Raw genomic sequence first — 256438 nt, 5'->3', positions numbered from 1 at the left:
AGAAGGCAAAGTGGAAGAGGAATATTTAGTTATGATTTATGACAATACGATAAGTAGATAAGCAGCTCATGATGATGAAAAAAAGCGGCTGGCAACACACAAAGTCTTCACTGAGAACAGAAATGTCATGTGTGTGTTCAAGTGAACTATTAATGAAAGTATTAGAAGTCAGCACCTACAGTATCCGGTGTTAATGGTTTCAAACCAGTTTATCCATGGTGTTCCTTTCATTGTGCCAGATTAGAAAAATGCCAAAGTGACATTTCTCAGATGGCCCCAGCAGAAGCAAGCTTTGCCATATAAGCAGTCATCCAGACTCCAGATTAGAAGGTGAGGAGGGTGGTGGAAATTGTTGTGTGCCACATAAAAATTGTGGCAATGTCCACCAGTTTTAAAAGTGGAGTGGGTTTATATCATCTGCAGGCATCAAAATGCAATCAGATCTTTTCTGAGTCATTTATCTTCATATGCTTCTTTAATAGCTCATAAATACTAGACTGTACATGTGGATCCTCTGTGGAGGGCAGGTTTGGGGATGAGTGAAATGAATGCACCTGAGTAATTCACAATAGTCTTTGGGATCAGAGAACTGGCTGTGATGGAGATGCCACACACAAAGGGGGAATTCTGCTTCTCACTGCCTCTCAACTAGAGTCAAGTTGGCCAAAAGAGCGAGACCTATTTTGTGTAAAGCCACAGTGCTGGCACAGTTTCCTTAATTCTAGATGAAATTTTCCCAGGAAATTTCACTGATGTGGACAAGTTCCCAAAACACAAAGGCCACACATTAAAATACCCTCTGAAAAGTTAAGATTGGGCAAAGGAAGGGACAATAAAGATGAGACATTCCCATTTGTCCTAAATGTATCCAAGGGTGGTTTTGGGGTTTGTTTGGTTTGGTTTGGGGGTGGGTTTTTGGTTGGTTTTTTTGGGGGAGTGGAAGGGGGCACGGAATGCAATGTTTTATCTATCCAAAAAACACCAACTACAATTAAAGTGGCAAGTAAAAACACCCTAATTATAGCAGCTGTTGGAATGAACTAAGAATTTCTGTCTTTCCTGATTTTTTTCCATCATTACCACTGATGGTTCAGCTCCTCTGACAGCTGAGCTCTGTAGCAGATATAATGCCAGGTTACACTATGTGCAGCATTATCTCGTTATGCTCAGAAGAAACAAGAATAGAAAAGATGTTAAAGCTCCAGTCCCAGCTGGTGCTGTATCTACACTAGCACTCCAATGGTAGCACTATGATAGGAAAGAGAAAGAATTATTGGCATAAAAAGCCTTTTGTCTACATAAACCCTTGGAGAGTTCTGCAATAATGACATTTAGATGTGGTTCTGGAGACAGTCAGCAATGCCAGTTCTGGAACCAGACCATATACCAATAGGCAATAAGTTGCAGAAGCTGAAGACTGTGAGTGGAGTCAGATATGTTTGCTCGGGAGGGGGGAAAAAAAAAAAGAAAAAAATCTCGGCAGCCCCCGAAAGTTAAACTCTAACAGTCTGAAGGATTAAAGACAAAAGATTCATAGAATGGTAGAAAAAGAGGCTAAAAGGGAACATGAGATGATGTTTGCTCCATCCCCTTGTCCAGGTAAGAATCACGCATGCCTGGTTTTTGTCTACAACATGTACAGTCTGCTCTTTAAGACCCTAAGCAAGCACCAGCCTCTCCTGCAATCTTTAGCACTTCACTGTCCCTACTATTGGAGAGGTTTTTGTGGTGTCAAGCCTGAATCTTTCCTGCTACATCATTTCTGTTCCTTTCCTTGGTGGAAGACAAGAACAATGCTTTCCTCCGCAGAAACATTTTAAGTGTGTGAACATCACTACAGTGTCTCCCTTCAGTTTTTTCTAGTCTCACAGACACTAAGTATACGCAATTCTATCAACCTTGCAGGCAATTTACAATCTAATCATTTTCATTTAAATGAGCTATGGGTAATTTCAGGTACTACACTGATAAGATATGCCAGGGTTTTTTCTGATGGTTTTACATTCACATTTTCCCTATTGAAAAATATTACAAGAATAACAAACCCCCTCTCCTTGTAGTTTGAAAGACTCACACAAACAAAAGAGAGAAATAACTAACTGATTATTCACAAAAAAAACAGTTCAGCTGACTGATTAAGTACTATTGAGATGATGAAATCCGGAGAAAACTCTTTAAAAGCCTTTTACATCACTTAATTGTTTCAAGTGGGCTTCAGACAGTGACTTCCCAGGTCTCTCATGCACAAGCCTGGACAGCTGTAGCCCTGTTGCCTCCAAGCCTCCTTGTGTTGCAATGGGCAGCCTGGTCGCTGCCAGGCACAGCAGATGGAAGTGTCCTTCCATGCCCCTTTGACAGTTCAAGCTAGAAATGCCCAGGGCAGCAGCATGAAATTGTGAACTTTGCAGCAGAGCAGAGTCTCTGGGCCACAGGAAAACAATGCTACCACTGTGGTATTTAAACTGTCTGGGTCTCATACACTACTCTGGTACCATATGAATTATTAAAATCTCCATTTCAGGCCTTTAAGAATCTATTTTTCAAAACCTGCTTTCTCCCTCAGGGTCCATATGTACCAGCACAGCAATGCAAGTATGTGTGTGTCTTTTTACACTATTTTGTGATTCTGTTTCAAGCATCCTCATTCCTAGGTCTTTACAGGCTGCTTTTGCCACAAATTTTCTGTTTCCCTTTAGAAACAAACATTGAACAACCCAGGTTGGAAGGAACCTCAAAAGATCATCTGGTCCAACCTTTAAACAACATTTCCTATTTCTCCCTTTACCATTTACCAGTATTTATCTGCCATTTTGCAAGTTGTCAAATGATTACGCAAATCCTAAAAACTCCCAAAACAAATTCTGAAGGCTTTGTGGCATTTTAAATAGGTAGTGGAAAACTTGTGGTAACATGTCCATCTACCACTGTGCAAAAGGCAGTGACAATTCCAGCTTTACTCCAGAAAGACTGGCCAAAAAGCTTTCAAGTCCTCCAGCTCCTGGTCCTATTAACCCAGTTGGCAGTCTGTTTACACAGAAGTCAGTTAAAGAACAGCTTCTGGCAAGTGCCAGAGCCTTTGCTACAGTACAGTAATTGTGCTTACCAGCTCTCAAAAATACTTGGCTTTATAAACAACTGCTTCACTAAATGCCTATAATTTCTCTATCTGAGTTTGGGCAGAAATGCATCTTTGCACACAAACTATGTCATCTCACATGACAGTTCAGAGCCCTGCATCATACAGGAGAGGGCTTTGGAAAAAAACTTTCCCACAGTACCGTGCCCTGGCTAGGGTCACCTTGAAATGAAGTGGTCAAGAGGAAGCTCCTCTGTTAATCTCCCCAGCCCCTATTCCTGTCCAAGCTTCCACCAGACCTCCTGTAGGCAGCTGATAATTACTTTTGCTTGATTTCCTTGGTTAGATTCTTCCAATGAAGCACACAACAGAGGTGACCATGTCTTTACTTGACACCTAAGGAAAAGCAGTGTTAGGAGATGTTCTGTGTTAATTTAGGGTTTTATGACCTGATACCTTGGACAGGACATATCTGAACATATCCTAAGTTCAGCTTAAAGCCCAAACAGGAGCCAATAGATACACAAAAATTTACTTGGATTTAGTTGAACTGAGGTAACTATCCATACAGACTTACTACCAAGATAAGATATTTCATAATATTTGTTTCTGATGCAGGGAAGGCCTGGTTTAGGCTGAGTGGAAACCAAGTTTAAACTGAGCAGGACAGGAGATCCACAGACTGTGAGACCATAAAACACCAAAAGACCATGTCATCTGAGTGGACTTACATGTTTTCAACAGCAAAATCATGTCTTCTGGAAAAGTCACCCAGGATTCATGTGAATACTACAAAAATAGAGAATATTCTACTCCCTTTGGTTGTACTGGGGCTGGTCACTCTCTCTATTCAAACATGTGTCTTATTTCTCTATGTCAGTGTCCTAAGGAGCCGTGACCATAGTCCTCCATGTCCTTGACCAGCCCCCAGGACTCCCCCCATGCTGCCCACTTTCAGCCCCCAGGACCCCGTTTCAGCCCCCAGGGCCGTCAGCCCCTGCCCCACTGATGCTGCAGCAGGGCTGGTCTCCAGTTCCCCTCAGCCCTGCCCTGCCCGGCCATAGGTCCTGCAGAGCGGGGCCCACCCCGAGGCCCACATCCCGATCTGGCCTCAGCTTGTCCCCGTCCCCAGGGAGGTGCCCGATGCTCTGGGTTGGGGCTGCCCCGGTGCCCTTGGCTGCCCTGCTCCTGTCTGGGGGTGGGACGGGCCCTGGCTGCCAGGCCCTGCCCCAACAGACCCCCATGGGGAGCTGCCCCGGCCCTGCAGGGCCCTAACACTGGCAGATTCAAGAGAGTAGCACTGGCCATTTTTTCCCCAGGAAAAATGTTAGTTAAATTGCTTCTCTGTCTTCTGTTTGGTTGTCTAAGCATATTGTACTGTTTACTTTTCTCCTTGCAAGGTAATTTTATGAACATTCAGCTCAAACTCTTTTCTGCACCTTCTCCGGTTCTGAAAAACCTTTTCAAAGCTGTCAATATCCAAGCACACCCCTGCTTTCCTACAAACTGTATCCATGTCAGAAACAGAGATAATATTACCTCTGTTCATCTTCACAGGTAAGAAGCCAAAGATCTTCTTGGAAATGGCTTCACCCAGAGGCTCATATTTGCCTGTTAAACCAATATAATAAATGCCCACCCTGACATTCATGTATGCTTGAGTAATGTGGTTTGAAAGCCATATTGTTACTTAAAAAGATGCATTTTGCTGTGGAGACAAGGTCCAGACCTCCATTTTAAACTCCCTTTTATTCTGATGATGCCTTTGTTAACTTTAATGGTGATGGCCTGAGGCTCCTAGACCTGGCAAACATGACCAGCTTTTCATCTTCATAAAAATGAGCTGAGATCGTTCACTGACTTTTCCATTGTTTATCAGCCCTAGTAAATATTTGTGGGTGTCCCTATTCATAAAGTATTTCATATTTGCAAAGGAGTCTTTCCAAAAAAAGAGAAGGGAAAAAAACGGGGGGAAATATCTGGAATGCCAGCAGTAGCAGCAGCCAGTGCAGTGAATGCAAGGCAACTGTAGTTCTCTGTGGTGGGTCCATTGCGTATTCCTATCCTGTTCACATTGTCTTTTCTATATCAAGGACAACATTGCCATTTAAAACAAAGCCTTTACCTTGCAGCTCTATTTGCAAACAGGGTTGACTGAAGTTTACTTCTGGAACAGTTTAAAGTAGCCAAGAAATAGACAAACAATCCCAACTGTAGTAGATACTGTTTAAAGTCAGAGCCATTTTTTCTTGGTCATGACCTTTCCATCATGTAAAGGAGAGCCGAGCTGTTTCAAGAACATGCTCTTGTTTGGTATGGAGATTCCTGAGTATGCCATTCATAGTCTTCCAGTCTCTGACGGAGATTTGAAAGTACTGACACTGTCTTCGCTGAGAAAATATCCAAGGAGTCCCTCAAGCCTATGCTAATTTCTAGGGCCTTTTAGCTACAAAAGTGTTATGCTGTAGGTGGAAAGAGACAAAAGAAGCGTTACTCAAAGCCAAAAATCTGTAGTAAATGTGAATATTGTTGTCGGGAAGTGTCATCTTGGTGTATTATTTTTGATGTCTCGTTTGCTTTCATCATTACTGGCCAGAATACGCCTACCAGAGCATAAAGTGGTATAAATCATACAGGATCCATCTCTTGTGCTACAGACCTCATGTTGGCCAGAGAAGACCAAGATGCCTGAACCACAACACCCATGTGGCAACAACTCCAAATCTGATCTTGCTGGATATTTTTTTTAATAGAAAGTTCATTTTTCTATGCAAAACAGATGCTTTTGCTTCATCTGCTCCAGATCACTTTTTTTCTTTTTAAAATAGTTCAAGCAGAACATTATCAGCTAGTCTCCACATTTTGCAAAAACCATTATGCTTATGTTTATTCTTTTCTGGCAAATACAGCTAAACTTTGGGTAAATTTTTCCCCATTCCCTTTTGTCTGTGAAAATTTATGTGGCATTTCTTTTAATATCTTTTTTTTTAATTCTAATTAATTGCATTCCTACTTATAAGATGGCTCCAATGGGGGCCTCACAAGAGGTTATAAAGCTAAATTAGTTATGCCAGTCATTTTAAATCTTGGGCAGTTAAATTATTACTACTAAAATTTGTTTTAATTCATTTTAATAAAAATTAATCCCATTTATGGAAAACAAAACTGCTAAAACAAAACCAAACAGAATGAGCCAGAAAGACCTTTCAAGAGGCAAGAATAGAAACAATTATTGCTTTTTTCCTCTTGATCTTCTGTCACTCAAGAAAACCCACACAATGTGCTGTCCAGCACTGGTCCACACTGTAAGTATTAACACACCACTGCTACCAACTGCTTGGTAGTTCAAGTGGTTTAGGTTTATGCTACAGATTGAAAGGTTTTACATTCTTCCTTCTCATATTGTTCAAGTTGGATTCAGCATATTTTTACTAGGTGGAAGTGCTGTTTTCAGCTTGCTTTTACTGAACAAAAAGAAAAAGTAGGAGATCCATGTGAAAAAAAAAAGTACTCAAAGGATAGTGCAAGTGTCAATCCCAGTGCACTCAGAATTAATTACTATCATGTCTTGACCATGGGACCAAACCACATCCTTCTGTACATACATGCACAATTACATGGTTTTACATGACAACGCACATGTTGCTTCTTGGAAATCTGTTTTTTCCACTGCATAGACATCAGGACAGAAGAGAACTTATTAAAAATATATATGTATATGTAAATGATATTTTTATATAATATAAATATTTATACCTTAAAGCACTGCTCTGGGACTCAGAGGAATTGGGTTCTCTTTCTGGCACTCCCAACAAATGTCCTGTTCAGCAGGACTATAATAACGCCAGCATTTGACGATGTCAGAGTAACAGGTTGCATACCAATCTCAACCACAGTATTTCCTGTTTTTTGCAATTTGTACACGGTACTAATGTTTGGCATTTTTATATGATTTTAGGGAAGGTGGGAAGGAAGGAGGGATATTGGGAGACAGAATTTTGGCAATAGGTGTGCAAACTCAAATTCAGGAAGATAAAAATGAGAAGCCCCAAGTCCCACTGCAAGTCAGAATGGGAATAAAACACATACATCTTAGTCATCTTATCCCTTTTCTATTTACGAAACAAATCTAAGTCTCACCTCTAGCTGCATACTCTGTCTGCTTGGGAATATAAATTATTGTCACAGCTTATGTTGGCTTAATATATTTCAGTTGCTCATGATGAAAGGAGTCCTTTTAAAGAAGCCTAGGTAACATTGCTCTTGTTCATTATGTTCTCCTCCAATCCCTTTCCCAAGATGATAATATTTGTAATAGAACAGTTGTCATTCTGAGTTTTTCATTACTTCCCTTGAGATAGCTGTCAATGCAAACAGCCAAAATCATGTAGCAGAAACTGCATTGCTGTTCTCCAAGAGATCCCAAGTTACCAGCATGTGGTTCTCATTTGTGAAGACTGAGAAGGAGCAGTGTTCTCATAATAGTTCCAAACAAAAAACATTTACTTGAAACTGAAGAGTACAGTAAGAGGTGATGTCCTTGGGAATACTTTTTTTCATTTTTAAGCCAAAAGTGGTACAAAAAGATGCGTTCATTTGCCATCCTCAGCACCTGCCAAGATATAGAGAGAGGACTCCTATATGACCTCACTTAATTGAAGAAGCACAACTGAAAATGGGAGCATTTGCATCTGTGCATCACGGTATCAGGTCGAATCCATATCCTGGTTGAAAGTGAAGTGTATTTAAAGGTTGATAAATTCTAAAGCATTATTTAAGTTTAATATTTTCCAGGCTGCTGCCACACACAGCAACATTAAAACTATCCTCATCTAATTGGCTTACCAGCAGCTATGAAGCCACTTACAACCTTCCCTGGTGTCTAAACATGACAATAAAGTCATAATAAATTTTACCATTCCAATGCAATTGATTGTTTCTATTTGACTTTATTGGTTATATGTAAAACATCAGCCATAATTCTGAAATCTCCACAACGCAACTTTTTAGTATAAATGTAAATTCTCTCTGCTACAGAATATCATACATACAAGTTTTATGATGTGCCTAATTCTTTTCTAGAATAACAAATATACATGGTCTGAGTTAAAAGGATTTTATTGGCCAGCTTCAACATCTGAAAAATTCAGGTCCCAGACCTAACTTGTCTTTGGTTTCCCACTAAGTTACAGGAATCAGAAAACAGAAATGATCTGACAGAGTAAGTAGGCAGAGAGGTTTATATCACAGGTAGCTTACTCTTAATAGAAAAAATCAGTGGCTGTGAAGTGTCTTAAGGAAGTTCAGCTAAATAGGAGGGAGTGTAGATCAGAACAGAAATCATGGGAATTAGATCTAGAACATGCTACTCTCTGAAGTTTATGGCACTGGAAGTGTGAAAGAGATGGTCTTGCTGGACATGATATTGTGATTTCCTGAGTGCAAAAGATAGAATCATAGAGATATTTGAGGAGTAAAAGGAAAGATTTATAATATGTGGCAAACAGTTCAGCTTCTTATGAAAAAAAGGACTCCTGTCCTGAGGTAGAAGTAGAAGCAAGCCATATTATTTTTTTAAAAGAGCCATATTTTCTGCTTTAAAAAATTTGGAAACTCAAAAAAGTCTAACTTTTATAAAGAAAGTTTGTGTTTCTGAGTAGATGTCTCCTTCTGCATTGAAATTAAGTTCAGTTTTAATAAAGTCTTCTAATAAATAAAAAATTAAAAAGATCTGCCTTGAATGACTCAATTTTTTTTTTAATTTTTTCCGTTCTCAGTGAAATTTCCCCCAACTGATAAGGATAACAGGGGTTAAAAAATCTCGATTTTTTCCTATATAAGAAAATTATTTCCCATGTTGCTTGTCTTCTTCCATGTTTTTATTTTAATTTGGGTATTTTGTAGCTCTTTGATTATTCTGAAAAGGGAAGACTTTCAGTTGGCACAGAGATCAGAGTGAAATGACCATGTTGTTATTTTTGTTAGCAATATTGTTGATTATGCAACTGAATAATCCCTTTTGGCACTAGTATAGATTATTTCCCAGGGCCATAGCTTGAGATGGGGAGTCAGAGAAAATCATATATGCTCTATGACAGCAGGCGGGAAACCTATTTTTCTTGTGTGGAGTTCCTAAAAGGAGGGACAAAAAATAGTTCCCAAAGGCTTTCCTGAATGTGCTGAGGCAGGGTGCCGATTCAAGGACATCCCATGCAATAAGATTGTCTAGTCAACCACCCACAGTCTGACTTGCAGACATCAGACTTGTAGAGGTTTATGGAAAGTTAGGCACAGACATGGGAAGCAAGGCAGGTAGTGAGAATTAGAGCAGATCTGTAGGTACTCTGCCTACTCTGTGTTTGAATTAACTCAAACAAAGCTGTAAATGTTACGGAACAGCTGTGCAAGAAATAAATGACTTTGAATATAAGAAAGTCCAGAACTTCACCCTTTAGATGGATTCAGTACAGTATTTCTTAGTCACTCAGGTCATTTTACTGTTCAGGAGTGTTATAAACTATGATAAACATGCTAATAAAACATGTTTTTATTATTGAATTTTCTCTCTGTGTCCCAATGCAATGTACAGTCATGACTTTATTACGTTTCTGACACTCCATGAGACAGTATAAATGCAGTTATCCCGATGGCATATAAGGATGGGCACAGAAGGCACCTTCAGACTACTAGGCAGGCATTCAGAGGAGAAATCTGGGCAGAAGGAGGAAGAAGTACACATAACTAATTACAGTAATGATAAAAAACGAACCCTCCGCATAGGTTCCACTGGGAGGTAGAATAGGATGGGGTGGGAGTGGCAGCAGGGATTTCTGCCAGATGCGGAAAGCAGAGAGAGGACAATGCTGGCTCACTGCAGGATGCCTGTTTTCCTCCTACCAGTTTTGAATGACTGCCAGGGAAAGAGTATACTCAAGAATATCTCTCCCTCGAGTGCCTGTGTTCCTGACAAGTATGAAATATAGGCAGGAGGGCTTGGCTATACCTTCAAAATGTGAAGCAGAACTAGTCAAAAAGCTTGAGTGTAATCTTTCTGCTAGTAAAGGGGATTTTGTCCAACAGTTATCATGAAAAATTGTCTAGTTATTTCATTTTGAGGTTTCCAGCAGAAAGACAAAATACCAAATTAGGTCTCCAGGACTCCAAAGCCAGTAAAATGTTTGAGGTTTTTTTTCCCCACCTTTTACTTTAGTTTTATCTCCAGTGTGATTCCTCCTTTCTTTTGTCCTAACAGTTAAAACAGCAAAAGGGAAAATAATTCAATTTCCAGTCAGAAAGATTTTTTACATCACCTCCACTCCCAAAAAACTTTAGATTAGAAAATAATGCTCCATTTTATTATTTGTAACATTTCAAGCGGAGAAAAACAACTCCCTGAGAAGGCAATGCTCTGACTAGAACAAGAGGAGCCAGATTGTCTGACTCTTCCTAATATGTAGAGAGCCCTCACAGGCTACCGGTGCTGTTGTGCCATTGCCTTGAAGGAGGGACTAGGAAAGCGACTGCAGCCTTTTCCCTCTTTCACATTCCTGCCACCCATGGTGCAGAGTTAAGTTAGGCATCTTCAAAGAGAAAAGGTTCAGACAGAGGGACCATAAATCTATCTGAAATTGTTCTCGTGGTGGTAGATTTTTAGCCTACTGGCACGCCACCGGGTTTGGCTTTGTTTAACAGCTTGGCATTCTACAAAAAAGTAAATCAGGCTTTTAATTTAGATGCTAACTTTATGCCTTCAAGTTTCAATATTTTCATCCAAGATGTTTAAAATGTACCCATTATTTCTGCAGATCACATAATCAGATAGTACTAATAACAATACCACCTAATTGTTTTTTCTCTTGGCTAGAGCATATTTCTCTAGTCCTAATGATTATAATAAAATATAATATGAGTCGATTGTTACAGAGGAAAAGAATTAAAGAACCTTAATACTACAATGGAGTTTTGTTCCTGCTTAGGTATGAAATTACTTATTCTGACACAAGTTTGTGGAGTTGGAGTTCAATGTCGTCCCAATTAAACAAAACCTGCCATAACTTCAGCAGAGCAGTGTTTGCAAGTGACTGGCTTTTCTCCTTTGAGAGCAAACACGGAGCAATGTTTCTCTCATACTTAAAGTCTGGATTCAACTCCCTACGGATCTGGTTTCTGTGGTTGTTGTATCAAGCCTGAGTCTGACTGTAGTGAAAAATGTCAGGCTCTGTGCTATATGTGAATCATAGGTCTCAGATTAGACTGGATCTCTGTTCCTCATATAAGCATATTCTATCTCCATAACAACGTAACAATTCTTGGCAGATTAGTAATAAAAAAACCACACTGTGCATGAATCCCTCTGTAAATGTGTCCTGGGAGAAGACCTGGTAGTTAAGAGCAAACACACAACAGGAAAAGATCACCATCAGTATAATACCAACACAGCTGGCATCTTTTCTTTGAGAAAATGCTATGCTCTTCTCAGTACAAATGCAAACAAGCTCCTGAGCAGTTAATGTATTGTATTTCCAGAAAATTTTCTTAGCAGATGACAAACAGAACAGCAACAGAAGAATTAGGGCAACTGTTCAATACAAGGTACGGAAAGAAAGTATGGAGATCTTGGAAAGAATAATTTTGTTCATCATCCTTCTGTCCCAACAGAAGAAAGCTAGCATGAAATTTCTTAAAGCTTATTTTGGCTGGGAAAGAATAATTGTACTGTGTTCTCCATAGGCTGATTATGGTTTCAAAGCAATTTTCATGTATGTGCTGCTCCCGAAGCAAATCTATTTACAGGAATTAAGCAAACCACATACAAAATCTATTAATTAGAATTTGTCCAAGAATGAAGGTGATATTTTCTAGCTCCACTTAATTATTGAAATGTAATAAACATAGGCGGATGGGGAGGAAGTTAAAGAGGACAAAAGAAAGCCAGGTTTCCATTTCATGGTGTCGGATTTATTCTTTGGGCAAATTCCATGCCTACTTGTTCTTTGCTTTTGTACCGAATGTAGCTGTTCTTTTCATTGAATTCTGCTGAGGTGCTGCAAGGCTTAATTTGTTTTAAAATGCATTCAGATTTTCTGATGGTATTGCAGAATAGTGTGTATTAAACTTGGTTTGGAAGTGCATATAAATACATACTCTCAGCTTACGTGCACTCAACTGCCTTAAGACTGAGCAAAATTTGGGAGTGAGGTGGACCCGCATCTTGGCACACTCCAGTTAAATTGTGCCAGTTAATGTCATGTCTGAATTTGGTCCACTGTATGCAGACACCTTCAGTAAACTTGGCTAATTATATTACAAAATCGTAAGAACAGCACCTCGTGTGTAATGCAGAACAGACCCACCCTTTCCATCTTGGGGGATCCTGAGCCATGCCATCAAATTTTTTTTGAGATCTGGCCAGATCCACCTAACACAGATAAACAGGTCTTGCTATGAATTATACCTGGTTCTCCCTTTCCTCTGAGTCAAGCTTGTTGCCCTTCTACTTTTAAACCTGGCAACTTTGTGGGATAAATTGTCCTTAGTGCTCAATGATAGAATTAAGCTTGGAAAAGAAAAGGAGAGACAAAAGCGTGATTTATTTCTAGCAAGAAAACCATCATTAGGCGACTCAAGCACTAAAGTAGGTTTATTGCAAAGTATTATAAAATACTCAGCTTTGGAGCCCAAATTGACATGTCCTTCTCCAGGTGACAAATCTCATGCCATGAATCCACTTGAAATTGCTACTTCTGTCTAGCCTCCTTTCCTTCTCTAGCAAGATATGTTCTCAGATAGTCCTTACTGAAAGGACAAACATAAAGTGCAGATGTTGCCATTTAAGAGAAATGATTAATTGCTATGGAGAGGCTTCTCTCTCTACAGGAACGGGTGTGTTGCTAGAATGGATACCAGGCACAGGATCTACCCTCAGGAGTCATGGAAGGTTGAGATTTCTTCTTCACAAATTGAATTAGATACAGAAGAGTGACCAGGTACTCCAATTAAAACTAAAGGAAACTTAGCTCAGAAGGAGGTAAATCATGGTAAGGCTTAGCTGAATAGCTGAGTTCTGCTGCCTTCCAGTGAGTAGAAGACAACGGATCATTTCAGGTGAAACAGTTTCTCATGTCACTGCCTCAGTACCTTTAACCAAAACCATAGTGGCATTGAGTGAATGTTTCTTAGAACTTAGCAGATTCCCTTCACTCTGGTTTGACAAGCATCTTGTCAGCTACTGGGAAAGGTAACTGTGGGAATGCTATTATCATCTAAATGCTCTTGATTTTTCAGGTCTGTGGATGGTAGGAAAACAGTCATTTCCACTAACAAGATGTGAGAAGAGATTGTTATCTTGAACTGTTTACAGATTAACGTACCAGAAGTAAACATGGAAGCTGCTTCAGAGGTGCTGTAGCTGAAGCACAAAAACGCCACATCCAGCCAACTCCCTAATGAGTTCATTTCGTAATTAACACAGGCAGGATTAGAAGCTAGATCTCACTCCCACTGAAACCAGTGATCATTTTCTCTACTGAGCAAGACAATTAGCACAAGATTAAGGCACTTCGTGCACAAGCTGAAACTCAGTTCTCTACAGGGCCAAGTGGAAGAACTATGTTTAAATCCTCATTAAACCCTTATGGATTCTCATGAGATCAAAGTTGTTCATTTACCTCCTGTCAGTCCTGAAATCCTTAAGCCTCAGACAGAGAATCATTCTGACTCTCCTGGGTGTAACACAGCATAAATTTGTAGATGTGAACAAAAGACTTGGCTCCATGGAAGTTAGGAAAATTAGCTATCTCGTGCTCCTCATATAGTTCTTCACAGTATGAAAGTAACAACACAATGCTGCTGAGGTGGCTAAAGCCTTTCCAAGGAAGCCCTGTGCCATGGCCCCACTGTTGTCATGGGAGAGGAATGGAATATTCCATCAAATGCTGGATATAAGGATGTCCCTTCAGGTCCTATGTATAGAAAGTACACACTCGTCTTTGGAGTTTTAACACTGAAGAAACACATACTAGTGACAGTTTCTCTATTTTTAAGGGTAAAAAAGAGAAACACAAAGGCTCCAAAATAACCGTGCAATAAGTTTGTAGATGTTGCATTGAACAAAGACAGGAAGGAATGTTTTACTAACCTAAACTGATCATTGTATGTCAGATGATGGGGAAGAAAAAGAGAAGAACAGAAAAAACCCTGATTTTTCTTTTTTAGTTGAAAGGTAAGACATTGTATGTTAATATTGATTAGGAAAAATACTTGATCAGGAAAAATAGCTGCTTGAACAGTGTATGATGGCTCCTAGCCCAAGACCAATAATAAAGTTTTTCTTTAGAACAACATATTTCTTCCAGAGTTGCTAAGTAATCATTACAAACAATTCTGCAATTCTGATGTTTTAAAATAATAAGATCCTAAGGAGTTTGAACACAGACTGAATTCTGAAGAACTGCTGTGTTACTGTCCCCCTACAGCACTAACAACAGTAAGCTCAGATATAGTGCACAAGCCAGCTCTCATTTATTAGTCCTGTTTGGGAAATTATGCTTAATATTAATAAATGGAACAATAATCTAAGCCACAACAGACTTCTGGTTTCATTTTACACAATAAAAATCCTTTGTGAGCTAGTGATAGTGTATTTTATAGACACTGGGACAGCAGCGGGGGGACAGATGCTTCATCTGGAGGAAAGCTTTGAAAGATGCTATTATCAGCACTCTCTGGCTAGCTGAGCTTTGATATTTTGCTATAAAATCAATCAGTGAATGTGAGTTATGCTTTGGGACAAAGAATTCATATTTGTGGTGCCACCACAAGAAGAGACCGGATTTTTTTAGAGTACTCAATCATGCCTTTTGTAGAAATGGTTAGTAAACCTGAGCATCACAGCATGTCTTTATATAGTTGTTTTAAAATGTCTAAGTTTGAAACTTTTTGTTCCTTCCTATGAATTGTTAGCCAGGTCTCCTAAGCAAGTGTGATGTGTTTTTGTGTATTCCTAATAAATTTTGAACTCCTCAGACAATTTCAGGACAAAGGAGTGAGGATCTTCAAGATAACTGTTTCCACAAGTCTCTTTAAAGTTGTATCTTATTAGATACCAGGAAATTCAACCACACATGTCAAACTATCAGAAATCAGGCCCTATCCACTGCTCATAGAAATACACACTTTTTTAATAAGCCTCCTTCCACTAGTCACCTGGTTCTATGTCTATTTATATAATTAGCTTCATGAAACTTGTTTAAACTTCTCCATCAAATGTCAGGACCTCTTTGCATTCCTGGGAAATGCATAAACAAGTTAATGTAAGATGTGGGGTGAGTTTCCCAGCTAGACACACATGGGTGAGTCCAGATGTAGGATCTCGACTGTTTAAATCTTCAGGCCCTTCCCAGAGTGTCTCACTTAGCAAGTGCTTCAGTAAATTTCTGTTTGGTTTGCTGAGTTGCAGTGATGGGTAGCTCTCAGTAGGGTCCAGGCCAACTTTGACTGCTTACGGACAGGAAGCAGGGCAACAAGCAAAGTTTCTTTGGCCAACTCCACCTCTGTTGGTCAGCGGATCCCAGGCCAGTCTCTCAAAGCTTTCATCCCAACACAGTTAGATCTCATTGCGCAAAGACAGATAAAATGAGAAACAAACCTAAGATTCACAGTCTTGGTCAACACAAGAATGGCTAGTATTTGTTTTTCCCATTTCTAGCTTTCAGCTAACAAGAAAAAAAGTGCCACTGGGCTTTGGTAACAACCAAATAGCACAATGTTGTGCAAACTTTTAATCTTTATTCGCTTTAAAGAGAGGATGAAACAAACATGAAATCTAAAGTAGCATGCCTCAAACTAAACGCTGGAGCCAGTATTTCCCTCTGGAAAACAAACATCAGTAAAGTTTGGCAGATCCAAGTCGTACAAGTTAATCTCACCTCTAATTAAAAGTTATGTTGAAGAGTTCATTTTAAATGAGTGGCATTAAAGGTACTTTACCTTTCTTCCTCTGTATTACACGTCTATTTTGAAATTCACAAGCTGTGAAAGCCAAGAAGAACCACATAATCCACAGTCTGACTTCCTGCCATAGGGATCTACATAGACCCTTGCTCAGTCACTACTGCTCCAGGCTCAGCATTCTGGCTGAGTCAGTGAATATCTTCAGGGATACACCAACTTTGATTTAAGAAGTGAAATTCTGTCCCCACAGAAGCATATGGAAATTCTTCCCCACATCCTGCCTATATAATTACTACCTAAACATTTCTCTATGACAAACTTCCAGCAAATATGAAGAAATACAGAGGAACCTGGTGATATTTGCTTTGCACATCTCTCTGTTTGGGATCTGCAGTGATGTTATTTGATGAAGTGGCTGGTCTCTAGAGCTCTGAGTAATTCTTCATTTCATTACATGTGACTAGAGATAGATTCAAAATGATGTACAAACACACTGTAATCTAGGCAATCAACAGTGCTGCTACAGATACCAGAACACAAACCAGCAAATTTACCAGGCTGCAGTATCAGTTAATTTGCAAACTGGGAGAAATCGGATTTTCCAATAGACCTCATGGCAGAACTGATATTTTTCCAAGGTGCAAGAATAAGCATTAGCAGATGAAAATGGGTTGTAGTGGATTCATGAGTAGTATTATCCATACTACCAGTATTCTCTGTCTACAGTGGTATCTCAAACTGTGAACTGTATCTGCTCATGGTCCATGGATTGCTTCTAAGAAATCCATGAAACATAGTCAAGAAATATCTACTGTCAGTACCTTGTATTGATTCAACAAGAGAAAGCATCTCCTTTGAAAAAAATTAGATTTACAAACTGAAAAAGGTTAGGAACTACTATTTCAGGAGTCTGTTGTCCTGTTCCTTGCATTAGCAAATTAATAGGACAATTGACCCCTGAAAGAGAAGACAAGCTGAGTCAAGTGGAAGAGAAATTGATGTAGATTTAACGAAGAAACTTCAAAAATACCCACATAAAAAGATTATGAAAGCATTTGTCCTAAGAATGTTACAATGAAATTAAATTTCATTCACTATTTAGGAGGGCAACGAAGCTGGTGAAGGGCCTGGAGCACAAGCCTTATGAGGAGCGGCTGAGGGAACTGGGGTTGTTTAGCCTGGAGAAGAGGAGGCTGAGGGGAGACCTCATCGCGCTCTACAACTACCTGAAAGGAGGTTGTAGCGAGGTGGGTGTTGGTCTCTTCTGCCAAGTAACAAGTGATAGGACAAGAGGAAATGGCCTCAAGTTGCACCAAGGGAGGTTTAGATTGAACATTAGGAGAAATTTCTTTACTGAAAGAGTGGTCAGGCCTTGGAACAGGCTGCCCAGGGAAGTGGTGGAGTCACATCCCTGGAGGTATTTAAAAGACGTGTAGATGAAGCCCTTAGGAACATGGTGTAGAGGGCATGGTGGTGTTGGGTTGATGGTTGGACACGATGATCTTAGAGGTCTTTTCCAACCTGTATGATTCTATGATTCTATGATTCTATTTTTCCATGAAGAATGGTACTGCCTGAATCCATATTTGAGTTACCAATCTGGTGAATTATATGGAATTGCTTTCTATGAAGTCACAAATGTATAACATGTTTTCACACTTGCTGGCACAAGGACATTACACTCCAATCTAGGGAATCCCCTGTGTAATGTTGGACTTATCTATATTATGTCCCATGCCTGGTGGCCCTAGTGACCATAGTAGGTGGGAGTTTCTATACGTTTGGAAATGTAGATTATAGCCTTAAATTAGGAGGACAATAGATTAGCACTGAGTCAGTCTGTTGCCCAGAGCAATAGAATTGGCAGGTGTAACTTCTAAACCTGCAAACAAAAATGCATGTTCATTGCAATACCTCTGCTTCACTTTTTCCATGTGTTGCTTACACTCATAATCCATAATGTTTGAAATAATTTCTAGTGTTTTGCACAATATCTCAGGTTTCACCCCAGTTCATGACCTGGAAAGTTACCTAGAACTTGCTGCTATACATCCTGTATTTTAGTTGTTCCCAGATCACAAGGGGAAAATATAACCAAACACAAATCTCCCGTGTGATGTATGTGCTTGTCAGGTAGACAAACAAAAAAACTTGCTTCAAGTCAGCTGAGACATAAGTTAATGATCCTTCATTTTTATTTTCTGGAAGTATTTTTTTCTGTCTTCTGGTGGCCAACACTCTTTGTCAAAGAGTGACCAGAACTTGTGCATACCTTTTTGGGGGCAAGTTTGCTATTCACCACAAACTTCACCCAACTCTACGCAGTCAAAAAGCTTTATGGTAAGCCTTCAGTCTCTCTATTGCTGAGAATTTCAGTATGAAACTGAGAAATGAAAATTTCAGAGTAACTAACTAAATTAAAGCTAAAAACTGTTATAAAACAACCCATATTAATATTTTTTCCTTCAGAATCAGTGCCCAAAGCTTTCTAGAACACGTGCAACCCAGTTTGTGATGCAAACTGCAGATCTGCCATGCTCCTGGAAACAGATGTGTGTATAGTCTGGGCTGCCAACCTTGTTCTGTTACTGGAAACAGGTTCTCAGAAGACTTGTACGAGGATGGTGAAACTCAATTAGGATATAAGCACTGCATATAACTTCTGTGGCTCTATTCAGCAGGACAGATTTTAGATTTTATTAGAAACAGCGGGTAAACCTAATTTGCTGATTGACCCTTGAAGTTCAGATTATGCCCTTGCTCCTAACTCAACTTTCTTAAGATCCCTCACTCTAAAACTTAGAATTTGCTGACTTTTCACAATACATGGATCAACATTTTTTCCTTCTGATGATGGCCTAAACCATTACATCAGTACAGATGCCTGGATTACACATTAGATACTTTGATCCTAGTTTCACCCATGAGAAAAAATAAAATTAAACTTAAAAAAAAAATCTGTTCCATAAAACCAGCATTGCCTTGTTCTTGAAATCTCTATCTTGGATTCACATACTCATCATTACTCAGAAAGTCAGCCAATAAGCACAGATACACTCCTTTGTATCTAGGGCCAACTATGCCCTTGTCTGAGGTCTTAGTGTGAATTAAAGTTGAACTAATGGTTGCCCTTAGTGTTGGCAAAAAAACATTTCTCCTCGCTGCTCATGGAAGCCAGTCCTTGCGCACTTCTGCAATACGAGTAGGTCTCATCTGTTTCATCTGTTTGTTCAAGCCCATACTTAAGCCTGATGGAAAGGCTGCTCTGAGCCTGGCACCATTTGTAGGGATGGCTCGTGCTGGGGCTTGTCCAGAGTCTCGTTCAGTGTCTGAGCTCACAAAGCCATGATCTGAAGCGACAGTGCTGGAGCTCTGCTTTGACATGGACCCGAGCACTACATTTAAACCTGGCACCTAAGCAGTCGTGCATTTAGCCCATCTAGCAGCAAGCTCCTGACAGGTTTTTAAGGCAAAGAGCATAAGGAGAAACTCCACAGTGAATGGAATGTCACAGAGTAACACACTCGCTGCACTGTAGGCTGAGGTGGAAGGGGAAATGGTAGCAGCACTTTGCAAACAGGTTAGCTCACAGCCTGCACCCACTGCACTGTCAGCCCCTGGTTCCAGGGAACTGGGCATACTTGTATTTCAGAGCACCTTAACTAGCTACCTGTGAGAGCATTTGTATGTTGACTCGCACAGGAACAAGACGTGATAAAGTGATGCTTCCATTCCCCTCTCAAATCTGGCTTACTCTTTAAATCCACACATTGCTCATTAGCGTCCCAGGCTCTGATCTTGAACACTGGCTTAATTTTCCAAGGAACCAGAGCACAGCTGGTCTGCACAGCATTTTAGAGAAAGGTGGGGATCTTTATGTGGGAACAGAAATCTGCCTGTGTGTTAGGTTGTCTGGATAAACATAGGTTTTGCTATTAACCACAGCATTGAGTGTTTATTGGAGGCAATTCACAAAGGATATTAGACAAAGGGCATTATCTTTATATGCAGAAACATCTGTACGCATTTTCCTGTAGCAAATGTATCATACTTCACTATCTATTAAATGTTGTTCTTAAAAAAATCAGTTGAAAGTTCACCCAAAGGCACGCTGAAGAATAGCACAAGAAGGCATTTTACAAGTTTCCACATGTAGTTTTGCCTTTGCACTTCCACCTGGATCATTTGTATTCCACTCCTTGCTATCTTCGAAACAAAGGCTGTCAGCCACATCCAATTATCTCATAGTTTTGTGATATACTACAACCACATGGGGGTTAGGATGAAAATAGTCAACTCCCTTGTATTTATGGCAGACGCTCAAGCAATGGGAAACTCGTTTGTGAAATCCTGTAGCATGACAGTACCATGTAGTAGAACAGCACGAGCTGAATTTTGCTCATGGAAATGAGTGTAAAAGACGATAAACATTAATAAACCTTGTGATACAATAAATTCCCTGGCAGAATTTAATTTTGCTTTTCCTAAAATAGACGGATTTTTTTGTTTTCATTGTTTCGTATTTTAAAAGTAGCAATTAATAGAATTATGATAGAATCTAAATATAATCTAAATGTATGAAGAGAAAAATGTGAAAATACCATCAGCAAAGCATTGTCACCAATGTACTGACGCTGCATGATCTGTCCTGTTAGGTCTCTCTCAACTGTGTTTTCTATTGTCCAGAAGAAAATTGGCAACACTATTCAATATAGAGAGCAATTGGTACAATTGTAGTGTGAAAGACTGTTTCAAGCCCACAAGAAAAAAAAAAAAAACAACAAGATAAAATAATAAAATAAAAGATATACTAACAGTTGCAATCAACCAAGGTTGCTAAAGTACCCATTACTGGCTTCTCCCCTGTGACAAGGACTATACACTAACAATACAAACTAAAGCAAGACCTATAAGGGAAAATATCTCTGAAACTTATTGTTTCATTTCTATGGCTCAGGCCATAATGACCAATTTCTTAAGCAAAATCCATCAAAAGCGATGTTGAAAATTAAAAAAAAAAAGGGGGGGGACAGGATATGTGGTGATTGGGTCTCTCTGCTTCAGTATTCATTTATCTGTTTAGCTTCTAATTAAAAGCAATGCTCAATCATTCTGACTAAACAGCCATGGCATTTGGACCATCTTTTCACAGAGACGCCTGGCTCATACTATGCCTTGATCCCTCTTTCCCACTGTGAAGAGGACGCTGAGCCCTGGGAAGTTGCATGTCATAGATTTCAGGAGATAATGAACCTTTCTTTCTATTTTAAAAAGGTAAAAAGGAGCAGAGGCTCCAGAGTTTAAAACATTCTTTCTTTCACACACACACACACCTCCCCCCCCCAGCGTGCACTGCAAGCAACCAGCAAATCTGTGCCAGTTGTCATTTTCTTGCATTTTATAGCTGTACTGCCTGGCTTAATGTGAAAGCCTTCCAGGCAGAAATCGTCTTGACAACCACAATATGGACTGGCTACGCTGCTTACTGCCAGGACATAGGTTCTGGACAGTTAAAAGTCTCTGGGCTTTAAGCAGTGCAGCAGGCACTGGTTCTAAGACAGGTTGGCTGGGCACCCTCAGGGTCAGCCTCCTCCTCTTCACCTGGTCCCTCTCCCCCATCCTCCTCCAAGCTGCACGTGGGCATGTAGCTGGCTCTCTCCCTCTCTCCCAGCTGCGCCCAGGTGAAGCCCTTTCCCAGCCTCTCCTGCGAGTCGTCCCAGCCTATGTCAGTTTGCTATTTGCATTAGGACAGCATGCAATGAACTTGTTCCTTTACCTTCTCTACTGCACCACTGAAAATCTGAAGTGTGAGGCATTTCTTGTCATTAGCTGTTTTCCAAGTCATTTTCCAGATGACTATTCAAGGTTAACGAAGTCAAACTTCTTGTCATCAGGTCACTGCAACATTTGTTACCTTGAAAATAGTTCCAGTCTGAACCTGTGATATTTTCCATAGGCTCCAAAGTTCCTTGCACTCTGTTTCTCTGCCTTTTTCTCTCTCACAAACCTTTAGATGAAAGATTAAAGATATTGAGAAGTATTTAAATAATTAGTTTTTAGCGACCCCAAGAGTGAACATAAAGGCAACCACAAAAAAAGGCAATGAGAAGCCAGCACTCTCTTGTAATGCTTTGTCGTCAATGTGTTGATTAAAGAAAATGTTAAACTGTAGGGTATCAGCCAAGCCCGTAGAGGATCTATTGGTACAATGAATGAAATAAAAAACTAAAAAAAAAAAAATCTAATTACACTTTACTTGCATCTTTACTGAATAAGAAATACAAAAGGAAATTTATCTTTGTTGTGGTTCAGATTTCCTCGTCCTCCTCAAATCTGCTCTTAATTTAGAAATATGCTGGTTTCTGCTTTCACATTTTCATTAAATATTGCTTAGACTTCCTAGATCTAAAGGAAGCCTTGGGATTGGCCACGAAAACAAATGTCTCTTGGAACAACGTGCTGGAGCCACTGGGACACAGAGGACCAAATTCAGACTTTATGCGTGGACAGGGAAGCAATCCAAGGGCAGGGTGGACCTCTTATACAGGTCAGAAAGTGATTCTGTGTGAGAGAGATGCTGTGCCCAGGAGGAGGAAATTTGGGGTCTCCTTTTCACCTGTGTCCCTTTTTCACCTGTGTTCTTTTTCTCTCCTGGATCCCTCAGACTATTCCTCCTCATTGAAGTCTTATGGGCAGTTCTGTTTCTTTCTGTCTTTACCATTTCTATGCTTGCTTTGTTTCCATTCCTCTTTCCTCTGTCATTCCTCCCCTTTTACCCTCTCTTCCTATTTCTGCCTGCTATCTCTCCTTCCTTACTTGTTCTGTCTCTTTGCTCCTCCTTTACTCCCACATGTGGCTTTAGCACAGAGTTCTGGCCACCCTCCTCAATTCTCCTGTGGTCTCTCCATGATCCTCCTTTCATTCCTCTCTTCTCTCTGTTCCTCTGCTTCATTTTTTTCTTCTCTCTTTTTTTAATAGTCTTTTTTAAACTGCATATTCTTTTTTTTTCTTCCACTTCAGCACCTCATCCTTCATACACTTTGTCTTGCAAAATATTTCTTGAAATCTATATAAAGCAGCAACAATACAATTCAAGCTCTTAGGATAACAGCAAGAGATGGGCTAGAGAACAAGCTTCCTCCCTCAATGCTCAGCATTCAACACAAAGAAATATACTACAGACTGAGAGAAGCCCACCTCCCATCTGCAGAGCATTAAAGAGCTGATGTGTGCAGACACTGCTCCATCATATGGTGCTGAGCAGAAAGAGGAATTGTTAGGTGGGAGTTAACTGAGCACATGCATCTGTTGAGGGGTCACAGTATTTCTCAAATACTCCTTAGACTCACATTGACTCCCACTCCGTTGAAGCACGACATTCTGTCACTCTGAGTATGGATTTGATGGATTAAGAAGCAAGAAGTTAGGGTTTGTCATTGATGATACAAGGCAGGAGTTTTCAGTGGATCACAGCCCACCAGGGTAAAAAATCTGAGCTATGGAGCAATATCCTGTAATGTACAGTATCTGTCATCATGGTTTTTCTTGTGTTCTTTGTTCTGGGTCTCGTTCCCACTGGTAACCCAGCCTGGGGTCTCAGAAGACTGAACCCAAGCTGTGGGTTCAGGAAGATTACCTGGGGAGCTACACACCAACAGAGCTAGAGCTGCTCCTCAGGTAGTGGTCAAAGTGGGGTTTGGCACGCATCAGCCTTTAAGTGAAATGACTGGTAAAAGATAGAGATATGCTAGGATATTATTTTAGGTTTGAGGATGTTTGCATTCAGTCCCATGGCAGGCTTGTTTTGCAAACTGGAAAAGTGCCCTGATGATATATTTCTGCAGGTCACTAATTCACACTGCTTCAACTGTGCTGCATAGATACAAACTGGTATAAATACCCTTACCCATATTGCAGTTTTCTTCATGTTCTGTGTGCATGCAGTGCTAAATCCATCAGTCCATCAAGCTCCAGTCCTGTTAAACTAAAATGTAGCATTCCTTTGCCTCATCAAGGATAGCACGGTACTCAAAGACTGTAAAATGAGACTCGGATGAAGCATGACAAATTAACGTTCAGAAATCTGACTTTCCAACAAATATGATTTTTTTTAAAAAGTTGGGGGAAGAGCAAGAATGCTGCTACCTTTCGCAATATCTAATTTGGGATAAAATTGGTGTCAAAATGCCCCTTTTCAGCATTGACACTTCATGCTTTTTAGATAAAGGAAAAGAAGTTTCAACATAAAAATAACCACTAAACCAAAAAATACTTTAAAAAGTGAAATTTCATGGAAACCCTCGATCACATTAAATCGATCAGTCATGGTTTAGTGAAAACAATGTTTCTCAATGGAAACTTCATTCACCACTTTTTTCTTTTTTTTTTTCCTGACTGACTACTTAGAACAGATATAGGCATCTTCATGGATGTTCTTCAAGTACTGAGTGGGCTTTATAAATCTTTATAAACTTCTATTTGTACCCATTTAGACAAGAATGGATTCCATGCCTGTGCAAAGAAGAATTCTGTATTTGATAAGAAGCAAGCAATCCTATGCATTGAATTGAATTGATGTCAAGAGTAAAGAGAGCGTCTAGGGAAATGATGCCTCAGGTGACTGTATTTTATGGAAAAGATTGTTCACATGCACAGAATGGACCCTCATTTCACTATCTTCCCTTTCAATAGGCTTTGTATTACAGCAGTGACATTAGTCAGAGGACAAAGCGTATGATGAAATAGGGAAGGTGGACATAGGAAAGGCAAAATATTGCATATATTTCTATTGCTAATCAGAAAAAAACCAGACAGACTTCTCTCTCTGTCACCCCCCTCATTGGATGTTCTAAAGAAATGTGTTGTTCTGAATGCTTTCCACATGAGCTTTTGTTTAAAGAAAAAAAAAAACATGTATTATTTATGCTTTTTAAACAAAGGGCATATTTTCACTTACAAAACTTGAACAGAAACAATTAAATGGGACAAAGAGTACAGTTTGTATCAGTAATTTACTATAATCATTCTAATGTTTCAGACATCAATAAACTTTGCTGGTTGCTATTTAATGTCAAAGTAATTACTTCAAAATGACATCAATTTACCATCCTAAAGAAAACAAAAGTAATAAACCTTTCACTTTCTGCATTAAAGACTCTTTCACACTAGTTTCTATAACTTAGTTATATAATACGCTACTGTAAATATTTAAAAGGGACAAATAATTATCTTTGCCAGGGAAGATTTTTTAACCTCTATTAATCAATCTTTTATTACTACTGTAAAAGGAAAATATTAATTAAATCTATCAAATCTTGGACACACTTAAGTGTCTTTAATGATGCAATCTATATTTTTGTTTCTCCTTCCAGCTTTCTAGGAATGCCTGCTTTCTCCATTGGCTTATGGCACTTATGAAGGACAAAAGCCTGGTCCAAATGAGAAAAGTACAGTGTAGTCCTTGATTTATATGCAGTGAGTATTTAGTTTAAGTCTTCTCTCTTATACTCATATGAACTGATGCTTTTTTGCTTTCTTATTATCTGAAATGACATTAGCAAGAAAAATTGTCATTCTGAGAAATCATCTAGGTTCCAGTTCTGCAAAATAAGTATCTGAAAGCTAGCCATTTTATTAGACTGGGAGAAGACTGAGAATTAAGTGATTTTGGTAAAACTGGAACTATGAATTTGGCCTACTTCTAGGGCTGGGAACAAGATGAGAAAGTTACCCAAAGTGTTGACAAATCATGGAACATTTCTCACTGTGTGGCCTGTTGACTAATGGATGTTGTAACAGGCTGGACAAATCATTGAACACACACACATTTTTAAAACTTAATAGTCTTCTACTTACAACTTTATAAAAGCTCTAAATAAATCTGTTCGGCAATAGCTGGAACTAGAACAAATATTGGTCAATGAGAAGCAGAATATAAGTTGTGTTTTCAATAAGAACAGAATTAAAATTGAAACTAAATTGTTGCACATGGAATAGGATAAAAACTAGAACTAATTAATTACTGCAGAACTAATTAATTACTGCGGAACTAAATAAACACTGGTACTGTAGTGTGAGCCTAAGGGTCTGTCCACATGGATTCTTCTTTGGTATCAAGGCCATGTTTGGTTACAACTAGAAGGGTCAAGATTTGGTTACAACTTTTGGTTACAACTAGAAGGGTCAAGATTTATACAAGTTTAAAACTATCCTGTGGATATATGGGAGACATAAGAGCCCAAGGTGAATTTAGCAGGCTTTCCAGTGTGTTCCAGTTAGGGATCTGGACTCTAACTGGAACTGTGAGAACTCAGTACTGCTTATAGCCAAGCGGTGTAATGGCTGGAAATTGAAATGAACCATAAATATAATAACACAGAAATATGTACAAAGATTAAATACCTCATGTTTCAGTTATTGTAGAGTCATTAAATGACTCTACGTTGTAGAAGTCTTTGGATACCTAAGAGAATGCCTAGGGCATTTATGTGTATTTTAATAGGTGTTTAAGGCTATTCATTACATAATCAAGTGGCTAGTCCAAATTTGCCTCCCCACACACCCTCCCAGTTTAAATGGGCTGCCATTTCAAACCACGGACATGGCAAAATATTTGATTGCTACATTTATATTGTCTCCGAAGGCCACAGTGATGGAATTAGATGCTGCTTACAAAATGTCGTTATTAACCATATGTCATGGTTTAACCCCATCCGGCAACTAAGCACCGCCCAGCTGCTCACTCACTCCCCCCTGGTGGGATGGGGAAGAGAATTGGAAGAGTAAAAGTGAGAAAACTTGTGGGTTGAGATAAAGACAGTTTAATGGGGAAAGCAAAAGCCACTTTGCACAAGCACAGCAAAACAAGGAATTCATTCACTACTTCCCACCGGCAGGCAGGTGTTCAGCCACCTCCAAGAAAGCAGGGCTCCATCATGCGTAACAGTTACTTGGGAAGACAAACACCACCACTCCGAACATCCCCCCCCTTCCTTCTTCTTCCCCCAGCTTTTGTTGCTGATCACGACGTCATATGGTGTGGAATATCCCTTTGGTCAGTTGGGGTCAGCTGTCCCAGCTGTGTCCCCTCCCAACTTCTTGTGCACCCCCAGCCTACTCGCTGGTGGGGTGGTGAGAAAAGCAGAAAAGGCCTTGACTCTGTGTAAGCACTGCTCAGCAATAATGAAAACATCCCTGTATTATCAAGACTGTTTTCATCACAGATCCAAAACACAGCCCCATACTAGCTGCTATGAAGAAAATTAACTCTATCCCAGCCCAAACCAGAACACCATACTGTGCCCCCCTAACCAGGTGCTGAGTATTCTCAGGGTTTGCCTGTCTCTCCTCATTGGTTCCAGTCAAGTTGAAAGTTGCCCAGCAGCTCACACTCACACGGAAGGGAAAAGCTCTGATCTCTCTCTACGCTACATTGCACTTTGCAGAGAAGAGGCAAGAGACCAAGCTGAAGCTATATGGAGCAACAAAGGATCTGGCCTCAAAATCACTATTTTGAGAAAGCAATGGTATGAATAAGGCATGAAGGACCTTAGGAGAGAATTCAGTAAAGGGGCAAGGGAAGAAAAGAAGATGGACACAACGTGAGGTCATCAGGTTTCTTGTAAACTCAACGCAATGGTGAAGTCACCGCTCTGTGTACCTGCTTCCAAACATGGCTATCTGTGATGCAAAAGAAAAACCACCAGCATAGTTTGATAACATACTGATCTTTAATCTATAAAGACGATTAAATTCAAAGTTTAACAGTATAAAAGAATAACAAATACTTTTTAAAACAAAAATACAAGATAGCACACAGTTGCATCTTGGTTCCTCCCGCTGCCAAAGCTTAGAGTACACAATTTCTGGGGTACAATTCCACTGCATACAGTGTTTCCTATCACTTCAGCATATGTTGAAATTGAAATGAAAAATTTTTATTTGCAAAAAAGCGTTTCCAGGTACAAGCTCAAGCCAGGGTGCTATTATGATTAGCTAGTCACATGTCAGATCCCACACGTTATTTAAACAAACCAGAATGAAATCACTGCTTGTTGCAACATTCCTGCCTTTTCATGTCAGCTCCTAGATGCCAGCAGTCCGTCTACCGCTGCATCGATCAACCCAGCTGCTTGTAACTCACAGTTGTTCAAGAGCTGAATCTCTTTTACTTGCTCTAAATTCACATCCGCAAGTTGTTATTCCCCTCAGGCACACATACAAAAAAGCACTGGGGGGGGAAATGACAGAGAAGGTATGAAAACTTGTGAGAACGTCTTTCGGACAGCAAGGAAAAAGCCTCGGGCAGGGGTGATGTGAGTAGCCCCTCCTCATGGCAACTGCTCATAATTTGTTCAGCTTTACCTCTAGTGGACCCCGAGGCAAACCAAAGAGTTGATGGGGGCAGCCAGGTGTAGGGGAAGAAAAGGTTGAACAATCTGTTTGGCCTTCCCTGTCTCTTTATACCTAGATTTACAATTCTGACCCATATAAATTCTGCCTCTGCTTTGTGCTGACCACAGAAACATGCCTTTAGGCCCAGGCCGAACCAGACTGGAGTGACATTACAATCCACCTTACTCCTAGTTGTTTTGTTGTATTAATAACCCAAGTGAAAACAAACAGGGGAAAAAATCCTACCGAAACTTATAATGGAAGGCACCTCAAAAATGGGTAAAAGGATACATTTTTCTACAAGTATCCCAACTGTAGAATAACTGTTTTGAATCCATTAGTGGTTGCATTCTCACTGCATAATCTTTGGAAAGCATAATAATAACAATAAAACCAAAATGAAATAAAATATTGCCACCGATGAAAAATCTGTTCAGTTAAAAACTGCAAAACCAAGTAAACAGCAATTTACACACTTCCCTCTGTCCTGCAAACCTGAAACATCCAACACTGCTTGGACAAAATGGAGAATACAGTAGACTTTTCAGCATAACTCTACTTAAATGACAGTATTGATTACAAAAAACAAGGCATACTATTGAAACCAAAATACACAGAATCAGGTTTCTATGCTACTGTTTGCCAAAAAGCTATTTTATAAAAAATGGTTTAAATGCAAACTTTTACATCTCCAACACGTTTTACATATTTCAGACAACAAAAGAATACACATACATTGTATGTGATAATTTTTCAAAACTAGCCATTACATTTTCACAGATTAAAAAAAAAGTCTGTTTAAATATTTCATTTCTACAAAGTGAATTTACATTTTTAAGTACAAAGTGCAAATACTACAGTTGTTTTTATTGCCTTTTGGTGAGGATATCTCCCACATGTCAAAGAGATCTGCCTTGGATCAGTAAGCAGTTCACCCTTGCTTCTTAGAAACTTGCTGAAAGAAAGAAAGTTGGAAAAATTTCCATTATTAATGATGTTTTCAAGGAATCAAGTATAAACATTTATCTCTATTTTTCAGCAGTGTCCACATGCCACTATCAGAACAAGAGTTCTGCACAAATATATATGGGGAATAAAAAAAATCCCTGCCTGTAGTCCTTCATGACACCTACGAACAAGGGTATGAGCAACATCTTTACTATTTCTTACCTATGGCCTCTTTAAATCTATACCTGTCAAACACACAGTTTTAGCAACTGCCTGGGCAAGTACCTGGTGCAATATACCTTTCTATGGCATGTGATGTATAAGGAATGGGCTGCTGGCCAAAGTCTTATGAACAATCTATAGTTTCCTTGTAAACTTTTTGCTAGGCTGCAAAAGACCCTCTGGGTCTCATTGACAGCGTGTGTGCATGTATGTGTATGTTTGTTGGACAGGGTGGAGCTGAGCAAGGGAAATATACCTGGCCACTACCCCAGTTCTGTCAGATCCATCATGTATTTGACCTCCTTTAGAGCAACCACAGCTGAGCCTCAGTTAGCATATTACTATATGTATCTATATCTGCTTTCTTTCAGTAAGCTTGTATGTGCGTGTACACATACAGATGTGCACATATGTAAAAAAAAAATACATATAAACATATAAATAACTGAATTGCCACAGTAAGCTAGTAGAAAATGAGTTCTTGAGTGCCCATCTCCTGAGTGGTGCAAACCTGATCGCTCCTTCTTAGATGGGTGGTTTTCTTTGAGCAGCTCCTACCCAGCACAGTTGCTTTTCAATAACTTTTTTTCAAGTGAAAACTTTTGTGATGAAAGCCACCTTCTGCATTTGCAGCCTTGTATTGTTTGAGTATGAAACTGCCAACAGATGGTTTGCTGAGCCAGCCTTAATTCAAGGCTATCATTTGTCAGCAACAGCTTTTAAAATAATTGGTGCTGAGTCAGCAAAATTATTGGACAAAATTAAAAAACATAGATGCTCTAGGACACTTTTATTACAGATTCTGCAAGTCCAGATCAGATTACAAGAAAGGGGAGAGGGCTTGTCATGCTTCAAGTGTAATGCACGTGTGCCAGTAATTGCCATTATATAATTAAAATAACCCCTTTGAATGTTTTTGAGTTCCGACAGGATAATTGTTTTCAGGCTGCCTTATTTAAAGCATAAGTGATTTGTGGGGGGAACTTGAAAAGTTAAGACCACAAACATTTGTTTAAACAAACAGAAACTGAGAATATTTTATATTCCATCAAAGGTATGTAGGAGGTCTCTGGTAGAACCCACAACCAATGTTGAGCTTGCCTTAGGAAGTGTGAACCTAACATCAAACAAATCAGAGATAAAGTAAGTAACAAATTGACTAGCAACAATGAGAGGAAGATTTCTCTTGGCTTGTGGGGAGGTTCACCCTGGGTTCATACTTTAACAAATTAATCTCGCTTTCTGATAGATGGGAAGACATTAACCACAGCTATGGTTTGGGGATATTTTTAGCCAAATTCCTATTTTCCCAGCTGCAGGGTTACCTGAGCTGTTCTTATAATATGTTTATATGAATATTTTTAAAAACAATTCATCATTTACTGATGCTTTTGTGGGAATTAATCATTTAATTCCTCTAACTAATACAAAAGTGAGGCGAGAATGGTATGAAGATGATTCTTTTACTAGACCATTCAAATAACTGGCAGACTCATAAGTCCTTCTTCAGATCCATGCAAAAGTGCCGAGAAGTTGCGCCCATGTTGTCCAGAAAAGTGAATCTTTAGGATTAATGATTATAAAAATAGACACACACAAATGAGAAGCCCTTTTTTAACCTTCTTCCTGAGATTCCATTTGAATCCCTCCTTTTCAATGTGTACATTTCCTTGATTTAAAAATTCTGCTTTTGTGTCTTTTGTAGTTCTGAATGCCTTGAGTAGCCAAAACGCCATGAATGACATACACTGGTGTTATTCAGAAAAACAAAATCAAGTCTTTGCAGAAAATTGATGCAAAAACAAATCATGGATTATGTTGTCAGGGCACTTGACATTTTATTTGCTACAATCATTCTGCAGACCTAACCAATTTTAGTTTTAAGATACATCAGCAGACCGATGCAAATCCTAGTTCTCCAGGATCATTTTGCTCAGCCAGCAAAGGCATTTGAAAATGACAGCTCTTTTCTCTACACTAAGATTTTAAAAGGTGTTTAAAACTACCATACAATAATTCAGTGGGGTTTGTGAAATGTATAGATTTTCCTAGGGCATGGGAAATGCATGGCTTTTTTCACAAAGAGTAATTTCAATCAAAGTTTCTGTCTATTGTATGACTCACAGGAAAATTAAGAGAATTCAGTTAAAGCAAAAGGTAAATGAAGATAAAGCAGTGGACATATAAAAGTGTATAGGAATGCTGACATTCAGGAATGCAAGAGACTTATACGAGGGCTCAATTACACTCATCTAATTGTCATTAACCTAGATGCCAGTTACACTTTACTAGGACCGTCCACATGCAGGCATAATCCACTTTGCATTTATGCACATTTACTCTGCACCTGTAGTTGAATAATTCAGTTTTCCTTAGACAGAACTTAAGTCAAAATTTATTAATCAGGATGCTGCTCTACATTTTCCTTGCAAGTCTGCAGAACGGCAGATGAATGTAGTTTGAAGCTGCAATGATAACTGCTAAAACCCCAAGAAGTTCAGCTGGGCAAGACAGGAATGGAGATCTTGCTCTCCTCAGTACTCACCTGCCTGCTGGATGAAGTGCTCTCAGTGTTGGTTTTAGGGGCTGCTAAAGGAGGGAAAAGAAAAAATTATGAATATAGTTTGCATGTTATATGTAGTATCCTGAAGAACTGAAGCCCTCGTATATCCCTCAGGTGTTGTTTAGAGCAAGGTAACTACACTCAATAAATGAGAGAAAATATTTCAGATCTTTCATTGAAACATCCACTACTTTTCTTTCTTCAATACAGGTGTTGCTTCTATCACGTTGTGAAAGTTGAATGAAAGTTGAATGACAACATATCTTGCCAGTTAATATGTGACATTTGCTTAGGACAGATTGCATGTAGTCAGTGTTGAGAATTTCAAACTTATTAAATCTTTAGTAGTAAATATAGCCTGTGCTTGGTGGGAAAGAAGCATGGACAAGCAGACTGTCTGGAAAGCATTCACTTTGCTTAAAGGTATTGCAGAGGAACAGCTCTACCAGACAAAGACATTGTTCACATTTAATCTATAAAACAACAAGATTATCACTGGTTTTTAAGTTTCTTAGCAGCAAAGCCCAAGACAGTGCTCTATATGAGGAAAAAAAAACCCAGCTACATGAGTCTGCTCGCCCATTCAACTTCACAAGCAAATTTGGGAGGCTAGGGAGGAACCCACCCTCTTGGTTTTCCATGTCAGTTTGTTACTCAATCAAGCTGCACTGGGACAAAGCAGAATGAAACTGGATCTTGAAAAATACTGCAGAAACTACCATTCCCCTGCGAAAGTATATTTTGCAGCTCTCTGGCTCTTATATTGCTTCAAATGATTCTCACAAGACACCTGGGACTCACAGAGAATGACACAGAGCAGCCTCCTTATCTCAGCTTTCACAGCCCAGGTGATGGGGTCTCACCTATTCCTAGAAATACAACTCTAGCTTTAGTGGAGTGGAGACTGATTTTTTTTGTGCAAGTGAAAGGATTATCAGAAAGGAAATTTTAATTATCAAGCAGGAGAAACAAAACAGAATGCTGATATTCCAACAAAAGGAATTTTTATTGTCTTGTCTTTAAAAATATGTATTTCTAGGAAAGCAACCAAATGATTTGGTTTATTTTTTTTTTTCCAACTGGATGCCATTAGTTTTTCAATGCAAAAGCTCTGAGGTATTTTTTCCTTCCAAAAACTAATGTTCTCATTATTGACTACTTTTTTTCTTTTTTTGAGAAGCTCTGTCAAAAATCTTCTGTTATGATGAACATAATTTTTCTTTAGTTAAATCTGTGTGTGATCTTCATATAATTTCATGCCTCCTACAACTTTCTTTTCTGAAACAGGCAGTTTATGTGAAGCAGGAGAATCCTAGTCTTTGGTTTTTTCACTGAAATGGGCACAGGAAAAACTAGGTTTTGGTTTGAGTCTTGCTATAGCTTTCCTTTATGTCCTGGAGCAATGACTTCAGACCCAAATTTCATCTACAATAAGACCAAGGAGTGCCAGCTGCAGCAGGACAGAAGTGTCTGGATGCTAACATATGGAGTGACCATAATGGCCTCCACTTTAAGACACTAATCTGCCAAATAGTGTAAATGAAAAAGGTGTTACATTTCAGTTTCCACATTTATAGCATAAAGATAACAACAGTCATCCACCTTCATATAGTTTTTTCACCTCTCTCACCTAAGTGAAAATTGCAAGGTATTATTATTAGATCCACAAAAAACACAGAAAAAAAATCCTGCATTTGATATATTTGTTTCGAGAGATCTGTTTCTGTGAGACATAGACAATTTACTTTATTAGTACAATGTAGAGCTATTCCTTCTTTCTGCAGTATTCCCTTTCTAGGCTTGAATACAACGAATTTTGGGGAAACCATTTTATTTCTGACTGCATTTCCCACTTGACTTGCTTTTCATTTCTTATGACACCTTTGTTTTACTGCCCTGGTTTCATTTTAAAGTCCCAGGCAAACAAAACAATTTGCCTGTATTCATGTTCTACAACTTCTTACAGTATGGGGGTGTACTGTTGTTGTTTAAATTTTTTTTTTTAATTTTTCTTCATTTTCAGGAATTGTGTGATTGAACTCTGCAGGCACCATTACACACTGTAGTTAGTTATTCCGCTTTCTACCAGTTTGGCAGCAAGGTAAGGTGCTGTGTACCAGCAGTTGTTCCACCTGTTTGGCAGATGACCGCATTCCTCACTGTATCTCTAAACCACATTTGAGAAATGAGAAGTCATTAGAAAGCTCAACAATGTGCTTCCTTCCCAGCAGGAATCCAAAAAGCACAGGTGTGATACTTCCACTCATTCAGGACATAGTGCTGTAATAACATTATACTGGCTTTTTGATGACTGTTAATGTTATCGTATCCTCTTAGGTTTCCTGCTGCAATACATTTAATGGCCAGAATCAACGGGAAGTTTTTGATTCTGTTGGAGCAAAGTGATGATTTGCCTACACAGAAGCAGCTTTCCTGCCATCTGCCCTTAGCAACAGCTGCATTAGCTGCAGACAGGTGTATTCTTTTCTTTTGTATACTTCTGGCATATACAAATATCAGGCTTCGTCAGCTTTGACGAATCTAGTGAACAAGGTAGAAAAGGTTCTTACTATGGCGTTTCTTTGTTTCTGCTTTACCTTCTTCTTTTGTTACTCCCAAGCAGCCCATTAATTCTTGAACTGATAAGGACTTATCGTTGTTCACATCACAGTATTCCACAAACTTCTTCACACATTTTTTGGGTTTCGATTTCTTTCTTAGGAATCTCTTAAATGGCTTGATTTCTTTCTTGCCGATGTCACCACTGGAATTTTTATCTAGCTGTTTGAAATACCAATGGACAACTCTCTCTTCCAGAGTATGATTTGGATCCGGCTCTGAAACCCTGAAACAGAAAACAAGAGTTTAGTCTTAATTCTGATACACAAACCTCAGTTCCTACCTTTATTTCAGAATAGTTAAATCACTGTCAATGCTTTGTTACATAAACCTCCCTGCTTTTGACCACCAGCTTCTTGTAGTGAATTCCTCTTTTTTCACTTTGGCCAACTGTATCCTAACTTTTACACTAAGGGCTGGAATCTGCTCTTAGTCAACTCTCTGAAACTGTGTTGAGGTCAGCACTATACTCAGAAAATAGTGCTTTCCCCTTTAATTTCCTGAAACAGAGAAAAGTGAAGAGAGAAATAAAAGAGAAGACGACAGTTTCATAGATGGCAGACACATTAAAATGCGTAATATACCCAACTGAAGTAGGTCAACAGTCAGCATCGCCAAACACCTAGGCTCCAATTTCAACCCATGATGGATGTTCTTAGAGATAAAATACCTAAATGTATTGAACTACAGGGTAAGTTATAACAATAAATGCCACCTCCTCTTCAGATGGTAAGCACCTGACCTGCAGACACCTAAAGTTTGACAGCATTTATGCATTTTTAATTCTACCTGAGACTGTTGACAGCATTAGTTTGCTTTACAAGCAACTAGGCAAAATATGAAACAGGAAGGTAGCGCACATTTGAGTAGAGCCTGAGAGGAGAACAAAGACTGAGACACAGTTGCACCAGCAGCTACAGATAAATTCTAAGCTGTGCTGCTGCTGAGAATTCAGCTATCAAGTGTATCTCTGTTTAGTGGACATAGTCTGTAGTGGTAACTTTGAAGTAAACTCTCCTAGATAGGTTCTTGGAAATCTACCCTTTGCGAAGGCAGCAGAAGAATTACTTCTCAAAGCCCTTAACAATTCATTCACCACTGCCAGAATTTTAAACTCACACAAAAAAGGATCTGAAACCCACCGGCTAGAAGACAATGATGGATCAGAGACTGCATGCACCATATCCGTGGACAATGCATCCAAAACACTAGTCAGGAACTCATTCTTCTTGGCTCCAGGACAACCTAGAAAACCAGATTTTTTTTCTTTTCTTGTTTCCTCTTTTTACAACATTTAAATCCCAACAATAGTTCAAACTTAGAGATAGATGTGACTCCCTGTATGCAAATTCCTATAAATTGTGGACAAGCTCATAATATAATTCAAAGACAAGCATCTAAATTCAGGTACATAGCTGTAACATAGAGCAGGAATAGAAAAACATCCTTTTAAACTCAAGCAAGTGGGAATCTGGTTTGCATACCCTGGGTCCCTTTCTTTCAATTTTGGCCATTATTTTTCCTTCTTTAAGTTATTTTTTCAATGGAGGTCACATCTTGAAAAGAACAGCTTTGAAACAACAGAAGTTTGTACATCACACAGACCATTTGAAACACGGACTAGGAGCACAACACTTCTTTCAGATTTCCACTTTTGTTCATCTGAACTGCCATTGGCTTTCTTAACACACATTCTCTCAGTGCATTGGTTTTCCTCTCTGTAAAATGACAGTCAACTCCTTGCCTCTTTCACTTTTCTCTTGGACAGGGCTTAACTCCCACTATACGGTACCCAGCCCATTCGGATGCTATTAGTTGGTACTTTGGTTAATACTGTGGGATCCTATGGTGATGCTAGATCATCCTCATAATTACACTCCCTATGCCACGAAGTTCTTCTCTGAAAGAAAATGACAGGACTTTTCAGACACATAATATGTCAGATAAATATACACCGAAAGATTCACTTTTAGAGCAGTGCAGCTGGAGCAGATAAATTCATCTGACAAGCACATGGATGTTGACACGTGGAGGTTTGCTTATACAATACACCTGCTTCCTCTCCTCTTCCCTAGAGCCCTTGAGCCAAACACCACGTCTTCCCCTAGCCCTGTAACAGCTGAGTTAAACTCTAGGATGATCCACGAGCAGTGACATAGAGATGACAAGCTTGAAGCTGGAGCCCACGGCAGGACTTTCACAGACAGTTCTGTGCTGGAGGCCCGCTTACTTGCAGTTCTGTTCTTAAGCGAAAAAGGGAAACGCTTTGAAGTGTTGTGGAAAAGGAAGATTAGTCAATCAGTAGGGATTTGTTATTTCATAACACTTCTCAGCAACCTCTGGAGCAGGCAGTAGGATTATCTGAGCCTGAAAAGCCTCATCTTGCCCAGCAAATTATTTTTTAATACATCCCATGTTGATCCAAGGAAATGAACCTGTGTTATATTAGCCCTTAGTTGTGTTGCTGTAAGAATAGCTCAGCTATTATGTATAGCAGCAGCACCCATTACATATTATTGTCTAACACATTCATGCAGTTACGAGTTCCCTGTCTCTTATGTGTTTGCCTTCAGCACCAGGGACATTTTATTCCAGTAACTGAAAGAGGTGTATAACACGAATTCACTGAAGCAAGTTTCACTGCACCAAAAGTACACATCTAAAACCCGATGTCACTCTCCTAGGTATGTTCCTCTTCTGTTAGCCTTTAACCAGTTTTTTTTCCCTGTTACAACTGGGGGAAAAAAAAAAAGAAAGAAAAAAAAAAACAGCCCAACAGCTATGACTATAATCCTAAGTTTGAGTTCAGTGAGACAACCACTTGAGCTTTCTCTGTAAAGCACAGAAATGAGAAGGGTGGCAAGAGATAAATAAGGAGGGACAGAAGACTATACCAACAGGTTCCTGGCAGCATTCAGTGCATAACTCAAAAGCATATTCTCTAGAGCGAAGAGCTTGCTGGTAAGTAAGGCTCAGACACTGCGACCGTGTAAGTAAATTGTGCATTGTGATTTAAATGAAGCCACATAACTTTGCAAGTCACAAAAGCACATTTGCCCAGAGATGAGCAGGCAGAGCCCAAGCAATTCCCATGCAGAAGGCACATCCAGCCGTGCTAGCACAGCAGCAATCTGCCTGAATCAAGCAACTAAGTCTCTGAGCAACCTACTGAGCCCAGCACTACATCTTGCTAGCAATGATACTTGGCCTGTGGACCAGAGCTGATTCTCTTCAAAGGACAGGCAAAAAAAGGTCTGTCCAAGGCTCTCCATGTAGACCTATCTTGAATGATACAAGCTTGATCCATTTATTGCTGGGGTTGTATTACTGTCATCAGGCAGAAGCCTGAATCCTGCTCCAAACATGAGTTGTGAATTGATACAGGGCCCGTGGAAAATGCAGACAATAATACCTCAGCGTATAACAATGCAGCGCAATATGGAGACAAGATAATTTGACTTCTTTTCTTTCTCTGTCCTTTTTTGGATAGATAATAATGTTAATATCCAATTTGATTTAGGAGCTCCACCTGAATTTTTTATGTTAGTTATGAGTGTATTCCTGAAACATCTGGAAGAAACAAAAACGTATGCTTTAGGTAGTTTCTACTGCTGTCCAGGGAGCTGCTGAGTGTACATATGCTACAGATGTAGAGATCAAAATCGTGACTTAGCTTGCCATTTATGAGATACAGCTAGGTAGGGGAAAGTATCAACTTCTAAACTCACAAGAAATTACAGGGAAAAAATTCCATAGTTTAAAGCCTGTCTCTGACAATTTTCCCTAACATTAAGAAAGGTTTCTAAATGTTATTGCATAAAGTTGCAATAGCAGCTGACAGCAATAGAAATATTCTCATAGAAATCTCACTGTTAAAACAAACACAATCGGTTGCTGTGAAACATTCTAAATTATAACTCTACTACTTAACGTAAAATGACACCCTACAAAATCCTCACCAGTTAAATACAGAGAAAATATTCAGTTTCTCCCAGTTATAATTTTTGCTGATGTGTGGGCAATCACACAGCAATTTACCTCACAGTGAAATATCTGTTCTTTGCAGGTGTTATTAACTCAGAATAATTCTCTGGAGGCTTCACGCTGAGCTTTAATTTTCAACAAACTTGCGGATGAAATGGCAAGACTGGGGGAGCTTTAGCTTGATTGTAATGAATAATTCACTCTTAGTGGACTAAATACAGAAAGGGAAAGACTAGTCTTTTATGGGAGCCTTATGCTTCTCACTATGGTTTATGTGCTTCAGTTTCTTCTTGTGCAGCTGCTTGTCCTGTGTGGATTTGACAGCTTACAATTTGTTGTTAAAAGGCTGAAGTTGAAACCACATACAGGTTCAGAGATGTAACATAGAGCTGAGTGTTTGCTTTAAGGATAGTTTTACCCAGAGTAAACCTTAGACCAACAAATACATACCACAAATGACAGGAATATACAAACACCTCATTTCAGCTACAATATAAAGGTAATCAAAGAATAGTCATTATACGTTATATATCTCGTATGTACACGTGTCTCTCTATAAATATATCTACCTTTAGTACTGAGGACGGATTTTTGGAGTTAAATCTGTGGGGCAGTTGTCTATAAACCTTCTAAAATATGCACCCAAGTGCCTTGGAGCTCCCTGCTTGGTTGATAATAATCTACTACTGTCAATCTTGGAAGATTATCTTTTACAGCACATCTGCAGTGACGGTTAGAAAAGTATTTTGTTCATTTCTGTAAAAATGTGAATACAATAGATAAGATTAATCACTTTAAAAGGGAGTTTACATTAATCTTCCTGCAAGTCACTCAAGTAATTAAAGGCACGACAACTTCCAATTAGCAAATCCAAACTTCTTTTTTATTCCCTATTTGTTAATATGAATATCAGGCTTAGCAGTGCACCCAAATACAATGACCACTGAAATATCTCTGAAGATTATGAATAAATTTTGGTCTGCCAAAAATCAGAATGATCAGCACTATTCATGTTTCTTTTGCAGCTTTGACTTCACTGCAATATACAGGAGAAAAGAATACAGGAGAAAAGAATTTAACAAAATTTGTCAATGTTACTGGTTATGCTGGGAAAGCAGACAATACAAGGGAAATATTTTTTCTTGGACTTTTATTCTACACACACATATATGTACAGTTCATGAGTTTATTTCTGTTGATCCATATAAATCACAAGTTTGTCTAGATATGCTAAGAGCCCTCCTCATTTTTTGGAGGACTTCCTGAGCCCCATTCCAGCAAAAAAGCCCTTCAAAAGATGAGCCTGGGAACTGAAATTTGTAACTCTGCTGGAGACTAAAAATCATGGCCTCAACAGAGTCAGTGGTTTTATGCCTCACTGCAGTTTTTCCTTCACTGCACCTCCTGGTAACCTGTCAGAAACAGTAATTATCTACCTCTTAATCTCTATCCTAGAGGGGTTGAGGACATTATCATCTCTCCTTTCTAACATCCCTCAGGTATTACCCTTTTTATTTTTCTTTTCTTTTCTTTTTTCTCTCAAATATTCTTACCAATCAAAAGAATTAAATAAAACTCACAGCCAAATTCTCTTTTATCTGTGCTTACCCAAATTTCAGAAATAATAAAGTAGAATAGAACAGATGTTAGCTGGAGAGGAGCTACAGATCCATTGCTTTGTAGCCCCAGATCTCTATGTCTTACAGGGAAGAAGCATTATTTCTGGAGAAGGGCAGGAAGCAGATTTCAGTTCTCTGCATATATTTAATTTTATTTTTGTTACTATTATAAAATGATCTTTCTGTTCTAATTTCAGCAGGGAAAAAACAAAAGAGTTAACAAAGGATGCTCTTTCAAGGCCCTACCTCTCAATCCCAGGCATTCATATCATACCAAAGTGCATTGAGTGGGATTTGTTGAACCTGAGCCTGCTGAAATGTCTCACCCATAACAGTCATTTAAGCTGGGTATAAAGGAACCCATTCAGAAGGCATTCATCCCATCTACCTTAGACTTTTTCTTAGAATAGGATAGGGTCTCCTTTAAAATGTATCTATCTCTTCTTCCCCATTAACTACTGAGGAAGCCCAGACAGCTAACTTACACTCCCAGTGGTGTAAAACTGCTTGTGATGAATTCTATATGTATCTGTTCTGTAAGTTCATTTAGGCTCAAACTACTCTGTTATTCTTCCGGTAAATGTGGTGGAAAGAAGGGATAATGTTCATAGCAGAAACGTATATGATTTTATAAGCAGTTTTTGCAGGCAACTGCATGGCAAAGTTAGGCTAGGGCATTTGTTGATAGGAAAAGCAGTTCATTACATTTATTTCAGTTTTTGTAATATTATTGTTAAACAAGAAAAGGAGAATCAGAACATCACAGCATAACACAGGCAATATGAAATGGCTAACTTTTTTGATTACCACTTTTTAGTTTGGTTTTTCGTCCATGAGAGTTTGAAAGGGTTTTGAGAAGCAAATTTCTTGCTGCTAACAGTTCAGAGATGTCCCTGTGAGAACAGGCAGGGATGAACCACCTAGAACTCTGTAATCCTCTCAGATGCCACCCAAAACTCAAAGCAGAACTTGAGAAGGTCTGGGGACCTTATTTGCCTTTTTAAAACATTCTCTTGTGGACTCTTACCTTTCTGGTTTTGACCGGGAACAGGAAAAAGGTCTGAAAACTCAGATGATAAGGAGGTCTTGCTCCTTTGATGCCTAACTGGACACAAGGCAGCTGATGTTTTTATTAGGTAGTCATTGCCTACACAATATGCACCCCAGTTTTGGAGGCCAAAACCACTTCAGTATGTTGAGAAGAATCTGAAATTCTGAGCATTTAGGTTCAGCCTGTGCTAATGCAAACTCCCAACCTTTAGAGGCTTGTTGCCTTACATTTAACATGATCTACAATATAGCCATGTGGGTCCAGCTCCAGTCTAAGAAATACAACTTATTTGTCTGAAGTGTTGGCACAGTGACACAAGTCCATCAGCCCACTGATTAGGAAAGGGGCCCAAAAAAAGTCCAGAAGAGAAAAGCAACTGGATCCGATTTTCAAAAGGTTATACTTCTGCTTTCATGACTGCCTGTCCCTGAGATATACAGCTGGTACTTCTGACTGCAGTAACACTTTCAACAACAGCTTATTAAATTGAAATATTTTGGAATCTAGCTTTGTATAGTATGGCAGGCCTCTGAATCTCCACATTATCACTCTGAGAGTCTTAACAATTAACAACCAATATTACTTAGGGAGTCAAAATGCAGTCCTTTTTAGTAGACATTTATTACTTCCAATTCACTTGTATTTTCATCATGCTGTTATGTTTCCTCTCAGGAGATGGATATGAAATAACCATATTTAATTACCTCCATTTAAATATCCATTAAAAAGGAAAAGCTATTGCAAAAAATGTATGTTGTTGCAATTACGGAAGTGACCTCAGAAATAAGGTGCATAATTCTGGTCTCCTGCTGGAAAAATTGAACTATGGGGACTTGCTTAGTGGGGATGTTTTTTACATTTCTTAATTAACCTAAGCAGCCTGCGCCTTGGAAACGTGCATGAAAAACAGTCTTTTCTACAAACTGATGTTGATTTTAACCTTTCTGGATATCCCTTACTGAGACTTTTACCATTGGAGGCATCAGCTGAGAATTCCAAAAGCATCCATTCTCAACTAAAGCCACAAAAAAAGCTCTCTATTCAGATACTAGGAACCAATTGTCATTAAAGCAAAAAGATGAAGGAAATTCAGAGCTGAGTTAGTAACTGTCAGCCCAGCAGCACACATTTATGTAAGAGCTATTTTCAAAGAGTCCCTGCCCACAGAGTGGTACCAGGTTTTCAGAGAGAGGAGCAGAACCTTCGTGCCAGTCTATGGTTCTTACACTGTCAAAATGTAGATGGTACAGAGCAACGCTGACCTGTGGCACACAGATGGGGAGTCCCACAGATTGGTGTCTTTCTATGCTGGAAATGAAAGCAGTGGCAGAACCAATTATGAAGCTAAGTCACTGCTACAAGGGCACAAAGCAGATGATTGTTGGATGATATAGGATGAGGTGGAAAAGGAGATGGGGAAGGGAGGTGCAGAAAGGAGGCAGAAGATCTAGCTATATTGCAAGCAGTCAGGTGAAGTATCAGAATCTTTCCCCATGCTTTATTTTGCTTATAAAAATACCTACAAGTACTGAATTTGAATTAGGAGACAAATTTTCATCAATGTTATCTGATTATTTTTTCTCCCTCCCTCCCATAACTGGTAAATGAAAGATTTAGAAATTGGATTTCCAACACAGAGGGGAGCTGGGAATAAGGGGAGGCAGGCATGGCTATTTCTTGAAACATTAACTATATACTGAATTTTAACTCAGAATGAGTTTTTACAGCAGTGATTAAAAGAGGTTTATAAAATGGAAATTCTGGAAGTAACTGAAGTGAAACAAGAGTCAGCAAGAACCACTAAAGCATTACTTGAACACTGTGGAATGAACCAGTCCTTGGAAACCTGGCATCACAAAAATCTCTCTCTCTCTTTATGTTGTATTTAATTTGGGATTGGCAGTTGTGTTACCTTCCTGGACACTTTCCATTAAACATGACAGATTTCCTCTGCAAATACCATTTCAAATCTCACTGGCTCATCCTTTGCTAAATAAAAAAGCTGTAAAATGACTAATACAAAAGCATAAATACAGCCTTACAATTGCTCAGTATGAAACTTTTACAAGGTATGATATTATGCAAGAATGAAACGCCCTTAGTTCCTGCTGAAGGGAGTGGGCATACTATGACAGGCTGAAGGCTCAGGCCTTAATAATTAGACACTATTCATTTAATTTAAAAATGAAGGTCCACTCCTAATTCACCATTACCCAGCTCACTTCTCCAGGGTTGACAGAGAGAGATCTCTGTAGCTACAGCAGGTTTCCAAACCAGCTTTCTTTGCAAATTGACCTCTACTTGGAATGGATCCCCCAAGCCAAATATAATACTCATTAAACCTCATTAAACCACAATAAACTAATGTTCAAGTAATGATGAGCTTGACCTCATCCCACAAAAAGCAGGGCAAATTCAGAGTTAATCATGCCATCCTTAATTTGCAATTTACAGTAAGCACTGAGGAAATGAACACATAGCACTTGGTAGCAAAGATCCTGCAATGACAGAAGCACAATGGAGTAAATAAAAGATGGAGATGAATGTAATTATGGTTCTAAAGTGTCTGCCAATGCAGCTGACTTCATGTAAAATAGTTTACAGCATGTGGTTTGATTACAAAGTGCCTTGGGTCGTTTTACAGCATGGAGATCCAATTACATGATAGCACTCCATTATGGATTATGAAGACGGTTTCCTCACTGGACCACTATGCTGTATGCTAGTTTCATTGTACAGTGTGGTCTGTTTCCCTCGTGTGCTGCACGTCCTGCATTTGGTCAGGAACCCAGCTAGGAATATCCTGCAGCCGTGCCAAGGTCTGGATTTCCTTATATTCGTGCAGAAGGCCACCCTGTCAACTTCAGCAGGGGTCGTGGGGTTTAAGGCTAATCAGGCTGCCCAGAGTCAGTCACTTGGTATTAACAGGTAATATCCGATAGGGCTGAGGAGAGACGCTACTGAAAAGTGAAAACCATCTCAGGCTTACTCACCATGGGACTCGAGAGGAAACAAAGAGATAGAGAAATACCCTATCATAGCCCTCCAGCAGTCAGGCTTGGTCTGCAAAAAAACATGACCCCATTTTATACACAGGCTGATACGACATGGACTGCTGCAAGACTGAGCACAGGTACACAATTATAGGAGCGTGTGTCCTATTTCTGGAGCAGGCCATGAAATCTCATTTGTTGATAACACAGCAACAGCAACACATGAAGGGGTTTCTCATGCATCTTGCTGTCTGCTGCTGCATAAATGGAGAGATATGGAAACAAGACATCACATTATATCTTTGTGCCCCAAGCATTGCAGGGAATAGGGAAAAATACAATCTGCATGTATAACAGTAGCATCCCAAATGCTCACACACAGCAAAACTGAGTCCCTCTTGTGCATGTATAATAACCTGATTTCCAGCCATGCATTTTGCAACAGTAAGTGCTTGACATGAATGGAAGTGTTGGTGAATGGAACTGAAATAATGGCTCTGATTATAATTCATACACCCCACATTTCCATTCTAACTCTCCTGTGAATACTTCTTTGGTATAAATATACATACTCTAATGTTGATTTAGTAAACAGCAGTCATTTTCCATCTCAAGTGAATGAATGTAAAGCACTTTTATTCAAAATTAGAGGTCCACGCTCCAAACTTGGAGATACCCAACACTGCAAATTCCAACAGACACAGACTTTCAGTCCATCAACTTTATATGACTAGAGTAAACTAAGCCCTCTGCAGATGGCTATAAAAGTGTTCAAATGCTAGATTGTCAAAAATCAATAGGTGGTCTACTGCTGGTTAAAATCAGAAGGCAGAAGAGAAGATAATGAGAAAAAAAATCCTTAAACCTTTAAAAATGCCTGGGATTAGATTGAGAAATTCAATATGTGTGTATTGATTACAAGGACAAGATAAACAGTTAAAACCCATCCATTTCTGTCAACTGATATAAGCACATTCACAGAGGGTTTTGCACCAGGGTTCAACTATGTGTGCCATCACAAAGACCAAAGCTTAAGTCAGAACAATTTCTTTGTGGGAAGCAGAAGGACATGAATATACAGTAAGGGTAGTGAAAGGAGGAGACAAGCATGGAAATTAGAGAGAACCAGGTAGAAAGCCAAAGGAGAGAAGAGAGGCATGGAAACCAGTGGGGAAAAAAGCTGCTTGAAGTTTCAAGCGAACTCACAGGGACAGCCTGTGCTCTGACACAGACACCTCCGACAGCACTGACACTGACAGAATATTAATCTTCTCCCCCCTTCTCCTCCAATCAAAACTGTAGTTCACTGAGATAGCTCTGGCGTTCACATGAGTAGGCTTCTGGTGGTTTTGTTTTCTCTGCTTCTGCCAAAGCCACGTGGATAACATGGCTGAATCTCTTTGCATCTTTAGCTGCATTTGCAGAGACAGAGGGGGTGTAATCTTCCTATTGCTTCTGGTGCTCTTGGTATGTGACCACGAAGTAGCTCTCTCTAGGCCTGGCCAGGAAACAACAATTCCATCATGTGGAAAGTGTCAGGATTGGGTAATTTAGATTTTACTCTGGTGCAGAATGAGCTTTTTTTTCTCTTTTTTTTTTTTAAGAACAAAACATCCCATCCCATCTTGGCCAAATAGCTTGGTGATGAGGGCACGCAGCTGAGATGGGGGAGACTGAGGTTCAATTCCCTGATCCAAACCAGACAGAGCAGGGAGTTGAAACCTGGCTTGCTGTTATCCCAGCAGAGTACCCTAATCTCTGACACTAGAGAGTCAGGTTCAATTCCCTGCTCTGTCTGGTTTGGATCAGGGATTTGAACCCAGGTCCCTTCCTCTTCAGCTGAGAGCTCTAATCATCGAGCTATTGTGTGTCCACAGAAGGGTTCCTTTTGTTGTGAGCAAACTCTTCAGAACAAAGAGAATGTCAGAAACCAATTCTATTGCTACATTAAAACATTTTCTTCAGAAAAATAACATTAGCATCAGACTGGACAGCATGTGCGTTAAGTTAGGGCTTAATCCTGCATGGTGTGGAGAAATGCAACCAACATCTTCAAAAACGCCTGGCAAGTAGGTCAACAGTGTGCCTCACTAGATCAAATGAATTCATGAGCTTAAAGAAAAGCATGGGCTTCAGTGCTTTGCTGGATCAAGGCCACTGCACTTTGCACACTGAAGAGTCAAATTCTCAGTAAATAAGTTTTTTGCCTTGCATGCTTTGGACTCATTCTGCCTTACCAAACAACAGAGTTGTGGGAACTGATGCTTAAGCAGCACTTTATCATTCTGCCGTACTATAAGCCACTGTTTAATTTTTTTTTCAGCAGTGCTTATACACAAGAGAAGCCTGTTGTTTGATATGGGAATTCATTAAGTCTGTTGGATTTTATTTTCTAACTTTAAATCCATTCTATTTAAAATTGAGTATTTAACTTGTCTATTATTCAAGATAAATGTTTCACTTAGGAGACATAAAGAGGGTAGACAATACAACTTCCAGTGGGATAAAGTTGAATTCAGAGCACAGTGGAAAAAATAGGGAAACTGGAGGGAATCAAACATTCAGACATCATGGGAAAGAGCAAAAAAAAAAAGGAAAGATCATTCATAGGGGCAACAAAAAGCACAGGGTACTTCAGTGGTTCTGTCTCAATGTGATAGTTATATTTCTATTCACAACACAGAGTACAATCTTCATTTCAATCGCCTTTTTTCTCTTCATGAAAAAGGTTTCATTCAATTGTCTAAATTTTAAATGGAAAGGGAACACGGGGTTCTCACGCAGTACCTTCGAAACCACCACAAAACTTTATGCTTAATGACATGACTTAGTAAAGCAGCCAGGATTGTCTGTAATATTAAGTGTATCTTGGGTTGTTCTGATGCCTGTGATCTGCTGGGGCAGAATCAATATGATCTATGAATTTCATGGATGTATAAAGATAGAAACATCTATCAAGACAAGGGAAGAGGATGGGAGTTCCAAATTCAAGTTTTACAATTATTTTTTAGTGACCTTTAGTTTTTCTGTTTTCTGTTTTTTCTGCATGAAAAGGATCACTTTTCATCTCTCAAGTATTTGAGAGATTCCATTAATGCCGCTGATGTGTTTTGAAATGGTTACCAGGAAACACTGCAAAAGAATATAACTGCCTAGCTATCAAAGTATGTTTTAAGAATAAATTCCTCTTCTTTTATGACAGGCATTTATCTGTAGTCTCTACTGAAAATATAATGAGTATAGAATGTCCTCACTTTATCTGTCCTGTGTTACAGAATTCTGCTTTATCTGTAAACAGAGATAAAACACAAAGAAGGCAACGGGGGGGGTAGAGGGGTTGGGGAATGAATCTTCTGCTGCTGAAGAAAGGAGTTCAAATTTTGGTTTGGTTACAAGCAAATTAACCCAATTAATTCCTACTTGCCTCCAAATTACAAATGTTACTAAAGGAAAGTGCTGAAGCTAAACAAATGAGAGAGAAAACAAATCTGTGAGGGGAAACTTGACTTGAGCCTATGCACAAGGGTATGAATCCTTACTTTAATATAAAATACATCTGTAAATAAATACTTCAAAAAAATAAATCTATTCCTCAGTATTAGGACTGAAAAGAGGCCCACTTACGAGTGCCATCTGAGATATAGGGCATACAAGGTACTCTTCTCTTTCTGCACAGTTGAGCAATTTCTGAAATTCATTGTGGAAGGAGGGAAAACTTCAGCATCAAGACATTCACTGTACCCCACAATGAGCTCACTTTCTGTATTTCAGCCATATTTTCCTGAATTAAGAAAATGGCATAACGTTACAGTTAGAGTAAGATTCAGTGGGTCTAATGTGGGGGGTTTTTTCACCCTCCTTCCAAAAGACCAGGTTTTATTGTGGAACAAGGAGTGCATGTTTAATAGACTCATTCAGGTAATAGTTTTATGATAAGAAACGCATGCCACTCCTCTAACATAAACCAGAGTTTTCTGACTTGCTTCCCAGGGCGACTTTCCTTGGGTGGATAGTAAAGAATCAGAGAAGTGTGTATGTGTTCACATTCCTCCTTCCCCCCCCCAGCCTTCCACACGAAGCGACTTATCAAGTGAAGCCTGCCCACAAGATACCCCACAGCCAGATATGAACGAGAGCTAGCAACAACAAAGCATTCACCCAAATGCTTAGCAAGGTCTCCAAGCTTAAAGCTCAAGCAGCTGAGGAATTTGACAAAACAAGGTTTCACTGTAGAATAAACCATACAGTTTTTACTCTCCCAGAAGAGTCCTGCTTTCCCAAACAACCCTAGTTTCACCAAGCCACCTGCCTATGTCAGGGAAATTAATGAACTTCAAAAGTAAAAACAACTTGCGATGAACAGTGAGCCCTGTTTTTCTAAACATCGGAAATGCCAGCACCACAGCAGTGTGCCTTCTTTTTTACCAAGCCATACAGGGAGCTGTAAATTAAAGCCTGATTCCTGGACCTTACATGTCCAGCCACTGCACTGCACATGAATCTCTTGCCTTGATTCAGTTGCCAAGTTTGCAATAAGGTTGTGTGATGCATGCCTTGAACCATGAGCGTGGCTCCAAGAGAATTCTGCATGCTGTTAATACAGGGGTCAAAATACCTGTCTTAAGAAATCGATTTTTTATAAGAACTTCAAATGAGTGATTTTTTGTAATCCCTATTGGATTAAACTTTTCCTAACTGACAAACACATCTAGTGAACAAAATGTTATGTATAAATCCTGCACAGCTCATAGAATTAATGAAATGGGCTTGTAAACATGTGAGACACAGATGTTGTGGCTCTGTTTGCCTTGATTTTTTTTAATCAAGAAGCAAGAACAAGGGAAAAAGAAACACAGCAGACAAAGGATGAAATCAGCATTGTGTCAAAGAAAGCGGACAGTCAAAACAGAGAACATGATTTCAAACAGCTCATAACAAATTAGCATTTTAGTGTTTGAAAAAATAAACTTAGCTCAGCTTGCAATAGGAAAGCATTGGAGTTTCATGAAAAAAATAGTAAAAATTAAAGTAATTCAGGAAAAAAAGTAATTGTTTTTATAAGAGAGACTAGCTTCCTTTGATTCAGTAAGAACCAGATAAGTTCAGAGAAACATACTTCCTTTCAAAATCTGACATTGGGATTGTATATCTAATATTAATTATTTTTATCCATGACTTTGGTTCAAATCGATATGGCAATGTCAATGACATCTAGAGCATGAACTCTCTGTAGGTGCTGTTTACGTAGTTTAGATAATCCCAGCCTCTACAGCCCAGCTGGTGTTCTAATTACGCTGAAGTATGCTTTGCACAAGCAGATAGGAAAACTCGGATTCCACTAAAAAAGGAGGAAGAGAGATATTTACCAAAAGTTCTTAATTAACAAAGTGTCCTGGCTTGCCAGGGCAAAAAACCTCATACTGTATACAGAAAGTAGTCCTTCGAAATATATACAGCATAAGATGCATCAATCATATTTTTTCAGAAGCGTTCTTCTTGCTTTTCTAAGAGAAAAGACATTAAGACACAGTTGTAAGGGCTGGAAAGTTAAATTTTCTCTCATGCTTAAGTAGACTCCAATTTGTTCACAGAGATCAGTTCACAGAGCAGATACAAAGGGATGAAAAATGTGGCCATTTCTAGTGCTGCACACAGTATCCTACCACTCAGTAGCTTGAAGTTGCATGGAAAACATTGATAAATGGAGAGTGGATATGCTCAAGAAGTCACATCGTATGTGCAGTGAACCTGACATCTCCTGAGGTTGTTGAGCTCACCGACACAGCACAGAGTAACTCTTCTCCCCCGGAGGAATGTGTCACACAACAACCTCCAGGCAAACAATGCAGGCACATACATGTGCCTGCAGGAAAGGTGGGCTGGCCAGAGCGGTTCGTCCCACTTCTGGTAGGGGAATAGTTCAAAACCCCTGCTAGGTCTTATTGACAGGAAAAGATATAAAGAGCTCATTCATCACACCTTGCCCCCCGCCCAGACTCATGCCTGGGCAAGTTGGCCTCTGTCACATGTGGAAGTTCATTGTCCCAACTCATCTCAGCACAGGGGTGCACACAGCTGGTGTCACCCCAACCTCACCTCCCGCAGCCCCTCCAGAGTCCCTCCAGTCTGATCTGCCTTGCTCTGGAGCAGGGGAGCAGAAGCAGAGGAACGAACCTCCGCTCAGACGTTTGGAGAGCAGAAGACATGACATCTACACTCCAGGTCCCAGCATCACTCTCCAGGAAAAGTTAGTATTTGTGAGAGATACCTGGATTGTAACAATGACACTTTTTGAAACCTTCTAACAACCCTTGCTACTGAACCTCATTTATTTCTTCTCTTCTGTGAAATAAAAAGTAATAAAAAACTAATGAAAATATCAGAGTTCTCTACTTTATACTGAGCTCTTTGTAGGGATCAGTAGGTATACTGTCCTGGCTATCAGTGTCATTTGTACCACTTTAAACCCTAACAGATCTGGTTACAGTGAGATTATTTTCAGTTCAAAGCAATGAATTAGAAGCAGAATTTGAACCGTAGTTTTACAGATTAAATAAAATAAATATCTTCTTTAGAGCAAGTAACTGCAGAGCATACCAACAAACTATTACTATTACAAAGCTACTTTCAAGCAGTTATCTTTATAATCATCTGGATGATATCAACTAATGTTAGAGGAAGTATTGACATACCATGTATTTACTTATTTTTCTTATTCTTAATAAAATGACACTTAAATTCTAAAATTCTGATAGCAAAACCACTGTTTTCTTAAATTTGAATAGTACAGTCAACTTGAGTGAGGCTAAGGAAAACTGTAATTTGTTTCTCTACAGTGTGTCACAATAGTTCATTACAAACAGCAGAAATCGGATACAGCTCCCAGAATGGGTTCAGGTCAATTCAATACATGAGCAAACTCTTCATTGAGCTGGCTTCAATATATTCATAAGCACAACCTGTTTAAGACCCTTTCATAGGAGGGTGAGTTGAGAGGCATAAGAGGCTCTCTATGTGTACACATGTGCACGTTAGTATAAACACAGATTTAAATTTAGGGCTATGTAAGCTATCATATAAAAGCTTTTAATCTGCATAAATCAGAAACACATTATTCCTGCGTGGTGAAATTACAAGCGCACATCACCCCAAAAAACACCAGTAGAAACTACACCCCAATGCACCTTCACAAACCCTGTACAAGCACATGTTATTTGGGGAAAAAAGAATCCAAAGCTCTCTTGTGTAAATATTTTAGAGAGTTTTAAAACATGTTATTAGGAATATTTTTTGTATCCTTCCAGTTCTTTCTTTGATACTGTGAATTCAGCTATACAGAACTCAGACGGAGATAAAAATTCTAACTAGTAAAATACTTCTCTAAATAACTTAAAATTGACATTCTGCATTCAAAGCCTAATGGATCAAGTAGCAGATATATTGAAAAATTTCCAAGGGTGGAAATATGTGCTACATATCTTAACGGAAAACCAGGAATCTTCTCTTTTCAGTGCTACAGAGATCTTGTTTCGTGCCCATTTAAATATTACTTCTCTGAACTGAAATTAAGGGGATGGAAATCTCCAGCATACATGAAGGAGTAACTCTTTTTAGTCACTGGTGATTATTTAGATGCACACAGATACACATACATACACAACTAATGGAGCTTTTTATGATGTCTTCCTGCTTGAAATGTTGAAAATGAGAGACACATAGGAATAATGGCAAGTGAGATTGTAGAACTGAGTGCCAAATGCAATTTATGTGTTAAATCCAAAATGCAGTATATTCTTTTCACCACCAGATATATAGTACATATAATACAGCTAACTACACAGCTGAATATGCCAGTCAATAGCTATGCCTACATTTTGCTTTTCTCTTCGGAGAGCTAGCTAAATTTTTCAAACTCCAGGTTTATTTTCTGTGAACAAATCTGCCCAGCTCTAGTAAACATTTTCTGTTGTAACTGTGGGTGGCTACAAAACCTAGGAACTCTTTGCTTATCGGTACTTTTCCCCATTATAAAGTTCACAGCACAGAAGGGTCTGTAGCGATGAATAAGTCATAAAAAAAGCCGATGAATATTCACTCTGATTCTTAAATGGATTTGATTCAACAACCTTTGCTTTGCATTTAATTGTGTTCCAAAGCTAATTTCAAGTTGGATCACTACCAGCAAATCTGGATTATGTATTCAAAGAACCCAAAATTCAGAGTCGTAAGGATGGATTCTGTAACTCTTCGGTTAGGGAATAGGAGTAGTACCCTGGGACGAAAAACCCTGACTTTCCACAGGTTCTGACTGCCTGCATCTCATTTAGCAATCAGAGACTTACATAGCACATAGAATATCAAGGGTTACGGAACCGACCTAAACCTTCGTCCTACAAACACTTATGCCTGGGCTTAACTTTACAACCACATGTAAAGGTTCCTTTGATTTTAATGGGACTAATCACAAGAAGAATGTGGGTAAGTATTTGCAGGATCAGGGTTCAGCAGGTCATGAACTGTATTTTAGGAATATTTACAACGAATTGCTTGTGGATGACTTACAGAGCAAGAGGCTTTGCCTATTTCTAGATAGCAAACAAATTCAAGAACTTCACAAGCGTAAAGGGCAAAATTTGTGAATAATTTATTTCCCAAAATTATTCATGGATTTTTGCCATATGCTAACATCAGGAATCTATGAACAGTAGCACTCCTGCTGAGCTATAGAGAAGCAAATTTCTGAATCTTGTGAAGCATTCTGAATCCTTTGAAAGAATTCCCAGATGTTTGTATGGAGTAATTTCATTTCCTCCTTGAGGGCTTTCAGTTGTGGAGGCCTACAAGTTGTATTGAACCCGAGGAATAACATCATGTATTTGAAAACCATTGAGATAGTCTTGTATACAGTGTCATCTTTGTGAAGAAGAATATTTGTTCTACATCTCTTCACTGAGCCCAGATGAACGCATTCTCCGCTGTCTAAATACCTGATGCAAAAAGGGACCTGGAGGAAAGCCAGCTGGCTTAAGCTCAGCCAGTGCAAAACGGAGGTGACACATGTTGGCAGACTGAAGCACTTTGAGGAACTGGCAGGAACTTTCACTGCCTCTTCAGCTGATGGCATCTGTCCACCCATTGTCCAAGTGGCTTTGCAATCAGCTAGATTGTAAATTTGCCAGGGATCATCTTGTTATTCTGTGTTTGCACAATGCACAGAACACTGGGATCCCAGACTATAAAACTATAAACTATTGTGATACAAACAATTAACTATACTAAGCACAGAGACTTCCCAAGCTCATCTCTGGTCCCAGGTTCTCCATATTAATAGTAGCAGGTATGTCGTCCTCTAGCTGTGGCTGCACCAAGGCTTGCAGCACTTCCTTACCAAGACACAGCATGGTAAGGATCAATCATGCCTTTGATCCCGCATGACTAGGAGGACATAACCTGGCATTACCTTTGAGCCTCAGCTGGAAACTCTGCTTAACACTGATATTTTACTTTCTAAAATAAAATCAACCTCAGTGAGAGCATGCAACACTGATTTTGTCTCTTACGCTGGTGACCAGTTCCACTGGCCTTCTCAGGTAAGCCATGCTAGTATCTAAAAAACATGAGCATCAAATATCCTCTCTGATTGTCAGAGACAGCCTTTTTCTCAAAAGTGAACAGAAATATTAATGGAGCAGGCTAAAATCTAAATATTTTCTTCAGAAAATATACCTACTGATGTGAGATCAGAGTATCAACAATTTTGACTTCATCTTGTTCATTTTCATTGACAAGTGAGCTAGACTCATTGCTTGACACTTTCAGTCATTACTCAGCAGCCAAAACTGCTGTTATTTCTGTATTATACATTAACTTACTTAAAATGTTACGAAGTGGGAAGTCTTGCACTGGCTTGATTTTTCACAAGCCCTAAGCTCATAACTCTGCCTGGATTTCAAGATGTCACTGTGTGATACAAAACAAAAAATTACTAGAGTGGTTCATTATCAGTACAGGGTTTTTTCAAAGTTGCTGGGAACTGAAAATACCACTGAACTCACCGGGAACTAAGTGCTCATTTTATTTGAAAACTGGAACACTTCTCCAAGTGATTAAAAGCAAAGAATAAATGCCTAACCATTATTGTTCCCTCTCGAAAATATAGCTGCAGATATAGGTTCATTCAGAAATGAAAATATTTATTTTCCCCTGTCCACAAATTAAACATGAGAGGTGTTTCTGTCAGATAATCAAGGAGAACCTTTATCCAAGTGTGAAAACACAACAAAGCAAGATATCCATTTTGCAGGGAACAGCCTTACAAATCAATGGCATGTTTTTATTCAGTTTATACTCTATCAGATGAAAAAGGAGAAGCCCCATACCATGCGTCTTAGAGCAAATAGTGTCTTATTATGTGACTCCCACTCACTGGCATGATAAGATTCAGGTGTCATTTTTCATTATGATTATAGCCCTGGCAGACTAAAAGGTTTTCACATTTTCCGTTCAGTCATATGAGTTTTTCCTGCCATCTTTCAGATTGCGAGATGATAATGATTGCAGGCATTCTGGCAGAAAACACTGAGATTATTCTATATCAATCTTCCCCTCTTCTTGTGTTGTTTTTTCTGCTCCTCACCCAAGAACTGCAATCCAGTTGCAATCCAGTTGCCCCAAGTTATTATGAGATACCTGTCTCATGTCTTCACAGTACCAGAAATTATTTCAAGATTTTTTAAATGCATTTCTTGAAGCTTAGTAGCTTTAGGAACACAGCATCAAAGTATTTTCAATGAGGGAAAATATTTTCATCCCTTTTAGGTTCCAATGTGATCAAAGTTTCGCTCTGCTTATGCTAGGATTTTATCCTGGGCACAGACAATACCTCATCTATAGTCATGTACTTACAAGCAGCTGTTTTAAAAGGGTATTTCTGAGGTATTTTCATTGTAAACTTCAGACTTATTTCAAAAGACAGTAAGTATCTTGCTTTTCTTAATACTCACATATATTTTCTGCAGAGCTCTTACTAAAAGAAACAAAGCTGTTTAACATGCACTGTTTTGCACTTTCTTCTGGATTTCTTGATTAGGCTCATCTCTGCATCAAAACATTTTACATAAATTCACTTCCTCCTTCTTCTTTTTGGTATTAGAAAAAAAGAATAAAGATAAAAGGAGAGTAAATGTAATATTCAGTATAAAGGAAGGGCTCACAGCTCTCCTCAATTCTAGAGTATCTCTGTTTATCCCAGGGAGAGCTAAATGCTACATGCTTTTGAGAAGCTGAATGCTGACCGACAGAAATCTCTTCAAGTACAGAGTATTGGTCCCTGCACAGAGGTCGGGGCTTGTCATCAGTAAGCAGGGCCGAGCAGTCTACATAAAGTGCTAGTTGAAGGAGAATTTCATTAAGACTTCATTAGACTAAATTGGTTTCAGGGGGGCATTAGTCATTCCTTTCCCCCTCCCCTTGACCTGATATCCACAGTGTAGGTAATATTCCAAATACTTGTCTTAAGTGAGATAAAGGAGTATCTGAAAAAATGTAATTTTTCAAACAGATGCTCTCATACCCTATTAGTATTGTCAGACTTATTTCCCTGCTAAAAGCACTTCAGAGTGGAACAGTGCAAGAAAAAATGTTGCTGCATGATCCAATCTCAGCTGAGTACCATCAACCACAGAAGAGATAAAGCCAGGCTGTATCTCACTGCTTGTGGAATACCACAGCTGTTCATTTTCATGATATGTTCAGGTAAGGTGTGAATTACATCATTTAACTTGAGCTATCAAAATTTATTCAACTACTGATGTTAGTCATACTTGCTCCCTCTACAGTCAGTGGAGACAGGCACTTTCAGAAAGAGATTCAACCTAAAACAGATACCAATGGGACACAGAGACATAATTCTAGCATAAGGATGTGAGGTCATTGAATATTTATATATCAAAATCTCTATTCTACTTTTAGATATTACAAAAATGACGATTTGCTTGAATGGGTAAGAATGAATGCCTTGAGGATTTTTTTCCCCCTCTTTGGTGTGATGACTACAAGCCTATGATAGATTTTCCTACTCTGCTGAGTGTGGTTTGACTAGTAATGCACTCTGAGTTTCATCCAGGAGGGCTACGCAGTATTGTATCTTCTTGTCACAGGCTAATCTGCTATGGCATTACAAAGTCTGTCCAAACTTTCACTGACTTGCAAGACAGCATTTGCTTTTAGGTAGTAAGTTCACTGTTTTGATCATTGTTGAGGAGTGGGCTCCTTCCTATAAGCAGTTCAGAGATATCCAAGCAAAATTACACCATGTGGAGGTAGAGAACTGCTAAATATAAGCACAGATTTATAGAGTGGTTAGAAACTTTTCAGTAAAAGACAAAAAAAACCTAACCCTCTCTAAATCAGCTCCATGAGTTAATAATGCTTATGATAATCAGATTGTTATCCATGATGCTGTTCTGTTTTTTAAAAGACAAAGAAAAACATATGTGTTCATCCAAAGCTTTTTCATTGCTGGATTTAGAACACTGTGTGTATTAAATTATGGATTAAATGTATGGATTAAGATGTATAGACAAATTAAAGGTATGAATTAAAATATCTTTCTGAAATGTCTTTTTTCAGCTTTACTGAAGTTTTATGGTGGAACAGGCTTCACTTAGTTTATTACTTCACACTGAGGGGAAAACAAATATGTGTGTTTATTTTTATATATATGTATGTATGTATATACACACTTACTCCAAAATAATCATTTCCCTAGTAAAGATGGAAGAAAAGGGTCCATCTTTATCAGATTCAATGGCAAAATCATCAAGTGCAGGGGGCAGCATTTGTCTACATATTTACTTGGGCCCCTCACTACAAGAAGGACATGGAGGTGCTGAAGCGTGTCCAGAGGAGGGCAACGAAGCTGGTGAAGGGCCTGGAGCACAAGTCTTATGAGGAGCGGCTGAGGGAACTGGGGTTGTTTAGCCTGGAGAAGAGGAGGCTGAGGGGAGACCTCATTGCGCTCTACAACTACCTGAGAGGAGGTTGTAGCGAGGTGGGGGTTGGTCTCTTCTGCCAAGTAACTAGCGATAGGACGAGAGGAAATGGCCTCAAGTTGCGCCAAGGGAGGTTTAGATTGGACATTAGGAGAAATTTCTTTACTGAAAGAGTGGTCAGGTCTTGGAACAGGCTGCCCAGGGAAGTGGTGGAGTCACCATCCCTGGAGGTATTTAAAAGATGTGTAGATGAGGCGCTTAGGGACATGGTTTAGTGGACATGGTGTGTTGGGTTGACAGTTGGACACGATGATCTTAGAGGTCTTTTCCAACCTGTATGATTCTATGATTCTATGATCATTGATGGGTGTAAAACAACACAGCTTCATGAGGGTCAGTGGAACTTTTCTGTGCACTCAAACTTAGAAAAGGCATTTCTGGGGGAAAGCGTTCTCTCATTTAATCATTCTTTGGCCCAGAAGACAAAAAACCACAACCAGAAACTTAGTTGGAGAGTGCTGGTGCAGAGACAGTGACTGTACAGCTGCTGGGTGACAACCTCCCAGGAAGCCAGCCAGACACAGGAGAACATGCCTTTCTGGGCATGTGTCCCCTGGAGGTGTCCTACTGCAGGGACCTTCTTGGCTCCCGCTGAGAGCAGGACCCAATGGCACAGAGCAGCACAGCAGGCAACGCTGCTGTGCTTAACAAGGGATTTGGCTGGAAAAGGAGGACAGCAACAAGTGAGGTGAGAAACAGAGTTTATATACTTTGGCGTAGCCTCCAGCATTTTTTTTAATGCTGAGAAGCAAATGAAGTCAGTGTTTATTAGTCCTAATATAGCCTTTTAAAATAAACATAAAATTATAGGTTAATATTAAATAGTGCAGTGAATGAAATGCTATTGCTGAGCCAGTAGCATCACCTTTAATTAGCCAGCTTTTCTCTTTTGCTAGCTGTGACACAGCTGTGTCTTTCATTGGCGCTTTACTAGTAGCTCAAATGCTTTCACTGTGATTTTTTTAGTCAAATTCACACATAAGAGCTGCTGTAACTTCCAGTTAAGTTATGTGCTTGAGCATTTTTTTTTGTTTTGGATATTAATATTTCTGCTTTATGTTGGGGGGAAGATATTGTTTTGTTAAGAAATGACTACAAATTGAGGCAAAAATAAAGCAATATGAAGAACTGTGGCCAGACCATTAGTAATTAAAGACAGGATGGGGAGATGGACAGAAGAGGGTGTGCAGAAAATAAATGTGATTTGCAGAGCCTTGAAAAATAACTTGCAGGCCTTCCTTCCTTTGGAGCAAAACTGCCCGCTGGGAGACTACAATATAAGCGTGTAGCCAGACCATAGGGTAATAATATTGAAGCTACTAAATCCAAAAGCCCAAGCAAACTATTGTATGTTAAAGAGACAGAGTCCTCTTTGGAGCTTCAGCTGCTCTGAAGCCATGGTAGCGGCCTCAGGACCTACTGCTGCAGACCTCCCTCTTTGTAGGGAGGTTTGACCCATACACCTACCCAGTCGTGAGAAGTACTGCCTTAGCCCAACGTCTTCTCAGGCCACCACTACCCAGTACTCAAATAAGTTTTGTGTTTTTACCACGTGGGCACTCTGACTGAGCCAGTGCTCGCCACACCAGCCTGTGTGCTGCGGGCACCCCTCTTCCCATCCACCAAGCGCGCTGGCGCTGCATGAACCTCGCTGCGCTGCGGACATGCAGATCTCCTCTTTGACAACCACATCTTCGCCCGGTCAGCATCCCCCACCGCCGCTGTCTCGGGCTGCCAGCACAGGATAATTTTAGTGGACGTAACGTGTGGAAAGAGCCCCTCACTGAGCTGTCACTAACCTATATGAGGCCCACAGTATTGGGAAGGCATCCAGCTGCTTAGGATCGCAGAGGGCTGGAAAGTCAGGCTTCCTCCTGCAGCCCCATACATGAGAGGAGATAGCCACTGCTTCGGAAGGGGAAGCAGCCATTCCCCTGCCTCCCCCGCACTACGGGGCTAAGGAGGAGCAAGCCTGGCCCTGCAGCACCCCTCTGCGCCTCGTTGTTGAGCCTCGCCTCTCCCACCCTCCCTGCAGGCCCTGCCGGGCTCCAGGCAGGCCCCCTCCTTCATCCTTGCCAGGCAGCTATTCAGTTCTGCCATCGCTGCCGTGAAGGTTCACACCGGCTTTGCACCAACACTTCCTGGTCGTAGTTCAAACACTTTAGGAGGCCTGTCTGCTCTATGTATTTGCCGAGAATCTCTTGGTAAATAAAGCACTATAGGGCTCAGGACAATAGCTACAGGCTCATTCAAAACAGCCAGCAGCTTCAAACGGTTGTTTGACAACTCAGAGCTTTAAGATTCAATAGCAGAAAGGGATATTTTAAATATTAGCTCATGCAGTCAAAAAGCTGATTACATCATAAAAATATAATCCTTTTAAATCACAGCTCAGTGGAGAAAGTTACATGCCAATGACCTAACAATTTGAAGCTCATGGGAAGGCAGGCATATGTACATAATCTCCATTATGATCAGAAATACTCAATTACTTAACTGATACCTTTAAAAACAAGCAAAGTTTCAGTCATTCAAATGTTTAAGAATGTGTAGAAAGGTAAGATTATTTTCTACTCGGTGCCAGTACCAGACTACACAGAGGAAATGTAGAACTGTGTGAAACTACAGAAAGCAAGATGAGGTAGACCAGTGGTGGTACCTCAGCATTTTAAGGTACATTTCATGGTACCTTATGAAATCTGATGTGCCCATGCTCAAAAGTGGAGCAACTGTAAAAGTATAATGGAACATACCTCAAAAGGAAAAGCAGTTAAGCCTCTATCACTTTCTTTTTTTTAAAGATGCCTTTGAAGTAAGACACTTTATATGATGGCTGTTTGGCTGTGGGTCTTGCATCATTGTGGTTTGAGCGCTTCCGACTATTTCTCTTTAACTTTGGAAAAAGAAGATGCACTGCCAACAACCAAAAGCAAACTGTACTTATCCACACATAATTCGCCCATAACTTAAATCATGACTTTTGCTCCACAAAATATAAACTGTTCAGGGTCAGTGCTGGATTATCCCATCAGAAACACGGCAAATAAAACCGTGGAAGAAAATTGGGCAGTTAGAATACTTTTGTTTCTCTTAAGTCACACACATGTGAGTTAAACAAATGAGTTGAACAGCTCTCATGCATGATTTTCAGGAGAAAATATTAACTGCTTGAATGCCATGGTTAAACTAAGCTTATGAAGATCCATGGGACAAAACAATAGCTGAGAACAAAGTCACTAGTAGTCTGTGAAATCAGAAGATAACCTGTAGTTCAACACAACCATATTTAAGGAAGAGTTTTAAGGTAATTTTTTTGTTATTAAGTAAGTTGATTGACTATACAAGGGACATGCATCAAGACATTTCAGTTAAGTAATATTTTAACATTCTTAGCTTAACTTAAACTGTAGACCATCATAGTACCAACACAGCGATCAGCAGAGCTTAGGCCCTGGATGGAAACCAACTGGATTTTGGTTTTAGATTGCAGGGAGGAGGGGCCAGTGGTCTATACTCTTGTCCAAACTGAGAATTTGAAATCTGCCTCATAGAGGTTGAGCAAAGATGCCCTTTTTTCTAAATTGGATCCTTCTTGTGTCACTGAATAAACCCTAGACATTAAAAATGGAAACCTTCAGATGCTTATTAATTCGGTGCTATCAAAACCCCCAAATCTCATCTTTTTGGAGAAATGCTCTAGGATCGAAAATTGTAATGAGAAGCATCTGAAGTGAGGCTTTTCAGAGAACTGTGGGGTTGCCAGGAAGGACAAAAATAAGAGTGAAATGCTCATCTTATTTCACCAGTACAAATCTACAGTAACTTCAATGCAATTGATGCATTCTATTGGATTCCAGCTGGGTTAACTGAGATCAGCATCTCAGGAAATGGAAATATTCAGCAGTGAAGAGCTATGCTATTTTAAGAAAATTGAAAAGGGAGACTTTCAGGATTTTTAGTAGATAGACTTATTGAATCTGCACATTCACCCAAGTCAGTAGATTGTATTATTGTTAGCGTTTTTAAGGCACTGTCATTTCTAAACTACAGTTTCCCCTCCCAAATTATCCTTTTGTATGAGAGGAAGTATCACAACTTCAAAACAACATCGGAACTTCAAAAAACATACTGTGTTAAAGAAAAGGAGAAACTTCAACCAAAATGAAATGTAAACAAAATTAATGGTCTGACTTAAAGCCACAAAACCATAGAAACCCAGTAAAGTCTGAAAATCCAGCTTGACATTATGTCCCTCTCTCAAGCTTGTGTGCCTTTTACTCATCTGGATTTCTATTTTTTTTTTTATTCCTGCACAAAAGATAAGGGTACTTCTAATTAAAGAATGTTGTGTGAGCAAAATCACATTACTCATGATACGTTTCAAATTTTTCTACTTATTTTTCAAATTTCAGGTCTTGGTAATGAAAATTATATTACAGGAAAAACAGATAAATTCCCAGGTTAAATAAGAATACAAAAATCTTGAACTATATAAAGGATTATCCAAAGTTTATCCAGGCCTCACACACAGCAGAGCCTAAAGCAGAGCCTTCTTGCATGTGGCGCATACTTTTTAAATAAGAAAAAGATTTGCCCTTGAGGCAAATTAGCTGAGTGGTCTGGCACTGTCTCAATATGCTATCATGTCTTGCTCTCTTACATACCCAAGTCCCTTTCTTCCAGGTTGCTTAAAGCAGAGGCAAGACTAGCTTTATGAACAGCTAGCTTATCCACTGTCTAAGGCACTGGTGTCCAAAGTGGGGTGCATGTACCCTAGGAGGGGCCACAGGACAATCAATTGGAGTGCAGGAAGAAAATAATTTTTGTACTATTAATAAATAAAATTTAAAAATTAAAATTGTGTTTATTTCATCTTTATTTCATCCTTTTTTAATTTCTATACTTGGGTATGTTTTACAATGTACTTAATATATTAGTACAGTAGTACATCTATATAATTTATAAATAAATACACAACTATTAAGGGTGCGTGCTGAAAAATATTTTACTGATTATTAAAAACTAGTGAAATGCTTGAAAATACCTTCACCCATAGACCCGGCCTGAAAAAATACAGTGTCAGGAACTGATATTTCTTCAGCTTGGCTGAATTTGACCTATTACCCCTCATGATTTTAGGAAAATATAGGGGCACCTACACCTCATTCCATCATACTATAGGTTTAGCTTAACTAGCCTTCATGGTATACCCTTTTAAATGTTATTGATCAACTTGTGTAGAAAACTGAATTTCTGTTTAACACATGAGTTATCCAAAAGTCTGAAATAAACCATTCAAGACTCTCTACAGAACATGTCGGTTCATCACAGGGCTTCCATTTCACCGTATAACACAGAGGAGAACAAAAAGTCAAAAAATGAACGTTTGAAAACTCTGACTGTGAGAAAAGTAAAAAACCCTTCTGTTTCCCCAGTATGTGACATTCTCTAGACTCCTTTTTGGGTTCATTTTCATCATCTTGGAATAACTAGTTTCTGAGAAGGATCAAAACCACAACTAACCTCAGAAAAATGCTTTAGCTTTAAAAAAAGGCTAGAAATCTAATGGGAAGAATTATTATTATATAACTTCCAGCCCAATCTAACAGATACAGGTGGCTTGGATCGTTCTTACAAACATTAGATTAGCCTTCAATTTCAGATGCTTTGTATTAAGTTACCCTTAGGATGTGAGGATATATTCTCAGCTTGGTTTAAATCAGTGGAATTTTGCCATAGACTCCAAGGGGCCCTTACCTTCTACAATTTTGCCTTAACAAGGTATCAGTGTTTGCCAAAAACTGAATCTTGATTTATTTGCAAATTATTGCTAAAAATATTTGGCTTAACATGTAATGGGTTCAAATTTTCAGGTGGTATAAATCAACGTAGCTGCAGAACTATGCCAATTTAATCCACCTAAGGATGTACAAGTGGGTTTTATCCTATTTAAGATCATTCATAGTAGTAAAGTAATTGTTTTAAAATCTTCCTGGTTTTACATGGCAGGCAGTCACAGTGGTTTCACCCAGGACTACTGCTTTTTTGTGGGTATAAGCTGCAAATCAAGCAAACCCATCCTTTCAAAAATGTATTATTCCTCAAAAGTAAGTACACAATTAACCTACATTTTTTATTCAGTCCTGGCACCACTGAGCAATCAGATGCTGTATTTAAATTTAGACAACACAAATGTAAATGCCTTTGCAACGCTGCTTACAATAGAGAAACTTTCAGTAACAGTGGTTCATTTCTGCTAAAAAGTTGATTCATATTAGCCATTTGTGCAATTTTACATGTTACTTTTTAACAACCAGCCACACCTGTGCAAGATCCTCTTTCAACCAAAAAACTATCTAAAGTAAACTCAATTCATTTTTACTTAAGGTAATGGTTGTACGATAAGAGAGAAATTTGCCAGTTGAGGACTTGGGCATTTAATAGACTACTTGAGAGAGAGAAAAGAGAAAGCCTTAAGAGAGAGGAAAAAAAAATAAACACCTTAACACAACTGCGACTGTGAAGTAACCTCTTCCCCTTGTTAATTCTATAGACATGTACTTACTCCATGCTGCTGCAGAGTATTTAAGAAATGTTAGGAAATTTTGGTATTTGCCTTATTTTAAAATAATATAAAGCATTTGGAAGTCAAAGATTAAGCAACATAAGATATGCGAGAGCAAATCCATGTCATACATAATAATTTATTATAATTATGAGCTCACATTGATGTAGTCGTTTGTTGGACTAAAGCTTACATGATGCAAAATACTATAAAGTAGAAAAAGAAAATCAAAACACCATCGCTTAACTTAATGTAAATGAATTTATCAGGTAGGATTTTACAGCATGGAAAATTCTTGTTAATTGTTTCACTGGAAAAGTATCTTGACTTTGGATAAATCTTTATTACTGTACTGTATAAAAGCACTACCATTTTGGGTAAGAAATAGATGTGTGAAAGCTTAAAACCCTTCACCTGCTCATCTTCCCTCTAAGGTTCCAGCTAGCAAATGCTTCTTCAAAATTTTTAGCAAAAGGTAGGAATGACCAGCAAGTGATATCTTTTAGTGCAAAACTTGTTTCTTCAGTTTCCACTCTGTTATACACGCTCTTCTGAGTGCAAGTTCTCTTCAGTCAGAAAAAACACACACGAAATCAAGTAATTATCCCACTCTGTAACTATGCAAGCGCTGCTTGAAATAAATTGTTGAAGATGGCCAACTTTCCATTGGTTTCCATGGAGTAAGGATTGTAAAATATCATAGAATAGTTTGGGTTGGAAGGGACCTTTAAAGGTCATCTAGTCCAACCCCTCTGCCATGGGCAGGGACATCTTCAACTAGATCAGGTTGCTCAGAGCCCCGTCCAACCTGACCTTGAATGTTTCCAGGGACGGGGCACCTGCCACCTCTCTGGGCAACCTGTTCCAGTGTTTCACCACCCTCATCGTAAAAAATTTCTTCCTTATATCTAGTCTGAATCTACCCTCTTTCTGTTTAAAACCATTCCCCCTTGTCTTGTCACAACAGGCCCTGCTAAAAAGTCTGTCCTCGTCTTTTCTATAAACCCCCTTTAAGTATTGAAAGGTGGCAATAAGGTCCAAAATATCCCAATTTATCCCTGAAATACCTGCTAACTTCCCTGAAGTTACAACAGCAGTAAGTAATTTTGGTAAGCAAGTACTGACTGACGAAATGATGGATAAACATCATCAATCTGACTGAAAACAGAGGTGTATTGGCAACTAAGTTTCACATATCTGAGGATTTCTGTGGCACATATGATTCTTTGTGAACTCTCTGAGCAGCTAAACTGCAAAACTGCAAGTCAGGCATGCTCCCTCCCTTTTTTGTGAAGGAAGAGAAATGGAGACAATTTGGTAAGAGCTGTGAAATTCATGCTCCAAGGTGAATTTTTACTGCAAATCAGCTTTTCATCTCTTAGTATATACACAGGTTCAGTATCTTAAGTGATAAGCCATAATGTGGAGTACCTCACTCATTTGACCTTGTCTCCCACTGTCTCATTCATAAAGTGATGAAGATCTACCTAAAAAACTAACCAGATTTTCTGCCCCATTACTAGTTCTTTAGAAGGCCTCACTGCTTTAGTAGTTGGAAACCACTTTACAGCTCCCAGGTGAAACTCATTCAGGGTAGTTCACACCTATTTTTCTTGTGCCAAAAATTGTCACGGAAGAAAACAGTTTCTCTTCCTCATGGTCTCAGAGGAACAATATCACCTCTAGACCTCGTCTTGTTTGTCTAAATGAAGCAAATGCTAGCTGCCTTCTCTTTGAAAGTAGCTGCTTTCCCTGATACGTTAGTGCTAGCTCACTTCTCCTGTGTATCCGTTTTCCTGAACACAGATGACCAGAATTGTACCCATGGTTCTAGATAAAATCCAGAAAAAATAATAGGGCTATCTAAAGTGGCATGAATGTTTCCTTGTCTGCCTTGTCTGTCCTGTTCCTGTCTGTCTGTCCAATCATACCTAGCTAGATATGCCATTTTTACAGCCACAGTAATTGGGTGGTTTACAGTTAATCCTATGATTGACTTTTTTTCGATGTAGAACACAACATATAATTATATATGGTATAATGACATATCATTCATATTTCTGACTTCTTTCTTTTATTATACCTTGTAATTAAATTTGTTTCATGCCAGAGAGTATTAATGTGTGCTTCATTAAATATGCATTTCAACACTGATGGGCATGTTTAGTTCAGAATTATTGTCTAGATGTTTCTCTGGGTGGCTAAACTGAAATATTTTCATGACACAGAAAAATCTGCCCACATTATTTGCTTGTTTCTGGCTCTTTACAATAGCTGACAGTGATTCATAATTCCCTCATAACGTGCAATATCACTAAACCTGCTACACTCAAGTTATTCAAACATATTAAAAGGACATTTCAAAAATGAAGCAAGACTACTGACTTCTCTGTAGCTCAACTATCCAGAGATAAGATTTCTCACATGCTTATAAAAAGTGTGAAAAAATGAAAAATTTAATAAACACCAAGGTTTGTTCCTACAAGAGAGAAGAATAAAATAATATTATTCTGAGGTAAACTGACAAGGTTTCTCTTGGAAAAAAGTAAGTAGATGATACATCTTTTAGACTGATTTGAAGATAGAGGTCAATTTCCCATGGATTTTGCTAGAACAAGGATTATGAGGTACAGGCCAAGTTATTCCAGACATATTTGCTGACTTCTCTGGTATGACAACAGTAAGGAATAATTCCAGTAAGTAAATGTGACTGCCTTTAAACTACTGCGAAAAATGAGCCTTATTTTCTCTGACAACATCCCAGGACACATATTTACATACATTGTTCCAAAGTCAAAGACTTCAGTCAGTGGCAAATCAATATAGCGATACCTAAAAGATACATTGTTTTGATACAGGATAAGAAATGGCTTTCTAACTTATTGCAGTGAATAAACAAAGCATTGGAATGCATGAAACCAAATTTATCTATTTCACTGACCTTGAAGTTGGCGTCCTTTGTACAAATCCTTTGTTTTGGTTGGGTGAGCTCTGGCACCGTTATCACACTTAGGTTGTTCATACCTAAAGAATGAACAGGGAGAGAATAAAACCAGCCAAGGTTAATTTGATTTAGAACTAATTTATTTCCAATTTTGTAGTCCAAATTAAACTTGCACCTTCTTTTATTCAGGGAATGTTTGTTTTTCATTCAGAAGGGGCAATGCAAATTCATCTGCCTATTTTCCACTTACCTCAAAGGAGCCAGCACATCTTTATTCTCCTGGGGATGATACCAAACTAGAAAATTAATATCGATTCCAAAGCCCATTCTACAGGGAGGAAAACTGAGGAAGGAGAAAACTGTGGGGAATTGCTATAAAGTAATTCATAATAAAAAATAATTTTGAAAAAACACCAAAAAACCACAAAACCAAAACCAAAGTCAGAGTCTCCTCCCACCTACCAAATCAAAAAGCCATAAACAATATGACAAATTCTGACATCTGACACAGTATTCATGTTGGGAAACACCAGAGAAGCAATTTCAAAATCACAGCAAGGCAGGAACTGTAGTTAGTTACTACTGCAGCTCTGTGCTACTGTATCCTCTCCAAAAAAAATGTTAGTTTACATAAGAGGGGCTAACCATGAACAGCTAACATTTTAAACAAGAGCAGAGAACTGATAGGGTTTCCAGAAGGAAGGGAATTGGGCTGGAACAGCTTGAAATGGATCGGGAAAAAGCTTGAATCTCCATCTGCTACTGGAATATTCTGGTTCCTCTATGCTTTCTGAGTTTACTTAAAGCCACTTTGTTAGTCCAGCTGGTAAGAAGAAACTCTGTGCTATTTGTACTTCCAACAAACATTGACTTATGCAACATTTCTAGCCATATCTTTTATGCAAGACTAGGAGGCATGGGAGCATCTGCTGCTGAATCTGTTGTTTTTTCTTACAATCCCACTATCGACGCATGGTGGCTTTTTACTCAGCTTGACAGAATTTCTTTCTGAGAAATTTTACTTTTTCATTCTCCTAAAGTAGCTTGAAGCTGCAGAATTTAGTGTGTAGCATTTCAGAGAAAGTTTCAATTCTCAGTTAAAAACACTTAGTAATATGACTCGTGTCCACACACAAGCGTTTGCACATACATACCTGTTCACTGAATCTAGGTTCTTTCATAATTTATATAACTGCTCATATTTCTTTGAAATTCTCCTATTCTAGAGTTCCACAAAATGACATTTACTGAATAGCATACTAAAATGTCTAATTAAAACATACTAATCCAAATTTTTGGAAGAAAATATTCTTTCTAAAAGCATGAAATGATGGCTATGTCCTGGGTCCAGGCCAGACTGCCCCTAAGAAAAACACCTAAGTATTCTGACCTTAATTACCAGGCAGAATGAAAAAAAAAAAAAATCTTTTTTTCCTTGGAGTGCTTGATTTATTTCCACATCATCTAATGAAACTGCCCAGTGGCCCATCAAATTTTGGCTGCTGCAAGAAGGTATAGTGTTGTTTCATGGACATTGGAGAGCTACAGGCACTTTTTTCCCCTAAAGAATGGCAGGAATAGAAGCTGCTTTGAATGAATGGGCTGGATTCAGATACCTGATGGATGACCACTTCAATCAGCCAAGAAAAAAGTGAGCAATACTCACTAATGCAGTATCTGGCAACAAGCCTGGTTCCCGATTAATCTGATACCTGACTCTGCATCCCCCTCGTCTTCTTCCGTTATTGTTACTGTTCTGTGCCTACACTTTCTTTTTTTTCCTCTACTCTTCTACCTTTTTGACTTATATTTTTGTTATATACACGTGTAGTTCATCATATACAAACTAAATCTATTAAAGCCCAATAGGTGTTAAAATGCTATAATGTGAAAAGTCCATGTTTAACTCTTTAAAGCAAGTGAAGAAAGATGAAATGAATCATTAGAAGTTTACCACACAGGCACAGCCACGCTAAGAACTGATAAGAAAAACACACTTGCCTCAGTTTTGATGGGGAAAGAGTGGGAAAGGGATAGCATGTCAGAATGGAGCACTGTCAGGTTAAAAATAATGTAGTCAAAAGACATCCCAAGTTACTCTTTTGAATTTTAAAAAGGAAAGAATCCCTAGCAGTGCATATGTACCTAAAGTCATCAAGAGCTTATGAAGGCTGCTTTATAGCTCTGAGCAGTCTGCTGGGAAGCACCGAGATTTACTGAGGTGTACAAAGCAGTGGAGGCTGGAGAGTTTCACAGGAATTCTACAGCATGGGCGCCTCATGAAACAGCTGATTTACGTTCTTTTTTAAGTTTAGAGAATCTTGTGCAAGTGGATTGGGCATTACTTTGTCCATGATCCTGGTTGCTAAAAAGTTGCATCTGAGAACACGGACTTATGGCCCTGCTGAGCAAAAAGGCTGAGAGTCACGCTATGTTGTCCAGGAGGCACTGGGAGCCAGCTGGTAAGGACCATATTGACAGATTTTCAAGGGAATGGTTTTGTACCCTTTAAATGCATTACCTCTAGTCAAATGGATGTTTCCTCGAGGCTTTCATAAAAGCCAGCTTTATACCACAACTTTGCCTATTTCTTCTGAGTTTTACTGTCTTAAATGTCCTAGAGTGGTGCTTCATTCACATATCTTTATTTTAAATTATATGTTTTTTTCTGGGATACCTTCACTGACAAATGATTTATCTTTGCTTCAGATGACAGGACATTAGAAGGTCAATGAGTATTAATAACTTCCCTTCATTTTGGTGGTCTAATTTAATGGGACTACTATTTATTGTGGTATTCAGAGCCTGATGATATGACAAATTTCATCCTCATGAATGTATTCAAAACAAACAACATGCAAAATGCTAAGCTGTTCTGGCAACAGCTTCCCAGATCTGTCTACCCTTTCACTTTTGTCCCCTAGTGATTCGATCCAGATTTGCAGAAGAGAATCCAGGATGCAATGCATCCATCTTGCTACCAGTATTACTAATGCTATAGGTTCCTGCAGTAGAGTTTTAACAGCTACTTTTCTAATTTGTATTTCGCAGTGGAAAGCTGGAAGATAGCATACACTATTTTGCATGAGTCCCTGGTTCTTTAAACTAGGAAAGACTCAGATGTTCACCCTTTCCCTTCTATAAGAAAGAATTAAAAAATGACAACTGCATATTACTCATCATATTCTGATCCCCTATTACTTCCCCCTCTTAGGGGGAAAAAAGTTTAATTTTATCAATACAGACTAAAAAAAAAAATTAAAATGAAGAAATAATTAATGGGATTCCGACCCACCTAAATCTTTCCCAGAAATGAGGTCTAGACACTCTTCTTAAACTCCAGACAGTAACCCCACCTGCTTGTTTACCAGGACTGTAGATTCCTAAATACACCAGTCATTCTTTATTTAGTATGAAACTCCTAAAATTGAGTACTCTACTTACCCATCTGTGCTCAGAAATGTCCTCTCTGGGAATATTACAAAATATCATTTCCTCGGAGTTCATTGAGAACTCCTCGTAAGTTCAGCAAAGCTGAACAAATTAAAAATGGTCAAGACCACAGCAGTTGATCTTTTAAGTATTAGTCATCAGGCAGAGTGCTCATCGAGCAAAAGGAAGATTTATGTCTAAATCATATATGTGAGATTGAATCCAACTTGCCAGCCTTCCAACTTCGGAGACAGGCAGCCCAGTGAAAGAACTCTCTGCCACCTCTTCTCCCAAGCTGAGTTACTGCGTAGTTGCAGAACACAAGAATCCAGCAGACCAAAGAGAAAAAAAAGAAGATGAAGACTGATTCTAGATCCATAGATGATTCATCAAGGTGTTGGGAACACCCAGAATTCCAGCTGGTGTGACAGTAGAAGCCAAAATCTCATGCACTGCATGCACACTATAAATATGAATAGGAAAGCGAGCTGGTTGATTTTCAAGGATCACCACCTCCAGTTTCATGAATGGTTCATCCCGATGTGCAGGATGTAGCAGGAAGCCTGCACGGATGAACAAGGAGCACCTAACAAAATTCAGACATAAAAAGGAAGCATACAAGAGGTGGAAGCAGGGTCAGGTAATACAGGAGGAATATGCAGACACTGTCCAAGTGTGCAGGGATGGCGTTAGGAAAGCTAAAGCCCTCTGGAGCTAAATCTGGTAAGGTGCATGAGGGACAACAAGAAGGGCTTCTTACACGCATATCAGCAGCAAAAAGACTAGAGAAAATGTGGGCCTGCTGCTGGGTGGGACAGGGGACCTTGTGACAAGGACATGGAGAAGGCAGAAGTACTCAATGCCTTCTTCTCCTTCGCCTTTACTTGTAAAACCAATCTGTAGGAAACCCAGGTCCCTGAGACTACTAGTAAAGTCTGTGGAGGAGACTCAGTGGAGGAGGATCAAGTCAGGGATTGTTTGAACAAACTGGACATACACAAAACCATGGGACTTCATGGGATGCACCCACAAGTGCTGAGGGAGCTGGCTCATGGCATTGCGAGGCCACTCTCAATAATATTTGAAAGGTCATGGTGACTGGGGGAGGTTCCTCGGGACTGGAAGAAAGCAAATGTCACTTCTATCTTCAAGAAGGGCAAGGAGGAGCCGAATAACAAGCCAGTCAGCCTTACCTCAATTCCCGGGAAGGTGATGAAGCAAATCCTCCTAGAAGCTATTTCAAAACATATGAAGGACAAGAAGGTGATTGGGAGTAATCAGCACGGATTTATGAAGAAGAAATCATGCTTGGCCAAGCCTGCAGCCTTCTATGATGAAATGATTTGCTCAGTGGATGAACAGACAGCAGCAGATACTGTTTATCTTAATTTTAGCACGGCTTTTGACACTGTCTCTGATTACATTCTCATAGACAAACTGATGAAGTATGGGTTAGATAAATGAACAATAAGGCATGTTGAAAACCAGCTGAACTGCCAGTCTCAATGAGTTGTGATCAGCAGCAAAAATTCCAGCTGGAAGCCAGTCACCAGTGGAGTGCCCCAAAGTTCAATACTACAGCCAATATTGTTTAACCTCTTCATTAATGACCAGGATGCTGGGACAGAGAACAACTTTAGCAAGTTTGCAGATGATGATACAAAATCGGGAGGAGTGGCTGATACACCAGAGGGTTGTGCTGCCATTCAGAGAGACTTCAACAGGCTGGAGAAATGGGCTGGCAGGAATCTCATGAAGTTCAAAAAAAGGCAAATGCAAAACTCCCACACCCGGGGAAGATTAACCCAGCACCAGCATGGGATGGGGACCAACCAGCTGGAAAGCAACTTTGCAGCAAGGGTCTGGGATTTCTGATGGACACTAAGCTAAGTATGAGGCAGCAACATGCCCTTGCAGCAAAGAAGGCCAACAGTCTCCCGGGCTGCATTAGGAAGAGTATTGCCAGCAGGTCAAGGGAGGTGATCCTTCCCCTCTCCTTCACACTGGTGAGACATATCTGGAGTGCTGGGTCCAGTTCTGTGCTCCCCAAACAAGAGAGACATGGACATACTGGAGTGGGTCTAGCAAAAGTCAATGAATATGATTAAGGGACTGGAGCATTTGACATAGTAAGGAAAGAGTGAGAGAACTGGGACTGTTCAGCCTGGGGAAGAAAAGGCTCAGGGAGGATCTTATTGATGTCTATAAATTTCAAAAGGGGGGAAAATAAAGAAAACAGAGTCAGACTCTTCTCAGTGATGTCCAGTGACAGAAAAAGAGGCAATGGGCACAAAATGAAATACAGGAAATTCCATTTAAATGTAAGAAAAAACTTTTTTTCTTTTTTTAACTGTGGTGGTGATCAAACACTAGAACAGGCTGCCCAGAGAGGCTGTGGACTCTCCATACTTGGAGATATTCAAAGCCCAACTGGACATAGTCCTGAGCAATCTACTTTAGCTGACCTTGCTTTTAGTAGAGGGGCGGGACTAGAGAATCTCCAGAGGTCCCTGCCAATCTCAATTATTCTGCAATACTATAATAAAATAATGCTCATAGAGAAGAACTACAAAAAAAGCAGCAGAAGTCCTATTGCCTGACAAGCCCAAGAAGATGATTGGGACTCAATTTAGAGAATAGGAACTAAGGCTCCATAAAATGATTTAAACTATAATCCAAAGAAGTATTAGCACTAAAACCAAGAAACTGAACAAACCTAGGGGTGGAGAACAGAGGAAGAGCAGAAAAGGGAGTCTCTGGAATCTCTAGAGGACATCTCTAGGTCCTCACACAACATGTGTACTGATCCTACAGTTTCTGGACCAAATTTGGACTATTTTGTTTTGGCAGTTTATGGATCTCAACTTGCCAGAAACAGCAGATCAACAATAACTTTAAGTCATGCTCACTTCAGCTGGTACTGTAATTGGCATGGTCTAGACTATGGTATAAACAGCTATCAGTAAATCAGCACTTGAAGAATATGTGAAAATAACTCCTCAATAATATAACACTTTGCAGCAAGTGGCTTATAATGTTTTTTCACAAACCTTATGCAAATGATAAAAAATGATTTGGCTTAAGCTTGAAAGGATTTATGATTGCATCAAGATACCCATACTGCCTGTCAGCTTTATATGAGCTTCTATAGCATTCCTTCAAGGGCCAAACCTCAATAACCAGCCTAAATAACATCTTTTGGAACCTGATACTTGCCTCTCCTACATCTGCTCTATGTGGCTAACAACATTTTACCATGTATCCGGCTCAGCTGAGATGACTGAACTCCAAGCTTCTATTAATAACACACTAAAATGATATTTCCTCTCCATGGGTTCCCAAGCAGTTGTTCCGTCAAAGCCAGTCATATGAAATAGTTGAGGAGGTTGCTGGAAAAATAACTGAACATTTCTGAGGTTGGACGTGGTTTCTGTCATAGGCCATCTTACTTGGTTCTTCTATGTTCAGGCTAAGGAGTTTCCTCTGGGCTTATTCATTATCTGCTCCAAGCCTTGGCTTCCCAGCACAAAATAGAAAGTAAAAAAGAGGACTGGGGGAGCAAACTGCTGTGACATTGCAGTGAAACAGTCTTTGGCCATCTGGCCTTAACTTTTGATGGCTCTTAGAAATATTTCACTTCATCTTCATAGTGGAAGAAACCTATATGATATAATTCCACCAGCAATAGAAATCTACAAGCTAGTACATGCAGACTAAGGCATCTTCTCACTACAACTTTTGAGCACTGAACATGTATTCCCTTACCTTGTTGATGTACCAGGGATGGGACGTCCTGTGTCCACCAGAACACACCAGCAGTAGCCTGTGGAAGGATGGCACTGCACTGGTTTGTAGAGGCCACCCTGAGCACACTCTGGAATAAACACATTGTCTTTCTGGGGCTGTTTAGCTTCCTCCAGGGCTGACTGAAGTTCTTGATCACATGATGATGCTTTTGGAAGGAAAAGAAAACACACTAAAGAAGCTATACAGAAAGGGCCTACTAGATTTATCAAACAGTTTTTATATCTTTCTTTGATTGCATATACGGATTGTATTTGAAGAGGCTTCCTACAGCTCAAATACCAGCTACATTGATTTATGCTGTACACTGTTAGGAACTTTAGTTTCCTTTTCATGCAGCTGTTTCGTAATACAGTCCTAATAGTATCCTGACACCCCCTTTCCTATACTAGATATAGTCTATGGATAACCAAATACTTTCTCTGCCACCTTAAAAAAATTCTCACCCACTCCAGAGTCCCTAAACTACTGATTCTTTTCAGAGGGAACAGTAAAAATCCAACTTCTTAGGATTCCTTATATGAATTATTCATCTAGATATTAATTTAGATGTTTATATTCTGCTCTTTCTTTCCAGTTTTGGAACAACCTCTTAATACATTGAAAATTCTTCCACTTTCTTTTCTGGTGATTCTGGTATTGGTGATGTATCATTTGCTCCGGAGACCAAAGACCCACAAGAAAAAGTGATACATTTTTATCTCTGCATTAACAATATGTCCCACATATCTTCTGGATGTGAGAAAAGCTTACACGTCTACACATTCCTAGCCTTTACGTGAAACTATGAACCAGGGGGCAAAGAGCAGAAACCCCAAGGGCCTGAGAATGCCAGTCAGTTCACACCAATCAGTAAAAAACCACCTCTGCTGAGGATTTTTGATCACTACTAAGCTGGTATATGTGGCACTGCAGAGAGAATAAATGAGACAGACTATTTACTCAAGCCATTATTTCTCCAGGAACTTTAAAGTCAGTCTCCTATCATGTGAAATTTAGATGGTTAATAAAACAGCTTCTGCATAATTCTCAAACTAATCCAGTGAACAAAAATTAAATATTTGAAAAACAAGAATGTTGATAACAATAAGCACTCTACAAACACACAAATTACTGACAGGACTATTTCAAGTTACTAGAATTTCAGTCAATAAAAGATTCTCTTCAGTTAAAGAAAAGTCATTTTAAAGTTACAAAAAAAACCTCTGTGGGTAATATTTGTTCTTCTTTCAAGTCAGTTAAAGACTAGTGACACACTTATCCTCTGAATCTGTAGCAGGATTTACTTGATTTTTCACAGTTCAACCCACAGAAGAACAATTCGAATCCTGACTGGATTTTCTAGTGCATTTGTTATGAGTTTCAGCTTCAGTCTAATCTCATTTCGTCTTATCCACAGGGTTCAGAAAATGCTTTGCAAATTGTAGGCAAAAACTGACAGAAAGTCACTAGTTATGTCCACAATGCTACCGCTCCTTTCCAGCTTCTTGCAAATGCAGATGACCAAAATCAGTAAAACTTCTGTTGCAGGGGAAAAGGTAGCAGGAAGTTAAACACCTTCATACTTTAAATGGCACACAATTACATCTATACAATGGCCTGGTTTCCAAAACAGTGTATTTTGTTCCAATCCATCGAAAAGGTTTAAAACCAAGCATATCACTTGCTAACTTGATTACAAGGCACAGAAGGAGTGTTTTTTCAGTTCTTTGGTTGATTTTTTTTTCTCCCCCTTTTTTGTTTCATATGGTATTTGAGCAGAACAGCTAGATAAATTGATTGATTTTGCATGGTTTTGTCTTGGTGTACCCACTGACATAATCAGAAATGGAATAGCTCTCAAAGCACCAGTGCTTAGATAATAAACTGTACTTAGAGAATCAATGTAGTGAGGACAGAAAGGTTCCTTTGAAAAAGGGAACTAGCTAATTATTTGCGTGTTAAAACCTTCACAGAAATAGCTATGGTTTCACAAATTAGAAATCCATCACCAACATCCTCCTAGAGTAGCCAAAATAAATCTTTCCCTCAGTGAATCTGGATTATGATGATTATCAAGTTACAAGGTACAACAACCCTGGAAAACACATCACTTAGCTTAGTTGTTCACTTTTTATGTTTTGTATATAATCAAGCAAAAATGAGCAAATGGAGTGAAGCAGCTGCAGTGAGAGGGAGGAAACCATTAGTCCTTTTTAAACTCCACTAAATTCTTTTCTCATTCATACTGATAAACTTTGGGACCATTCCATTAGCTACTGTGACCTTCTCTCGTTTTACATCCTTGTAACTAGCAGCATAATCTGGCAGATGTGCAAGTATTATTACTTCTCGCAAACCCAGAGAAGCAATACATTTTCATGCGCTCAGCTTTGTTTAGAAAATACATTGGCATATAGGGACTACATAGTCAGGTCATCCAGATGGATAAAATGTAACAGCACAGAGAGGTTGTGATGGAGAATTCCCAGTGCAGATACGGACTGTTTCAGCTGTGAGCCTAAGCTACACCATCTAATTTCTGGGCAGCTCTATTTGCCACTGTTGGAAACAACCAGCAAAGGATTGCACTGCTGTCTCAAAACCACTGGAGTCACGGGCCAGTGCAGTCACCTGCGTTGTGGTGATTTAGGAGCAGGTGTTACAGACCTAGATAAATGGTCTTTACTCCCCTGAGTGACTTGCCAAGGCAAGGTTTTCCACAAGCTGCTGCTCAAGCTAGAAATTTGTCTCTTGTGCACTAGGTCAGGTATGTTCTGGTCCTTTTTCTCCCTTATGTCTGGTTTTATGCCTCAGAGGTACAGAGAAGCAGTATTAATGAAGAGATGTCCAAGAAGGGTTGCAGATGTAGCTTATGGCTTTAGGAGGAAGAGTCAGGAGACTGGTGGAACTTAACCTTTCAAGTGAGAATGGAAACAGGACAGCCAGTGACAGTAATCAAAGGAAGGTTTAAAGATAAAAAGGAATGTTCTTAACGGCAAAAGTATGAAAAATAGACAAAAAAACATGATTCATACCAAACGCTAAGGTAAAAGACCTGTAACTGGGAGGACTTTAGTGAGGAAAAAATCTGCCTTTGAAGAACAAGCATCAGCAGCAAAGGCCTTCAAAACAAAAAACTATATATAAAAGAAATTATGGTATTTTCAGGAAGGACTTTCCCCTTCTTGGAACCTTTAATTTCTTACTCTTCCCCTACAGATGGGAAATTGTAACAAGAAGAGGAGTTTATTATTAGTTGTAAATTAGTTGTCAGGTAATGTGTAGATTATTTTTAGCAAATTGGAAAAAATATAAATCAGTGTGATGGACATCATGTCTGTCAGTTGAATGAGCCTTATCACATATCTGCTGAACCCAGTTCATTCATTTTATTCACCAAAAGTGCAGAATACTTTATTATTTCCCTTCCTTTCATAAAGGCTAATGAGCTATCAGGCAATATGCTTAGTGACGGCCCAAAAGCGTCATTTCTGCAGAGTCCAATGCTTTTGTACAGTTTTGACATGAACATTTGTTCCACCATTACTACTTCATTGTTTGCTTTCCCCACTAGAACACTGTTCCTAAATAAAGCAAATGAAAACTGCTCTAAAGTGCTTACCTATAATCCTGCCTGCTTTTCCCAGAACCAGAATATTAGTCCTCTGTGTAATTTCCTCTCTGAGGGAACCATTCATTCCCTTTCAAACTTTTCTTTCAATTATTTACAACAGGAGTACTGGAAAGATGAAATTATAGCCTGTGATGACTAAGAGCTCTTATCACAGAGCTACCGTACTGCTGCAAATAATTGCCTCTGTAATGTCAGAAGAGTCATGGTTAACAAACGTTCATTTGCCAGGAGAACCAGTGATAAATGTCATTAACTTAGAAAATTCCTGACAGTTTGTCCAAACAATCTGACAACAACTATGATCTGGAACCATAACAGATGGATGCCAGAAGTTCATAAAGAGAACAGTACATAAAAAGATCTATGCCACAATAAAAGTAGGATAAATACCTTAATCATCAAAATACATCAAACTTTCTACGGAATGTGTTACTACAATAACATTCCTTCTGGGAAGAGAAAAGCACTGACACTCCAGCTTCATCTTTTCAGGGAATATGCTTACACTGTTATTCTTTCACTTAGTTCCTTCAGTTTTGTCTTGCTGGAAAAAAGAGATGCTTTTCCAAGCATCTTAGTTCAATAAAGTAGACAGACATGGCTGAAAAATCCTTTGCACAGACTACCATGTTAGCCAGCCACACTGTAGCTCAGTTGGGATCCTTCATCTCAGGTGAAGAAACTTCCTGCAGTTTCTACCCAAAAGTATATTTTATTCCAGGTTCATAAGCATTAGGGATTCAACACACAAGTTTCAATCATGTAAGGAAATAGGTATATTTTGCCCAGTTTTACAACAAGAGCCTTGTACCACCTAATGACCACCTATTTACTCTGAAAAGGAATTTTTGAATGAGAATGAATTTAAGAACCTGCTTTAAATGTAACGTGTGTTGCTCTTCCTATGTCACATTGCTATTCCATTTCTTCCCTTTTTAATTAAATGTTAGTTACTAAATACACTTTTCCTGTTCTGGTTCAAGATGTCTTCATAGTCCATTACAAATAACCAGCTGAAAAGCTGCATCTTCTGTCAATGCAAAAGATACTCCAGCTAACGACAAACTCCATGGATAAGTTTCATGTTTTGTATAAAATCTTGAGTAAGTTCTTGTTGCTAATGATGAATTCTCCCTAAAGAAACAGGCTGCATTTCAATGAATCAAGTTAATTTACATGAACAGAAAAATACCTCAATAGTAGCAGGGTAAAACACTTATTATAAAGTGTTATATTATATGTTTATAATTTATTTATTATAAATAAATCCACATTTATGAAAGACTGCATTTATTCATCTCTGATGGGTTACTTAAACTGTTAATTAATGTTTACTAGGGGATGTCCTGGAGGAGAAAAGAGGTGGCTTTTCTGGAAAAGTCATCCTGAACAAACCGTGTAACTATGCGTCTGTCTGTAGCATATCTAAAATACCAAGCACCGTATTATGTAAGTTATGATAATCATCTTGTTAGTCTTGTAACAGGAGATGTTTTAGCCCCTTGTTTCAGAAAATCTGGCAGTTGGTGTGCTGCGTCGTATCACAGCTTCTCCCAACCTGTGGAATTTTCATGATTACAAATTTTTTTTTTTTTGCTTAAATGTGAATTGATGTATTTATGTCTAAATTTCAGTGTGTTCTGCAGAAACAAGTTGCCAAATCTGCAGAAAATTACAAAGGCGTCTGTATGCTACTTTAACATTTCCTGCCACTATACAAACATTTCCTTTCAATTTCCTCAACCCCACAATGTGTATATGACAAACAGAATCCATTCCAAGAAATGCTGTTTTCAGTTGGTTCCTTCTCCCCCCTTTTCTCATTACCATAATGGGCCATGAAAGGACAATTTAGACAGCCTGGTTTCCACAGTAAAGGGATCTTTTATTAGGGGTTGAAGCTCAATGTCCTCTATAGAAAGCAGGTAACAAGAAACCTGTGAACAAAAATACTCCGAAAATTGATACGCATGCTCTGGAGGAGTGCGGTGTAACATTAGAGACAGTTAATATTGCAGTTCTCCCATGTTTCTGAGAGGATATATAGACAGAATATATTCATGTTCAAATTTCAGTAAAAAGAGACTTAAATTGTATGACAATTTCTCCTAGTTAAAATGTTATGCAAATCACCTCTCTGTCCTAGTAAATTAAGCCTAATTTAGGAACCCCTTCATAACACTTCAAATATTGGTTTCCACAAGTTCTGTGCCAGTTTATTTCAAAACCATAATAATTAGGATGGATAAATAGTCATCCTAATGCCACCCATGCAACCCTCCAACAAATTCACATCTCACGGGGATAAGAATTTTATCCATTTGCTTAGGATGAACCCTCCTTGAACCAGTGAAGTTAATAGGCCCCGAGGAAACTGATTGCAATGTGTTTTTTGTATTTTCAACTAGTTTTCATAGTCTTCAAATTTCATTGAATGGATTTCTACTTGCATTACACCAAATTGTATTTCCACATATGACCAAAATGTTCACTTCAGAAAGGCAGTGGGAAGTGGGATGATTTCTATTCAAGCTATGCTCTCCCTGCGGAAGAATTTACGTTGACTGGATGGCAAAATGATCCATTACAGCAGTGGCCCTGTTATTCCTAACTCCAGCAAACATGTACCTTCAAGGTAAACTAGCAGGTTCTTTACCTGTCACTGACCAATTTCATCACCCAGAATCCATCATATCTGTTCCTGCTATAAACGCAGCTTCCAAGGAAGCTAATATAAAAAAAAAAAAATTCCATAAATTATTTCATTCTAATGAAGGAGGGGTGTAACTCCACAGCTTCATATTCTTTCAGGGTTTCTAGCCTGTGTTTAGACCTTCTCTAGCATGACAGATTCCTTCTCTGAAGAGGTAGGTGAGGTGGTATAATGCGGTTTAAGATGCCAACCTCATACCCTTTACGTACACAATTTTCTCATCCCTTATGGCCAGAGTATGGGCATCTCACACTAATCTTTCCTAAGAAGCCCTGTTCTTACAAGAATTTGCCTGCCTTCCCTCTCTTGACCATTTCAAATAAATTCATCTCTCACAGAAATCAAGCATAGCTCAATGCTACAAACAAATGCAGGAACAACTTTGCTCCTTCTACTAGCTTCTTATAAAGACTATTCATAAACCTAAATCAAACAAAGAGTATTTCTGTGGCCCAGTCTTCCCCCAGTAGAAATCCATGGAAAAATAACCACTAAATTCAATGGACAATGCATCAGTCCTCAGCTGAATATATTCACATGCAAGTATGTTTCCAATTAAGCATAATATTTGCTTATGGACCAAGTACTGATTGTAAGGAATAGGTAACATTAATAAACACTCAACCTTAGTCCCAACATCTAGATGGCAACCAAAACCTAAGACTAAATTACAGTATTAAAACTCATCTGGCGCCACATGTTTTGATTTACATTAGGTTCAGATACGCATCAGCATGAGGGTTCTCAAGGCCTGGAGAAAGCTGGCAACATTCCTACCCATACTTATTCTTGTTTGCGAAAACTTGTGGGAACCAAATATTTCAGGCCCCTTGTGTGCATTTGCAGAGTAGTCTCAATGTACAGCTGATCACTATTTTGCACTTTTGGAGCTTGGGTAGATGATTGCGGCTAAACACAAAGCTCATGGCTTCAACACAGCCCTAAAGATTAATTTATGTACTTTATTCCACTGAACAAAGCAGGATAAATCATAGACAGATGCTCTCATTTATCTATGTGGTTTCATATGCAAAGACACTGCAATACACAAGGAGAATCATCTGGAAATGCACTGAGCCCATTGAAACAAAGATCCAGAACACAGAGACCACCAGCTCCCATTTAGCTTTACCTGAAAAGAACATGGCCACAGCCAATCCAATCTACCTCTATACACCAGGATTTTCTCAGCTTCTACCCTGGGTTTGAGTAGCCAAGTGACACTAGGTCAAATCAACATTTCTGCAAGACACAAATTCGGGTTCTACCAATAGGCGAAAGTTTGGGGACCATTAAGACAAAGATCTCAGATGAAAATAGGATGACTTGCTCTTTAACCAAAGTCCAAACCCACTTGACTACTGGATTTTTTAAAAGAGTTTCTGGTTTAGGGGAGGTTTTGCACATCCCTCTGCAATTCATTATTTTTCTTAGAATTTGAAATACCGGGAGTACTGTAAGAAAGATTGTAAACACAACACTGTAAAAGAAAAAGAACTGTTTTGCCACAAAAGCCTGCTATTTTAGCAGTTTGTTTGCTTATTTGTTTAATTTTTAGCCCAACTTCTTGGTTAAAGAGATGAGAAATGTTATGTAAGTATTCACATTTCTCCTCTCGCAGAACTATAACTTATTTAAATTACTCAATTATTCATTTACAATCCTTTTTCTCCTTCACTGAGTTCTCACACTGCCATTGTAAAGATTATAAGGGATCAAACTAGCATCTGGTTTTAAACAAAACGTAATTCTAAATTTTGCCATTCTTATTTAGATTGAATAAACCAGTAGTATGAGATCTGTCCACTGACTTGATGAAAACTCACAGAGAAGTCAGTCTTCACTTACAAGCGTGACAGAATCTGGCTCTAAATGTTTAAGAATTAGCATTTGCTCCTCCTGTAGATAACTAACATATCTATAATCTAATTTAGATTATAAATCTGAGTTATTTCAAAGATGCATTTTGCCTTAGAGCCAAAATGTGTATCCTGAACATCCTGAGTCAAACATTTATTATACCATCTATGAAATGTGAGAAAGTAGTGAACCAAGAGTAGCACATTTTTGTTAAATCTTTAACAGCAGTGTGTGAAAATGATAGCAAGCCTTTACAAAGTAGATTGCATTAGCCAGACTTGATCCAAGGACTGTTTACACCCTACCCTCTACACTGGATCTTTGAATGCAAGCTTAACACAAATCAAAAATCCTTTTAAGCCAGCTGGTCAATCACACAGCATCAGGCTTCACAAGGGGAGTGAAAAATCTTCTGGTCTTCTGAGGAGATGAGGTCGCTCAACCCCTTTTGCTCAATGAGTTGAGGACATTCACTCAATTACAAGGCTGAACAAGGATGTATTATCATCTGCAGGTACTCTTGCTTGACTTTGTTAACTTGGCTCCCCTAAACTGAGAGAGGATACTACGCAAAAGACTGCCCCGTCCTGCAAGGATACAACTGAAAGCAGTTATTTGCCAAATGGGATGAAAACTGGTTTCCCTACATAACAGGAAGCGTCGGTTCCTATCATTGCTAGGTATGGCTGCCTCACCCTGTCAAAGCAGAGCAGAACCATAGCGTTCAAACTTCAAAACCAACCAAACAAAAAAACTACTACCCAAAATTACAGCAAATAAAAATCACTGACTTTTCCCAAACACAGTGGCTAGCTGGCCAGTTTGCTATAGCAATCTAAAGGCTCATTCATTAAACAAAATTGCGCAAAGCTACCATTCTTGCTTTATGAGTATATTGACCAGCAAATGTTAGTCTTCTGCCAGTGGAAAAATCTCTCATTTTTAAAGAAATGTTTGAAGTGAAAATAAAGCTGGTTCACTTTTTCCACAGAGCTGTGAAAATGAAAGTCTTTGCCAGGTAAGCTGAGGGTAAGTATTTGTTTGAATAGCTCTACTAAAAATTACGAAACAAAATGTACAAGCCGGGGTGCCTAAATTCATACTTTGGCACTTTAAAAAGCCAGCCAGCTTACAGGAATGTTTATCAACCAAGTGCTTCCCCTCAGTGAAACAGGAGTTGTTTCTGTTCACCATTTGGGAAACTGAGATACTTACATCACTGCCTGGATATGACTTTGGATACCTGACCTTAGGAACCCAAGTAATTTTAATTTCAGAGGTGTACAGTGGCATCTCTGGCTGCAGTTTGTGCCACGTTCCTGCCATTGGTCCACACTGCTAATGCTGTTGGCACCATGCAGTATTTTCCAGCTTTATTGCTTAACTCCTGCCTGAGGTGGCTGCACTCCGTCTACACTTCATTTTCTAAGTATCAGCTCGTTTCCAACCACCTTACAGACAGCTCCCCTGGATATATACTTACTCAAGATGTAAACAAGATTAACATAAGAATCAAGCAATTTTTTTAATTCACATATTTGTTTCATTTTTTTTTCATAATTCATGTAATTGTTGCATAATTCATGCATTTGTTTCATTACACCATCTACTGTGGCTGTGGTGCTTGTGACATGGGCTGCATGGTCAGTCCACAAAACGGCAATCTCAATCCCCTGCGTTGGCATGTGAGACAGAAATTGCTTCCCCGTGCCCTGCCAGGACACCTGATTGCTCGGGTGAGCCCTGGGAAAGCACAAGCAAAGTAGGTATTGCCATGCTCTGCCATGGTTTCTCCACAGAAGGAGCGTAATTCTAGCCTGAGTTAGACTTCCCTAGGTTCCCCACTCACAGGGGTTGCCCTGTGCAGGCACCCCCTGCAACCTGCTCACATACTCCTCAGCCCATCCATGTGTGTCCCACAGAGTGTCTCACTTCAGCGGTGCTGGTGGAAGGCTCAGTGATAAAGTGTACTGGGACTTTTGATCGCTATATCCCCTCAGATTCCACTGTAATAATCTCAGACCCCAGGGACATGAACACTGGCTACTGTTGCAGAAGCCAGCAGGAGCCAGGAGGACTTCTGACTGGTTTATGGGAACGTGATCCAAGGTGCATAGTTAAAAAATATGCATATATATTAAAAAATAAGAGAATGTTATTTTGCATTTAGGTAGTTCTCCTTTACATGTCTCAGAGTACAAAATGGTCAATATAATATGCACCTCTGTCTAGCTCATAGCAGACTAGGTGGGTATCACAAACCAGTAAGGATTTGGCCCTCTGACACTGAGCAGGAATAAAGAGATTAAACAGGCTGTTGAAACAGAAACTCTCCTTTCTTCCTCAGTGCTTCAGGGAGTGTTACTTTGACAGCCATAACGCAAAAGTTTATGCTACCATTGATCCCGTTGCCTCTTCCGTGGCTAAGCAGAATGATTCCACCTCCAGGGCTCTCAGATATGTACCCTTCAAATCTACTTGATTTAAAAACTCCCAACATTTAAAAATTGTACTAATGCTGAGAATATAATTGCACCCTTAAAAGCTAATTAATGACAGATTAATTAAAAACTGCCCACTTTTATACTGACTTGCTTTTCTTCATCTTGTCAAAGAGAAGGCAGGAAGGAGGTGGAAAACGAGCATGCATATTATTGCTCTGTCTCTAATTACAAGAACTGTGTTGTGCAATGAAAAGTCTTTTAACAGAGCAAGAAGCAAATTCTGTAAAGTGCCATCATCTGTTGAGTCACACTGCTCCCGGAATGCATTAATTCTTGTCCTCAGTACGAGATTCGACAAATAATGTGAACATGAACCCTGGTCAAAAGGTAACTGCACTGCTTTAACCCTGCACACATCCGAAGGCCCATCTTAGATTAAATGCTGTACAGGTCTTTCGCCCTTGGCACAATATATCCAAAACACACTATTTATATAGCATGTAAGAAGTCAGTATTCGTAACAGGAGAGGTACAGGATTCAGATAGAAGACTGTTTACTGATTTTGGCCAAGTTTTGTGTGCAATAAAGAGGATGAGCCAAAGAAGAGTAAAAGCCAATAAGAATATTCTAATACTATTTCTTTCAGCTCCAACAACTTTTTAATATAGTTTTATGTAGCTCTTTCTTTTTTTTCTCTCTTTTCTCATATGGCCATGGTTAAACAGCTCAGCTTGTGCTTTGGTTTCAAGAGCAAAGCCAAATCTTTGGCTTGGCTCTACCTTCAAACTTTGGAGAAAAACAAGGGCAATGTGAATTAAAAATAAAAATGCTAATTCCACTCCACTTTCATCTCTGTTTTCAAATAGAAATAATTCTCTGAAGCATAGATAATGCTAAATATGGTGACAGTGAAACATCCCTATGCTTTTGAAGGATGGAAAACCCCCTACCATAATGAAAATCCCAGGCCACAATTCCTGCTCCTGTAAACTGGAACCGTGCCACTGTACACAGTAGGGATCACCAACAGAAAAGTCAGTCCCTAACATACCCAGAAAAATTTTAAAGGCTTCTTAGATGACGCATAGTAGCAAAGTCAAAGACTTTTTGAACCAGTAAAATTAGAATTGTAAACTGTGACTAAAGATCCTTAATCCTCTACAACCCAGTGTCATATGGTTACTTTAAGTGCTCAGAAGATTATTAGTTTTAAGTGTTTAACGTACCACACAAATGACCTGTATCAATGAAAAAAGCCTCGCATAAATACTTCCCAACAATCCATTGTGTGTGAGAGTAAAGAACAGGTTTCAGAAAGTGTTATTTTTTGAAGTGTTTGCTTAGCACATTTCCCACAAACATTTTTAACCCTTTCAGACCTGCTCCCATCCTGTCTCCCCACACACACATGTACATCTACCTCAGGCCTCATTTATTTTGAAGCTCTCTACAACAAACAGAGAAAATCCAAAGGACTGTTTTTGGCAGAACTGTTCAAATAAACCAGATTCTAAATATTTAACTTTTCCAGATAACCAGCATCACAGGAAACAGCAATGTTGGCATTCAGTCACCTAATAAGGAAACGTTTTTATTATAGCTCATGTGAAGAAATTTCTCTTGTTCTTTCTACATATTATACATTGTATGCTTTGTTTTCTTTTTAATTTGGGAAGATTAAAGGTTGTTTGATGGTTTGAAAATAACGCAAAAGGAAGCTCAGTGCATGATGCTCCCAGAGGCTGTGAAGCTGTTGCAACCAGAGCTGTTGCTGATTAAATCTGTCTATTGTTATAAAGCATTCTGGGTCAAACCAATCAACCACTGGCATAATTAATGAAGTCCACACGGGCCTTTAGTGGGACTTGTTTTCATCAATCAGGAGGAACAAACACAGGCTAAAGTAGAGTGGAAAAGCCTGTGTATTTACAAACCTGCTTGCCTTGGGTCACGCTTATGAATAACTACAGAACAGTCCCATAGCGACTACCATTGATTACTAGAAATTTTGCCTCATACATGTAGGTTCATTTACATAAGGATAACATGGAGGTGAAGACACAGCCTCTCTCTTGCACCAAAGCCACGGGCATCCTCTTTTCGCTTTTGTTCTACATATATATTTATTGCAACCATGCAATGGCAGGTACAGTTCGCAGAAAGGAGGGGAGGAATCTTTGAAGTTGTCAATCAGTTGCAAGGAAAAAGGGTGAAAATCCAATGTCGTGATTTACATGCCTGAAACAAAGAAACCAACAAACAAAACAAAAAGGCAGGAAGTCTAGATGCAAAATTGAAACTGAGAGAAAAGGGTTAGCTTGTGTCTTTTCATTTAGAGAAATGCAACTATTTCTACTGGTCAGTACAACATATTTTTCTTCATTTCCACCTCCTATACTACATAAGTCTGTAAAGCTCCTTGTTGTATTCAATAGTCCTGTACTAGAGACACTATCTCAGCCATCTCTCTGCTGAAACTTTTGCTTCTGCTTGCATTGATCTGTCCAGACTGCAGCAGCCCTCCCAGAAGCAGAGCCAGGGTTAGAGCCCTGGAGTTCCTGGCTAGCTGCCCCAAATGTAAGCAATGAAACCACGCTGTCTCTCTGCACTAGCTGACGTCAGATGCTTTCGCATACAATACTTTGTAGGCTGCTTAAGTCTCCCCAATGACATCCTGAGGAATTAAACTTGGCAGAGAATATAGGCTAAGAATCTGAGCACTGGTCATTCAGACTAACAACGTTGATGTTATGACACTTACATTGAGTTTTATTTGAAAAATACAATGAACTTCCACAAAAAACTCACAGCCTTGACTACAGAAACATTCTTACTTAGAAAAACACTGGACTAATGCCAAAAACATACTCCACTAGCTTTCAGATCAAATACCTAGTTGCTCCCCGGTTTGGTATCCTTCAGTATCCTGCAGTGTAGATACCACAACTGGACAAGGTATCCCTGAAATGGTCTCTGAAGTCCTACATAGATAGATAATGACACCCTTCCATGCTTACTCAATCTTGGAATCAAACTCTCTCTCGTATCCACTGCACTGTTCAACTGGTTGCTCCTAAGAACTCTTAGCTTGGTTTTGGAGTCACTGCATTTTTAGAATACAGCTTGCAAATTCATAGCATGATCTACAGCCTTTATTCTTTGGTTATTCTCCTCATAAGGCTTCCAGTTTATGCCTTTGGCTGCAATAGTCAAAAAGAGAAGGTGGAAGAATAGAGAGATGAGAAATCAGTGTTACAAGAAAAGCCTAAAACAGCAGCATTTGAGATTGAAGAATGATACCTAGACAAAAATCAAGAAATATGCAGTGAAGACAGTTATTGTCAGTTATTGACAGAAGATAAAGCAGACCGCAAAGAAAGGACTGGAAACAGAACAGGGAATTCTGTGTGCTCAACCAACAGTGAGGATGATTAATTATGCTAGAGATAACAGAGGCTATGATAAAATTGTGTAAGGCTCCAGTAAAAGCAGGTATGAAAAAAGGTGGATTAAGCTTACAGATATTACTCTGACCCACAAACTTTCTTACTCAATTGTATGGGAGACAAAAAGATCCGAAGCAAGGCATTGTTCCTCTAGAGTTGCTGTGGACAGGGGATGCTCCATATAAAAGTCACACAGGTTCATTTTGACAAGTGTATTGAAAAGGTGACTGCAGCATGACATTCTTGAGACTAGCACTATGGTTAGTTATGTGACATTTTATTCTCAGACATGCATGAAGGTATTCATGAATATTCAATGCTTCTGAATATGACTTCAATGTGCAAAACACATCACCTCATCTGGAGAGAATGAAGTTGTACAGAAAGGTAATAAAGAGAAAATACTTTGTTCGCTCTTTCAGCTGGCAATACAAGTGGAGTAGCTGAGTCCTTGTGTTGACATTAAAGTCAAGAGGAATTCCAGCTATGCAATAGCAGCAGGATTGGGGTGGACTGTCCTATTATCACTGATCCAGCAGACTGATATACCACACACTAGCTACTTAAAGAAATGAGTGTGCACTGTGTTTCCAAGAGAGGCAATAACACCATCATCAGTCCTGTACCACTAATGTCCCCATTTAGCGGAAAACTAAAAGGAAACTAAAAAAAAAACCCTCCAGGCCTGATTCTCTTCTCTATTCATAAGGCTTCCAGTGGCATTACCCTTCTAACTGCAGTGGAGTCACTCCTAGTTACACTGCTCTGAGTAAAATGAGGCTTCATGCCTGCTGAAACTAAACCATCTCCTCCTACAGTCATTTGCTATTATTATATTGGACTGTTTAGTTAAAGGGATGAGCTACAGGATGTGTGACTGCATTAGAAGTCACTGTTTCATACTTGGGATGTTGGTAGGGAAAGGGGGAGAAGTGACTTTTCAAACCACTGACATTTATACTGATATTTTTGGCTTTGCTGCTTCTCAGTTGTATCAACTCAAAGGAACTAAAAATCATGTCCTAAAAATGGTCTGAAACTGCTTTTTAAACCTGATTAGAAACTGCAAGAACACTAAAATTATAAGTCCCTTAAGCTAGGCAGGATGTAGCCCTTATTCTGCCAAACAGGACAGCAATGAGAACAATGATTCTCTCATTACCTTCAGGCTATTGAGATTATGGCCTTAGCTACATGGTGGGAGTTTTGGGAAAGTCCGAACGGAAACATCCAAGATCAGAAGTTACTTACACCTCTGCTCCCCAAACCAACTAGATAAGTAAACCAACAGAAAGGGTCCCTACATCCTTGCCAGCCAGAATAACTGAGCATGGTGCTGTTGTGAAAGAAAGGTGAACAGCACCATGACAGAGTGTGATGGTCATGAACCTCTGCAACTAATCACACCCCTGCCTCTCTTAAAAGTCTCCATTATAACGGAGTCTGTGGATGAATTCACTAAATGACAAGTAAACATAATCAGACAGGATCAACCCTTGTCAGCCCTTACATCAGTAGGAGTTTGGCTCAATACAGGCCTGAAGATTTGGCCTAATGACTGGGAGGGAGCATTGTAGACACTCAACCCTTCCAACAGTTTGAACCTGGACGGATCTTGCAATCTTGAACTATTTTCTACTTTCTTGCCAAAACTCTATCTCAGCTTTTGGGCGCAGAAGAGGTGTTAATTTGACTTTATACTCCTCTGCTCCCAGACCAAACACCAACCAGTCTGTTGCCCTGATCTAACTGGGCACTGGAAAAAAATTCAAGGGCAGTACAGGTCACCCATATTTGAGGAATGTATGTATTTATAATGCATTCTAGACCAACAAAAACTGCATCTAAGCAGTCATCCAAATAGAGGACAACAAAAGTCCTTTCATTTTGATAAGTTGTCTTTATTCACTGAAGGACAACAAAAGTGGTACATTTAAATAACATTAAGATCTTACTGGAAAACAATGGAACAAGGTAACCCACTGTTAAGTGGCAATAATATAAATTTTTTCATAGCTTGTTATGACTGTAATAGGATTGGTTGAAAAATTTCATTGTGACTGCCTTTGGAGGAAAACCAGGTCTTTAAATTAAAAGATGTTTCTCATTCAAAGTGTTTGTTTTTCATAAAAACCGTGATTTTAATAAGAACAAAACAAAAACAAAAACCCACAAGAAGTTGTTTCTTTGTATTGAACTTCCCAGAGAACCACAAAATCCAAGATGCTTACAAGTTTTCTGAGGTATCTCTGAGTTTTTAAAAAGGGGAGATCATTATATCCTGCATGTACAGTCAGCCTAAGAACCCCGGCCCCTGAAAAAGAAGGAACTAACGAAGTTTCAGAATTATAGGTCCCACAAGGCATTACAATGGCCAATCAAGATTCTGAGTTTTGAGCCAAAATTATTCAGCTTTTTGACGGCTTTTTTTGTTGTTTGAATTTTCATCCTGAAAATACAATATTTCAGCTGAAAATGCATATCTTTTCAAAAAAAGTTCCCTAAGAAGTCAATTTTTTCCAGAGAAGGCTGCGTTTTCAACCAGCTTGGTATATTAAGTTTTGCCCTCTCTTTTCTCCTGTGTTTTGTAATGCACCAAGAAAATTTAAGATCTGAAATTTAATTTACAGCCTTAATCTTATTTAAACATAGTTTTATTTGTGGGTGAATGCAGATACTTGGCCTGCTATTCTTAAACTGAAACAGGTATTAAAAACAGCTTAATGAAAAACAGTGGTCTGTCTCTTCAACCACTGCTTCTTCTCCAGTAACACAGAAATCTAGTGCATTATGGCAACAATGGTTAATGTTATTTCTAGGCAGTGCAGAGTGCAAGGAAAACATAGTGTCTAGCATTTATCTGGAACAGTCAGTTATGAGAGAGGACAGAGCATGATGGACAGAGTGGAGTGAAGAGGAAAGCAAGCCAGTAATAAAACAATACTTGGGGTATATACAGCATCTTGCAGATGAAAAGATCTCAAAGTGGTTTTACGTACATCAGTAACGTAATTTGACTAGGACAAGTTCCCTTGCGCCAATTATGACACTTAGTGTGGCTTTTCACAGAAAGGAGACTCTACACCAGTCCCAAAGACAAAAGCCAGTGTATTGCATTAAGGGCAGGCTAGGGGAAAGCATCCATGGATGCCAGCATTAACTTGGGACCTTAACAGTCCACAAAAGCAGAGGCTGCAGTAAAGTCTTGGACTGATGCAATAGCTGCATTGCAGACACGTGGCCAATGCACAGGTTTTGGAGTAAATTCCACTCCTCCCACAGAAGTCCCTGTAGGAGTTTAATTTCTCTTGCTTTTGTACCAGATGGAAAATGCTAACATTACTGACGAAGCTTCAAAAAGTTCCTTGCATCACATGGCAATTTTTTCAAGAATTAAAGGAAAAAGCCAAGAATTTATTGGAAAATAATTAAGCAATGCATGAACCATAACACGAGCTGTCAATCTTTTCAGGGAGTTTGCTCAGAGATACATGGTTTGGCAAATAAGAAAGTTGGAAGTCATATGTGATAAATCATCCCATTAAAAATCCCTCCAAATTTAAATCACCATGACTGCCCATAACCTGATCTACCAGGGAACATCTAGAAATGAACTCAGACTGTCAGAAATGTACATGTCAGAGAACTGAGGTAAAACTTTGACTCCAGCTACCAGGGCTGATTCATGTTACATGGCTACCAGTCCTTCCATGGTCCATATTTCCATTAACAGCAGTCAGAGTGTTTTGCGCAGAACGTGGCCAGATCAAGCAGTAGAATTCCACAGTTCACATAAGATATTAACAGGGGAATATTTTGCCATAACTGTTTTTGGCTTTTTTAAAAACGTTTCTTACTCAATTATTGGACAGTTGGTTATTTGACTTATCCTCATGGAAGAAATAGAAAATTGCTTTCCTCAGAACAGTCTAGTCTATCTTATAAAACCAGAATAATCTTGCCAGAACAGCTCACTGGATGACTTTGATTAAAATTAAGAGCGAAACTTAAAATCTTGGTTTTCTTAACATTAGCATTTTCAAGAGTTTTTATCAGCTCACAGATGAAAACATAAGCAGTTCTGAACCTTGCGAAATGTAGGAGAGAGTTTGGTAGATATCCCTGGAGTGATGGAATAACTTTCTTCACAATCTATATTCCAAACAGGGTTTCTTCTTGTTCAAGAGCATAACTACCAATTTACTGAAGTTTTGAAAATATCAGTCTTAGAGCTCTCTGACTTGCAGGTATTTCTCTCATTTTGCAATATATTTTTTTACTGGCTTGACCTCAAGAGTAGTATTGGTTTCTTAATATTTAAAAAAAAAACCCAGAACAATTGTTTAGATGCCAGTTTGCAAATTTAGATGCCTAATTCTATATGCTCACACTTGACCTGCGCCTCTTGCCCAAGAAAGTGCATCAGAATCAAGAAAAATTTTGCCTTTACCATATTGACAAAGATATGCAAAGGTTACAGTCTATGTTCATTGATTTTAGGATTGTTGGCTGGGGGGGCGGGGGGCAGGGAAGGGAAGGCATCTCTGCATGGCACATGGACATTTTCTCCCAACTATCAGGTCACTGGGATGATGATGGAAGGCCAGGCAGCTCCTACTGTCGACCCTGCTGGACTTCTAATTGCCTGCAAAATTTGGAAGACCTATCTTCTATATACCGCCCAGCAATCATGATATAGCAATAGCCAGATCCAGACTGTCTTGGCTGGAAGATTTATCTATTTCCCAGAAAGATTATGTCTTTAGATATGATCCAGTCCAATATGTTTCTGTGCATTAACATGATCTATGTGATTTTTTTTTGCATCTGTCATTAAAATATAGACTGTTAGCCTAACATCCCTCTTAGGATTTATGAAGCTTATTGATGCTTTTATGATTATGCAATCTGATGTCTGGTAAACTGTGGAAAGCTATGGGCAGGTGGGGGAGTGCATGTCTAAAAACTAAAGGAGAACTTCAAGCAAGACTGTTGTGTCATCTACTTGCTGCAGAAAGTAATGTGATATAATTAAAAATGGTCAGGAAAGATTATTATCTTTTGGCATCAAATTTTAACATATGCAGTAAAATAGAAATTATCCACATTGCATAAAACAGATCTTTTCTTTTTTTTTTCTTTTTTTTTCTGTTTTTTTTCTGGTTTTTTTTTCCACACTGGGGGCTCAATAAAACCCTGGAACATCCTGAGCATAAAGAACATCAACTGGATGTTAAACAGAACTCTATTTTTTTAATGGTTTAGGATGGGAGGATCTTCCCCTGTAGTGGGAGGAAAAAACTGGAAATGTCAGTGCTTGATCTTTATAAAGGTTTTGAACTAATATGTAAAATTAAAATGAAGATAAACGAAAATGCTTGTGAAAAGGATTATTAAAGATAGAACAGTACTATAATAAGCCTGATCCAGCAGCCTGCAAATTAAGAATGTATCATAACATACAAGCACTGTGGGGAGGTCTGGAAAGTTTTATCTTCTTGGAAGAGGCTGAAAGAACTGAAAGAAAACTGTAATTTTCCTTTACCAATTTAGGACAGGCAAGGCAAGGCAAGGCAAGGCAAGTAAAGGCAAGGCAAGGCAAGGCAAGAGGACAAAGAGTATGAAGAATAATTTACTTCGCAGGTGAAGAGGGTGAAGAGTACTGTTCTCTCTTTGTGTAATTGCTAAATCAAGACTAGGATATCATCAAAAATTGCTGCTGAAAAGTAAGACAAAGTTCTCCATTAGGCCCTAATAGTGTGAACAATCAGTAGTTTCAAAGCCACCAGTTTTTCAGCTGCCAAGGAATATCTTGAAATCAGTATTTTAAGAGAATACTACTCTGAAACTATGATGTTTCTTGACAGAAAAATAACAAAAAATGGAAGAGAAGAAAAGAGAACTACCTTCTACTCTTCAAAATATTTAAAAATAAAACAGTAGGGGATATAACAAGACACGACAGTGCCTCACACATCTCCCTCCCCAACAGTTTCTTAACAATGCTGTTTTTATAGTAAAATACAAATCACAAATTATAGTTCACTCCAAATATTTGAGTTCATTCAGGAACTCTAAAGGGAACATTTAGGGAGTTAGCAACCAGTGAGAGCCATTCCAAAGAGTCTAAGGAGGCCATAAGACTGTTGGCCTGGAAGCTTCCAGTCCTCCTCTGTATCAGTTTTTCTTACTTAACTTCTTCACAATGTTTTTTGCTTTATCTTCCATGCACAACTTGCTGAGATAACAGGCCAAACAACAAATATTCTACCAGCTGATGTCTTCCAGCACTCACAAATTTTACAAGGCTGAAAAGCCAGATTGTGGCCATCACAAAACATTCAGACTTCAGCTGTAGATGTCATGAAAAAATGCTAGTGCCTTTTCTCGTGTAGGGAATTGACCTGAGCCCACGCTATAAAGTTCACATTAATAATATATGGATTTGAACTTGTCCAAAATTTGGCAGAGACTGTGTGCCCATCTGTAATGGACTGAGCTCCCATTGACAGAATCCATGTGTGGACTTTATAGCCAATTGATATGTTTGAAGAGTTATTTAAAATCAATAGTTCTGCCTTCTACTTTCCTTTCATGGCTTGAATTGAGGTGCTTAGGGCTCAATTCAATGCCATTTCAGGTACTCTGGACTATCAAACCTACATGCCAGAACATCACAGATTTCCAGTAGACTGTCATATCACCTAGCCCATGCAGAAATTAGATACCTAGGCCGTATGAAGGCACAAGATGCCTATATTTCAGCAACTTATTCCCATGCTCTTGGTTTCTCCAGCTACAGCTAATGGCTGTATTTACAACACAAGTTTGGGAATGCAAATCCCATCTATGGGTGTGGCTGATACCTCATCAATTGTTGGAAGGAAACACTGCCTTTAGGGCTGAAATGAGGTAACAATGGGGAAGAAAACACTGGTTTTCCTATGTAATTCAGTGGTTTAAAATTAATGAGCACTCCTACTCAGGCTATTTTCCTATGCAAATCTACTTTATATATTCATTTAAACTCAATTTCCAAGTGTCCAATATAGGCGTAATGCATTCAGAGTGAGTAGGACTCTTTGGACAACACGCATATTCTGCTCTAAAGTCCCCACCTGCCCCTCCTTTAATGCTGAATACAAGCAAATTTGAGAACGGAAGACTGGCCAGGGTTCTGCAAGCCAACACACAACTTACTAGGAATCCCTGCTGAAAAATGGAGGCAACAAGCTTTTAAAACACTTTCTTCCCCGTCTTCTCTGTGTTCTTTTCTCGGTTTGTTAAGATATCCATTTTGATTTCCTTCTGTTATAACTGGTTTCATAACTCAAATCTTTACATTGCAAAATAAGCCTAATTCAAAATAGTTCTAGAAAACTTCTAATCAATTTGTAATAAATATATAACTGGGAACATGCAACTGGATCTTATTTTTTTCTTGCTAGCTCACACATCTTCAACTGCACGTAATTTATCTTCAGCCAATATTAAAAGGAACATCTGGAAAATGCAACAATTAATGAGAATAAATACAAAGTCACTGAGCTGTTACTCATTTTCCTGTCTGTAAGTTACTTATTTTCCTATGCTTAGAGAGGAATGGCTATTAGAATTGATGTGATTGGGCAGACACACAAACTCTTGCATTTATTTTCTTTGAAAGAAAATGCTACTTTTGCTTTTGCATGCAGGCTTTTTTAACTTCAGGGCTGAGCTTTGCCAGGATAGACATAGCAGGAGGTTCAGTTTGGAATGAACGTGAGCATTGGAGTACAGAACAAGGTTTGGTTTGGTCCTTTGTAAGAAGGTGACTTTCAGGGAATGATCAGTGCACAGGGATTCCACTGGAACAATTGCCTCTGAGAAACAAAACAAAGCAATCTAACAAAACAGAAGCCTCACTGACAACCAACATAGTTTCCATGTGAGAAAAACTCATATGTACAAATGCTTTAAAGCAGTCAGATGACAAGGCAATAAAAACTGCATTCAAATCTTAGAATGTCACTCTGTGACATTAATCAGTCTCACTGGCAGACTTTGCCAACAGATTCAGACTATACGGACAGATAAATGTGAGCAGCTATTTGTTATAGATACAGACACATATTTGCTAATTACATTATCACTTTAAATTCCCTATTTTAGTCTATTAGGAATGTATTCACAGTAGACGTTATACTGTTTTCATTTGCATTTGCAGCCAGTCTATACTACATTACTGTATGTGCACTTCAGTGTTCTCCCAGATGGCGTTTTGAGAATGAAACTCCTGTTGGATCGAGCCCTCTGGGGCTAATGGATAAAATCTTGTAACAGATTTTTAAAGCCTTGAAACTAATGGTCTGTAGTAAAATGGCAGCAATAAAACACTACTCCGTTGTGTCAGAAAATTAAATAAAAAGCTACGTGTTCCCTTCATGTGTGCACAGCCAAAGCCAAAAATGAAACTGAAGCTGATTCTATATTACCAGAATATCCAGGTACAGTGGCTGAAATCTGGGCATTCTTGAAGTCACTAAAGCCATAGTTTGAGGAGACAATGAATTCTGATTTAGGATTTTTCTTTCTGGATGAAAAATGTCATAATCACATGATCCACTACTTTTTGCATAGATGTGTTAAGAATTTTGACAGCCTGACCCTGCCTCAGCGGGCTTTATGCCAGAACAGAGTTTCCTTTGGGCCGACCCTATTTTATGCTGGATCACGTATGGCTTGTCCTCTAGCACCTGCTTAAGGCATATAAGCATAAAGCTGGCAGAAGGCATGAAGCTGGCACAAGCACTACATCACGTGTCTGTGCCTGATCCAGATGAAATGTGAACTACTGGGTGAACTAGTAGAGCATGTAGTCAGAGTATGAATGGTTGTCCAACCGCTGTCTGGGAGTTCTGCCACTGACTGCCAGGGGCCCTAAATTTCTACCCACTCATTTCACGTGTTTAAAATTTAACACATGAATCAAAGTCAAGTTCAGTAAAGTACAAAGTAATGCGACAATTTCTTCCTGCCTTCTATTTTGCCATTCACACTGGATTATCAACAAAACAAACACCAATTTTTCAATCACTTTACAATGCTCTTTAAATAAACTACACAACTGATCAATGAACATATAAATCATTAGTGCTAATAATGCCATACTATTCAATCTTTAAGGAAACAATACAAAAGTATTAATAAAAAGAGGATAGAACTGAACAGTAAAAACGTGAAACGGTACTGTGTCTTAGCCAATGGCTAAGCTTAGCCGTTATTTAACGCTGGCTCTTTTAACTTGAATTATACTGTCACCAGAATCTCTAAAGACCTTAAGCACATGTGGAAGTATATTCCAGATTATGGATGACTTTTTGCATCTTGCGTTTGCAAAATTAATGAAATTTTATACTGAGTACTAATTATTCTCATTTGTGTGGTGTACAGATTGTACTTAGAAATTACTCAATACTTTAAGAAATTTTTTTAACATTAACAATATCATCAGTTAAATTCGCTCTATCTATTTTTCATGGAAGTTCTCCCACAACAAACTATTAGAAAAATTTGGCTCTTAAATTCAAACTAGCAAAATGAATCCTAAGCTTCACTGGCCATTGTGAAAAGGATTAAACTACCCTTCCTTTGCCTATGCTCAAACCCAAAAAAGGGCATACATCTTCCGAAAGATGTCACACTTGGTTCCCAAGAATCCCACAGGGATATAAACTGCTGGTAAAGCAGATGTAGCAAGGAGAACCTAAGAGATCTGCAGTCCAACCTTAGCTCTCCTCAAGGAACTGCATTTTCCCTTAGGTTAGGTGATGGGAAAGTATCTGCACTGTCAGGTAGTGTTCTCCACCCACACCAAGGTTGCACCTAGCCCTGAAGCTACAGTAACTGGCAACTGCTGAGGACATAGTCCAAAATATCCAGTTTCTTCAAGGCAAAAAACCTTCTGCCCTCTGGTCTTTACAAAATACAAAAGCTCTAAAAGAATACTACCTGGATTTTCAACTGATACTGGGGTGGGATAAAGTTCATCTAAAGCATAGATACCTTCATATAGGCTAGAGATCTAAACTAGTTTCCGCACTCAGTGAGGTCCAGTTATCCAGCTAGCTGGCCAAGGGCAGGTGTTGGCTTTACGATGAGGTGGGCTGCTCTCTAGGCTCCACTGACCACACTGACTGCATCTCCACAAACTACAGCAGGAGTTTGGACACTGAGTTCACATACAGACAGCAGCATGTAGGCTGCTACATTCTGATGTCTTAATCGGAACCCATACAGTCCCATGTTCAGTGTTTTCAGTGCACTTTTGCGTATTTTTGATAGCTGTTGCTATAATTCTTATTTTTGTCAATCTGATGTGGCAAACCCACGATATTTTCTGTGAAATGGAGGAAGAAATGAGGAGCGCGGGGGTAAAAAGAAATGTAGAAGAAACAAAAAATTGGCAAAATGCCTGCAAAGGCACCAAGGCATGTGTATAAAACATAATCTCAGCAAACACTATGCTTTTTCAACAACCAGATGCATACTTTTTTTCTAATTCTGGAAAGAAAGTGTCTTTTAAAAATTTTGAAAATCATCTTCAACATACAAAAAGAGCTAAAATGGAGATGTTTCTACCTAAATCTACCTCTCTAAACAGAGCTATACTTACATGACCCGATGTTGATGGGGTTTTTGCCAGCAGTAACATTTTGTCGTCAAAAGCTAATAGGTTAAATACCACTCTACAAATACCTTTAGTGAGCAGCAAAGGCCTATTTATCTGAACCAACAAAAAGAATATGCACTAGAAGTCATTACAGAGCACGGATATATAATCCAGTAATTTCATGCCCTGCATCTGTAAGTCTCCCAAATGCCATTACTCTGTGCTAAATTAATTTAGGCTGATTTAATCAAATGAAAGCACTGGATAACTAATATAAACTAGAATTTCCTGAGCCATTATTTTCTATCTTCCAAAATCTAGAAGCTTATGCTGATTTTACTGGCTAATTGTAACTGGCAGGTCATTTGCAGAGTAGCAAAAGCAAACCACTTCAGGATGAGTACAATAAATTTAATGTATTCATTTGTGATCCTTAACTCACAAAAACATTCTCCTAAGGAGATTGATTTTTCAGGTCAAGACAAGTTTCTTTATGACCATGACTTGTTGACCATTACATATTAGGACATATATCCAGGCAAAAACTAGAAAAAATAAAAGCAATACAGACTAAAATAGTCAGCTTTTAAGTACGATATTTGAAGTTTGCTTGAAATTTTTAGCATTATTATTTTTCTTTACTTATTTTCTACAGGCAGGGCTAGGTCATAGTGTTATTTGCACCTGAAGAATTTCTTTGAAAGCACTTGGGTTACTATAGAACAACAAAGGAAAATTTAGCCCATTATCAATAAATTGGGTTTCATCTTTTGTTTTATAAACACAGTTCATATGCAGACATAAATTCTCCTCATTTTACTCAGACAAATACATTTCAATAAGTTTTCTGGTGTTTCTATAACCAAGTCTGAATCAGAGTTTGCTAAGCAAACTGAGAAAAGACGACATCTGTATTTATCCCTTTTATTGAAGCCTAGGTGTCCAAAGGTGGTTAGTTTACAATCCAGTGGATTCAGTCACGAGGTCCTTCCTATTCTGCACATGTAACAGCCCAGAGTTCATTCTCTGTGGATGTTGCCAAAAGCCTTGGCACCACTCTGAGAGGTAATAAGGGGAAAATCTAACCTAGTTTTCTCTGTTTAGAAAGAGACCTGTTTAGAGAAGACCTGTTTACTGAATATCAGTGAGGCTCAGCCATCAAAACAATCTATAAGGTCACTTACACAGATTATATTTTTGCTGTCTGGAAGAGAGATATTGCCTAGCACAACTGGTGAAGACACTTTTTAGCACCTAGATTCATCTGGATTGATTATGTCATATTACATATACAAGAGAAGTCACAGCAGGGAGAGCAGCGGTCCCTTCTGGCGCATCAGGTACGCCTACAAATTAAAGAAAAGCTGGCTACATAGTGTCTGCTGACTTCCTTCTGCTAGTCCAGGTATGGCACCACAGACTGTAGCATGTGCTAGCCCTCCAGAGATCCCCTGTACATAGCACAGTTGTGAGCAAGTCCTGTTGTTAGCAAATCCAACACAATCATGCTTTTGATGCTAACGTACCATGGGCTAGCAATCATAAGACAGGTATACTACGCTTCTGGTTTCTCTTCCTTTGTAAATATGTCTTTAGACGGACAGGAGGTTACAAGTTCACAGTAATAAACCCACCTTTTCTTTGGTGTTTTTCTAATTTTTGTGTGTGTGTGTTGAAGCTTTGGCTTCCAGCAGCTGCACTGCAAACTCAAGAATTCTTGCTTTAGATCTAGTCTCTAGCACTGTAAAAATTAAATAAACACTCCTAAAAGTGTTATATTTCTATACACGTATTTTACATGACAGAAATCCCAAAGGAATTCTGTTCTTGCTAACACTGACTAAACCAATGACAGAATAAATCTCCAGCATGGAAAGTGTTTGCTTCAAACTCTTGTCTACACTCTGCTTAAGGTCCTCCTTTCCTTAAGTGTCTACTGGAGCATCAAGGAGAGGAAATAGTATTAATAATTATTGCTTTCATGTTAAAAATAGCCTATATAAAGGAATCTGTAAACCTCTTAGTAAGGATACTTCTTTCTTTCTTATGGTGATTGCTTGTCTTTTTAAATCGTTTTGGGCCTCAATTCAGTAAAATACTTAAGCACAGTACTTAATGTAAAGCACAACCTCAACTTCCACTGGATCTGAAGTGTGCTTTTGGGTGATTTACTGAGTCATAGCCTGTATCATTAATGTTTCCTTTCAAATTAAACATTTTTCCAGAGAAAAAGAAACCAGGAAACTCAAGAAGATTCCACCAAAAGGAAGGAACAGTGAGGAAGGCATCAAAATTTATAGTCTTGATACTATAAGTTCAATAGTATAGTGCAAAGCACTGAATGTATCTGAATATTTTAGAGGCTTCAGTCTTAGGACATTTGCCTGACATTCCTAGTCCAGGTTTACAAAGCTCAATTCTGACGAGTGGTGAAAAAAACTAAAGCCAAAATTCAAGGATTATAAAAAAAGGCAACATAATTAATTCACGCTAAACTGGCGATGAGACTGTAAATAGCAGATGAGTGATGTAGCAAAAAGCAGGTAACACTGTCTTTCCAATTTCCTGTAAACTGACAGCTGGTTTGTGATAGAAGTTTGCTTCTTTTCAGGTTTGCCTCCTAAGATTTACCACCAAACACATGTAACCCACACTGTCATTTTCCAAGCACCTTCTTGCTACACATGACCCCAACAAAAGAAAGTACAAGTAGATAACAAAGAGGCAGAGAATTAAAAAGGATGCAAAAAATAAATGTCAGATCCACTCACAGATGCAAACAGATGTCAGCCAGAGACTTTAGTGGAGTAATGTCAATTTACACCTAGTAAAGCCTGGCCAAAAATATTTCCATATAAAAGGAATGTATGACGCATGAACCTACAAAATCATCACAATGCAAATCATTAAGTCGCTATCGTATGATGAGAGAGGAAGCATAATGTTATTAAAATGGTTTTCACTTAAATGGCTTCAGTTTTAACAAGGCTTAATGCGTGCCTTCACAGGAGCTTTGCAAAGTAAGGACAACACAAGTTCTTACCTGAGCTTTTATTGGTTTTGTTTTGTCTACTCTTTACTTGCTCAGTCCATAACGTAGGATAACGAGAAGCTATATCTAGAAAAAAAAACCAACAGAACAAAGTTTGTAAATGTACAATTTTTTTAAAAGTTACTAGCAGCTGAATAGTAAGTGGCTAGTTGCAAAGATTCATGGATCTAAAAAAAAAAAGGACACACTGGTTTCTATTAGGACAGTTAAAATCTTTATTCATGCAAAGACATGAATAGTTCCTTCATTAACCCATTCATACAAAAGGTTGAAATAAATACTTGTAGGCTAAAATTATGTTTAATTGGAATAAAAATCTCCCAGCGTGGACCCAAAATATGTAATAACTTTAGACCAGATTCTGTAAGATTTGCAGTGAGTGGTAAGGCAGGCACAATATAGGACTATCATTGCGTGTAGGCCTTGAGCTTTCCATTTACAGAGCTCTGAATTTCCCCCGAGGCAAATGAGCCTGATAAAACATCAACCTTAACATTACTAGGCAATATGCTGAGGACAGAATTTACCCTTTAACTTCCTCATTTGGCCATACAGTTTTAATCTGCACTCTGGCTCAAGTTTAAAACCTGTCTCTGCCCCGAGCAGTGACAATTAAAATTGCTAATGTTAGCCTCCATAGCTACAGAGTCACCTCAAAACTATCCCACGAAATTGGTTGCTTGTAAGTAAAAACTCTACTGTGTTTGCTGTCTTTATCTGGAAAAACGTACAGATGTTTTTCGTTTCTTGCGATTTCTTGCAACTGCTCCAGTTTCTTGCAACTGCCCTAACTCTAAGGTAGCATTTGATGTTGTGGTATACAGTCCATACTATATAGTTCAATACCGCACTGTTGAATTCCTATTGATGCTCACCTTCTTCATCACCTTGAGGCTGAGTCTCCAGCGCGGGAGCTGAGGCATCATCTGAATTCAGAATGGAAAAGATTTGCAAGGAGACTACAATTATGAGAGTAAGCTAAATAAGTGTACATACGTGACTGATACTAATGATTTGCACATAGCCCCGGCCGGTAAACAAACAATAATTTAAACATTATTTATAGGTACCACACAGCATAGGTATATTACATCTGCAGACTACAGATTACAAATGGATGGCTTTTGAGGTTACGGCTGATGAAATGATTGCAGGGTCTTTGATAGGCATGAAGTGATCAGGTCGCTCCCTGGACAGTAATTCTTCATTTTTACTGCTGCACATTGATACCTATAGATTATAACTGATCAAATTGGCATTTCTAAAGAAGTAATTAGATAAATGTATAGAAGGGGTAAGACCTGTGAAAGCAAAAGCACTTTGGGGCAAATGAATGGCTGCAGACATGTTGACACCCTAAAATGAAAGGAAAGTTTCTTTTGGCACAGCAGGATCTATTTAACAGTCAAACTGATTTTATAAGCAAGATTCACAGATTAAAGAACCAGAACATTGTCTGTATAATTCTTATTCTCCGGTCAGCCATCTCCATCCATCCACTACCAACCATTACTGCAAGAAAAGAGGGAGGAAAATTTACAGAAATTATAAGAGGATGTGGATAATTTTAGGTTCAGTAAAACACAGTGGAAGTAGTGCTGGAAAAGAAAAATTCAATATGAAAAATTATTTAAGTTAGCATTCTGTGAAAAAGAGTGGTACCCAAAGGCCTATCTTTACCTTACTACCTTTTAGGTATTTAAAATTATTTCAGATATTGGGTAAATATGACTTAGTAGGTCTTGCTAGTACATATTTTCCAGTCATTGCTGTTTCCTGTACCACGGAGCTAACCCCAAGACCAAGACGTCCTGCAGTAAACAGCATCTTCCATGCAAGGGTTTTATTAGCATTTATTGCAGTTTCACAACTGGATCTCAGACCAGTTTCCAGATTGTTTTCCTGGCATTTTCATAGAAGCTAGAACCAAAGGTAACTGAGAAGCTTCCTCTTGCATGTAGCTCTACCAGGGTAACAGTGAGCAGCAGCTTTAAGGCTAACACGTTGCTTGTTTCCATTTCTTCTTGCTACTGCAATTCAGAACAGCCGCCTCCTGTTCTCTTTGTTGTCACCATCACAGTTTTTTTTTGTAAATCTGTATTGTCCTCATGCAAATCATACAGAGGATTTGGAGGCACTCTGACCTTCCCCTCTGGAGGCCACAGCCTAGTCCACAGCAAATACAGATACCAAGTAAATACTGATAGCAGGTAAAACCAAATTGGCAGCAATGGAATACCAACCTCCATGCATATCACAAAATCAAAGCAGCAGCAATAGAAACTTATTTTCACTGCAAAATGTTTTAGCCAAAGCATAAGGAGACTTCTTTTAAGAATACTCATTCTTCATGTTCCCACAATGACAGGATTCTTTGCTCCAATGCTGTAACAAACTGTCACTTCTCATTAGTTTTGCTGGCATTTTTTGTGGTGTCCTCTGCGTGGTGGAATAAGACCATTGATTAATTTCAGAGAGGCCATCAAGTATCCTAGTGTACTGAGAATCAAGACATACATTTAGATCATCAATCAGTATGTGATTCAGAAAACCCAGAATTTCAGATGGTAGCTTACGGTAGGTAAATATTACCAAGAGCCCAGCTAGAAACTTGGTTTTGGGTTTAAATGACATTTTTCTAATCATCTTTCAGTACACAATTTCAGTTTGTGACACATTTGGTCTTATGTTATTACCCGAAATTCAGGTATAATGCTGCAACTTTAGTGATTATCAGCCCAATCAAAATTGAACTTCATTCAACCCGCATTTAAAACAGTTTATCAATTTTTATTTTTTTTTTTAAAACTAAACAGATGTTTAATGGTTGAGTCATAAAACTGGCCTCAGGTCCCCCCCACCCAAAAGAAAGAAAGAGGTTTGCTTTTGGTCATCAATGAACCAAACATTTGGTACAGGATATCTGTATAATCTAAAAGGTATTAACTTCACTCCAGAACTGGAGGAGCTACAGCAGCTCCTGAACTACCCTTAATCTGCAGGAAGACACCCGCATTAATTTTCTGTTTGCACGCTGTCAGGTGTATCATCTTTTCATAAAAACCTTTTGTGTTAAGAATGAAGAGGCATGTGGCATTTCATTGTTCAAAACAACATTCAATAGAGAGTCACAACCACAGAGCAGTTCATCTTCATGTTAATTAGATATCTTACAGGTTAACTTCATAAGTCTTCCTGGCTGGCACATGCATACCAGTGGATATGTGCATACATTTAAACAGAAACCATTCTGTTTTCTGTCAGAGTTCAGTCACCAAGAACATAGTCCTGCAGTCAGCTAAGAATCAGAAAAAAAGGGATGTGATCCCATCTCAGACACCTGTGCTTTTCAGATAGTCTGAATATTTTCCTTGGATAGAGGGAGGAACTGGGGGACCAGGGAAGATATATTAGGAATTATCTTTTAAGCTTATTCCTGTTCGTTTTAATGTGTAAATTTGCAAACAGAGCTCCTGACCTCCAGCTGGAAATTTTCTTTCAGTATTGGAATAGCCAGAGAAAGTGAGCTGCACAACTGCAACAGATATGGCCCGCCAGGTCATCTTCTCCTGTGAGTCTGTGTGGGACATCTTGAAAAAAGAGACTGTCTCAGGCTAAGTCTATGCTGTCTCTTAAGTAGAGTCCTCAAGACCACACTTGAAGGTCTTGGAACATGTCCTCTGCAGCAGTGAGAATGTGGTGAACCTGCCTAAGCTTGCTGGGTTACAGCATGGGCAGGTACCCCCATCCAGGCACCCCTGGTTATTCCACAGGAACATGCAGAGGAAAAATGAGCAGGGAATTTTATGGTTATTTGGAAAACTAACACTGTGCCCTTTCAAGCTGAGCTACAAAATATTTTTACTACACTGAATGTGAAGCCGAAGCACAGCTCTTTAACTCAGACAGCTGATCCTATTCACTACTCTCTGATGGTCTCTAAACAGGTTGCGATGTCTCTGACAACGTTACTTTATTTAAGGCATACAGCAGTGACTGGCTGGAAGAAGGGTGGGGAGAGGAAATCAGCAGCATCTGAGAGGAGCCAGGGACCACATGGGAACGAGGTCAGCGGCCCTTCATGCTGCAGGCTCGTGCAGGAGAATAAAAACAGGGCGTGAGTAAAATGCAACCGTGTCGCTTTAGACATGAATATATGCGATATGAAGGGAGACTTGATCAATTGTGTTCATTTAAGCTCCTTGTTCTATGACTGTTCATTCAGGGTTCAGCAGCTCAGCCGCCACAGTCGCAAACAAAAATAAAGGATTCCAGACAAGTTTTATATATGGGATAGTTCATTCAGTTCAAAGCTGAAAATGAAAGTGCTGGCCTAAAGCAAATGGGTAACTTCCAACTTAGTGGAACCCACAATTTGTCTGGAAATACATGAAGGAACAATTTTCCAGTACTTTGTAATTATTAACCTTTAAAGAAGTACTGATTTTCTTAACCTAACAGCACAATAGTTTATTTAAATGTTGGGTATACTACAATGCTGCAAAAGTTCCTGTAAAAAAAAAATTTCAATTATATTTACCGTGGACCAAACAGATAGTCATTAACATTAGCATGAATATGAGTAACTTCTTTAAAATTAATTTAAGCCACTGTAACTGACAGCAACATTTAGTATGTTATTTTCAGCTGAATTTAAAATTCTTTTAAGTGTTTGGAGAGTGTAAGCTTTAATTTTGTTTAAAGGATAGACACCTCCCTCATTTAAATCTACCAGCTATGTTGGAGTCTCATCAGATTTTGTCCTGCCAACAAGATATACACCATGATCTCTCTCTAACAACAACAATCGTCTGGCCATGAATGTAAGCCATCTGATGAATTAATCACAATATAGAGCAAAGTGCTAGGTCCAAGATGACTCAAGCACTGATGGCTATGGAAATAAAGTGAGGACTCCAGTTCCCAAGATTTTGGGACTGCAGAATGCTGTCTTTATCAAACAGACAGAATAATCTGTCCTCCAGGGCAAGCAAACAGTATGGGAAAATATTTCAGGGTATAGCTATGGGAAGAAAAGTTATTTTCCAAACAGCACAGAATAGCAAAGTCTGTAGGGCTGAGACTAGAAAAATATAATGTCTATGCATATATAGACAAATACATGCATACATACCAATACGTTTATACTCGTAAGTTTACTAAATATCTACAATGCAGACATAAAAGGAATAGCATGTATGCATGTATAAATATTATATATGCATATATGATACATGATGAATATATATTGATAATTTAAACCTATGGAAAATCACAGTGGTGTATCCCACAGCTATTTTAGTTTCCATTTAAAGGCCAACTGAGATATTTACCTGTTTTTCCTGCACCTTCTCGTCGTGGCAGCTTCTCACTCACTGAACCTGCAATTGGGAAAAGGAATTAGCCAGAAAAATATTATTTTCACTTTTAATATGTTTTCTAGGAAACACAGTTCAGCTTTAATGATTCATTTTTGTTTATTACAGCAATAAATATCAGCAAATTCTTCCCTTGCAAACCAAAGATTTTAGCTTTGCCTGACTTCTGCATTTGTGTACCATCAATTTACTGTCAGACGCTACTTCTTGGCCACCGCAGGACCTGCGAAAAAGATAACATTAAAGACTACATGGACACAAGTGCAAGAACATGCTCACGCGCTGCAGAGGCCCCACTGACCCAGCGAGGACAGGTCCTGCAGTGAGACGCATCGCCCCGGCACCGCTTCCTCGCCGTTCCTTGTGCAGGGCAGCACCCTTCCTACGCACAGAGTCTTGCCCACGCACCTCAGCTGCTCTGTGGGGCTTCTTCAGCCTCCAGCCCCGTGCCGGCTCAGATTAAAAACTGCCCCTTTCTGCTTTAAATTCCTCACACAAGGCCCTCCAGAAACGCTATGCTGGTGTGGAAAAGTGCGCGTGCCGGGGGAGGCAGGGACAGTGCCTTGTTCTGAGTGTCAGCCTGAGCTGGTTGCAGGAGATGTCCTCAGAGCTGTGGCCCTTAGGAAAGGAGACGGCAGTGGTGGGAAAGGAGTTAAGAAGTTTGCAGGAGATGGGTTTTAACAGCTTATTCTACCAGCCTGGACTCCAACCCAACCCACCATCCAGTCTGGATTTCAAGTCATCAAGAAATGGAGAATCTATTGGTTTTCTTAGTAGTTTTTACAGGAGGCAGTTGTCCTTAGGGTTTAAAATAGAAATACTTCCTTATTTCTTGCTTATGTCTCATTATTACAACCATTTGTCTGATTCTAACCCCTAGCCACTTCTTACAGACATATCTATCTCTGCTGTGTTAAAAAACACCTTTAAAAGTGGTATTTTTCTCTCTGAAGAGCCACATGGAGTGATCAAAAATTAAAAAACATGTCTATCAATTCTTACCACATCATCTCTTCTTACATACACTTGTTTTAATGAAAAAATCCCCCATATCTAACAGGTGCTCAGAGACGTGTGAAATAATTTGGTTGCCTTAATTTTCTTAATTTATTTCCCTCTGGAATAACTAAATTCAGTGGGATTAAAACAAAGAAACAAAAAAAACCCCAAACCTTGCAGCACAATAAATCTGTTCTAAAAATACAATTTAAGTAAGAGAACCCTCTTATCACAGGCCTTGTTTACCATGCTGAACTGATGATTACTTCAGCATGAAGTTTAGACACGTGAGTCTGCCAGAGGGAAGACAACTAACATCACAAATCTGGCATGCTGATTTTAAAGCCTCCGTAACAGAATACATGACAATGCAGCCAAGCTCGTATTACCTTCTGAAGGATTCAGCTATTTTAATACGGTTTTTATACGTCCATATCAAAAATATTCTAGTTTAGACTTGTTTTCTTTTTTGGTGGTAGTGTATTTTTATTGTATCATGTTTGAATCATCAGAAATTCAATATACTTAGTGATGCATCAGTATTAATTCAGACAGGAAAAATAAAGCCATTATCATTGTAGGAATTATATCTAAGGGTGTTTGGGATAGCTTGCTATAAATAGGCTGCAATACTAATCCGTGTTGTTCACTCTGAAGAGGAGGCAGATTCTTGCATTTATGCTAGCTGAAGCCAGAAAATCTGAGCTTTTTGGTGCTTGGCTTGAATTTGATAAGAGGCTCGCTTGAACTCAAATAAGATGTTCCAGTTTTAGGAAGTACTGCATACAAAATTACAGGTTTTTCTAATTGCACTGAATACCAGTGATCCACTCTTTCCTCAAATTTCATCCAGTTACAATTAACTCTGTAGTTTCTCAATTTAATTTTGATGCACAGGAGCGTAATTATAATTCTCTTGCAAATACAGAGTTTTTAGGTCTGACTCTCATCCACGCTAAAGCGCTTTACTCAATTTGTGAGTAGAAAAGAGGTCTCAGCCTAGGGAACGTGTGTGATGAAATGCCACTGATAGCCCCTTTGCACTAAAAAGAGTGTTAAGTTAAGCCTCAGTTTGACACCAGCGTTGTCTCTTTATGTACATTCAGAACCACAATCATAAATTGAACTTAAAATTCAGTTTATACCTAAGTAATTTAACACATTGGTGAAATTTATATAACATTCCATATCTTAAACCAAAAGCAGAAAAATCTTTCCAGTTTTCATTAACACCAAGATGCCTTCAGATTACTCCATCTGTATATGAAATGGTGAGAAACAATGACTATATGATATTCATGTGTAGTCAGGGAGAATTGAATTCTTTTTTCTATGCTTTTTTTTACCCTAAATTTTGATGGAAAATTGATGGATGGAGGAAGAGAGTGGCATTTACAAAGGCTAACTTTATTATAGTGAATCTAATTTCACTATGAAATTAGATGAATGCCGGGAAAATTAGGTTCACTGGGCCAACATTAATTTTTTTAATACTCTTAGGAAGCTAACAAAAATATTCACAGAATTTCCTACAAAGGGAAATTAGTGCTCTTCACATAGTTTAACCTGAAATTTTCAATTTATGCAGCAGAAACTTTTCTTGTTGCCTCATGTTGGAGGTGAGGAGGGTTACTGAGCTTGTATCAGTTTTTTCTACCATTTTCTGAATATATTTGAGGTAGAAGTACTTCTAGCTTAAATGGTGATAGGAAGTTGCATTTGCAAGTTTCTAGGAAATTGTGTCTTCAATACTCATGACAAATGCTCACATTTTCAGCTAGGCATGAAACAGAAATAGCAACTTATAACTTATCTAAAAGTTAGGCAATACAACCAGCTTCTAAGTTTTCAGTGCACTGTAAACAACGAAATCACCATATGAATATATTTTTGGAAGGGGAGAGGGCAAGGAGGGGTATTAGATTCAGCAGCATTATTTTAACAAGAAGAATTTAGTACCATTCTAGCTTGTACATTTCCTTAGCAATCCATACATTTATGATTCTGATGAATTAAAAAAAAAATGCAGAAATATTTATGCCTTAGTTTATTGCAAAACCCACAATTCTGCCCAGTTTCAGTCTAACAACTTCTGAAGCACAATAAATCTTCCAGGGAATTTGATGTGAGTTTTGTGGTTTATGATTTTAGCATACCCATTTTCTATAGTTCTGATCATATGTGACTGGGCTTTAAAAGAGAAGGTGAAAGTCTGCTATTATCCAATTTAGATAATAATTTCTGATCTCCTAATAAGGAATATTTGATATGTAATCACTGAATGTGGGTATCAAGAAACAGGACAGTAAACTTCCCATGCTGTTCTATGTTTCACGTATGTGTGTGTCTGACTCTGTATTTATACAGAAAGTACTATGTATTGGGACAGAAGAACTAGATAATTCAAAGATGGATATTTTTCCCAACTAACAAAAACAATATAATGTAAACTAAAAAGGTTCACTGCCTTCCCAAATATATTAATTTTCATCATATTATCTGATGATAATACTATACAGACAGGAAGAGTTCTGAATTTTTAAAAGTACTTGTGTTTTGACCTTAAAAGATGATCATGGCATCTTAATTATAAGGTAGCAAACCTACTTCACAGAATAATAAAACATGTGTCTATACCCCTGCAACCTCACTGGCAGAAGCCCAGAAGAGTTAATATGGCATAAAACCCCTAGAATAGGTGAACACTGTATTTTCCAATGATAATTTAACACCTGCTTCTCAATTTCTGCCCCATTTCCCAGGACTCTGTGCCTGTGGAATTTCTGCAGTTCCCTGCAGTGCTGATAACAGAGACGGGGAGTTGTAAAAATGTCTTTCTTATGTCTGGTGTTCTTTAGTGAAAGTATTGGGGGACATTCATCATTTTTAAGAAGATTTTTTTTTTAATGCTGTCATGGGAATGTGTTTGATTTACTCTCCTCACCACTACTCCTGCAACAGTGGAGATTATTTCCATGGAGTGGAATGGCATTCTGAGATTTATCATGTGTGTTTTAGCAGTACCAAGTGTTGGTGTGGGAATAACTGGAAAGGATGGAAGAAGAGCCTTTTTCAAGTAAAGATGTAATAATTGAAGCGAAGGTTTTACATAAATCAGTTGGTGAGTCCTGCATTTTTTAATGCTGCTTATAACCTTCATCCTTCCACACCTTGTGTCTCTAGCAAATAAGATAGCTTCAATAAGAGCAATCAGAACAACACAATGAGCACAAAATTGCTCATACAGCTATTGTAGATACATAAAAAATATACACGTGACACTTTTCCGTCCCAGGACCTGAGATAACTTTAGGAAGCATCACGTTATGCAGCTAACCAATATTAACAGTTAGATAAACTTAGAGGTTGATTGTTTGATCTATCTAATATTGTGATAATGTAAAGTAAATGTGAAGCGCAGATAAGGAATGGAATCGAGAAACCAAACTCCTAACTGCCCAGCCTAAATTCTGTTCCATATTTCCTCTATTAAAATCCAAGTTCTTCCAGGCTGCCATGCTCTTCTTTCCTATTTCTGGATATTCACCAAAGTCAAAGGTGGTTCTACTGGGAGAAAATGAAAGGCAAGAAATTATCCCATAATTTAGGAACAGCACAGTGGATTAGACATGTATTCAAACCTTATCTGAAGTTACTGAAGAACTAACCTAGGATTGAAAAGAAACACTGAACATTTTCATTAAAAAGAGAAATTTTCACACATTCCACAGTATCACATTTCCTATGAGAAAACCATTACAAAAGCACGTTCACAATTGACGCTACCTGCCATCTTGGTTGTCTGTGCACGTTCTGCTCTAAAAGGAAAAGGTGGCAAAAGTGATCCTGGGGTGAAAAGGTCTGGCACATGCAAACTGAGAAATTTGCATAAATGTCTTTGAAATAGCTATAGCATCATGCCTGAAGAATACACAGAACACATAAACATGCTGATGTCAGGATGCCACCACTACAGGAGATCTGCCTGCAATATCAAGAAATAGGAAGGCAATGCCTGCAACGAGGCTAGCAAGCACACAATGTATTAGACTGACTAGGGACAATAGCGTTGGAAGAAATGGCATCCCTGAATTACTAGTTAAGACAGGGGTACATCTACTTAACTTCAGTATACCCACTAATATTTTGATCGTAATTCCTGTGCATAGTGGTACTAAAGAAAAAGAATAAAAGAGAACCAATGGTGATCTGGAAAACATCAACAGTTCTAGGGGGAAAAAACCTCTGTTATCCTAAACAGATGGCAATTTTGAACATAGAGTGGGAAATGGGAGAGGGGTGCAGTTGTGCTTCAGGCTTTCATTCTGCAATATAAGAGCAAAGTTTTGCCTTTATACCACATAACTTTCTGAGAAAATCTGTAGCTGCCTTCTCTGCTGAATGAGAAGGTTTCTCCAGAACTCTTAAAACTGAGCCCTTAGCCACTACTACTGCAAAATCCCCTAGCACTTCAAATCTGTTTCCAAACTCTGCTGCCACTGGACTTCTTTCCTGAGGGACAAAGGAGAAGTGGTGAGCAGTAAAACATGAGAGCACTGACACAAGCAGGGGAGGAAACGTGCAGAGGTAATCCCAAAGGGTCTCATAACAATTGGAAAATTACCCATGATCTTCCATGCAGCAAAATCAGACTCTGCATACTCACCTGGGCACTGAAGCAATCTATTTATCTCTGAGCCACTAAATTAAAATCGAGTGCTACTCTCATCTTCTCCTTAGCGTTTCTGTAAAACTAACTTCCCTTCCCACCCCTCCAAAAATGAGCTGATGCAGTCTGGCAGTTTACCTGCTAGGCACATGAATATACCTTTGAGAGGAACTAGAGTATGGTTCTTGTAGAGATAGAATAATCCTCACATTAATCAATCAATTAACCTGGAACTACACTGCAGCTTCTCCTTGATAGTACTGAATACAAATAGAAAAACTGAAAGTACAGTAACTAAGTCAGCAACATTTTGAGCCAAACATAATGCCATATGTTGTGACACGTGCCAAACAATTACTTGTTGAACTTTCAGCACCAGCATAACCCCTTTTTGACTGATGTCAGTTGATATTGCAGAGAAAGCAATGAAGGCTTGCTTTCAGGGAAGCCCTGGCTCTGGACGTGCAAAAGCACCTCTGTTCAAGAATACATTGAAGCACATAAATGCTATCCTAACCATGTGTCTTCTGAAGATGTGATCCAGTTATAAACAATAATTACATTAAAATGAATACACATTTTTCTCTACTTTTCTCAGGCTTCTGAACATTTCATATTATTTTTCACAATTGACTGTCATTCCACAGTGATTTTTCAGACTGGATCAAATGGTTTAGTCTGAAGAGTACTTTCTGGTTAAAGTTCACCTACAGGCAAGATGCATGGAAGATTCTGCAAGCCATTTAAACAAGACAGACCTTAAAAGCTGAATTAACTTTTTATAATCTTTGTTGAAACTTTCTTAGTGTTCTCTTCCTTCCTCCATCTATTTATTAAAAACATTAATATTATGCTTGAACGACTGAAGTAGATCAGACCAGGTGAATTCCCTCAAAGGCTCTAATATACTTTTTTTCAGCTTCATTTACATTACAGGGTTAGCTTTTTAAAGCTATTTCTTCCACTCTCTGACAGAGAATGGTGCTGCAGCACAAACAAAAATGCAATACATAGAGCTCAAGTACTTCTCTCAAGGAAGGTGAATAACAATTCTGGTAATTGTTCATACACTGGGGATTTACATTTATTATCAACGTCAATGAAATAGGGTCAGAAGCAAATTCCTAAAAAACAGTGAACCTGTTAATTGTTCTGATGAAAGACAAAGAAAGAAAGCAGTAGACATGGCAATGAGTTTGATTTGCCAATTAATTTATACAGACAATGATTCTGTTATGTTCTTAATGCTTTGTTTCATTTTTATTTCTTCTCTGGATTTGGTCATTCATGGGGTTTGCTGTGGGAGTTCTTTCACTGGGCTATGTTACAAATCAGGACATTCACACTCCATATTTTTTGGGGGGGTGGTTTTTTTTCCATACTCTATACTTAAAATATTGAAAAGGCAAAGCCCTCTGAAATTTTTTGCAATGAGTTTACATGCAAGAGAATTTCAACAGGAAGAAAGGACTAAGTCAGTTGTATGGTTTCACATATTGACACATAAATGTCATACAAATAACCCCTGCAGAAAACCCCTTCGATAGCTAGATCATAGTACAAACCAAGTAGATGTATCATAGCATAACAGGAAGGTTTAGGGTGGCAGTGACCTCAGAACTCACGCAGGGCTAGCTTAAAAGCTAGACCAACTTTCTCAGAGCCTCTTCCAGTTGAGTTTTGCAAATCCCCAAGGATGGGGAGTCCGCAGCTTCCGCCAGCACCTGTTTCTGGGCTGAACCACTCTTCCAGTGAAGAATTTTTCTCCTTAAGTCTAATCAGATGCCACAGATAAACTCTACTGTTCATGAGACATTGTCATAACCTGGCCAGCCAAACAAGTCTTACCTGGGCACCGGGGAGTTTTGTGGGCCACCGCAGTACCACTGATAGGACGACCATTGGGAGTGACACACCAGCAGTATCCAGTGTAACTATGGCACTGAACCTGTTGGAAATGACATGAATCACGTGCAGTTTGTCAGACATATGTTTGTTATCCCACAGCATTCATGACACATGAGTACAAAAGACTAGTCCAGCAAACTATATTGGCAAAAGCTAGAACAATAAACCATAATGGACCTAATCTCAGTCCTACATACGATTCTTTAGCATAAAGAAGAGTGTATTTCAAGCAAAGTGTGGTAGGTCCATCAGAAATCCAATGGAAGAGAAAACTATTGAAATATGTTGTTGTTTACTCCCTATTTCAGAAGAGTGAGGTGCAGGTGTTATGAAAACCTCACAATGAAGTTCCTCAAGGGACACATAAACTGTTCCTGAAGCAAGCAATCTCAAGTTTTTTTTCCACATAGAGAACATATTGTTCCACCCACTGAAGGAGCAGGACAGAGTGCTTCTGCCAGCATTATTCATATCCCAAGCTGTCAGAAAGGAAACTCTTGGAATTCCTCTTAGAAATCAATTGCATTGTATTTCCTGAGGGCCAACATCACTTCCCTCACCATGCTTAAAACAAGAAGGATAGTCTTCTGCGCAAGTCCGCAACTGAAATGCAGTACAGAGGCAGCAGAAGGTGATCTTGATTAGGATATATATCACAGGATAAGCTTCTAACTGCGTCCCTTCTGAATTCCATAATCTAACCTAAGTAAATTAGTCTCAGACCATATGCTTGCACAGAAATTCAGCTGAGAATAGGGAAGAATCCTGTATGATTCACGCTTTAACACTAAGATATGGACTCCGGTCATAAGATTTCTGGTTGGGATCAGGAACGGATCAGAAATTCCAAGCATTTTACCATCTGATGAGTATTCAGGGGGCTACAAGAATGACTCAGCTGCCTCAGTCTAGAAGAACAGGGAGTGTATCACATGAACAACGGTAATGTTTGGCTCTTTTGCTGGCCAACTCTGAAAAAAAGAACAAGGACTTGGCACAAAACATGAATTTTCCTTCCATTTTTTAACGTCAGTGTTAGCACAAATTACATTTCATTTTGAAATTACATTTCCCTCCATTACATTTGTCTCTTCTTCATCCCCTGCAAACACACATATTCTGACTTTCCTCAGTCATGCAAGATACTGAATGAAAAATTTTCAACCTGATTATATGTGCCATCGTCATTGCATTCTGGGATAAACACTTGTTGAAATTCCTTCCGAGCTTGTTCCTGGGTGTACTTCCTCTCAGCCACACATCTGGAAACATCTAGAGAAAGGGAGAAGACAAGTCAGTCGGATGATGCAATATAGAGAAAAGATAGGTGATAACCTAAATTAAGAAAATGGAAGAAGGCTCTGAGACCCACGTAAGGAGAACTGGAATTATAATCAGGGAAAATGTACAATTACTTGCATTTTTTTAGGAAACAAAAAAAATGGAAGACAATAACTTCTAGGCAATATTGTCCGAATTCACCTCATTCACCTGCATGGTAGTAACATTTTTTGCTGAGTATCATATGTGAATCACTAGTATAATCATGTTCTTCCTCCAACCTTTGACTGCCTGTCAGTCTTTGACTGCCTGTGAGTCCTTTGGTTTGCCCAAATGTGCTCATGCTGCCAAGCAGAGTAAACAAAACTGAAATTTTGCCACCTCAAGACGAGAGGTCTTCACGAAGTGAAGCACAGAGGGGAAGGACAGAACCGGGAGATGAGATGGAGAGATGCCTGCAGAGACAACCTTGCTGCTCCAACTGCTGCCAAAGGGCAGAAGCCCAAAGTGGGCTTCTACTATCAATTTAACATGGCAATAGCTGCCACCTTGTGCCCCACAATATTCTTTCAGTGCTGGTGGCAGCACTAGCATTCTAGTGCTTCAGGAAAGGCAAAGCAGGCAGCAGAAGTATAGCTGCCTTATATTTCCTACTAGAGTTTACACGCCATTTACTTCAGTTAGGCAGCGATCTCAGTTGTGACCACAGATGTGCCGACCAGGGTGGTAAAAAAAAAAAAAAAATACTGTACAGCAGAGGGGCTTGTTAGGGAGGCGATTCAATAATAATTTTGGACATGCTTAATTCATATTATGCTAAAATTTACTGTAACAGTTTATGATTTAGACATGGCACAAGTCAAAGCTTACCACATGGACCTTTTTTGTCCACTGTGTGTTTTCTTGCACATTCTCCTGCGTTACTTGGTACTGGTCTCCATCCAAGACAAGGTAGCAAACTATACAGCTTTAATTCAGTAGAGTTTCTATGGTTTAATATATTGTATTGTCTAATACATATACTACATTTCAATTAGGCAGCCAAAGGGTGAGAAAAGACACATAACATACTTCTTTTTGTTTAAAGCCGCTACAAATTTTAGCACGTTGCTGATGCAGAATCAATACTTCAGGATCTGCTTGAGCTAAGAAATTTCAGGACAAATGAGAATACCAGGCAAGCTTAAGGTAGTATTAATGATTTCAAGATGTGACTGTAACATCTGAATTAGAATGATCTCAAGCATACAAGCGGAGAAATTTGCTGCTTCTGATCACTGCTTTATTTAAAGACTGTTTGACAGTAACTGGCTAGCTTCTTTCTAGGGCTAAAACTGTCCAGTGGTTACCTGTGAGACAGGCATGTTGTGGTGATTCATGAATGTTTGTGCAGTTCTTAGAACACACGGGGACAGGCTTTCTCGTCCATGCAAGTTGCACATTGAACAGAATCTGAACAGTGAAGCAACAGCACTTTCACTTCCCCATTTGATACCAGCACACCTTGACAGGGTTTTGGCATCTAACAATCCCTGGGAGCATACAGCTGAGCCAGCTAAGTTCCCAGACCCCCAAGCACCCTCTCTGTGCCAGTATCATCCAGACATACATGCACAGAACCAGCATGGAAGCTTGATGCCACTGCAGAAGTCCTTTGTACAGGATGAATCCTTCACTGGTCATCTCCGCCAAGCTTTGGACTACTCACTTGGCAACAGTGGCATAAAAAATTCCCTTCAAATCCTAGGCAATCTGGTGTGAACGTGTAGCATAATGAGGACAGAAAACGGTCCTCAGCATCTGTATCCTGAAAACAAAATTGAGTCCCCTTAATTCTAATCTTCGTATTGATTTCCCTTCTGGTCTTGGATTTGTGTGCACTATTTCTGTGCATTAGTTTACTCTTCTCACAGGAGCATTATGAGAATTCATGTTGGTAAAATGCCCAAAATACAAGTTGTTTCACTTTGAAAAACTATGTTTCAGTCTTAACAACCTTAATGGTATTATGCTATTTGAGGAGGGATATTCACAGAGATGCAATGTTACCTAAAATGGACAGAAAAGTTCAACCATCCAGAAATGTGAGAAAAATAATAAGGAACTGAATTAATTTGTACTCTGGTACTTTAATAACTTGTTTCGTCAAGGGAAAATTATAGCCAATGTACTGTGCAGCTCAGGTAAAGTCTGTTAATGTATGCACTGCCAAAATTTTTTGGGAAAAAAAAGAAACATTTTAAGCAAGCTTTTGTGTCGTAAGCCTTCTTCTGGGCATGGTTTGGTTATACAGTACTTAATAACATGTGGTTTTAATGTAGCTAGTATTTTAACTGAAAATAAATCACTCCTTTGTTGGACCTCTGTCCTCGTTTTTCTAGAATGACATGTGGTTTAAATGTCTAAAAGGAAAAGTGATATAAATTCCATCACATAAGGTCTCTGGTATAGTACCAGCAGGGTTGTAAATTATCTCCAATATTTGAATTATCATAAAAACATGCCAAGGAGAAAGAGAAGTTCTCCAAAACTGTCCACCACTTGTTCCTAAACAGCCTGATGCTCTAAAGGCCTCCTATTTGTGGATGATCTAATATGCTTTAAAATCAACAATGACCAAATTTAGTGGAATATAAAATTCATGTTTGAAGCCTTATTTTGTATTATATAACCATGGAAACATTTTAAAGCTGTGGGGCATTACTGTGCTTCAGTATACCCAAAATAAACCCATGAGGAAGATCTCTTATCAAGTTAAGCATATGAAACTGCATAGTGAAAACATTATTCCTAGTTCTGTACTTTTATTTCACCAACATATTACCACAGGGGAATAACCATGACACAGAGATGTGGTCCAAACCTGATAGACGAAACAGAATAGGTGGTCAAGATAAAAAGAAGACATATAAAAACATTCTTCCTCAGAATACTAATGAACATTAGATTATTAATTCAGAGGAGCTAAATTCCTTCCAAATAAAACATCACTGAAGCCAAAAGAAGTTATAATATTTTTTATAATAAATTTGTAAGATTATGCGATCTGAGCATCTGCCTTTGTGTCCTGGTTGCAATACCTTCTAAATCTACTGCGCAATTTCAAACAAATTTTCCAAAGGAAAAGAAAAATTCAAGAGATTTAAGTACTAGACATTTATGTAAAATAACATTAATTCTTGCCATGACTGGGAGAAAGGCTGAAACATGAGCTCACATCAAAGTATCAGACAAGACAGAGGTGTAGGGAGACCTTGCAGCTCCTAACAGGAAAAAGTCAATGATGGGTGAGATCCTAATCCATAGGGAAACAAACCTTCACCATTGCTCATGCTCACTCAGTGAAGCCAAATCTGGGACTCACTGTGCAAAGTCCTGTGAATGCACCCAGACAATTCTTGTCTACGGGCCCCTCTGTGCACCTTGCACAAGTGTAACTAATGAAGATGACTCACATGAATCTCAAATTGCTAGGATTAGTCTAGGCTTAAGTGGCTTGCCAGAAGGAGGTTTATAGGGATATTGACATCTAAGGGGATACCAGTGAAGTCTCTCACGTACAGATTCAACTTTCCTCTTTATCTAAAACAGCAATAATTGAGGTCAGGAGGGCCCCTGGTTATTTTCAAATGAAGACCGAGAATGAAAGGTGGTGGGACTTACGTGGTACCTCTGTGCTGATTAATCAGCCCACAGCTTTGATTTTGATCATCGTGGACCCTGACCAGAGCAGGCCAAACTCTTCTGGGGTGAACGGCGTCACAGTGGTGACAAACAACCTGAGAGCAGAGGGGACTCCAAATCTGCAAGGTGTTGGAAGGATGAAAAGCACTGTGCAACACTGTGCATCACTGGAACAAGTCAGCCTTGTTTCACTGTTGTTATAATGGATTTCTAGCTCTAAAAAAAAAAGCTTTTTTTTTTGTTAAATCTGTTTTTGTTTAAACTTTTGGAACCATCTAGCAGAAAAATAAGGGGCTTGAAACTGTTACTGGTATCTGACTAGAATTCCCACTATACTTTATTTCTCTCCCTAGCTTAAGTATTAATACTTGAGCCAGCAGGCTCAAGCCAGAATCTGGTATATGACCTGGTGAAAAGACCGTTTGGTTCTAAAACCTGTAAAAAACTGGCTGAAATGAGGCCTTATTTGCCTATACTCAGACAATGGGAAAAACTAATTTTGCAGATATGTACGCCCAGCTGTAATTTCGAATTATGTCAATGACTGACTCAGTGAGACTTTATCCTCTCAACTCCAGGTAAACGGGTTTTCACATCGCAGAAGCTTGCTGAGAAGAAAATTCTCTTGGCATAGAAACTGAGCATGAAGATGCATGAGTTTACCTTAAATTAGCTCACTTTTAGGTTGTATTAGCTCTCAATCTGGGTTGGTACAGGGCTTGATGCATTTTATCACAGTACGTTGGCCAGTGTGTTGATTGTACCACTGTGACTCAGCACCAGGACTGCAAAGTCAACTAGAGGTTTAAGAAGACAAATACATCTCGGGGTGTATAACTGAAGACAAAAATGGGTGCACAGGAGTGGGCAGAAATACACAGAACTGAGGAGATCACAGAGTTGTAGCTGTTTGGGCAGGCCTTTTTGAATTGCCCTGGTGACAATTCTGGCTTCCAGAGGAGACCAGTGTCTGGAAGGCATAGGTGAAATATAAAGCCATCTTAATTTTGTGCTAAGCTTCTATGCGCAACAAAGACTTTCACCTATGAAGTGAAGCGGTGCTGGTACACCGCTGCAGGATCCAGAACCAGATTCTGTCACGCATGATACCCTGAGCACAGGACTTCCCACGATGGCACTGAAGTCAATAGAAAATTGCAGTACCCAAGGAAATTCTGGAAAGGGAATTAGCCTCACAAACAGCACAGGACTGACTGGGAATTAATCTCATTTTATGCCTTATTTCCAAAAGTACAGCACCGAAAACACTGAGCTTCGTAAAAAAAAGAAAACATCCATCAACTTCAACCCTGCTGGCTGATCCTTGAATAATATATCACACAGAGAGAAGTTTATTACTGCAAAGTAGAAGTTTATCTTTAAAACAATGACACAAACTCATCAAGGGTGTAAACACCATCTCTAAAGTGACATTTAATACAATTGAATTTACAGCAACTTGGGGCTCCACAGGGAGATCTAACCCAGATTCTCTCATGGAAAAGTACACAGCTTGCCAAAAGAATAGATAAATCTCCTGCAAAGATTTTGATTTAGTTCATCCGGTATTTCTTGGTTTGCTATATATTTCAGTAAGAATAAAAGTACCTTTCCCAGTCCCAATACACTGAGCAGACTTTGCTTGCTTTCAAAGAGATTACTGTGTGTGACATGGGCTTGTTATGTATTTATGCATAAAATACACTTTACAGTTTATTTAGTTATTTTATTATAGATGAAATATCCCGCTGAACAGATCAGAAACATTTACCACTTTGTTAAAACTACCTATAAAGTGGTTAAACTTAATCATTTGAAGAAAAAGTTCCCTTGAGGGCTTTCCACAGATACTTAGCTGTTCTTACACTAAAGAGAAAGCTTTTCTAAAGTCACATAGATGTGAACAAGCAGACCTAGTATAGACACACATAATCCAAATACATCTCTCTGCTTCTCTGCAGGTTTCCCTTACTGCCCCACCATGATTGCCAGAATACCTATATACACTTACTTGCCCTTAAATTTAGAAATATACAGTGCAACAAGCTGTTTAAAGTTAGCTATCCACCTGAGCACTTTACTGAATTATCCTAACAATGAACCAGAACTTTCTTCTATGTCTGTGTTTCTTTCCCACTGCTATACCCTTTTGCTAACTGGTAGTGATATAATAAAAGTCAAATTGTCTTTATTTGCAGTTAATTTAGCACAAAAATGTTTTATTCAGAGCACAAGACACCATTTGGTTTATATGGCATAAACTATTCTTAACACGAAAATTTTCTATGATGTTTGACCTAGGTCAGTGTATATTCCAAAGAACTGATCATGTCTACCAACAAAGCATATAAATAGCTATAGCCTCTAGTGATAGGAAACATATAGCAAGCTATACGTGCTCAAAGTTTCAATTTCAAAGATGCAGAGATTATTAGCCTCTTGGGTGGAAAGGATGTCAGCACAGACATTTAGTCTGACACAGCCATAAAATAAAGACTTGCTGCTTCGTGACAAGGGCTGGCCAACTCTTTCGCTGTTTATTTTTATTGCTGCATTCTGGATTCAAACAAAACAGCAGAGCAATCTTAGCCTAAACTCTCCTCTATTGGCATCTAACAGAGGCAGGCAATGTGGGGTTTCTTTGTTGTTTTCTTTTTTTTTTTTTTTTCACATTTTGCAACCACCCCGCAGTTTAGATAGCTAAGCTTTAAGATAAAATAAGGAATGCTGTGCTGGATTCCTTCTTGGCACAAGAATATTTCTCTCAATTTGCTAACAGTCACATTTGGAGAGATACATTCTAACTAGAACTGAATCAAATATTTGCAAGAAAATCTAAAGCTACAGCTTTCTGATTTTTTACATACCAAAGATCAGACTAAGCTTTCTGAGCAGAACAGAGATTTGATAAATAGTTTGGAGGAGTCTAATGTGGGCCAACAATTCTTGCACTGAAAATCTAAGAAGGCTTGCAACTATTTGTTGTTCCTAGTCTTCAGTGCAGTATTATTGCTTTAGCAGTAGTAGTTTCTACTTCACTTGCTTTAAGATGTTCATTTTATATTAAACCAGAAACCTAAATTGAAAATACATGAGCAGAAATGAAAACTACACAAAATGAAAAAAAGGTTACTTTCATACAACTGCAGTAGCGCATATTTGATTCTAAAAAGATACCTTTTTTCTACCTAAGAATGCTCTTACATGCCTTGTTCCTGTGCAGTCTGGCTTTGGCAAATTCTGCTTGGAGAAATATTATCAGGAAAAATTGAGTATTTTAAAAAGAGATAAATTCCACCTCCAGCAAATTGTGAATACTATTTCAGTGTTACTTGAACGGTGTTCCATGTACCGGTAGACACATTTAAAAGAGCAAGGGATATTCCACAAAAAACATTCCAAACGTACTTAAAACTTTGTCCACCCCCATTAAATACCTACTAGAAAGTATAATCAGAAGCCAACCCCTCTTGCTTTCAGAGACTACATAAATCATAACTTCTGTATGTAGAAACCTTTTGTTCACCAAGATGTTGAATATTTTGTTTCTCAAATTAACAATTTTACTACAGTGGCTTGATACATAACAGCTTGACACGTAACATAAACGAAGACTCAAAACCAAAATGAGGTTGGGGCTGAACAATGTTTGTATCAGCATTGCCAGCATTACAGTCTGGAAACTTGCAGTCATTCTACAGATTAAACGCAGTGTCTACAGTGAAAAAATATGTCTGAAAAAGGAGGAGATAGCTCCTAGCTAAAAGTATTTTAAGATAAAAATCTGCCTTATAATCAATTTTTTTCCCAGAAAGTTTATTTTCAAAAAAACCCAAACTGATACCACTTCTCAATACATTCTTATTTTAATATATTTTTTCCCAAATAATTAAAAAACCCTGTATTCCTCTCTTTTTTTTCTTTTTTCTTTTTCCTCTTAAAATATAAGGAAAAAAGAAAAGAGAGAGGAGAAAAAGGAGAGGTGATGAGGACAAGTGAAAACCGTTCTGCTTTCAATCTGCAGACTGTACAAGCTCTCAGCGTGTGTTCAGATTTATTTTATAGACTGACACCTCAGTCCAGTCCCATTTTCACTCATTTCAGTTAGGAAAAGAACCAAACCTACCCACTATGTCTTTCTCTCTCCAAACGAAACATCTCGGGAGCATGTTCTGCCTCCCAAACGCAGCCCACAGGGCTGCCTTCCAGGCAGCAGGTGGACTGGCCAAGCCAACGTCCCTGCCCACATGCTGACCTAAGGGATGCGCTCAGGCACTGCGAGCACACGTCCAGCTCACACCCGGCTCGCAGGCAAACCTGACCTTGAGGGCAGCCTCCGTGGGAATACAGGATAAGGTGTGCACTCAGAAACCATGTCCAGCATTTACAACCCAGTTCTTCAGCTAAGGGGCAACAGCAATGTTTCCCCAAAGGAATGCTTAGATTCCTGAATTATGGGACCAAGGTTAATTTACGAGCCCAAAACAACTACTGCCCAGCGATGTCCTCCTTTCTCTTCACAAAGGGAAAATCGTATCAGTATGTTTATCCAAGGACAGAAAGGTTCCTTAATTCATATAATTTCAAATTATTGAAGCATGTCCTTAATTCATCCGTTAACTCATTGTAGTAATAGTTCAAATGTGTGAAACTTTTCATTATTGCTGAAAGCCCCATTTTAATGAAACGAATGCTGAGTGTTTCTCTCTTTAAGGAAAGTAAATAGCAAATAGTAAAATACCTCTTTATGGGAAATTCCACTCATATTTTGATGTGCTTCAGTTCTTTATGTGAATCATGAGAATAAAGATAGTACCTTTTGTTATGTCTATGATAGCCCATAAAAGAATGGCATTTTTAAACAGCTAGGCTCTTTAAGATACCATAAATGAATTAAGCTAAACATGAGCTATCTAGGGTTTCCAATGGAGAAAGGGTATCTACATAGTTCTAGAATAACAATGACACTACTGTGTGTGATGGCTATCCCTGGTGTGCTCATGAAGCAGCAAGGCCCTGCTGGGGCCACCTCTGCAAATACTGAATACATACTCTGAGCGCCAACCAGACTAAATGCCAAGCCACCGGGAGGTCCCGGACAACTGGAGGCTTGGTGATGTGACGCCCATCTACAAGAAAGGGTGGAAGGAGGATCCGGGAAACTACAGGCCGGTCAGCCTGACCTCGGTGCCAGGGAAGGTCATGGAGCGGTTCGTTTTGAGGGCGCTCACGAGCCATGTCCGGGAAAACCAGGGGATCAGGCCCAACCAGCACGGGTTCATGGAAGGCAGGTCCTGCTTGACCAACCTGATCTCCTTCTATGACAAGGTGACCCCCGTCTAGTGGATGAGGGAAAGGCTGTGGATGTGGTCTACCTGGACTTCAGTAACGCCTTTGACACTGTCTCCCACAGCATTCTCCTAGAGAAGCTGGCGGCTCATGGCCTAGACAGGTACACTCTTCGATGGGTAAAAAACTGGCTGGACGGCCGAGCCCAGAGAGTTGTGGTCAATGGAGTTAAATCCAGTTGGCAGCCGGTCACGAGCGGTGTTCCCCAGGGCTCAGTACTGGGGCCGGTCCTGTTCAATATCTTCATCAATGATCTGGACGAGGGGATCGAGTGCTCCCTCAGTAAGTTTGCAGACGACATCAAGTTGGGTGGGAGTGTTGATCTGCTCGAGGGTAGGAAGGCTCTGCAGAGGGACCTGGACAGGCTGGATCGATGGACTGAGGCCAATTGTATGAGGTTCAACAAGGTCAAGTGCCGGGTCCTGCACTTGGGTCACAACAACCCCATGCAACGCTACAGGCTTGAGGAAGAGTGGCTGGAAAGCTGCCCAGAGGAAAAGGACCTGGGGTGTTGGTTGACAGCTGGCTGAACATGAGCCGGCAGTGTGCCCAGGTGGCCAAGAAAGCCAATGGCATCCTGGCCTGTATCAGAAAGAGTGTGGCCAGCAGAAGCAGGGAGGTCATCATGCCCCTGTACTCAGCACTGGTGAAGCCGCGCCTCGAATCCTGTGTTCAGTTTTGGGCCCCTCACTACAAGAAGGACATGGAGGTGCTGGAGCGTGTCCAGAGGAGGGCAACGAAGCTGGTGAAGGGTCTGGAGCACAAGTCTTATGAGGAGCGGCTGAGGAAACTGGGACTGTTTAGTCTGGAGAAGAGGAGGCTGAGGGGAGACCTCATCACACTCTACAACTACCTGAAAGGAGGTTGTAGCGAGGTGGGTGTTGGTCTCTTCTCCCAAGTAACAAGTGATAGGACGAGAGGAAATGGCCTCAAGTTGCACCTAGGAAGGTTTAGACTGGACATTAGGAGAAATTTCTTTATTGTAAGAGTGGTCAGGCCTTGGAACAGGCTGCCCAAGGAAGTGGTTGAGTCTCCATCCCTGGAAGTATTTAAAAGACGTGTAGATGAGGCGCTTAGGAACATGGTGTAGTGGGCATGGTGGTGTTGGGTTGACGGTTGGACTCGATCTTAGAGGTCTTTTCCAACCTTAAAGATTCTATGATTCTATGAAATTAAATATCACTCTGTGTAAAGTTCCTTACATTGCCATTTTGAGTATGGACTGCTCACAGATGTGTCCCAACTCCAGTTTAACAGTTCACTGTAAACCCATGTTGCTGCTACATGACGACAGTGAAGAAAGGAAATGTGATGCGAGTTGGCAGTTGCAATTTTATAGTGAAAAATTTCTATCAAAACTCCAGCCATTAGAGAAGTCTTATTTTAGTGAAGTATTGGTAGAGAAGCCAAGAAATCCAAGCACCTCAGCTGGGACGTTTCAAGAACTCTATGTTAGGGCAGAGGTATGCTGGCAGGACTGTACATGTGAATTTGTTTTTCCACTGATCACAATGTCAGAATACCAAATATTATTACTGAGCCATGCTTAACACATTCAGAATATTAGTCTCCAATGCGCCAGTTATAGGCCTGGTACATTCACTTAAAAACAAACTGAGAAAGGGAACAAGTATTCTTAATGTTATTTAAGGAACAAGAAGAGAAAATGAAGAAAAAAAGAAAAAATACATATTTTTGAGTGCATTATCCTGCTATGCTTGCAGACCACTTTCAGGGCAAACTTTAGTTAAACCAACAGGAGCTTCTCTTAGCTAACTCTAAGAGGGACATCTCCATGGGAGATAGAGGCTTTGTTGTTCAGGTAAAACATTCCCAGGAGCCACAGACATCCAAAATTCAGTCACAGGCATTGCACATGCTCTTCAGCTTCCTCCTGACAAGTTGCCTAAATCTCAGCAAATATTCATATAAAGAGCTTGAATGCTTACATAAAGTTCAAACTACCCCAGATGAGCTACCCCAATTCACCCTTACACCATTAGCAAAACTGCGAATTAAACTGCTGCTGTCCACTATTCACTATTTGCTTGATGGTCCATTAGAGAGAAACACTGTGGTCCCTCCACTAGACACTCCGGTTACACGTATTGCTCACTTTGAACAAGATGCAATGAGCTAGCAGACTTTCTACACTTGAGACCTGAAGTTGCTGAGATGGGAGATGAGAAGCTGTCCAACAGGAATGGAGTTATTCAAAGCTTCTGAACTCTGAAAAACTCCATTGATCCCACAGAAAAATCTTCCACTAACCTAGCTAGGACTACAGCTTGTTGTCATGTCAAAAAAAGGCACAGTTTCATTGAAAAAACCTTCAATTCCACTCGCCTCTACCCAGCATCATAATTTCAGGTTTGGAAGTTAATACACATTATTTACTGTCACAGAAAACTACTTGAAAAGCCTAACATTATTTGAAAACTGCTGCAGGAAAAATATGAGTTCATATTTGCAAAGTTCACGGGAAAAAATTTGCTCAGTAGTGGGGAATAAATAGGGTAAAAAACCTGATAGAAAAATTCTATTGATTTTAGCATAGGTGAAACTGACAGGAGTTTGCAGAAATGAGTTGAAGCATTCTCTCTTTTTTTTTTATTTATAATGCAAAATTTTCATAGAATAGAAATAGAAGATTTGAGTATTCTTTGTACAATGCCATTCTACAGTGATAAAACTAAATTTTACAGAGTAATTGTGAACACTTATAGGAGAAAAAAAAAACAAACCAACAACAAACCAGACTTCTTTATACAGGATGTACAAGATGCTCCATGAAAAAAACAAAACAATTAGTTTCAGGTAGTCTTATCTGTCATGGTTCATGACAGACATTTAGCCTTACATTTGTAAGATAAAGATCTTCACTCAGCAACGCCTCTCCCATTTCTGCTGGGGAAGATGCTTTTAGCTGATGTCTTGTGCATTTTAATTTCCATGCAAGCACAACCTTTTGGAGTAACCTATACCATATTCCAAACCATGTAAAATCCCCATTAAATGTAAAACTGTAGCTACTGGCCCTACAGGAGACTGCAGTCCTAGGCAACACTCTCTACTCATAATTGGCAGCTGCATCATTCAGGGATATAAATTAAAGGGGTTTTTTTCCTTTTTAGAACAAGGCTTTTCCCTCTTTTTTTTTTTTTTTTTTTTCGGTAGACGTGGTACTTCTGCATTGCTGGTGCCATTTTCAAGACTAAGAAACTTCAGCTTGTACTTTTCACGTGCACTGACAAAGAGTGTCAAAGGCTCAGTTCTGTAAGTTGCAAAGCCTTCCTGTGTGATATCCAGAGCTCTCCAGTCCCATCCTCACCAGCTGTAGTGGAGAGAACAAGGCTGAGTGCTAAAAGACTTGTGTTGAAGTTTGTATTAGTCACAGGAATAGATCTACCCTGGCATGCATCAGGGCAGTCTGTAAGAGTAGTTAGGTTCAGTTCTCAGGTTGAACAGCCTTAAACCCCTAAAAGAAGGTGGGTCTGTGCATGCTGCCTACTGGGAACAGTCACTGGCCCATCTAACCTCCGAGCCACACAGACGCAGTCCTCGGGAAAGCGCTAGCTGGCCCACGCTCAAAGTGCAACAGGGAGCACTCCACCAGCGTACCTGTGTAGGCAGTCATACCGTGTCCTGGCACTGCTTAATTAATTAGTATAGACATGGCCTCTGTGTGTTTCTGACCAGCTTAAAAGCAATCATATTGCTTTTCCACTTCTGGTATGTTTTGTTTCTTTGGCTATGCTGGGCCAGATTTACTGTGAAGCATTTGCGTGTGTGTAGTGGGTCCTCATCACAGCTGATACTTTAACAGTCCCCCTAACACAAATAATATTTGTCAGCTGTCAACATGTATTTATTTATTAGATTCAAAATCTTATTGCACAGTAGACATCTGTGTCAAGCAAGTGACAAATCTCCAGAACTTCAGAGTTTAGATTTTGTTTGGAAAAGTATCCAAAAATGTGGATGTTCATCTACAGTGTATGCAGATTATTTGAGATCTTTGAAACTGCAAAAGCAGGCTGGAAATTTTACAAGACTCTAAATTCTTATAGCATTTCCAAGCTTAGCAATGGATTCCAGCACTGCCTGGAAGTGGACGGCAAAAAAGAGAGAAATATTATAAAACTTCGTAAGGTTGTCAAAAAAGCCCTCTATCGGAACAGTCTATTTTGATGCTTATTTTGTCAAAGGTGAGTTGTTTTTCAGAACTGAGAGGAAAGTTCAGGGTTCAATCATTTTGGGGTCTGTTTAAGCTGTTTCAGTTTCTGTTACAGCCATCAGGACTAGGACAGGAGTGCGAGAAAAGAAAAATGTATAAATTCTGCCGCTGTTTTCTGTCATTTTAGCTTCAAGATCCAGGCCCTAAAAATGGTTTCTTTCGCAATGCTAAAGAATTACCTGAGCTGACCACTATTGACATGAGCGAACCTTGAATTAAGAAAGGAAAGCAAGCATATTTAAAGCAAACTATCCCCTTCGTAATTTTAACATTTAAATGACCAAAAGTAAATAGAGCCAACAAATGTTGAGAATAGGTGAAGAGGAGAAAAGACAGTCGATCCAAATTTGACTTTCTCAAGAAAAAAGACACAGAGAAAGCAGCTAGCAGTCTGGCGGTGGTTCAAACTCCCTTATGGATGTAAAAAGAAATTACAGTTCTGAATATATAAACAAGAAATGAGGGACTCAAAACTATTCCAAAAGGTTGTTGACATAAACTGTCAAGGTGTTTAGATTTCTAGTGAATAGACTGAACCAAACAAAAGCTGGTCACCATGTTTTCAACTAATTAAAAGGGTACCTGGAAGTATTTAATTTTCAGACAAGATTTTTGTGAGGTGAACAGGATTTTTACCTGACAAGATGATAAGAGGAGACGGACACAGACTTAAGACTGCCTTTTCTGATCAATGATGGATGAATATCAGACACAGATTTAAAGTTGTGAATCCTATACCAGGAATCATCTCTTTCCTCCCTTCATATCTTCCACATGCAAACATGCATGTTTCTTTCACTTTTTCCTGCATTAGCAACCTCAAAACTTGCTTAAAAACCAATGTTTTAATGGGGGGGTGGGGTGTCTGATTTTTAGGGGGACAGATGAACACTTCCAAAAGGATTTGCTTTCATTCCAACATGGAATGAAAACAAATTCTGAAACCTTGAAAGTTGCCCTGAAATGGAACCATCACTTTTTGGTTAGCCCTACTAAAACAACCCTCTGCTCTTTGGTCAAGCATCACCTGCAACAACAAATTTCACCACTCAAAAGCAACTGGCTCAAAAGAGGTCTTAATTCAAGGACTTCCTTAGCTCTTTCAGAAGAATGTTTGATGGGACTATCAAAAGTAGCTCCAGCAATGCTAAAACTGAAACAGCAGCTAGGCCAAGAAATCAGTTTTTTCTTCTCTAAAACTTGTTTTTACAGCTTGAAATATTTCTAATGATTGCAGCCATGGGTAGGAATAAAGACATTGGTCACTTCAAAATTTAAGACTACTTTCATTGAATAAGAAAGACTATGAAAATGTAAAATTAAAAGAGCGCTGGTCTCTTGCTGATATTGACCCAGTATATTAATGGTAATCATGTGCCTACTGCCAATCAAAGGAAAAAATATTTAAACACTAGAGTGATGTTTGCATTCATTTAACTGAAAGATTAAAAGCATCTGATTGATGAGGGCATGATGTGTACTTGCTATTAGCAATACTTAAGCTGCCCAAGGTGTCTAATTCCAAGTCTACAATTGTACTGACACACTACTCTAATAAATAAACAACAAATGAGCACTTCTCCAAATAGCAGTTGTTGACTGCAGACAAATTTGCCAGCATTGCTGGGGACACCTTCAGTAGGGCAATTCAATGCATCTTTACGGAAAAAATTTCTTGCAGATGACATTATCAATATGGTAAGAGTTAAAAACAATAAAGAAAAACATTCTGTAAAACTGATTTCCATAAAAGTGTGTAATGCTGCAATGTATAAAATGAACAAATACAAAGTGTACAATAATTCTCTCTGTCGTTCATGAATGTAACAAAAGCTTTGGCTCAGGTAGCTTCATTATGTTATCCTTGTTCACAAAAGTAAATAGATCCATCAGATAATACAATGGCTTATTATGAAAGGGCTGAAGAATTAGCATAGTGTTTCATCTAGGCAGAAGATGAGACAGAATCTCTTTGAAGCAGTCTTGATGCTTCAGAGGTTTGCTGGAGCTAATGGAGAGAGATGATGTGGAAAATTGCCTCCTAGAGGTTGAATCAGTGTGGTCCCTGGGGTTTTCTTCTCCCCCGCCTCTCTCTTTTGGACAGAGAGAAAGGGAAAGTAAATCTTTATGACCACTGCTAATCTTACATTTTAAAAAGAAGATCATTGTGTTGGGAATCACTGTACACTTCAGTAAGGAATTATGTCACATGACAACTGCGTTCTCTAGCACCAAGCTACTCTAAAAGTGAAAAGATTTAACTGTGAATACTTTGTAAGTATTGGAACTGAAGTGCTAGGATTGCACGTCGCAGTTTCTCTAAACAGCGGTTGGAAGTAAAAGAGTAGATGATGTAGGTAGGAATGGTCTGTGAGGGCTCTAAGCATTACAAACCATTTCATTGAATTCCAGAATTACACTATTTGAGGGTTTACACAACTTTCAGTTACATTAAAAAAAAAAAATCCTACAATTTCTACATACTTATGTAGGGGGATTACATTTTAAAACAAACCAAAACAACAGTAATGAGTCAGATCTTCTTCTTTTTTTTTCTTTTCTTTTCTCCCTATCTAAATGACTGCAACTAGGAAAGACAAGACTGAATTTGACCATCTCTAACTCAAAACACCAAACTGCAGTAGACAAGAAACCTCGGTAAATAAAAATCTTGAGAGTTGCTCTGAGCCTGCCAATGATACAGTCCTTCAGAACAAGGACCTAACTTTACAATTTCCTTAATAGTGACTTATTATAGGGTAAATGGGTGGGGGATTCATATTTTTGTTGATGGATAAAGATTGATTTATCTTTATGTAGCCAACTGTTATAGGATTAACAGGATGGATTTCAACCTACTTGATTTTAGACAACTCTTCAAGTACAGCACTCCTAGTTTTCAATACATAGGCATTTTCAAAAACTATTTAAAGTCTATTATGTTTCATTATGGTCAAGAGAAACTTGATTTGCTCACCTTTGCAGTTGCCCCGGTAGGCTATTTCCAGCTGAGGGTCTTTGCATTTTGCTCGTTGAAATTCACACCGGGACAGAAAAGTTCTTCCATCAGATGCACAGAGTGATTTCTGAGGGGAACCAGCACAGTCCAGGCTGCATTCTCTGTCTTTGTCTTGGTCCACTCTCAAAAACTAGAAAAAACAAATGAATGTTGTAGGAATGCTATTCCCATGTGAAAACTGCTCTGTGATCCCCTTTCCCAGGGAACACATGCAAATATTACCCAAAACTGAAAAGAAAGCTCTGTCTTTTTAGCCTATTCAAATAATACTTGATTCATCATATCTGGGATTATTCAGCTGCTGCTTTGAAATGGTAGTGATTGCAACATTTCTGTAACATACACTAAATCCACTATCGCAATTAGGAAATCTCTGAATCTCCTTCAACCACTATGAAGCTGAAAACTGCAGCTTGGAGTCTTTAGAGCAAAACCGGTGATGGCAGAAACATTCTTCACAGCAAAAATGAGACAGCAACGGAAACTTGTCTATTTCATTAGCTATGCACTAACTAGCCTACAATAACAAGCTGAAAAGTCTGTTCTAAGATCCAAATAGGATTTTTAACATCAACACTCATCTAAAATTATAACCATATAATAGCCAACAGCCTCAGTGCAAGAGGCCTGAAGAGAAAATGACCGAGGCAGGAGAACCTTATGAAGCACCTTATGAAACACAGTAGATCATTTATTCTTGCAATGCCCATATTCAAAACCTCAAGATTCCTCAACAAAACAGAAATTTCAGATATATTTTATAGAAATATTTGTATTTGTGCATATGCTTGCCTATAAAAATACATGCCAAGATTGCAGAGGGAAATGTTATAGCTTGCAGTTTTTCCAGTGAGACCATTCTTATAACATGCATGATGGAGTCGCAGCTGCCATTCCAAAGTGCCCCACCATGGGTGAGCAGAAAAGACAAAACCTAAACCAGGCTGTGTGTTGTGTTCAAAAGAGTCTTGAGTCAAATATTTTCTTTTTAATTTGTTACCAACGAACAAAGACTTCTGACTGCTGTTTTGAGCATGTTCTGAGCCCCAGCATGGGTTGCCCATGGGCCACGGTTCCTTGGGGCTGTCCTTGCGCCAGTGTGGGTCACCTGTGGGCAACAGTATTTTTTTTCTGGACTGGCTCAGGGCACTTTGTGTCCTTCTCTCACACTGGAGAGCCCTGCAAGGCCCCTGCTACTCAAACCCTGTCAGTTCTGCCCATTGCATCACACATTCTCTCTTTACCAGAAATTCAACCTCATCTCCTCCAGAATACAGTGAGTGGGTATAGGCTGACAGAAGTAATTTAGGTTGTTCCCATTATGATTTTCAACAGATGCTCCCCTTTCTAGTTCTGCCACGAAGCCACACTGAACTTGGTCTAACTGTTCATCCCTCTACCCCCAAGACTGCAGGCACAGCTGATGAGTTTGACATTGTCCTTGGCACTGTAAAAAGCAGGAGCTGATCACCCTGAAACACACTGCCAAAAAAATAATTGATTCTGATGCCGCTGCATGCCAGCCAAAATCAAAGACAGTACTTTATCTTCTGAGCTCCTGAAAAGCAGGGACTAGGGAGGAGGTGAACTCAGTCCTCAGATGAATTTCTCTATCATTTTGCTGTTTCTGAATAAGCACAAAATTAAGCAACGCATATAGCTACCAGGAGATAATCATTCTCCTAAGCATTAGGAGGCACCTGAGAAAAGGTCTTCATCCAGCTGAAGCACTGGTTTCATTGATGCTACTTCATCATCATAAATCTCAGGTACAGAAAATTTTGAACTTCAGATTAGAAACTGAGACTACTGGGAGGAAAATTTCAACCAAAAAAAGAGGACAAAGAGTAGTATTGGAGCAGGAAAGAGTAGTACAAGCTAAAAAATTCAGAAAATATTTGCTACATATAGTTTCCCTGCATTTTATTACACAAAAAAAATGTATAAAGACAGTCATAAATCTCTGTAATCTTCATACTTAAACTGTGGTCTATTTGCATTTCCTGTCACTTAATGTGAGGAAATACAGATGCCTTTCTGGAGATTGTGCCTGGAAATGGAGACACAATCTCAAAGGTATCACTTTAAAATAATAGTAATGTGCTTGGATTTTAACCAGAATTTTTATGTTTTAGTGGCACAGTAACATAAAAAGGAAAGCTTCCTTTTCCTGACGTTATTGAGCAATTTTTCATTTTTAACAATAATTAGCTTCAGAAGTAAATTACTCATAAATTACACACAAACCCCAAACCTTTATTCCTGGAATTTAGCTATAGAGCTCTAGAAGTGAGGAAGAGATGTTCCTTGCCCCCCTCCCTTCAGTGCTATTTTGCAGTTCCTTTTCCTGACAGAAATTAATAATTAGCTGAGCTGAGTGGGAAGGGAGAAAAACTGAAGTCATCTCCCTTAACCTGCAAAATGACTAATAGTGAAGACAGGCTTCCATGACTCTGACCAGTCTCCAAATTACGTTGGTCTCCAGGGCCTGACCAGCTGCCCTGATGAGCTGCAGCACAGCGGGAAACCGGTGAGATCCTCCAAGCCTCCCTTTCTTGCCTGGGAGGCATCTCCAGGACTCCGGGTTTAGGCCTAGCTAGGACTGTGAAAGGGACTTTTCAGGGAAAAATGGACCACATGGGGCCACTGGCAGAAAAATTGGACCCAGTCCCCTCCTCTGCCTCAGACTTCCCCTGTGGATTTGGTGATGGCAAGTCAAGTGATCTCCCTGTTCCTATTTTGTGAAGTAAAGATCTGAGTACAGTCTTTCTGTGTGTATAAGACTACCCCTCTGTAATGGCTAGGCACTTTGCCACCCTTAATTTATCCTCAGCAACATCCCTGTTGAGCAGAGAATTATTTTTCAAAAGCACAGGAAGGCTTCGTGACCCACAGAAAATCATGTGGTAGATCAGGGAACTGAACCCAGGCATCAGAAAAAAATCACACAGAGCAACAGTCTAGCCTCTGTCCCATTTTTCTCCCAGACTTTCCTCGTCTTTTCTGTTTCGAGTTGTTGCAGGAGTTAAGATGGGTATGCCTGATCGCAGTGGACAAACCACAGTAACACAGTGGACAGAAAATTCCCTTAATCGTCTGAGGAACAAAATCCACTCCCCTGAGAGCGTGATAGTTCACAGATAAGACTATATTTTAAAGGGCATTTATCCAAAGAGTTTTATTTAAGTATTTTATTATTTCAAAGCCTTAAAGGGGATTAGGGTAAATTATGGGTTCAAGGGTATTCAAGCAACCTGGAAAAGCAGAGGATGAAGACATACCCGGGAGACAAAACCACTTGAATATCTTGTTGGTTAGCCAAACCTCACTGGAGAATTTGGGTTGTACATTTAAACAATTTCCACCAAGTTAGTGTAACTGAGGGATTTAAGAGCAAGAAGGACAAAAAGCCAAGCAACTGCGAGAAAAGATAGCATACAAGAGAGACTAGCAAATATACATATAAAAAAAAGATAGAAAGTATGTGATTGACATTTGGAAAATACTCCATTGTCATCTTTACTACAGCAGCATAAGATGATACAAGTCCAAACCTGCATTGCTTACTCACATGTAGCCAAAGGAATCAATAAATATGTCAAAACTAATAAAAAGGCTGAAATAAGCAAGGGCTATGGGATTTCTCATGGGATTTGGCATTTGTTTAAACAGGAACAAGCAGTCAGTGACACAAAAACTGGAATAATGCCACTGCACATCTTAGAGCTGTACTCTCCTGTGAGAATATTCCTTTTGATTAAAATAGGACAGTTTAGGGAGAGAGAAAGATGGTTCTAGATGGACCAAAAGGTGACTCACCCTGAATACTGGCTCATCTATTTCTGTCTTTAAGTTCATTTAACAAACAAAACTGTTATTGTACAAACATGTGAATCACTGAGAGACAAGCTTAAAACAGCATTTTTGTTGAATGCTGGTAGCAACTGAGATGAAGCCAACAATAGTTGACCAACCTGAGGTGGAACTATTTTGAATAACCAGCAAAAACTGGACAATTATGGTTAAACCCTATTAAAAACCACTTTTAACAGAGAGGTGTTCTTGCCCCTAATAACACAGAAACCAGCCTAGTCAAGTTTCAGAAAATTGTTTTCAACTACAAATTTGAGCTTATGCTACAGATTAACAGGCATGACTCCTCAATTGGAGTTGCTTTAACTTATCTTCTGCTTTACATTTTAATATCATGAAAAAATTTTATAGCCTTCAATTTATTTCAGCCTTTCCCAAGCATTATATTTTACAACAGCCAATTTCCAAGGGGCCTACTATTCTATACTAGACACTGCTTTAAGTTCTCATGTAGTATTTCTGAGAAGAAAGAATGATAATGGGACTATATCAGAAAAAATCTTGATTATTGTTTACCTCAGTTAATAAAACCAACAGTCACTATAAACTGCATGTACCCATTTGACAAATATAAGCATTGATAAAATATTATTTAATGTCATGTTTTTCAGGCATCATAGAATTCCCATATTTTCCTTCACTTTCTCACACACCAAAGGCTCTTAATACTGGTTGAAATGTGCCCCCCTGTAGCACCAGCAGTCCCAGTGATCTTTCACCCCTCTGTTACTGGAGTTTGGTAACACCAGAATTTTCAGAGTATGAAGTAGTAGATACCTGAAACCTTGCTTATACTGGGGAAAATTGTTTCTACTCTGTTTTCTGCTCTGTTTTCTGCTCTGCTTTATTTTTCAGCTTTATTCTTGTCACTGGTCCCACATCTGGGCTGTGGACAGTCAGGATGCTCATTTCCTCAACCACAAGCAACATGTTGCAGTCCATGAGAAAGTTTTCCCAGTACCTCAAGAGTAGGCATTTGATGGTTTCTTTACTGTGCTATTAAACCATTTATCAAGATAACATGTCCATAAACTTGTTCACTGCTATGGCATAACACATATCTTCTCTCTACCTTACGCTATCCACTCTTATGCAGGGATTCAGTGTCTTTCCCGCTGGTCTACATTCTGCCTCCACATCACCACTAGGCAGAAAAGGTCTTCAGATGAAACTGAGTCACGCACACATTTGTGCATTTCCTATGCACAAATCTGTAATCCCACCGTCTATAGTGCAGAGCAACTCTCTTCCCATCTAAGCAGATCACAGAGTATAGTGGGAGAAAAATGGTGCATGGCCAGAGAGTCAACAACGGGATACGTCTGCAAGCCAAACTGCCAGTGCAAGAAAGCAGAAGAGTCGAGACCAATGTTACAGTCTGGTCATGGGGAGCGCAGACATCTCTCTCCATTGGAGGAAAAGCTGATGACAGATGCACTTAGGCTGAAGTGTAAAGATTAGTTATTGAATCTGGCTCACAGCCTTTTAAACAGTAATGGGAAACGCTCTACTCTACATTTCACAATATAGTGCACAGCTGTGGATTGTCTTTGGTCAGAGGCCACTGTGTGATTCATCTGAGCAAGACAGGGGAGTGTTCCCCAACTTTTTTTTTGGGCCAGCTTAACTCTAAGAAAGTTTACTTGCAGTCCTGTAGAGACATCCTTAACACAAACAGGCTGCACACAAAGCATAACTCATATGCTAAACCTATTTTTACTTTTCCCTAATGTAAGTTTTCCTACTACAGCTGAAGACCCACAAACTGCTTCTTTTCTGTCTGTGGAGAGAAACTCCATTCTCTTCTGTGAGATCAGGTTGGAGTCTGTGCAGTAGGAAAAGGAATGACCTTCAAGTTCATGGATTTGGATTGTCCCTCAGAGGTTTTCAACCGTTCTTCAATTTATAGACCCCTTCAATTTCCACTGGACCTATATACCCGCCGCTAACATACTAACATACTAACAACAGGTTTTTATTCTGTTACTTTTTGTGGACTCCTTATAACTGATATACAGACTTTCCCTCTGACCAAGTGAAAAATACTGCTTCAGAATCTAAAATGAAGTTCAAGCCTGCTTGCAAAACGGGAGAATAACACCTCATCTTGGGGGGCTGAGGGCCAAAAAGGCCTGAAAAACAAGCAGAAGAGAAAAGATGGATGCTAGACATCACTGTTGTGCTTGGAAAAGCCTAGTGCAGACTATAGCTTTGAAAGGCAATTTCTTTATCCTGCATCTGGTTACTGTAAGATGTTGAATAGAACGATCTGACTTCCCTGCTGCTGGCATGGGAGGTCTGCGAACAAACTATGGAGCAGCACGCTCTAAAGTGGCTCTGTGCTTAGGGCTTTGTGCTGTTGAAAAATGTGCTGATTTACAGTGATTAATGTAGCCATGCTGTTTCTGTCTGATAGCTGCCTGAAGAGCAGATGTGGAAATCTCTAAGCTAGGAATATTTTGTTCCCTTCAGGCTCATCTACAATGGGAAAATGAGTTAAGACAATAGTAATATGTGTGTGTGTATTTATATATGTACGTGTGTATATATATCAACACATGCAGGCTTTATATGTAAAGTCATATTCCTATGTATATTTCAGACAAAGGCAATGATGTTTAAATATCAACATGCTACAGTCTGCCTTAAACAGCACTCTAACCAGCTAGTCTGTCTTAGCTAATCTGTTTTATTAAAACACCATTCATTTTTTCAATATTTATTTCATCACTCCTGCCAAAGAATGAAGCAGAAGGTACAATTTAGAGAACAAACCCTACTCTCATCCCAATACCATGGAAAAGCATTCAACCCTAGTGCTGAAATGTATGGAAAACCTAAGTTCCCCTTATCCTTATTATTGAGTTATTTAGGACAGTACCAGAAGATACCTTCAAAATGACAAGTCTGTATAACTGCTGTACTTAACCTATCTTTAACAGATTAGTTCACCTTGCGCTGTCCCACTGAAGCAAAACAGTCCTTCATGACTGTTCCAGGACAACCCAGAGCTGCCTACTTCAAATTGTGACCACCTCCTTTTCATTATTAAGGTTCAGCTTGCATGGAAGAATTTACACTGAAAGCCATCACACACAGGACTAATCAGATACTATTCTGATGAGCTAGAATGTGCCCATTCCTGCTATTATAGCGGGCAAGGCCATTTGCACTTACAACAAAGAACTTCAAGAGACAACTTCTGTGTCTCTTCTCAATGATAAAGATTCTTGGAGTAAATCAGAATCTTTCCATTATATTCCACTACCAGAGAAGTGAGCAGACTACTGATTTTGATGAAGTTATCTCAGACATCTAAAAACGAACATTTGTTCTTGAAAGTTCATTTATCCCTGTTCACACAAAAAATTAGTATTCCAGCCACAAAACTGCAGCACTCTCCAGGGCAGCAAGCATGATTTCATAACGTGGAGACAGTTGCGTAGACTAAAGAAACTAGAAATTGGCACCTTTAAGATAAGATTCACCCGACTTAGGATAAGATGGATCACATCCTAGAAACGTCCCTTCCACTTTATGAACTGGAGAGTCTGATTAACTGGCTCTCCTGTAAATGGCTGAAGTCCTATGACATTAACCCAGCCCATAGTGTCAAAGAAAAACAAAGGGGAAAAAACATTCAAAGTCCCAGGTTCCAGACGACTAAAACAGAGGTGGGTTCTAGGTTTCAAAAACAACTTCATCAAAGGTCTCCAGTAGGTGTTTGTGCATCTGCAGGGGGACATGGGAGGAGAATTGTCTCTAATGCCTGCTGAGACATTGTTTTATTGAAAAGAACCCTATTAAACTTCTGAACACAGACACACACCCCTTTGCCTCATTATATTTCATGAAACTTTTCATGTGTAAATTATGACATCAGACCTCTTTTCATGTAAACTTCAGCAAGGATGGTTGAAAGAAACAGCTAGAGTATGCAGTTTCACTGAGTGGGAAGGTAGGGTTTGGGTTTGTTGGGGTTTTTGTTGTTGTGGTGATGTTTGGGTTTTTTTAATCACTCTTGGGTCAGTACCCAAACTCAGCTCCAAATTACCTATCAATTAGGACAGTGTTGTGCTTTACTCCCTCAGTGCCCAGAGTGCAGTGGAGCTCTTGGAGACTCACTGACAAAACCACAGTATCATCTTGTTACAACCAGGACAGAAAATTGACTAGTAAGCAGGGTTGTGCTTTGATTGATATGTTTTGCTTTGACATGCTATTTTTTAAATGTTTATTGCTTTAAGAGGTATTTTTTTAAGTGAGCTCTACTTTGCTGTATTGATGGAGGGATGGCAGGGCTGAAATGTCAGCAGATCCATCACTTCTTTTTACTGCTGCTTCACAAATGACTAAAAAAGGCAAAACATCTCAGTTGTGCAACCATATAAACTAGGAAGGACTGAGCTGAAATTGAAGCAAATTGAGTGACACACGTTCTTTCCTGCTTTGAAGAAAGGATGCACATCAATTTATTACACATGCAATCCCAAGTTTCATCATTACCATATCACAAAAAAAGTTCCTCCCAACAGCTCACCAACTTAAAGAGATTTCAGGTGATTTGGTGGCTCGACAGTATTTCAGTATTTCTAATCTACTATGAAGGAATTATTTTGGAGGGTGAGGAGGGAGGGAACTACAACCAATTTAGAGAAGGGTTGGGAGGCAAGGAGAGAATGACTCTGTAAGGGGTTCAAAAGAGCCAGCTGAGCAGATTTTTCTTCTATTTATTATAGTTTTGATCAAAAATGAACTGAATTGCTTTAGTCTCTGGAGGCATAGAGGAAGTTACAGCAAAAGAGCATTCTGTGCTGTTTAAGCATTCTGAGTATAGTATACTAGGAAATCTGATGAAACACTACAAGAACAAGGGGTCCAAATCTTCTCTTTTTTCTCTCAATTTAGCTTTGTCTTGAAAAGAAACTTCAAGGTAGTGCAATCATATCTCTTGAAGGGCTATTCTCTTGAATAGCTTAATTCTAGGATCTGGTTCCATCCCTACTAAGGTAAATACACAGACTTCAATAGGAGCAGGCCTGGGCTCCTATTAAGTAGCATACAGCCCTTCGTGAACTACCCTTTCAGAAGGACCTTTCACTGATTGATTTGAATGCTCCTACAATATAGTCTTTGGAAGCACAAAGCAATCACTCCAAATGAGTCATGCCAGAAGCTGCAAAGTCTAAGCATCAGAAACAATGTATGAACGATTTATTGGCATTGACCCCATATAGCTAAAAATGAATTAATGGTCTTAATTTTCAAGACATGATAAACACTGTCAGTAACACTAAAACACCCATTGTCTGACTACATTCATTCACTTCCAAGATTAGGAGTCCTCCATATTTCACAAAACCACTCATTTTTGCAAACTGAGCCTAGTGTATTCACTATAGATGAAAACAGCCCACACATTTAGTACTGTAGATATTTAGAAGTAATAAAAGTGCACCACAGAAAGGACAAATAGACTGCAACTTTTTTTTTTCTTCCAAAAAATAGTTTACCTTGCTTTTCAGGGATCAAAAAATCTTCCTGTGATTTTTATTCTAGTTATTTTGAACTCCAGTTTAACATAAATAGCTGGTTTCTTTCATTTTGCACCATCAAAAAAAGTTAAATGGTATCCAAACTTAGAGTATCAGCTTGCTGTATGTGTTGCTTGAAAATTGAACTGTAGATTGGGATGGAAAGCATGACAGTCTTAAGTACAGTGCTGAAAGCCGCTCTGTTAAAAATGTGGTAAAGAGAAGACGACAACTCTTATCAGGAAGGTGCTGTCCTTTGTATGTACGTACAACTGCTAGTTACAGAGATCTCAGCCTTTTTGTTTCTTCAGTAAATATATAGTTTTTCTTTCTCTGTGTCCAGTGGCATTACTTCTTTTGGTTTCAGAGTATTACCAGCAAAGTATAGCGGTTCAACAGAGTCAAAAAACACCTACAGATAAACAGACCTTGGGTTAACTGAGACAAAACAATCTACTATAAGTTTATACTGAAACTCAGCTTGAAAGGGTTTCTGATCTGAAGGTACTCTGTTCTGCATGTACTGCAATCCACTAGTTTCTAGATGTGTCATGTGTCCAGCATTCTGCATTTTTCTCAAGTCACTGGTAACTTTATGCCCTTCGTTCTTGTGGTATTGTTATTCATAATCTTTTCTTTGGCGGGTTGCTGTCATTTATAGCGTTTCTTCTCAGTTGCCAGAAGTCACACAGGGAGAAAATAAACAGAGAAACAGTGGGATGCATTGTCTATGTATTGAATTATCCTCTAGTTTACTTAAGCTTTTCATGAGTATTGACCCAACTTTCAGAATATAAGTGGGATAGCACAACCATCCTGTTAGCCAGTTTCCTCACACACAGCTAATCTGCCTTGTTGGTGTCTTTAATAACCACAGCTACGATTTGGGAAAATAGATACATTTTACTTTTTAATCTTGTTCAAAGGCTGCTCACATGAAAAATATTTTGGCTTCTAAAATGTTGAAAAGCTATTTTAAAATGCAAATAAAATCTAAGCCAGATAAACATTTCTATATTTGAAGGGTTTATTTTAGGATTAAAGAATATCAACACAGATCCTTAAAGTGTCTGAGGTAGCTTAAAACAATAAAACTAGGAGCAATGACCTATAACTCAAAATAAGATGCATTAGGTTGAACCTCTGTCACAAAGGGCAGAAACCTCCTCATCCGCTGGTACAGCACATAGGACATGCAAAACCCTGAAAATGAGCTTCTAGATGGTCTCAAACAGTCATCTCCAGGGCAAGGTATTGCCATCCTGATTGCTCCCTGGAATCACAAAAGGGAGACTTCCTTCCCAGCTCACCTCTGCTCTCTTCCCACCACACACCCAAGCAGCCACCAGCTCTCCAGCAGCAATTACACTGGGGATGTCAAAAAGACAACTTCATTAGAAGCTGTTACCTCAGTGAAAAGGAAATCATTTATTAAAGGAATAGGGGGACCCCCTCAAAAGTTAAAGTGAAACAGTACTGGATGTTGTGTTACAAACTTGTAGGGAACAATCTCCCTTTGTAGAGGGACAGAAAGGCTCAGCTAAACAGGGCTTTTCCATATCTGAGTTTCTATGCAACTCTATTTAATGCCTATCACAATCAGCAGGCAACTGGCCACTCTCCATATGGCTGGTTGCCTTCTCTTCCTGGGGAACTAAAGAACACGGAGGGCATCTCAAATGACGAAGACACAGTATGAGACAATATCACAACAGAGCACTTCTTTTTATAATTTAAATCAAGTAAGCAACTGATTCACGCAGGGCAGAAACTCGATAAGACATCAAAGGTTTAATCCCTAACCCATAAAGCTAACTTGCTGACAATAACTGCAGAGCTCTAACTCTCTTACATTTATCACTGCCACCAGCTTCTTCAGAACAAAGTATTTTGGAAGGAAGGCAGGCAGCTGAGTCTGGGAGGCAGATTTTGCTCTTGTTAAACTGTTGATCTTAAAACAACATGTTGCTAGGTTTAAATACTGTCATCTTTAAAAGGAGAAATCATGCTAAATGCAAACAGTTAAATAGTACACATTTGGAATATACAAGGGTTTAACAAGCTAGTCTAATGAGAAAAAAACACTTTCCACAGGGACACAAGAACCTGGCTGTGGTTTTCTCAAACCACTGGCAGTTCTACTTCCTCTCAACTTTGGGGTTTTATGGAACTCTTGTATGTTTGTTTGTATGCTGGGCAAAAACATTTTTCCTTTAATTTAAACCATTGTTTTCCAAGGAAAAAAGTCATTAGGAAGCCATTTATTTCTAATTATTATGAGGACTTTTGCAAAAGAAAAACCCTTGAATATGAAAAACAAAATTTTGTGTGTATCTAGAAGTGGATGGGAGGGGTCAACAAACCATGATCCAAACCAGGCAATTTACCAGAATAAAAAAGAATTTTTCCAAGTTCTGTGTCACATTTTAAGCGGCCTTTGCTTTCTTTGTAGCAGAACACATTTTCCATGCTGTTCTTTGCCTTTTACATACAGTTGGTCAGTAGCCTTTAAATCTGTCCTAAAAGATTACCCAACAATACCAGAGAATGTTAAAGAATTGTCATACTAGCAGTTCAGCCCATTAGTCCCTTTCCACCGTGGACCCTTATGTGTGAGATTTCTCGACAGCAAAAGGAATTGTTAGGGATGAGAAACCTGAGGAGAATTTGCAGTGTTTCGTTTGAGTTCAGTGAACAGCTGTACCAAAAAAAATCCCCAAAGAAGCTGTAATGACAGTCACACATACTGTATTGTGGATGAAGAATCAACAATAGAAGAGACTACTGCACTCCAGAAGTAAAAAAACAATGCTGTTTCTAAACACAGTGGAGCTGAGAACCGACAGAAGAAGATTATATCAGTCGATTGGGAACCTGTGATAAAAATCACCTATATCGCAGATTCTTTTAAATGGGGTGCAATCAGAACCAATTCTTACACATTTAAGGAAGCCCAGACACTCTGTATTAGTGATAAGAAAACTCTTCCAAGTACTTTGAAAATACAACAGATAAAAAAAAAAAGAGTTCTAAAGAACAGGTATTTCATTTTAATCAGACTTTCTTGCGCACCCCAAAGTGGAAGAATTGAGGTCCAACAAATTCCAGCTCTTACCAAGACCTTATCTAAACATCGTATTTCTACAACCCAAGAGTAAAGATGTCTGGAGTCCAAAGTATCTGATGCAATATTTTATATTTGTGGCTTCTAGTCATACTAGAAAAATCAGAGAATCTTAACCTCTCAGATTATTTTTGTTGGAAGCATATAATTACTCCATGTTACAGATACTTTTTATATGCAGTGGAACTGACCAACAAAATATGGACAGGGGTGGCACCTATGAAATAGTTTCCTATTTTACTGTGGAAAATAGCTACCTGATACAGTTTTGCACAGATTATAGCATTTGGAAGAATATTTAACAGAGTCCATCCCCTTCTAACAGACATACCCATCCCACCAATTCCACATCCTCTTCCTCCCGCGTGTACAAACCATTGTCTTTCTTGGAGTCTGGGACCTGGCTCTTGCAAATCATATTTTGTCTTTTGGTGCTTGTGATCTCAAGCAGAGCAACTGTAGCCACAGCTTTGTTTCTCTGTTGTGTGGAGTGGCCTGGAAAGCCAGCAGTGAGATGGCTAATTTCAACCAAATTTCATTGGCATGGGAGGAAGAAAAGAAATAGTGAAGCCATTTTTACAAAAGCTTAATCTTTGCTCCCTGCCCTCTGCCCCACAGAGAGGAGGAAGGGTAGATGCCACAGCAGTTGCTAAGGTGTTCTCACGTCCCCTTGCGCTGTTGCCTGAGGAAAAGGAGCATTAGGGGACTGGCCTAAGGGTAATTGCTCATTTGCCTCCCTTCCCTCTAGGGAGAGGTTGGCCAAGCCCCTAAGCAGAATTACAAGTTGCCCACCACAGGCTACTGATGCTCTCCGTAGACAGTGTTTGACCACATTAAAAAGCAATCTGGATAAATAAAACAAATGTCAATCTAAACATATTCAGCCATGGCTTGGACTAGATGAACAAGGGGATTTTTCAGGCTCCTTGGCAAATGTAACTCACTGTTTAACTGTTCAGAAACAGAAGAGGGAAGGGTTTATGTGAATTCAGTGTGCCCATATTTACTGCTGGAGAGGCCATCTTCTAGTTAAGATGCAGGCCTGGGAACCTAAAGAATTTGTCCATCCATCAGATCTAGCACAGATTGTCTTTGATACATCGACCAAGATATTCTTCTGTCATTGCACAGTCTACCACTTGACCTTTAGGATGTCATCCGCTAGACTGATATCCCTAGACATATCTCACTGCACCTGAGGGCCAGGCCTTTCTGGTTTATTAAAGTTCCCTGAGGTTCATCACTACTTCAATCTACACCACAGCTCCAGCCACAACTTATTCATTCGTTGACTCTGACGCATTTGCCATAGGTTTGCTGTCACAGGCTTGGACTCAGGCTCCCAGCTAAGGAAATATGTTCAGTGGTGAAGCTGTCTGACAGAAAGAGGTGCCAAAGTACCACAGATTGCTGATGCAGATGACTCCAATTACTTTGTGGCATTTTCCCATTATGGAGACAGTCCACAGAAAATGGACACACGTTTAAATATTTCTTTTGGATTCACATATTTTAGGAAGTTAAATATCTAAGTCCTCTGCAGCTGCATTTGATACCTAAATACACGTTCTCCTCACAACTTGCCTCTGAAGAAGAGAAACTCCATTAGCATCAGTTTACAGCCAGTGAGTTTAGTCACAGAGATGTGGTGGCTTGTCCAAAGTCACAGAGGAAGTCTGTGGCAATGCTGGGAATTAAACCCAAGACTCCAGAAACTCATTCCTGTTTTTTAACCACACGCATCATCCTTCCAAACGTTCTTTCCTACAAAAAGATTTAGTCATGGCTGAAAAAGGCCCGGCTCATTAATTAAGTAAGGACACAACAAGAGAAACGGTATGAATCCTTCAAAACTGGCATGTGGATTTTCTTCTTAAAAACATTTGAGAATGTTTTATAAACTAAATTATGACCTTCTCTGTTTCCATTAAAAAAATATTTGCTGAAGGTCATTTTTAATGGGATCTAGGATGATGTTCCAAGGGAAAAGCATGGGCTGAGCTGTTTTGGCTCTGCATGCCATTAATACTCTCAAGTTTTGAAAAACAGTGTGGTACCAATTGGTTTTTTAGCTCTTTCAGGGCAAGTCCTGAATTCAAGGTCTCACACAGTTCTCCACTTCTGAGGAATAGAGGAGAGCAGTAACAGAGTTTGTAAGAGGTATATACCTGCAAAGTTCCTTCCTCAAAAGAACCAGCTCTACCTAAAAACGAAGGCAATATTTGGAGTCATGACTCTGCCCTTTCTACCTACAATGAACTGACTAAATCACAGACAAGCCATTTTATTTTATCTCTTGGTGCTTCTTTAGTCCTCACCCAAAAAATCAGACTATTTTTACTTGTCTTTGTAAAGCATTTCATAAAGCATGAATGAAAAATGCAATATAAGAGCAAAACATTAAGTAAGTGCCAAAGCCACAAGATCAGGCTCTGAATGAGGCCACAGACTTGACTTTCACTTTAGTTCTCTTGGGCTTATTTATGGCTGAGCATGGATTACTTGGATTTTCTATGACAGCTTAGCATAGTGTTTTATTTAGTTATGGGGTTTTTAGCTTTAGGAACACCTCAGTTTTCAGATACTTCTTTGATGTAGCTGTCAGACATGTAGAAACAATGACAACATTGTTAACATATACATCAAAACACAAAATAGGTGTGATACATTACTGTTTCTATAGCAAACTGTTACTGTTCAGGCAGAGGTGTATGTTTCAAGATTTTTCTAAACATTGTTGCTTACCACTAATTTGTCTAAAAGCTGTGCCATAGTGCTTTTCAATGGCAATATTTCAACCAAATTAAATGTTTACCTGAGAAAAATAGCAAATACTCCAGTCAAGAAGGGTATGTCCCTTAACATGGCTTCCATACCCAAATACTTTAATCTTTTCTTCTCCCAGTTGGAAAAGCAGAGAGGATTAGCACAACAAGAAGTTGAGATCATGATTTATCTGCTGCATACTATGCTTTTAATATCACAACATCTAACAGATAATCAAAATAAATGACAGTGGAAAGCCTTGAACAAAGAGTATGCAAGATGTATGTTTGTTAGCTGCTCTAAGAGGAATACAGCTGTAAATTGGCTAAACTCTTTGCCCTCTTTGCACTAAAAGTTTTATTAAGGAAACTGGACTCTGCTTGAAGTTGAGAATGTTTTGTTTCTGTAAAATATTGTTGAACCACAAGAGGATCCAAGCTAACTAAATATGGAGCAAGAGATGTTTTTGTATACCAGCCCAAAATATTCTGTTACTGATTCATTGGTAACTTATGACTGGTTTGGATATAATCTTAACCAACCATCATTGGTTTTGGGAGATGAAATGACATGAGTCAACTGAAATTAATATGATAAAGAACAGCTCACTCTTACTGCTTAAGTAAGTCCAGTCAAAGCTTTGCTTCTTGCAACAGTGTTCCAGTCCTAACTTTTGAGAAAAGGCAAACACAGAGAGGCATAGCAAGCTCTGTTTATCATACGATTCCTTCCTCCCAAGCTCAAAAACATAACAGCCTTGTACAGATGGAAATGAAACATAATATCATGTTTTCATGTGTACAGAACACCCAAAGAAACAATGGACAAATGCAGTATTTTTCCAATGGTAGCTGTATTGCATACACAGCTTCATAAACTGTTGCTGCCCGTTACCAAACATTCTTCTTTTTTCTTCCTATTTCTAAGCCTAAAAATCTTGTCCGTCAAGAGATATTCCAAGCTCTTTCAGCAAGGCTGACATAACCCTGCACAAGAATCCAATTAAGATCTTGTTCTTTGATAGTAAATTCACACCCAGAAAATATTAAACTCTGGAAGTGACAGAGAACTATTTAAAATGGAGAAAAATGCTATGAATAAATTTAACCAGTGAATTTTAAGACTATATCTAAAAATCCCTGCAGAAGTAGTACAGACAAAAGTGAGGGTTTAAGCTGAATCTTGAACTCCAGATAAAGGAGCAGGTGACCTGGTGCTGCCAATAGAAAGGAGAGAGATTCCAGGAGTTATCTACTGCTAAGCATACATAAAATTCCAGTAGAGAAAGTGAGTGATAAGTCTGGGGGAAACATGGTTCTCAGCAATGAACAGTCTTCTAATTTAAACCTTTAAGCCCTAACTTGGATTGCCTTAGTTATCCGTATGAGAGAATACACACCGTTATCTAACCACTATAAAAGTGCCTAGCTTTAAAGTTTTAGGGTTGTATGAGTTTCCTCAATCACCCTGTAGGTTGCCTTTTACCTTTGAGTTTTCCCCAGTTCCGCTCTGCTTTTGTTTATGTGTAATATGTAAGCTGAACAGTTTTTAAATAAAGTGTTCTGGCACAGCACAAACAGATACTAGTTTGAATATGATCCGCCTTTGATGAATCATATATGATGTATCATGGATATCACAAAAAAATAGAGCCAAAACAGACTTGCTTTTTCTATGACATCTGCTTAAGCTGCTCTGAAGAGATTGAAGGAATAACTGATAACCGCTACAAAATTCGCCTACGTTCTCAAAAGGCTTTAACAAGTCATGTATTTTATGTACACGAAAAGAAGATCCCTGCTGTTCCTTAAAAGATTCACACTGTCTGCAAGCTTTGAAATACTGCCTTTCTCAAGGGGAGGCAGTCTATGATTGCGCATCCTTGCCTGCCTCAAAGTTCCAAACTTGAATGGCAACTTAAAAGGAGATGTCAGGATTTGTATGTTCCTTAGCCAAGACCCAATACTTTGCTGAAGACCGGCTTGTACATGTAATAATTTTCTTGCACTCTGTTTTATTACTGGCCCAGAGCTATCTGAAGTACCAGTTTCTTCTATGTGATAGAGTATGCAACATGACGTTTCATGGGCCTCACTGTTTTCTCTCCTGCTCCCTTAGTGGTTTATATTTTCATGCTAAGTATTACTGAACTGGTAACTGCACGGATCTTACCCTTGATTCACCCTGGTTTATATTGTTCTTGGCTAGAAGAGGTAAGAATGAACAACCCCCAATGAGAAGTCCGACTATCTTCCTCCAGGGGAATTGCAGCTGTGCAGAGACCACGTATCATCTTTGGAAAATAAAAATCTGTAAGGCAGTTTCTCCTTGCTGGCATAATATGGTGCAATTCAGATCACTTTCATTAGGACAGATAAGTCAAGCCCCCTCCTTTAACGAAACAGAAAAATAGCAATTGCATCCAAATAAAGACACAAGTAAAGGAACGGTAATTTATTTTCATCCAGGGTGAATCTGAAAACACACAAAGATTAGATTCAGCAAGCCTGGAAAACTACACAGGAACACTCAAAAAAAGGATTTTGCAGCAATGCTTCCAGGAGTTCTTGCTTCTGGCCAGGACAAGAAATACCACAAGAACAGCCACAGTTTAATCCGGAACTGGATATGCATGCAAGAATAATGAAGATGGAGGAAGGGGGAATGACAGACACAAAAACAGAGGACTTTTGCAAGCTCTGTCCAACCTAAAGAAAAGCTTGGGTTTCTTTACAGCTCAAGTTTGGTTGAAACCTTTATGTAATTCAATAGGGAAAGCTGGAGTGGAAATCAACACTTGATCCAGCTCTAATATTCTCTTTACCTCAAATACTTGTATAATGTTGGTTCCTAATTGCTGATGAGTGACAGCCTTAACGGTGAGAGGCAAACGGCACAATGACAAACCCAGTGCCCTGACAGGGTGCATCAGGACATGGCTATAGAAAGTGTGGGGAGAAGGCACTGGTGGTAGCAGAGCCTGGAAGAAACCAGTGAGGTGGGGGGAAGACAGCAAGGAGGATATAGCAGTGGCACTGAGGCCTACCTTAAAAGAAAGGTCTCAAATGGCCATTGTAGAGAGCTGCCATTCCAACCCTTTTATATTTTGTGTTTGCTAGCATATCTGCATGACGTTCATGCACATGCAAAGACTTGCAGACAGATTTTTCCCAAAGCTGATGCAAAGAATACATACCATTTCTATATTATTAGCATACAGAGACATCATATGGAAAGCACAGACCTTTCCTCACACATCATCTACTGGCACCAGTTGCATTGACTTTAGCAAAGTTACTCCTGATTTACATCTGTGTAAAAATAAGTCCAATATGTTCAAGGAAATACTCTGCACAGCTGGGACAGTTTAGACACATGAAATAGATGTTTGTAACACCATGTGATTAAAGAAAAACCCAAACCACAGAGTTTAGATCTGAATCCAAATCCTCCTCAAGCTTGGTGTGTTTTAGATCCAAGATTTTGATTCAGACCCTTGTCTATATAAATTGCAGCAATTCACAATTTGCTGTGATTTTAACTAAAATATCATACTGAATAGATCAGCACCTACTTTGGATTTTACAGGCTTTGTGGTAACTGGTAAATTAAGTTGTGGAACATGAACAGTAATGAGTACTGGTCTAGAGCAAAAGAGAAACATGGAAAATAAACATGTTAACAGGCAAGTGCCAACGTGATGCTCCATTGAAATTATAATTTCCATTGTCCATGACTCAGATGTGAACATTATTTTGCTATATCAGCAAGTATGTGATAATTAGAAGAACTCACTCCAGTTAAGCAATAGGGACACCTATGAGAGAACCCAACAATTTCCAGCATGAAAAAATTGTTATGGCTCCAAAACCAGTTTCTGCTCAAAGTTAGAACTTTATTTCTGTGAAGATTATACATCAACCTCAGCTGTTTCCTTGCTCAAATATTTGTGGGAGGGATTGAACTCTGTTAATGTCATTAACAGCAGCAATCTCATTTCCTTCCATAGGACAAGTCATTGATCACTTGCACATTAGAAAGCAGAACTTATCTATTCTGAAAACATTTGAAATGCAAACAAACTTTACAGAAAGTATTAAACAAGCAAAATACCTTTCTCATTCAAGGAGTCTGCCTTAACTTCCAGCAAAGGCAAAGATCCAGTAACTTGAAGCTGAAGTTAGAAAAATTCAAAACACAAATAAGATTCAGCTTTTAAAAAGAAAGGTAGTTTATCAGATGAATTTACATACTCATTAGTATGAATGAGAGCAGGAGCGACCCATCTCTGAATGTGTACATACTTAATACTTCCTTCCTTAATAGCCTAATATTTTTCTGAATTTGAAAGTGTGCATTTTTAAAATGTATATACTGAAACCGGTTGTATAAGAAGTAATTAACCCAGTAATAAAATGAACTCATCTTCCCACTCTTGAGAATCAGTGTCCAAACCAAAATATGTCAACTATGCAGTTAGTTGTGGGAAAGAGGTTTCCTTCCTAGAGTCTAGGCCGGGAATCCCAAGTTTGAGAAAGTGTTTTCCAATTAAGTTAAAGGTCTACTGACTCCAGCCACAGATGTTTTCTCTCAGAGGTGGTATATGCTGCCAACCAAGTTGACAATTCAGAAATATCAGGAATATGCAGAATAAGCCTTCATTTCCCCTTTCACTCTGAGCTATGATAATCCAGTCATTTGAAGAGTTTTCATAGTACTGTACTCAGTCAGCTTCAGATCCTCTTCTTCAGCAAGCAGTACTGAAGAACAAAAATGCAAAATTCAAGTTCTATGCTGGATGTTGGTACTTAGACTGTCTTTTTCTCAATGCAATATTTTCACAACTAATCAGTATTTCATCTTTTCCCAATGTAAGAATATCCTGTCCCCTTGCTCCCACCCAGCTGCTTACACCATTTCCATAGACTTCCCTGGGGCAGCAGAAGGAACAGTGTCTGGGTGTAAGACAGCAACCTCCAAGCAGATCTCAGATCCCCAACCTCAGGCCAGACAGAAAAACAGCATCACTTACAAGGACATGAACTGATTTTGTCAGCCTCAGCTGGACGATCTTATATGATAATACTATGTATTTTAATCAAAACCAAGCAGTGCTATGCCTCTTACTGTCATCTGAGCACTAACCATGAAGAGGGTGAACAGAAATACGGTTTCTTGAGTCTCCACATCAACACTGACACCATTCATTAGAAGAAAACTAGCAAAGCTGCACTTGTTTCCAAACATCCATAAATTAACTCCAATGCCTCAGAGTGATCCACACTGCAGCACCTGTCACATCCAGATGCTTTTGTTTGCTGTTGTAGCAGTGAACTCAATGCTTTCACAGGTTGGGAAGACTGTTTTGGCGGGTTTTTTTAAATAGGGGATTTTGATACTTCAGTCTGTTTATGTGTATATCTGCATACTTATCTACCTCTTCAGAGTTATCCTACATGTGAAATCAGAAGTTTGTTGGTGGCTTGGGTTTTTTGGTTTTTTGGGGTTTTTTTTATACAAACCATATGCTCCGCTACAGTCACCTCACCAAAAAACCCTGAGTCTAGAAAGATTTGGGGATTCAACTATTTCAGTTAAAGGGTATCTGAGTCAAGGTCACATTGTCAAGGAAGCGCATGGGAAATTTGCTTTACTACTACCCATCCTTTATTCTTATATTAAATACAAGAAAAGCATACAAAGTCAGATTTATAGAAAAATTAGATTGTTTCTGTGACTTAGGTATGCTGTTGTTCAGTTCCAGTAAAGAACAGATTGTTTACTATGGGAGCAGGGAGGGAAGTATTGTTTTACCCAGAGAGTGAATTCAGTAAACTGAATTAATTATCAGTGACTTTCTTCAAACAGGTAGTTAGAAAGTAGGAAGTAACTTTATTTCCATTAGGTAGGAGTGGGAATATTCACCTATATTTGATTTATAGCTGCAAGTAACACTTGGAGGTTGATTAAAAACTTCAAGCCAATATACTGAAATAAGTGGGAAAATGTCAACTGTTTCCAAGAAGACCAGAGCACCCTTTGTCAACCCAGCTGTATCTTAAGAGAATACACAGAGATAAAATACAGGCTTCTAGAAGTAGTTGATTTTGATTTTTCTGACCTCTGGCTGCTTGGAATTTTCTTTCTACATTTAAGGGTGATAAGCATTTGTTATGAAAACCCAAGCAAGCATATCTGCAATGATTCTTCACTCTGGCACAGACGAGAGACTCTTAACTGCTTTTGTGTGAATAAAGCTACAGTGATGAATTCACCCGCTAACAGCAACTGACTAAGCAAAAATTTCTATGGTCTTTTATTGTGGTTCAGAGGATCAGGGAAGTGGAGTCCCAGGTATGTCTGTGACTGATGGGCGCAAATCACAATATTTCCAAAACTGTCAGTGTGCCACCTGCAAAAACCCAACCATGAAGTGGAATAGTTCATCTGAGTTATCCTGCGTGGAGAAGAGCCTTATACACTGCAGCTACCTTTTCGACTCAGAAGACCCATCTCTACGTAAATGTCAGTTTTTCTGTTAATTCTGGGTTTTGGACTCTGTACCAAGCCATCGTAAACTACATCAGCATATGCAGCTATTGATTTTGCTTGCAAGTTACATAATTCAGATCAGTGGTACTGAAAATAATCCTCAAGGTCTGAGCATTTTACTATAGTAAGTTGACAACCTTCCCTACACTGTGCTATTGTCTCAATGGGAACATAACTACCTACCAGATACAGTAAGAGAGATTTGCAGCTTGTGTTTTAAAATCATTTGGCTCACTAAAGTCTAAATCATTAGCTAGATTGATTAGTATGTTCAAAGGACCATAGGACACATTCACTGGGATAAACAAAAGATAAATAAGCATCCCTTTTTCAGGACTGGTAACTCAAGGACATTTCTTTCCAGGGTCAGGAGTTGAAAGTTTCCAGGTGAGATCAGTGTCCAAGATTATTTTGCCCAACCAATGGCTACTTGTTATACTTAAATAAGGAAAAGCATCAGCAACACACACTGCACCTGTGGAAAACCAGACCTGAACACAATGAATTACGCATCATTTCATTTCGAGATTTAAACCTTCTCTGAACTGTAGATTCAGCACAGACAGGCATCCCCATCTACTTTTGGTTGCTCTTGTAATAACTTATATGAAAATCCTCTTTGTCTTTATTTTGCAATTTGTTATTGCTAAAAGCCAGGCATCACCTGAGATTTTTATAAACTGTAGGCCTGAATTGAATCCAGGGAAGCTCGAAATTACTTAAACTATATTATGGTATTTCAGCTGATGTCTTTTAGTGCAGGTGATAGAATTTGTGCTGAAAATACTCAGCTTCAGGAATTTTCCTAGCAGCCTAAGAGACTAAGAAACAATTTACTACTTTATCCTGTGCTTTGTCCTTTTTAGAGTCTATTAACAGAAGAGCTCCATGGTCACAATCTTAGCATTTTTCTGAACTAGTGAGCTCAATCCAGTTTACAGGAGTCAGTAAAGTGCTGCTAACAATAGTGCCTTTCTTCTCAAACAGGTAAGACCTTCATGCTGAAAGCATGAGCCAGTTGGATGTGGATCTCCTCTGTTATTAACAGACAAGAAAACTGAAGAGGCTGATGAACTTTTGCAAGGACCCATTTGTAATACAACCTTCAGTAGCATTTGTTCTCCCAATCCTAAAATAAGCACAGACCAGAAAGCGTTAATTGTCTTTTCTGAAGACATCCATCTTTCAGGACAGGTGCATGTTTCATCCTCAGGCACCTTAGAACATTGTACATTTTTCCTATGGTCAAAGTCCCTATTCAATATAGGATCTTCTAGGGTGTTTTAATTATTTTTAGTTTCATCCTTGTAGCTGAACAGTTTGACTACTAGCTGAATAATAAGGGCACATCAAGAATCACTGAGGAATGCTGCCTATCATCACTGAACATAGCAGCATCTCACAAAAGACAAAATATATAGCAGATGTCACTAAGCCATCACTGTGATCCCATCTGTAAATACTATAGGTCCAACTCTTCCAAGTTGCAGCTGTGCAACCACTTCAATTTAAATAAAGATTCACTGCTATAACAGGGAATAATTTTCCTCATGTTATCTAATGTACATACACAGCGGCTTTTATCACAACAGTACAATAAAAGGTGAGGGGCTTGAGGGATGTAGAGGGGCTGGCATTCAGCAGAATTCCCCAGAGTTCCCTTTCAGGAGATGTGCTGCAAATTCACTGATACAGGACACCTCAGTGTTCAACAAGGACTATGTAACTTAAATACACAGCAGTAGCTTAAGCTAAGAATACTGGCACTGTGTCCACAGTAATTTTGGGTGAACTCACAGAAACATACACAGGGGATATAATGGCTTGAGCTGTAACTCTTCCCTTTTCCATTGTTTCTATTATGTGGTTTAGAGAACATCTTTTCAACATTCTTCACATGCTCCCCTTCCCACCATCCCCAGAAAGGGGGGTGACATTTAGTCCTCCAACCATGAAGTTGTGGAATGAATCCCACACAGCGCTAGTGCAGGAAAATTCCATCTTCTGAGAGCAACCACGAAGCTCTGAGCGCCAAGGTTATATTATGGCATGCACGCTGGCATCAAGTCCATCCTAAAGTTCAGCTCCATAGTCTTTTTCACCTCACCACTATACAAGATTTTCGTGCTGGTTGCTCAAATTGAGTGACACAACTAGCTGCCTAACAAATCCTCTTCTCCATCCCATTGATCCCCCTGAGGGAGTACTACATGGGCAGCAGAGCTTTATCCTCAGATTATCTAAACCAAAAAGGCGAGGTTGAAGAATTTCAATTTCCTCTGGACAAAGAGGTGGAGAAATTCTCAGTTATTCCTGCCAGATAGCCACAGACTTCTACTGCTTCTAGGCCAAAACAGCTTGACAGAGGCACTTAGTTTGGAAGTCCCTGAGAGGATGGGCTGTTTCTCAACTCTTCTTTCCAACTAATTCACGTCTCCTCCACATCTCACAAGCAGGACTTCAACAGCTCCCTCCACCAGGTTAAACTAGACCAACCAACACAGCTGACCAGCATCCTTGACACTGTTGCTGCCATAGAGGGGTACACAGACCATCTCACAACAGCACTTCCAGGAGTTTCACAGGAGTTCACAACCTTCCACTTGAGAAAACCTTACCTCACACACACACAGAGATCTTTGCCCTGAAGACGTTAGATGTGAACAGGACAGGGCATGGAGGTGGCTGCAACGGTTCTGCAGAGGGAGCTGCCCCCCTCCGAAACCTCACTGCATGGGATGCCTTCCCTTTAGGTAGCACAAAGCAAGAAGGGCTCAGGCGGCACCCACATGGTCAAATAGCTACTCAGGGCTTGTACAGTAATGGCAACAAAGAAGGCACTGAGACCACCAAAACTGACATTCTCCTCGGGGAGACCACTGCACGGTAAAGGGCCTAAAAGACACTGGATGGCATCGTGAGAAGAAAGTGTTTAATTCCCAGACAGGATATCAACCTATATTTTCAAGGCTCCTGTGGGATAGAAACATTATGCTTTTTTGACCCTCTCAATTCCCTCCCTGTTGCAACCGTGAGCTGACGAGTTAAACTGTTTCCTGAATTACAGCCTGCTAGTGCTGTACAACAGATCATAGACAGCACCTGCAGAAGGCATACAAGGTATGGGAGGAACAGGTCACTACTCCTATTCAGAGCTGCAGCACCCAGGTCGCTTCCAGCTCTGGAGAGCAGAGGGAGGGCACATGGTCCTTTCCTATTAGGCAAAAAATTATTTTAAAGTCACCTTGAGAAGAGCCACAGCCTTAAGCACAGCCTTCATTAAGTGTGGTCTCTCCACGAGATTTTGTTTCCAGCCTGAACACTTAGTTCAAACCAGAACATACGAAATATTGCCTTGATTATTTAGGTTACAAGCACTACCCACGGATCTTGGCACCAAAAGAAGCTGTTCCCTTAGCAGATATAAACTGCCAGTCACAGAGAAACAACCCACTGAAAGCCTATCTGAGAAATCGCAGTCTGTTCTGTCATCAGCAGCACTGTGCAAAACAGCAGCTGAGAGCCAATACCCCACACGGTATTTAGGTAAACATCTGTTGATAGACTAGCCCCTTCCCTACACTTCAGCTTTACAAACAGCTCATCCAGACCCCTCCCAGGCTAATATATCAGACTCCCTGGCACCACCAGCTACAAAAAGGCCAGGGAAGAGGGCTAGCTAGTGGCACAGCTGCAGCAGATCTCCATGAAATGGAACTGGTGCAAATGGGAAATAGGTTTTATTCCTCTCTTCCGCCATTAAATCCGTATCATCACTCCATTTGATATGCTACCCAAAAGTGTGTGTTGATGAAAAGGTATAGCTCTAACTACATTATGTTAAAAAACAAGGCTATTGCAATGAGGTGACAAAATCTGCACTACTTAAAGAGAATCTCAGTGAGGAACTGGATGAATGACTCAAGGTTAATACATTTGTTGTGAAGGCAGATAGGACTTACTGATGCAATTTTGTCCCCACATATACTCTTAACCAAGTAGCTCCTGTATAAAACCTTTAATCATTTCATGAGCTAATGCCTATCCATGGCTAATGCCATGATAACACAGTTATGCTGAGCTATGCGGTCTTCTCCTACAACTCAGTAGTGTTTGCACAATACTCAGCTGTGCAGCGCAGAAACAGTCACAAAGCATAATGCCTATCCCCAAGAAAGACATCAAAGGAGCCTTCTGCACCAAAAAAATTCAGTTAGCAATGAAAATTTCCAAAACAACTGCAAAATTTCTTCCTATCATTTTATTCATTCAAGTTGATCAAAGGGATTAACTATGAATGGAAAATCTTCTACAAATCCTGAAACTGAGTTTGATTTAGTGTCCACCCTTATGGCCAGATATGACAGTAACACAAATTACTTTGCAAATGCTTTCAGTGTAAAGGCTTCTCCTAAAGTCCAGAAAAAAATCCTGATATGGTAAAGTAAGAATGGAAAAATAAAAATATCACTTCTGTTAGAGAAAGAAATGAGAAATGAATACTTGTTTCTTTTTTTCTTTCTCCAGTGAGGAGGAAGTGTCCCTCAGAGTTTTCTTCTTGTCTCAGAAAAGCTGATGCTGGCAAGCACCTTTTGTTTCATAACTGCAAATACAAGGCATGAAATTTGATCTTTTGTCAACACGAGATCAGTTCTTGTGGTCCCACAGCTATTTCTGACCAGACCTTGCAAGATAACAGAAACTGATTTCACTTAGGCATTTCTGGGCTGAACATCTGAAGGCAAGTCACGTCTGTTAGTTACCCGCAACTTGCTTATTCAGTTTAGTCTTCTGAAATTTGAAAACATTGAAAAATTTATCTGATGATTAATAAGCACAGTAATCTAAGGCATCCCTGCACTGCCTGGTGGAGAACTGCACTGCCACATTAGTGTTGATGTAGGTGGGTATGTTTACCCAATGTTGCATGGCTCTGAAAGCCAAAGCAGCCTGGGCGCTGTGCCATGATAACCCAGTTACGCTGAGCTATGTGGTCTCCTACAACTCAGGAGTGTTTGCACAATACTCAGCTGTGCAGCGCAGAAACAGTCACAAAGCATCCATCCTGCTTCCTTCACCCGTATACACGTACACAGGCATGCACACAGACAGACATGGACATGTCCCCTCTGCAGCTTCTGTCTCTGGCAGCCTACCCATGCTTTCACTTGCACTTTTCAGCTTATATGGTGTGGAAAACAGGGAAAGCAATGTGGAAATCAATTTATTCATTTCCTGTTATACCTTGCTCCAGCCCACACCCGAGGAGATTGTGGATGGGGGAACTTTATCTGCGTGCTGGCTATCATGTCAGATATATCAACATCAGTGGTCAACAGCCTAGTAACGGCTGTCTTGCAAAAACATTCAATATGATGTGGGAACCTACAAAGACTAGTGCTCTCTAGACATACTGGGCGATGAGCTCTAAGACTGCTGGACACACATTGCTTCCACAGTCTGTCTGAGACAGTCCTCTATGCAGATAGTTGCATTTTTCTACAGTTTCTTACACTCACATCATAGGGTTCATTTCCCCAGGTTCTCCCTTCAGTCTGTTTTCATGACTTGGAGGATGATGGGATCCTTAGGTTTGGTATTGTGCTTATCTTCTTGTTTGTGATTCTCCTTCTCCGAGGGAAAAGTCTTCATTCATGAATAACAAAGGAACTTCAGTATAACATATGTGATTAAATCAGAGGTTTATTTTCTCTATTGCCTGTATATTTCGTAGCAATTTAAAGCTATAAAATCTGTATTATACAAAGTACAATGCTACACAATGCCAACTGGAATGAAGAGGTGGTTTACTGGGGTTTACTGCCACTAACCAACACAGTTTCTGTCCTGTAAAACTGGAAACAACGGCTTTGCCTCTGCTTGCTTTAAGTTGGTTTCTGTCACCTTTTCCACATTAAAAATCTGGTTGCTAGGATTTTTCGTTGAAAGAATTACTTTGCAGATTATACAGCTATTTTTAGGGTGCCTTCTGGACTGTAGCACTTAAATGCTGTGTTGGCTTGGCTGTGTATGAGCCCCAAGAGCACGCCTCTCAAAAAAGTTTGGCTGCCTGGGCTCAGGGTCAACGGAGAGACAGCACAGCTGCGGCAGCCTCCTTCTCCTGGTGTCCCTGGGGAGATGCTCCCAGGCAGCGCTGGGGGGGGACAACCCAGATGGGGCTGGCCCCTGCCCATGGGAGCTACTTTTCAGCCAAACTTTTGCCACTTGGCCTCTGCCTGATCCACTGCTCCCGCCACGTTGCAGCTTCACCGTGGGTTCTGCACATCCAGACCCCAACCTATGGGTGAATTCCCAGCTTGACATCAGCCCATCCCCAGGGAGATGCCCGATGCGCAGTGTTGGGGCTGCCCTGGTCCCCCCGGCTGCCCTGCTCCTGGCTGGGGGGTGGGACGGGCTCTGGCTGCCCACGGGAAACCCCCGCTGCTCCCACTCCCTGGTCCTCACAGCACCTGACACTAGTGTAGACTGCTTGCCTTTTACATTGCATTTTTTACCATATTAAGAGGGATTTGGCAGTTGTAGTGGTTCAAGTAGAAAGGAATTGGTCCCCCGAGAGGGATGTGTAATGATTTGCTTTGGATTGAGGAAGGGGAATTCATTTTTAATTGAATAATATGAGAAAAAAGCCTTACATGTGCTAATTTGTTGGATTCAAATGTATTTAGACTGGGTTATAGGGATGTTTTGACATTAGGGCAATTAGAGAAGACAGTTGTAAGATTGGACTATTTTGACACTAAAGATTTTGATATGGGTAAGGTCACTGTGACACTAAGATCATGCAAGTGATATAAACGTAAAGGAACTGTTGCTTACCCAATGAAACAAGCAACGTGAAAAGTAATTCTCTATATAACACCAAAGATACCTTTAAAAAATACATAAATGAAATAGCTTGGGATTTTTCAAAGGCATGTTTGAAGAATGGATCTTTGGAGACATCCCCCAAATCACATCTTTAAATTTCTATAGATGTGGACTCAGTTCATGAAACTTTTAAAACTGTATTAGTTCCTGTTTAGCTATGCTTACTGATACACCACAAAACTATACACATAACTATAGTAACCTGTAGTTGCATCCATGTTACAGTATGCATGAAATACTACAGCTGCTTGAAGTTCTTTCTGATTAAAAACCCCTTCTACTCAAAAATTGCTAGATTTCCTGCACTTTTATCTTCTGTCAGCTCTTTTCGGAAACAAAACTCCTTTGCATTACTACACATTTCTAGAGTACAATATAATGACTACTTCTCCGTCTCTTTAAGAACACCAGCACTATAAACCTAGGATTTCAATAAAATCCACAAAGTTTACAAAAAACTTTCAAACAGAAGAGCTGTTTGTTAAGAAATGTTCTCTTTAAAAATGCAACATTCCATACGCAAATTGCCTTTTAAAAAATCTTTTAAATCATTTGCCCAAATTTCCCTGTTCCTTCCCTCTTTATGCTAATTTAGTTTTTAATCACTTGTAGCTTTGCTTACAGAATTCTTATCATGAAAGAAAACATTTAGCCATTCAGCTAATCAGATTGGCTAGCAGAGGCTTCACTTGTTTTGTTATTGATAACAATTATTTTTAAATCTCAGATAACAAAAAGCCATCTATCCATAAGAGAAGGAAATAAGTTAAAAACAAACAAACAAAAACCAAACAAAGGAGTCAGTACATGCATGTACATGACGTGGGCAAGAAGGGAGCATTTTCTCTAGACTGCCTGGAGCTAGATGGCTATCTCATGTATGATATTGATTAAAACATTCTTTTTTGATCCTTTGAATATATATGCACCTATCTTTGGATACATGTGACTCTTCTCTCCCTATTTTTTCAGCCCATCTTATAGCTGATATCTTTTTTGGCGTTTCACAAATGCTCTTTTAGTAGGTGAGGGAACCATCCTTTTCACCAACTCAGTTTCCACTGGCTCCTAAAGAACTAGGCTTTACAGAGATGATGGTAAATAAACAGGAACAACTGGGCAACTGTAACTGTGCCTCACTTGTAAGCTTGTTTTTAGTCTCAGCCATCAATCAGAAACGCAGCAGTGATTTACCAGTCACCTAGGAATGAAGCAGAAATATTTGCCCATTTTTTTTTTTGAAGCAAACCTGTCTCCTCTGGTTCTGAGAGGCATTGTAGGCACACTGTCACGTATTTGGCCATTACCAGAGCTTCAGGACTAGCTCCCAAGCCCTAATATACGCTTTCTAGGAGGAAGGGGTCCCCAAACAAACTCCCAAATGACCTACTACATACAGTGGAACTGCACTTCTCCACCGGACAGATCTGCCACCCTCCGCAGGGGTAAGAGAAGCATCCGTAATGAAGCTGAGTGTCACTGACAAATTATCCCTAGGGTAACAAAGTACTGGGTATGTATTTTATTAGGTGATGAGCAGAAGAAGGATAACATCTGGATTCACAGTCCATCAGGCTAAATCTGCCAAGTGTTCGATTCAAGTTACAGTGTATTTGAACACCATAACAGTTAAATGGATTCCCATGGCACAGATCCTAATGCAATTTGGAAAATGAAATAGCAATAGTGCAATGGTGTTCACCTTTGACATGAAAAGCGTGATGAAGAAAAAAGTCTATGTGAGAGACAGCATACAGTCAACAGCTGTTTGAGAAAGCAAAACAGTGAGCAGCAGAGATCTCTGGGCTAGAAAAAGCTTAAAACCCTGATCAATGTGCTGCAACAATAACGCAAGTGACCCGTACACTGAAAGACCAACCCTTCATTTCATAGCACCATTCACAGCTTCAAGTTAATGGACATGAGGGAGTACTGGCCACATTAACTGAAAACAGCAGCATTAACTAGTTTCATGCATCATACAGTCACTAAGACAGGGGCTGGCTGTTGAAAATACAAACTCCCACGTTGCATGCTTTCATATGCAATCTGCAGAAGGAGTTTTAACACAATGCGCAAACACTTCTGGACAACAAGGCAGGTTCTCAGCTAAGGTAGCAACAGGTAAGCAGCAGGAGCCTCACCTTACGTATCGCAATCAAGCTCAGGCAGGATTCCAGGCCATGAGGAGACAGCAGGACTGATGGAGAGGTGTGAGCTTGGAAAACAAAGTACCTCATGAAACCAATGCACACTGAATGTGCTTGCCTATATAATGCAGTCAGAATGAATAACAGGTACCTTAGTACTCCCAGTTCCATGAGTTTTCTTAATGATTGTGTTGATGAACAACACACATACATGGCCTTAGCTTTAATTTAACAGAGTTGTATATGCAGATTAAATGATGTGACTCTGATGTAATATGAAACCTTTAGAGATTGCCTTATAGCTTGCTTGTAAGAAAAGAACTTTATAAAAATGAGTCCATTTTATTTATAGCCCATTTTATTTTGGAACAAACATACTGTTCTTGGGGAAGGAAAAAAAAAAAGGAAAAAGAAAAAATAGTGAGACCTGAGCTTTTTTCTTCCTGCCCTTTTGGGATGAGTACAGCTTCCCATTCTGCTGATGTTGATTACTGCCTCTTCCAGGTTCTGCTCACTTCTTCTATTTCACCTAAGCCAGTGCCTCCACCACTTCCAGGTATCTTTCAGCCAATCTTTGGCTCCCAGAACAGTTCTTGGAGCCATCATACAGCATGTCATTTAAGAATGGCTGTGTCTCAGAAGAGATTCTCCCCTTGCTTCCAAGATCAAAACTGTGATTTTCACAAAAAAAAAGGATTGAGAGTCTTATAATAATGGTTTTGGTGGATGTGGGATTTAGCTCCAACTTATCAACCTCCTGTCAAGACAGTGAGCTATATTTGCCCTGCAGAGTGAAAGGTAGACATTATTTTAACAAGTTTTATTTCACAAATTAGTGGCTGTTTCAATGGAACTTTAAGTTCTGTAGTCATACTGACTTGCGGAAACCGGACTCCACAATCTATGAGATTGTAAAGTATGTTTATTCAGCGCTCGGCAGCACGGGGGGTAGTCCCACCAAAGTCGTGCGCGCCCCAACACGGCACTCACCATAAATATATACAGCAAAGTGTTGCATATGCATAAAGTTTCACAACATGCCTATACTGACTAATCCTTTAACTACTATCAATCACTCTACTACCTTAACCCCTTCTCTCAATACGCATTTGACAACAATATGTAAGAAGCACAAATATGATGACAAGGTTGATTCAAAAAAGTAAATTCCACTCGGTAGCAACAGACAGCAGGGTGAGGTGATTTTGTGCCATTCCTCTGTACAGTATATGCCCAGCAGTATCCTTCTGTTGATCAGCTTCTGCCTATATGTACAAAAAGCTGACAACCTGTTTCTGTTTTATTCGAGGGGCATGGATATGAACAGCCCGACCACCCAGACACGTACAGACTGACAGAAATTTTATCACCTCTCTGAGGCTTCACATCCAAACACGCTCATTGACAGTATCAGTTTCAGATACTGCAATCATCTCCAAGCTCCTCTGCACGCTCCTGCCCTTATAGGGGAGACCCATAGCCAAGTTTATTCTCCTTCATTCCTTTCAGGAGAGCAAATAAAGTTTCCCTTGTTCCAGAGTCGAGGACAGACACATGTCCAACTTTGCTTTGCTCAAACTCCCACTGGACTCAGGAGGATGTAGTGCAGAAGGTTGGACACACTATAAAGAGTATGGAGTACTTGAATTGCCATCGTACAAACCCTCTGGCACCCATGTACAGCTGCACCTGCAGCTCCTCTATCCATGACACACATGACACAATCGGAGAGCTCCAAACTTACTTCTGTTGAGTGCCTGTCTCAGGTGCTTGTGCTCTCCAAGTCCCATGAGGGTGTACAAAAGCAAACTGATATTCCAGAGGGCCAGGACAGAAGCTGCGATTGTGACCCCCCCTCTATCAGGAAGGACTGCAGCAGGGTGAGGCAGAATCATTTCTGATCTCTCAAAACGGTGTACTAGGGGGGCAAACCATCTCACTTGCCTTCACCCACGCTTCTCCGCTATTTGAACTGCCTTGCAGACACCTGGCACACATCCCACCACTTTTCAGACAATGCAGGACACAGAATGTGTGGATGTGACACATGCAGCCCTCAGGCCATTTTACAGTCACAAAGAACTGATACAAAATTAAGTAATCAGCTCCAATTATACTTTGTTAACAACTTCTAAATGTCACTCCACTAAACAGTAGTGTTCTAGCAAAAACAGAAACAATAAAAAATAACCACAAAGGTTTAAATGGCGTTGACCTATATTCAAACAAGAAACATCAGGTATGAGAAATAGAAAGCATCTATTTCTGCCTCTCTCAGACACACACGCACACCTGCTTTGCTGTTGCTGACAGCAGATAGCTGTGGGCTCTTCCTGAGAGACATCCTGCATACCACAAAATAGCTGTAGAATATGAACTGTGACCCCCTTCAGCTTTGATAAACTTGTCATTTCTCTCAAGCTTCTCCATCCATCACGCACACTCTTTCTAATGTTTAACTCATTTATACGAAGATCCCTTGAGGGAATTTCTTTGCATCTCTGACACTGGTTTAATTGCTGTCAGGTGGAAATAGTGAGTTTTTGCATGTGACTAGTCCTATTTGTAACCACCTAATTTCATTGAACATTTCTGGTTGCTTCTTACTTGTATTAAATTAGTGTGATTTCCTGACATGGTTGTAAAATGAATCTCACTTTGGAGATTCCTCACCCCCAGGTGTGCAGAGAAGACTCAGCATAGCAGTTTTAAAGAAATAATTTACTTTTGTGTGAAGGACAGAAACTGTGTAACTTTTTGCTTGCTCCTATTACAATAAGCAATTCAAGCAGTAAAAGCTCTGTCTATTCCCTCATCATTTAGGATGATAATCAAGAGAGCTATTAAAATAAAAACAACTACTGCCTGAGGCAGTTCCTGAAGTGGACCTGATATGAGATTTGAAGGGAAGTGATGTTCTTTTCAGTCTTTAGATAACACAAATTTATCAACTACCAAACACAGCTGCCCTGCAGCATCTCCAACACAGTCAAAACCTAACAACTTAGAAATCTTGTCAAATGAAAACTAACACTAAACTCCTATGCATCATCCCCTTTCTTAGACCAAAACACACAAACAAACAAAAAAATTTCAGATCAAAGTGGTCAGATCAAATTGCATAAATTTCAGGAAAAAAAATCTGAAATTCTGGTTATTAACCCCAAGGGAAGTTTAGCCTTTTATGGGGGTTTTCCAATAATCATTGGAAAACAAAAGGAAGAAAGCATTGCATGGGAATGTATATAGTCCATCCCTGCATACATGTATATGACTGACATGGGTAGTGTTAAGATAGGAGATGGCAATCTAGGAAATTTATTGCAGCTGATGGATAACATTTTGAAGCCCCAGGTAGCCTATAGGAAGAAGATCTGTGCTCCTTGATAATGCTTGACACCTCTCTGAGTTTGTCAAGAGAGCCTTTGGGCCAGGTTTCCCAGAGGGTTCTTGGTGCTGCTGCTATAGAAAAAGAGAGTACGTTCAAGGGGTGGTGAAGGTAGCAGCAAGAACAGCTCTCAGCTCTTTGGTCTGTATCCACAGGATGGAAGCATATCTTGCATCCAGACCCATCTTCTCTTCTCCCTCAAGAAAAGGCAGGGAAGGGCAGTGACTAGAGAAGCTCCCAGCTCCATGCTGAGATACATGCAAAAATAGGAAGAGGCGTCCAAACATTCCCTTTATTCTTTGCAGGAAAGACCAGGCTGCATTGGTTCAGGGCTTTTTTTCCTTTAGGGGAGAAAGAGTTTTGCACCATGAAAGGAAACACATACCACAGCCTGAGAACCTCAGCTTTAGGGCAATGATAAGGTTGAAACACTAAGCTCTCACAAGTCAGGAAATACCAAGCAGATGACACTTGGCCCTCTGCACTATGCAGATCCCCTTTGGCCAGTAGCATGTCAAGACCAGCGAATAGACCCTTTTGCTCATCTCCTCCTATAGTGCTGAACTGATTGCTCCAGTTCTTTACAAAAGGTAGACTCGTTTCAAAAAACCCAAGGAAAGTCAATACAAAGTAGCCAGCTTGGATACTACACAGAAGATGTAAAGAACCAGACCATGGCCACCACTGCCTGATTAACTCCACTGTTTGTGTACCCTCCATTACTTGTGTTCAGCCTTGTCAATAAGCAGGTGTCATTCAAGATTTACTCTTATTTATTATTGAACTTGATAACAATGATAGACCAATAGGGCCAATCAAGAATGAGGGTCTTCTGCCCAAAACATGGTACAAACCCAAAGAGCTTACAGTCTGTAAGTAGGCAAGGCATGCAAACACTGGGGAAGAAGACGTACTAAGGCAGGAAGGTCAACTGTATGAAGAAGGAGAAGCTTGGAGCAAAATCCGCAGAGGCCAGAGACAGCCCAGTCAAAACCATGAGTCACAAAGGATGTCAGCTTTGAGTTCCTCTGGGCTCGCTCCTACCAGCAGGGTTTCTGTCAGATCTTTTCTTTGGTTTTACCTCAGTGCCACATGTATTGTGCATCTTGATTATCTCACCAGTTACTCTATCAAACCAGCAGTGCTGTGCTTCTGTGGGTTTGTCACCAGCCACCCAGATGCATAAAGCAATCTCTATCAGCAATAATCAAGCCATTTCATTTTGGTGTCAGATCTGGCTTTGTCATCTAGTAGGAAATAATCTGACTATCTCATTGCCTTGCACCTCTCCTGGTCTTGTGTCTAGTGAACGCAAAACTGACATTTCAGAAGAGCAGCACTGTATACCCATTTTGCAATGGAGAAAATTACTGCACTAGCTGCACACAAATAGACATTTGAGCTCTGCTTTTTGCCATTTTTCCTTCAGAAAGAAATCAATTATCAGTGCATTAATATTGCCTTGTAATTTTATTGTGAACTAATGGAAGTCCATCACCAAGCAATGACATAACTTTTGCTCTGGGAGTCATTCAGCACCTGGAAAGGGGAAACTTAGACAGAAGAGCAATTTACCAAATGAACACTTCTTTCAAAAAATCTTTCCCTTTCTTTCAGAAATGTAATTTATGGAACCTTTCAAGGAGGAAATAAGATGGAAAGATAAAACCTCCTGTACAAAGTTCAGATCTGCAACTAAATCCACTTAGGCTGAAATCCATCAAAAATTTGACATGCTTGAAAACTGCCTTCCCAGGAGGATGCAGTCTGAAATATAATCCCATTAAATACAGTGTGGAAAATAAGTTGTCCACTTTGTTTTGTCTTGCTCACCAGAATTCAAGTAATAAATGCTGCAAACAGAAATATAAGGACACATGCAATGAAATGAACAGGCCATGCGCTTTCTGCAGGCTGAACCCCTCCTGGTGTCCCACAGTCAAGAGCAGCTCATACGTTAGGCTATGTTTTCCCTCTTGTCCACACCAGCCTGCTCTGAGCTCTCACCAGTGCTAATGATTAATTAGTGTCAAGGCAAGCCATGTCATTAAGGACACTTTCTTTTTACAGAACTGTATTCCACCTTTCAATAGTTTCTGTTGAGATTTTTTCCATTTGACATTTTTCCCGTTTGAAAGCCTATGTGATGGACAACTGAGTGGCAAGTGCTGAAAAATGAAGGTCGCCGGTTTTCCCCCTCCTCCACTCTAGACTTACCATCTGGGTAGAGAAACAAGGGATTCCCCTACTTTCAGCCCTTCCCAGAGGGAAGAGAGCAGACCGTGCTGCTCTTGCACTCCCTCCGGTGGTGGACCCCTAAAGTAGAAGAAGACAGGTGACCTCCCTGCCTCGGGGATGCTATGTAAGTATTTGCAACGGAATGGATAAGAGGAGAAATGGAGAAAGATCTCTATAGACCTCCTCTATGCTTTTTATCTTACATCTCTGAAGTCTTTGATGGCTGCCTCCCAAAAGTAAGCCATCCTACAGACCAGAGACAATTTACTAAACAAATAAACATATGGTCAAGGCAGAGTCTTCTTTAGTTTCCTTCTTGCCAGTCTTTTCCATACCCTTTTGTAGGGACAAAGGTGTCTTTAGAACTTGTGCTATCCTCTCCTACAATGTAGGATACTTGGGACCAGGTTTCACTTAATTGATATAATTTATTTGATAGAAATTTAGACATTAAAAAGTGACATTTGCTACATTGATTTTTCACTCTAACAGGCACATCAGTCCACATGATGGCTACTCTCTGGCCTTGAACAGTGCTATGCAGCACTATTGGCTTAAAAAGGTGGCACACAGTGACTGCAGCACTTGACAAATATAACCTTACAGAGCCTGGGTCAGTTTCACTGGCACCCCTTTGGCTGCACTAAGTGGCATCAATGTGGATGCTAAAGTGAATGAGAACTGATGAAAATACTGTGATTAAATGCATTAAATAATTCTTCACCTACACATATGGACATGAGGACAAATATATTAACTGAGGCAACTGAACCAGAGCCAGTTCGGAAGCCATGTTCAACGTGTCCTTACGATACCTGCCTCTGATAGTAACTCTCCTTTTAAGACCATTAGGTTCACCTCGCTGTCCCAAGTAGGAATCCAATGTGTTTTGGTGCCTATAGAAAGTCAGGATGAAGGCAAGCACACTGCAGCCAGCATGGCATGCAAGTATCAGCCTCACTGAGAACAGATTCTCACATTTTAATATCACTGCCTTTCTGATGTGCTGCCAATGCCATATTTCCACCTTGTATTCTCCAAAAAGGGGTCCCAGACCCTAAGCTCTACCATTAGCAGAAAGATGCCACTGTAAAGAGCAGCATCTAGCAGGGTGCTAGATTGCATGATCTAGATCCCAGGCAGATCACACACTTTGCACTCTGTGATACTTTAGGACACGTCGTCTGGTTTAACAGCATTTCTGTTCATGTAGTCATGTTATGGTTAAAATACGGTTAAACGGTTTGTGTGTGCACAAAAATGTCACCCCCCCTTCTCTCCCTCCTTCAAAGTAGCAATGAGACTCAATGGCAGACTTTTATTCAGACTAAATTCCACCACTCCTCTGCTTTACTCCAGATAAGAGCTGGAGAAAGATAATGAAACTTAGTCATTGCCTTCCTTCCCTAACATCCACGCATGCCCACAATCTGCAGGTTTTCTCTGTACTGCAGGATCATAGTGAGTCCGTCCTGATTACTATTAAAATGACTCTTTATTTGACATTGCTTTAATTTCAAAAAATGTACAGACCTCTCCTGAGCATTCACCTGCTTATTCACTGACAGTATCTTGCTTTAATGCTGAACAAAGGTCAAAATATTGATAAATGTATGATAAATCTAGCCTGAATAAAAGACTGTGAGCACTTTATGGCAGTAATTGTATCCTAAAAATCTGTAAAATACCACATGCAGCCATGGCATAAATAAAAAAAAAACATTCCAGAGCAATGGAATTTTTCTTTGTTTCCATGTAAGTACTCTTTAGGTGCTCTAGGACGGAGAGTCAAAGATTTATAGCATATGTATGACAGCTAATTTGTATACGGTTTAAAAATGAATGCCTAAAAGACAGGAAAGTATACTATTACATCCTCAGAACAAATTTAAGGTAACACAAAAGAAAAAAAAGATCTTTACTTAGTGACTCAGAAGATGACAGAACAAGCAGCCTAAAGTAAATGAAGAAAAAAAGCTAGGTTTTGGATAGGTATGAAGTAAACATTCTCGAGCAAGTTTTCTAGTGGCATACTAAGCAAGCCAGGGAGAGAGCTGGAAAGGATCACCTTCAGGAAATGTTTTCTCTTTCCATCCTGACAAGAATTCTAGGACGTATTCTCTATCAGCCTGGGTTTTCAGCAGCTGATGAAATACTAGTGGTTGTTTTTAAAAGCTAATAAATTAGAAAGGGGGAAAAAATTCACTGAAGGGCAGTTACTAACTGATCAAGGCAATTTCCTCTGCAAGGACTGGCTAAAACTTCATTTTGGGGGACTGACTCCACACAAACTTACTTCATGGATTCTGTGGTAAGACGTGACATTACATTAACTTTGCTTCTTTGAAGACCATTCATAATTTGGTAAAGTCATATTAAGAAGCCCTCTGATACTAAGTGTTACCACATGAATCTAAATACCAGTCCATAGGCTTTTGGGTAGCTTTCACCTCCCCGTAACCAAAGTTTGTATCCTTGTATCCCATGCACACCATTGCACTACACCAATGGCTGTTATTCAGACCAATTCCCTATGTAGATAGGGTAACTAGGTAAAGATCGAAAAAGTGCGGGAAAAACTGCAGTTATTTATGCTATACCTGCTCTTCTCTGCCCAGTTCTTTTCCTGAAGAAAATTACTAGGCGTTGCTTATGGCCAATTTCTTGCTACATCTTAAGTTATCTCTCCTTTTCCTTTGGCACAAATTATTCTGTGTAACGTCAGCATACTGTAAGCTGTAAGTTTTTTCCTGAAGCATTTCCTTCTTTCAGGCTCACAGCCAGCGTTGCACTGAAAAGTGTTTTATCTACCACTGTAGATAAATATGAAGGCAGTGATTATCAATTAATAACCAGAAGTGTATAGAGAAATGTCAACAGAAGCATATCCCATGAGAATACACAGGGTCATTGAGACCGAAATGATTGGCATCACCAGAATTTTATTGTAGAAGAGAGTAGAGGGGCAGAGGAGGGGAGGGCAGCATTCACACAGTCAAAAACTATTTTGACTATATTCTTTCTGAAGAAAGCATTCCAACTTTTCACTGTGAAATGACCTTCACTGCAAATCTTTCATCTGAAACTTTCTAAAAATCTACCTCAAAACACAATATTCAATCAACCAGAAAATTAAGAAGCATTTGGGTTTTGATCCTAAAGAAAACACAAAATATTTGGAAATCCCTGAGTCTTTTGCAAAATGTAACCTCCATTCACTCTGCAGCTTCCCCAAGAACGTATGAATTTGTTCAGATAAAAAATGCCACTCCTGAACCAAACTCAGACCTTCATTTGCCGTTCAAAAATAGGTCTTTGATCCCCACTCTTGCTTACTCGGTTTTTAATTTTCAGGCGCCTCTGCACTTCCTGGTCTCAGGCCTGACAGGAAATGGAAGTACCAAAATACCGTGAAAATGGCTGCGCCTGTGGTGAGGCTGGTCTGGCCGAAGAAATGGAAACACTAGCAACGTCCTGAGCGAGCCAGATCTTGAAAAGATTCATAGCCCGTTTCCAAACCAACTCGGTTCAGATAGGCTTTGGATAGCAGCTAAACCTTTGGAGGCTTCTCAAAATGAACTAAACCCCGAGGTTTGCTGACTGTCAAGGAATACACACGGCTGTTCCTCGAGGTATTCAGTGGGCAACAGGGGACGGACGAAAGCATCACAACTGGCCGAAATATGCATGATCTACTTCTTTGTGTTTCCCCTATCCTGCTCTTCCCTCCCTACCCACATTCACTTCTACTCTTCACTTCTAGTTTTAAAATCCTACGGGTGTGCAGCCAACCTGCCATCTCCATTATGTCTTTCACATGAGGTACAGTTTATGTTGGCTGCATGCAGAAAAATTACTTCTAACCCCTGATCAAAAGTTTTGCTGACTCTTTCAATAATAACCCTCACAGGTTTTGTTTTTGTTTCTTTAGTGAGAAGTGTCTTGAGAGTTTATTGCAAGGAAGCATTGTTGAAAGTGTTTTATTTTCAGAGCTGATGTACCCTTGGTTGTACCAATGCCCATTTGCAGTAACAATGCTGTTAGGATCTGGAGCCACTTACAGTTTTATTTATGGTCTTGGTTTTTGAGTCACAATTAGAGTAACTTTTCCAAATGTTTGGGTTTGCAGGCGCCATCCAAATGGGTCCTTAACTTGCAAAGCTTTGATTGTGTTTAGCTTGCCTTTACTGAACTACCTTAGTGGTCCATCTTGTATTGGCGAGTGTTGTGGAAGCTATCCAGCGCATTAAATGCTATTGAATACTCACAAAGCGTGGGCCAAGGGAGAAAAAGAAAAAAATTGTTCCCTGAAATATTCATTCCTCTGATGAAAGGAACTTTTAACAGGCAGAGGTGTTCATTTCAACAAGTGATTTCAAGCAAACTTTCTTCCTTTGTAAGATCTAAGATCAATATTGTATTGAGAAGGACACATGGTTCAGCAAGGCTTTAAAAGAATAAAATTAAATCGTTTGTGGTATGTTATAAGTCATCAAGATTTTAAAATAAGAAACACTTGTGTCCTATTGTTTGTACAAGTACATGCACACACACAACACCGCAACTGAGATAAAAGCTAAGCTGATGGTTCCAAAAATACAGCATAAACAATGCCAAAGTGTGGTGGTAAGTGCAGTGGTCATAAACTTACTTATTCGAGGAACAAAATGAGCTTTCTTCACAACATTGTGTTTCAAAACAAAAGTACCTATATCCTCAAGATATGACTGTTCCCCTAATATGCCAATCAGGCTCAGCTCTCATCGGTTTCATACATCCAGAAAGAATGGGTGCATCTGACAGAGCAGAATGAAAATACAGTGTTGCAACGTGTTACAAGAATTGCAGACTATTACCTGCCTTTGCATAAGCAAGGTAAAAGGACAAGGCTACTTAAGATATTTTCTGGAATGCAAGAATGTTTTACATTAGTATTTGACACAAGAGGAGGAAAAACCAGGAGCAGCCAAATTGGCTACAGTCCCTCCAAATCTCATGGTTTCTTATGAGACAGCTCTCAGCCTACCTTCCCAGAATGAAAGCCATTGTTCTGTTGCCAATGTTTGTTTATTTGAAATAACAATAAATATAATACTAAATAATGCTCTCCTCCCCCATGCATCCCTGTGGTTCAGTTAGCAATTCAGAACTGGAATATTATGTTTTCCCTCACTTTGTCTATTATTGCAATATGCTCCTACTCAGGAGGCAAGAGTCTAGGAGCAACTTTAGCAAAGAGTATTTTTTGACGACAAGAGGCCAAGATTGGTACAAACCCAAAGTAGCTTTGGGCTATCCCAGTGAACCCACAAGAACTTTGAAACTCTTGGACCCTGGTGCACACCCTGGCTCCCCAATAAAGATTCAGGTGTGCATCAGCGCACCCCTCATGCTCCTCCTCTACCCTGGCACACAGACAGGGACCCAAGTGAGTTCTGGCTGGGTCCACAGTTTGGGCTGAGAGGGACATGTTACAACACTCATACACTCACTTTAGATATAGCCATGAGGACGAGGGGACCAGACTCTAGAGTGCCTGATGCATCTCAACTGCCTGCTGACTACTCTGATGCATCTGCCTGCCAGAAATTGTCCTGACGGCTATTATCAAGGTATGGAAGCTGTATGCTCACCAGTCCCTGCAGACCTGCAGACCTGCAGTCACATAAGACCGTCACGCAATCAGAAATCTCTTGGAGGTGTTATTTGTGTGAAAACTCTATAATTTCTTGCTATTGGACTATGGCAAAGCTTCCAACATCTGAAAATCACATATCACCTGAACTATAGACATAGGTGGTTGTTGTGGGGTTTTCTGCTCAAAGGAAATCTAATGCAAAAATATTATTCCTAATTATATGGGGATACAGTTCTGTAAACTACCAGAAGTCTTCCCTGACAGTAATACTTGCTCTGCTTCTGGAGTTAGCAAGGACATAAAGTTAAAACAGCCCAGAAATCTGTTTAGACAGATGAAAAAAAAACCAGACAGACGCTGATACCCCCCTCCCCGCCCAGGCATCATCCAGTTTGTTGCTTAGAACTCAGAGCTGTTCAAAACCCAGGCAAGGAAAAAACCTCTGATCTATGTAGTCATCTTTTGAAAAACTTCAATTTTCTTATTACAAGGTTGCTAAGGTTCATCTTATGGCAGATTAAACACTGTGGTTAAGGAGACTGTGGCCCTGATATTACCACCACCTGGCAAGCTCCATATACCCATGACAGTGTGATACCATCATGGATGTGCACACTCTACCCGTAATCATCCCACAGTTTTCATGAAACTCAGGTCCACAGTGAAACATGCTCTGTCCCCGTGGCCTCTGGTTAGTTATGAAAATGTTGGTCTGTCTTTGCTATTCTTCCAACCACAAATAAAAAGAAAATCTTCATCTGATGTGTAGAAAACAATGGTAGTTCTCTGCCATCACACGCTGGCATAGCAGGTGAAAAAAAGTAATATATATTCTTGGTCTTTCTACCCAGCCTGGGTTTGTTTTTCCTTATAATTATGCAGATCCTATCCATGAATATTTGAGAAAGGTACATGTGGGAAGGGGTTATACAATCTGTGAGCTATAAGCAAAATGACTGCAGGAGTAAAGAATGAATTAGTGCTGTGGTATTTGTTGTTGTAATAGCATTGCTTTTTTGTTGTTGTTGTTTAAATAGGGAAGTACACAAATAGTAGAAATAAACATGCCTCATTCAAAGTTTAGTCTTGCGGGAAGATGTAAAAAGTATGTGTGCATGGGGGTGTGTGTGTGTTGTTTTCTTCCTACGGGTGTCTGACTGTTCATTACCCATTTTATGCAAGGATTTCTCATGTAGGCTAATATTTATATTTAGCCCATTTATATGGGCTAGCCATCTCTGTAAGAAGAGCACAGGCAGCAGAAAAACTAGCACGGGCTTACTACCTACAGTCCCCTAACAAGGCCGGCTACCCTACCAAAATGTTCAAGTTTAATTCAGTCCGAAAGCTTGAAGTCTCCAAAGCCGCTACCTTTGTGGTAGCAGAGGGTGGGGATTCCACCAGGATTGACTTTTCTGGTCACGGTTCATAAAGATGCACACTACTATAAGGTAGAGAAATGAACAATACACACTCTGGATGGGTGAAAGAGGAAACAGAGGGACTTCAGACATCTCTCAGCTAACAGTGAAGTGAAATACATCTGCATGAGTCTATGACATTTAATTTTTAAAGAGTTTGCCCAAGTGCTCTTGGTCAGATTTTTCTTCCCTTCTGTGAGGCAGGCAACCACTCGCTGAATGACAGTTACATTTAGCAGTGATTTATATACATCTACTAAAAAGTTTTGGCATCATTTGAGTTATGTATCATTTAAAGATGATATAACAGTCACAATCACTCTTACTTCACATTTGGACAAATTAAGTTTTGGTAGCATTTCCAGTTTACTTCCATGCTAATATTTAGAACTTTTTTATGTACAGAAGAAAGAATATAACATGTAGTCTCTTGTAAATTCTGTTTACACGTTTGTGAAAGTGAACTTGGAATTAAATTGCAATGTTGACCTGTTAAGTAGAATGGTATATATCACCTGACAGTCTAAGGGTGCTTCAAATGAGGTTCTTAAAAAGTAAAATATGAGAAACACTTGACTTTATCTGTCCCACGCTTTCAAATGCCACACACTATAAAATTCATGGAGCAAACTCATTCCTTTAGGGTTTTCAATTAGCAGCTTCTAATCTACAAATCATTTCCAAAAAAAAACTAGACAAGAAGGCAAAACTTTTTCTGAAGAATTTCAGGTATGAAGAGCTCAGCCATCCCCCACCACCATTTCTCCTTGAGATGTCCCTATCCCCCCTACTAAAGAAAAGAAAAGAAAAGAGAAAAAAAGAAAAGAAAAGAAAAGAAAAGAGAAAAAAAGAAAAGAAAAGAAAAGAAAAGAAAAGAAAAGAAAAGAAAAGAAAAGAAAAGAAAAGAAAAGAAAAGAAAAGAAAAGAAAAGAAAAGAAAAGAAAAGAAAAGAAAAGAAAAGAAAAGAGAAGAAAAGAGAAGAAAAGAGAAGAAAAGAAAAGAAAAAAGAAAAAAGAAAAGAAAAGAAAAGAAAAGAAAAGAAAAGAAAAGAAAAGAAAAGAAAAGAAAAGAAAAGAAAAGAAAAGAAAAGAAAAGAAAAGAAAAGAAAAGAAAAGAAAAGAAAAGAAAAGAAAAGAAAAGAGAAAAGAAAAGAAAAGAGAAAAGAGAAGAAAAGAGAAGAAAAGAAAAGAAAAAAGAAAAAAGAAAAGAAAAGAGAAAATAAAAAAGAAAAAACCAACTCTCAGTATTTTACAGAAATTTTCTGAAAGACTTAGACAAAAATAGGGTCTATTTCACTTTGCAACTGCCTGTAACTTTAGCATAATAAACTCTAAAGGGCACAGCCCTCACCAAAACACTTAAAAACAGCTTGAAAGGGGTACTCGCTGCCCGTTATGTTTACTCAAGCACTTGTTTAAAAACACATTTAAGGAAAATGTTTTTATTTCTACAGATTGCATTAATTATAGCTTTGCAAACACTGCAAGCTCTACAAGAAGACTGAACTGAGCTATTAGCTGCAAACCTCAGGTCTTGGCTAGCGAAGTGGTTATGGCTTATTTAGCAAGCCTAATGAATTGGCTCACCCATCTCTACGCAGAGTTCCATGTTTAGCATCATGGAGCCTGGAATAGCCAAGGAGGCTTGTTTCACGTCGCTTTATAATTAAAAATAAAGTAAAATCGGTCAACCCGAGACGGTCCAAAAGCAGACCTCACCGCAGCATTATTCCTCTTCGGGAAAATAAAAGCATTGACACGGACATTACCATTGGCCCGAAGCTGCCACTTAGCTGCCACGGGCCGTGCTCTCCCCTGGAGAAACGCGAAGGGGCGGCAGTGCCGGCTGCTCACCGCGCCGCGCCCCGCGTTGCCGGACAAGCCGCGGCGGAGCTCCCCACCTCGGCTGGGTGCTCCATCCTCCGCCCAAAGCGGGGAGCAGCCCTTTGCCCGGCAGCTGAGGGGCGTGGGGCGGCCACACGCTGCCCGTGGGGAGCGCATCAGCCGGCTCAGGTGCGCCCCGGGGGACCGACCCGCCGGGCGGCCGGCGCCCAGCGCCCAGCGGCGGGACGGCCTTACCGTGAGGGCAGAGAGCTTCTGGGCCGGCACGGCGGGGAGCAGCTCCGGCAGCAGCAGCAGCAGCGGCACCCACATCCTGAGGCGGCGGCAGCGGCGGCGGGCACGCAGCGGCTCCGGGAAGCGGAGGAGGGGGACTCTCCGTGGGATGTCGCTCCCCCACCCCCGACGCCTGCTTTGGCTCCTTTTCAATCGCTCCCGCTGGGAGGTCCCAGCTTAGGTCCTCTATTTTCTTTTTCCCCACCCCAACCCCTTGAAATTTGGGGACGGGAGTACAGCGGAGAGGCGGTAGTTTCTCCCTCTCTCTGTCCCTCCCTCGCTCCTGGAGAGTCAGCCCCGGCTCGGAGATGCTCCCCAGCCTCTCCTCTCCCGGCGCCCTCCCGCCGCGCAGGCACTGCCGGGGGGATCCGCCGGACCCCGCCGCCTCCCACGGGGCGCCGCGCCTCCCTCCGCCTCGGACGTGCTGCTGCCTAGCCCTGGGGGTCGCTTTCTTTCCCCTCCAGCCTCGTCTCCCCCGTGGAGGGGGAAGCGGGAGAAAAAGATTGGGACGGGAAGTGAGGACCCTCCCACACCACCCCTCCGCTGTCCGCCGCCGGCGGGGGGCCGCGGGAAGGCACTGCCGCGGCTGCGGAGGCTGGCGGTGTGCGACCTCACCGAGCCGCTCTTCCCCTTTTCCTCTTATCCTCCCCCCTCCCCAGCCCGGCCTCCGCTTTCTCCTCCCAGACCCACAGATCCTCGCCGATTAACCCTCCCCGGTGCTCCCGGGGGGACGCCGGCTTGCTCCCCCCGCAGGGCTCATTTTCCCCCCGCCTCCTGCTGAATCAACACGTACAAATACCGACCGCCCCTGGCGGGGGGGTGGGGGAGAGGCGCCCCGACCCCCTCCCGGTGCACCCCGACCCCCTCCCGGTGCGCCCCGACCGTGGCCCCGCCGCCCGCCCGCCGCGCCGCCCGCCCCGCCGCCCGCCGGGCACCGCACGGGGCGGGGAGCAAGGGCCGAGGCAGCCAGATTTCTGGCGGGGGCAAAAGCCGGGCAGCAGCGCCCTGCGGGGCGGGGGGCGGCAGCCGGGCGCCGCTGGAGGCTGCCAGGCCCTCTGGCACGGCGGGGCGCGGGCACTGTTTGCCCGGGACGGAGTGTCCCGGGGAGGCGCAGGTCGCTGCGGGGCTGCCGCCGCGCGTGCAGTAAATGCCAGGTGAAACCTTCCTTCCGATAGTTTTGCGCTTTTCTCGTTTATCTTTTAGGAGCCAAATAGAGGTATTTTATTATTTCCTTACTGTGAACCGCCAGAGGATCTCCTCCTCCCGCCTGCCTGAAAAAAACCCTGTTACTCCGATTTTGTCAATGGAGGAGTGCCCTGCTCCTCTCCTGCGACCCGCGGCTCGCTGCCAGCCTGCAGCACTACGGTTCAGTGGTGCTACCAGGGAGTCTGAAGCTATCAGGGCTTGCTTTATTCTTAGGGCGTGCACATTTGTGGGAGAGGACCCGGGCGTGACAGGGCTTTCGGGAGGCTGCAAAGTGGCACGCTCCCAGCACACAAGTGACAGTTTCCCCAAGCGTGCAGATCTGACCTTGTAGGCTTGTCACACTCCGGCAGTGACACAGTGCCTCAGCCAGGGCTCAGGATGGAGCGCGCTCTCCGGAGCAGTAGCTGCCTGCACGGTGAACCAAGGCAGAGAGAAGTAGGTATTAATTACAGAGTTGGGTGCTCTACTTGAGACACCTACTGCTGACTTTGCCTGATCATATGATGTTCCAGGCATGCAGCCAACAAACTAGTGACAGCTTCTCCAGGTCTCAACTGAATATCCAGAGTCACAAGAATTTTCTTCAAAAAGTTTGGTTTTAAACAACTCAGTTTTCAACACAAAGTATGTGAATGCGTGTGTGTGTGCGTGGCCTGTAATATCTCCTGGGCTTTTTAAATGGGAAAAAGAAAAGAAAAGAAATCTACTATACAGCATTGCCCAGGTCAGAGCATGTTTGGGACCCTTCACTGCACCACACAGACCTCCATCGCTCTCAAACTAGCAGCGTCTCACACAGAGAGCAGATTGCCATTTGCTGCAGTAGGCAGTGCAGGACATTTTGCCAGCTTCACAGCCCTTTGCTCTCAGCTGGGAGGTGGTGAAGCTTGGCAATGTTGATGTCTCTGTCTTGTGACCTTGACTTCAACCTCCTTCATACCTTAAAGTTATTCTCCACATGTACCTAGTGCTGTTTTCCCCTCATCAAAGCTCTCATTCCCATTGCTTTGTCGATGCGGTCAGTCTCACCTCTCCAGAATCATCTTCCCAGTCCTCTTCCTTCTCTGCCGGTTCATCCCAGTTTGTCTCCCAGTTTGGGACCAGGCCCCCTTCATCACTAAGCAGCCTCACAGCCCCACGCCCACTTTCCCTTCTGGCACACTCTTTGTAGCTTGCTAAGCCCACAGCCCCTTCGCCTTCAGCTCAGTGTCCTCTGGTGCGCTGCCGGCATGCAGCTGGCCAAAGGCGATTCACGGAGGACAGTCCTGTTTCTCTCGGTTTATCTGTCAGGACCTACTAAACGGCACAGCAGTTTAGATTTGACATTGCAGGAAAAAAATCCATGCTCAAAATAGATGAGAAATTTACCTAATAAAAACAAGCTGCAGGTTTTTGAGGGTCTATAACTTAGTCAAATTTGAGTGGATTTCCACACAATTGGCAATAGCCGAAAGGCCAAAACTCTGCAAAAGGGGGAGTCTAGAGTCCAGAAACTGGTGGCATTATGGTTTTAAATAAAGATGCCTTGCCAAAATATACACTATTATTTTGTCTACTGTCATTTCCCCAGCTTTTTTTCTCAAAAGAGACTTGACTATGCCGCTTAAAATTTATTCTTCCCTTTCTTTGCCCCCCATCCCAGAAGATAATTCAGCCTAAAGTAAATATTTTTAAAGGAAAATGTGAGACCAAGTGATAAAAAACTGGCAAGATTTAAGCAAGTGAAAATAGTGGTTTATAATGTAAAAGACAGAGTGATTTTGACAGGCAGAGAGCTTCCAGCCACCACCGTGGTGGTAAGAAACCTCCAAGGACTTTCAGTCTGATTAGATATAGGTATATATCTATATATAAAAAGGAAAATAGGAAATATATATATTTCCTTGAAGAAGAAAATATATATTTTCCTTGTTATAGGTGGGGAAGGACTATGAGAGAGTCACATCAGTATTCCTTAAAGGTATTGATCTCCCATTTAAAAAGGAAACAGATTTCCAGAAAAACTCACGGGTCCCTTCACAACAATACATTGTGAGTGTCCCCTCTGCATAGATGCCACTGAAGGAAAATTGTGGTTTACATTACTCGCTATAGTTTGTCAGTGGTGGGCTTATCCTGAGAGCAGCCTTCAGCCCGCACGGCCAGACGTGTTTTGGGTCATGTGTTGGGGTCAGTTTTGACCTAGCTGCCACCTTACACCAGGACCAGACTTGATCTGTGCTACATTAGGAATTATACCCAAGTTTCCTACACTTCTGCTCTCGTACATCATGAGACCCACGTTTTCCCCTCTTCCCCCAAGCCTTTCTAGAACTGTTGCAGAAAGCAACTCATGTTGCTTAGATGAGTGAGCCTCATGGAGCAATCCTGTATAGTCTAACAGCAGTGGATCCAAATATACAGGAAATACTTGGCAGAATTTCCTAGAGCATGAATGCTTTCTTTTCATGCTTTTAATTAGGTCAGAAAAAGCAAAAGGGAATTATCTTTCTGCTATAGAATTGTGCAGGCTGCTTTAAAATCCTGTAGATGGCTGACCATCCTGCATTAAATTCAACGGGATTGTTCCAATAAGGATCTTGGAAATTCTAACTGTGAGAAAGGAAGAATTATTGGGCTCTTAACTATCAAGGCTACAGAAAGTAAGTCATCTTAGGTTTTAATGCAGTACTGTAACAACTAGGGATGGACCGCTAGATCCAAGCCGTGTTACTTGGCTGGGTATGTAACTGTTCAGAAGTCTGCTTCTCGTAGCAGGATCAGGTGTTGCTTGGCAGAGGATAATGCAATTCTTAGAAAGAGACTCTTTTTCTCCTATGGATTCCTGACACCCGCTTTTGAAGAATTGCCCTGCGCTTTTACCTGCTTTTCAAGTTTGCTGTTTTTCAAGCAGCAAATGCATTCTGCAGCCTCGTTTCAGGTATATGAAACACTTGATTCATTTTTAAAGGCTGAAAAAATAATGGGAAATAACATTAAAAGTCAAGCAAGCAGTTCCTGTAATACCTAGAGAATATACAGGCACTTACAGACATGCAAACAAGTACAGAACAGTTATTTGTATGCTGGGTGGCTAGGGCCTACCTTCCTTACGTTTCTACGTTACTGAGCAACATGAAGTCCTGGTCAGTGACAGAGACTGATTGGGCCTGTAGCAAATAATAACAAAATAGAAGTAATTAATTTTTTTGCTTGTAAAGCGTTATCACTTAGCTTCTTATAAACAAAGGTACTAAATCAAAACCAATTGACATCAATGGCAAGTCTCCCATGGTTTCAATGTGAATATGAATGAAAAGCTCACAAACAGCGATCCAAGACTCCAGCCCTACCGTACTTGTGATATCATTAAACTGTATTCACAGGTTTTCATACTTGATATGGGTGATATCCCATATATACCTGCAGAGGGACCTGGACAGGCTGGATCCATGGGCCGAGGCCAACTGTATGAGATTCAACAAGGCCAAGTGCCGGGTCCTGCACTTCGGCCACAACAACCCCATGCAACGCTACAGGCTTGGGGAAGAGTGGCTGGAAAGCTGCCCAGAGGAAAAGGACCTGGGGGTGCTGGTTGACAGCCGGCTGAACATGAGCCGGCAGTGTGCCCAGGTGGCCAAGAAGGCCAATGGCATCCTGGCCTGTATCAGAAATAGTGTGGCCAGCAGCAGTAGGGAGTTGATTGTCCCCCTGTACTCGGCACTGGTGAGGCCGCGCCTCGAATCCTGTGTTCGGTTTTGGGCCCCTCACTACAAGAAGGACATGGAGGTGCTGGAGCGTGTCCAGAGGAGGGCAATGAAGCTGGTGAAGGGCCTGGAGCACAAGTCTTATGAGGAGCAGCTGAGGGAACTGGGGTTGTTTACCCTGGAGAAGAGAAGGCTGAGGGGAGACCTCATCGCACTCTACAACTACCTGAGAGGAGGTTGTAGCGAGGTGGGTGTTGGTCTCTTCTCCCAAGTAACCAGTGATAGGACGAGAGGAAATGGCCTCAAGTTGCACCAAGGGAGGTTTAGATTGGACATTAGGAAAAATTTCTTTACTGGAAGAGTGGTCAGGCCTTGGAACAGGCTGCCCAGGGAAGTGGTGGAGTCACCATCCCTGGAAGTATTTAAAAGACGTGTAGATGTGGCACTTAGGGACATGGTGTAGTGGGCATGGTGGTGTTGGGTTGACGGTTGGACTTGATGATCTTAGAGATCTTTTCCAACCTTAATGATTCTATGATTCTATGATGTTTAGTTTAAAGGAATAATAAAACCCTCTGCTGTCTTACTACTTTGTGTTCGTTGTGAGTAGTAGGGAAGATGGAGTCCAAGAGATAAGTAGGAGGTTGTGAGACTTCTTAATCAAAAAATAAAAATGACTCATTCATTTAATTACTTTTTGAAAGAGAAAATGGTCTTTTTAACCTTCTTTAACGTGCAGTTTGTTTTAACGCAGGTATGAGCAAGCAGCTGATGACTGAGCTGTGCTCTGTGCCACATGAAACGTGGGTGGTATTTTTAAAAGTGTTTATGGAACCAGGGGCCGAGATCCTGTTTTTTGAGAGCCACATAGGTGAGCCAAACACTCATCCCACAACACCAAGGCCCACGCATTATTATTTGATTATGAAAAATAAAGTTATCAAACCGGCCTTTCAGAAAGGGGACACAATGCAGAGGTACAGTCAAAACTGTGGAGGAACAGGCCTGTGTGTGGCTGGTTGTCCTTGGGAAACACAGATAGCTTTGAAATCCTTCAGTTAGACTTTCCAGTTTCAGCATGTTGCATTTTTCATGATTAGAGCTTACTGTGTGGAGTTTTATAACACTTTAGTGAGCACTCAGTATGAGGAAGAGGACTTAATTCTTCAGGGCAACAACAACAACAAAAAAAAAACCCTGCTCTGCGTCTTGTGGGGTGAGAGCAGAGCAGCGCTCGTACCTTTCCCATCTGTCAGAGACGCACCTCTGCCACGGTCCCCCCGCCCGACGCCAGCACGCTCTTTAGTCTACTCAGAAGGAGGTTGCTTGTTGCAACGCAGAGAGAGGCATCGCTGCTGACTCACTCACTCGCCTTGCATTAAATCACCCTCCTGGATCGCCACAGCTCTGTGGCCGGAGGCGCTCCTCTTTCGCCCAAGTGTAGAACTTGGGACGGTGTGGTTGGGAGCAGGAGCAAACCCTGAAAAAACAGCTGGCTCCTGCTTTAAAGGAGCACCTGGAATGGCAACAAGGATGTGAGAACTGATAGAGGGAAGAAAGAAAAAGAGAAAAAATATAGCCTTTTGGAAATGTTGCTGACAAACTCAGTTTGCTGCCTGATCGTCTGGAAACAACCATGGAATTCTGCACGATTCTCGGAGCCTTGGAAACAAACCATAGTGTAGAGAATGTCAGCAGGAGGAGCTCTGTCTGGGGAGGGATAAATTCATCCCCAATGCTTATAACTAGATTTGCACCAACCGTGAAAATCATATAGGAAAACAGCTATTACATGAAGTGAAATACTGGCTGTAAAATGCTTTTCTGAGAGCCAGTGGAGTAGCTGAAGTGACATAGGATGCAGTAGAAAATAAGAACACAAAATAACACCAGAAGGTGTAAGTCATAAAATAGCTTCAAAATCATTGGGCACAAAAGTAGAATGTGCTTATCTCATATTATTATTATAATTATTATTCCCTTTCCTTGGCCAGACTTATTTTGCTATCACTACCTGTTTGCTGTATGGCTCATCATCTTCCAGAGGAAGTTCTTTATACTTGCAAATAAAAGAAGGAGCAAACAGTTTCAATGTGAAGATGTAGGAATTCTTACTGGGAAGATCCTGGACAGCTGTCAGAGATGTGCTACCTCAGCACCCCATATGCATTGCTTCTCAGAAGAATAGGAAGAGGTCTGCTGTGGATTTAAATGGAAATGCTTTCACAGGAAAAGTGTGGTATTTTACCAGTGGAAATTTCATGCAGTGCTAAATGTGGAATAAAAAGCCAGGTAAAGTGCATGAATATTTCTTATTTCCAGTCCCCGGCATTGACATTAGTATTGTGTACCAGCTTGCTATTTCAGATTTGTAAACCCATAGTAACCCAAAAACCATTAAGTTTTCCTGCCTCTTCCTCAGCCCTGTGTAAAGCGAGCTCTGTGGTCCCAAGCCAGCCACCTGTGAGCACGAGGTGTTTGCGAAGCCTTCACCACACCGAGCAATCTCAGCCCAGATGCCAAAGCCTAAATGGGCCCAGTGCCAGAGCCACACCGTCACCACCGACAGAGATCAACCCAGGACAGGACGGAGGCGAAGCCGCCTGAGCGTGCAGGGCAGCCACCCTTGTCCCTTCCCGCACCATTCCTGCTTCGTACATAAACTGAGGGCTTCGGTCTCCAGGGCTGTTACTGTGGCACCTTGCACAGAGATTCACCCCTTTTAAGAAATCAGGAAGTAGAAAGCAAACAGGCATAGGCTAGTTGTTCCTCACCCCTTCTCCCCTTCCTTCCTACTCCCCCCCCATAATGGGCACACAGGGAAGAAAAGCGTATTTTCTCCTTTCTGCCCTCAATGACTGTCCAGGGAAAGCCAGAACAAATCTTCTGTGCTAGGTGGGAAAATACAGCTCATGACTACAAACAACAGCCTCGACCACAGGGGTGAAATACTGGAAATGTAAGCAAGAGGGTGGGGAGGACCCTACAATTGGGGGAGAGCAGGAGCGGCTGCCCAGCAGGCCTTATGGGGGGTGCAGATCTGCAGCAGTTGCCCTCAGAGAGTTTTTGGTTGCCTCTGAGGGTAGGCAGAGGAGCAGGCACTTCTGGTGGGAAAGTAGCATTAGCAGCATGCTGCGGTCTGTGCAAAAATTGTTATGCTTGACCTAGCCAAAGTCTGCTTTGCAATGGGTAGCAGTGGCTTTTAGTCCATTGAGAGTCATCTTTTCTTACCAAGCTCCCTTCAGAAAGAGGAAAAAAATGACAAATAATGCAAGAAGCTCACTTAAAACTTCGAGAAAAAAAGTACTACAGTTTGAGGAAAATGGCTTTTTCATGTTTATGATTTTCATTAGCGGTTTTGCCCAGCTGGTAAGTACAGGTAGATTCTCATAGACACGGTGGCAGCAGTGACACAGCAGGTTATCATGGCAGTGGACACGGCTGCATTTCTGCTTTTAATTGGTGCTCTCCTTTTGGATTTATTCAGTATTTCAGAGGCTGTGATTTTCATGGGCGTCCCATTGCCTTACCAAAAGCCACAGGTTGCACCTCCTGCAACCAGTTTTTTTTTACTTTTGCTGACTACCAAACTAATTAACAGTCATAGGTTTTGGAGAACATGTTGGTAAGTGCCAAGGTTTCTTCAAAACCCTTAAAAAATCCTGTAGTGTAATGTCAAGAACTCATTTGGGCATGTGTTACCTTACCACTTTAGAGAAAAGACAATATTATTTTTTTGTTTTAAAGTGAGGCAAAAAGCAGCAAGTTTTATGGGTTTTGGCAGACTGGTCTTTGTTGCTAGCATTTCCCCTTAGGCTGAGCTAGTGGTGAGCTGCTGGCTCTGTGTGTCTCTGAGGCACACCGAAGTACAGTGTAAAGAGGGTGGCATAGAGACAAATTTATAGCAAGAACTAAGTGGAAAGACATCACGAACAATTGAATAAGGACCTGTCTGCTTAGACAAAAAACCTGCCAAGGCTTTTTCAGTGTAGGGCTGACATTAGACAAAAAGTTCGTTTCTCAGAGCTGAAGAAAACCTTTCTTTCTCATTGTGGTTTTAAATCTCTGACAGGCTCCATAAACATTAATCCATAAGGTGTTTAAAATTTTGTGCCTCAGCAAAGATTTGTGCAGGTTCTGTGGTTTGTATTTATTTCTACAGAGTGACTGTGGCATGAGAAGAAAGATTCTTGCTTTTGAAGTGTAAACGCTGGCCCACTTGAGAGACAGAGATATGAATTACACTAAATATTTAGTAAATGATTGGTTTCCACTGGGAGAACAAAGTATTTTGCATTGGAAGAGATACAGAAAAAAGTAGGGGGAAAAAATCCAGTAGTTTCATAACTATTTTTCTAAGAAAGAATGTGAAACACTATCTGTAACTGGCACCTTGTAACCCTTAGGTCATTTGGCCTTTCCTGAGCTCTCAATAAGAGCTGATCAGAAATTCTTCAGTGAAATATGGTTTTGCATGGGCTTGTGTCAGAAAACAGTAACTTTTAAAAAGCTCTGCTCTTCACAGAGGCACATCAGTTGCAACACAATCCTTGTCGGGAAAGATATCTTGGGCCCCAACAAGCGCTTCTGAAAATCAGACAAAGCTCTGCCCCTGAGACTAGCCAAAAGGCTGGTGTTTGAGATGTCCGGAGGTACAGCAGACCCTGCTTTGAGCTCCTGCGTTGACTGACTGACGCCCAGCTCTCCCACCTCCCATCCTAACCACCAGTTCATCGAACTGTCCTGGAGCAGCTCTGACAGATGAGCACAGAGGAATGGAGCTTAACAAGGCCAAGTGCCGGGTCCTGCACTTCGGCCACAACAACCCCATGCAACGCTACAGGCTTGGGGAAGAGTGGCTGGAAAGCTGCCCAGAGGAAAAGGAGCTGGGGGTGCTGGCTGACAGCCGGCTGAACAAGAGCCGGCAGTGTGCTCAGGTGGCCAAGAAGGCCAACGGCATCCTGGCCTGTATCAGAAATAGTGTGGCCAGCAGGAGCAGGGAGGTGATCGTGCCCCTGTACTCGGCACTGGTGAGGCCGCGCCTCGAATACTGTGTTTGGTTTTGAGCCCCTCACTACAAGAAGGACATGGAGGTGCTGGAGCGTGTCCAGAGGAGGGCAACGAAGCTGGTGAAGGGCCTGGAGCACAAGTCTTATGAGGAGCGGCTGAGGGAACTGGGACTGTTTAGCCTGGAGAAGAGGAGGCTGAGGGGAGACCTCATCGCGCTCTACAACTACCTGAAAGGAGGTTGTAGCGAGGTGGGTGTTGGTCTCTTCTCCCAAGGAACTAGCGATAGGACAAGAGGAAATGGCCTCAAGTTGCACCAAGGGAGGTTTAGATTGGACATTAGGAGAAATTTCTTTACTGGAAGTGTGGTCAGGCCTTGGAACAGGCTGCCCAGGGAAGTGGTTGAGTCACCATCCCTGGAAGTATTTAAAAGACGTGTAGATGTGGCGCTTAGGGACATGGTTTAGTGGGCATGGTGGTGTTGGGTTGACGGTTGGACTTGTTTATCTTAGAGGTCTTTTCCAATCTTAATGATTCTATGATTCTATGATCTTTTGGCAGCCAGCAGGGCCGGGGCTGGGGAAGTGTTTCACTGGAAGAGGGACTCAGATTTGATGCAGCTGATTTGGGCAGAACAGGGATGTGCACCCTTATCTCCTGGATGCCAGGTGAGCGTCCCAAGGGGCTGGCTAATGTGGAGTCCCTGCTTGGTTCCTCAGGAGAAGCTTTTGCTGATATTCTGTCTCAGCAAAAAAAAATGCCTTGCAGCTCTGTTGGCAAAAACCGCTCGGGTTGCCAGGATGTGTTATTTCATCCTTGGAATCAGTGGGCTGCTGGGAGTTGCACCACCCCTCGGGGGTTTATTGATATAAAAATTCCAGCATAGCTATACTTGCAAGCTCTTCCTAGTGTACACTGTGCCTGTGAAAAAGAGTATTTGAGAATATTTGGCATTAAAAGATTTTGGTTTTTTTACACATTTTTACAGAAATGTGGGATAAACAGCAAAAATAAGTTAGGCTAACAAATTCAGTGCCTAAGCAAATATTATAGGGTGCTTTGTTAGACTGGGGCTGATATTGAAGTTAAGGAAGAAAAACAAACAACAGTGTTACTTTTCTTTGAGATTTGTCTGTGGCCAGCCCTATTAGCTGCAACTAGAATCTAAATGTCATCTCAGAAAAAACCCAAACCATGTGCTGTCCTTAATTCCTGTAAATCATATTGACTTCAGCTGCATTCCTCTGGTGTAACTGAGAGCAGAATTTGGCCAAAAAGTTTTAGTACTGCTCTTTTGCCCACAGGTTTTCTATATTTCATGTGGAGATGTCTGCCACCTTGGCAGTCAGCATAGATCACCAAGGCCAGACTTGATGTTGATCTCAGTACTACAAATCAGAAGGAAAATATGCAGCAATAATCTGAATAGAGCAACAGAGAGCAGGTCTGGCTTTCCAGGTGTTGTTACAACAGATCTGGAGTATACAGATGTTCCCTGGCAGCATGGACAACTTGCCTTCAGCGGAGTGCCTGAGAAACCATGTTTGCCCCACGGTTCAGTACATCAGTGCCTGATTCACACCATTAGGATGGCTCCAGAGAGCAAACTCGTGCTCACAGTCAGGGCAGTGCCCAGGAATATCAGCTGTCCTTGAGCCATCATTTGTGCCCCAGCCATTACGAAACTTTTCCTGTTTCCCTCCTACACAGCTCTGAGCTATTGCTTTTTCTCGACTGTGCCTTCCTCTGGTTGGGAGGCAGGACTTGGCTTTTCTCTCCAAGATGCCTCACTGCTGCAGGTGCCATTACAAATATTTTATTAGTTCATTTTCAGAAATCTGGAGAGTGAAAGAATCTGAGGTAGAACTGAACACTGCTTTGCAAATGCTCTGGAAGGTATGTCCAACTTGGCACTGAGCTTAGTCATCCCAGTTGGCAGGAGAGCAGAACGTCCTTTTCTCTCTCAAAGATGAAATCTGTATGTCTGCCAAGCCCCTGTAATTACAAGCCCCAAAGAGTGTCTACTCCAGTGTAACTAGAAACCTATGAGCTTTGGCATTTCATGTATCAATTACCACTTAGTGCTATATCACCAGGCCAAGATGGGAATTTCCTTTGAGGGAAGACCTCTTTTATTAATTAAAACGAATCACATTCGTTCTCCAACATCAATCTCAGCTGGCTAATTTCTTTTCTGTCCCCCAATACAGAGCTCCAGTCGAATGCTCCAGGGGAGTATCCTTTCTCTCTTGTCTGTCTCTTTGCCTGCGTTTAATTCTGCATCAGTATATACAGTCATCCTTTTTTCTCTGTGCAGCTAATTCCCACTCCAAAACACCCTTTCTGAACAGCCTCTTAAGGTCACTGTGGGTTGAACCAAGGTTCAGGCTCCTGGGCTTTGCCATGCCTGCCCGTGACTACCAGCACCTCAACGCCACACCTGACCATATAGTCACACCCGTAGCATGTGGCAGTGAGATTTCAGGGGGCTCTTGACTCCTGACCAGCCAGAGTCAGGAGTTAGGAGGCATATCCCTGGCTGCAGGCGGAACCTGAATCAGTATAAAATTTTCAAAACCTGCTGAGAAGCTGTTAAACACTCAGGCGGCTAGCCAGTGCTGAATGCTGTCCTGTCTGCACCATACAGCAAGTGGCCACCAAAACAGCTTTAAACTGGAGTGTCGGTGACATAGATGTGCAGGTTGTGTCTGCAAATTGATTCACCAGGTATTACGGGAGAACTCTGACTTTCATGGGCCCTGATGGAAGAGTCCTCAGAGGCTCAGAGGCTCATATAATGCAGGTAATTACTGCCCTGCATGCATTCACCTTTCTCCATTCCTGCCACTATCAGGTATGGATCCACTGCTGGAAGACAAGTCTTTTCCTGCCTGTGACTGAAATGTTATCACAGGAGATTAAGAGAGAGGAAGATTATGAAGAACATTTTGCCAGGAGCCTTCTTGGACCCCAGGAGGAGTCAGTGAATCCTGAGGAGGGGTTCAGCCTCACCAGGGGCTTACACGATGCTATCGGAGCAGTGACTGCTGCAGACACTGGGAATATGTTTAATTTTTTACTTTGTGGGTGGAAACACTGTGGAATAAAGAATTTCTGGAAGGTGAAGGAGAAAGCAATACAGCAGCTGTTACAAAGCCATCTGGCTGCCCAAATCCCTGCGTACACAGGGGCATTTGCTCAGCTCCTGTTCTTTAACTTTTCTCTCAACTTGAAGCTAAAGGAGAGCAAAGTGAAAAAAAACAATATAAGAGGAGAGCTGAGAGTGAGCAGAGTTCTTTCCCCAAATATCGCCAATGATAAGTTACCGAATCTGTTCAGTGAGCTGCAGACACTGCCTCTGGCTTCAATTTTGCAGCTGAAACACCCCGTGTCTGGTAAGCTGTGAGCTCCAGCCACAGCTTTCCCTGCTGTCGGTACATGCACCATGGGTCTCACCTCTTTAGTCTCTCTGGTGTCAGGTGATGCAGTCGATCTCCCACCGCATCTCTTCTGTGCCTCTGTTTGAGCCTCTCTCCAGAACCTGGGTAGTGACACGCACAGGGCATTTAGGACCACAATCTCTCCAAGCCTCCAGCGCTCTGTCAGCTTGGGCTGGAGTTAGCCAGCAGGGATCAGAGAGATTGAAAAGGCTGAGAAATACAGTGATATTATATAAATCTTGTTTCCTTATGAACAACTTCAAAAAATTGTATTCAAATAAGCCAAAGGATGGAGAAACAGCCTTCACGCGTTTGCCACTTGCCAGTTAGAAACCTCTATGTGCAGTGATTTATAGTTTATTGCTAACCGCACTCTTATTGAAACTTGAATTTATTTCACACTAGAAGGTTTTTGCAGATTTTGAAAACATTTGGGTTTGGTCTGATGGGACTTCTGAATCTTTCGGGGGGTTGTTGGCTTTGTTTTTTGTTCCTTTGGTTTAGAATTGCAAGCTCCATCCCTTCCTTTAACCTCCCTCACCACTTGTTCTCATTATTTACAAAAATATGAATATTGTCTTCCATACTTATAAATAAGTTTTCTTTTTATAAACTGTAATCAGAAGGGATTTCTCTGGCTTTTGAGGAGTCAGCCTAGGTGTGTTTTGGGTGTCTGTTTGTACTGGAGCCTGAGGTCCGCAGCTAATTTTGAATGGTTGAAAATTAGAAGGGAAGTGCAGCTAAAGTTTCAGTTGGTTTGGTTTTTGAAGCAATCAGATGTAGGCTCAAAAACCTAGTAAGGCAATTCTTTTACTTCTTTTGACTATTCAAAAAAGGCAAAATTTTTACTTACCTTGTTCACTCCTAGCTTCAATGTCTATCCATTAGATTACCCACGTGGATTTGTCCCCAAAAAGAAAAGCTTCAGAAAGCTTATGTTAACATCTGAGAATATAGCAGGAAATAGAGTTGTAAGAATTTATATAATTTTACTTGGATTGTGCATTGCAAATCAAGGTAATTTGTGCCTTGATGGGCTTTTGTTAGGATATGGCTATACGTGAAAATGGTAACATTTGGCTTAAGGCAATTATCTTTTGACTATTGAGCCCCTGCTCCCAAAACCCCTGAGCCAAAACAATGCCACAAGATAATAATTTTTGCTATGAAAACAGGAATATTTTTTAAAGGTTGAAGATAAACACCAAATATAACATGAAAGAAGCTTTCTTTTGGGAAAGGTTAATCAACACTAGTTTCGTCACTGGAATAAGTATTTTCTTGTTACTATTTTAACATAGAAAAACGTATTGTTTTTTACAGTATTTGTAGCCCAGTCAGTCACTCATGATAATCCATGACAACGATTCTGCTGGAAAGTGCTGGCAAAAATAACAATTATTCTGAAAAGTATAAACATATATTTTCTAGAAAATGTATCTTCAGTGATAAAGCTAACAAACATGACTGTTTTGAAATGACTCTTTTTTCTGTTTCAAACCAAGAATCCCCCAGGAAGTTTCAGTGGAATCAAAAAATTCCCAGCAAAATGTTTGATTTGGTCAAAAAGCCTCTTAAAGATTAGATTAAAGTATTTCAAGCAGTTCTACTGTAGACTCTAAATTGTGTCTTTAATCCAATAAAAACTCCATTTAATGAAAGCCATCTGCAAGTCATATCATTGTTACTCCTCACCCCATTCTTACTGCTGCCTGAAGCATCTTTGTATTGGCAGTTTCTATCAGTGGCCACTGGTTTCCAGCAGAAGCCTAGTAGTTAAAACATCAGTCCAGCAATTAGGACTTTCCGCTTCTTGCTGCCTCTCGCGTTGGTTCGTGCTGCATGGCTGAGCCAGTCGTGATCACTGTGCGGCTCATTTTGCCCATCTGATAAGAGGATACCATATCTGCCTGCCAGGTGTGTTGTAGGGACACAGCACTTAATGTTTGCAAGAGCTGCTGTGGTACTTGAATAGAAATCCTGCAGAAGGGCAGTTTCGTAATGGAGTTGCAGCAGAGACTCATATAACCATACCTGATGCTTCTCCAGCCCAAAAAGTTTTACTCAGGCTGCAGTGAAATGAAATGCTGGCTAAACTAATTTAAGAAATCCCAAAGTCTTTGTTCCCACCCCTGTGCTACATCTCACAGCCCACTTGCTTGTGCTAGGATCTGTTGATGGGACCACACTGTACTTACCAGTACATTGATGTGAATGTACTTATCAGTACATTGACCTGAATGAGAAATGATGTTGGTGAGGGGAGACTTATTTTTAACTAGATAAGTTTCCTGACCTGCTTTCAGCATCTTCCAGAAAAACTCGGAGTGGAATAACTGACAGGGCAGTGAATTGCAGTACACAGGCAGGGACAAGCAGATGGGACAGGCAGGAGTCCTTAAACTGATGTCACCAGCAAACCACTTCACTAAACTGCACCTCAGAGAGGCCCCCTCTCCGTGCTCGGTGCTTCACAGTAGTACCACTAAAAAAATGCCACATTGCAAAATATGCATGAAAAATGAGAGAAAGGAATCATAGTGATTCCCTCTGTGGAGCTGGGGACCAGAGGCACTGAAATGCCTCACCAAAAGGGGATCAAACAGCAGTAAGAGAACAAATCTGAGTGCAAGTGCCCTGCATATTGGTTAGAAAGCCCATTCTTCTTCCCATCCTGCAGTATGCATTTTAGATACCTTTCCAACTATTTTAACTCTTTCCACATCTAAAACATAGCTTTGACCACATTCTGATTGAAATTTCCTGTGACTGAGGTGCTGCAGGTGCCCTAGAGAAGACTGGGGAGCAAGCTGTAATTTTACAGAGATTGGAGAGTCGTGTATGGCATAGGAGTATGAAACGAAAGCAGGGCAGTTTGCTTGGAAAAGAGTTTCTTTTTGTGTGCACTTAAACTCCCACAAATAAAAGAAGGAGTCTTTGAAAAAATTATCTCCATATATGTTGCCATTATTACAAAATGCTCACATTAAAAACAAACTATGAGAACAGTCAATAGTAGACTCTTGGTGAGAATGCCATTATTGTGTCAGTCTTGTGAAGGGAGCTTCAGATGTGTCCCTGAGGGTCTCTCTGGAAGAGTGAGGATCTGGAATGCACGCCTGTTTGTCACAGTACCTTTTAAAGATACTCCTCCAAACATTTTTTAAAAGTTTCTTATTGCTGGAGATCTGAAGGAATGGATCTTATCTTTCAATTTCCTGTGTTTCAATTTTTCTGAATATTATTTTTGAATATTTTTTTTTAAAATTTTCTTTAAATTCAGCTAGATGTCCACATTTCTGAAGCGGTGATTCCAGGGTCACTTTGGTGTGTTTTAGTGGTTATGCATAGTTGTCTACCTCTCAGCAGCATTTTCCAAGAGTTTTTGAAACAGAGAAGGGCTCGTATGGCAGCAGCATGAGGCAATTCTCCTTTTTCTTTACCCCATCCCCCAAGGGAAAAAAAAAACAGAAAACAACCAAACCCAAGAAAACCCAAAAAGACAAATGCCAAATTCTTCACCATCACTACAATATGCTGTTGACCGGGAGGTGTATTCTTCTTGGGAAGGGGAGTGCTTTCCCCCGACATCAAAATGACAGCTCTAATTACCCCATGCATTTGTGATTTGCTTTGGAACCTTATTCTGACACATGCAGAGCCAGAAATTGGAATAGCTTAAGGGAGAAAGGAAACCTGTCACAGATGTGAGTGGCAGAGCAAGAACAAAAGATTGTGAGTTTCCTCTTTGCCACCACAGATCTCTGGGTTGCCATCTTTTTTCATAGCAAACTAGGAAAGAAAAATTCCTGAAAGCGAAGCTTTGTCTTATCAATTGTGATAACATCTGACAAACTGTACAGATCTTCCTCTCTCCCTTCCCCTCTCTTTTGCAAAGGTTGGGGCTAGGCCAACTACAGAGTAGCAGGTCATTGACCTATTAGCCTCTGTGATCATTTTACCCCAGGCCCTGAATGATGTTTGCAGACAGGTCCATTGGGAAAGAGAGGCAATAAGGTCACCACCTCCCCATTTCCTTTTCACCACTATCACTGCAGCAGCCGCTTCTCCAGGCTTGACTTCTCCGTGAGTAATTGATGTGTTGAAAGTTAAGCATGTGCTTAAGTGCTTTGCTGGAGTGGGGCCAGCATGTGCCGCACCTGGCAAGGTCTAGTCCCGGGCAAAGGAGGGGCTGGCTCAGAGCAGCTGCCCAAATCTCCCCATGAAGCTGCTGAGAAGGTGGGCTTGAAAACCACCATTTACCTCAGGCTTCTCCCTGCCAGCCCAGCCCAGGGAGCTGTCTGCTACCCGTGCAAAATCTGCAGAAATCCGAACTCTTTTAAAATACAACATGATAGCTGATTTTCTCTCCGATTTCCTAAAAAAATGAGACATTTATCATGATCTCCATATGTCTGGTTGTGTCTCACTACTCGTCCTGCCCCATCGCCCTTGAATCCATTGATCAATTTGATAGAGGAATAGCAATCTCCGAGAAAATAAAGATCATCCAAATTTCACTAAAGTAGGTGGCCAGAAATAGATGCTAAGCCAGAGAAAGAGCCAAGAGATCCTCCAACTGCTGAAATATCAGAATCATTTTCAATGATATGACATGTTATTGGGGAGCCAGGCTGACTCTTAGAGCTGGGACTTCTGGGAAAGAAAACTAGGAAAACAGTACTTCCTCAATGCCCCAAGGCTCCCAATAAAGCTGAAAGGTATCACTGGTATTAATAAGCAAAGGAAAACAAAAAAGTATAAAAAAAAGTATATAAATTCTTCCCATTTGACCAGCCCTCAGCAATACTGTGCAAACCAGGGTAGTTCTTTGCATTATGCTAATTGAACAGCTTTTCTGAGTTTGAGTAAGGATTATATACATATTTTGTGTTAAGGAAACAAACCAACTAAAAGATTTCTTTAAGAACTTATTAAAAAATTGAACATACCCTAAGTGATTCGTTCAAGTGCTCTTCTAGCAGGCTGAAAACCACCAAAAAGAGTAACAGAAAGATTGAAAATACTTTTACTGTAAAGCAGACTTGAAAATAGCTTCACTGATCTTTTAATTATGGAAATTGCTATGCAATACAAACTGCTTGATGGTCCTGAAAAAAAGGAGTATTTTAAAGCTCTTTGAACAGCTCAAATGCAAACTCAAAGTCTGAGCCACTAAAAATTGACAGTCAAGTACTTGTATTGTTCTTGTATTGTCCCTTGTTAGAGAGAAGATACGCAGGGTAGTTTTGCCCAGCTTACAACTTAGGCTTTCCATGGAAGTACAGTAACCATTAATACTGCAAACGGTAAACAAAGTGTCTCAAAGCATCTGTGGCAATTTCAAGAGATGGAGTGGTAAGATTTGAGGCCCCTGCTGTCGCACATGGAGCAGTATGTTACAGCCACCCTTCCTGTTACAGCCACCGGCAGTGTCACCATGTTTAGAGACGTTGATGTGAAAGGCCAAGTGCGAGGCTTTGAAGGCCCTGGAAGACTCCAGGTGCTCCTGCAGACACCAAGTGCAGTCAAGAGCCAGTACTGTGCTTCAGCAGCATCTGTGTAACGTTATCTGAACCAAACAATGGGGTTTCCCTCAACCACTTGGTCTGTGGAGCAAAAAGACAGGAGCAAAAGGCTTCCATTCCCTAAGATTTACTGAGCACAAAGCATGCTTGAAATAAACTGAAATGAGCAGCTACTTCTTTTTCTCTTGGAAGGGAGGCAGAAGTGGAAGCAAACACAATAGTATTTTCTTTTAATGTTACTTTTAAATTCCTTGACTATGTACATAAGCCAGGTTCAGCCTCTGGTTTCATAGCTAGGAGCCGAGGGAGCCAGAGCTCTAAGGTAGATACGGACTTGATCCAAAATCCATTGAAGTCAATGGCAGCACTTTCACTGACCATGGTGAATTTTAGATCAGGTTGCATAGCTGTAAATATGAAGATTCACTCGAAGATGAAATATGAAAATTCATGTGAAGTTAGTAAGCACAAAAGGAGAAGGTGAAACTAAATGGCATTATCATTACCTCATGAAGTATTAACAGGAACTTGTATTTTTTAAAGCAATGCTTTTTTCCTAATTTTTCCCTCTGCATTGTGCCGCTCTGCAGAGCACACATGGCACACTGCTGTGATTGTGTGTCTTAAGCCTCTGGTACCACTCACTGACTGATAAAGAGGTCAGAGGGGGAGTCTGGGTGATGATAGTGGAGAGAAATGTTCCAGAAGTCGTCTTACAAAGGGCTGTGAACTGTGGAAATTCACTCTCTCACTGTCACCAGCTATTAGCAGGGCCATTAATAACACAACATCCAATGTATAGGTGCATTAGCTGTTGTCATGCTCTAGTAATGGTCCTTCTACAGGAAGGAGTGAAGGGTGTCTTTATACTAAAGGATAGCGATAGCCCTGTGCTAACTTCCCTCTTCCCTTCACTCTGACTTGCAGAGGGAAAAGAGATAGATCACACACACTTTTCTGAAGCAATCATTCCTGAGGGGTTTTTTAACTCTTTTATGCAACAGCCTTCCAGGTTGTTTGTAGCAAGTGCTGTACCCAGTGATTTTAACACTCCTGCTTTCAATGTTAACATACTAAATGTTCTCCATTTAGGAATTTGTAAGTGTTCACTGTTGGGTTACTTTGGTTTGAAACTGAGTCATCTGATACCATTTCTGTTCTCAGTTGGGTGATTTGTGTCCCTGAAGAAATTGTATAATTTGCACTTGCACACACAGTGGACACTTCTGAACATGATGGTGGTATTTCAGCCAAAGACTTGCAAATGGGCCAATTTCAAGCTTCACAGCAGAACACCCACTTTTGAAATTTTAAAGCTTAAATTGTGTGAACTGGCAACACTACAAGAGTCTTACATGTTGACTTGGGTAGAAAATTGCTATCAAATTCAAGTGAACCTTTAAAATATATTTTTCTTCATTATTTATTTTGGTTCATAATTCAATGTTTATCCTGTTCATAGATGATAGTCCATTCTCTAACCAAAGCAGGTATTTTTTATTACCATTATAATTCTTTCTTTTGATGGCTTTTAAAAGATTCTGATGAGAAGTATGTTTTCCTTATAAGAGAAAATCCTAGAAAGAAAGAGAAATAAGCAAATTGGAAGGAGGCAATGATAAAATGCAAATTTGTGGTTAAAATACAGAGATGTTTGGCATATTTCTTTGCATGTCTAGTGAACTCAGCAGAAAACCAATCAGGCTTTAAAATACCCATGGCATTCCATGTCCTACAGATTCTAGTGCTGATAACCTGAGTTGAAATATGAAGCTCCGATGAAATCTATGAGGATAAATTACATTTCTATGAGCAACTAAAATGAGATTTTGATCTTTGTGGGCATATACAAATTCATGAATCTATTTAAAATTCCAGAAGATCAGAACTGAAAAAATAATCCAAGAATCTTCTATAACTGCAAGGAAATATATATGCTTATGCCGTTGTCTATTTCCCTTTGACATTTCAATCTTTCCTTAAACATTGAAGTGATTGCATTTCATTGGCATGAATGCCCAGAGAAAAGGAATTAGTAAAATTGGTTGAACATTCTGCCATGAGACTATCACAAAAAATGCATGTGCAACAATTCTTGCAGGAAATGCTTTCCTGTTTATCAAACCCAGATAACAGAAATTATATCACATGATGCCACAAGCCTGTCACAATCAGGCTGAATTTTGCAGATAGGCAATTTATGGAATACAAATTTTGAAGTATATTCAGGGGAAAGTATCAGTGTGAAAAATTTGGTATTTCTGTGGATTGTCTGACAATTGGAGGTGATGTCCACAACAATAAATACTTTATATCTTGAATTGTTAGCAAGGGTCTAAAAACACAGACTGACAGAGGAAACACTTAACAGGATTTTTTCCAGAGCCTTTCCATGATGCGTGCACATGCATGCCTGGAGCACACATGCAAACCTTATTGTCACTGTGGTTTCAATCTATCATAAACACTGGGAATATCATGTTTGGCCATGGCAGAGGCATGGGGTTGGTGCACACTCTTAACCTCTCTCTGCAGCACTCATCACAAAGCATTGTGGCAAGACAAGGCAGCAGATAGAATTTGTATGACTAAAAGCAGAGGAAGCCTTATGGCACAGCATGTACAACAAATAAAGCTTTTGTGGCTCTTCGGAAAGGCTAGGCTTTGATGAATAAGGGGGAGCTAAACAGTTCCTGTCATGTTTTCATTAGATGAGTCTTATTTGGACTTCTTTTCTTGACCAAGCACCTGAGAAGAAACCTTGCATGTGTTGTTTAAAATGGATCCAAATACCAGGTCTGGTGACCTGATGGGTAGAGAAAAAAGAGGAGGTGTCTCCTGACCGGAAGTCAATGGAAAGGTGGTACATGTATGTGCTAGTGCTGCTCTTTTTGGAGCTCCTTGGGCACTCTAGCACCTCTCATTATGGAAAGCCACAGAGAAGAATGTGCTGAGATTGCAACTTTATTTCCTCTGAATTTTAGCTCAAGCAGGTAATACAGACGACAGTGTGACAAGTGTCTTTTTTTCTTGGGAAAGTTAGCATGTCAGCCTCTGTTCATTCCTTCATTTAGAGAAGCCATTACAAAACCTCATCTGTCTCATTTCACTTGATCTAGATCTTCTCTTCTTAGCTGCTGTGTTATATGTTGTTGAAAAGGCATATGTTAAATCCTTTAGCCTGTATAGTGCATGATAGTGCTCAAGTGACTGCTACCTGAGGGCTAGAAAGAGACTATACATCTGAATTACTACTTTATAGCCAAAATCAAGCTCCATATTTTGATTCGTCATATGATTCTCCTACCTAATAAGAAAGTGCTCCCAAACTTGTGCTCCAAGTTAGAGGAAAGAAGACAAATATTTTTCCTTTTATCCTGGAAGAGAAGTAGGCAGTGTCTTTCCACATGCTCTCTTTAACCTTTGCTGTCCACCCTTTGGTCCCTAAGCTTATTATAAAAGCTCAATTCCTCTTATGAAATTACTGTCTTCTGTTTGTCTGGGCCTGTGTCATGTCAGAGCCTTTGACACTGACTCTCAGGCTGGCCAGGGTGAAATCAAATCACAGCTTTCTAAAGCTACTAGTTTAGACTCTCTGGCTTGTATAGCTGCCATTAAATAACTGTTCTTTGTTAGTCCAGTACCAGTGGCTGGGGAAAATCAAAACAAAATAACATCAAGTCCTGTGGTTGTGGAATGACATCACATGTGTTTGGTGTCATGCTGGGCATGTTGAGTGGCAGTTTGTTTCCCTTTGAGTGCCTTCTTTGGCAGTCATGATGTGCTGATGTGCTATTGGAAACGATTGTTCAAGAGAAGTCTGTGGGGATGATATTAATGAGTGATTCAGCAAGACACAGATATTTACAGAATTGGCTCTGGTGAAGAAGAGCTTGTGTTTAAGGAGAGGAGAAAAATGAGGAAAGCACATGAAGTTTATGGAAAAGACATGAACATGACCAGATGAAAAAAATAAGCTGAGAAGAGAGGAAGTACAGGACAGAAACCATAAGAAGAAAGGAGAATGATGGGATGGCACCATACATACCAAGAGCATGAGGACTGACATAGAAACAGTAGACCTTGCTATCACTGAGTTAGTCAGAAGAAAGCAGCATACCCATACTCTATAGTAAAGATGTCAGAAGGAGAATTCAGCAAAATGCTCTGTTTCAAGTTGTTTGTGAGACATTCATCTAACTCAGGGAACTGGACCCTGAATGTAGGCCTTGACATAAACCAGCACAACCAATTATCAAAAACATTATTTTAGCTAAATTCATGTTAACTGTATGATCTTCTCTCCCAGTAATTATGTACACAGTTGTCAAACCCTAAAAAAATCCAACAACCCAAAACTTTCCAGTTTACCTCAGCTCACCTTTAAATCATTTTTTTTTACAATAAGGAAAAGACATCATCTGATATTAGTTGTGTGTCACACATCTTGTTATTCACAGCTTATGAATAATTGCCTGTCATCTGCCAGCTTACCTCAGTTATGGTCTGGACACCTACAGAGTTGATAGATTGTCCTGTTGGCAGCCCATGTGGCATGTAAGTGCCTCTCGTCAGGCTTGACTGAGGAGATCTGCATTTATCAGTCTGCAGCTCTTTAACCTGCTAACACCCATTCTTAACAGGATAATTTTGCACTTGAAGTAACTGGGTGAAAATAGATGAAGTTTCTAAACTAAACAAGAGCAAATTTGGTGGGCCACCATGAGGTCACATTCTTTTCTTAGAGTGCTTTGATCCTACTACAATGTCTTTGAACTCACTGTTTTTTCTCCTCTGCAAAGGTGTAAACCAGAATCACAACTTCTCTGTCTTTTCTCTGTAACATAACCTATGGACCCAGGAATTAGAAATGGAAAAGGCTTTCTGGATCATAGCATAGCTGAGGTGGGAAGAGTACCTCTAGATGTCTCTAGTTCAGCCCCCGTACTCAAAGCAAGGTCAAGAGCAGCTCACTCAGGGCCTTGAATCTGTATCCTTTCCTAGCAACTGCAAAACCAGTAGCTCGATCCTTTAAGCTTCGCCCCTGCAAAGGAACCTTTGTGGATGCGTAATTACCTACCCTTTTCAGTGGAAAGTACTCGTATCAGTGGGTGATTGCAGAACTCAGCTTTGAGCCCACTGCTGGGAGAAGGCATGGCAGATACCAAAATACCTCCTGACCCCACTCTCTTTCTTTGCAGAAGGTCAGCAGGGATATTCTTTTACCTGTCATTCTTAGCAGGGGCATTTCAGCATGGAAGTGCCACCTATCTACTCACTGGCAGGAGATCTGTCTACTTGTGAATTTCATTTCCTCCATGGGTCTGTTGATTTTTTGGGCAAGATGCATGGCTCATCGGTTTGCTCAGGCCCTTGCCTGAGGACGTGGTGGTGAACGTGTCCAGTTCATCTTGGAGGGGACTCTGAGCTGAGTTGACACGGATCAACAAGCCGTCTGTTTTATTTGCAAATTTCTAATGGTAGCCAGAGGCTGTCTGGACACATTTAATAAATAAAAAAGTAAATAAAAAGCCACTACATTTCATTTGAACTTAATTGGCATAGGAAGAACTCACAAGGGAGCTATGTAAGGTTTTATGGGGGGTTATTTTGACAGAAGCCATCATTTGTTAAAAGACAGAAAAAAGAAAAAAAAACCACATTGCCAGAACTTTGTTCCTCATTCACGCTGCTCTTCTACATTACAAATCAGCAAATGATGAAATCCAGACATGAAAAAATGCAAGATTCATTGGCTCTGAGTATAAATTTGTATTTCTTACTTGTCACTCTCTTTTTTTGCAACTCACAACGTCTGCAATTATTTCAGAACACATTTAGATTGGAAGAGTAGAGGAGATAAGGATATTTAGGATGCAGAGGGAAAGGAATAGGGAGAAAAGGTTAAAAAGTTTAAGAAAGGTGAGTTAACAAGGAAATTTGAGGTGTTGGAGAGGTATTGATGTTTTCCCATAGGCTTGTTTCTGTTTTAGTATGCTCTGTACTTACATATTGATGTTCCCTAATCTCTCGTGCCCCACTTGTCTTAAACTGTGTGAAATGAATATATCAGTTATCTAAAATCGCTACTAATCAGGGAAATAACATTGAGCAATTTCAGTACAGCGGACCTTTTCGAGATGGGAGTCTTCAGCTGAAACAAGATGAGGGTTCTATCACTGTGTGCTAAAAAACATGATCCTGGAATAGACTGCAATTTGCGATACAAATTATCTGTTTCCCTGTTGAAAAAAGGATGCTATCCACATAAAATTCGTATTATATATTTATCCTTATATCTGTATTTATAACATGGTTGTCTTTTTCTTTTCTTTCTCTGCCACCATCAAAACCTACTTTTTCTCAAATGCAAAAATAAAAATGACTTTTTCCCTGGTAATTGCTGGGCCCTTGAGGTGATGCCTTTCCCTTGGACTGCAGTGACACCTAGCGCTCATATCCTTAAAGCAAGAACAGCCGGTGCTTTTGTCTTGTCAGGTTTTTGATATTTTCTCATTGTTACGCAAAGCCAAGTCGTTAACGTAGTCACACCACCGTATTTATAGTGTTTTGGATCTGAGGAGGGTGGGGGAGCCCCTTTAATGTGAACATTTGTGTGATAGTCTCTGTTGAGGCAGTGCTGGGCTCAGGGGGACCAGGGGCAACAGCAGCTTTGTCACACAGCCGGGATGCTCCCACGTCTCAGCTGAACATGAAAGCATCATTTGGGTTCCTGGCTTAGGGCGGCTTTTCAAACAGCATTGCCCAGGTCTAGCCTTCCAAATGGGTACATAATAAGCCCTGAATGCAGGGCTTATAATGTTCAATATGTTTCAAAGACTGCCACACCTGAAGGAGTATTCAAACTTTAATAACAGGAAATGAAGTATTTGGAGTATCTCTAATTCAGTTTATCATGTAGTTTACAAAGTGGTAGCTCCAGTGGGATTCACTGTGTGTTTGGTGATCACTTTGCTGCCACTGTATGTGTCAGACACTGGCCAGTCAGAAGGACCCTCACAAAAAGCCGGACACCACTAATCAGTTGGTCTCTTCTATCTTGCAACTCTGTAATGCACAAGCACTGCAACCACAGCCCTCAGTGCAGTGAGACTAACGTTTGCACGGCTCCAGCCCCGAGTGTACATTTCTGCAGTTTCCCTTCTGCCTGTTTCTGCAGTCTCCACGCAATGCTGTGCAAGCCGCTGGGAATCCGCCCAGAGCAGGCAAAAACCAGCAGTGTCTCTACTCTTCTTCCAAAAACCGCCACAAACAAAATCAGGAGCCCCCCACAGCTTGCCTCCTTCATTTCCTGGGATTAACAGCTGGCTGGTATTCTAAAGATGAGTAAGGCAGGAGAACTGTAACCTGTGTGCAAAATCACATAGCCACAGAGATCCCATAGCAAGCACCTTTTTCTGCTAGGGCTGGAGAGTCTCTCTGCAGGGCACTGCCTTTTCCCAATGGGACTGCAGGAATTTACCTTGCTAAGCTCTGCCTCTTTCATAGAATAGTTCATAGAATAGTTTGGGTTGGAAGGGACTTTTAAAGGTTTCTCTTCCCTAGAAACAAAATCTCAGTGTAACATGTTATCTCCAATGGTTAGGTACTGTTTCCTCCGATTCTGTTGTTTTTTGGAATGACAAACACTTCCTTTCGACAAAACTCCCCCTAAACAATTGGTGTAACTGGTAGCTTACTTAATTAGTAATTTTTGATAATACAGTAGTATATAGAAATTGGGTATTGTCCCTTCAAATGGATTGTGAACCTGGTATCTGCTCTTGCATTACCTGCCCAAACTTCACAGGAGCAACCGTGCTTGCCTGTGGCCAGACATTGTTTGTAAAACTCACCTGTGCTCAGACCATTTGCTGACACCCCTAACACTGTGAGAAGGGCACACACTAACCCACATCCACAAGAGGGCCCAGCCCTTCAAGGGGGATTTTTTTGCCCCACAGTCTTTCACCACTGGCTCCATAAAGCTGTTCTGGGTTTGTAACCACCTTCTCCTCTCAGCCAGCTTGAGATGGTGCTGTGTGCTGGTGGTGGGACTTGAGAAGGACCTGGGGGGCTGTTGGCCCATCATGGTTATTCTGTGTCAGGGGGGCCCTGGAGCCCATCCACCACTGCCATGATCCTCTGGCCCTGACCGTGGGACCTCCCGCCCCAGCTGCCCATTGCCCCACCATGCATGTGTGGAGACGAACCTTGATTCAGACAGAAATCCCCACCACTCTGCTCCACCGTTTTTCATCCTTGCAGCAAGGGTAAAATTGAACATGACTGTGTGAAACACACAGATACTCCACGTCTTTCACCTTCAACTGATAAACCACCTTGACACATCCATGAGACCACTCCTTCCCATGCAGGAAGACCAACACATCTATTCATAGATGTTTGACACTCTTTCAGGTGTCAAAAATTTCCAAATTTGAAAGCATTTTTATTATTATGATACTTGAAAAAATCTGTTTCTTTTTAAAAGCCTCAAAGCTCAGGCTAGGATCTGCAAGCCAAGCTGCATTCCCCTGAGCCTGGGACTCCCTTTCCTAAATGTTTGGAAGGGCACTCGCTGCTCTCGTGTTAACCAGTGCTGCTCAGTGTCTGGTTGCCTCCCTGCATCTCCAGGCAATGGTGAGGATTGCACAGGTGTGATAAGGCACAACTTCTAAATATGGAGCAGGTTCAATTCGTTCACTAAAATCACATAAACTACATCGAAATGGTGGTACTGGGAAGCCTTGGGCCTCCTGAACAGGATCCCCAAGCCATATCAGAGGGAAACTTTTCTTCCAGCTGTCACTGAGCATTGCGGTGTCTGCCAGGGCCAGAGGGGACTGCCATTACATGGGAGACATCTCCAGCCTGGTCAGCCAGCAGACCACAACCCAGAGACCTGCATTGAACATCCCAGCTGGAAGTGTTAACAGCTATGTGATCTGAGAGCAGCAGAAAGATCCTGTTCACTTTCACTTCCTGTTCACTTTCCATGTTGCTCATGAAGAGATATGGATGTTTTAAAACGTTATTCTGCTAACCAAAGGAAGCAAAAATGATACTGAGCCAGGTGACTATGACAAACCTCATAGAAATCCCTTTTTCAGAAAACCCCAGCTCCTTTCTGAAAGGGATTTCAGCTTTCATTCTCAACAATAGTGAGATTAATAGTGATGCTTCTAATTCAAGTGGTTGTGGAGAAAAGCTAAAAATATATTTTAAGTGTATCATACAGAATCAGAAACTAGAAGAAAAAGAAAGAAATACCCTTTTAAAAGGAAGCACACAAACTTTAAAACAATCTCCTCCTTTTTGAAGCCCGAATAATGAATTACATGAATTTGTGTGCTTGCAATTGGCAATTGCTATTAGATACCTGTGAGAAGGAGATCTGATAAGAAATGTGTTTCCCTTCTCATTTTATTGCTATAAAGCACAACACTACTTTGCAACCATGAACTGTTGTTTTCCATCTCCTCCAAATTAGAAACAGTAGTTCCACAAAATGGTGTTATGAAAAAATAAGAGATGGACAGGTTTACTGCTTGACTTGCTTGGATTCTGCTTCCCTCTGGGGAATAAAATATTTTTGTTTCCCAAGGACTAATTGCTTATCTTTTCTATGCCAATCTCCCTAGCCATAAACCAGGCATAATAATGCACCCATGGTGTGAAGCTAATTACATGTAACAATATTTACAGAGCTCCATGAAATCTTCCTTGAGCACCACAGATGTTCAAATTTGTGTAAAATACATTGAACATTTTCATACATTTAACAGCGTTCCTTTAGGTTGTCATGCTTTGGCCTCAAAGGGCTTCATTTGAGCTGTGGCGAGGACTTGTCACACAGAACATCTGGAGATGAAACAACATCCATGATGTTCTTTTTAAGGACTTGGCTGAACGGGTTGTACAAATGGCAGGCTCCATCTATGGGGTGACAGCCACCAGCTGCCAAGGGTACAAGTCTGACTTGGAGGAAACTGGTTTCACCCCTAGAAAACCCCTGTTTTAGATACTTGGGATTTATAAAGCACTGCATTTTCTGTCATCTAATGCTACATAAGATAAGGCCATGATTTTTCCTCGCATGTGCCCTCCAGTATGAGATTGAAAAATCAGACCCATCATGGCTGATATTTTACATTTTCCATCGCTACAACAGAATCAGTCATTCTTGGTGATAATAATAGCACAGAAGAGTCCCCTCAGTTCTTTTGGCATAGGAAATCCTACCCACATGTTGCACTGCAATGCAGAAGACAATGGGAGAATATATCCAGGAGCCTCTGCAACATTTCTTTTTGCAGAGTATCCAGAAGTGTGAGTAGCTATGCTGTCTGTTCACAGCTGCCTTGGAGAAAAAAAGAAAACATTTGAAAAAAAAGATATGTTAAATACTTAGCGAGGTTAATAAAAATAGTACAATCTGTGATTGCTACACTTGACAAATCTACAACGGGAAAATGTACTCCTCCTTTCTTTTTTCCTGGTAAGGCTATTTAAAGCTGCCTGATTGTTTATCAAGATGTATCTAACAAGCTTTTTCATAGTAATGTGATTCCTTTGCCATGGAACTACATTTATCACACCGCTTTTTGTATTTTGCATTTTTAACATTTTGTATGGATTACCCTTGCGCTAAATAAAGAAAGAAGCATTTGTTCACTTTAGGAGGTGTCATCTGGTTTGAGTTTAGTCAGGAGGAGGAGGACCAGTCTCCAGTGCAACGGTGCAGAAGAAGCCGGAGCAGCCGGTCGGGTGAGGCCCGTCTATGCAAAGCAACCCCACCGGCCCCGTCAGCCTCACCCAAAACACAGCTCACACCTGGGCAGGGGACACGCAGGGCTCTGCATCCCCGCTCCCGCTAGCCTGGCTCTGAGAAGCAGTTAAAAATTTTTGCCCTCTGGTGTCCTTTTCGAAACATTGCAGCAAACGATTTAAGAACACAGGAATGCCTCTTAAAAGCATGGCCAGCTATGCATGGTTATTTTGCTACTGCTAGAGCACAGGGAAGGCAAGGCTTTAGTGAAATCCTCATCAAAGGATCTGGAAGCTACACTAAAGGCCTCTGCCTCTGCCTTTTTGAAAGTAATGCAGATCCCTGAGACACAAATGAGTATGGTCTATCGGTAGAGTAGAAACAAGAGTCATACCCACTAGATTCAATAACTATCGCCTGACTGAAAGCTTGGGCTAGCCATTTTAATGGACTCATTCCCCCAGTGTGCTTGTGCCCTCATTACTGTCAGTGTTGGTGGGAGTTGTATATGCACAGCACAGCTGAAAAATCTTTTACTTTTCTGTGTTTTGTCTAACTTAAGAAAGTCCTGAAGATTTTTTTTGCAAGTATTTAATAGGTAATCCTGTTCTCGTTACAGAATTCAATAGGGCTGACTTTTTAAAAAACAGTCAAAGACTCTGGAAAGGATATATTTCCCTGTGTGTTTACAAGAACTCCTATAACTCTCCTATTTAGTTTAGCAAACCCTTTTAGTTTCATCCCCATCAGATTCTATGAACATTTTCTATATTCAATCAGTACCATTGTCTTTCAAAACTGGGATAAAATGAAAACCTAAATTGCCTAAATATTGCATTCATCTCTGCTAATAAATGGATTTATTAATATTATAAAAGCTCTCAACTGATAAGCTTAGTTATAGCACCAACAAAACAAAACCCACCTGGAAAAACTGAAAAGATATAATATCAGAGGTATTTTTAAAACTGGTTTGAAAATATTAATACCACAGTCTTTCTGGGTAGAGACTATGTAGTGTGGTTCATCCTATCTGTGTATGTGTGGGATTGCAGAACAGGTTATAACAGTCATGTGGGGTTAGGAGAGTCTTCCCAGGCCTTTCATCCCAGCTGGGATTCCCAAGTGACACCTTCAACTGCATAAAATTAAATTACCAAGCTGGCTCCAGCACAAGCTCCAGCACAATTCAACCCCTTGCCAAACACTATTCAGTGATGTCCAGGGAGGTAGACGTCCCGGGGTGAGTTGTCTTGCCCATTGCACAGTGATGCTATAGCAGCAGAGATTTTCTGTGTCTAAGGCAGGGAACAAGCCCTTCCTCTCAGAATACACTGCCTGTGAGGTCCTCATGCCCCTTGTTAGCTAGAAGTGCGGGCACGCATGACAAGCAGACTTGCAGAGGTTGTACAAATTAAGTGCCCCTAAAGTAGAATGAAGCACAGACGAAAGGCAATGTCTGACAACACACGTGCAGCTGGAAGTACACTAAATGTTTTCGAAGAAGATTTACCAGGCGTGGCTTTGTGGTGGTGCAAAATCTGCCTGTTTCTAAAGGAAGGTTCTTGAGTTAATATGTTCCAGCTGATTCTTCAGCTGAGTTTACTTGTCTTTGACAGTCTTTTTGCTCCATGCATGTGTGTCTGTATATCACACATGCTGAACTGTGTGACTCCCCCTGATCTGGTATGCAGCTGGGAGCTATCATTGACCATCTGCTGAAGCCTGAAGGATGTTTCACCTGTTCCTTTCTTCCTCCCAAAATGGCAGAAAACTAGGCAAGAACATTTCTAATGGTAAGCCGAAAATATCTTAGTGGATGCTGGTGAAAGAGTGACTCTGTGCTGCTGCAGGACAGGTCCCTACCGCCCAAGAAGTTGAGAATAAGCATGTGAATTATAAGATTCGGTCTAAGTGATGTGTTCTCGAAGCTATGTTGCACAGGAAGTTGGAAAAACAAAGATGTATGGAGGGTGTAGCCTTTACAGCTAGATACAGCTTGGACCTCTGGTCTCCTGACAGCAAAATACCCAGAGATCTGCTCTCCTATACATGTGGGGCCTGATTGCTTTCCCTTTCACCCCAGCAGTTTAAACCCACTCATTTCAGAATCGCTTATTACCAGTGGGATGAAGACAGGGTGAGCCCAGTGCTGGTACAGAGCACAGTTTTACACAATTCATCCCCATCTTCATCCGCATCTGCAGCATCTCAAGTAGGAACACAGTTGCTATAGGGCCAGTGGAGACTAAAATTGGATTCAATCCATCTAAAATCAGACTCAACCTTTGCCAGTCAGGGGGATTTATTGCTTCCCAGTAACTATAGGGAGGGCTTAGGATATTGCCCCAAGTGCCTATTAGTCAGATAATCTTTAAATGGGATGAAACTGGAACTCCTGTTTCAGGAGACAGGAGCAGCTGAAAAGTTGTGCTCAGACACATCTCTGTGTAAAATGTAGGCTGGCATTCATAATGTCATAAAGATTTAAGTGACCTTTAAATTAAGTTTCTGCGGGAAGTCTGTAAACTTAGGCTTAGGGAAGAGAAGCTGCTGAAAACGGGAATTTATTTTTTTTCCTGACTCTTTCTGCAGAGAACACAGATAATTATGTTGTGCTATATTAACCAACACATGCACACTATTTTATATGCCATTAGCTTTCAAGTGCCTTCCCAACAGTGCCTTAGCCTCCTGCCAATGTTTCCCCTCAGGCCACCAGAAGACCCTACTTCCCAAGTTGGCACATTTCTCCTCAGACCAATGCCAAGAGTTTTTAGCCGGGTTGCAATTACCAGAAGAGTTGTTGTGAGCCATTCAGCCTGCAAGTAATTCTGAGGTGAAGAAAGCATTTTAAATGTGACAGGCTAAAAATAAAATTTTAGTAAAACCAAGATAGTTCTTTTGGGCTTGTGTAGGCAGACCAGTATTAGCAAGTATTTTATTGTACTGAACGCTGTTCTGGAGAATCAACACTACATGCTCTAGCTTTGCAAAATGTTTGTAAAAATTATTAGCATTTTCAGATGTTTCCATCTGGAGAGGCCCAGATGGAGGCTCATAAAAAGCCCTCATATTCCAGAAGTGCTGAGTATGAGGGAAAGATGAGATCTAACTGTGAAGTTCAAACGAGCTATGCATAGTTTCAAGAAGCCCCAGGGCTCAGAGCCTGTTAAGACAGAAGAGTTCCTGGACATGTCTTGAAGCAGAGTTTGGGTGTCTAGAGACCTTTAAGACAAAAATGGAGTCATTTCACCTCTGGGTTAGGCAGCACCTGAGCAGTGGTTTATAGGATGAAAAATGTTACATTTGTGTACTTTAATTCTTGCTTAAACTCAAGTCAAGATATTAAATCCTTCATCATGTCCAGTAAGTCACATACAGCTTCACCTAAAAGCAAACATAACATTCGTGGAGTTCATGGAATTTCTCACCAGAATATAAAAATCCAAGTGATTTTTTTTTTTCTTCACAGAAACTTTGTGTCATATTTACCAGTAAATAAAATTGCAAGTTTTCAGCTCAGTCTACTGAGCTCAATTAGAGCAGGTCATCCATTTGCTTAGCCTTGGCGAGGAAAACCTAGGATTAAAATCATGAGGAGTGTGCAGTAATTGATCAGTATTGCTCAGCTGACAAGCTATAATTCACAACATTTTTTTTAAAATATGGCCCATTTTCTCATAACATAACACTCCAATATCTTATTCTTAAATAAGTGATAAATAAATTGTTTCATTTTTGAATGAGACTTCCTCAGAGGGTAAAACAATCTCAGGGAAGAATGGATACCCCCGGAAGGTAATACACCAAGACAGAGGTCTAACAATAGAGTAATGAACATTCTGCTGGAAGCACTTACCTCTCTCCATTAGGAAGATACCTAGATCACTAGCCTAACTTAGATATCTAACTTTTAGGTAGCTGAACCTATGTAACCTCAATGCTACTTCGTATCATTCTGTAAATGCATCCACACATTTTTCTGTATAACATGAGCTATCTAAGCACAATTGTGATAGATATTATTAGTACTAAGAACTAGAACAGACTTTTTTTATACTGCCTACAAAGAATTATCAGCTCACCTTTTCTGAAAAAATATTCCAAAATGTTTCTGGGTTTCTGAGGATTTCTCTTTCATAGCTTTGAAACTGGTCTTCTTTGCAGCTGCTTTAATCTCCATCAGTCAAGGAGACCCAGGGAATTCAGCTACCCTTCTCATTCCTAGCATCTGATTCTGATACAGAATTTGTACAGAATATATTTTGGCTGTACCCTTGGCAGAGTTACAGGAGTGTTTCTGTAGGCTTCACAATTTTCCCTGAGTGGGCTTGCTGTGAAAAGTCTTTGGGTCCCAGCTCCGCTGAGGAAATCTACGAGGTAGAACAGGTAGGGAAGCAGTGGGCAGAGGCTCCTCCTCATGCAAGGCTATTTTGCCCATACAAAATGATGCATAGGGGACACACTGCATTACCACTAACTTCCAGGAAACTCTGGTAGGTTTGTTGACACAGCTGCTGAGACCATATTTGTAAGAGTGAGTGTGCTGGGAAGATACAGGGTCATGAGCAGAAAGCACTCTTCCCGGGGAACTGACCCCAGTGCATGGGGAGATACTGAGCTAAGGACGCAGGCTGTCTGATGGCAGGGTAGCATCGCCTACATGCCTATCTATTTCAGACATTTTGAAGAAGACATTTTGAAGACATTTTTCATCTGAAGTAAGATCAATGGGAGAGGACACATGTAAGCAGTAATTAAACACTTTTGCCAAATATATAACGTTTCATATTCGTGCCATGCAGTTTTCAATTCCACCTATAGAATACATATTTTACAGTTAGCTCCTCAGTTCAGTCTTAGGCAGTATAAATTCCATGACAACATATTGGATTTTTTTTTTTTTTAAATTTTGCCATATTGGACTAAATTTCTCTCCAAAGTATCTTTATGTATCTTTTTGATGATGTTAGTTGGTCTGATTTTAAGAGCTATTCCATGCTATCATCATCTGCTGATACCCATGCAAAATAAATGTTCTGTAATTTTGAAAATGAGGCCACTGCCTCTATTCATACATGGCCAGCATCGTCCAGACAACTTAGGAAAAAAAATGAACCTCTAAGAGTTGTCCTGATTTTGCCGGAAGACCGAGTATTTCCACCTGTGTGTAGATGTGCATACTTTTGGCTGCTGAGGATCATTATGGAGAGCACTGAACATAAGTCTTGTTAATACAAAAGTGCTTTTGTTTGTGAAGGTTAACTTCTTTAGCACATTTGTGTTCAAAGTTGGCAAAATTCCTCCTGTGCAAAATGATTTCACTAGAATTATGTCATATCTAAACCCAATTTTTAGTCCTTCAAAATACATTTCAATGTATACATAAGAGCTCCTGCCAAAATGTTTTCCAAGAAGAAAATGATATTTTCACTGGATAGAAAATTTAATGTAAAATGTTCCATTTTTTTTTCAAAATTATATGTTGGTGTTTCAGGTTTCAGTAAAATCCAGCAACTGTGCTGCATAAATATACATTATTTGAATTTCACTTGCAGGAACAGCAATTTCCTGACCATTTCTGTTTTGAAGCATCCTTGAACTGATCTTAATAGGTCATTATGACCTATTGTACATGATTTCAGTAATACACTGACTAAAAGGTGAAATATGCTTTGCTTTAAATAACATTAACCCCACCTCCTTTGATTCCTCATAGCTTATTGACTTTAGATATTCATCACTGAAATGCCTGTTTCATTCAACTGCACAGTCAAGACAATTCCCAAGCCACTGTTGAAGAGAAAAAAGTATTCAGCAACAGTGAAAGTAAAGATGCATTATGTAAATAAGAAAGGGTTTCTTCTTCTCCACCACTACCTTCCATTCATGACCTTAAGTTTATATTCAGCTGTGGACCTAGACTGAAGCAAGGACTAAGGAACAGAGTAGCACTGAAGCTTAATGTGTAGGCACTAGCTGGCGTGAATAACAGATTGAATTCTGAATTTTTCCTAACTCCTTGGCTGTATTTAGTTTTCTTTACAGCAAGCTGACTATGGAGGAATAAGATGGAAGACAGATTTTCTATATAGCAGGGGGATACTCAGAGGTGCTTTATTAGTTTTCAATTCTGGAAGAACCTTCTAACTGAATTCTGCAAATGTTTTAGCATGTAGGTCTGTGGTGTAATTAACATCATTTATGTCCGTAAGTACATGTTCTGTCAGAACCTTGGATCTCTGTATTTTTGAACATAGTATGGGTTTTTTTCATTATAACAGTGTTTCTCATTGTCATGTTATCCCTTTTCCCCTCCAAAAAATGCTACTCAATGATTTTGCTGCCCCATTTTATGCAGGATATGGTACTCAACATGTCTTGTCTTTGGAATATTTACAAATAGTAACAACTAAGCCTCAAAAATAGATAATCAATATTTTCTCCAATTGCAAGCAAGGAAAATGAATCAAACTGTCCATACCATAAACCAGTCATGGCTGGTGAAAATTTTTCTTTTGATGCCAAAGCTTTAATATGCTTTTACTGAATCATACACAACTAGCATGTTTTTAAAGTGATTTCTTGGGTTTTTTTAATATAAGCAAGTCTTCAGGCAAATACACCAGTCTGATTGATGTGATATACTTTGCACAGGTTGTAAACGATTACATGTCCACAATAAATAAGGCCTAAAAAACACTGTCCAACAAGAAGACTGAGGACTATGTCCAGCCTGTCCTGACATTTTAGTCCTGCCTTCCCTTTTCCCTTGGAGCCCCGGCAGAGCAGTACTCTGATAAACAAACATTGCTCAGGCAGCCCAGATCCGCCTCTTACCAGCCATCAGAAAGTTGGTGAGAGATAGCAAGGGGGACAGGAACCAATGAAGAGGGTACAGTGGCCTCCCCCAGCAACTCCCTTCATCAGGTTCCAGCCTCAGCAGCCAACGTGTATGAGAGAAGTCAAATGCACCAAGGCTTGCACAAAAGAGCTCCTGTCATTAAACACTGGTTCAGTCATTTGCTAAGAGAGGTTCACTGCTGAACCGCATCACAACTGTTTTTTTGGAACCCTGAAAATAATACATAAGAATTATTTCAAAACCCGGGAGAATTCAGTGCTAAAGTGTTTGCATAACTACTTTTCTGGTGGAAAGACATAAATAACACAGTGTCAGAAAAAGGAGTATCTGCCAAAAATAGGGTTAAATTCTAATTTCGTGTTCATTGCCAAAAAGCTAGGCTCACTTGAACTACAACTATTTTTACCTGTACACACTATTAATCAGAATGTCTTTCCAGACAATGGAAAGTACCTCTCCCATTCATAAAGCTGTGCAGTACTTACCCCAGGAGTAGAAGGAAAAACAGAAGTAGAAGATGGCTGCATCTTTGATGTTCTGGATCTTATCTGAAAAAAAAAACCATAAGTACACAACTGAGTGGCCAGAAAAAAAAAACTGTCAAATACTCAGAAAATATATATTTTTAACATTTACTAAAATTGTCAATTCTATTTGAAAAATAACCAATGTGTACCTTTGATAGCAAAGGTATAAATTCATTATTTTTTCAAATAATGGATGAGTTTCTTGCTAAAACAACCAGAGGGAATGCAATAAACCTTAAATGGTTGCCACTGGATTTTAGGTCTAAAGTTCCCTTTACAGAAACATGTCCGGTTTCCCCCCCAGCCTAAAAGGCTATAAGTTCTAGCATATCTACAACCAGTCAGCACTGTTGCCCCTCTCCAGGTATGAGGGAGAGGGATGCTGTCTGTCAGTGCGTGCAGAGACTGTCGTGTCTACCCTGTTCCCTCTCAGTGGCCAGGCAGGGGCTTGCCCGTTTGCCTTGCTGTGCCTGCTCTACTCTGGGTGAAGGAGAGCCCTGAGCTGGGAAAGCCGTCTGGAGCATGGGTGCATGACCCAGCAGGCAGGAAAGCTGTGGCGAGGGCAGATATTAGGAGATGCCTGGAAGAAGCAGAAAATGACAGAGCCAAGCCTCTGAAGCAACAGAAAAATTCTTTCTTAGAGACCCAGAGGCACCGGGGGTGAGGTTGTGCAAGACAGCTGGGACAATCTGACAGCTTGCTGTCACCAAATGTGAGTGTTTCAAGCTGCTTCAAAAAGTTGGGGGTGTCAGGCAAGCACAAGAGCTCGTGCAAAAGAAGGAGCAGACAACTACAGTCAGAAGAGGGAAGCAAGCCTAGCCTTTGGGGCAGCCACTAGCTCAGATTTCTCAGGAATATTCAGCCTGTGTGGAGCCTGCTGCAACCCAAAATGCCACTAAATGCTGCTGGACTGAGTCAAAAAACTGTGAGGAGAAAGGAGATTTACTTAAAAGGTCTGTTATATTATTATGTTCTCACTCAGAAGAAACTCAGTTTCCATATTTTAAATGTTGATTGTCCTCATTTAGCTAAACTTAAATGTAGCCTTTAGAAGTTTACAGCCCTCTGGGAGATTATGGTGTGTCCACTGTAAAGAAAAGGTCCAGGTAGGCTCACCTCTAAGCTTTGGACAACTCAAAGTCCTTTCACAGTTAGTGTAAAGAGATCCTAGTCTGGATTATTTGGGATGAAAGAGGCCAGGGAGCAGCTCCCCCAGGAAATTTGAGGGAGCGGTTTTCTTTGGCAGGGATGAGCTGAAAGCAGCAATAATTTATGCAGCCATTATAGATGCAGCTGCAAGAGAACCTGTGTCCAGTCTCTGTAAACAGCACTTGATCACTTCACATTCAGAAATGCATAATTACCCCTCTAAAGCCTACATACAATCTCAGAAAAGACATTTTACACAGGAAATGGAAAATTAATCTGTATTAAAATGCTTTTAATAACAGTAGTTTCAGATTGAATCAAAAGGAAGATTCACCTTAGCTTTGCTTTGGAAAAGCACAAGTGTAGCAGGACATGGAAGTTCTTCTGGAAGAGAATTTTTTCAATCTCTTTAATGGGATTGGAAACAAATACAAAATAAACATTTTACTAGAAGCAGATAATTCCAAGGACTATAGATAAAACTAAAAAAACAAGCAAGAAAAAATATTAAAAATTGTGAGGCTTAGGAAGGGGCTGTTTTATTACAGCCAAGGTTTTCAGCCTGTACACCCATAAGCATACATAGACTGAGAGGTCTGGAGAAGGAAATCCTTTAAATAGGGTTGGGTAACATCAGTTAGGAAACTATAAGATATTACAAATCAGAAAAGACTGATGACAGTGTCTGTAGAAACAAATGCAAAACAGTCTGGAATGACGAGTTAGTCAAAAGGAAATATAATTCATCAATTTCTGAAAAGAAAATTTAAAAAATATTGGAGAAATCAGTTAAATGTAATAGTCTTCACAGACTAAAAGAATTTAGGTCCCATCCAAGGTTTTTACTGCTTTTCAGAGGCATGTGTGTGCAACCATTACGTTACCTCCTAATGACCAAATCCATTTTCAGCCTTTTAACCAGCAGGAGAATCTAAGCTCATCTCTCCAAGTCATATTTCTATAATTTCTTTCAGAAATGTTGTTTTAGAAGCCAGAAGCCCATTCCCCCTGTCGAGCTGAAAGTTAGGCTGCATCTCTCTCAGCTTACACATCATTCACCACCACACTAGCTAATTAAGTGGGTTGAATCTTGGCCACATCACATTTAAAATGAGTCATGTAAAGCATTTTCTAACACAGTTCTTTTAAGATTGGTTGGAACTTTGAGATGTTATGACTCAAATGTCAAATGATATATAAAATACTTTTGATATTTACATGAGACTCACAATTTTATACCTTTCCTGTCTGAGAAAAAAAAAAATCAGGTTGAGCATGAAGTGGATGTAATACAGATCAAACATCACCTCCTCTTTTTTTCTTCAAATGACCTGTTAAGATATTTCTCTAAGTGATTAGGAGAAAACATGAAGATATCCAGTAATCCCAAATGCTGGAATTGAGAGGCATGAGAAGGGAGAGGAAAAAGGTCCAAGAGTCTGGGTGGCAGGTGTGCCTGTGCCTCCATTCAGCACACAGGAATGACCTATCTCCTACAGTGGAGGAGGTCTATGGAAACACCAGTCCTCCTGCCCTCCTCCATGCAACAACCCCCGCTCCTGTGCCTCCACAGCAGGCTGAAGTCATCTTTAACCTGTTGTGGGTGTTATTGCTGTATTATGTGCAGTCACACACTCTTGGACTGCAGCAGTGGACTCTTCATCAAGCAAGCAAGACTCACCCATTTTAGGAAAGATGGTGAGAATTACATCATCACTCCTGATTTCAAAGGATTTCAGAGCTTCCAAAGTTTCTGGGCTTCTAAGAGCCCTTAGGCCACAGAAGACCTTTGCAGGAAAAAAACAACAGACCTTAAGACTCTTTTCATCTTAGTAAAGGCCTTTTGAATATTTCAGTTACTGTTTCCCCATTTCTGGTCAGGCTTGTTCTCTTGTTCAACTCCTTGCAGGCACTGAGATGCACACTGCTTTCTGTTATCTAGATAGCTTTTGATATCACCCTGTATATGTCCAGCATACATGCGTCCAGCTCTGGAGTCCTCAGTTCAGGACAGACGTGGACCTGTTGGAGCGGGTCCAGAGGAGGGCCACGAAAATGATCAGAGACATGACAGAGAAAATGATCAGAACACCTCCCCTATGAGGAAAGGCTGAGAGAGTTGGGGTTGTTCAGCCCGGAGAAGAGAAGGCTCCAGGGAGACCTTATTGTGGCTTTTCAATACTTAAAGAGGGCTTGTAAGAAAGATGGGGACAAACTTTTTAGTAGGACCTGTTGCGATAAGACAATGGTTTTAAATGGTTTTAAACTAAAAGAGAGTAGATTTAGACTAGATAAAAGGACGAAATTTTTTACAATGAGGGTGGTGAAACACTGGAAAAGGTTGCCCAGAGAGGTGGTAATGCCCTGAATGTCCCTGGAAACATTCAAGGTCAGGTTGGATGGAGGTCTGAGCAACCTGATCTAGTTGAAGATTGCTCATTGCAGGGGGGGTTGGAATAGATGACCTCTAAAGGTCCCTTCCAACCCAAACTATTTCTATGATTCTATGTAAAGGAATGTATTAAGGAATAGATTAAAATGTTGCTAATTCCAAAATTATGGGGCATGGTGGCTTGTCTCTTTTCATCCATGGAAGCTCAGAGTTAGATGAAGTCCTACTCTTCAGGGAATGAAAACCTACAAGCCCAGAATCATCAGGTTCAAACAAACACACCTCTTTGTGCAGAGCAATTTCACATGGGCAGCTCTTGCACAGAAGTTTAGAAAATCTGACTGAGAAGCAGGCTGTGAGTGGCCCATCAGAGCCGAATCTGCAACACTCCTCATTATTCCTGTCAGGGAATTCCTCATCATTCCTCATCATTCATGTCAGGGAGACATAGGGCAGGGCCTGGCAGCCAGGGCCCATCCCACCGCCCCAGCCAGGAGCAGGGATCCGATGGGAACCAGGACAGCCCCAGCCCTGGGCATCAGGCACCTCCCTGGGGACGGTGATAGGATGAGGATGGGCCAGGATGTGGGTCCGTGGATGGGTCCAGCTTGGCAGGGCCCACGGCCAGGTAGGGCAGGGCTGTGGGGTGCTGGAGACCGGCCCTGCTATGGCATTGCTGGGGCAGGGGCTGACGGTCCCAGGGGGCTGACATAGGGTCCTGGGCCATGGGCAGGGTGGGGGGGAGTCCGGGGAGGGCTGGGCAGGGACACCCAGGGCTTTGGCAGGGCCTTGACAATTTCCCAGTTTTGTTAATTACATTTTTAGTTGCTGGTTGCTCAGTTTTCAATCTTAGTTCGGTGTGAGAGTCCTGCAGATATATCTGTCTGGGAATATGGCAGAGGAATCCCTCTTCCAAAGAACTGAATTCCCGTTGCCAGACAGAGTTGACATTTCCTAAGCTTTTGTGGTTTTCCAAAAGAGTGGTTGTGACAAGAGGTCATGCAGCATGTTCTGTACAGATGTACACCAGCAAGGAGGGTATGGAAATCATACCTATGTACATAAATGCCCATTGGGAGGAACCATATTGAGACTATTCCTCAGCTCTCACTGAGTAACAAGAAGATGCCTGTGAGGCCAGAAGAGCAGGGAGTAATACATTCCCTTGAGGTTCTAATGGGACTCTTGTCCCATTAGCACACCTCCTCGCAAAGGAGAATTTAATGAAGTACACGTGCAGCCTGGATCCAGGATCCAGGATCGGCCTTATCACCTGACTGCCAGGCAAAGGCCGCACCACCACCCCTCTGTAAAGAACAACCATCCAGCCCAAGCAGATTTGGTGCATACTTGTTGCAATAACTTACACCAGTGTTGGCCCCCCACCTTCACAACCCTTTGCCTAACTAACCGGGGCTGCCACAGGGAAATAGGGCAACGTGGAAGCAATGGTTGAGGAACTTAAGCCAGGATAGTTGAGGCACTCCAGTATGTTTCTTACAAACAGCCCCCAAATCATGCCAACAGCGGAGCCTTGTTATACAGGATGCCACAGGAAAGACTTCACCCATACTGGTCCTTCCCAGACAGCCCAGTAAGCTCATGGCTAAGTAAGGAGGCCCACTCAGATGGAGATTTTAGAAGGCAGATTCTCCGTTTGTAGAGGCTTACCCTTCCAGAAGAGGATGTCCCCAAACTTTCCATAGGTTTCCATGGATTTCTCTGTCATAGCTTTATTGTGCAGCAGGAAAACTATTACATAGTTGCCATCATGGAAACATGGTGGGATGACTCACACAACTGGAGTGCTGCAATGGATGGCTGTAAACTCTTCAGAAAGGATAGGCAAGGAAGGAGAGGCGATGGGGTAGCCCTGTATGTTAGGGAGTGTTTTGATTGTCTAGAGCTTAATGATGGTGATGATAGGGTTGAGTGTTTATGGGAAAGAATCAGGGGGAAGGCCAACAAGGCAGCTATCATGGTGGGAGTCTGTGATAGACCAGCCAACCTGGATGAAGAGGCAGATGAAATATTCTATAAGCAGCTGGGAGAAGTCTCACAATGGCTAGCCCTTGTTCTCGTGGGGAACTTCAACTTACCAAAAGACTTGACACCGTGGCTGTTGCATGGATCCAGCACCTGGTGGGAAGCCCAGAAGAGGAGTCTGCCTCCCACAGTGTCACCAATGAATTCTAAGAGCTCTAACAGAGAGGGAACCCACACATGGTGGCCTCAGCTTCAAGACATTTTCTTCTCTCCCAAAAGCAACTGTGCCTATGCCAGATATGACTCCTTCCACTAATAGGCAAGGCTATCCTTTTCCTAACCCCGTGCTCCTCCCCTAGACATAAAAACGGAGCTCAGAAAGGCATGCCTTTCTAAAGGGGCAGACAGGCTTGTCCCAAGAGTTTCTTATTCCCCACAGCCATACATATCAAGAGGGGTGCACAGTGCACCCATCAAGGAAGAGCTGGGTGAAATGCCATACCTCTTGAGTTCCTCATAGCTTATCATCATGATCCTCTCATGGTCGATATATTTGTTCCATTCCATTAAGTGGTCAAAGTAGGATCCCCAGGCCATTGGAGATGAAGAAGAAACATAGCTGTGTAGGGTATTTCCCAAAACAGGCCCTTACCAAATCAGAGGAGTCAGCCCAGAGAGCTCTCTAGGCATGGCACCAGCGTGGTGAAGTGGGGACCAGGTCAACATGTCTGTTCTTTTGACTGAGGTCAGTGCAGGATCCCCCAGCTCTGGCCACTAGGTTGCACTGAACCACAAGCCCTATTGTGGGAATGGAAAAGTCAGGCTAAAGCTTTCTCATGATCTCTCCATTCAGAGGTAGAAACAAAAAAACCTCTGATTCTCTGGTACTCCCTGTTTCAGCCATAACATGGGCCTGTCTGTCTGTCCTGGGAGTGCCTTGGTAAGGTATGTTGGGGCAGGATCCCCATGCACAGGGTTCTGTGTATGCCCCTCCTGTAAGGAGGAATGCCAGAGAATGCAGGGCAAAGAACATTTCCCATTCATGAAGGCTGCAAAGTATTCATCCCAGGAGGCGAAGGGTGGCAGCGCTGGCATGTTGTTGTAGAATTGGTAATAGGAGACAGCTGCGTGTTTGGGATTCCAAACTAGCACAAGGATCTGGAGGAAGAAAATACATAATTTGGTTCTGATTTGGTGACTGACCAAAACGCCATCTTCTCAACACATCGCATGTCCACTAACACCCACCAGACCGTACAATGCTGGTCTAATTCCTTTTCTTGAGCAAGAAATCAGAGCTTTGGCAGGCCATTTGCTGCTAATGTGAGCTTCAGGGTGAAAACCAGAAGCTTTTCAGTGATGCCCTTGGGACATAGCTCTGAGCTAGCTCCAATCCAGAGAAATGAGCTCATGGGCTACTGAACAGAAGACCCACAAGCAGATTGTGGGTGCACCCTTGCTTCTCGCTGAAGAAATTCCTATTGAACACTATCTTAGCCCCAGCCTGTGGTGGACTTTCCACAGGTACCCTGTCTTGGAGGCAAGTTAAAGCAAACAGAATAACTGCTTGCCCTGCTCAGTTTTCTGTCACAAACCTGGAAGCACCTTTCTGAAGGAGATCTGAAAGGGCAGTGGCACACAGCGACAAGCCCACTGATAGTAACCTCATGAGTCAGCAAAGCTGCTGCTGGGAGAGGATGTTTGTTCACAGGCCCAGCACACAGCACTCTGCCTCTTCAACCTTGGAAATGTGTCTGTGCATTGACCAGCCCAGATGAAAGTGCAGAAAACACATCTCACACAGACAGAGGAAAGCTAATTTGTGGTAAAAAAGCTTTTGCAGTGTGATGCAAGGAGAAGACTCACCATAGCCTTACTTTGGAGAATGGATGGGGGCCAGAGATGAGGTGGCAGATGGGTTAGCATAATTCTTCTGGAAGGCAGTTTCTTCATCCTCTGTAAAGCAAGTGGGAAGAAATGTGACAGGACAGAAGTAGCTTATTCAGTGACATGTGCCTTTTCAGCAATTGTGGGTAATAAGAAAAGGTGAGAGCAGAGAATAAGGATCTTATCCCTTGGAAAACCCACAGGGACGCACTGGTGGTGTAGGCTTCTGCCAGCCTCTGCCACAGAGCACCATTTCACATGAGACAGGCCTGAGCACAGGACACCCAAGAGAAAGATGTTACTGATCAAACCCGCTGGGTCCAGGGCTGGAGCCCCCTGTGGCTTCTCAGCACTGACTGGGCTCTGAGGCCCTTGTCTTGGGACACCAAGGGCAATAGCACATGTTACTTGTGCAGACCATAGCTGCTGTTAAGGCCTAGGCTCCCCATTACCTCTGAGATCAGCCACTGCCTTTCAGCTAATACTACCTGTAAGAAGAGCAGTGCCAATATTTTCAGTCCCTGCCAACCTCATATATCCCAGGATCTCCAAATTCTACACATAGAAATGTCTCTAGCTTCTTTTCAGCATTTATTCTCTCTTTTATTTCTTCTTCTGTATATTTGGCATCTGTTGATTCCAACTCCCTCACTATTTGGTCAAGCCAGTTGGTTCCTGAAAGGATGAAGACACCAGTAGCACATCCATTCTGAACTGCACATTTGCACTTTTTCACGTCAACCTGTTCTCATTTGTGAACCAGTTTGGCTCTATATTGTACCTTAGCCTGTCAATAGGTGGGTGTGCTGGTTTTGGCTGGGAGAGAGTTAATTTTCTTCATAGTAGCTGGTATGGGGCTGTGTTTTGGATTTCTGCTGGAAACAGTGTTGATAACCCAGGGATATTTTCATTATTGCTGAGCAGTGCTTACACAGCGTCAAGGCCTTTTCTGCTTCTCACCCGACCCCACCAGCGAGGAGGCTGGGAGTGCACAAGAAGCTGGGAGGGGGCACAGCTGGGACAGCTGACCCCAACTGACCAAAGGGGTATTCCATACCATATGACGTCATGCTCAGCAATAAAAGCTGGGGGAAGAAGTAGGAAGGGGGGGACGTTTGGAGTGATGCCGTTTGTCTTCCCAAGTAACCATTACGCGTGATGGAGCCCTGCTTTCCTGGAGATGGCTGAACACCTGCCTGCTGATGGGAAGTAGTGAATTAATTCCTTGGTTTGCTTTGCTTGCACGCACAGCTTTTGCTTTACCTCTTAAACTGTCTTTACCTCAACCCATGACTTTTCTCACTTTTACCCTTCCAACTCTCTCCCCCATCCCACCAGGGGAGAATGAGCGAGCGGCTGTGTGATGCTTAGTTGCTGGCTGAGGTTAAACCACCACACTGGGCCATAATCAACAAGGGTATGCCAAAAACCAACAGGGACAGAGCTGTCAGCCAGATGTTGTGGAGTGCTACCCTGCTCACTTCAGAAGCACACCCCATACTTCAGTGGAAACAGAAGCAGACCTCTATTGCTCTTTCCAGCTCTGGCACTTTTTGGTCACCTCAAACTACTTCCTGTGGAAATTACTGAAGAGCAGTGGAGCTCCCACCACAGGGACAACTGAGTTGTCCCTTGTCTGTTTCTGCTCTCCTTCCACAGTGCTGTCTTTGGGAGTGCTCTGTTCCCTCCTCCTGACCAGCTTCAGTTTTTGGTCTCTTAATGACTAACACAGCTTGGCCTCGTTTCCAGCCCCCAGCTAGGCTTCCATGACTGGCAGCAGAAGGGGTCATCAACTAAACCACCAGACCATCAAGTTCCTGTCACCATCCTTGCAACAGGGGTAGCTGTTTTGTCCTCTGCAACCTGGCAAAACTAGTGTGTGAGGGACTGGGCTTGGAGATCCAAGTGTCAGTTTTCAACTAACACCTTCTGGCATGTGTAGGTGGACCCTCACACCTTTAAACCACTTCTGCCTGTGCACAGCTCTACAGGCTGCATACGAAGGGGATGTGATAAGGATCAACAATTCCTCTTTTTCTGCAAATGACCTATTAAGATATTTCTCTAAAGTGAATAGAGAAAAAATGAAGGAATCTAAAATGCCCATAGTGAAAGAAAGAGGAAATAATTCAAGAGTCCTGGTGGCATTCATGTCTTTCCCTCCATTTAGATACATGGGAATCACCTGCATTCTGCAATGCAGTAAGTCTGTGGAAACAGCAGTTCTTCTGCCTTCATTAGCAGGATGTATTCCCTGTATTGTCCTTGCAGCGAGTAGGGTAACAACATACATTCCTGTATTAGCAAGAGTAGTCATAGTATCAAAGGATGTGATTATCCTGCTTTACCCAACACTGGTGAGTTCACCACTTAAATACTGTGTGCAGTTCCTGCACTGAAGCACAAGCAATTTTGAGAATCTTGAGAGAGTCCTGCTGAACTTCCATGAAATCACTGGGAGCTGGAGCAAATGAAATGCATAGAAAGGCTTCGTTTGGCATGGGGGAATCTCACTGCAGTCTTCCACTACTGGAGGTTATAATGAAGACAGAGCCAACTCTTCTGAAAATTGGCCAGGAAATGACAAAAGGGGCATATTGCAAATCTCAACAAGAGGATGACTGACTGCATAGAAGTAAAAAAGCAAGCAAGCAAGCAAGCAAACAAACAAAAAAAAAACAAAAAAAAACCCAAACCCAAAAAAACCACTATAGTTGGAAAACACTGCAATAGATTTCCCGTGGGTGGCGAATCTCCAACCTCAAAGTTTTAAAACTCTTCTGGACAAAGCCTTGAGCAACCAAACCTAACTTTGAGGGTTAGGTCTTTCCCCTGCTTTGAGCAGGAGGTTATATTATTTGACCTCCAGAGGTGCCTTAAAAAGTAAATTCATAATCCTATGAAGTCTGATGTCACCATAAGCTTTTCTCAGGTATTACTGTTGTGTTAAATGATGGCACAAACTTCTGGATTGCAGCATTGTGTACTTGACTACTTATCAAGAAAACAACACTCATCTGTTTTAGGATAGCCTGCTAGAATCATATTGTCGCTCCCGGTTTCCAAGGATTTCAGAGCTTCCAAAGTTTCTGGGCTGCTAAGTGTAGCAGGGTATAAAATACCTCTGTAGGAAAACAGCATGCTTTCTGGGTGAATATTTTCACTCTGTGAAAAAGAATTTTCCACTATTTCGATGACTTTTTCCCTATTTCTGCTCATGTTTGTATCCCTGTGGAACTCTTTTCAAACAAACAGATACAGGCTGTCTTTCCACAATGTAGAAAAACTTTATGCAACATATTAACAAATCAGATAGAGCATTCACTCAGGAATGAAGGTACAAGTCACTGATTAACTCTGTACTCTGTTAATGCCTTTTGAAATTACAGGACTGGAAACTGAAAATAGTGACATAGAGTCTTTGCTGCGGCTGATACTAGGAACAGGAATCTACTGGGGCAACAACTAATAGCATTCAAAATGTTAAATGAAACCAAAGAAAGACCTATAAAAAGGATATTCCCTGAAATATTTTTAACTGGTGAGCAATACAGTGTAATTTGCAAACTGGACAACCAGCATGTAGTGGACGTGTGGATAGTGGATCTCAACGTAGCTTGCTATTGACTCCACTAATGGATATACATCCAAGGATGCAGCTTCCTTCCAGATGGCGGCTCTATCCTGCAGTCAGTCACTGTAACATCATTGCTTCAGGTGATATCTCCAGAGCTAAGGACAAGTACCACCTAAGCCATACTTCTCATGATTAAATACTCACATTTGAAACGCTTACTTCACCAAATCCTATATTTTCATATAAAGCTCTAATGCTTAGGTTCTGCATTAACATGAGTCAAATTCTACCTGTATGACTTCAATTCTATTTCTCTCTACATATGTAGATCATTTCATCTTTGGGTGAAATTGTTCATGATGGGGGAGTTATTGGTATTCTGGCTGATGCCTTTTCAGAAGATAAGGAGCACTGAGATGGAGAAATAGGTATCTCCACAGGACATCCCAACAGAGACATGCAATACAGGAAGGCTGGATTACCCTGTGGAGGGGCCTTTCATTCTTTCTTTCTTTCATAGAATCACAGAATCATTAAGGTTGGAAAAGACCTCTAAGATCATCGAGTCCAACCGTCAACCCAACACCACCATGCCCACTACACCATGTCCCTAAGTGCCTCATCTACACGTCTTTTAAATACTTCCAGGGATGGTGACTCAACCACTTCCCTGGGCAGCCTGTTCCAAGGCCTGACCACTCTTTCAGTAAAGAAATTTTTCCTAATGTCCAATCTCACGCCCTTGAATATAGTATGGGTCTCGTTCACTACCCATATATCAAACCCACAGAGAGCTCCACACTGCTGTGCATCACATCCTTGTCTCTTTCTTCATAAATGGATGTTAGACACTTAGTAAACCTATACACAAGCTTAATTAAGCATGAGGAGGTGTCGTATCAAAAGCACAACTGTAAGACCTGGAAGATTGCTTACAGTTACCTACAAAGAATCATTTAAAAATATTTTTCTAGTCTCCCAAAATGCAGAACCATCAAAATAGACCATTTTATTGGAAATATTTTCTCTAGCTGTGCTATTTTACTCATGAAAACTGGAAATACCGTTCATATATTATGCCTTCTGGCAGCTTTTTTTTTTTTTCAGTTTTCTGTCCATGTGTTTACTCTGAGTTGCAAAGGAAAATCTCCTCCCATTTGCCAATACTGAAGAGGAAGAGGATCAAGAAATTAGCATTTTTCCTCCTGCCTTCAGAGCCAGCTGCCTGAATCCTGAGGGAGCCAGATCACTATAACAGCTCAACATGAAATCTAACAACCTGTCACCTGAGCCGCTGGGGACCCGGGTGCCTCTGGGTCCTTTAACCCTTGGACCCTGATCTCTGCTCATGAGCAGGGCCCTCGATGCTGTCACAGCCGCCTGGCCGGCTGCTCAGCAGCTGCAGAGGTGAGGGCTCAGAGCAGCCCTGTCTCTCTGGAGAGGCTCAGGGGACCCAGGTGTCCCGAGAGTGCTGGGACTCCCAGTCCCAATGCTGTCTGCCCAGCAGCCGAGTGTCTCGGGGTAAGCAGGTGACCCCACAGGGAGACTGTATGACGGTGGCACAGCTCACATGGTCCCCAGGGAAAACTCTGAGTTGTTCAATTCATCTACATGAAAATCTGCCTTGGATGGAAATGCTATTAGCAGGAACATTTGCAGTACAACATAAAGGGAAGATTCACCTTAGCCAAAGATTCACCATAACCTTGTTTTGGAAAATGGACTAGGGAAAGGACATGAGGTGAGAGATGGGTTAGTATAATTTTTCTGGTTTCTTCATCCTCTTTAAAGCAAACAGACAGAAATACAATGTAAGCATCCTCTTCAGTGTAAATATATAATTTCAGGAATCATAGGTAACAAAAAAGACTAGACCAGAAAGAAAGATACTTTTATTTTTGGACAATTGGTAAGGATCTAGCAATGATAAAGTTTGAAAACCACTGCAATTGTGTCAGCAAACTATGTCTTACCTTGAAAAGAGATTCCCAAGTTTTTCTGAATTGATTCTCACACTCAATGCCTTCACATCTGCTTACTTTTCATTCCCTCGAAATGTTACTCATCCATCAAGTCTCCTTGCCCACATTCATTTTCTGACATAGCAGCTTGCCTTTTTCATCCTCCCCTCTTCCATCTCCTTACCCCACTGAATGCAAGGGCCTACAGAGTGTTTCTAATGGAGCAAAAGCACGTGAGATGTTACTGCTCTGAATAGCTCTGTCCTTCATGGTGAGATTGTAAGGGCAGAAAGAGATTGAACCCATAGCCCTGGGATGACGCAGGAGAGGATAAACTTCAGAAACAGGTCATGGTCTGGTTTTCCATCAGATCAGCAAGGGCACATCTACTGTTTATTTTAATTTAGGTGTTCTCCAATTACTTTTAATCTAATTGGTTCAACAGAGTAGTGGTGATGTAGTAGTATTATCTGAGGAATTACTGATAGAGTTTGTGTTTCCCTTGGGAGCAGTGTAGCACCCAGTCTTTGCAGAGATTGTTCCCAGACTCAGTAACAACTACCTACATAACCTCTCATCCGAAAATGCTGCAAGGGTAACAGTTTTTGAAGATCAACAATTTCCCCTTCTTAACTAAAGTAAATGTGCTACTTGCATTTACTTCTCAAAGCCCGCTGTGCATGGAAAGCCTCACTGCAAGAAAAGGCTCTTGTGCGGTATCCATGTCTGAAAACTCAAAAGCTGTCATGAAATTGCAATAGGATTCAGCCAGTGAGAATGCGGAATGTAACTCTCAAATCTGGTGTGGGTCTAATTGGGGAAAAAAATATCACATAAGGAAGTCAGACTTGTTAAAGTCTTGCCTGTTTCATAAACTTATTTCATAAATATTTATTTCATAAATAAATTTAATTAATGGAAGAAGAATTAACACAGATAGGGGATCAATAAGAACATGGAAAGCTGGTCTGCCATATTCCAAGATGCCTACAAGTATAGATCTAGAAGAGACTTAATATGACTTTCTAGTCTTCCTCCTGTACTGCTAAAGTATCAAGCATGCTTATCTTCTCCCTGCCAGATGCTTCCTTAAATTTCTCTGCAGCCTCCCTAAGCAGCATTCTCCACTTTAGACTGACCTGCAACCAGAGGCTTTATTAATTATTGTCTGTGTCTTAGGTATGATCCTCCTGTTACTGTAGATCAGAATAAGATTTGACTTTTTTTTTTCCAGCACTTTCACCATGTTAGCCCTTGGTGAGTGTGATTCCTCAGGTCTTTTCATGCCAACTGCTGCGTGACTGGTTTGCCCCCATTAAGTACTTGTGCCTTTGGTTTCTCTTTTCTAAATGTAGCATTTTACACTTACCTTTACTGAACTTCATGTTTGCCAACCTTCATCTCAATTTGTTATGATGTTTTGAATTGTTTCCTCATTTTCCCCAGTACTTTCAGCCCTCTGTTCTGATCCCCAGACTTAAAAGTCAATCATATATGATATAGATATTAGTCTGTCCACCAGTGTTAAGAACAATGTTGAATATGACCAGGACTCACCACTAAAGGATATTGCTTTAATTGTCCTCCCAATTTTGCTGTCATCCAGTATGTGGAGTTTGACCATGAGCACACTATTGCAATCAAGTTCATAACAGCCATGTAAACAAGTGAATATTCCTGAAAGTATTGCTGCTGATGACCCTGCTTCTGGATGCCTTTTGTCACTGTTGTATGAATTTCTAGGAACACAAATCTACTTTCAGTACTTTAATTTCATTTCTATAACCGCATTTGTAAGTTGCCATCTCCACATATGACACCATAAATTTGTTGATCTAGATTGTGTCTCTTTTGTCATATAATTTCAGAACCTCTCTGATGCTGTCATTTATTGTATCTTCTGTCTATGGCTTAATCAAGAGTTAAGTTATCTTTTAAAGAAGGAACATGAACAGCTTTGACATGGTTTATACTTATCACCTTATTATTCTCAAAATGTTTCATGGTTGGTCATTTTTGCTAGTAAATTTCCAGGTATCAAGTTAAGGTCACTGCTCTGTTTTGATTCTTCTTTCTCACATTTTTAAACACGGCTATTATGTATGTCCTCCTCCAGGCATCTGGTACCTTTCTGGGTTCTTACAGATAATTTCTAGTTGTTCAAAGGTGGCTTGTGTCAGGACTTTCAGATGCTCTGCTTTTGAATCTATTCATTTTTTCTAAATCTTTTAAGTATTATTTCTAGCATTCCTATTTCTTTGCAAAACTCTGCATTTCTACATGTCCAGGCAGAATTAACCAGCTTTAGAAGAATGAAGCAAAAAGTCATCGAATACTTTATTCTTTCCTAGTGTATCTTTTCTTTTTACTTATTTGGTTGGGTGATGGGTCTATAAATTGGGTGTGGTTTTTTCCTGTTTTTAATTCAACTATATTTAAAGAATCTTATTTTGCTATTTTTCTAGATGGCTGAAGTGCAGTTGGTCCCCAGACAGGTCTGAAATACTGTGTCCGCAGTGCCAAATACCAATGCCGGTACAAAATAGCTTAGTAACGTCTCGCACCATCACTCTTGACAATGCCATTTTCTCAATACAGCCATTTCAGTGAATTTTGGCATCTTCAGTTTCAAAGAATTTCCAGTTATGGAAATTAATCTATTTCAGTGTTTAAGTATTAATTTTTAAGTTAAAGCTTAACTGTAGGCACATATGTAAATCAAGAATGAACAGAGGGAATGCTAACTGTAGTTTTGTGGTAAGAGCACTCCACTGGCATTACTGGTGGGAAACATCACCTGTATTCACTACATTTTCTTTTCCTATTTTATGGCTGGAGCATGGGAAACATAACAGCAGTTCTTAGAAGTGGCACGTAGGTGTACAGATCAAGGACTCTCTTCAAACACAGGAAAAAGATATTAACTTCATGATTTTGGTTTTTACTAACCTTTATACAGGTAGAAATGTGGTCTTCAGTGGAGCAAGTGCAAATTTATATGGTATTAAAAAGAAAATTATTTGGGATTTTTGTGACACAGAGAGAATTATTCATGGTTACAGATAACTCAGCACTTCTCGGGCCCCACCTGGAGTACTGTGTCCAGTTCTGGTCACCACAATTCAAGAAAGACATAGACAGACTGGACGGGGTCCAAAGGAGGGCCACAAAGATGAGAAGACTCAGGGAGGACCTCATCACAGTATTCCAGTACTTAAAGGGCAGCTACAAAGAGGATGGAGGCTCTCTATTCACAAGGAGCCACATGGAGAAGACAAGGGGCAATGGATACAAGTTGTACTAGGAGAGGTTTCATCTCGATATAAGAAATAAGTTCTTTACAGTGAGAACAATCATTCACTGGAACAACCTCCCCAGGGATGTGGTAGAGTCCTCATCACTGGAGGTTTTCAAGATGCAATAATCTCACCTAGGCCCCCTTTCCCATTAAAGGTTGGACCAGATGATCTTTCGAGGGCCCTTCCAACCTGGGGTGTTCTATGATTATATAAAAGCAGTGCCTGTTAACACCAGCCCGTAATCTGAAATACATCCTAAAATTCTGCATTCAGAGAGATTAAAATCCCTAAGAATGCTGATCCCCATTCCCCTTCATTCTCCTCCCTCTAACTTTCATCCAGTTTGTACTGAAATCATGGGGAAGATATCCTTTGTCATTAATTAAGGTTGTGTCAAATCCATATTTTTGCTAGTGATCTTTTCTGTGAAAATGTGGCCTGATTTGAAACATTTTTGCAAAAAAAAAAATTTCTACATACTAAATAATTATAAGTAGTCTAGAAAGACTGAATTTGGCTAGAAAGAAAAAAGGGGCATTTCCTTCCAGGTGGCAGCTATGAATCAGCTATGGCTGTTAAGTTTATCTGAATATGGTTAGTTGCCATCTTATTCAGCAAATAAGTGTAGCCAAAGCAAGCCAAAGATCTCACCTTTAAAACAAAAGCCCACTATTCATAATTGTCACTGTAAAGGCTGCTGCAATATGATTATTACATTAATTCTAAGGTGCTTGGATCATTTGATCTAGTTTTCTAGTATATAACATTCAGATGATCGGAGAGTGAATTGGAAAGCTCTTGCTCTAGCCACATTTCATTAGTCTTCAGGCTTTACAGTACACTTCATACTTCAACTTTGTTCCCAGTTTAGTTCCTCCTATATGTTCTTCAAATGCTTTGTCCATTTTCTCATTCTGATCTTCACTGAAAAGATTCTTCCAGTCACTTATACCACCTTCAAAAAAGCAAAGGAACTCTTGAAAACCAAGAAATTTCATTATTTTTTATTCTATAGATCTGTCATTCTTGTTCCATTGTACACTAAATGGAGTTGATCCATTTTTCAAGATAAAACTTCACTCATTTTTGCACCAATATAATTTTGTGAAGTCAGTGGAGCTACGGATCTGTGAAACTGCTATAATGCAAAAGAACGTACTTCTCTTCAGGTGACTGTGTCCAAAAAAGCAGCCTAAAGTCCTGTTTCCCTGCAGCTCTCTACTCCAGTCAGTTATGACTGACAAGGTGGAAGATCATGAAGGCTTGATTAAGAATCATCTGGCAGGAGGCAGAGCTGGGTTTCTGCTTCTTTGGCAGCTTGAGTTTTTATCCAGTGACTTTTTAATGTAAAATGCAGAAATAGATTCTGACAGACAGATTTGCCCTCTCAAACTACACTGCAAAAGTAGTTCCCTTTTGTTTCACCTTCTCTCTGTATCTGATTCTTCCATGCTTGGTTTACTTCTAACCTGTGAGTGTGAACAGGGGGTTGGCAGTGGCCCTTTCAGGAGATCCTACACCCTCCTAAAAAGTGTGATCATGTCACTCGGGCTGAGTTTGGCCCAGTTTTGCCTGCTCAGGTAAGCCTCTAATGCCTGAAGAATCAGTGATCTTGGCGCAGAGATGGAGAGGAGTTCAGACACATGACAGTTCCTCCTTCCTGCCAGTCATCTGTGGACCTCTAAAATTTGCTCTGTGCGGTTGCTTCTCCTGTGCTGGCTGCAGCCTGCTGCCAGAACCTTGCTGTGTCTCTTCCTCACCAGTGCTTCTTGACTAATCTTCTCAAGCATAACAGCGATAAACTGCTTGATACTAATCTGTAATGCTAATATGTGTGCAAAAAAGAAGCAAAGCATGAGTGGCCCAAGTTCTTGAGAGCATGACATTTCTACCTCTGGACCTCTTGGAGTTCCTACCTTTGCGAAAGAGAACACTGCCAAATGCCCCATGGGTCTTCTGTGAGTTGTTCTTCATTGACTGGAAGCTGCTCCTCTCTACCACGCTCTGAAGCTCTTTCTCAGTCAGGGAAATCCCAAAGAAAGCAGCTATGTTTTTCACACCCAGGACTGGATTCTGAAAAGAGGAAAGTAACATACCACATGACATTTGAAGAAATTACACTGCTTTCCAAGGTGTTTGCACTTGCCTACATCTCTCTGCTGGCTACATATATAGAATATTCATAGACTTCAGTAGGAAGTGATTCATGATTCTATGATTCTATGACTGCAGTGGTACACAGTGTTTCTCTTCTCCATAATTATTTCAGAGGAGATATGAGCTGTCTTCCTATAGATAACACAAGATTGTACATGATTTACAGTTGAGCAAAAACTGCACTGTTGAATATATAAAAGCTCCCCCCAAATAATTACAGGGGATTTTGATTTACAGTGATTTGGGCTTATATCACAGATAAAAAGAAAACAAGAATCATTTTCACAAACAAAATTTTAAAAAGGCTTTTAAGTTTGAATTTCACATTTCATTCCCTCAAAATAAGAGTCTATCTCATACAGTATCATGCATTTTGAATACACTACTACAATATAATGTTTAATTGGTTTAGGAACAAATGCTCTTTGAAGTATAAAATATTTGTAACTATTGGTAACCTCACCTCTTTTAGCTCTTCGTAAGTTATTGTCATAACATTTTCCTTATCAGCATATTTGTTCCATTTGGAAAGGTATTCAAAGTAGCATCCCCAGGGCACTAAATAAAACAAAAGAATCCTAAGATGAAGCATAAATGAAGATTAGACAAGCTCCTTATGAAATAAACCAACTTTTATTCCTTAAGTTGATCCCTTAGCCATGGCCATTATTAATCATGTCTATGTCAGAGTTTACACCCTTCTGTGGGAATTACGGGGTTTTGCTCCAGGCTGTTCTGATACGTGCACATGTCTCAGACATATGGTACAATTTGTAAGTCGGTACGGTAATACTTGTATTTCAAGACAGATGTGAGTCCACCAAAGAGCTACCAGTACTCAAACCATCTTGCAGACTCCCTTAATCCAGTTTAAAACCTTGTTTAAGCCTCCCTTTTGCTAGCCATGTGATACACCAAACTGAAGAATTTATGCAATTTTAAACTAGTGGGCTTATTTTCTTTCTTTTTTAATGTATTAGACTTAGTCCAAATCATTCCTCTGGTCCAATATGGCATGTAGGTGTTCAGACGTCTGCGTGGGCACAAGATGCTGGACATTGGAGAGGAGGGGTGAAGGGGATCCAAGATAGAGATAAGGAGGAACTGCTTCTTCCAGAGAAAATATCAGTTTGTGTAAGTTAAAGCAGTTTGTGGAAGTGCAGTTTTGATAACAATTTATCCCTAGGAAGTAAGACAAGTACTGTAAACTTTAGTTCAAATTTCTAACCTTCTGTCTTTCTGTCTGCTTTTGTACTGTAAACCAAAAAATCCTAGTGAAGCTGATTTATGAAGTGCAAGGTTTTTAGACAAAGTCAAAGCATTGAATAATTGACACAGACAGAAGAATATACTGTACTTTTCTTCGTCATGAAAGCTACGAAGAAATCATCCCAGGTCTCATAGGAGGGAAGAGGAGACATGGCATTGGTAAAATGGTAAAAAGATGTAGCTACATCTTTTGGATTGCGAATCAGCAACAATATCTAGAAAAAAATAAAATATTGTATTTGTAGAGAAAGATATAACAGACAATAGTATGAAGAAAAAACAATAATCTACTTTATAATTGCAGTTTGGGGAATTTCTACTATCTTGTATACAACTTGCAGAATCAGCAATTTCATTCTAAATTCAGAAGGTGAAGTATTTCACTTTGCTTCAGTACCTAATGAAGATGATTGCCTATAATTATTAAAATATCTTTTACAGGTTAATCAAATTAATTATGCAGAATCTAAGTATGTTTTGGTCGATACAAGCATCATTCATCATTTAGGTAGTGGGGAAAAATCACAAAAATACAAATTCTCTCTGAAACTTGTCACTCTGAAGCCATCACTTGTGACAACACCATGAAATGCCTCCCATAGGAGATTGTGTCAAAATACATTTTACTGCTGGAGGATTTGTTCCACCCCTCCCATCTCGCTTGTGGAGACTGACACAAAGGTGTCAATAAGGATGAACTGAGATTAAGTGAGATGAATGGCAGTACTTAAACAGGCATGTAGAAATGGCCAGGCTGAACGCTTAAGTGTAAAAGTGATTCTGATAATTGGCAGAAAAGTACTAAATTGGCTTTAAAAAAAATCTGTTGGAGTGTTTGCTTTCAAGACATTAAAATCAGCACTCACCTTGGCTTTATTTTTGAAGATAGACCTGGGAAGATTTTCGGGAAGGAGATGAGTAAATATAACTCTTCGAGAAGGTAATTTGTTCATTCGCTTTCAGGAGGAAAGTGGACAATTCAGTTAGTACAAATACTCTTTTATCAGCCTCTGATAAAATATTGCCTTGCTAAACTTATCAACAGTTATTGGCTCACAGAAGTACTTCTTTTTTGTGAGCATTATCCTGGGATCTTAGTGGACTGCTCTGAGTAGCTCTAATCTTCAAAAGCCCCTGAGAATAATCAATTGGAAAAAGATTATCCATTCCTAATTCTCTTCAGTGATAATGAATTTAACATGTTCTATTAGACAAAGAATCAAATCTAAAGGTAAGATGCAGACTCCAACTGGGGCTATGTGAAAGCTGAAGGATCTCAAGGAGAGAGAGAAGGGGTGAGGAGAAAGAGCTAGTAAAAGAGACAAAAAACAGTATTTCAGTATTTGACATTTCATGAAATTCTTCTTAAATGCAAAACATGCTACATTGAATTTCTGCAGTTCTTGCATTTTTAATGAGTATGTGCTCCTCTCAAGCCCTCTGAAGTGTCACAGAATCATAGAATCGTTTAGGTTAGAAAAGACCTTTAAGTTCATTGAGTCCAACCATTAACCTAGCACTGCTAAGTCCACCACTAAACCATGTCCCTAAGCACATCATCTACACGTCTTTTAAATACCTCCAGGTGTGGTGACTCAACCACTTCCCTGGGCAGCCTGTTCCAAGGCTTGACAACGCTTTCGGTGAAAATTTTTTTCCTAATATCCAATCTAAACCTCCCCTGGCCCAACTTGAGGCCATTTCCTCCTGTCCTAGCGCTTGTTACTTGGGACAAGAAACCGACAGCCACCTCACTACAACCTCCTTTCAGGTAGTTGTAGAGAGCGATAAGGTCTCCCCTCAGCCTCCTTTTCTCCAGGCTAAACAAACCCAGTTTCCTCAGCCGCTCCTCATAAGACTTGTGCTCCAGGCCCTTCACCAGCTTCATTGACCTTCTCCGGACACGCTCCAGCACCTCAATGTCTTTCTTGTAGTGAAGGGCCCAAAACCAAACACAGTATTCGAGGTGCGGCCTCACTAGTGCTGAGTTCAGGGGCATGATCACTTCCCTAGTCCTGCTGGCCACACTATTTCTCATACAGGCCAGGATGCCGTTGGCCTTCTTGGCCACCTGGGCACACTGCCAGCTCATGTTCAGCCAGTTGTCAACCAGGTCCTTTTCCTCTGGGCAGCTTTCCAGCCACTCTTCCCCAAGCCTGTAGTGTTGCATGGGGTTGTTGTGACCCAAGTGCAGGACCCGGCACTTGGCCTTGTTGAACCTCATACAGTTGGCCTCGGCCCATGGATCCAGCCTGTCCAGATCCCTCTGCAGAGCCTTCCTACCCTCGAGCAGATCAACACTCCTGCCCAACTTGGTGTCGTCGGCAAACTTACTGAGGGTGCACTCGATCCCCTCATCCAGATCATTGATAAAGATATTAAAGAGAACTGGCCCCATACTGAGCCCGGGGGAACACCACTTGGGATGGGCTGCCAACTGCATTTAACTCCATTCACCGCAACCCTTTGGGCGTGGCCATCCAGCCAGTTTTTTACCCAGCGAAGAGTATGCCCATCCAAGCCATGAGCAGCCAGTTTCTCCAGGAGAATATTGTGGGAAACAGTGTCAAAGGCTTTACTAAAGTCTAGGTAGACCACATCCACAGCCTTTCCCTCCTCCACTAGGCGGGTCACTTTGTCATAGAAGGAGATCAGGTTAGTCAAGCAGGCCCTGCCTTTCATAAACCCCTGCTGACTGAGCCTGATCACCTGCTTGTCCTGTACATGCCATGTGATGGCACTCAGGATGATCTGCTCCATAACCTTCCCTGGCACTGAAGTCAGACTGACAGGCCTGTAGTTCCCCGGATCCTCCTTCCAGCCTTTCTTGTAGGTGGGCGTCACAGTTGCCAACTTCCAATCCACTGGGACCTCCCCGGTTAGCCAGGACTGCTGATAAAGGATTTAAAGTGGCTTGGTGAGCACTTCCGCTAGCTCCCGCAGTACCCTTGGGTGGATCCCATCTGGTCCCATAGACTTGTGTGTAGCAGGTCACTAACCATTTCCCCTCGGATTATGAGGGCTTCATTCTGCTCCCCGTCCCTGTCTTCCATGTCAGGGGGCTGGGTACCCAGAGAACAACTGCTCTTACTGTTAAAGACTGAAGCAAAGAGGACATTAAGTACCTCAACTTTTTCCTCATCCTTTGTCACTGTGTTTCCCCCTGCATCCAGTAAAGGATGGAGATTCTCCTTAGCCCTCCTTTTGTTGCTAATGTATTTATAGAAACATATTTTTATTGTTATTGTTATTATTTACGGCAGTAGCCAGCTTAAGTTCTAGTTGGGCTTTGGCCCTTCTAATTTTCTCTCTGCATAACCTCACAACATCCTTGTCCTCCGGAGTGGCCTGCCCCTTCTTCCAAAGGTCATAAACTCTCCTTTTTATCCTGAGTTCCAGCCAAAGCTCTCTGTTCAGCCAGGCCGGTCTTCGTCCCCGCCGGCTCATCTTGGGGATGGCCTGCTCCTGCGCCTTTAAGATTTCCTTCTTGAAGAATGTCCAGCCTTCCTGGACTCCTTTGCCCTTCAGGACTGCCTCCCAAGGGACTCTGACAACCAGGCTCCTAAACAGGCCAAAGTCTGCCCTCCAGAAGTCCAAGGGAGCAGTTCTGCTGACCTCCACTCCTTACTTCTCCGAGAATCAAAACCTCTATCATTTTGTGATCGCTATGCCCAAGATGGCCTCCAACCATCACATCACCTACAAGTCCTTCTCTGTTCACAAACAACAGGTCCAGCGGGGGCCTTCCCTACTTGTCTCACTCACCAGCTGTGTCAGGAAGTTATCCTCCACACACTCCAGGAACCTCCTCGACTGTTTCCTCTCTGCTGTGTTGTATTCCAGCAGACATCTGGTAAGTTGAAGTTCCCCACGAGAACAAGGGCTAGCCATTGTGAGACTTCTCCCAGCTGCTTATAGAATATTTCATCTGCCTCTTCATCCTGGTTGGCTGGCCTATAACAGACTCCCACCATGATAGCTGCCTTGTTGGCCTTCCCCCTGATTCCTACCCATAAACACTCAACCCTATCGTCACCATCATTAAGCTCTAGACAATCAAAACACTCCCTAACATATAGGGCTACCCCACCGCCTCTCCTTCCTTGCCTATCCCTTCTGAAGAGTTCATAGCCATCCATTGCAGCACTCCAGTTGTGTGAGTCATCCCACCATGTTTCCATGATGGCAACTCTATCTTAGTTTTCCTGCTGCACAATGGCTTCCAGCTCCTCCTGTTTGTTGCCCATGCTGTGTGCATTGGTGTAGATGCACTACAGTTGAGCTATTGATCCTGACACCTTTTTGGGGGGAGAAACCCTAATTCCACATTCTCAGGCACTTCCGTGGTTTCTAACACATCCATAACCCTTGTGTCTTTGCTGCCGCATGGATCTCCAACCCCTACCTCCACTGCGATGGCAGACCTAAGGGCCTCGCTAACACACTGTCCCTCAAATATTGTCATGCCGCCCACAGGCATTATTTCTAGCGAGCCTTGTTTTAGCTCTTTCTCCCTTCAAATCTAGGTTAAAGCACTTTCAATGAGCCCTGCTAACTCCTGTGCAAAGATCCTTTTCCCCCTTTGAGACAGGTTACCCTGTCTGTCTCCAGCAGGCCTGGTGTTGTGTAAACCGACCCACGATCAAAAACCCCAAAATTCTGCTGGTGACACCAGGCTCGGAGCCAGGTATTGATCTGCTGGCTCTTGCTGTTTCTTTCCTCATCATTCCCTGCAACTGGAAGGGTAGAGGAGAACACTATTTGTCCTCCTGATCCCTTAAGCAGTCGTCCCAAGGCCCTGAGGTCTCTCTTGATTGCCCTATGATTTCTTGTTGCAACTTCATCGCTGCCTACCTGAAAAATCAATAGTGGATAGTAATCTGAGGGCCGTACCAGGGTAGGAAACTTTCTCTTCATTTCTTCATTTATGCCTCAGCATTTGGCAATGCAGATGAGATTCATCCTGACCAGATGCCACATACAGAGAAGTGGGAGACTTGTTATCAAACAGTGGAATATTTCACACACCACAAGTGTATTTGAAGCACAAAATTTTGACAACTTTCATATATATTCTGTGCCCACCTCATATTTCCCAGTATCTCCAATTTCGAGGTAGGGGAATTCTTCTAGTTCTTTATCATTCGCGCTGCTTTCTTTATTCTGCGTTTTCTTTTCAAATATGGCTACCAGATCATTTAAGATTTGACCTAGCCAGTTTGTGCCTGAAAGGGGAAAAATACAGAATTATTTGTAAAATCTTCAGAATAAACAGAAATGGATTTGCCAGGAAAGCCAAGAGGTAAGTAGTACTACCAGGGGAGTTGCCTGGTCTCCTTTCATGCGATACAATCACAGCTGACTATCTGAACAATCGCCTCTCAGGGTCCTACCTTCGCTCTTTATAAGGATACATTTCTCCAATGCGAATGGCTCAGTACATCATAAATTAACTTGTATATTGTAAATTAACTTGTATATTGTAAATTAACTAATAAAGAAGAAGAACCACTAAGATTCAAATAGAAAAACTTGCATTAATGTAATAAATTTTTAATGACAAATATAAGGGGGGGGTGGGGTGGTAAACCTGTACCTCAAAACCTAGTATATTATATATGTTTTCTGATGTGCTGCACAGGATTATCTTGGGAGGAAAGATGAGTCACAGAACTTCAACACAGGAACAGAACTAGATCTGAAAATTGTGCTATATGTGCTCATTTTCTTTACCAATAGGCAAAAATTCTCTAAAGTGACATTTCTTATACACATTTATTATATTTTTATTTAAAGCATAAAAAAGAGCCTGTAGAGAACTCCCAACTTTAGCTTACTATTTCCCGACTTCTGGACACTGGGTTCGTACATTTTTGTCGCTATAGTCTTAATAACTGTTCAGGTACATAGCATTTCTTCAAAAGAAATCATGATAAAAAAGCAAAAACTTTACAATCCTGTCAACTGTGACTATCTACTGTAAGACAGTGTGAATCCAACTGCTGGAAGAGAGAAACAGCTACGTTAAAATGGATATGAGAGACATCTAATCCAAACCTGTACCTGCGATATGGGCCAGTATAGAGTGCTTTCAGGCAGAAGGACAAAGATATAGGGTAAACTTGCAACCCTAGCAAAGATCTCCTCTTGATTTCCCAATAGTCAAAGATCAGTGTGATCACTTCAAGTGTTACAAAAATAATTTTTTGATACTTATGGATTTCAGATATTCTTAACATCTATGTGAAATAAACTAAAGAATATGCAGCATGGCATGTGAAGCTACCAAAAGCTCCATTCTGTGTATAAATATAAAACTATTAACTTTACAAATGTAAATGTGAGAGCAGATCCTGCAATATCGGGAGATCTAGTTATCTAGATGAGATATCTAGGTGAGAACTGTATTTTAACTCTAATTTGTTCATTTAACTTCATAACTATAAAAAGTAAAGATAACAAGAATCTTTACATGCTATAGAAAAGAAAATCAGATGTCTTTTTCTCAGTCATTTGAAAAATTCCCTATTTAAAATCTTCATAATTAACTTTGTTGTGCTTTTTGAGAACAAAATTAGTTCTGCAAAATTTTGTGACAATTCTAAGTACTATTATTTAGTATATGTATAATATATAATATTATATATCATATGATATATATTATATATATTTAGTACAAACCTACTTATTTGCCATTACATAACTTTATTTATGAAGAAAGAAAACTATATTCACCAGATTTAGGGTATCCTGCCAAAATGATATCATCACTTGTTGCTTCGAAGGACTCCATGGCTCTGAATACTTCAGGACTGCAAAAAGTAACAGGGTAGAGAATCCCCTTGTAAGAAAAAAGCAATTTGTCACGATCCATTGTGTTAGCAGCAAGTATCGCCTTATCTATGATATCAGTAAATTTTTTCCTGGACTTCTCCATTCTTCTGTCTCTCTCACACACAGGCTCCGTCACAGTGTGAAATGCTATGCACAAAAAGAGAGCCACAGATTACCTTTTAATAGGGGGTTGGGTTTAGGTGTTGTTTTTTTTTTTTTTTACCCTGTGAGCAATAATTTACTACTCTTTCTGAAACTGTAAAGAAATACGCAACTCCAGTCAAAGACCTTAAGTCATTTGAACCTTTTGAAATCAACAGAAGCTGAACATAAGCAAACAAGAAAAACAAGAAAATGCAATTGCATTCTAGGTTAAAGGGCTTAACTAACTTCAAAATACCATGCCAAAAAATCTGTAATTACAGCACAGAGTTTATAAACAAAATATATCAAAACAGAACATGAATTGTAGGCTGGCATTTAAACAGCACGATCACATTCCTCAAGGCAGTTTTGCTCTTTCCAGTACTCGCTCTGCTGGGATTTGGTTTTTGTTATATCACTAATCATTCTCACAGAAATGGGATCAAACATATTGGGATTAGGAGAGAAAGTGTTCAGTGCGCTGGCGACTGAGCTGTGGACCGCCGCGTGAGGGTGGCTGACTGCACCCTCCAGCTGGTGCCCAGGAGGGCAAGTGGACACACACATTCTTTGGCCATTGTTCAGACTGCAGTACAGAGTTCTGGCTTTCTGGTGGTTACATGGAAATGACTCATTTACACATGTTCTTTCTTTAATGAGCTCAATCATTGTTTAACAACTGATCAGTCATTACTGAGTTGGTAATAATATAATCCCAGCTACAATGATTAGCATTTATAATGCACTTCAGGTGATGAGCTTCTGACTGCAATGACCTCAATAGAAAAACTGACGTTAGGCCCAGGTTTAATATTCAAGTTTCCGGCAAGAGGATGGGTCGCAAGGAACAAGAAAACAACCCCACGAGGTTCCATCTTCAATAAAGTCAGGAATTCCAGGAAAATGCAATGCACCTAGAATAAAATGAAAAAATGCATACTATTAAACCATCTTGCCACCCCTGAACACTCAATACAAAACTACCGACCTTAAAAAAACCCAAAAAGCTGGATACAAGTGTATTTGCTACTATGTATGCTGCTGAACCTCGACTGGTCCCGAAGCTCTTGCCTCAGACAGACACCTCCAAGGTGTCCTCCAGGACCAAAATTTAGTAATGTGAGCCTTTGATACATCCACCTGCCACGACACCTGAGCCAGGAGATGGGAGGAGTATATCTGTGTTACACAAGAAGACCCTCTGATCCTGCCAAATACTGAACCCGGAGACTGACAGAATACATCAGTTGATTTAAAGTTTCTAAGAAGCAGCTTTAAAAACATGGAGATTAAAAACAGATTAAAGAACTTTGTAATCTGCAGATTAATGGTATTTGTCATTCCACATTGCCTCTAAAGGTTTTTGACTTCCCATACTTATCAGACCGAGTCTTACCTGGTTGTGGAGCTTTGCAGAAAGAGGCTGGTGACCTCTTCTGTGATAGCTACAGGACACTGCCAGCTGACAGTTGCCTAGTGGACTGAGCTGCTTATGCCGATCCATTCCCTGTTAAATGAAACAACAAAGCAATACCCTCAAAACTTGTGCTCTCAGATGGTAAATGAGAAGAGGTGGGTTTCTATAAACTATTCCTATGATCTGCATTAATCTCAGTAAAACTCTGGAGAAGGCTTCGATAAATTAGTCCTCCAAAATGACCTAATTTAAGATGGATCCATTAAGATTGATCCATTCATGAAGGTACCCTTAATCCCCCTGATCATCCATCTGCAAAAAAAAAATTCAGGAGGGAAGGGGCATTCCCTGGGATCCTATGAATGAGTCCATGAAAAGTAGGGCTTAAAGTAGAATTGGCTCTACAATGGAAATGCCATATGTGGCATTTTCGCCTTTGAATAATGTAGCATGTGCCTGATCAGAGGGGAGTCAAAGCCTCCAAACAGAGACCAGGATGGTGAGATGTCTTAGGTTACGTGACAAAAGCTTGTCTGTACACCCACAAAGGAGCACAGAGAAACAGTGGAGGGGGAGCCCAAATAATACCCTGTCCAGATACTCCCAGGCCCATCACGGTAGCCATCAGATCATCAAAGGCCTGTCTACACAAGCCCAGAGGACACAGGGAGACAAAGGCAGGCAGGAACCCAAGTTAAGGACTCAGACAAAGGGACACCCTGTCCAGGCCCCTCCTAGGGCTGTCCCAGGAGAGCTTCAGCCCCAGTGTCCTGATGTGAAGATGACCCATGAAGATGATCAGTGCTGGAGCACCTTTTGAAGACTGGCAGAGGCTGCTGCCTGGGGGTATAGACATATTAAAGAATGCAGGGGAAGAGCCTTTCATGATTGCACATGACATTATTATGTCAGGAGTACATGACAGGTGTGAGACAACTGCCACAAAACAAATTATTTACCAGCCTGTATGACACTATATGTATTTACTTAAAAATACAGGAAATACTGAAAGAGAGGTGAAAAATAATTAATCCTCAGTACATGATCCGGGCTGATTTTCTTGACTACTTTAAAAAACTGTTTGAGCTGGGGTCTAATCTGTTGTAAAATTTTCTAGGATCCTCCTTCATCTTTTGTTTTCTTCCTGAATTGTAGAGTCTTCTCGTGACGGTCACCTTCCCTGTCCAGGACAAAGCTGGTCACAACATCAGATTAGACCACTATCCCTTGTCTGCAGAAGTATACCCAGTTCTGTCCTTCCACCACCCAAAATTTCCCACATTTCTTCTAAACTTTCCTCCCACAGCTTTTTTTCAGCCTCAGCTTTGCTGTTTCTGGAGAGTTTCCACTCTCTTAATCCCCTCTCTGGAACAAGGTAGGAAATAAGCAATTTTCCACAGCTTTCATCATCTCTATTAATGTATTGGCTAGTTGCCAAAGCACAGAGGCAAAGGTTAACTGCCCTCTCCCTCCTGTTAACACGAGTCTTTGCTTTGTATAGTTTTCTCAATAAAGACTCTGCTGTTTACCAGGCTTTAATAGGTAATAAGAAAGAACATGTCAGTAAATACAGAGAATTTCATGACACACAATGCTGGAGAAATCACCTTCTTATACTAATCTGAAGATGTCAGCTGTATGTTAACAGACTCCTCAAACCATCACCAAAAGAGACTTATTTCCTTGCTTGTTTGTTTTATCTGATCTTTCTCAACTGTATTGGTGAAATTAATTTAAAAAGTTGGAAGTCTTTGACTAGAACTTTTTACCAAATAAATATGCAGATGGAGGAGTCAGGCCAGTGACCTCAAGAAGTTACCTGTTGCCTCATTGTGTATACATACAACCTGACATTAAAAGAGGAAGGGGAAGAAAAAGGAAGGAGGGAGCAAAGAAGAATGTCAGAAAACACCCACTGATGTTATGGACGACTTTCTGATTCTTCCTAATGCACTGAATGTCCTATTTCCTGCAAATCTGTCATTAATTCCATTATGGTCTATGCCCCTGAAATAGTCAAAGCTCTGGAATCTTTAGTACAGAAGTAATTATGTCATACAAACTAAGTGTAATGTGGCAATACAAATGAGGCCAAATATAAAATGCAAATGTTAAGATGCTAAATAAAGCTGATTAAAGAAGTATCTTGAAACAGGTTATCCAGATGCATTTAAAAAATTAGTCCTGTCACATTCTTTAAAAAAAAAAAAAAAATTGCAATTTCGATTTTCAGTATATGAATTTGAACGCACAAATCAGGATTATCAAAGCAAACCCAACTTGCTCAGTAGCAAGACACCATTGGATATATTCCTATGGGATCTGGAAGCATGCAGCTCAGGTCTTAAGCATAAAGTCAAAACTGTGTATTTTCATAGAGAGAAGATAATTTAATTCCTTGTCTAAAGATCATATTTTAACTGGTTTTTTCACTTAACTTATCAAAGACATTTAGTTTTATTCAAATATTGTAGTATTAGGACCGGAAAGTCACGCAAAAAGAACTACAGAGTGTTTTTCTCTGATTTTTTTCAAAACATGTTTCTCCATGGATTTTGTTGAGTCCCATTCATGACACTGTAAATTAATCCTTTAAAAAGTTTAAAGAAGAACTGCCATCTAATGGCCTGTGGGCTAATTCAGATGCTAACTAACTGGCTACCCGGCCAACGTGAGCACCACCAATAACAACCTCTTTACCCTTGGCCCATGATCTACCATTTTCTTTCACCTCCTGCTGCCCTCTGAAGAACTAAGCAAGCTGACTGAGCTCCACGTGGTGTGTGTTGGAGGCGGACAAGGGCTGTAGTGTGTACTGCTGGAAGTAAAGTTGGGACATGGGAGGAGGATAGGGCTTTGTATCCACACCCTCCTACCCTCATAGGGTGTGGAGATGATGGTACAGGAGAGATGAGTTGATGTAAGGGAATAGAAAGGGGAAAAATAATTTAAGCATCTCTTCCCTAGAAATACTCAGTTCACAACTATCTATGGGCAGTTTAGACAGACTGAGGATTAAAGGTAGCTAGTGCAGGAACAAGAATTAAAAGCTCAGACACCACTGTGTGATAAGTGCTTTTCTGCTGCTTCCAGGGTAAACCTAGCAGCATAGCCCTTTTTGGTAGCATCACCTCTAACAAACCCTGAGAAACACGAGATGGCTCCATGCAGAGATTCTCCGGATATCTGTGCTGCATTTCCTAGTGCTCTGGGTGCAGTGCTGGACCCAGGCTGGCTCCAGCATTTGGTGCACTGAGCCTTAGCAAACAATTTTTCCTAGAAGAAGCACATGGAGACCCCGGTGCAGAGTCACCTAACCATTTTCTCAGGGACCAAGCTGATGCCAAACAGGCAATTCAAGCCCTGCAAAACACAGGCTAACAAAGCCACTGTCTCAGTATTGGGCTTCCCAGTATATCTTCTGGTAGCCATATAATCAGACTTTCCCAGTCTGAACACAGATATCTCATAACTGCCCGTCTTTCCTCCATATTGTGGGAAACTATCATTTCACTCATTAGGTTTTAACCCCCCACACTTACCTTTCTTCCCAGCTGAGTTCCTACTAACCTTTGGTAGCTTCTGACTTTGAAACGAGTAGAGTGATCTCCAGTTAAGGTGACACATACTGCGTAAAAGCAAGCTGTGGAAGAAAAGTGGTAGAAATGCAAAAAAATATCCTTTTCCCCAAACCTGAGTACTATCAGGTTGGAGAATTGCAGGGTGAGGGAGAAATGGAGAACATTGCTTTGAAGAGAGGGACAAAGAGCTGCTCCGAGGAAATGCTCCCATGAGAAAGACAATAGCTTTTATATTAAAACACTCTTATATTAATAAGTATTCATATTTTTATGAGTATTGAATCTTGAATTAGTTGATTTGTGAACTATATTTACTCCAAAGAAATGTTAATGCAGCACCTGCAAAGAGCAGGTAGCAAAAGCGGTCATCTGCTATGTGGGGAACTGACTATTGCAGAAGAAAACTTGCATAAATGCATTGCAGATTTCTTGGAAGCACTCACTCCTTGTCTGGAGGCTTAAAAGATATTAAAAATAATTCCTTTTTTTTTTTTTTTTGCTAAGTCCTGCATTTGCACTCTCCATGTCTGAACTATGCAATTTTCTTCCCTCACCACTTGGGAGCCAGCAGGAGAAAAGCATTTCTGGGACCACAGGCAAGACAGAGTTCCCATATTCAGGCTCAGAGCCTTGTCCTATCACTGTCTGCAGCACCCAGTAACAGGGAAAAAGATCTGTCTCAGAGCCTTTAGTCCTGGTCTGGAGGAAAATGGTGATGCTTAGTCACTGCATGAGCATGGAACATGTTGAGTTCTGTCAGGTCTATAAGGCTGCAGAGATGCTCCTTCACTTCCCAGGGAAGGCATACGCATTGACTCCGATGTACATGAGGACCTCAGAAAAGCAGGTGAACACAGAGGGGTCCTTTGGGTCAGCACACTGACTTCATGGCACAAGTGGCTGTGACAAACCTTGCTGTGCTCAGGCAGGGTGTGCTTGTGGAAGAATAGCTGAAGTTTAGCAGGGAAGTTTCTTCTGAGCTTCTGTGAAAGTCCCAGAGGCTAACACCCTGAGCAGACCTCAGCAGGCTTCCACAGTCAGAGCAAAGACACATCCCCACCACAGAAACTATCTACCTACCACAGACATGGCATAGCGAGTTGCCTTGAGCTCCCAGGAGCCCCCAAGTGAAAGTCTCAAAGTTTGGGACCAGTGCTTCACCTTTGACTTCAGAGCAGACTTGAGCGGAGATAAAAAGTAGCCAAAACCCAAGTCCAGGGCAGGAACATCTACCCATCATTTTTCCACATTCATGCCAGTCAGGTAAATATCTGTGCCCAGTCTGTTCCTTACAGCAGTGGATTAATGCGTAAAGCAACCACTAGTGATTACAAATATTCCCAACATTTTCAAAAAAGCTGTTACCTGTAGGTTACAAAATTACACCACTCAGTGTTGTAACCAGCAAAATTATGGCTAATCATCCACCTCTTGCTTCTCTGACGAGGACTGGACCTTACAGCAAGGCAGGTCTGGGACATGTTAGAAATCAATGAAACAAAGTCAAAGGCAGCTGTAAACCATAGCTTTATTGTATTGTGACTAAACCAATAACAAAAGCAGTGTCTAGGAATGGACACATATAAACATCATCTGTTTGGTTTATGACAACCATTTTCATTAGGCTCAAAAAAGAAATCAGGAGACTCATGCTCGCATGTTATGTGTTAATAAGATTCAGATTTCTGCTGATGCATATTTGCAAAAAAGCACAAGTCCTGGTGGAGAATTCACAGAGCAAACTTTGCTAGTAGATATGCATCAAAATTACCCAAAGCTATGGAGACAGGGGCTGATATTCTGCCTATAAAAAGATAACTATACTTTAAACAGATTGAGCTACTGATGTGTTAAGAGCTTCTTTTTTATCAGTGTTTAATGCAGATTTAATTCAATTTCCAATTAAGTCAGTGAAAAAATTCCATTGATTTGAATCATAATTGGATGAGAGCTTAACTATGGCAGAAATCTTTTTGCCAAGAAGTGACCTGAATTGATAGTCTTTAGAAAGGTCTCTAGGTTAGCTGACTTTGGTGCATCAGATGCACACGGTTTTAAAAGAGGAAAGGTGTCCAAAAAGCTGTGTGCCAAACCAGTTGCAAGACAGTTGTGAAATAACCCTTAAAGCTAGGAAATCTATTGAATTTTTCACCATTGTACACTGTGAATATTCAGCTAATATTTACGGAAGAAAAATTCTGCTAATGAAGCTGGGAATAGAACACCTAACAATAGAAAGGCTGAGAATATTGTCTTCAGAATGGCTGAAAATTCACCTTTATAGAAGAGAACATCACTAAATGCCCCATGAGTGTCCTTAGAGGTTTTCTTCACAGATTGGAAGCTACTCCTCTATACAACAGCACGAATGTCTTCTTCATTCAAAGGGAATCCAAAAATATTCAAAAATTTTTTTCACTCCTAAATATGTATTCTGTTAGGAAAAAAGTAATGCATTGGATAATATATCCAAGGAAACACAGCATTTTCTCCCTCTAGACTTCCAACTCTCAGGGTATGTCTTTTCGCACCACGTTGATGACACAGCTGTTCCCAGAACTAATTCAACTAATTATTCAAATCAGGCTCTGTATAGCTGAAGTCCTGTGATAATGAGCAGAGTCCATTTACAGAAACAGTGATGAAGACATGCATGTTCCATTCAGAAAGACAGTTGAAATAAGATCCCCACAGCACTGGGTAAAAGCAAAGCTCGTAATAGGGTAATAATTATATTATGAAATAGTATTGAAGACTGAGTGCATGCTTTCCAATCTCAAATCCACATTGGAACTACAGACAGAGCTCCTTTCCAGGTAAAATCATGTGCTGCTTCTACAAGAAAAGGCTTTAGAAATTAATGTTTCTTGATTGCCTAGGAAATGCAGCTAAGATGATTAGCTCAGGTCATTTTTCTAAGAAATAACTATGTTCATTTGATCCACTGGATACATTGTTTTGGAAATAACTATCACACTTCAGCCATAAAATAGAGTTAGACTTGTGGTTTAACTGAGTTTTTTTTATCACTGCTGTTATCATTGCTTTCTTATCCTTAACCATGCTGTTATTAAATTTCAGCATTAGTTTCATGTTTGAAAATAATGGACAAATACCCTTTCATAACCAAAAGCCATGGTGAGTAGTGAAGAGTCCCTTACTGACTCCAGAGTTTTCCCAAAGGTATGTCTTCACTGCTCAGTTGAGCTGGATGAACTGCAGGAGGTCCTCAGAAGTGGGGGTAGCCCAGGCAAGCTGAGAGCATCATCAAAGAAAATCCATTTCTCTTTACTGGACTGTGAGAGTGCTGCAGTAGCCATTTGCTTACGCACATTTATGTGCAACAGTCCTCTAGTAATCATTCCTAGTCAGCTGAGGTAATTGAAGAGCAATTTATGAGAAGGTCATTTTGAAGGCAAGATAGTGTTTGAGACTGTTCTATATTGGTGGTCAAGACAGCGAGAGTAAAACACCAATAACCATGAGTGAACGTATCCATTAAGAAAGAATACAATGTCTCTTCCAGCTGTGAAGTCTTTGACGAAACTATTCATAAGATGGAAAAGGAAAAAAGACTAGGGAAAAATGATAATAAAATATCACTAAATCTTCTGGATTTCGGAGCAATAGCAGTATCTGAAAAATATAAATTAAAATACATATACAGGTATTAGGAAAGGGCTGTAATGGAAAAATAGCAATGTTTATTTTAACTACCACAGCAAAGATTTCTTGGACCATGTACATTAATCTTGAAGTACTGATTTCACATTATAAGCAGAATTAAAATTATTTCTCTATCCTTCACCTTGAGGAAAGTTTTTTAAATGTATTTATTGAGCACATGTAAATCAATTATATAGAAACTAAGTGTGTTTTGCTTGGCATGAAGTTTTTCAGATATTTATGGTGAACAGTGGTTTTATTAAAATAGACCAGATAAAACAATAAAATTATCAAGAAGCGTCACATTCGGGTAAAATGCTAGTATTCTTTGCAGAATGACTTGTACTCAGAGTCCAGCCTCTTGCAACACCACAAGTAAATGGTCCCAGTAGGAGACTAGTAAAAAAAATCTAAATTGGCTTGAAAATCTGAAGTCAGTACATCTATAAGTCATTAAAAAAGCACTCACTTTAGCTTTGTTCTTGAAAACGGACTCAGGCAAATTTTGAGGAGCCATATAGGTACATATAAGTCTTATTGGGGGTAATTTCCTCACCTGCATCAATAAAATTCAGAGAGAAAGTAGAAAGCATAATTAACATAACATTGGTATTTTGAAACCCTTAGCAAAAATTTCAGCTGGGAGAGGAGAAATTGTTAAGCTTTTTCATAGGCCCAAATACTACCTGTTTTCAGTAACCCTAACCTAAAAGCTCTTAATAACAATTGTTTAGGGAGAAAAATTGTCCTCTGCTCCATTTCAAAATATGAGTTCATGTTTCTTCTTTATGTGATGAGAGAAATCTAAAAGTAATGGGTGGGATCTTGGAGGGGGAGGTGAGAATGATGCATCCTTTTGGCATCAAAATGGAGAAGCCTGTTGAGACTAAGAGGGAGGGAACAGAAGAAAGAAGAAGCTGAGATTAGATTGGGAAGGAGAAAAGTTGGAACAACGTAGAAAAATGGGGAAAAAGGGAATACCTCGGAATGTCCTGAGCAAGGATCTGAACTCTGACATACGATAGCAGAAGTTTTTGACTGGCACTATCTACATCTAACTTCCTTGTGAGCAGCTCCTACAGCAAGGTCTCTTTACACATAGGGACTGAGCTGTCCACTTGTCTCTGGGGCTTGTCCTTCTATGTCTCTAATAAAGCATATTAGCCAGACAGTGCACAGAAACCTGAACTAGTCATACAGATGCTGGACCTCCTTATGAAAAAAAAACTGGCTTTGGAAAGCAAATAAATGTATGTATTTGCTGTTAATAAGTAAATGTTGGGCACAAGAAAGAAGCAGGGCAGTAGCAAATTGAATTGACTTGTTCGAGGTGCAACAGAAGTTATGGGACTATCTCCACCATTTCATCTTGTCTTACATAGTCTTTTTGTTTACCTTTGCATGAAATGTCTCCTTTGTAACATTTACAGAATAAAATTGGACTGAATTTTGGAAAGTGTCTTACACAGTCCTTCTGAATCTTTTTCTCCTTACAGGGCTACATGGATTTATTTTGGTTAGGGAATCCCTACAGTTGTCCATAGTCCTTACTCTGTAAGGATGTATTTCATATGTCACATGTTCAGTTGAGAAATTACATATGAGCTTCAGTGCCCACCTTGTATTTCTCAGGATATCCAATTTCAAGGTAGGGAAATTCTTCTGGCACATCTTTCTGATGATTTGTTTCATTTTTATTGTTTTTTTGCAGCTGTTGCTATTAAGTCACTTAGTATTTGTCCAAACCAGTTTGTACCTGGAAGCATGAAGAGCAGAATTGCTTTGAAGACTCTCAGAAAAGTCTTGCATGTAATGTATGAAATGGTGCATGAGGTGTACCAGTGACATCTCATAAGGGAAACAAAAGAAAATAATTTCAAGTGTAGAAATTCACACTTACAGAGATACTGAACAGTACCTAGAAATATGCATGGTCTTTGGCATTTAAAATATTGCTGAAGCCTATAAAAAAGTAGTTGAGGCCTATTCTGCTGTGGTAGAATAAAAGGAGGAACTATTTTACCACACTTGTATCAAACCATAAAATAGGAAGAGATAAAAATGTTGATCATTGTTCCAAACAAGTTTCCTTAGTTCTTTGTCTTACTGCTAATTAACAAGATGGTTTTAAGAAGGACATTGACCAGTACATCACAGTGTAAAAAGAGTTATTTAGTTGGATTGCATAGGAATATTAGTAAAAGCCGTGAGGAACGGTCTTGGGTTTGCCTCAAATTAAGTTCTCTAGCCGATCCTCTTCCTTGTCTGCCAAAATTCATTTTGGCTCAAACTGACCCCAGCATAACTCCTGGTCAGTGGAATTATCATAAGCTTGAACCTTCTCTTTTGTCAGATCCACTATTTATATGAGCAGGTGTAAATCATTCCAACTTTAAAGTGCTCATGTAAGGACTTGCAGCAGCAATGTTAAGACTGGCATGAGTGCAGTATGAATGGGATGTGTGTCTGAAGGCACCAGGAGAAACAGCAGAACAAGGGTTAAGAGGATGACCTGTATGGATAAGGAAGGAGACAGCAATGCAACTGAGGAATGTGTTCCTTATGTCAAGCCCAGAAGGCCTGTGCTCTGATAAGAACCCAGCCCCACAACTTATCAGCAGAAGGTCCTCCACTGTGACAAAAGGAGGGTGGCAACAAGGTTACTGCATGCAGCAGACTTGTCTAACATTTATAGAGGCTGAAGTAAGTAAAACTTGGGATCCAAAGCATCACACTGAACTAGTCATCACCCACTATGGGGTAAAAAAGAGCTGTCCAAAAACTAGTTTGTCACCCAAGATGACAAGATATATGATATATGTCATATATCCAAGATATATGATAAGAACTCAGCTTACCCTTTGTGTCAGACACCATAAGTGACCCTGGCTACACCATTCAAATACAAACACCTTGCTTCTTGGAAGTATATAGGTATGAGAGAATGAATACAAATAGAGAGAATAAACTTACTTTGAGTTTTTTGTAAAACAGATATCACCTTCCTTTCCCTGAGGTCTTGCACTGACTTTTGTTACACTGATTTCCTACACACACACATATACTGGAAAGATGTTTTGGCTGTGGGATAGGCTATATTAAGCAATTAGAAAAATGAAGGATAGCATTTTACGTTCTGGAAAATCAGATGTCCTTCAAAAATGTTTATTCATTTAATTCTGATAACTCTGGATATGCCCGATATCCATGTACATGTCCCTTTTCAGTCTGAGTTCCTGTGGAGTCTATGGTTTCCCAAGACAAAAAATGTAGGATGGAAATATTTCATATAGCTTATAGGAAGGGGAGAGAAAAGTCTACAATATACAGTATTACACATGAAAAGAAATTAGATAGTTTTATACCAAAGTTTGTGGGGTTTTTTTAATTTGCAAATAGGAATGTCACTTTCCTTTCTCATTCATCTCAAATAAAACCTGAAATAAATATTTCACAGTTCTAAATGCAACACCATAATTGCATTAGTAGTAGCAATTACTATTATTGTTGTTGTTGTTACTGTTGTTATTATTGCTATTGTTATACCTGTTCTGATTATCGGCATTATTACGGCAACCTCCTTTATGCAGCAAGAAAAACATATCCGATTTAGGAAAGCTTGCTAGGACAACATCATCTCTTCTGGCTTCAAAGGACTCCATAGCTTTGAATATTTCAGGAGTGCAAAGGGTAGTGGGGTAGACAGTCCCCCATAGGTAAAGATCAGGTCTTTATGTTCCAGTCTGTCAGTAGCAGTCATCGATTTTTCCAACACATCAGCTAAAGCTGTTTTAGACTTTTCCATTCCTTTCTCTTCCCTTTTGCTTTCTAAAAGTCCCTGTTGATGCGCAATCATGGACAGCAGAGGCAGGTACAGGTTACCTATTTATGGGTTATTAGTGGCCGTGCGTGTTTCTTAACTCCTCCCTTCCTAGCCCTTTGCAGAAGAGGATCCTGAACTAGCTGCAGCTGGGTCATTTAAAATTGTCTCATTGACCTCACTGAGAAATAAATAGACTCCAGAGGAAATATAAAGGAATCTATTTGTTTCTAATGATGACTCAAATGACAGCTAACACGCAATCTACATCTTCAGGTGTTTATTCTGATTTCATCATTGTTAACGTGGCCTCTGGCATATGTTCATTGGACATGAGGTAATTAAGAGCAATTAAGCTTTATACTTTAAGTGAATATGATAACATGGTTGGCTAATCCTGGGAGAATGTGGGTTTTTTTCCAAATAATCTGGAGGGAGGAGGTTTAGAATACCCAGATTTGGCAAACAGAATGCAAGACTGCCTGTGATGGTAGGTTTCCAGTTGACTTCGGCAACACCAGAGCTTTGGCCTGGGTATGCAGATCAAGGTATAGAGGGTCCAGAAGACAGCAGGGAATGCAGCAGGAGTATCAACATGTTGACAGGTCCCTGAAAAGAGATTTGATGGCTGATAGACTGGACACTCATTGCAGTGCCACTGAGGGTCGGATCAATGGGCTCCGTGTGATAAAGGGAACAGATCAATGGGCTCTAACAAAAGTGCACATTGTGCTTTTTCCCTAAAAAGTAAGATCAGCTGGAACAACTTGGGGGTTGGACTAGGTGATCTTTAAAGGCTGCTTCCAACCCAAACCATCCTATGAACTAGTCAACATTTTACCTCTACTTAGGCGATAAAATGTTCCTGCTTGGCATGGAAAGGTGCTGGCAGGTCTGATATACAAAGATGGGGTAAGCGTATCAGCAGTACTTTAATCCCAAAGGTAAACTAAAATGTTTATGTTCTGTAAACAGTGGTCCATACATAAGTGTTTTAAATGGTGAGCTAATGATATGGACTGGAATTTTATCATTCCAAGTGTTACATAAATGAAGAACTGCCATACTAGAAGTAAGAGGAGCCGTAGCTCTTGATTCATCCTAAAAGTAGCTAACCAGTTCAAGCATAACCCTGCTGCAGGACACTGTGGTACTGAAAGCTAAGAAGCTTTCAAAGGGCAGCAACAACCTCACAGAAGAGAAATTCTCAGAGGGCTGTTAAATACAAGTACTTCCAGATTCAAGATGTCCTTAGGTCACAGATTCTTGGAGACTGGGAAACTATTTTGAGGAATGCTGGATATTCTGTTGGCTACACCTGTACATAGGACGCACAGCTAAATGCAACTTTGGTCCATTCTAGGATGGGACATAGGGTCTCATATTCTTTAAGGACTTCATTTTAATTTGGCCTCATGTCACAGGAATCTAGCCAGAATCAATATTTATCCTGTAATGGATAAATAAAATATCTGATCTAAAATATGACTTGAGCATCAATATATGTTATGTTATGCAATGTTTGTTTAAAGTACACAGTTAAGCTCGTTCTCAGGTTACAGTTGGTGAAAGGATCAGTTTTCAGTCTTTTATTTCACTGTTCTGTTTGCTTAGCTGACAATTATACTTAAAAATAGAGGGGTTTAGCCTACTCTAGATGGAGGTACTTGTAGGGTCTGTGAGTATGGTTTCATATTATTTTATGAAGAATGAATCATGTCAATTCTGTCAATCATCCCAAAGCCTTTCAGGCTAAGAATTTGACTTGTTGCCAAAGGCTATATTTTTATGACAATTTGAGTGAAAATGATCTTGCCACTTTTAAGTATGACAAAAACGGTTGGGAAAATAGTTTCTTCCCTCCTTTTTATGGCCATTATGATTAGGTTTTAATTACTGAAGTCATGACTCAAGCCTTGCCTTAGTTAGAGCTTTAATAGGCATGGTATAATTCATGTGAGTTTTACCCAGTTGTATTTTCTTCAGCATGCTCAAAAGAGTAAGACAGCATAAAAATTTTCAAGCCTTACCCCAGTTAGAGCTTTAATGGGCATAGT

The 256438-nt window shown here is 40.3% G+C and overlaps 2 protein-coding genes and 1 pseudogene across 2 annotated transcripts; all 3 read right to left on the bottom strand.

Annotated features, from left to right (window-relative positions):
• Window positions 1-27737: 27737 nt before the first annotated feature.
• SMOC2 (SPARC related modular calcium binding 2) lies at window positions 27738-178248 on the bottom strand. Its single transcript, XM_075147915.1, has 13 exons — window positions 177814-178248; window positions 132482-132653; window positions 116119-116225; window positions 114894-114993; window positions 107333-107380; window positions 102875-102925; window positions 101991-102065; window positions 74178-74364; window positions 66978-67060; window positions 35915-36017; window positions 34724-34998; window positions 32136-32179; window positions 27738-29375 (listed from the first exon to the last, which is right to left on the bottom strand). The coding sequence occupies exons 1-13, from the start codon at window positions 178246-178248 to the stop codon at window positions 29352-29354; spliced, it is 1704 nt and encodes a 567-aa protein (XP_075004016.1). The 3' UTR covers window positions 27738-29351.
• A 41746-nt stretch (window positions 178249-219994) lies between these two features.
• LOC142081409 (sulfotransferase 6B1-like) lies at window positions 219995-225875 on the bottom strand (annotated as a pseudogene).
• Window positions 225876-230519: 4644 nt separating this feature from the next.
• LOC142080608 (sulfotransferase 6B1-like) lies at window positions 230520-242088 on the bottom strand. Its single transcript, XM_075146344.1, has 7 exons — window positions 241655-242088; window positions 240005-240144; window positions 235786-235875; window positions 235008-235134; window positions 234114-234208; window positions 233410-233566; window positions 230520-232448 (listed from the first exon to the last, which is right to left on the bottom strand). The coding sequence occupies exons 1-7, from the start codon at window positions 241854-241856 to the stop codon at window positions 232318-232320; spliced, it is 942 nt and encodes a 313-aa protein (XP_075002445.1). The 5' UTR covers window positions 241857-242088; the 3' UTR covers window positions 230520-232317.
• Window positions 242089-256438: the final 14350 nt, after the last annotated feature.

The sequence above is a fragment of the Calonectris borealis genome, chromosome 3, assembly GCF_964195595.1.
Source record: "Calonectris borealis chromosome 3, bCalBor7.hap1.2, whole genome shotgun sequence".
NCBI lineage: Eukaryota > Metazoa > Chordata > Aves > Procellariiformes > Procellariidae > Calonectris > Calonectris borealis.
This window is presented reverse-complemented; position numbering and strand designations above follow the sequence as displayed.

Coding starts and splice junctions, on each gene's coding strand:
- SMOC2 (XM_075147915.1), bottom strand. CDS start 178,248: ATGTGGGTGCCGCTGCTGCTGCTGCTGCCGGAGCTGCTCCCCGCCGTG. Junction 67,061..74,177: donor ATCCCTGGTACATCAACAAG/GTAAGGGAATAC, acceptor TTCATTCTTTAG/GTATGAACAACCTAAGTGTG. Junction 29,376..32,135: donor GCACTTCATCCAGCAGGCAG/GTGAGTACTGAG, acceptor TCTTTCTTTCAG/CAAGTTTCTAAGAAGCAAGG.
- LOC142080608 (XM_075146344.1), bottom strand. CDS start 241,856: ATGGAGAAGTCCAGGAAAAAATTTACTGATATCATAGATAAGGCGATA. Junction 235,135..235,785: donor TCTTCAAAAATAAAGCCAAG/GTGAGTGCTGAT, acceptor ATTTTTTTCTAG/ATATTGTTGCTGATTCGCAA. Junction 233,567..234,113: donor CTTACGAAGAGCTAAAAGAG/GTGAGGTTACCA, acceptor TCCTCTTTTCAG/AATCCAGTCCTGGGTGTGAA.